Source organism: Carassius carassius, chromosome 26, assembly GCF_963082965.1.
Source record: "Carassius carassius chromosome 26, fCarCar2.1, whole genome shotgun sequence".
Classification (NCBI taxonomy): domain Eukaryota; kingdom Metazoa; phylum Chordata; class Actinopteri; order Cypriniformes; family Cyprinidae; genus Carassius; species Carassius carassius.
In genome coordinates, this window is record NC_081780.1 from 28,305,547 (window position 1) to 28,585,124 (window position 279,578).

General features: G+C 38.9%; 10 protein-coding genes and 1 pseudogene across 15 annotated transcripts in view; 6 read left to right on the plus strand and 5 right to left on the minus strand.

Annotated features, from left to right (window-relative positions):
- Window positions 1–35,060: 35,060 nt before the first annotated feature.
- LOC132106127 (uncharacterized) lies at window positions 35,061–37,548 on the minus strand. Its single transcript, XM_059511771.1, has 4 exons — window positions 37,443–37,548; window positions 36,469–36,540; window positions 35,795–35,875; window positions 35,061–35,704 (listed from the first exon to the last, which is right to left on the minus strand). Exons 1-4 carry the CDS (start codon window positions 37,530–37,532, stop codon window positions 35,111–35,113), a joined length of 837 nt encoding a protein of 278 aa, XP_059367754.1. The 5' UTR covers window positions 37,533–37,548; the 3' UTR covers window positions 35,061–35,110.
- A 316-nt stretch (window positions 37,549–37,864) lies between these two features.
- LOC132106145 (uncharacterized) lies at window positions 37,865–62,996 on the plus strand. 4 transcript variants are annotated; one of them, XR_009424031.1, is made up of 6 exons: window positions 37,865–38,088; window positions 39,014–39,190; window positions 39,411–39,587; window positions 39,765–39,849; window positions 40,117–40,606; window positions 60,441–62,996. XR_009424031.1 is itself a non-coding variant. In XM_059511799.1 (5 exons), exons 1-5 carry the CDS (start codon window positions 38,062–38,064, stop codon window positions 40,338–40,340), a joined length of 690 nt encoding a protein of 229 aa, XP_059367782.1. In that variant the 5' UTR covers window positions 37,866–38,061; the 3' UTR covers window positions 40,341–40,681. The 4 variants fall into 4 exon arrangements, 2 of the variants coding, with proteins under 2 accessions (XP_059367782.1, XP_059367783.1); XR_009424032.1 differs by having other exon boundaries at window positions 40,117–40,539; XM_059511799.1 differs by lacking the exon at window positions 60,441–62,996 and having other exon boundaries at window positions 37,866–38,088; window positions 40,117–40,681.
- Window positions 62,997–65,346: 2,350 nt separating this feature from the next.
- On the minus strand, window positions 65,347–198,785 carry LOC132106068 (gastrula zinc finger protein XlCGF8.2DB-like). 2 transcript variants are annotated; one of them, XM_059511687.1, is made up of 3 exons: window positions 81,857–81,927; window positions 69,701–70,020; window positions 65,347–66,459 (listed from the first exon to the last, which is right to left on the minus strand). In XM_059511687.1, the coding sequence occupies exons 2-3, from the start codon at window positions 69,960–69,962 to the stop codon at window positions 65,465–65,467; spliced, it is 1,257 nt and encodes a 418-aa protein (XP_059367670.1). In that variant the 5' UTR covers window positions 69,963–70,020; window positions 81,857–81,927; the 3' UTR covers window positions 65,347–65,464. The 2 variants fall into 2 exon arrangements, with proteins under 2 accessions (XP_059367670.1, XP_059367671.1); XM_059511688.1 differs by lacking the exons at window positions 69,701–70,020; window positions 81,857–81,927 and adding an exon at window positions 198,621–198,785.
- On the plus strand, window positions 106,403–148,556 carry LOC132106053 (gastrula zinc finger protein XlCGF57.1-like). Of its 2 annotated transcripts, XM_059511669.1 has the most exons (3): window positions 106,419–106,528; window positions 137,165–137,476; window positions 146,660–148,556. In XM_059511669.1, exons 2-3 carry the CDS (start codon window positions 137,233–137,235, stop codon window positions 147,505–147,507), a joined length of 1,092 nt encoding a protein of 363 aa, XP_059367652.1. In that variant the 5' UTR covers window positions 106,419–106,528; window positions 137,165–137,232; the 3' UTR covers window positions 147,508–148,556. The 2 variants fall into 2 exon arrangements, with proteins under 2 accessions (XP_059367651.1, XP_059367652.1); XM_059511668.1 differs by lacking the exons at window positions 137,165–137,476; window positions 146,660–148,556 and adding an exon at window positions 124,224–125,651 and having other exon boundaries at window positions 106,403–106,528.
- On the minus strand, window positions 166,129–183,954 carry LOC132106118 (gastrula zinc finger protein XlCGF7.1-like). Its single transcript, XM_059511757.1, has 3 exons — window positions 183,930–183,954; window positions 172,906–173,108; window positions 166,129–166,924 (listed from the first exon to the last, which is right to left on the minus strand). The coding sequence occupies exons 2-3, from the start codon at window positions 173,075–173,077 to the stop codon at window positions 166,185–166,187; spliced, it is 912 nt and encodes a 303-aa protein (XP_059367740.1). The 5' UTR covers window positions 173,078–173,108; window positions 183,930–183,954; the 3' UTR covers window positions 166,129–166,184.
- Window positions 177,420–181,359, plus strand: LOC132105365 (coiled-coil domain-containing protein 106-like; annotated as a pseudogene).
- LOC132106108 (gastrula zinc finger protein XlCGF8.2DB-like) lies at window positions 191,450–192,693 on the minus strand. Its single transcript, XM_059511745.1, has one exon. It carries the CDS (start codon window positions 192,690–192,692, stop codon window positions 191,733–191,735), a length of 960 nt encoding a protein of 319 aa, XP_059367728.1. The 5' UTR covers window position 192,693; the 3' UTR covers window positions 191,450–191,732.
- Window positions 198,786–213,463: 14,678 nt separating the features above from the next.
- On the plus strand, window positions 213,464–215,926 carry LOC132106141 (gastrula zinc finger protein XlCGF49.1-like). Its single transcript, XM_059511794.1, has 2 exons — window positions 213,464–213,492; window positions 215,092–215,926. The coding sequence occupies exons 1-2, from the start codon at window positions 213,483–213,485 to the stop codon at window positions 215,811–215,813; spliced, it is 732 nt and encodes a 243-aa protein (XP_059367777.1). The 5' UTR covers window positions 213,464–213,482; the 3' UTR covers window positions 215,814–215,926.
- A 6,865-nt stretch (window positions 215,927–222,791) lies between these two features.
- LOC132106104 (gastrula zinc finger protein XlCGF8.2DB-like) lies at window positions 222,792–242,506 on the plus strand. The gene is made up of 2 exons (XM_059511739.1): window positions 222,792–222,908; window positions 240,994–242,506. Exons 1-2 carry the CDS (start codon window positions 222,830–222,832, stop codon window positions 241,911–241,913), a joined length of 999 nt encoding a protein of 332 aa, XP_059367722.1. The 5' UTR covers window positions 222,792–222,829; the 3' UTR covers window positions 241,914–242,506.
- Window positions 242,507–253,227: 10,721 nt separating this feature from the next.
- LOC132106112 (gastrula zinc finger protein XlCGF7.1-like) lies at window positions 253,228–257,737 on the plus strand. Its single transcript, XM_059511750.1, has 3 exons — window positions 253,228–253,261; window positions 253,701–253,819; window positions 256,862–257,737. The coding sequence occupies exons 2-3, from the start codon at window positions 253,735–253,737 to the stop codon at window positions 257,722–257,724; spliced, it is 948 nt and encodes a 315-aa protein (XP_059367733.1). The 5' UTR covers window positions 253,228–253,261; window positions 253,701–253,734; the 3' UTR covers window positions 257,725–257,737.
- Window positions 257,738–279,527: 21,790 nt separating this feature from the next.
- Window positions 279,528–279,578, minus strand: part of LOC132106159 (uncharacterized) — a 750-nt gene continuing 699 nt past the window's right edge. The window contains exon 2 of the mRNA XM_059511817.1: window positions 279,528–279,578. This exon is cut by the window's right edge and continues 133 nt beyond it. Within this exon, the coding sequence (XP_059367800.1) occupies window positions 279,532–279,578 (47 nt within the window). The 3' untranslated portion in view covers window positions 279,528–279,531.

Below are 279,578 nucleotides of genomic sequence, written 5' to 3' on the forward strand. Positions count from 1 at the left end.
CTATTCGGTGGGAACGTGAAGGGATGCCAGGTGCAGTAAGGACTCGTAGTCAGTCTGTTCCATTGATTTATGGTACCCAGTATGGGGTTCAGGGGGAACTGCATGTGGACGTTAGTAGTCTCTCCCAAGGCTCTGAAATGAAAGAGTTAAGGGAGATGCTAAGGTTGCAACAAGAACAGATAACTCAGCTCGTTCAAACTGTGGCTCATTTACGTCGCCCTGAAATACGTGGTCATTCTCCTCATAGGGCACCAGTGATATGCCGAAGGTGTCAGAGACCTGGCCATTTTGCCAGGGAATGTGATGGGACGCAGATTCCCCATCGCACTAAGCCTCCCACTACTTTAGGCTTAACGGTAGTGCGGAATAGCCAGCCCCCTCCTTCTGGTCCATCGGGAAACTAATTCCCCCCGAGCCACAGAGTCATGGCTCGGGTGGGGTGTTTATCGGCTCAGAATTAAGCTGTCCTGTGTCAAGATCTCAACTAATTTCGTCATGCCCTTATCTCGTTGTTTCAATTGGAGGGGTTTCAATGTCGTGTCAAATAGATACGGGGTCTATGTTATCTACCATCACAGAAAGCTGTTTTCTGCAGCACTTTGAGCCATGGGGTAGAGAGAAGTTGCAGTCTTGTCAATGGCTGCAGCTTCGAGCAGCCAACGGCCTTCCAATTCCTTATATTGGGTATATGGAGTTGGAAATCGTATTATGTGGGCGATTGGTCTTGGGGTGCGGGGTTCTTGTTGTTCGAGATCCCCCTGATGGGTTACGTGACCAATCACCAGATGTTCTGGGGATGAATGTCCTAAGCCGGTGTTATCATGGGCTCTTCGGACAGCATGGCCCTGCCCTCTTTGATTTGCCTGAGGTGTCTGAAGCCCCTTGTTTCTTGTCACACGCATTGCAGGAGTGCCAGGCTGCCGCCGCCAATTGCGGGGCCGCCAATCATGTTGCTTACCTGGGGGTACTATGAAGTTTGTTCCAGCCACCTGTTCAGGCCAGTATGCTGACCAAGTGGTTTTTTTCGAGCCCCCTGAGTCTGGGCTTCCTGCGGGGCTGTTGGCTCCTTCATCCTTAGTACAGGTGGTGAGAGGGACGGTGTATGTGCCAGTAGTTAATGTTGATGTTGTCGATGTAATGCTTTATCCTCGTTCTGTTATAGGTACCTTGATTGGCGTTTATGTTGTGAGCTCGCCAGCGGGGATTACGGAGGTGCCATCGATGGTGGCTAATGTTAACTCGCAAGGTGTCGAGGATGGCTTGGGTATACAGGACCGGATAGAGGCAGTGGACTTATCCAGTTTGCCCGTTATGGAGCAAGGGCAAGTAACGGGCATTGCTCCACCGTTTTAGCTCTGTGTTCTCTAGCCATGATGGTGATCTAGGTTGTACTGATCTGATCGCGCACAAGATACCTCTCGAAGATGACACCCCGGTCCATCAACGTCATCACCGGGTTCCCTCAACGGAGTACGAGGTAGTCAAGTCTCATATTAATCAGCTGTTGGAAGCACGGGTTATAAGGGAAAACTGTAGTCCTTAAGCATCACCTATTGTACTGGTCAAAAAGAAAGATGGTAGTCTCCGCATGTGTGTGGACTACCGTCAGTTGAATGCAAAGACCAGAAAGGATGCTTTCCCTTTGCCCCGTATCGAGGAGACCCTAGATTCCTTGGCAGGGGCCTGTTGGTTTTCCACGCTGGACTTGGCAAGTGGGTACAATCAGGTCCCTGTCATGGAACGGGATCGTCCAAAGACTGCCTTTTGTACTCCATTTTGGATTATTAGAGTGGAACCGAATGCCCTTTGGTCTCTGTAACGCCCCGAGCACTTTTCAACGATTAATGGAGAGGTTGTTCGGGGACCAGCAGTATCAATCGTTGCTTCTGTATCTAGATGATGTGGTGGTGTTTTCCTCCTCCGTTGCCCAGCATGTAGAACGTCTGGAAGTGGTGTTAGGTCGGTTGAAACGTGAGGGGCTGAAGGTTAAGTTGTCAAAGTGTGCGTTCTTTCAGTGAGAGGTAAAGTATCTAGGGGATGTAATATCAGCCACAGGGGTTTCTACTGACCCAGATAAAATTGAGGCTGTGGCAAAGTGGCAGAGGCCAGGAACTGTGACCGAGCTGCGCCCATTCTTAGGTTTTGCCAGTTACTATCGCCGGTTTGTGGAGGGTTTTGCCAAGTTGGCAGCCCCTCTACATAGGCTGGTGGCGGAGTGTACTAGGGTGGGGCCTGGGAAGCGAGCGACGCAAAGGCTGAGCGAGGCATGGACCGAGCAGAGTCAGGCTAGTTTTGAGGGGTTAAAGCGTAAGCTTACTACAACTCCAGTGCTGGCTTATGCTGATTTTTCTCTCCCCTTTATCCTTGAGGTGGACGCTAGCCATGCGGGGTTGGGTGCAGTTTTATCTCAGGAACAGGAGGGGAGGGTACGACCAGTGGCTTATGCCAGCCGTAACCTTAGGCCCACTGAGCACAATATGAGCAATTATAGCTCTATGAAGTTGGAATTCCTTGCGCTCAAGTGGGCCATGGCTGAAAAATTTTGGGAAACCAGTCATGGTGGGTCATGGCTGAAAAATTTTGGGAAACCAGTGTGTAGTGTTCACCGACAACAACCCCCTCTGTCACCTTACTTCTGTTAAATTGGGGGCAACGGAACAGCGTTGGGCCGCTCAGTTGGCCTCGTTTGACTTTGAGGTTAGGTATCAATCTGGTCGCAGTAACCAGAATGCTGATGCACTTTCTAGGCAAAACCCGACGTGGAGTGTGGAAGGGGAACAGCTGACAATGGGGAGTTGTATCCCAGCACTAGTAAGAACTGCCACTAAGGTAGAGCTAACGGCACCCGCTTGCCTTGCCGCTATAACAGTTTTGCCAGGTTATGTGGCTACTGATTTACGTGCATTGCAAGAGGAGGATCCGGATATTCAAGTGGTGTTTAGGTGCTGGGGCCAAGAGGTACCATTGGCTGGAGAAGAGCAGCAACAGCTCTCTAGACCAAGTAAGATTCTATTGCGTCAGAAAGACCGACTAGTGAAGCAGAATGGGGTACTGTACCGTAGGTTGTTCCGCCCCGATGGAGGTGAGGAAAATTTAAAACTGGTTTTACCAGCCGCTTTAAGAGCTGAGGTCCTCATCCAGCTCCATCAGCAACATTGGCATCAGGGCGCTGCAGGCACAACGGAACTGGTACGCCAAAGATGCTACTGGCCATGTATGTCATCAGTGGTGGCGGAATGGTGTCGGCAATGTGAGCGCTGTCAGGTAGCTAAAGATACTCAGCCATTAGTGCGGGGGTTTATGGGTCATGTGTTGGCTGCAAGACCCAATGAAATGGTGGCCATTGATTTTACGGTGTTGGAACCAGCCCGTTCGGGACACGAAAGTGTCCTGGTCATGACCGATGTATTCAGTAAATACACTTTGGCCGTGCCTACAAGAAATCAGCGGGCAGAAACTGTAGCTCAGGTGCTGGCAGCTGAGTGGTTTTTTAGGTTTGGGGTGCCGGCTCAGATTCATTCCGGTCAGGGTCGGAACTTCGAGTCGGCTCTTATACGTCAGCTCTGTAGCCTTTATCAAGTTGAAAAATCTCGAACCACTCCAAATCACCCCGCTGGTAATGGTCAGTGCGAAAGATTTAATCGGACTCTTCATAACCTCTTGCGCACCTTGCCTATTTCAAGGAGGCGTGACTGGGTCTCTTGCTTGCCTCAGATGTTATTCTGTTATAATACCACCCCGCACCAGTCTACAGGCGTATCACCGCACTTCTTGATGTTTGGCCAGAAGCCACGTCTCCCGGTGGATTTTCTGTTGGGAAGGGTCCCAGAAGTCTCGGTAAGGGAAGTGCAGGAGTGGGTCTTAGAGCACCAGACTAGATTGCAGGTAGCTTTTGAGGGGGCCCGTGAATGGTTGCAGATCGAAGCAGGTAAACGCAAAGCTCAATATGACAAGCATGTCAAGGATGTCCCTTTGGGGGAGGGTCAATTGGTGTACCTCAGGGATTATAATCGGAGGGGTTGGCAGAAGATCCAGGACCATTGGAGTTCTGTAGTGTACCGTGTTATCCAGGCCCCCAGTGAAAATGGTCAGTTTATACCATTGCCCTAAGAGATGACCTCGGGAAGGTAAAACGGGTGCATCGGTCACTGTTGCAGGTTTGCGTGTGTAGGGATCCTCCTGTGGAAAATTCTTCTGATTCCTTTTCCAGTAGTCTCATGACAGAGTACGAGGAGCTGCCTGGGAATGAGGAGGAAGACTTAGGGTTGTTGTGTCGCATGCCCCACAGGTCAATGTAGCCCCGGTAGGCAGTGCTTCACCCCTTGAAGTGGGTGGAACAGTGCAAGAGGGCTTGACATCCTCGGGACTGGATGGAGCTGGTGTTACTACGGGGTTAGGCCTTCCAGTTGTACCGGCGACTGCATTGCCGAGTCAGAGTGCAGATAGAGAAGTGTGGCGTACTACACGAGCGACAGCGGGGCAGCATCCCAATCTTTATCGGCTCCCTAGGGCGGTGGTGGCGGACGCTGGGGCCCCTGGGGTTCTTGGGATTACAAGCAGTGTTTCCACCTTGTTTAGACCTTGGGATTAAAGGTTTTTCCTCACCGTCGGGTCGACGATGCAAAAGGTGGGGGAAGAATGTAGTGTGTGGGTGACGTACAGATCACCCATTGGTTATGTTAAATTAGGAAGTGCGTATTTAAATGGGTCGTGCCAGTTGGGTGATGCGATCGGTTGTAATACCCACCCTATTGGTTTGTTATTTCTGGCTCGACGTGCTGCAGGAGAAAAGTTATGTGTAAGTGTTTGCGTTTGATCTGTTTGCTGGGGATATGACTATAAATATTATTTGTTGGCGCTGGTATAGGCTGGTAGCATGCGAATGAGTTGGACGGTTGTTTAATCAGGTGAGTGGTGTTCACGTGGGTTCAGGGTTCACGTATGTGTGCTTATAGTGTGTATCGTTGCAGTGTTCTGTGGCGTTGCCGCTAGTGGCGGCTGTACACCAGCTGCAGTTCATCTACAAAAGGGGAATCGTCGTCTGTGGCTGGGCAGTACATCTGGCAGTAGCGCGAACAGCCCGGTCGGCGCTGTTGTCTCGCCCGGATTTTAAGTGGGGTTTTTTTTTGTTTTTTTCTTTTCTTTTCAGTCAACCTGGTTGGGGTTTGTTTGCCTAAAAATGCAATGGTGAATTTAATTGTCTAGTTCCTTATTTTTGCTTTCTGTTCTGTTATTTGCGTTTTTTTCATTTATCCGTTTTATTGAATAGTTTGATTTATTTTGATTATTATATAATATAAAATATTATATATATATATATATATATATATATATATATATATATGATTATTACAAGCTGGGTTTGGGGTGTGGAAGTCCAGCTGATTATTCCATCTTGATTTAATTAATCCTTGCTTTGTATTATGTTGATCGTGACGTTGGTTATTGTATTGTTTGCTTACTTTTGTATTTCTATGCAGGAGCTGAGGGTCACTGAGGCGGGTGCTCTAGGGCTGTGGTAGTTGGGTCTCCCGTTCACTTAAGAGTGGTGTATTTCACCGGTGTGGTGTGGTGTGAGTATTGAGTGGAGTTTATTTTTGTTTTCTTTGGAGGTCACTTCAAGCCAGAGGTGCCCGAAGTAGATGTCCTTCAGCCCTGTATGGTTGTGCTGATGAAGGTGTTTGGACTGTATGTTATTTTGATTTGTTTTGTGTTGTGATTTACCATTGCTATCTCTTGACCTTTTTTTCTTTTTGTGCTTTCTTTTTTTCTTTTTTCCAATTCTTGTGGCTTCCGTTACAATTGAGTATTCTGTATACTGCTCCTCTGAGGGGTGACTTTTATAATGTACTTGCAGTAGGTTGAGTAAAGTGTTTTTTTTAGAATCCATGACTCTGTCCAGTTATTTGCTGATATCGAACCTGTGTGTTTTGAGTACCTAAAAGCTGGTGGCTGTTAATATATTTTAAGGGTGCAAGTCCCTAGATGGCGTAGTCGACAACCAAAATTATATCAATAGCCTGATTATTTTTATAGTTTAGGCCGATTCCTGTCTTGCTGGTACGCGCATCAGTCACACACTCATCAAACATTTTAAAGAGATATGTTTCAGTCATTTTCATTCTGTTAGGGAGTTTGTATCTTGGGTCAAGAGCTTTTACAAATGCCTGGAATCCCTCATCTTCTACTACATATATAGGCTGGAGGTCCCTCACAATCACCTTCTTCTCGTCCTGGAGCTCTTCCTCAGACAGCCACTTCATTATATCATCATATTCACTGTTATGACTAATCCTCAGATGTTTAGCGAGGTCTGTAGTGTTACCACTGTATTTCACTGTCTTTCCACACACAAAGCGTCACTGCTGTCTTTACAGCTAAAATACATCCAGACATGACTCCTTTTGCCGTCAGCAATAGTCACTATGCAGTCTGCAGTCTTCGTAGTGGGAGATTAAAGGGCTGCAGCAGCCGGCTCCGTCACAGAACGGCAGTGCACACACAACTGACCGACGGAAGGAGAAGTAGTTCTTTCCCCTAATCAGATGTAATTAGACTTTTCTGGTGACAGCAATTTACTTATGATAACATAAACACTCACTCCAAACTTAGTTTAAATATCGATCTTTTTTTCTATATGAGAATCGATACTAGAGCAGGAGACGTTGGGATCGTAAATATCGATACTTTAGTATCGATCCGCACATCACTACTAATTGGCCCCTGGACTACCCACCTCTGCCTACAACTGACTTCAGACACAGCCTTAGAAAAAAATCAACTGAAATAAAAGAAAGACATTAAATCTCTCAAGATCTGATTAAACAACCCCACAAACAGCACCAGCTCCACTTATTAATTACCCGATTGACTTTATTTCTTTCAGATGTCTATAGAAAATCTTATTGAGAATTAACTAAGGATTAGATGTTGATTTATTGTTTCATTCGAAGTAACCATGTTAAAGGTCAGTGTCTGCTTTAGTTGGGCTCGATAAAGTCAATCTGCTTCTTAATAATTAGACTTAGTGATGCTGTTTGTGGGGTTGTTTAATCAGCTATCGAAAGATTTAATGTCTTGTATTTCAGTTGATTTCTTTTAAGACTCTGGCAGAAGTCAGTTGTAGGAGTAGTTCTCGTGTTTTTCTTTCCTTAAGTGATTCTGTTAATTTGACACTAGGGATTTTGTTGTGTATGAGGAACTGACACAGATATGAGAAGATATGCAAGTTACAGTATACAAGGGCAAGTCATGGCACAGGAAAGTGACGTTATCAGCAGCAAATAATGAAAGAATTAGAAAAACTGAAATGGAATCCAGCCTCAGTTGTCATGCATGTACCGACAGTAGTGGTGCAATGTATTGTAAAACTCACAGTTCAGATCGTATTACGGATTGAGTCACAGATTGGATTATTTAAAAAAAAAGTATGCTTTTCAACATGAAAAATCTGTCTGAAAGAGGGTGTGTGTCTATATCAGGCATGGGTAAAAAAGCCCTGCAGAGTTTAGCTCCAACCCTTGAAGCTAGCAGGTGAACGTACTCTTCCTGATAATAACTCATGATGAATGAACATCATGAAGTGGCATGGCTCTTTGGATCAAGTGATACTTATATTGGTATATATTTAATATTGGTAAATGGTAGATAAATGGTATCTGTGAGGATTTCCAGTCAGGATTTAGACCGCATCATAGTACTGAGACTGTTCTCCTTCGAGAAACAAATGACCTGCTCTTAAAATCTGATCGTGGATGTATCTCCCTATTAGTCGTGCAGCCCTAGTTTTGTCTTTGTATCGCTCTCTCTTAATCAGTATCAGGTGTGGGGTAACCAGGCGAGCTGATTGTTAATGGGGAGCACCTGCAGGCAGTGTGTTTCTTTACTATACAGGTCCTTCTCAAAAAATTAGCATATTGTGATAAAGTTCATTATTTCCCATAATGTAATGATAAAAATTAAACTTTCATATATTTTAGATTCATTGCACATCAACTGAAATATTTCAGGTCTTTTATTGTTTTAATACTGATGATTTTGGCATACAGCTCATGAAAACCCAAAATTCCTATCTCAAAAGATTAGCATATTTCATCCGACCAATAAAAGAAAAGTGTTTTTAATACAAAAAAAGTCAACCTTCAAATAATTATGTTGAGTTATGCACTTGACTACTTCAATGCGGCGTGGCATGGAAGGCATTCAGCCTGTGGCACTGCTGAGGTGTTATGGAGGCCCAGGATGCTTCGATAGCAGCCTTAAGCTCATCCAGAGTGTTGGGTCTTGCGTCTCTCAACTTTCTCTTCACAATATCCCACAGATTCTCTATGGGGTTCAGGTCAGGAGAGTTGGCAGGCCAATTGAGCACAGTAATACCATGGTCAGTAAACCATTTACCAGTGGTTTTGGCACTGTGATCAGGTGCCAGGTCATGCTGAAAAATGAAATCTTTATCTCCATAAAGCTTTTCAGCAGATGGAAGCATGAAGTGCTCCAAAATAGAGTTGTGACGTTCGCGAACGAACCGATTCTTTTGAACGGCTCATAAACATGAACGATGGGAGCCGAGTCGCGGCTGGAGGGGAGCCGTTCTTTCTGTCGTTCTTTTTTCCTATGCGTTTCACACAGATGCACACAAATGAGCTCCGCCGCGAGACAGAACAGTTATAGGGGGAGGGGTGCACCCAGCGCAGGCCAACCCTTTATAGCGTGATGATATTAGTTATTAGTTGTGCACGCATCCTTCACGTGACTACTCCAGTGGAAAAAAACCCTGCATGCCTCTGTCATTGGGTAGGAGCGTTGAAAAAAAGCTGTTTTGCACAGACATTCATTGCAGCCCACTTTGTTATTGTTCATTGACTTGAAGTGGCTGATGTCCTATTTGCAAAGTTTACAGTAGTAGTATGTAGACATTTCCATTTTATTTATTCTAATTTTATCTACTTTAAATATTTTTTGTTTTCTATCAAAATGTTCTTGTGTGATAACAATGTTCTTGTGTGGAAGTGTTTGTAGTAAAAGCTGTTTTGCACAGAAATTCATTGCAGCTGGCTTTGTTTTTGATGTTTATTTGTGAGTAGGTATTGTATGAATAACATAAGTCAACGTAGCTTTACACACACACACACTTTGTACTAAAGGTAAATCCAAAATAGTGATGTCACTGTCTAAGCAGAGGGATTTGTGCAACCCTATGGAATATAGTCCACACATGACAAATGAGGTAATAATCAATATTTCAGAATAATTCAAACTCAGATATTGGTGTGTGATATCTGAGTTTTAATTATTTGACTACAAATCTCACCTCATCATTCTTCCCAGTGATTATTTCAAGGATAAACTGAGATGCCTCCAAGCTGGCTTCTTAAAACTGACTAAATATTTAAAAGAGCCAAAAGAGCCGTTCTTTTGAACGGCTCTTTGAGAGGAACGGATCGCGAAGATCCGGATCCCCTCAAAGAGCCATAAATCCCATCACTGCTCCAAAATCTCCTGATAGCTAGCTGCATTGACCCTGCCCTTGATAAAACACAGTGGACCAACACCAGCAGCTGACATGGTACCCCAGACCATCACTGACTGTGGGTACTTGACACTGGACTTCAGGTATTTTGGCATTTCCTTCTCCCCAGTCTTCCTCCAGACTTTGGCACCTTGATTTCCGAATGACATGCAAAATTTGTCCAAAAGTCCAGTGCTGCTTCTCTGTAGCCCAGGTCAGGTGCTTCTTCCGCTGTTTCTGGTTCAAAAGTGGCTTGATCTGGGGAATGCGGCACCTGTAGCCCATTTCCTGCACACGCCTGTGCACGGTGGCTCTGGATGTTTCTACTCCAGACTCAGTCCACTGCTTCCGCAGGTCCCCCAAGGTCTGGAATCGGTCCTTCTCCACAATCTTCCTCAGGGTCCGGTCACCTCTTCTCGTTGTGCAGCGTTTTTTGCCACACTTTTTCCTTCCCACAGACTTCCCACTGAGGTGCCTTGATACAGCACTCTGGGAACAGCCTGTTCGTTCAGAAATTTCTTTCTGTGTCTTACCCTCTTGCTTGAGGGTGTCAATGATGGCCTTCTGGTCAGCAGTCTTACTCATGATTGCGGTTTTGAGTAATGAACCAGGCTGGGAGTTTTTAAAAGCCTCAGGAATCTTTTGCAGGTGTTTAGAGTTAATTAGTTGATTCAGATGATTAGGTTAATAGCTTGTTTAGAGAACCTTTTCATGATATGTTAATTTTTTGAGATAGGAATTTTGGGTTTTCATGAGCTGTATGCCAAAATCATCAGTATTAAAACATTAAAAGACCTGAAATATTTCAGTTGGTGTGCAATGAATCTAAAATATATGAAAGTTTAATTTTTATCATTACATTATGGAAAATAATGAACTTTATCAGAATATGCTAATTTTTTGAGAAGGACCTGTATAAACTGAGTGTTCCATTGCTGGGCTGTGTGATGGGAGATAGGTGTTTGTGAGGTAGCTATTTTAGTCGCTGATGCTCTCGTGCAGATTCTCGTTGCTGGGGTGGTCTATAAATGTGTCTGTGTTTCTGCTACTCTTGTCTCCCTGCATCTTTAATTGCATTCTATTTTTAAAGTATAACACCCACCCACTGATGTGCAGACACAATCTTGGTTTAGTAGAATGAAAGTTATATTTGGTTGAATTAGAAACCAGAACCTCTGCAGTCCAGACGCAAAAACATTAACCACTAGACCAAATCAGTCATGTTCTTAATTTAAGATTTTTTATCTGCTGTATGTGTTCATCTCCTGACTAACACAATTCCAAGACTGATAGTGGCCGATGTAGAGATTTAATTATCATATTATGTGAAATATCTCAGTCCTTAAGTCTTTAAAAATGACTGCTTATCAAAAAAGGGGTTTTAAAAGAATTTTTATTGTGCATAGAATAATATTCATGAGTTTTTCAGAACCACCACCCAAAATAGTTTTACTATACTTTTCATTTAGAACTAACTTTGTGTAAAAGTTCCCATTCAAATTGTTATTTCAGCTGTTACAAAGTTGATAGGCCTACAGGAATTTATTAGCAGAATAACATTGGGTATGCATGCACGCTCCATTAATGGGTACACATAACAATATAAAACATTTGGCTTGCAAATCAGATTGCTAGTTTTATGTCAAGCTATGGAACAATAGAATTTGTTGACGTGTTTAACAGACAATCTCTTGGTACTCTGGAGATTTTTTTTTTTACATTTTATTTATTTATTTTGTTTGCAAATCAGTAGCAAAATGTTTACTATGAGTGGTTCCTGTGGTAATGCAGTTGTATTCCAAATTCATGGATTTTTATCATTTGATACCGACTCCAATTAATGAACTAGTACTTTTGCCATGAAGCTTGGTATCTCGTTCCATAAGGACTACGCATGGGCACTGCTTTTATGTGTCTTGGATAGTGGGGGGGGGGGGGGGGGGGGGTCAGATTCTTGGAGTCAAAAAGGCTGGGAATCACTGATCTAAACTGTTAATATTCCAATTAACCTCGTCAAATCGGCTATCTTATCTGTTTATTCAAATTAGAACACAACATGATAATGGAGGAGGATAATGAGGACATTTGTGGTTGTTATGTGTGGTTGTTGTGGTAGTTAACGTTGATGGTCATGGCCGTCTTCGTCAATCCAAAGGCTTGCACCATACTTCTGCAATTTGATGGTATGATTGGCAGTAACGATGAAAGACCTGTCGCTGGGGGCATGGAAATTTTGGCAGATGACACCACTGCAGATTTTGTCATCGTTTTCATCTTCCATAAGGACAGAGGCATAGATGGTGCCTTCCCCGGCAAAGTTACATGTCTCGTTCTGCGGCACGAAAAAGTAACGGATCCGGCAGTCTGGTTTAAAAACCATCTTCACATCGGTGGAAATCTTCCCTGATACTGATTGTTCAGTTTTTGATGCTTTACCTTCTATCCCTGCTCCCACATTTATCACCAATTCTTCCAGCCTCATTGTATCCACTCCATAGAAAATCCGAAGATGCTTCCCGGTCGCGTTGGCCACGTGGGTATTTGAAGTCTCGTTCCCCATGTTTTTAAATTGGAGCTGGGAAGATCTGAATTTTTAAAGAAAGAAACAACGTAATATTTACAGGTATGCAGAACACTGAAAGGTTGCTTGAAATCTTTTCAATCTTGGCACTTTTTTTGTAATTCTGTGGCAGGACTTAAAAGATAGTTGTCTATATAAATTATTGCTTGGGAATTCTGGCCTGTGATTGCTTCAAAAAGAGTATATCATTTGTTATATTGTCTTAACATCAGATCATATTTCTGGCAATATACATTTTTAAATACAGGCTCCATTATAATTGACAAACCCAACCAACTACGCATCAAGTATAGATTCAATTTTGTCATTTTAGTTAATCTGTGACGGTATCTTCATGGTGTAAATGTAAAAGTAAAGAGAAAATATAAAGAAACAGTCCATTATGACATACAGTATCAAATATCACTACCTCTATAATCAAGAATCAGAGGTGGGTAGAGTACCCAAAAGCTGTACTCAAGTAAAAGTAACAGAACTTCTAGAAATATTTACTCAAGTAAAAGTAAAAGTACTAGTCTTGAATAGTTACTTGAGTAAGAGTAAAAGAGTATCGGATAAAAAATCTACTCAAGTAGTTAGTTACTAGTTACTTTGGGTCACATATACTGAGCCTATTTTTATTTAGATATATAGATAAAATGTATGTAATGTATGTGTGTGTGTATAAATGTATATATTTCATCAGCCTTTACTCCAATTTATGTAATTTATTATAAAACCCTGTCTGTTTACTTAAGTAACAGATATAGGTGTCATGCCATAACATATTTTTAATATGACTGACTTTATATTAAATGTGAATTTAACATTGAAAGTTAATGTGATATAAATATTTCTACTAATCTTTCATTGTTCAGAAAGAGAGCAAATAACATTACATTATCAAAAATCATTTTCACTGACAGTCTAGATTTCAATCACTCTCAGAAACTGCCATTAAAATCACTGAAACTCTTAACACTGTGAAATCAATATCTTAATTGAAGATTCGTACACACATCTGCACTTTGTTGTTTCTGACGAGAGAATTCGCCAGAAAGAGGTCAGCGAGCGAGTGAAGGAAGCACCTGCATTTCAGCGATGACTCATCTGAACGCCTCTGATTGGCCAATGCTTTAATAAGCTCAAAAGAATCATGTGTGATTGGTTATAATGCGCAGTGCTGTAAAAACACATCTATCTCTGGCTCAGCGCCAGCAAGCAATCACAGATCTGAATTTAGCAGCTGATGATATGACTTGCTGAACGTACTCACGCTGGTGTGATTGTATTAAAACTAATAAAATCTTAATCGGCTATTTGTTGTATTTTGGAAGCTGCATTCAACTCGACTCCCCTCTGTTATAAGCCACACACAAACAACAAACTAATGTCACAGTGGTATCGTGTACTGTAATGTAGCCCAAGTTATTACCTGTTGAACAGTAGACAGCACACGCGGTGTTCATCTAATAAGGATCTCCATCGCAAGCAAATAATAGCCTTTGCAGATTTGCTTTCAATTCAGTGCAGTTCCAGCCACGTTTTCAATGCTGCTGATGTTCTTAAACGTTACAACTCCGATTGAACCACTTCAGACGCTCAGCGCGTGCGGCAGGAAACTGAACGACTCATTCAAACTGATTCATGAACCAATTCACTCGTTTGCCAATTGGTTTGATCAAGCCTTTGAACAGAGTTGACTCAAAAGAATGAATCATTCACGAATGGGCATCGCTCATTGCCCAGAGAAAAGTAGACGGCGCGTTTGGAATAAACTGAAGCATTTATAACATTTATTGCATTAAGATAAAGTAACGAGAGGAGCGTCGCCCACAGTAACGAAGTAAAAGTACAGATTTTTCCCCAAAAATTTACTCAAGTAAGAGTATAAAGTACCCATCTTTAAATATACTCCGAAAAGTATTCGTTACCCCAAAAAATTACTCAAGTAAATGTAACTCGTTACTACCCACCTCTGTCAAGAATATTAAATAAATACTTACTGCAGAGATAAGAGAAAATAACTGTTGTATATTTAGTTGGTTCAACAGGTGACTGGCAGTCAGTGTGTGCAGTAATCCACAAAAAGCAACTTTATATAGGTAACAGAGCTAAGAGTTTCTGCTAAAAAAAAGCCTTATACGCCCACAGCAGATGACGTATTTTTCACTGATCTGTTGTAACCTGACAAAGTGCCCAATTTGCATTTTAACTTATTTCATGAGAGCGAAAGTAAGAGAGTTCCAAGAAATAGCATGATACCATTGCATAATCATGTTACATAATTATGAAAAAGAAGGGTTCTTGACAAGGAGATTATTTTATGCTCAAATAAGAAAAATGACCGCTTTCAGGCCAGGCACACACTAGTCCTTCCAAAGGCTGTCTGTTTAGATGAGAGGATAAAAAGGTTTAATCCTTTGAGTAGTATCATGTCATTCATGAGTTCATGTACAGTAGATCACAGGTAGGAGAGGTTGATCAGGGTTGGAGCTAAAACCCTGCTTTATTGAAACATAACCATCAACACCCGATTACTATAATAAATATGTGTAAAGCACACAGTTATGTACCTCCTGCAGAAAAACAGGCCCACAACATTAAAGATCCAGTAGTATATTTAACCCTGAACATATCACTAATAAGTTTCATCTGACCATAGAACCTTTTCCTGTATGATTATTTCAGACGTGTCTGACAACTGAATATGCTGGAGTTTGTTTTGGAATGAGTAAAGAGGACTTTTCTTGAAACCCTCCCAAAACAACATGTGCTGATGTAGGGGCTGTTGAATTTTTATTTAGGCTTTCTGACCCCAGGACTCAAATAATCTTTGCAGTTCTCCAGCTGTGATCCTTGGAGAGTCTTTGGCAACTCAAACTCTCCTCCTCACTGTCCATTAGGACCATACAGACACACTTCCTAGTCAAGCCAGATTTTTCCTGCTGAGAATATATATATATTTGCACACAATTTTTTTTTTTTTTTTTTTGCTTATCGGAAAAATTTAACTCAAAACCCATAATATGATCCGAGCTATGAGTTTTACGATCCGTTGCACCACTACTGTCGGTACATGCATGATACCTGAGGCTGGAGTCCATTTGAGCGTTTCTAATTCTTTTATTATTTGCTGCTGATGTTATCTTTCATGTGCCATGACTTGCCCTCATTAACTGTAACTTGCGTTTCTCATATCTGTGTCAGTTCAAGTCAAGATCAAGTCAAGTTGAGCTTTATTGTCAGTCCACTGCATATGTGGATATACAGTAGAACAAAATTTATTCTAGGAAAGGGTCCTTGTTTCAGGAGCTAGGGCTGTGGATGAGGTTTCGGTGGGGGGTTAGGTGATTGAAATTGAGTGCTTTCACAGCCTAGGGGAAAAAGATGTTGAGCAGTCTTGCAGAGTGGACCCTGATGCTGTGGTGCCATCTTCCTGATGGCTAGAGCTGGAAGAGACTGTGGGAGGGATGGGGCGAGGTCCTTCACGATACAGTTGGCTATTCTGGAGCATTGTTTGCATCTGTGTTCACTGTCTGCTGGTGGGTCTTGCGGTCTGATGCACTACAGTTCCCATACCAGACAGTGATGCAGCTGGTCAGCACGCTCTCAATGTGGTGAGGATGGGTGGAAGGAAACTTGCTCTTTTAACTTGCTCAGTGTATTATATTTGGTTGAATTAAAAACCAGGACCTCTGCAGTCCAGATGCAAAAACATTAGGAAATGGAACCACTTTTGTGCCTTCTTGGATAGTGACATGGGGTGCTTCTCAATTCTTATTGCATCCTCGTTTCCTTTCCTTGCTTCTTAGCTCCACCCCTTCAGGGTGCGAGGGAAGGACGCAAGGAAAAGACGTGAGGATGGAGGACTTGAATCAAGTGAAATGATTTATCCTCACTCCCTTCAGCGTTACTTCAAAGTGTCATCAGCTGTGATTAAAGTTTGTTAATTAAAACATTCATAATAAATATAAAAAAGCAAGATGCCCTGTTTGAAATATATGACACTCATGGTTTATTTGAAGTGAAAAGGTAAAATATAAATAAAAATGATTACAACAGATGTGAAGGGGGAGGAGAATTTATATGTGCATCACGTTAAGTCGATAAAAGACTTCCGCAGAGGATACATCTGTGTATCCTCGCTCATCGCTCCTCATGAAGCCCTCTCCCTCCTCGATCCTCGCCTCCTCGTGGTGCAATAATAGAATTGAGATGGCTGTGCTCGATCGGTTTCCGGGTCATAGGAAGGAGGACGGAGGAGCGAGGAGGGATATTGAGAATCACCCATAGTGTTGGTGGTCCAGGTGAGGTCTTCTGTTATGTGCAACCCCAGGAATTTAGCACTTCTTCTAAAGTCAATCATAAACTCTTTTGTCTTACATTGCGGGACAGGTTGTTTGCACTACACCTTTCAACAAGTTGTGCCACTTCCTTTCCAGGGCTCTACGCTAACTTTTTTCCCAAGGAGTACAGGTGCTCCTAAATTAAAAAATTTAGGAGCACACAAAGAAATTTAGGAGCACAGTACAAAAAAGTGTTGTTTTTTTATTTGTTTATTAAACAAATGAACAAATTTCATGCATATACTGCATGTGCAAAATTGGTATATCAGATGCAAAGGATATCAGTTGTCCAGTTGCTTTTATATGTTGGCCGTCTGGAACGCTTGGAGGTCAGCCAGCGGTTCACAGCAGGAGTGGGATCGAACTCCTCGACAGAAGGCCCCTCCAGGCTGATCCTCATCAGGTCTTCGGTGGTGGAGACCCCAAGGCAGCTTCTTGATGAAGTCTTAATGCGATTCTGCGCAGAGAAGCCTCGCTCACACTGGGCAGCTGAAATGGGCAGCACCAGCATAATCTGCACCAACTCCAGTATGTTCTAGAGAAAAGAAGATACTTTTCAATTTCATTTAAACTCTTACCATTAACTTATCAAAACCAACCTTAGAAGGATACCATACGCAACCACTCAGTACTGTTGGCCTACCTTATAGTCAAGCCTGTAAGGGTCCTTTGTCAACATGGTCTCCCACAGGCCACTATAAGACTTGTCTTTGAAATTGTGGCTGACCAGGGTTTTCAGGCCCTGCCACTCATCCTGGATTGCAGCCAAGTTGCACCCCGATCTGCAAGTTTGAACACAGCAAGTGAATTTGAAAATATGCAAACAACATTGTCTCAATAGCAATGCAGTGTCAAATAAATTCTTACCTCTCTAGAGGCTCCTTGAAATGCCTCACCAGGTCTGCCACATCATCACCAAAGGTGAGAAGGCTGGCCTGGTCTTCTGGCAATGTGTCAGGGTTAAGCACTCTGAAAGACTCCACTGGGGTCTGGGCACTTTCATCCTTCAGCAAACCACCAAACCTGGCTTTGAGGTCTCCTACGCCGATGTTGATGGCCGCCTCCATGTGCTGCCTCAGCTGGGGATTAGTGAGGTCTGTAAAGCCTTTCAGATTCCCCTTCAGTGTTATTCCCTAAAACAGAAATAACACACACGTCACACACACAGAGAGAGGCAGAGAGACACACACCAACACACAATGAAATGTCTGGCCATTTGTCAGTCTCTATTTTTTTAAAGACTTCTCCAATCTTCACTACATTTCCCTCCTTATCCTCTAATTGTTTGTATTGTATTGTGCAACAAAAACATTGATTCTCACACTGAGAATCTGTCTTAATCATCGATTTATCTTACATCCTAACAAACTCTCATCCTAACACACCTGGAATCTCCTCTCATCACCCTGCTGCTGAGCGAGCACTGTCTGGATCTTCTCCAGCATGCCTCCTGCCTTTGCCCTAAACTTTAGTGCTTCCAGTCTGGTCACTGTCTTCCTCAACTCTGATGTGGCTTGGGGGAGGATCAGGTCATTCCTTTGCAAGGTCAGGCTAAGTGAGGATAGCTCCTCAAACATGTCAGAGAGAAAATGGCAGAATACACAAAAGAGTGCATTCTCCATTTCCCGCTTTATCTCTTAAGTAGTGAGTAAACAAGTGCACAGTAAACAAGTGTTAGTTAATTTAAGTTGAATTTGTTTCTGCCTAGACATTTGTCAATTACTTGATTCTAAAAGTTCTTTTGACTTTTGAACCTATTTTTTGTAAATTAGTGTTAAACTAAGTAAAACTGACCTTTTTTGCCCGCCCTTGAACTTCAGCTGTTATTGAAGCTACTGCCAGGTGTTCCATGTGCTGCAGAACAACTGAGTACTGGCCTTGGTCATGAGCAAGGTCCTCTTGTCCATGCCGCAAGAACACTTTGAGGGCTCTGTGGACATGGGGGATCCAACGAGTTCCCTTGACGCTAGCTGGTGTACAAATATCCACACCAAGCTCTTGTCCGAGACCATAGAGCTCTCGTTTGGATTTTCCACTGAAGTGATAAGTCTTCCATATCAGATGTAGAAGATCATATACAACAGACACCTTTCGCTCTTTCTTTTGAACGGTCAGTATTGCCAGCTCTAGCCTGTGAAAGTAAAAAAAATAATCTTTCAAACAATTCAAATGAGTCTCTCTCTTGTGCCAACATAAAAATAATTCTGTGGTATTTTCGGTAACACTTTCGATTACGATCATGCTTATAAAGAATTATAGCCCCATTTATACTTATTTATAAGTATTACTATTATATAAATATATTTATAAAGACTCAATAAAAACCTATACTGCATTATACTGAGTTATAGTTACATTTATAGTATCTTTATAATTACTTATAAGTCGTGCTTAAAGTACTTAGACTTTAAAACTCATGCCTAAAGTACTTTAATATGAATTTAACTATACCTGTTCTTATAATGCAGTATAGGTAATGATTCTTTCTAAATATGTTTATAGAATAGTAATACTTACTTATAAATAAGTATAAATGGAGCTATAATACATTGTTTAGCATCACTAGCACACTAGTAATGTACTAGCAAATACATATAAATCATAGAGATCATAGAGAAATCTTTTTTTTCTAGATTGATGCCAGTGTCATCGAACTAATGACAGATTAACTTTCCATGATATGGTGATTGTTTGGCCATTTTGGGATTTTGCAGACAGAAAGCCAGTAACAGGAATGATTTTTAATAACAGGAAATCAAAACTTTGAGCGATTGAAATCTAAAATATCCAAAAAATCGAAGTATGATGATTCTGCCACAACAAGTCAACAACATACAGCAAAGAATGCTCAGAAGACTATGAGAAAGGTAGAATTAGGATGGATGAATTAAGCTTAAAAAATTAAGTCTTTAAACAAGTGAGAACAAGAAGGGGTGGTGGCACACGAAAAGTTGATGTGTCAAAAGAATCCAAGAAATCTGATTTGATTCAGCAACCACTCAAGCTGTTTTTTGCAGATGGAAAAAGCCCTGAGGGAGACATCACTGAGTTTGAGGTAGATTTAAAGCAGGGGTGGGGAACGTTGAACCTGGAGGGCCTGTGTCCCTGCTGGGTTTAGCTCCAACCCTGAAAAAACAAAAACCTACCTGTATTTTGAAGACCTTGATTAGCTTGTTCAGGTGTGTTTGATTAGGGTTGGAGCTAAACTCTGCAGGGACACAGGCCCTCCACGATCAACGTTCCCCACCCTTGCACTATACATTCAGTAAGTTGTAGTGTATCTTTCAACATGGATGGGATGTTCCTTCAGTGTTTACTTCATGCTAATAAAAATGCACTCCTGCTTCACCTGAACTTGAGGCAAAGCAGGAGCGCGCATGATCCTGGTCACGCTACTAAAAAGCTCCAAAACTATATTTATCGTTTCAAATTCTTGAATGAAGATTTTGAATGCTGTGTCCTTGTCTGTGTTTTCACTGCTCTGCGATGTTTTCCACTAATGAATGTGTGTCGCGAGAGCTCGTACACGAGAGGCTGGAAATACACTTGTACACTTGGCTCAGCTGATCTACTTTGGAGATGTCTTGTGTTGTGTCCATTATACTAGAATAAAAGTCTGCATCTTTTATTTTGTTTACAATTTGTCTTTTCACGTTTTGAGCGAGCAGTTGCTATGATTTCGTTTTGAATGTAAGGACTCAAATAGGTTATCTTGCCTTTCCTTTCAAGCAGCCTTTGCCATATCGGGTCAATACTTTTCTATGCTCTTCTGTTTAATCTGCCTTTTTGGCTCCACTTAAATATGTCCTTTTCATCTTTAGTCATGTGAATTAATCATAATTAATCTTCACATTAATCGTTAAGTGCCTGCCTAGTGTTTTGGCTGGAATCTTTCAGTTACATTTAAAATAAATGTAGCCTACATATCACAGCATGCCCACTTTAGTTAAATAAAAATCCTAAATGTAGTTTTTTGTTAATTTACTGAACTGAAAGCCATCTTAAACAATGCACAGAGTTCATTGAACACATTAAATTACATATAAATCATCAATGCTAACACACATGTTTTCATATTAGATTTTTAGTTCATTTGAAAGTAGACATTTCACTCTCTCTCTATATTTATTTTTCATACACAGTTTCAAAGTTTCTCGCTCAAGTTCGCAGAGTCCGAGACGGCAGAAAGCGCATCCTGTTTGCTTGCATTATTTTACAGAAGCTCAACATTTCGTTGTCATTCTGAGTGCACACAAATAAATGTAGAGTCTTTACAGATTTGAAAGATATAGGCCAGTGGCTCCCAACCTTTTTCAGCTCGCGGCCCACACAACCAAAAACATATGTTTGCGCGGCCCACTGCAAAAACAAATAACTGACCCCGCTATTGTTGGGTTCATAACTTAGTACTCAAGAAGCTAGATTGTTAACTGTCTTTATTGAATGAACTAGGGCTGTGCGATATGAAAAAAAAAAACTATCGTGATTTCTTTGATCAATTTTGCGATTTTGATTTTAATCACAATTTTGACGCACACAGATATGCTTTACAGGCATAAATGCATTCAGGATGTATTTGAAACATATTTCCAAAAGAAAACCAATTAGAGCTTTATCAAAGAGTTGTAACGTCTCTAGAACAGACAGAAGTCAAAATACTCACTATAGTGGCCTAAAGGAGTAACGACATTTCTAGACTTATGGCAAAAAAAATTAATAAATTATAAATAAATAAATCCCGTGTCCAGGGACGCACGCAGATTTCCTTTGCTCTGTCACAAAATTAGACGTGCTGGCTCAGAAACACGCATCAAAAGATCCAGCAAGAGCTCGGAAGCGTGTAGGCAGTCAGCGGAGCAAGCAGTCAGGAGGGAACCTGTTGACAGCCATTTATGCATGTTTGAATTTGTTGTTCTGTAGCATATGCAGCAAAAATATAAATTGGTGGTCTATTTTTAAACCAATAAGCGAGCTCGAATAGTGGAAGCAAAGTTACAGTTTAATATTTATTTTTTTGTTATTTAATTATATATACAATGATGTTATTATGTTACGACTTAGACATTTTTATATATATATATATATATATATAATAATATATTCTTTTTTTTAATAGTAATTTGCGGCCCACCTGCAATACCACGCCGCGGCCCACAGGTTGAAAACCACTGATGTAGGCTATTACTTTTATCTGTATGACCAAACATTTTGGAGAAGCCTATTTTAAGAGCAAGTGAGCGCACTGCCTCCATCTGTCCTGCTGTGATCGCTCTGCTGTTCAGTGTCCACACACACCTCAATAGTGCACATTTCTGTAGGTTAATATTAGATTGAGCGGCCATGTAAAATTGTTACTACATACATCCTGCAGATGAAAAGCTATACGTAAGGTCGATGAATGATAGGTGGGCTTTTGGTTGTCCTGCCCGATGTACTGTATTACCAGATAGACCAGCCGTTAATGATCTGTCAGTCATGGACTGCGTTCGTCATTCACTTAACCAGCCACACCAAAGGATAAAGAGAGCATAAAGAGACAGGACAACTAGAATTGAGTTCAAAATGAAAATATGCAGTTTATAGTTTATTTATATAAAAGGAAATCAGTACCGCCGCTCCCTATATGCAGAGCACGCAGTTTGTGTAGGGCACCAACTCCCAGAGGAGGCACCATCCCAGTTGCTAAAAAAACCCCCCCAAAAAAACACATGCGCCATTCTCCCATCCGCGCTCGCACCTCATGTTTTTGGCTGAATGTTCTTAATTGATGGATGGACATCAGCAATCCAGCGCAGAGAAAAGAAAACTAAAGAAAGTCAAAAACAGGCATTAAGTCGGCTTGATGTTGGAGAGTCTCAAATTTAGGAACCGTCTCTAAAGTTACATGCGATATTGGTATACACTTTTCTAACGTCAGTAGTAGGGCTGGGTATCGATTCAGATGTTTCAATTTCGATTCACAAACTCTCAAATCGATTCAATTTCGATTCTCGATTCGATTTTCGATTAGAGATGTAATCGGGCCTTAAAAGTTAAGCCTGACAGGACCCGAGCCCGACAAGTACATTTTGATTGACAGCTATTTAAAAGCCCGAACCCATTTACAACCCGACATTATTCAAATGTAAGCACGCACCCAGCTCTTTTGCCTTCTGTCAGGAATGAGTCATTTATACATGTTTTAACATAATTTATACATGACTAACGTAATAGGCCACTTGGAAGTTTGAACAAAGAAATAAAATAAGTCCTCTGTAACATCGTAATATCTCAGCACTATATAAAATAGCCCTAGGTATTGGCTCATTTAGCATATGTAACAGGGGCTGATACACCCACTCCTAAATACCCAATAAAGGGCAGTAAACCCACTCAGGCTATTCAATTAAATGAATAAATGTCTAGGCCTTGGTGTAGTATATGGTCCTTTTATTCATAAAAGAAAAAGGAAAAAAGTAAATAAACTCTACATCTATACAACAAACAAAAACTAAATACAAAATAACAAACAGACAAAAACCCAAAACAGGAGGACAAACCGGGGGCCGAAATGGCTAAACTAGAATATAAGCCCTGGAACTGGACGTAGCAGTTTCAGCTAGTTCTAATACAACAATAAAGCCTGTGCCAATGTAATATACCAATCAAAAAAAATCGACCACTAGTGTTTTCACTGCATCACACCGCACACACTGGTAGCTAGAATACTGCTCCGCCAGTTACAAGGCCCCCAGATTAACAAAACAAATAAAATATACAATATCACATAAAATCCATCATAAACAAAAACAAAGTAATTCACATAACAGAATCAAATAAATCAAATAACCCCTAAATAAACAATGTTCAAATGAAAACGAAATAAAAAAATAACAAAAACAAAAAAATGTAACAATTAAATTATAATATCCAATACCGGGAAAAACAGTGGCCTTCTATATTAGCTCCCTGGTAGATCTACTAAAGACACAATTACAAATTTAAATACATTTCATACACTATAAAAAAAACTACACATTACATTTAGACATATTGCTTGTAACTTTACATTTTTGTTAAAAAAATACATTACCTTCACAAATGTTTCCTATATGAAATGCCTCCTAACACCAATAAAGCAACTGTGCTGCCAAGTTTGTCCCTACCATAAAAACAAAATCGCATACTTAAGAACAAATACACACTATTTATAGCACATAATAAATCAAACGACCTACCCGGATATCGTCAACAATACAAACAGCAGAAACACGATAAGAGACGTACAGCTCCAAATCAATAACTGCAATGCCAAGTTTGTTGCTAGTAACCATCAGCAGCACAGATCAGGACGAAAGGTGAATTCAAACTGCAGTGCAAAGACGCTCACGCAATACAGCACCAAACCACCATGTACCTCTCTCCCGTGTCGCGCCATACCGCATTTAAACTAATCTAAGCGGAAGTTACGTGACCCGCATTCGTACGTTGCGTTATAACCACACCCACTACATACACCCCTACTTTAAAAATTCAACGTCCCGGTGAATACCTCATTACTACTCTTACTGCCATGGTCTACTGTGGTGGAACTGGTGGAAGCTGTACTTTTCGATATAACACTCCTTTATCCTCCTTAATCCAAGGCCACTGCCTAACCAACTCCCTAAGACCCTCAGGGCCCTGAGCTACCTCTCCCTTTGAGGGTGGCGCTCCCCTCCTCCAGTGCCTCAAAAAATTACCAATCAATGGATCAGAGGCCTGCAGTGCAGAAAGGTCACCCTTCTCTTGCATTGGTACAGCACTTACTACAGAGGCTCTAGCAACATGGGGCTTTGGGTTCAAAGCTACTTGGTGCATATTCACCTCAGGGGGAACCATAGTCCCAGCATTACTCATCGCCCGACTACTCCTAGTGGGCGAGGAAAGACGTGACAATGCGTCCGCATTACGATTAGCTGCCCCTGGTCGATATCGAAGTTCAAAATCAAAGAGAGCCAGCTGAGAAGCCCAGTTTGCAAATAACTCAATGGGTTATTATCAGTATATACAATGAACGTATTGCCCATTAAATATTCTCTGAACTTCTCAGTTACTGACCATTTCATAGCCAGCAGCTCTAATTTCATCGAGCTATAGTTGGACATATTAGTTTCAGGAGGACGCAACCCTCGACTTGCAAACGCGATAGGCCTAATCTGTCCCCCCTGGTCTTGCGACAAAACTGCTCCAAGACCTCGGTGGCTTGCGTCGATTTCCAAAATGAACGGTTTTGCAAAATCTGCATATCCCAACACAGGGGTATGCACTAACTTTTCTTTAAGGGTCACAAAAGCCCTCTCACAATTATCGATCCAATGTTGTTCAAGGGAGCCCAAAGTTTTTCGGACTGGCTTCTTACCACCCTGCAAAGCTCCCACCAACTTATGCAAGGGTGCAGCAACTGAAGCAAACCCTTCAACAAATCGGCGATAATATGAAGCAAAACCTAAGAACGCAATTCTGTCACATTACTAGGCCTTCGCCACTGAGCAACAACACTAACCTTTTCCGGGTCCGTAGCTACCCCCTCGGCTGAAATAATATGCCCCAAATACTTCACCTCAGTCTGAAACAGATGACACTTTTGAAGCTTCAATTTCAAGTGGAAATGTTGGAGGCGTCCCAACACCATCTCCAACCTCTCCAAGTGCTGCTGGAAGGAAGTTGAGAAAACAACAATGTCGTCAAGATATAAAAGCAAAGCATGGATTCACTGGTCGCCAAATATCCTTTCCATGAGGCGCTGGAAGGTACTTGGCGCATTGCACAACCCAAAGGGCATCCTAGTAAACTCAAAGAGCCCGAAGGGAGTGCAAAATGCGGTCTTTTCCTGATCTTGACTAGCTACAGGAACCTGGTTGTATCCACTAGCCAGATCTAAAGTGCTAAACAACCTAGCCCCAGCCAAAGCGTCTAGGGATTCCTCAATCCGTGGGAGAGGAAAGGCGACCTTACGAGTCCTTAAATTTCGCTGCCGATAATCTACACACAGCCTAATCGAACCATCCTTCTTTTGAACAACAACAATTGGAGAAGCATATGGACTGTAACTTTGCTTTACTACCCCTTGGTCTACAAGCTCTTGAATATGCCTTTTGACCTGATCATACTGAGAAGGAGGTAACCTACGATAGTGTTGTCGCACTGGGGTCTCGTCCAGTAAAGGTACTGTATGTTCTACTAAAGTCGTACAGCCCAAATCCCCTTCCCCACGACTAAAAATATCACTATACTTCTCCAGAAGTTTACGGGCCTCCAATTCTTCCTGAGAAGACAAATTAGGCCAGGCCAATTGTGAGAAATCCACTGGAGGAAGTTCTTCTACTGCCACAGCTTAAACTATAGCTACCTGTTCACCAGTAGATCCCTGTGCATGGAACTGTACCTGTGTTGTTGACTGCAACGAAACTAGATGAAATTCTCCCAGAACTACTTTAGACCGAACCCACCAATCCTGAGTTCCTACGTTAACAACAGGTACCTCCAACCTCCCTTGAGTAACTGGCAAATAAGCAGAAGATATAATCAAATCACAAGGCAAGTGACAGTTCTCTAAAGGCAAAGGCTCTAACAAACCTGAGGAAAATGTCGATCCTAAACCAGTGTGAAAAATAGCAGGAACAAACTTTAAAGTGCCAGCAGGAACCAGAACAGCAGGTCCTGGACGAACTCGGACATGGCCAATCAACCCGGTCTCTAAGACACGGTCGAGCTGTCTACATTCTGCCAATGCCTTCCTCCATTTTTTTTCTGAAGCTTGTACACCTGGGAATTGAAACAAAGACTCTCCATGCTGTATAAATAGCTCATGATAACATTGGTTGATCACATTCATTCCTAATAAACCAGGAATCTAGCCATGCTGTCCCTGACCTGGCATTCCCTCTGGATTCTTCACTACCAGGATCCCCATAGTAGGTAGTAATCTACCCAATACTTGGACATCCACCTCTAAGTAACCCAAATATGGGATAGCGAGACCATTAGCCGCCTTTAACTTTAACCAGTTATAAGACTGCAACTCTGTTCCCAAAGCCGGCTGGAGATGTTTAAAAAAAAAAGCTCTTCAGTAATAGTCGTCACCATTGAACCAGTTTCTAACAAACAAGCTACCGGTACCCCCCCACAATTACCATTTCCACTGTTGGACAATTTCCTATAAGCTTAGTACTACCATGGCCTTTCAAGCCCGAAAACTCCCCTTCCGATGCCTGGGCACCAGCACCGGAGGGTTCTAGTTTTCCGATTGGTTGATTGTAGATCTAGCTGTAACAATGGACGGTCTTGAACTTGATTGACTGTCCCTCCCAGCAGCTTCCTGAGACAACTTCAGATCTACATTACAAAACCTAGCAATATGGCCTGGTTTATTGCAACGAATACATATAGGCTTACCATCTGGCTGAAAAGGAAACTTCATGCCACGTGGACGAACATCATAGTGCTTATGAAATGCAGGGGGTTCAAGATGTCTCATGATGGTGTCTAATTGTACCTGTTGCTTACGAAGGCACTCCTTCAGCTCTTTTAACTCATCTACTGACTGTACTGCAGCTGCATTTGTTTGAATCTCCCCAACCACGCCCTGAGCGCTATACGAATAAGCATGAGGCCTTTGGCTAACAACACGTTCTCCTTCCTCTACCCACTGGACAGCTTCAGTACGAATATCCAAGAAGGAGACAAAAGGGTCCATCCGTACCCGTCGCTTTAATTCTCGTCTCAACATGTTATCTCTAACATGCTCGATAAACTGATCCCTAAGAATAGAATCAGGATTAGCAAAACATTGTGGATCTCTTCGCTTAACTACTTCAATGAGAGACATAAGGGCATGAGAATATTCTCGCAGTGATTCACCCTCCATTTGTTTTCGTTGAAAGAACTGAGTCTCTAGCCCTATGTAAGATTTAGAACAACCATAAGTTTCACGAAGGATGGAAAAAATCTTTTCTGGAGTATTTCTTTCTGCAGGGATCCTAAACTTTATCTCAGCCTTTGCCTCACCTTCCAATAAATCAAAAACAAAAACCACTTGTTCAGCATCTGACATATGGCGTACGGTCAAAGAGCTACGCACCTCCTCTATCCAGTCTTCTATTCCCAAAGAATCCTGGGAAGCCTTGCCTGAGAACCGTGGACACTTTCTTTCCCTTGGGACATAAACATATCGTTCGGTAACTACAGGAAGAGGTGGCATAGACACAGGAGATAGTACAGAATTAGTCACAGTAATAGACGCTGAGGAAGAACCCTCCAACAAATCATTAGCCGGAACAACTACCGCTCTTTGAGTGGTTTCTTTAAGCATGGCATTTTCTGACTGCAATTGTTGTACCAACTCTGTTAATGCCTGCAATTGTGCTGCCATTTCCTCTGCCATACTAAAAGACAAAAAGAAAAGAAAAAAAAAGAAAAAAAAATATTTGGTACTACCAAATACAGGATTACTACCAAATCAAAAGATAAACAATCTGCTGCTCCCAGCTGACGCTCAGGACCCCTGATGATGATCCAGATCTTCAACCACTGTTTTTCCCAGTATACAACCAAAAAACAAAACCATGGACCATATACCCACCGCCTTAATATTTGCACCCTGCCGACTACGCCAAATGTAACAGGGGCTGATACACCCACTCCTAAATACCCAATAAAGGGCAGTAAACCCACTCAGGCTATTCAATTAAATGAATAAATGTCTAGACCTTGGTGTAGTATATGGTCCTTTTATTCATAAAAGAAAAAGGAAAAAAAGTAAATAAACCCTACATCTTTACAACAAACAAAAACTAAATACAAAATAACAAACAGACAAAAACCCAAAACAGGAGGACAAACCGGGGCCGAAATGGCGAAGCTAGAATATAAGCCCTGGAACTGGACGTAGCAGTTTCAGCTAGTTCTAATACAACAATAAAACCTGTGCCAACGTAATATACCAATCAAAAAAATCGACCACTAGTGTTTTCACTGCATCACACCGCACACACTGGTAGCTAGAATACTGCTCCGCCAGATACAAGGCCCCCAGATTAACAAAACAAATAAAATATACAATATCACATAAAATCCATCATAAACAAAAACAAAGTAATTCACATAACAGAATCAAATAACCCCTAAATAGACAATGTTCAAATGAAAACGAAACAAAAAAAAAACAAAACAAAAAAAAATGTAACAATTAAATTATAATATCCAATACCGGGAAAAACAGTGGCCTTCTATATTAGCTCCCAGGTAGATCTACTAAAGACACAATTACAAATTTAAATACATTTCATACACTATTAAAAAAAACTAAACATTACATTTAGACATATTGCTTGTAACTTTACATTTTTGTTAAAAAAATACATTACCTTCACAAATGTTTCCTATATGAAATGCCTCCTAACACCAATAAAGCAACTGTGCTGCCAAGTTCGTCCCTACCATAAAAACAAAATCGCATACTTAAGAACAAATACACACTATTTATAGCACATAATAAATCAAACGACCTACCCGGATATCGTCAACAATACAAACAGCAGAAACACGATAAGAGACGTACAGCTCCAAATCAATAACTGCAATGCCAAGTTTGTTGCTAGTAACCATCAGCAGCACAGATCAGGACGAAAGGTGAATTCAAACTGCAGTGCAAAGACGCTCACGCAATACAGCACCAAACCACCATGTACCTCTCTCCCGTGTCGCGCCATACCGCATTTAAACTAATCTAAGCGGAAGTTACGTGACCCGCATTCGTACGTTGCGTCATAACCACACCCACTACACATATAAATGTGCTGAAATAACAGGAGGATGCAAGATGCAAGTAAACACAGTTTAATAAATGAAAGTCAGAAGTAAAGACACAGGTCGGGGACAAACACTCAGTTGGAGTCGAAGCAGGGACGAGATGGCGATCCGGTGGTGGTGCGGTGAAGAGCGTGCTAGAGAAACCCAGGAACCGTGGAACATCCAGATGAAGAATTGAGCTGACGAGGCACGAGAACAAGACACACACCGAGGAACAACCACAACGATCTGACAACATGAGAGGGAAATTACTGGGCATATAAAGGAACAGGAACGAACAACAGCTGGTGACACTAATCAACACAACGAACCACAACCACACAATTACACTCACGCAGACCCCTCAGTGTGAGACAGCCGATTCATGAACCGTGACAATAAATAGGCCAACGCACCAATAAAAACCAGCCTTTCTTAAAAAAATTTAATTAAGATAAATTCTAAATTAAGATGGGTATTTAGCAATAACAAAATTAATTAAGATAAAGGCTCTGCCGGATTTGCTTTGCCATAGCAGCTGACATAATAAAAGAATAATGTCAACATTAGCTTAAATAGCCTACTCTGTCTACATCATGCATTTAAGACTAAATTAATATTTAGTTATTATTTGAAAAACATTTACTCACCAAGATTAGGTAAGGCCTACGTGTTTTTGTGGAGGAAAATGATTGAAGTACTAGTACAAGTCTCGCGGGCCGCACGCACATTACGTCACCAATACAAACCAACCTGATTTATAATATTATAGCCTAAATATTATGATATCTAATCGATTAGATTCATTGAAATAAATAAATAATTCTACTACACCTGATTCTGTCATTGCACATCGCTGTCTTTATATTCTTTATTGACGGATTGCACAGGTTCGATTGGCAATGGTCTTCTTCACACTGCCTGAACATGTGCAATTGTGCTTTTGAAGACTACTGACCACGCGCACCTGTCTGCGTGCCTCGGCACATGCTCTCCGATGGCGATTTTTACGTCACGCCTACCTAGCGGTCCATAGCGGACTCGCGGACGCAGAAGGTATAAGAGGCTTTAAGATGCAGTCTGTAAGACGCACACGGGAGCATGACTTGACGCGCCACATTGCAGAAAATGTGCGTTCACAAATGTTGATCCAAATATGGAAAGCACTTTTGAATTTAATAATATGAGGTTCTCAATTTTATAATATGAGGTTCTCTCCAGAGATGTTTTGCCACATTTCTTCAATTAAGGATGATTGCTGCGTAGTATATGGTGTTTCCATTTGCTTGAACTTCTTCAAGTGATTTGCATAAGTTTTGTGTGTGTGTGTGTGTGTTCAGCACACCCAGGTGAAAAAAAGTGTACTTTAGTGCACTAAAAAAAACACTTAAGTACAAGTACATTTGTAGTACATTCATATTTTTTGTGCTAAAAACAACTGTAAAAAGAATACACTATTAATACACTAATTAAAAGTATATTTTTACTTTAGTAGTACTTAAGTGTAATTAATAAAGTATACTAAATACCATTTATATTTTAAATTTATTTTTAGTGCATAAAAAAATATACTTTTGAAAAAATAGTTTTTTTTTGTATATTTCTTACAAGTAAATTATTAACGCATTAAAAATAGTTCATTGTTAGTTTACTTTTACATAGCTATAAAAGTACACTAGCAATTAACTATTTTTAATGTGTTAAAATGTACTTGTAAGAAATACACTAAAAAACTCTTCTGTCTTTTTTTTTTTTCTCTTTTAATGCACTAAAAATACATTTTTAAAAAAATCTGGCTTTTAGTATACTTTATTAATTACACTTAATTACTATTTAAATTAAAACATACTTTTAATTAGTGTATTTATAATGTATTGTTTTTAAAGTTGTTTTTAGCACAAAAAATAAGAATGTACTACAAATTACTTTCTTGTAATTAAGTGTTTTTTTAGTGCACTCAAGTACACTTTATTTTCACCTAGTGAATATACTAAAGTAGTACTTAAGTGTAATTAAGAAAGTATACTAAATACCATTGATATTTTAAATGTATTTTTAGTGCATATAAATAAGATATACTATTGAAAAATTACACAGAATAGTTTTATTACTGTATTTCTTACAAGTACATTTTTAACGCATTAATAATAGTTCATTGTTAGTTCATTGTTAGTGTACAGTCGTGGCCAAAAGTTTTGAGAATTACATAAATATTGGAAATTGGAAAGTTGCTACTTAAGTTTTTATAATAGCAATTTGCATATACTCCAGAATGTTATGAAGAGTGATCAGATGAATTGCATAGTCCTTCTTTGCCATGAAAATTAACTTAATCCCAAAAAAAACTTTCCACTGCATTTCATTGCTGTCATTAAAGGACCTGCTGAGATCATTTCAGTAATCGTCTTGTTAACTCAGGTGAGGATGTTGACGAGCACAAGGCTGGAGATCATTATGTCAGGCTGATTGGGTTAGAATGGCAGACTTGACATGTTAAAAGGAGGGTGATGCTTGAAATCATTGTTCTTCCATTGTTAACCATGGTGACCTGCAAAGAAACGTGTGCAGCCATCATTGCGTTACATAAAAATGGCTTCATAGGCAAGGATATTGTGGCTACTAAGATTGCATCTAAATCAACAATTTATAGGATCATCAAGAACTTCAAGGAAAGAGGTTCAATTCTTGTAAAGAAGGCTTCACGGCGTCCAAGAAAGTCCAACAAGCGCCAGGATGGTCTCCTAAAGAGGATTCAGCTGCGGGATCGGAGTGCCACCAGTGCAGAGCTTGCTCAGGAATGGCAGCAGGCAGGTGTTAGCGCATCTGCACGCACAGTGAGGCCAAGACTTTTGGAAGATGGCCTGGTGTCAAGAAGGGCAGCAAAGAAGCCACTTCTCTCCAAAAAAAACATCAGGGACAGATTGATCTTCTGCAGAAAGTATAGTGAATGGACTGCTGAGGACTGGACTCTCTGATAAAGCCCCTTTCTGATTGTTTGTGGCATCTGGAAAAAGGCTTGTCCAGAGAAGAAAAGGTGAGCGCTACCATCAGTCCTGTGTCATGCCAACAATAAAGCATCCTGACACCATTCATGTGGGGGGTTGCTTCTCATCCAAGGGAGTGGGCTCACTCACAATTCTGCCCAAAAACACAGCCATGAATAAAGAATGGTACCAAAACACCCACCAACAGCAAAAACCCACTAATTCTGACAAACTCCAAGAAGTGATTATGAAAGAATGGGTTGCTATCAGTCAGGATTTGGCCCAGAAGTTGATTGAGAGCATGCCCAGTCGAATTGCAGAGGTCCTGAAAAAGAAGGGCCAACACTGCAAATACTGAATCTTTGCATAAATGTCATGTAATTGTCGATAAAAGCCTTTGAAACGTATGAAGTGCTTGTAATTATATTTCAGTACATCACAGAAACAACTGAAACAAAGATCTAAAAGCAGTTTAGCAGCAAACTTTTTGAAAACTAATATTTATGTAATTCTCAAAATTTTTGGCCACGACTGTACTTTTAGATAGTTTAAATTAAATTATTTCAACAGAAATATGTTAGAAATGTATTCACAAATGTGCTATTTAAGTACACTATATAAATATACTAAATAGCACTAACACTGAAATATATTTTAAGTGTAATTAGATAGTTAACCTAAATTAATTCAGTTTACAATATATTAGCGATAGGTTAAATTAATTGTGCTACTTAAGTATACTTAAATACACTAAATATTAAATTGATATAGTACACATATTCAGAAGTGTTTTGCATTGAAAAAGCATGCAGCGATCCCAGCGATTAACAGATGGATTTTCATAAATACAGTATAACTTGTAGGTGCTTATGCTATACTATAAATGCACTACTATCACATTAAGTATGTTACTTAAAAGTGTACTTTTGCTATACAAAATTGCAATATGATTGTTTTCCACATTTATTGTCAATAAAAAGAAAACAGATATTTAAATAGTTTCATATTTTCACAGTAACCAAAAATAATTCACTTAACACTGTCTGTGAGTTAATATTTAGAACAGGCAAGACAACTGTATTTTTCTGACTGTTTGCTTTGTATTGCATAACATTTTATGAAACAAAAAAAAACTTGCAAGCTTGGAGGATAAGCGAATAGAATAGACGTTATTGTCATTGGTACAACAAAATTTAGGGTGCTTCCACAGAGCCATACCATTGCACCATACAAAAAAGAAAAACAAGGAACAACATATATCCAGATAAGGGCACGAACAGGCTCAGTGAGCAATATGCATATCTCTCATTCATGTGTCAGTTCATATTTAATCTCTCTCTATATTATTTGGGAGTGGAATAACATAGTTTTTGGCTTTTGCTTCTATCAAAACACATTTTCTGTAAAACAGATCAGTGGGAACCGCACATACATTGTTGGACTGCAACACCTCAGAAACAAAATATGAAGTAATGTTTAGCTCACTGTCCCTGCAGAGCAGTTTACCGGTATTCTTGAGCTCCCTAACCAATACACAGTGCATTGATACATGGTGTAATCTGAATACTAACATGCTAAGAATTCTGCACAGTCGTCCATCCATTAATTCTACTGTTGAGTTTATCCTTTTTTTAAGGTTTATGTAACTGCTTGAATGGTACAGTATTCCTTTTACGATGAAACGATGATAAAATACACACTGACTGACTGTAACACCCAGCAAATTTTTGACAGCAGATGATTGGGATGGTGATAGTGTACCATGACAGGGTTTGCCAAAAACCCTGACATTTTCATTGAGGCTGGCTGAATTACAAGAATGTAAATGGCTGCTTTGTAAACCAGCAAAAATCTTTTTAACACCATCATTTGCATCTGCCATCACCTTTTCAGCTTTCTGCGTTAGACTCCTCCAGCAAAGAAACCTTCTAACAATTTGTTCAGGAACATGGGTGGTTCCATGGAAGTACTTTAACAGAGTGCCATTAAATGATTCAAAGGAAAAGGTTGATGTGGCCCACAGAAGCCCCCAGTTCCTTACACTTGTTGTAATGTGTGTCAGTAGATGAACATTGAAAGTCATATTTGCTGCTCCATATAACTTCTCAAACTGCGAAGTGAACTTTCTGAGAGCTCTTTCTGCTACATCAATATCACAGCGTTTCACTTTTTGTGCATAGCAAACACAAACAGAAAAAGGTGGTTCCAGAATTTCCTCAGTAAAACCCCATTCAGAAGAGGCAGAGCATAGAATAAGAGGAATGACCTCCACTCTGATGCCTTCCAGTACTTTCTGTCTGCCACAGACCGTGGTACTCTGATTATCTCAACAGGTGGTTTGATTGTAACTAGCTCTTTGTCTAGAAGGTCTATTTTATTCCTATGTACCACTCTTGTTCATGATTTCTGGAGTCAAACCACAGATTAGCTAGTTGCCTTGTAACCCCAAGGAAGACAGAGTGTTGATACTCTGAAACAAATCCATTTATCAATTGAAAGTTTTCAAGTCTCATTAAAGGTGAAGGTCCTTTTACTCCCATTACAGTTTTCTCAAGTGTTGCGGCCGCCAATGCGTGATCAAAGTGCTCTACTTCAGTTCTAAGTTTTGGCACAGGGTCTTTATTTGTGTAGGGACCTCCCCCAACATGGTAGCAAAAGTCACACCCATAAAAACCATTGGACTGTTTAGTGTTCCTCAGAAGTGGACGGGCGACTGAATCAGAACTACATATGAGAGCAAAAACCGTGGAAGTGTGCTCTATGTTTGCTGAATCTTTCCATTTAATTCCATCTTTCTGTAGAATTGACAGTTCATCTACGAATGGCTTCAAAAATGTGAGCATATAGGGCTTTTTTCCCCAAACCAAAGACATGGAATGCAGATATTTGCCTTTCGTTCTCAAGGCTCAAGCTCTATTACTTGGCACTGTATGGGCCAGATCTGGTACTTGGAGCTCCTGAACAGTGGGATTCCATCACAGTTCCAAATTAAAGATATGTCATCTTCACCCATTGCACCAGATTCCTTAAGTTTTTGATACTCATCTCCACATTGGATGTCTGAAATTGTATCTGAATTCAGCCAATCTTTTTGAATTTTTGTTTGTTTTTCCTCAAGCAATGTTTTGATCTGTGAGGCCAAACTAAGAACCAGGAAAAAGCATCCACTTTTAAGAGAGCTCTCTGAATCAGTTACTGTGTGACAAATGTCACACTGTAGCTCACCAGTATTATTCCCTAAGTAGTTTTCACATGTTGGACAGTAGAAATGGGGTTCATAATTTCCATACTGACCATAAGCTTTTCGGAAAAGATATGTGGTCACTGGTACCATGCCTGGAAAATGCTCATTGAAAATTTTCAGTAGATGGTCCAGTGAAACAGCTGTAAGATTGTGCCTTAGTATAAAGGACATAAGCAACAGTAAACTTTGTCCTTTTGTCAGAGGTGCGCTGGGATACACAGGATCATCGCCATCTGTTAATGGGCCTGCCTGATGACATAATCATAATTATTGTAAAAAGTAACCTATAGCAAAAGAAACATGGTGTATAAAAAACATACAAAAATACAAGTTACTAACCTTTTCGTTTGGTTCTTGCTGGTCAGGAGTTGGAAAAGACATGTTCTCTTCTGGTTGTGTCCAGGATATGTCCTGCCATACCTAAAAAATAACATAGATAACTGATTTTACTTTGGTGGGGTTTTTTTGGTGTCACGGCCACTCCTCTGCATTGCAGGTGCGGTTCCTCCTGCAGGCAGAGGAGGGTCGATAGTGATTGGAGCCACCTGGGTTCAGGGTATTGAAGCTGCTACTAACCACGTTCTCTCTCTCTCTCTCTCTCTCTGCTCTTCCATTCTATTTCAATTGTTCCTTTACAGTTTTACTTATTTTTTAAATTCAGTTATGCTCTCTCACACACACACACACACACACACACACACAGTGACACACACAGACACATAGAGACACAAACAGACAGACAGACAGATTCACTCATCTATACACTTTACACATTACATTATGACATTATCCCACCTCATTCCTTTATATGTTGAAAGTAAATAGTTTTGGTTTACAATAAATATCATCTTTTTGGCCTATACTAGTTGTTTGTGTCCCATCATTTGGGCCAGCCTGTGACAATGGTTTACGATTGATACAATACATAATCTTAATAATAATAATTATTGTAAAAAGAAAACTTGTAGTAAAAGACAAATAGTGTAAAAAATACAATAATAAAAGCTATTAACCTTTTTGTTTGGCTCATGCTGATCAGCAGTTGGAACAGACTTGTTCTCTTCTGGCTGTGTCCAGGATATGTCCTGCCATACATAAAAAAACATTAGTTATAAACATGTGTTTTTTAAAATAGTTTAAGATAGTTAACTTACAATATGCAACCAGACAGAATTAGAGTAGTTTTGCAATGAATAATGGGATAGATGTCTTTGTCCACTGATGAAACATACACAAATCCAATCCAATCCACTTTTATTTCTATATCACATACTACAAACACAAAGTTTCCAAAGTGCTGCAAAGACTCATAATAGAAAACAATTAATATAAAATTAATTTAATGAGTTTAAAAATATATAAAATATTAAAGAAAAAGGATAAAAACCACAGTGGACGACATAACTTAGGCAGAGTTAAAAGCAAAATAATGAAATATGAAATTGTGTCTTTAGACGAGCCTTAAAACACTCAACTGTAGGGGCAGTTCGGACATGGAGGGGCAGGCCGTTCCAGAGTTTAGATCCAACCACAGAAAAGGCCCTGTCCCCCCGAGTCTTAAGGCTTGACTTGGGGACCACAAGCTGGAGCTGGCCCTCTGACCCCAGTGTCCGTGCTGGCGTATTAATTTGGATGAGGTCAGAAATATATGCCAATTAACTATAAAGTGTTTGTTAAACTGTATCTGCATTGCATTGAAGATCCATCAAATTACATCAAAAAAAGTTACAAAAGTTTTGCATAAAAAATATCAAAAAATGTGTTATAGCCATTAACTGCTGAACATCTGGAAGTTATTCACCTTGTAAACTTATACATTAATAATGAATTTAAATTTGCATAAACCTATCATGAATGGATAATGCAACGAGTGTTTACTTCAAAGTATTAAATTCATTGACTTATGTATAAGCTGGTGTTGACACAGTAACTTCTTTATTAGAAGTTTTATTAATACAAATTGGTCAATGTTCACATTAATTATTACCTGTAATTCTGTTAGCATTTTTATATCAGGTTGGTCCCCACTTATGTGAGTCCAAGGTCTGTCTTGGTCTGACGTGGAGGGTAATTCCATCACTTGGACTAAGTGGGACTGTTCCAGGCTGCCATGAGTCATACAACAGCATTAGGAGACATGGGTGTGTTTATTATAAGCAATTTTTCATGTATCTTTATCACATACACGTACAGGACAACAGGGAAAATATAAGCTTATCCCTGATTTAAAATGACAGTCAAAATGAGTGTGCTGCCTGACTTAAAGATGCTGCAGCCAGATAATTTTATTACAACATGACATTATTATTATTTTTTTTTAATATATAACGTTAATATCCCCTTGTCTGTCTTGCTATGACACAGAAACGTTTCAGAACGCTGGCCCCTCTTTTCCATAAGGGAGGGGTCGTAACGTAGGCTAATCGACAAGGAATGCTTTTTACATTTGATTTTTTAAAATACAATCACGGTTTTGTTTCTAAAATGCAAACTCAAGTTTTTTGTTTGCAAGTGAAAATGTATTAAGAATGCTGTGCAATGTGTTTTTGTCTTTGTTCTAGAAAAAAAACACTTTAGAAAGTTCTGATGACGAAACAGACATTGAGATGAAGCGACAATATGAAAAAGCAAAAGTAAGTATTTACTGTAATATTGCTCAAAAAAATATATTTTTTAACTAATATATAATTGCCCTAATGTTTATGATTTTGCAGTCCTAGGATAAAATGTCCTCTTAATGATTATTGAAGAGATATTAAAAAATGAAAGATGTATGGTATTGTTTAAATATCAGTGGTTTGTATACAGATGTCCTGTTGATCCTTTGTTTTTTTTAAACCTTTATTTAACAAGAAAAGTCCAATTGAGTTAAAATAACTCTTCTCACAGGGAGTCCTGGCCAAGACAGGCGGCCAAAAAAGTTGCAAATAAAAAAGACAGGACAAAAATTACAATACACAGCAAAGCTCTATGTATACAATACACATTTAACTTAAGTAAATACAAACATATAATTTAAATAGTACCTAGTTAAAACAAGTACACCGTTCATTCAGAGATGTCTTTAAGAGGTTTTAAAAGTATTAATAGATTGGAGTGATTCTAAATTGAAGGTGTTTTGAAGTTCATTCCAGACACTTGGTGCATATAATGAAAAAGCTTTTTTTTCAAGTTCTTTTTTTGTTAATGGAATAACTAATAACAGTTTTTTTGACGACCTTGTCCTATAAACACTATTTTGTTAAATAAGTAAATTTGAAATGTAAAGGGGTAATTTACCCATTTGTGCTTTAAAAGTAAAAATTAACAGACGGAATTTTCTTCTAAGAGAAAGAGGGAAGGCCATTGTACAGTTTCATACAGAGTGCAGTGGTGAGTCCTAGCTGCCTACATCTGTAATGAAACGAAAGGCAGAGTGATATAGTACATCTGATTTTTTTAATAAAAATGATGTAGAATGCATATAAATTAAATCACCATAATGATTTATGTTAGTTGTTTTGTACTAATGATAGTTGTTTTGTATGTTGTATATAACTGAGTTTTTATTTGGTCCAGAGACAAAAAAAAGTTGCAAAAGAGAGGATCCTCACTCAGTTGAAGGATACACTGAGGAAACCACTCCACTCCACTCCATGCAGAACCAATCCATTACATAGTGAGGAGGAAGTTGAATCCGAAACGGTGGACACAAACGTGGATTTGTTCAATTACCCAGGGAATTCCCAATCAACCGTATTTCGTTTCAGACCCTAAGCAATGAACACAAACTTTTGGACTGCGTAGTCAACCTAATGTATTTTTAAAAGTAATGTTTAGGCAGATAATACAAATTATAAGATCTATGGTATTGTTTAAATGTTATTTGTTTATAGACTATATACAGATGTTCAGTTGTCGCTGTTTTATATGTTGTATTTTATTGAGTTTCTATTTCTTGTTGACTTCGGTTCAGAAACAAAAAAAGGTTGCAATTGAGAGGGTCCCCACTCAGCTGAAGGATACGCTGAGGAAACCACTCCACTCTGATCCACGCAGAACCAATCCAATACATAGTGAGGAGGAAGTTGAATCCGAAACCGTGGACACAAATGTGGATTTGTTCGATTACCCAGAGAATTTTCAACCAACCGTATGTCGTTTCAGACCATACACCAAAAAAAAAAACATTTGGACTGTGTTATAGTTATTCTAATGTATTTTTAATCATATTCTTTCAGTATCTCCAACGCGTTTTTTTTTTTTGCAAGTAGAACATTACCATGCAAATAATTTTTATTTGAAATTGTATTTATTGTTTTAAATATAGGATACCTTAGATGCTGCTGAGGCAAGTGGAGAGAGCGTGGAACAGCCATTATTTGTCAGTGGTGAAGTGTTGAAAGCTTTGAAAGGTACAGTATAAAATACCTGAAATGAGTTGTGCTAAGGGATGCTATGTGGATAATTATGTCTTAAATATACTATATATACAATAATACATTTGTGATTGTAATTTTCTATTGACTTGATTTGTATTTAAAGCAGTAAAAAAGTGGTTGTACTGTATTTCATTTCTTTAGATAGATTCTGAGCATTAAGCATTTACAATCTTTGTAATCATTCTAAGCAGCCATCTTTCTAAATAACTTTTTTAATAGAAATCTTTTCGACACCTCTAGAAATCTCAACTGTGGCATTTGGCATCTTGTTCCTACCCCACTTACGATGTGTTTTTACACGTATTACCTGTGGTGTGCATCAGGAGTGGAACGGTACATGTATTCGTATTGAACCAATTTGGTACAAGGGTCACGGTTTTGGTGCACGCATTTACACAAAAAATACACTGCAAAGCGGAACTATTGTTAGATACGCATGTTCTTTGGGGACACATAATATGTGACACGCGTCCTATTCGCTTTGGACTAATGTCAAACTAGACGCAAATTTTAAGCATTTCTTTGTTTGCGTTGATTACAATGCTGGAGTGTGTGTGTGCTCGCAAACGCAGTAGAGAGAGAAAGATATAGTGTGTTCACTGTAGCACAAGAGAGATCGAGACAGAGAAACAATTTGTCCTCGAGTGTCACAAATACAGTTCAGTAAGAGACCTTTACTTCAACTAAATCACCAACGTTATACTGTATGCCACAGCCTGAGAGACAGCAGGTGAATGTGTATGTGTGTGTCTGAACTCAGTGCGTTTCCCTACTGTCCATCACAGTGACACACAGTGGTGTGTGTGTGTGTATATATATATATATATGTGTGTGTTCTTGTAAGACCCACAGAGTGAGGACATCTAAGCGTTTTAGACCAACAGACTGAGGACAATTTTTCAAAGTGAGGACATTTTGCCCTGTCCTCATTTTGCTAAAGTAAAAAAAGCATGAGGGGGGTTCCTGAAGTTGCCCTGGTGCTTTCCAGGGAAAGTCCTCAAAATGATAGAAAAATTAGTGTTGTTCCCCTGAATTTTACACACTATTTACTCTGGAGCGCCCCCTCTGGCAAAAGTTAGTACTGAATTTTACACACTATTTACTCTGGATCGCCCCCTCTGGCAAACGTTAGTACTGCAGGACAAATGCTGAAGTGCGCCATAGTGGTCAATATAAGTACTGCAATACATTAGGATTTTATATTGTCCTCTCGTGCTAACACATGTCAAGTCAAGTCACCTTTATTTATATAGCGCTTTTTACAATACAGATTGTATCAAAGCAGCTTCACAGTGATAACATGGAAATAGTACACACACAATTGCATCATCGTCCAACAGATCAGACATGTTGTGATTCTATGTTGAAAATAGGGCCACAAATGAAAAATATATATGATTTATCTAATAAACACACAGTAAAATTGCAGGTCACACAAAAGACAAAAATGTTAGTTGGTAAGTTTTTGAAGAGATAATGGTCTTTTATAAAAAAATAGATGACTATATATATATTTTACAATCCTCATAATATATTTTACATGAGTAGAGCTGCTGCTATCAATTACTTTATCTCAATCAAGAAATATATATTTTTTTAAATGAATGTTTAATTTGTAATTAATAAATGAAACCTGTACTTCTTATTGGCTGTGTCAATTTACCCTTTTTGTTTTGACTAAATGTAGTTTCTTTGACGTAATTAAATGGTAAATGGTCATCAAGGAACCAGTCACCCATTCACACTCTCATTCATACACCAGTGTACGCAGACACTGGAGACTGGAGGCGAAGTGGGTGAAGCGTCTTGTCCAAGGACACAATGACAGTATGCAGGGCCGTGCAGAGACCTTTGGAAGGGCAGGTGCTCAAAGTATAAAAGGGGCACATGGAACGAGGCTTGAAATACAGAATATTTTCTGTCCACCTATTAATAACTCAGGGATTAGAAGCTGAAGTATCTTAAATTGTCCCAACCTGATGGCTTTTTCCTCTCAGTTATACAGAATAATAGAGAATAGCCATTATAGTAAAAAACTATAGTAAACATAGTCAAATCAACGTGGCCCATGTTTCGTACAGTACAGAAAGTTTTATTTAATGCCATGTCAGCATTTGTGACTATTTTGATGGTAAAAACTGAATTGCAAAAATACAAGAGTTACATGCATACAATAAAAACAGAAAAAATACAGCAAATACAATCGATTTTTAACATTAATGTGATACCAGTTGGATTTTGATACCTGTGCACTGCAGAATACACACACAAAAGGACATTTCATACTTTTTCCTGAACTATATACTATGGTTACACATCTCATTCACACTGCACTTTCATGACAGGCCAGGTATATTATTCATTTTATATTGACATAGTAGAGAGATATTATTAAGTGAGTTGTTGGTCTTGCTGTTGTAAAAACTACTGTTGCTATTGTAGAAAAATATATATTTTGTCACAAAATATAATTATATTTTAATCCTGTTGATTTTTGTATTTTTTATAATGATAATTCATAGAATGAGAAAATCAGTAGCCACAGTGTTGTGATAATTATATTTAAGACACTCTCTGCGTTTAAAAAAAACTGTAATAATAATAATAATAGTTTAATAATAGTTTTATGTTAATAACATAAAAAGACCAGACCCCTCCTCGACGTATGTGAAACTTTTCTCCCTCAAACAGAAGGCCTTCTACAGGCTACACACAGCGACAGAGCAATATAAAAACAAATCTGCATGCTCTCTTCACGTCGTTCTTGTAAAATAATAAAAATAAGTAAATAAACATCAAAATCGCTTAGCTGAGAATGAAACACCACTTATCAGCCGCCCAGGTGTTGAGGACATTCTGGTCTGGTAGTGCGCGCAAATAAATAAATAAATAAATAAATAAATAAATGCGTTTGTGGTGAGAGGAATCGTCCCGGTCGGATGAGGTCATCATGCTGGTCATTTTATTTACGGCCAAATTATTATTATTATTCATTTGACTAATATTAGATCATATTTAGATTGGGCATTGGGCATGGGCAGGTATCCCCAAAAGGGCCTTTAATTACAAAAAAAGGAGAGAAAATTTTGCTTTGACAAAAGGGCACTGACTTTAAGGACGGGCCATAATGCTACTCTGGTTTTCTACACCAGAATATACAGTCAAGCAAAGACTCTCTAAAACCAAGCTACAAGTGTAAACAACGCTGTTGTAGTACCGTTTCCAAAAAATATAATTCTGTGGTATCATAAAAATAAAACGTAAGACCTGAACATTTTATTAGTTGTGCTTGCTATTTGAACAAACCCCTAACGTTGTGTATTAAATAGAAAAGAGTTGTGTTTTTGCTTTTCTAAGTGGTCAGATGGAAAAAAAGGGGACTTGAGTCATATACTGTAGAGACTAGAACATTTTATGGCGCTTTTCCACTGCATGGTACGGTACGGTTTGGTTCGGTACGGCATGCTTAGGGGCAGGTGCTCAAGCACCCAACGCAACACCTCCCCCCACCCCTGTGAAAGAACTGAGAGTCGGGCGGTGCCAAATGCTCTCCAAACGTGCGCTTCATGCGCCATTATGCATAACCTCCCCAACCACAGCAACAGTGGTCACAATTCACCACTCTCATATTACATGATATTTGGTATTTAGGTTATCGCCATTTACTCACAACAACAGCGATACCAAAGCACACTCACCAATGGAGTCTTCATGATGGCGCAAGTCATTCTCCATGGCGCATCCATTGCCAACTCCATAGCTCATCTGTCCACTTCCATCGCTGTCCTCAAACGTCCTAATATTGTCAGACTCTGTGTCACCCTTGTGTCCCGTTGTCCGGTGACCGCTGAGAGCCTCGGTCCCGCGCCGGGCTCCAGTGCGTATAATGCGGAGAAACTACTCTCGTCATCCCGACAAAGTCCGGCCTTGGTTCTCCACAAAGTCATGCGTTAGTTTCAGAGTTCCTCTTGAGAAAGTGGTGCCAAATATCCGTGGACCCATTTCCCCCCAGGATCGTCATTAAGGATAAAAAATATAAAACATTATAGCTGTGTTTAGCTTCGCGGGTTTTTTAACTAGATTTGACGGACACTCGCTCCTTCCAATGAAAACACGTGTATCAGCTAAAGGGCGTTTGGGCAGGAGGTGAGCCTGTGCCTCTGATTGGCTGAAGGGTCATAATGCTTGTCATATACAGTATTTCTTTAGAAATATCAATAATTATCACCATTATTGTACATAATCTGAAATAAACTGCTGTAGCCTATCTAAAGCATTTCTTCTGATGCTTTTGATTTCATATGTACAAAAGCAGAATGGTCATACATACAAAAAAGATCATAACAAAATAGAGAAAGGTGTAGGCGTATATGGCATAGAGTTTAATGAGGGAAGGAAAAAGAAAGAAAGGAGAAAAAAGAAAAGAGAAGAAAAAAGAAAGGAGTATATGTATTTGATTCTATTTATTTATTTATTTATGGATTTACCGCAATACAAATAATAAATAAAAAAACATCATGGCATCCTTATATTATTACTGTTATTTGTAATATTATTATCATAGCCTATATTAAGTGTAACAATGCATTTTTTTATTTTTTTTTATTTGTTCTTTTGTTTGTTTTCTCTTAAAGGGAAGTGGGTGGGACATGAGGGAAAAATCACACAAATTGTGTTATTTTGTTGTTGTTTGTTGGCAAGGGTTCGGGTTACCGTGCGTTCACACCGCCGCCAGCGAGAGCGTCAGAGTGGCCAGAAGTCATTAATTTTCAATGAGAGCCGGCGGCGAGCTCCGGCGAGAGCGGCGCGTCTTGGACGGCGAGAAGAGTTGAGGTCAACTTTATGGTAATAAGCTATGATGCGGTTCAGCGGCAACCGGCGGCAACCAATCGGAATTGCGGCCCCTATAAATAAAGTTTAAAAAAAGACCAAGCACTCGATCTACGTCAGAGCATCAGTGTCAACGGATCTTTCTACACCGTCATTGGCTGGGCGGCGAGAATGTATTTTACCGCTCTCGCTGGCAGCGGTGTGAACGAACAGTTAGGGTTAGGGTTAGGGTTAGAGTTAGGGTTAGGTTCACCTCACAGTTCACCCACTAACAAACCAAGAGCAGCACATCATAGGAAAAGGTATTGCCCATATGACACCACAAAAAAGTAAGAATTTATTTTCCCTAAATTGAATGCAGTTACGATCTCTGTTGCAAAGATAATACAAAAGCTATGCGGCCTTTAAGTGCAGATATTGCACTCTTTAATGATACCAACCCGAAGCTCACAGAACAGACAAGCTATTGATACGTTATAGTTGGTAGGTTATAGGATTAATCCAATGGAATAGAGATGAAAACTCAAGATTCAGGAAAAGGCACTCAATGACAATCTTCCTACAGACTAACACATTTTTTAAGTTCTGGGTTGCTCTGCTGCTATCACCCTAAGTGATCACACTGGCATATCCCAGATGGATCATGCACAATGAGAGGTTTGTCTCTCCCTACTTTTTACGTTTGGCTGCTGACATCAGCTGAACCAGTCACACATAATTTTTTTTGTCCATACAACAAAACTCTGCTCCTGGCATTTGGAAAAAGGCTTTTGTTTTACCTCTGCTAAAAGGAGAGTACCCAACTTCTCCAAATAACTACAGACCTATTTCAAATTGTGTGTATTAGCAAAAACTCTCAAAAAATTAGTTAATAAGCAGGTGAAGCATCACTTTAGTTCCAATAACATCTTATCGGCTTTAGAAAGGGCCATGGGTCAGTTACTGCCACATTAAAGGTTCTCAATGATGAAGCTCTTTGAAGCTCTTGATGCAAAGGAATACCGTGCTGTGGAAGTTGTATGAAATTGTGTCAAAGGCTTTTGGACGTCAGATTCACAGATAAGACCACAGGTTGGTTCTTGAATTTAAGTATTTGGTCATAAACAATGCGTTCAAGCTCAAACTTGGTTTCTTTTATCGAAATATGTCATGTTTCTCTTATCAAGTCAGAAAACAGTCAGTGTGTGCCACCTTTATGAGTGTCTTAGATTATGGAGATATTGTTTACATGAATGCCTCATGTCAGCTCTTTGGGCATGCTAGATGGAGCGCTAAGGTTTATCACAGACGTTAAATAGTCAACTCACCACTGTGCCCTGTACTCGCTGGTGAAATGGACCTCATTATACATGTGCAGACTCTTGCACTGGTATCTGTTTATTTACAAATCTATTCTCCAACTTGTCATGTTACTTAACTTTACATTTGCCATCGCAGACTCCGCTCCCAGGACTTTTTGTCCTTCAGTGTCCCTGCAGTGCACAGAGAGCTGGGGAAAAAGGCTCAGTGCAGTGGTGGGGCCTAAATCCTGACCGGAAAGTATCAAACACACAGCACGCAGTGTGTTTATCGTGTCATTTATATGCGAAAATGATTTTTTATGTGTATATATATACGCAGTTTTGCGCGTGCATATGACACGCGCTTTATTGCGTGATATACAAACGCACCCCACACCACTAATCCTACCCAAGCGTATAATACACACGCACCCACCCCTCCCTAAACCTACCCATGTGCTACCAATGCGTATACTATGCACATAAAAACTCATTTTCGCGTATATATTACACGATAAACACACTGCGTGATATAGAGACGCATTTAGTGTGATCGGGTTGGACACATTGTAAGTGAGCTGTTGATAACTTTTTTTTGTTAATAATAAGCATTTATATTTACATATTTTTTATTAGTGTTTAGTTTATGCTATATACTGTATATTTAATATTTTTAAGCCTTTTTTATTAATAGGCTCTTAAGGAAGAGAGGTACACTTGATGCATTATGTGATTTTATTTAAAGGCAAAAATACAATCTTTCAGAAATAATTCATATCTGTTAATTTTAATATAACTTATATATATATTATAATATATATTATATTACTTAAAAAAAGTTAAGTTATCATTATATTTATAATTATGTGAACAACTCAATTCAATCTAGCACTACATACAGCGATGTTTGTGATTGTGGATTTTCAGCTCATCCTGAGTTGACCAGAGCACCTGCAGCCCCAGCCCATTTTGAAACAATGTTTCATTTTGAGAGGCCCCTTTCAGGATCGGCCAATCAGAGCGCTCCGCGAGCAGGCTGCAGCCTGGCACTGTGCACATAATATCACAACTAAAAATCTAGAGGGATTTAGTCCTGGATATAACATATTTCTTTAGTATTTTAACAAATCAAAACTTAAAAAGTGTAACATATTTATCAGGTCACCTCGTTTATGTAAAACATGTCAAAATAGTATGTTGTATAGTCTATTGGTTTAGGTTTAACACTTATATCTAATCTGACGATCACTTAAAAAAAAAAAACTGCAGTGCAGGTGGACTCGACCAATCACAACACTTTTGTACTGCATGGTAATTATCCAATCAGAGCGCAGCATTTGTCACACGAGAAAGTTATCGAGCGAGCATGAAGCAATTGTCCTCAGTTCAAGAGCAAAAGAAAATGGATCCAAAAAGTGCATTGGCGCGATTGCAGCGAAGACTACGAACTCTAAGAAGTCACCACGAAAAATGTGAGAGAGCATCAACAGCTGTAAGTACTTTTTACTATCATTTAATCTTGTTGTGACCGTGAACTGTGCCTGACTAGTTAGTTGTGAACATGCTGCGGCAAGGCTGCGTCAAAGGGGGCCATTATGGAAAAAACTACTTTTTAGAGCTTTTAAACATGTTACAATGTTGTTCCCTTATTTAAAAACATAGCTTGAATTATGTTTCGAACCTTTCAAGCATTTTGAGTATTTTTTTCAGGCAAGGGCCGCGTGTCCTGTGTAGGCTACACGTGTTGCATTTTCATTTGTGTGTTGGAATGCCACATGGACGCATCACCCAAAATAGAATCACGCCAGATAACGTCTAATATGAATAATAGTATGATATGATATGTATAATGATAATATAATGATAATATGCCGTCCGTAGACGGGCTCTGATCAGGCCTAACGTTATTTCACAAAATGGCGGCTGAGACCAGAAGCAGGGTTAACGTTAGTGATTTTTCCGGTCGCGCCGCCGCCTGTAGCGGCCATTCATTCTCAAAATGGACTGTGAACAACTTGGTTTCTCTCAGTCATTAATATATCTGACAAAAGTAAGAATATCAGATGTTGTCCGTTTATTTTATAGTTTTAAGGGGAAAAAGTTGGAAAAAGGTTACAAATTCTTGACATTTGCTTGCATAAAAAAAACAAAAAGTTCCATTCATTTAAATGGCATGACATGCTCACACTTACTATAGCTAAACAAAATAAATTTAATACATTGAAATGTCTGTCTGATTGAAGTCTATGTGTGAAATCTAGTGGCTTTTGTTAAAATGTCATGTTATTTAAGTGGTAGTTTGTCCAGTAGATTGCAGCAATCTTCCACTAGATTATGGTTCATTTTTGAGTGAATGAATGAAACTAAGAATTGTATTACAGTGAATTTGACCGTTGCTAGTATGTATAATAATGAAATTAAGGCAAAAAAACCCCATCATATATATATATATATATATATATATATATATATATATATATATATATATATATATTAATATTAGAGATGCACCGATTACAGTTTTCTAGGCCGATTCCGATTTTTCATTGAGTTTGACCTGCCGATACCGATTTGATTTTTTTCTAACCACTTTACAGCACACACAAATATTTATTTTCTATCTTTTCTTTAATAGAACATTTTGCAATTTGCATAGAACATAGAAATTTTTTTTAACAGAGAGCCTAATCGCTATAAAAAATAGAACTATATCAATTGTGGGAGTATTATATAGGCCTAATATATAATGATATATATTTAGCAAACTAAACTTATGTATGAAAACAGGTAATGGCAATAAAATAATATATAAATAACAAATAAAATAAATATAGCTTAGCAGTGTAAAGATATGTCTCAAAACACACAGGCCTATTGCAACCACTTGTACATCAATGGCAAGATTTCTTGCAAACAGATCGACCAAGCATTTCTGATTTGTCACCAGATAGGCTAAACAAGCGCAGTTTTTGTTAAAACACACTAGACATGCAAATTATGTGCGTTTTGGGCACTTTTTGTGTGAAATATTTATTTTCTCCATCAAAAGTGTGCTTTCACTTTAATTGAGCGCGCTGAGCAGCTCAGCAAAAATAGACTCGGCGCCGAAAACCCGCCCTTCATCATAGGTGCTCACGCGACGCTCCTGCTTGACGCTCGCGCACAGCTCCTGCTGCCGGTTTGAATGCCCTCATTCATAACTTGATGCACGAAAAATATACGCGCTGCTCATGCATGCGGTGTGAAACGGCCGTTCACGAGGTTTCCTACAAGTGCGTTCCATGCGCACATGTGATGCTGATGTTAATGATGTGGCGGCCGAGACTGAGTGCATTATTTGCCCGGAATAAAATCGGCATCAGAGTGACCGGCCGGTCGCCGATCATGTGAAAATCGGCCAATTCCGATCAATCGGTGCATCTCTAATATATATATATATATATATATATATATATATATATATATATATATATATATATATATATATACCGTATATACCCGAATATAAGACGACCCTGAATATAAGACGACCCCCCATTTTCCAGACTTATTTTTGGGACAAAGATAGATTTTTGTGGGAAAAATCTGGTTTTCAACAGAAAATAATTTTACTTGAAAATTACACTGATAATTCATTCTCTCGCTCTGCGTCTCTCGCGCGCACCTCTCTCGCTCGCTCTGCGTCTCGTGCGCACCTCTCTCTCTCTCTCGCGCACCTCTCTCACGCTCGTTCTGCGTCTCGTGCGCACCTCTCTCTCTCGCGCACCTCTCTCGCGCTCGTTCTGCGTCTCGTGCGCACCTCTCTCTCTCTCACGCTCGTTCTGCGTCTCGTGCGCACCTCTCTCTCTCGCGCACCTCTCTCACGCTCGTTCTGCGTCTCGAGCGCACATCTCTCTCTTTCGCGCACCTCTCTCGCGCTCGCTCTGCGTCTCGTGCGCACCTCTCTCTCTCTCGCGCTCGTTCTGCGTCTCGCGCGCACCGCTCTTGCGCAGCGTTTTAATTCAGTTAAACACAGATATTATGTTGCTTCGCCAATTTTACATGCAAGTATAGCTGAAATCAAAGCACAGATGTTGTTTTTCTTTGTTTTCTTTGATTTCATCAGACGACGGCTCGATTATCAGGATTTTTGTGCAGATTAACATCTTGGAAGGGAAAGCTGGTTGTGTCTTAATGGGTCGCGTTTCAGCCACTATTTCATATTAATACTTTCTCCCTTTCCCCCCGTGATTTTGCCTATATCGCGAATATAAGACGACCCCCCATTTTTCAGCCTATTTTTAGGACAAAAACCTCATTTTATATTCGGGTATATACGGTATATATATATATATAGACTTATGGAGACATGATAAAACTTGTAGGGATAAAAAGGAAAACTCAGACGTAGGAGCAAAAAGAAAGCGCATCCAAACTGTTTCTTCGAAACTACTTCCAATACAGACATCAGCAGACGGAGTCCAAAATGTAATCCATAACATGCTACAAGACAATATCACTGCCCACGTTCGAGGGGATGAGATGATATGTAAATATGGAGATTCACTGTTTGCTCGAAAAGGACGTGAACAATCTCAGCATCGCTATATTGCACAGAAATTGAGGGAACTGGGTCGCTTAGTCTTGGCAGCTAAGAAAATTAACCCAAAAATTGAAGGACTCAAAGACTTATGTGATCCAACCGAATTTAACCTGGTAATAGCAGCAGCTAGAAAAGTGTCACACTTCAACTCAGACAAGACTGAGTATGGTAAACCTTCAACCGCAGTGAAAATAGGCTTTTCACTCAAAGCAGCAACTGAGACCTGGATTGGTCATTGTATGATGGTGTCAGATCTTGTTGCTGAAAAAAAGACTAAAAAGTTTAAGGAGCTTCTTGACAAAATGTGGTCAAACTATGTTGCAACAAATGCCCACAGTTCCATGGAACAAAACAAATGGAACAAAGATGAAAGTGTTCCTTTAACTAAAGACATTCTTGCGCTGCAGAATCATCTGAGGGCTATAGAAGATAAAGCAAAGACTGATCTTAAAGAGACTGTAACAGTGGCTGCATACAAAAGACTCAGTGAAAGTCTTCTCGCTCAAGTCATAGTGTTCAACAAAAAACGGGAGGGAGAAGCATCAAGGATAACACTAGAGATGTTCCTGAAAGCTGACTCTGGCCAAGTCAACAAGGACATTTATGAGACGCTGTCTCCTGTGGAGAAAATGTTGAGTCACAGGCTAACTAGGATGGTAACAAGAGGAAAAAGAGGTCGGAAAGTGCCTGTTCTGTTTCTTGACCGCACTAAAGCTTCCATCGATTTCATGATTGAGCTCAGGGACAAAGTTGGGGTTCTTAAGGACAATCCGTTTTTGTTTGCAAACATTGGCACCGAAACAAATATTCGTGGCTGTGACTGTTTGAGAAAATTTTCAATTGAATGTAAAGTGGATAATCCACAACTGCTCAGATCCACCAACTTGCGAAAGCATGTGGCAACATTGTGCCAGCTGCTGGACCTCTCCAACCAAGAGCTTGAGCAAGTAGCAAAGTTTATGGGGCATGACATCAGAGTACACTGTAACTACTACAGGCAGACTGATAAAACCTTCCAAGTAGCTAAAGTTGGAAAGCTTCTATTTGCAATGGAAGGTGGAGCCGAAGCACTTAAAGGAAACAATCTTCAGACCCTGGATTCAGCAGTCTATGGTCTGCACTGTTAAAAAAATAAAATAAAATCATGTCTCTATAAGCATCATATGACTTCTAACTACTAGTTTTTTTTTTTTTTTTACAGCCCAAACAGAGATTCAATCAAGGAGCGAAGAGGAGCACCACTCCAGTATGTAACAGCGTCTATGTTGTACAATACTGTCAGCAATACTAGTTATCTGTAACGCATAACACAACATAGGCACTGTATAAACTTTAAGTGGATTAATATACTTCCATTAAGTGCAACAACTTTAAGATAATGTTTAAAGTGGGCACTCCCCATAAGTAACATGAATATGTATTTGTCTTTAGTGTCTGAACACTCTGACAGAGAGGACCACGAAGAGGAAAGCACGCTAGACCAGTCGTCCAAGATTAAACCACACAGAAAGAGGCCAATGAACAAAGGCACTGATGGTATGATTACCTTAGTCATTTTAATTAGTACCAGTACTTAAACAATACTGGGTTTAGTCCTGGTTTAGACTTGGTCCTGCTCTTTGTGGCTAACGTTTTCAGATGTTGTTATAAATGTTTTATTCTTCTGCCCCTGTCTGGAGCTTATTATGTGTCTTTTTCTTCAGAATTTGATGGAGACGAAGAGGAAAGCACGCTAGACCAGTCGTCCAAGATTAAACCACACAGAAAGAGGCCAATGAACAAAAGCACTGATGGTATGATTACTTTATTCATTTTAATTAGTACCAGCAGGGCTCAACATAAAAAAAAATCCCCATTGGTCCCCAGGGCCAGTAGATCAGAGTTTCGCTGGCCCCTTCTATATTTTTACTGGCCCTGAAAGAAATTTCTGGCATATCAGAATGGGTGCTGAACATAATAAAACGCGCAGGGGCGCACTGGGACAAAAAGTGGCCCTGGACTTTCTGGCCCACAGCAGCCCACCACATTCCACATCATAACACATTGGGTCATCAATGTGCAGAATAATTTTTAACACCACTTATAGCATAAAAATATAACACAATACAAAAATAAATGCTATTTAAACATTTATTTTAAAAAACACAACATTTATGAGATAATATTTAAACAAAGGGGAACAAACATAAGAACATTAAGACACACAACATTATTATATAAAACTATCAAGACATTCACATTTTGCATTAACATGAATCCTCATGGCAAAGGCTACTATGTGATATTAAACTTGCTTCTTTTCTTCCAGCTTTTCATTCATAGACAATGTTTTGTAATTATCTGCTCAGAGAAATTCCCAGTAACGGATCAGTATCAATATCAATATCTCAATATCAATATATATCAATATCTCTCTCGCTGTAAAATTAAACGTGAACTATTTAGTTCATTCCTGAAGATTTGCGGTACGATTTATGTGAACAGTGTGAACATGTTTTCTCGAAAGTTTTCTCGAAAGAAAAAGGAGCAGACGACTAAAGCATCTCCAGCCTCTAAGGCGCGTGTTTCAAGATACGCAAAACACACTCCTTGTCGGCCGCGCCAGTGCGATCGATTCACTCATCCATTTGCATAGAAAAGAAATATAATATTATGATTTCCGTCATTTTTAAAATATATTTGTGTACCGAGTGTGTCTCAGACGTTTGAACAAAACGCTTATGAAACGCTCGTTCAAATTGATGACAACCAATCCTCGCGCTCGCGCAAGATTGATTAATCTCAGTGGATCTGAAAGAAGCTTACTTTCAGATACAGATAGCAACCCGTCACAGTCCATTCTTGAGATTCGCATTCGAGGGTCGAGCTGTCCTGCCGTTCGGTCTGTCCCAGCACCTCGCACGTTCACGAAGTGCATGGACACGGCGCTCGCCTCTTGCAGTGTGAAGCGCGTGTCCGCGCTATTCTCCGACATACCCACTCGCGGTGTGTTTTTAACGTGTGTCCGCGCTATTCTCCGACATGCTCCGGCATGCATGCGCCGCACTCGCCATCTTTCCATTCACTTCACTTTTGCTATTTAACCAGAGCGAATGAGACGCGTGCGGTCACGTGTGGTGTTTGTCAACGCGCCTTTGGAGAGAAGTGAAAGTGACGGCTCGGCTAGTAGGCTATGGAAGTATATCGATACTTCGGGACATTATATTGGTACCGTTCAGATATTTTAGATATTTAGCATATCGAAATATAGATATTTTTGACAACTCTACTGCGCACCACTGTGTTAGACGTTTTTGCTGTTTGTTTTACTGATGGCCAGTCACGTCACTGGCCCGTGCGGGCAAGTGGCTGGCCAATCAACTAGCCCGACATACTCTTTTACTGGCCCCGGGCCATCGGGCCATTGCTTATGTCGAGCCCTGGTACCAGTACTTAATACTGGGTTTAGTCCTGGTTTAGACTTGGTCCGTTTTCAGATGTTGTTATAAATGTTTTATTGTTCTGCCCCTGTCTGGAGCTTATTATGTGTCTTTTTCTTCTGAATTTGATGGAGACGAAGAGGAAAGCACGCTAGACCAGTCGTCCAAGATTAAACCACACAGAAAGAGGCCAATGAACAAAAGCACTGATGGTATGATTACCTTAGTCATTTTAATCAGTACCAGTACTTAATACTGGGTTTAGTCCTGGTTTAGACTTGGTCCTGCTCTTTGTGGCTAACGTTTTCAGATGTTGTTATAAATGTTTTATTGTTCTGCCCCTGTCTGGAGCTTATTATGTGTCTTTTTCTTCTGAATTTGATGGAGACGAAGAGGAAAGCACGCTAGACCAGTCGTCCAAGATTAAACCACACAGAAAGAGGCCAATGAACAAAAGCACTGATGGTATGATTACCTTAGTCATTTTAATCAGTACCAGTACTTAATACTGGGTTTAGTCCTGGTTTAGACTTGGTCCTGCTCTTTGTGACTAAAGTTTTCAGATGTTGTTATAAATGTTTTATTATTCTGCCCCTGTCTGGATCTGGAGCTTTTCAGTTGGAACTCAACATCTTAAAGGGGTCATATAATGCCATTTTTGTACAAGCTAATATTATTCTTTAGGGTCTAAATTAAAAGTTTGTAATATACTTTAATTCTAAATTGATATACTAAACATTCAAATATACTAACATTCTCATTAGTATTGTAAGATTGCTTATTTTACCTGGGCAAAAACAGCTCTGTTTTCAGCACGCCGTTTTAGTGCATGTGTCTTTAAATGATAATGAGCTTTGCTCCCCCTGCCCCTCTGTTCTGTGCGTACACCGTTTGTAACACAATAACCATAACGCGCTGTTCATTATAAATGTGGGATTATGAATTATATTGAGAACGTCATACATAGAAAACATGCCGTAATGTACCCTTAGTGTAAACCTTAGCTGCATTCATCATGAAGCGTGCTAACGAAATGCAAAGATTAATATAAAGGTTAATAAAACACTCACTACTTCTGGAGGTTCAGCAGGAACATGAATAGTTGGTATGAATCCTTTTTTCAGGAGCAGCTTCTTAGCAAAACTAGCTTTATACAGATCCTTGTTTATAAAGCAAGTCTGGTGTGTGAAATGATTTGCGCAAACATGAAAGCATTGACGTTGATCGTGGGGAATATTCCCTTCGAAAACAAACTCAGCCACTAGCGGTTCCTTATTGCACCCAAGAACAGAACACCACAATCGCTGAGACGCCATTCTGCTCATAGCCAGTGCTCCAGCGCATATCAACAATGACGCGCGGACTGTGATTGACAGCTCGCTCACGCACGAGGGTGGGTCTGTGTTGAAACGCTGCTGTCAATCAACAATCGTGGGTGGGGCATCCGAGCATGTGACGTCACGCATCTAACGGCTTGATTTGAGACAGAGTAAAACATAAGGAGATAAAAAAAAAAAAAAAAAAAAACTGGATGGATTTGTATCATTTTATGATGGTTGTGTACAGGCACTGCCAACACACATTTCAGTGCAATCAACTTGTAAAAGTGCATGTACCATTATATGACCCCTTTAATGAAGTTTATTATACGTCTTTGTCTTCAGAGTTTGATGGAGCCACAGAACCACACAGAAAGAGACCCATGAACAAAGGCACTGATGGTAAGATCTTGAAACTAGGGCTGCTGTTGTCTATTTTTTTCTTTACCTTTGCTTAGTTCTGGCTCCAAGGGATTGAAACAGCTAAACATTTCCCTGTTTGTTTCTTAACCTCTTAACTACGGTGGCCGAGAGGCGCAAAACAAATCACAATTATAAAAATAAAATAACAATTCAAAAAACACAACAATTCAGGGAACACAACGACAATTCATACAAAACGGATAAGGTAGGTATATTTTGAGAATGACATGCTTATCACTGATTGGACGAGACACCCGTCGATCAAGCCAGAACTGGAATCAAGCGATTACTGGAAGTACCGTTCTCAAAATATACCTACCTTTTCCGTTTTGTATGAATTGTCGTTGTGTTCCCTGAACTGTTGTTGTGTTTTTTGAATTGTTATTTTGTTTTCTGAATTACTTTGTTTTTGGATTTATTTTTTATAATTGTGATTTGTTTTGCACCTCTCGGCCACCGTACTTAACCCCCACCTGAACCGAGCACATTTTCACCAGTTTGGCTTTACCCTGAAGTCTAAAAGCAACAAAAAACAGGATGAAAACAATGTAGCGTTAAAAACACGCTGTAAAAGCAACAATAACACTATAAAAAAGCAACAAAAATCACAACTAAAGAGTGATGAAAAAGCCACACGAGCGACAAAAAGGTGAGAAAGATTTGACTCACAAACTACGAAAAACACGACATAAAAGCTTAAAAATTGTGACAAACGTGGCAACAAAAATGTTGCGGTTAATTTTGTAGGCCGTAGCTTTCAAATGAGGCGTTAACCCTGTCCCATATAGGCTGTAAGCTCAGTCGAGAAGCTTTTAGATTTGGGTGATGTTGAACTGGTGAAAATGCGCTTGGTTAAGGCGGGGGTTAAAAGGTTAAATATGGAGGTAAAGTGGACTAACTGATAATATTTTCTTCTATAGCACATTTAAGACTGCAAAATATGCCTATTTTCTTATTAATCAGAGATGATGGCTAGGGGTTTAGATCCGTCAGCTATAACAGCACAGTTTACGCACAATTTAACACATTTTGGTTAGTAAACTAAAAATACCTATTCATATTAGCCTTAGTATTAGGGATGGGACGATTACCGGTTTTACGATAAACCACGATAAAATGTACTAACGGTTAGTATTATCGTCTAAAATTTAATTATCATTAAAACCGTGTTTGATTATCAATAGCAACGCATTATGAATGCGTTATTAAATTACGATTTTAATAACTCACTGTAAATCCTGTCCAGCCAGCAACAGTCTGACGCAGGCGATGAGGCGCGCAATGTTGTTGGTTTTTTTATTCGAGAAGGAATGGCAGAAGGCAGTGACTGCGCTCGGAAGATTGTTTAGCCTTTTAAGAAGACCAAATCTGAGCTGTGGTCATATTTTGGCTTTTCTTCAAAAGTCCTGAGGGAATCTTTATCGAGGACGGTCATCCTGGCTGCAGAACATGCACAAAAAAGTCACTGCAATCGGACGAAACACTTCAAATCTGCCGAGTTGTCGTGTGTGACCATCACCCACTGTTGTATAGAGAACGCAAGGCTGGGAAATAATTGGGCACAAAAATGTTGTTTTGAGTTTAAATATTTTATCATCTCACTCACTTGAAATAAACGTGAAGCTTCCGCGAAGAAAAGTTTGCAGCAAGTGGCTTTGAGCCAAAGACGAACTAACAAGTTCAAAAAAGACTATTAAGAGTGACATTTAAGGGATAATAATGTATATTCATTGTACACTTATTACACCGTTTTTTTTTTTTACCACATAATTACGGGGATATATTGAATTGAGATTATTTTAAATCTTACCCGTTTATAAATCCATTTTGTACAGCGTACAAAACAATCGTCCAGACAAGATCATCACAACAATATTATCCAACTCTGTAAACAATAATGCACCTCTGATTTTATTTTCAATACCATCAAAAACGGAGACGCAAGACGCCAAGCAAGCTGTATTTGAATGAAATGAGAGAGCGACGCGCATGAGAGCGCGCGTCCGTTGTGATGAATGTGCGCTGTGTTTATAATGCGTTGCTATTGACGACGACGGTCATTATTAGGAAGGAAATGCCACAGAATAGAATCTTGCTTAAAAAAGTGCATAGAGCTGCTGGTTTTATTTGTCTCTTGTTGATTTTCAAATATAAAACTTGTTGAAATGTTTTCAGTGTGAGCATCAGTTCTTTTTGAACAAAAATAATTAAAAGTTAAAAATAATTTAGACCCTGGACATCAATGTTTTTACAGGGGTGTATACAAATAAGTTAAGTCCAATATTTCACATTGAGGAAGTTAAATGTCATATTTGCACAAATCTCTTACATTTAAGTCTAATTAAACACTCCTGTTTCAGATGCTCAAACACAGACCAAGAGACCGTGGAGTGGGGAGGAAAAGAGTGCAGTGGAGAGAAGGATGGGCAAATTCATAGCTGTGAGACGAGTGCCTGGGAAAGAAGTCTGCATGTTGTGCATCACACATGAGTCCCCAGCACTGAAGAACCGCACCTGGAAGGATGTGAAGTATTATGTCTACAATGAGATACTTAAAGTCAAGAGAAGGCTGTTTCAAAATGTTTAAAGGATTCGTTCACCCCTAAATGAAAACTTGCTGATAAATTTACTCACCCCAATGCCATCCAAGATGTTCATGACTTTCTTTCCTCAGTAGAAAATTAAGTTTGAGGAAAACGTTTTAGCATTTCCTCCGCAAGCATCAAGCTGGAGTCCATATCAATGCAGTTTCAAAGGACTTTAAAGTGCATCAAATGACTCTCCTCGATCCCAGCTGAGGAATAGAGCCTTATCTAGCCAATCGACCGGTCATTTTCAAAAAATGTTTTTTACATTTATATACTTTTTGGCCGCATTTGTCCAAGACCAACAATTGTGGTTATTAAAAAAATGTATTAGACCGATCGATTTGCTAGATAAATCTATTTCTCAGCTGGGAAGCTGGGATTGAGGAGAGTCATTTGATGCACTTTAAAGTCCTTTGAAACTGCATTGATATGGACTCCAGCTTGATGCTTGCGGAGGAAATGCTAAAACGTTTTCCTCAAACTTTATTTTCCACTGAGGAAAGAAAGTCATGAACATCTTGGATGGCATTGGGGTGAGTAAATTTATCAGCAAGTTTTCATTTAGTGGTGAACTAAGACTTTAAGGATGCTGCCAAAGTTTGTCGCAGCTTCAGAGAGAAGTTTGATTTTTCTGCTGTGGTTCTGTCGGTGATCAGCACCAGTTAGTTGTTCATTCACTCATAATATACTTTCCTTGAATTTCAGTTGTGGATAACATATATTTACATTCTGTGAGCCAAACATGTTGCACTTACAAGATGAGACAATGTACTGTTGTTTTGGTTAAAGACCAATATTTTATTATTTTATATTAATATTATTTTATAATATTTTATCTTTTATTTGCAAGCTGCCAGGTATGAATCATTTTATTGATGATCAAAGCTGCTATAACTTTTACTGTAAGCCCTCAATTAATTTGGGGTTATTCTGCAAAAAATATAAAGGCAATTATGCTTAAAACATTTTGGTCTAGTTTGTTTAATTCACCTAATTCCACCACAGATCTCCCAAAAATGCAAATAAACAGTATTGATAAGAATGAACTTATTCGTAAATTTACATTAAAATCATGAAACAATTATTCTAAGATAAATACTCATTCAAATAAACCATTTGTAGCTCACTTACACTCAACTCATGTAGGCAATCTTTGGGGGACCCCTGCAGTGCCTCTGAGGCTTCCCAGAAGGCCCTGGACTGCACCTTGTGAACCACTGTTCTACACACTCAATTTATAGTTCGGAGTGTGCTGGGTCCTCAGTATGATGATTAAAAACTTTTTCTTAAATCTTGCTTCAAAAGATATTTTAATGGAGTGTATAGCTCTGCAGTTCCAACTAGTGTCTAGAAAGTGTATTGTTTTCATCTTGAAACACTGGTAAAGGCATGTCCTCGGTTTGGAGGTTTTTAACTGAGACCTCACTTTGTGGGGTTTGCGGGAGTGTGTGTGTGTGTGTGTGTGTGTGTGTGTGTGTGTGTGTGTGTGTGTGTGTGTGTTAAAACATGGTGGTTAATTAAGGAAAACAAACAAATTGATCTGAAATATAGCAAATTATTTTAAAATTCATTCAGGTAAAATTATCAAACAACAATGTCTTAATTAATTAATTTATTAATAAACAAATTATATAAAACTATTGTCAGTGCACTACAAATAGTCATTTCTGTAATTTGGCGGGTCATATATCATTTTTTAAGGTTTTTGTTTCCCGTGTGCCTTTTCTTTGCCTTTTTCCTTTTCAGAATGGAACTGCGTTGGAGTGTTTGATAGTATTTTGGGTGCTGTCATATCGCTACAATTTGCAGAAACGGGACTGTCAAAACCTTGACATTCCTATTATCCGGGAGTTATGTCATTAAATTTGAGTAAAATCACTGGCTTTGCATATCCCGTGCGAATGCACATAACAAAATTCATGTGGGGGCAGTTTCAAAATCACTCATCATCCCCAGATAATACTAATCCCGTGCAAATAGGGCTTTAGAGAAAATAACATGTACTCAAGCTGCAGTTTAGTTTAACTTGACTGTCATAATTGGTATGTCCTCAAAATCTGTTAGTTATAGTACATTTTAAACTTTAAACTATATAAAATACATTTCCTCTTTTTTTTTTGCAGAAATTCCAACCTTAGTGCAGTGTGTCAAGGAACTAATATCCTCAATGAACAGAGAGATCGATACAGCAAGCACAAGCTCAGGGTCCTCCAGCTCAGCCCAAGAGATGGTATGTTATTGTGTGTGTTTTGTGAAATACTAATCATTCAAAACAAAAATTTTAACTAGTAATTGACTCTTCGCTAAGCTCCACCCTCCTTAGATACTGTTGCTACGCCTGGCAAACTTTCATGCCTGGCACGTCTATTCGGTTGTTAAGTTGTGACGTAACCACTGCTGTTTCCGGGTCCTAAGGCCGTCGCCTTTCTACTGCTTTTGCATGAGTTTTACTATGGTTTTACCATACAGCAGTGCTGCGTCCCGTGTTGTTTAAATAGATCCGAGTTTAAAAGAACAAGTGACAGTCAACAGTCATTTTACTTTTCCCTGTGACGAGAAAGACAAGAGGAAATGGCTGCAGTTGATAACGCAAGTTACAAATATTAAACAAAGAAACTTTGGCGTCAGTTGGTGCTGCTAACACTCTAAAACCTGGCTGTCACATATTTAATTTGTAATCTTCGTTCAGTTACATCCACAGTTATAGCAGTTTTTTAAAATACCTCAAGAACATGGATGCTAGCTTACTCACCTCAACCTCATAAACCTTGTTTTTTCATTGATGCCTGGACTCTGTCCTTAATTATGCCACCTGCACTCTGTTGGATTTAAAGTAGTTTAAATCCTTTTTGACTGCCGAGGGTAACGTAAGAAGGACGTGATCGTAAATAAATGTACAAGTTCCTCCACTGTTTTGGTGCGGTCGGAGAAGCGCTTGGACCCACGAGAGCCGCGTGACGTCAGACTTAACCGAATAAGAGTGTGTATGCAGGGGTTTCATACATTCTCAAGGAGATAATTAGTCATTTTTGGCTAACTCTGAGAGAGCAAAACAAAATGGACTGAAGTATGCATTCGAGGGATATAATCACGACATAATATGCAACCGATTAGAGAATAATTTCATCAAAATTGAAGCTAAAGCTTTTAAGTCCCAGCACAAGCAGCAGTCGTCTCGTATATACACTGACCGTTCAAATTTGAAACACACAGGAAAAGCTATGTTTATTCACAGCAGGGTAAGTGAAATTAGAAAATAATCGAATCATTATAAATCAAACAGCTTATCCATAAGTATTGTGGAATAAACAAAACATTAACGTTAGCCTGACCACTTTGCTATGTTAATATTCTCCCGCTTATATTTTTATCGTGCCAGGCTAACGTTACTGCTCACATGTTGTGGGTCACATAAAGGAGTACTGTTAATAATGAACTGATTAAGTTTTATATCTACCTTTTCCTTGGAGATCTCTTGCAAGCCCCATGAGAGGAGTGCCGCGATCGGGAACTGATTGTGATTGGCCGTCCATTAACACAATGATTAACGATTATGAGACATGCATCAAGCGCATGCTAACTCCTGTCCCGCCAGGTAGATCACGTTACAATTCAATTGTGCTCATCTACCACACACTCAAATCAGTTCTGAATGGATCTCTTCCCCAATCGTCCGTCCCCAACCTTTTCGTCTAGTTTTTATTAGTTGACGAAAATGTCAATACATTTTAGTCATAGTCTTTGTCATTTAAAATTGGTTTTTATTTAGTTATCGTTCCTATTTTCGTCAGTGATAAAATGCCGTTGACGAATAATTTTCATCATTAGTTTCGTCAACGAAATTAACACTGATTGGTTAACCCTGCAGTACGGATGCACCAAAATAAAAAAAATTAGCAGAAGCCAAAGGTTGAAATGTTTTTTTCCACTTTGTACAAATTGTTTTTTCACCATTTCATAAATTAAAGTTGAATTATTGCCTTATCCATTTTATAGAACAACTTAATACTTAGATATTTTTTTACTTTATAGCAGACATTATTCAAAGCAAGCACAACTTATAGGGGTCATATAATGTCATTTTTGTACAAGTTAACATGATTCATTAGGGTCTAAATTAAATGTATGTAATACACTTTAAAAATTCTCATTAGTATTGTAAGAAAACATATTCTCATTTTACTTGGTCAAAAACAGCTCTGTTTTCAGCATGCCAATTCAGTGCATATGCCTTTAATGCTAATGAGCTTTGCTCACTCTGCCCCCTCTGTTCTGTGTGGGGTTTCAACAGTGCACATGTAGTGTTGCCATGACAACAGTTGAGTGTATATTGTGGAGAAAGAATTGCAGCGGGAGTCTATCAGATTATCTGTACAAACGTATCAATTTAAAAACGAATTTGGACACCGAACAAGATGACGAACCGAAGAAGTTCAACAATTAAGGCTTATACAAGACATTTCTGAATGGTTAGTTAACGTAACGTCACTTTGATCTATCTTTGTATTAAGAGTTTAACGATACGCGTATTTGTATTGAATCGTTCTGTACAAGGCTTTCGGTTCGGTTCGCGGTACGGATTAAAGAACCGAATGGTTCGTTGGACCATTTTTCCTACCAACAAACATTTCATTATTTCAAATGTTGGCACGTCGCGCCTGCAAGTGTGCTCATAATGTAATAACGGATCAAACAGCGCTAATGTGGGATCCACAGATCAGCAACAATTGACCTTTGATTTACATATATATATATATATATATATATATGAACGGTAATGTTACGTCATGATTGACAGCTGTGATTTGCAGCTTCTCTAAACAAAGTAGTCAGTTAGGCAACAACAGTGATGCCCTCAAATGTTAATCTGAACTAAAATAAACCTTATTGTAGGCTACTACGATATTATATTTCATTTTTTTCAAGGAGCTGTTTTTGTTTATATATGCTCCTAAAAAAAAATTGTACGTCCTGGCAGGATAACGATAGAGTAGTGAGATACGAACGCTATCTGTTAAATGATGTAACTTAAACGTCAGTACATTGACACATTGATGTTACAGCTAATAACCATAATGCATTGCTCATTATAAATGTGGGATTATTGAATTATATTGAAAACATCGTACAAATAAAACAGTATTGTATTGTATTGAGTATTGGCTCATCATTTTGTCAGATATCAAAGGTGAGAGATAATAACATAGCACGGTCATATTTTCACGTCACCCCTAAGGCTATTATATGAAGCTGTATTTTATTTATTTTAGTTCTTGGATGCCTTCAAAATCCCGGGGATCTCGGAGTCGTGCTTCCACAAACATCAGGCCAAGCTCCTTATCCCAACCATAAACTGGCAGTGGAAGATTGACCAGGATGACGCTATTGAAAATGCCATTGCTAATGGGGCTGTGACTCTTGGTGGGGACATGAGAGCTGATACCTGGTAATAAAGAACTCATTAATTATATGTATGTATATATATATATATATATATATATATATATATATATATATATATAGAACTGCTGTCAGGCTTTGTTGACGTTGGCTTTGTACAAATAACACAATTGTAGGACATTCAGCAAAATATGGCTGCTACACCATGATGGATCTCAAAGCCAATAGGGTCATAGACATCCAACTAGTCCAGGTAAACAACCACACAATAAAAACATTTTGCTATGGGAATTACTATAAACTCTGCATTGATCTAAGTATTTGTTTATGTTTGCAGCAGTGGCGAGGTCAGAAATTTTAAACTGAGTGGACCTTGGTGGAATAGGGTGGACCTCAATGACTACTCTCAAATTACACAAATTTTACAATATGGGATAAAATCACTATACAGTTCAGATAAGTTAAATGCGATTGATTGTTAGCACAATCAAACGTCACACAGGGGTACAGAAGTTTATGAGGGAGCAAAAAAAGGATATTAGACACTTTTTCGACCCTTGGCATATGGGAAAAGGTTGGCATTTTGAATAGAATGAAAACAGAACCAGTATTTCTAACAGAAAATTTCAGTTAAAGTGGTAGACCATTATATGGGAAGATTACATAAAGTGAATATTTTAAGAAGCCCCAAAAAGGTTAATATATCACAAACAAATTTTTATCATATAGCTATACTGAATTAGGGCTGCACAATATTGATTTTTTTTAATATATGCAATAAAATATACTCATTAAATAATTTGAATGCTTAAAGTGTTTAAAATAAACTTAAATTATCTTTAAAATTATATAACCCACATGTGTTTCACATTTTTTTTGTGACAAGAAAACATCCCTATAACTTCTGAAAGTGAACAGCAGTGTTTTACTGAAACATAAGAGGTGTTATTTTAACATCAGTGTAAACCACGGGGTTTAGGTGATCATACATTAGTTTTATATTTGATTATTCATTTTCTGTCGTTAAATAAACCTAAAGCACTGCTTAGTTTTCACTGTAAAATATACTCTGATTTTTATTAAAGCTACAAATGTTATTCAGCCAAGAGAAGTGAGTGATATTCTCTTTGTCTTTTATTCATGACCCCAGTTATTGTAACCCATTCCGATATGCATTTCACAGAATATACATGTGCGATATTTAACTATTAATTTGTATGAACTGTGTTTTTTGTGTATAGTACTTCAATTAATCAACTGGACTTAACACTCTTGGTCTTGTCATATTTCAAAGCTATACCTTCGGTATCTCCCTACAATACACATTCTCTAGGATAATTCTTAATGGCATTTTTTTCCCTTACATTACTTTTACTTTTATACCTTAAGTCGTTTTGAAACCAGTACTTTTAACTTTTTACTTGAGTAAAAAGCTTGAGTTGATACTTCAACTTCTACAAAAGTCCTAGTTTCTATACTTCTACCTGAGTAATGAATGTAAATACTTTTGACACCAGTCCCTTTTGCACATTTTTTTATTTGAATTTTAGAAATTGGCTAGAAATGTTTAGTTGTGAAATATGACAAACAATGAGCGTGTCTGGCTCAGAACCAGCCAAAGCACAAATGTAGATATAAATTGAGAATTTAATCACATGACATTCTGAACATTTCAATCACACCAGTGTGATCGTACACATCAAAGTGTTACTTTACATTCGAAACTCTGATCGCATGTAACCAGCTTCTATCCAGTGTGAATCATCATGTGTTTTTTAAGGCTTCCTTTTTTATTGTAACTCTTCCCACACTGTTGGCAGGTGAAAGGGCTTTCTCCAGTGTGAAGTCTCATGTGAGCATTTAGGTTTGCTTGTTCATTGAAACTCTTTCCACACTGTTGGCAGGTGAAAGGTTTCTCTCCAGTATGAATTCTTAGGTGGACATCAAGATGTTGTTTACATGTAAAACTTTTTCCACACTGAGAACATGTGTAAGGCTTTTCTCCTGTATGAATTCTCATGTGGTTTTTAACACTTGTCTTTCGAGTAAAGTTCTTTCCACATAGTTTGCAGGTGAAAGGCTTCTCTCCAGTGTGGATTCTCATGTGGACATCAAGTTTTTTCTTATGCGTAAAACTCCTTTCACATTCAGAGCATGTGTAAGGCTTCTCTGCAGAATGAATTTTCAAGTGATTGTTAAGGCCTGATTTCCGAATAAAGCTCTTTCCACATAGTTTGCAGGTGTAAGGCTTTTCTCCAGTGTGAATTTTCATGTGTCTTCTAAGAGTTTCTTTAAGAGTAACACATATTCCACATTGATGGCAAGTGTAAGGCTTTTCTCCAGTGTGAATTCTCATGTGCCTTCTAAGACTTTCCTTAAGAGTAAAGCTTTTTCCACACAGTTTACATGTGTAAGGTTTTTCTCCAGCATGAATTCTCATGTGCCTTCTAAGAGTTACTTTAAGAGTAAAACTTGTTCCACATTGAGAGCATGTGTAAGGCTTTTCTCCAGTGTGAATTCTCATGTGGGATTTAAGGTCTCCAAATCTGTTGAAACTCTTTCCACACTGCTGGCAGAGGAAACAACTTACATTTCCTGTCTTTTGAGGTCTTTTTTGTGTCTTTACAGTCTGAGAGCAACTAAATGATTTTTTTACAGTTATGAAATCACATGGTTTCTCAAACTGATCTTCCTCTTCATTTTCATTGAGTTCTTGACTTTCCTTTTTCAGTGATATCAAGTCTAAAGTGCAAAGAAAAAAAAGACAAATGCAAGTTAAAACCAGTTTTAATGGCACGAAAACCAACATGTATATTATATCTTATATGCACTAAGCTACTAAAAGAGGTATTAAATATAAATCACAAAACCCTCTTTTCAATATTAACTCTTCACTTTATTCAGGACGTTTCAGAAACATTTAAATTGGCAATTATCAAACCTCAAATAAGATTATTTAATTATAGCCCAATCTGCCGTTTATTTCTAAAACATAAGAAAAATAGTGTCTTCTCAACAATGTCCTTTTTTTATAGTAAGATTGCCTGTCAGGATTTAAGCCCAATCATTGTACAGAAAGTGTGAATAAAGAGACAAGTATGGAGTGCCACAGGGCTCTGTATTAGGTCCTCTGCTTTCCCTGTGCTTCCCCCGAGGGACATTATTTAACTTTTATTCAAATAATAATCAAGCAGTCAATTAAAAAAAATTGCTATTTATAAACCAAGCTTTGCATGGCTGAAAGTCGCCAGTACTTAAGCAATCTTCCACTGTTTAATCCATTATTTTTGATCACAGTCAGAAATTTTTTTTCTTTAATAGCCTTCTTTGTCCGAGACTCAGGCTCTCTCCATTTAAGTCTAGACTTTTCAGTCAAACATACACATGAAGTTATTTGTGACATCTCTGATCCTGAAATAGTTTAGAATCTAAATAATGCTAAAACATTTATGATTTTAAATTCGAGATTGATTTAGTATATACATGTCTTTGTTTTTTTTAAGTGGATTAATATTTTGGTGCAGCACTGCCCACAGATGAACAACGATTGCACTGTTGCATAATTAACTGATAGAAATGAATTGTTTTCAATTCAGTTTAGTGTTTCACAAAATATATTTGTTCAGGAAATACGTAGTATTCTTCCCAAAAATTATGAATGCCAGTGCTTAATTTGTGGCGGAAAAAAAACGGATCCAAAACCTCCAAAATGAATTCAGCACCTCATATTGGTGGATACCCAACCTCATCCGCCAATGAAAAAATGTTTGTGCTGACCTATAGCGTGCACATATTTCATGAAAAATGTTCTTTTACGAGCACGCTGCACATGTCCACATTTGAAACAAAGAACTTGAACATGCAAAAGTCGCGACATGTAAACAGCTTCGTATAGGCTGCTCTCACACAAAGCTTGGATCCAATACTGATACACGAGTTTTCTTTCTCAACTGTTTACCAAACCGTCTGTGCTTAGAAAAGATTAACTAAACCCTAAACCAACTTTTTTTAGTTAATGATCTATTAGAATGGGGCTTTATTAGTGCTGTTCATTGATTCGAATAACTTTTTTGACATGAGTATAAAGTGTTTTAATTCTACAATATATGGTGTAAAAACATATGAGTGCTGCCCTCTTGAGGTTGAACGGTGGCTACTGCAGTTGATTTTTCCTATTGGATGTTGCGGTGGCAAGTGACGTAAGCGGTGGCAGGTGACGTAAGCGGTTTCCAGCTCACCACGCCCCTTGGTACGAGCTACCACGCCCTTGGCAGTATAAAACCATCAAAATCACTGTAGTGAGTCAGGAGCTGGAATTGCGAGTATTGGTAACGACCAGGATAGACTAATATAGCATCTATTTAGCATAGCAATTATATAGTTATTTAGATCTTCAAGTTAGCGTAGATTTATCTGTATTTAGTACAGTGCGGAGGTACGGAGGTGTGTTGCTGGTTGCTACAGCACTGCTGGACTGCATAGTTTACCAGCAGACTTTAAAATTAAGCGCCAGTGGTTGCATGCATTTGACCTGGAAGACCGTGAGTTCCCGCCTAGAGCTGGTGTGTGCAAACTGCGTTTTACAAGGGATTGCTTCTCCAACGCAATGGAGGTGGAAATGGGCTTCTCCACACAGCTCGCGCTGAAACGCGACGCAGTGCGGGAGGTAAGACCACAGTTTGAGCCAGCGGCTCGAATTGATATGAACAGACACCTCGACATCCTCCACTTCAGGTGAAAGTGGGGGAGAAAAGTCCTCTACTTCAAATGATGGCTCTTTTGCAAAGCTACTTGCGTCATTACAGTCACTCTCCATTTTAGCGTCTCTGACAGCAGCTGTCAATCAATCCGTCACTGCGAGTCTCAGGATCACGCCGCTCTCGCTCAGCCCCGCCCTAGGTTCGTCCCCTTTATCTCCACTGTGATCTGCCCACTTTTCAGCATTTTTCAAATATTGTCAGTGGGTGGAGTCAGGCTCTGAGCAGGGGTTTAGTTACACTTTAGAAAGATACTCACCAGGATAGCCGTTTTAATTTTGTCAATGAAGACGATAAAAAATATTCGTTAACAAAAATAAATTCTGTGACTAAGACGAGGTCTTGCCGTGCTAAAATTAATATCTGATGATTAAAACTTTTACGAAATTCATGCCGCGTCTTCGTTAATAAGATGAGACAGGACTATTAAGCACCCAAACGGATAGGGATGAGCTGACCAGAAGTCTGCTTAAGCTCAACAAACTATGAAATATAACTCAATATGATAATAGCGAGTTGGCTTTATATGAGCGCACAGCTTTTAAACTGCCTCTGGAATGCGTGAGTATTGAATGGGCAAAACGTGCCGATGTGAAGCTGCTTTGAAAGAGAGAAGACATCTGAATCACTCTTCATCTCTGATTTAATCTGATAGTTTGTGTGGATTTATTTACTCATCTAATCTACATACTACAATGAATAAATGGGTGCAGGAATTAGTAAAACTATGTGATACACACAATGCCAACCGAAATTCAAGACCTGATTAAATAGCCCATAACTCTGTTATACAGAGATTTGTGAAACCAATTTCCATGACATTGCAAAACTTTTTCAGGCCTTGAAATTTCTATTTTATATTTTCATGGCTTTTCCAGGTTTTCCCATGACTGAACGAACACTAATAAAAGCAACTGTTAATGACTTTAGCTGGTTCACCAATGTGATTGTTTGATTGCTCCCTCCTCTAATCACATGCGGGAACCATTTCCCCGCAATTTAGTAATTAACCACAGACAAATGCCCAAATTGGAAGAAGGACCTGCTCAGGTTCACTAGAATGCAGTGTTAGTATCTGTCTAGTCATGTGATCTCAATGTCACATAAAACTATTTTCACTTAGGACTCTCATATGACATTCTTCAAAAATATCATTAATTTCTGTAGAGCTGGACATTGTAATAAGGATCAAATGAGTGAGTTCAGCTTTGAGAATGAAAACTAACCTGTTTGTTCCTCAGTATCTTCATGTTTGACTTCAATCTTCATGTCTTCACTCTCTTCTTTAATAAACTCCATCTTTGTTTGTGTCTCAGTATCTTCATGTTTGACTCTGAATATTTCTTCAATCTTCATGTCTTCACTCTCTTCTTTAATAAACTCCATCTTTGTTTGTTCCTCAGTATCTTCTTCACGTTTAACTCTGAATGTTTCTTCAATCTTCATGTTTTCACTCTCCTCTTTAATAAACTCCATCTTTATAACCATATCACATGGATCTCAGTCTCTTCAGCAGGAGTTTTTCTGTGGGTTTTGACACTTTATTCTGTTCAAAATGAGAATAATTAACAGAAAGAAAAAAAAATCTGGGTGTGTCGGAGAGATATAATAATAAAATAGCACTCAAATTCTTAAACAAAAACAACAAATATATGGGTCATTCCTGTTATACAGTGACTTTTATGTCCCAATGATTTATTTAATCATATTTTCTCTAAAATTAGTCACATATTTATAAGATATAGCTTAAATTGTATATTTAGGTCTTCTTTATCACTTAAACAAGGATAATAGAAATTATAAATACTATTTTGTATTTTACGCACCTTTTCATTGATATATGCATTCAATTTTATTATGTCCTCAGTAGGGCTGGGTATCGATTCAGATGTTCCGGATCGATTCGATTTCGATTCACAAGCTCTCGAATCAATTCAATTTCGATTTTCTATACTCGATTTCGATTCAAGTCAATGAATATAGATTTAATACAAATACTATATGTATAAAAAAGAATAGTGAACATAAGATTACAATTGAGTAATTAATACAATGAAATTAAGTGCCACAAACCTGTATATTAAACTTTTATTTTAGGTACACTTGGGTACATTAAAACAGAACCCATCTCTACTTTTCAAATACATACAATAATGTTACAATAATGTTAAATAAATACAAGTTTGATGCCAGATGAAAAATGCTTTGTTCTTGTCCACAACACTATCGTCGTTGTCTTGCTTACGAAATCTAAAATGCTTCCATACCTCTGACTTTTTATGTGAAGGTGGCATCAGCGTCGACAAAGCACCTGAAACCCTTTAAGCACTGAATGAATGAATGACAGGTTCGTTGGTAACATCGCACAAGGCACATAAGAGGGTGACATCTAGTGGAGAACATTTGTAATTAGATTAATGCTAATCTCACGTTCAATGTCTGCGGAAATAAATATGGAAAAAAATCGATTCATGGCCTTTGAGAATCGATTTTTGAATCGACCACATTTTAAAAAACGATTAATCGAAAAATCTATTTTTTCCCCCAGCCCTAATCAACTTCCACAACAAATATAAACCATGAAATGATAATAAATTCAAAATTAGTTTTAATTATGTTATAGACTTGGCTAAACTGGCTCTAATCATACATATAATGTGAAAATATAGTCTTTTTTTTTTTTTTTTTTTTTTACAATTTTCTTCAATAACCGTGTCTCTGAAGTCATTTTCCACCCTGTTAGTACATACTTTCTTGCCTTCCAAAACCAAATGCAATTTCATTGAGACCATTTTATAAAGTGACAATTAATTTTTCCCACTGAAATTCATCTGTTCAAACTGAGATAAGCTTCAACTCTCAATGCTAACATTTTTTTTTTAAAATCTTATCCTGCTTGTCCCACCCTTAAAGTTCCACCCTGTTAGTTATATTGTGGAGAATGTTTGTCCTTAAATTTTTAAAAAACAAATCTCACATACTTATAAAAGTTATGTTAATCTGTAGAAGGTTAGCTAGCTAAATGTTGAGCACTTAATGAGCTATGGCTAATTAAGTTACAAATTTTCCACCCTGTTAGGTTTGTAGAATGTGCAACTAACAGGGTGAAAATTCTAACAGAATAAATAGTATTTAGTGTATATAGCAAATACATATAGTCATCTGAACAGATAATCGTTTTCCCCACCATGATTGATTGTGATAAGGAACCACATAGCTATTTTTTTATGTCCCTCCCCCAAAAGGATATCTGGATTATAATTATAATTTTTTTTTATTTTTTGATATCATTTTGAAACAATATTATATAGGTGCAGCAAACATTACAGATGGGAAACCATGCAGGACAATGATGGAAAGCTTGTCCACCATTAACAAACCTGGAACACTGGTGTTCCACCCTGTTATGCTCATTTCCACCCTGTTAGACAAGTCATTTTAAATAATAATTTCATAGCAACTAGAGATCGACCGATATGGGTTTTTCTATAGCCGATGGCCGATATGTGCTGCCGAGTTTTCCCCTTCATTTGCATGCTAAAATGTCACACTAATAATAAGTGGATGAACATTTCTAAACTTATCATTTATTGAGCACTGACTTGAACCATCTCTCGAATCTTAATTGTGCACTGCACGGTATTAAAATAAAAAATGTATCCAAAGTTAACCAAACAAATCAATAAACTGACCAAGTATTGACAAAAAAAAATCATTTACATAAAAGTTTTAGAGCATTTATCAAGCAGAATTTTTCAAGTTTGTTGGAACATAAATGTAAACTTAAATATACATTTAACTAAATACAATTCTATAAATAAAAATCAATTAAACTGAAAAATATAAATAATTTAATATATAAAAAATAAACAACAGTAGTGCTGCAAACACACTAGTAACCAGCAACATTTGTGTTTGGTATAAATGACACAGAAAATCTAAAGTGCATTCTAATTTCAAACTTACATCGCATACTGTTCATTATTAAAATAAAGTACAGTCAACCAAACATATAAAAGGTTACACTGGTCAGTTTAAATAGACCGTAGTATACCGGTCCACTCTGCTGTTATGCCAAGGACGTTTTTGCTCATGTGAAGAGCAATGGCGATTCTGGGGGGCCACCCCTGCAAACTCATTGGCTACCCAGATCTGATAGGTAGTTGGTCAAGTTCGTCAACACAAGAAAGGAGAAATGCTGTCAATCAATGATGACAGCTGATCAACTGATTAAGGGCCAGTTTTCAATTTTTAACTAACACAGTAATGGTCGTACTGAGACTGTGAGAGCTGATTTCTGCTCAGTGGACGTTTGGCTATGCAGGTCAGGTGACCCATGAGATGAGCATGCGCGCTGCACCTACTGCTGCTGGTCCGTGAAACAAACAGGAGGACGGTCACACAGAGTAGCAACAACAAAAACACGGGAATCAGTCGGTTGAGATGTATGGTAATTTAATGTTTAGTTCTATCGTATTTTTCTCTGAATGTGTAGGAAAACTTTATCTAGCACCAAGTAGCAGCTAAAAGTCGAACTACACTGCACTGGCTAGCTTACCAGCCTGCAAAGTAAGTTAAGCATTGAACGTTAGAATACCGCCGGTGTAGCAGTCGATTCTGTTCCACTCGGAATGTCTGTTTCCCTTTACGCAAACATAGTCAAGTCAAGTCACCTTTATTTATATAGCGCTTTTAACAAAAAAGATTGCGTCAAAGCAACTGAACAACATTCATTAGGAAAACAGTGTGTCAATAATGCAAAATGATAGTTAAAAGCAGTTCATCATTGAACTCAGTGATCTCATCATCTCAGTCCAGTTACAATTCTTGCATAGTTGCCGAGTGCGATCAGAACTAGCGTGCGCAAGAACCGAGACTGCATGTACGGCAAGTCAAATGGTTCAAAATAATGACCTAAATCCTAAACTAGAAAATAGTTTTAAGACAAGGGGTTTTACAACTTGAAATTTCTTTCATTTTTTTTTCAATCAGATTTATTACCGATTTCAATATGATGCTTGAGGCCTTGGCTATTCTATTTTATACGGTCGTATACTTATTCATTTATGCTCATTTATTTGTATTTTTTATTATATGCCTTGCTGTTGTTTACTTATGTATGCACTGAAAGCTTAAAAAATCTTTGTGTTTGGTGTGTGCAAAACATAGACTAGATTAAGTATACAATGAACCATAAATGTTGTGTACATTCGTGGCCAAAAGTTTTGAGAATAACATAAATATTGGAAATTGGAAAAGTTGCTGCTTAAGTTTTTATAATAGCAATTTGCATATACTCCAGAATGTTTTGAAGAGTGATCAGATGAATTGCATAGTCCTTCTTTGCCATGAAAATTAACTTAATCCCAAAAAAACCTTTCCACTGCATTTCATTGTTGTCATTAAAGGACCTGCTGAGATCATTTCAGTAATCGTCTTGTTAACTCGGGTGAGAATGTTGACGAGCACAAGGCTGGAGATCATTATGTCAGGCTGATTGGGTTAGAATGGCAGACTTGACATGTTAAAAGGAGGGTGATGCTTGAAATCATTGTTCTTCCGTTGTTAACCATGGTGACCTGCAAAGAAACGCGTGCAGCCATCATTGCGTTGCATAAAAATGGCTTCACAGGCAAGGATATTGTGGCTACTAAGATTGCACCTAAATCAACAATTTATAGGATCATCAAGAACTTCAAGGAAAGAGGTTCAATTCTTGTAAAGAAGGCTTTAGTGCGTCCAAGAAAGTCCAGCAAGCGCCAGGATGGTCTCCTAAAGAGGATTGAGCTGCGGGATCGGAGTGCCACCAGTGCAGAGCTTGCTCAGGAATGGCAGCAGGCAGGTGTTAGCGCATCTGCACGCACAGTGAGGCCAAGACTTTTGGAAGATGGCCTGGTGTCAAGAAGGGCAGCAAAGAAGCCACTTCTCTCCAAAAAAAAAAATCAGGGACAGATTGATCTTCTGCAGAAAGTATAGTGAATGGACTGCTGAGGACTGGGGCAAAGTCATATTCTCCGATGAATTTCCGATTGTTTGGGGCATCTGGAAAAAGGCTTGTCCGGAGAAGAAAAGGTGAGTGCTACCATCAGTCCTGTGTCATGCCAACAGTAAAGCATCCTGGCACCATTCATGTGTGGGGTTGCTTCTCATCCAAGGGAGTGGGCTCACTCACAATTCTGCCCAAAAACACAGCCATGAATAAAGAATGGTACCAAAACACCCTCCAACAGCAACTTCTTCCAACAATCCAACAACAGTTTGGTGAAGAACAATGCATTTTCCAGCACGATGGAGCACCGTGCCATAAGGCAAAAGTGATAACTAAGTGGCTCTGGGACCAGAATGTTGAAATTTTGGGTCCATGGCCTGGAAACTCCCCAGATCTTAATCCCATTGAGAACTTGTGGTCAATCCTCAAGAGGCGGGTGGACAAACAAAAACCCACTAATTCTGACAAACTCCAAGAAGTGATTATGAAAGAATGGGTTGCTATCAGTCAGGATTTGGCCCAGAAGTTGATTGAGAGCATGCCCAGTCGAATTGCAGAGGTCCTGAAAAAGAAGGGCCAACACTGCAAATACTGACTCCTTGCATAAATGTCATGTAATTGTCGATAAAAGCCTTTGAAACATATGAATTGCTTGTAATTATATTTCAGTACATCACAGAAACAACTGAAACAAAGATCTAAAAGCAGTTTAGCAGCAAACTTTTTGAAAACTAATATTTATGTAATTCTCAAAACTTTTGGCCACGACTGTATAAATCAGAACCCTATGCACACATGAAAATTTTAATTCATAGTGATTTTTTTTTGCCCCTTTATTCAATAAACTATAAACATGGTTACTTGAGCCTTGGTCAGAAAGAATGATCTTTGGTGCCCCAAACCTAATGAAATAAATTAATCCAGTAAACCACTGCTTCATATTTAGTCAGAACAGCATAGGCTATTTTGTGTAATGGTCAATAAATGTACTCATTTACATTGTTGGTCCTGAACATGCATTTGTGACTTTCCCCACTAAATTAATCCTTGCTGTTAACATAACATAATCATTTTATATGTCTCACAGCAATGTTGAAAAGGAAAAGATTTAGTATCCTTTTTAACCATTTATCAGTGTCCACCTTCATTCCAGGCCAGGAGAATCTCGCAGAAATAGCAAGCTTGCTTTTTTCTAATTCTAAAATAAAAACTGGCTGGCCTCTTTTTGTCCAGCAGCCACTTTTCTTCTAAACTTTACATTGTTTTCTGATGAGGTGTGATTAAGTTGGCCATCTATCGAAATAGCTTTATTGTTAAAATCTAAACAAATAACCTGCAATGAGGTTCTAAAGGCCCAATTGAAGGAATATGCCTATATAAACTGAAATTAGAAAACGGGTCACTGTCAATGTGCTAGTTGCTTTAAGTCAGTTAAAGGCCATGTTGCAGGTTAACCACCACTTTTGATTAATGGATACATAAATCACTCAAGATATGTATATCATTTTTAAAATGTCTCAAAAATAGTCTGAAAGACCTATTTTTTAAGTTTTTGGTATTAACGTTTTTTTTAAACTCGGCGATGATGTCACGTTGGGGAGAAGTCGAGGAAAGGTAGCCTCAGTCTAGTATGATGCCGCGTTCCAGGCAACCCGTTACCCGTGTTTTTCCAACCTTAAACCTGTGAAAGTGCACAGGAACGGCAATCAAACTCGTGACTTCCCACCCATGTTTTTCCAACCTTAAACCCGTGAAAGTGCACAGGAACGGCAATCAAACTCGTGACTTCCCACCCATGTATTTCCAACCTTAAACCCGTGAAAGTGCACAGGAACGGCAATCAAACTCGTGACTTCCCACCCGTGTTTTTCCAACCTTAAACCCGTGAAAGTGCACAGGAACGGCAATCAAACTCGTGACTTCCCACCCATGTTTTTCCAACCTTAAACCCGTGAAAGTGCACAGGAACGGCAATCAAACTCGTGACTTCCCACCCGTGAACTCGTGTCTCGTACTAGATCGATGTACTCCGAGTTCCGAGGTCACACAGCACGCGAAACAACAATGACAGCCCCTACGGATAATACTGCCTACGGATGCAGTTTATGCAAGTGGCATAGGTTGAAAAAACGATTTTAGGTCAATGTAACGTTGCAATAAAAAAAAAAATCTAGTTACAATTCCTTGCACTCAGAAAGTTTGGCGTAACTTGCCTGGAACGGTACAAAGTCGTTAGTAGTGGTGTGAAATAGTGATTACGAGCTCAAAAACCTGCCTGGAACGCAGCATCAGAACTAACGTTATAGCGACTGACTGGGATGAGGAAGAGTTGGCAAGAGCCAACATGTATGATGACCTGCAGCTGTGTAATTTCGAACCTGCCAGACGTGAGAGGGCAAATGAGGAATTGCCAAGAACTGATGTCCGTAAAAAGCCTATGCATGGCCCGAGGAGAATGAGTGGAGAGTTGGTGAAGTGTCCTGGTGAGTTGCTATCGTTTAGCATCGCAGCAATGAGCACTGGAGCTAGTCTACGAGCAGCAGTGCACAATAACGACACACACACACACATATATATATATATATATATTTTTACTGTTATTGAGTAGCACCGAGTGAAAAATCAAAGTTTTCTTTATATCTAGTGGCAGTGATCATGACGTTAGTTCAGATAAGTACCGGTAACCTTTGTCATAGTGTCGTAGAACTGGTAAACGAGGTCTTTGTCATCTAGAAATAGAAGGCATCATGCTAGCTATATGGACGTTTCTAAGCGTTTATCTCTTTCTCCGGTGAAAATGTTGTTGCAAACATAGCCGCGTGTCTGTCGCTGTGTTTGGCAGGTGCTTGTGTGGGCGGTGTCGTCCCATGGAAACTGCGCTGAAAAGCTTGTACTTTAGGGAAGTGAGTGTGTTTGGGTCGCTGTTGGTCAATATCTATCTATCTGTCTGTCTGTCTATCTAACTATATATATCTATGTATTTATCTATTTATCTATAATCTGCGCTATCTGAATACTCTCGTCTACTACTCGTCTCTCTAGTCACTCTCAATGCTCTCAAGGCGGGCTTTGTTAAATTCTCTCCCCAACGTGACGTGATGCAATGCATTATGGGGGAAAGGAGACCGCTGTAAGATAGTACCTACTTTTCGTATTATATTCCGTTTTGTGATACCCAACAACATAAAATACAATGGATAACAGTTGAAATGTTTATTACCAACAAGCAAATTGCACAAATTCATAAAAATATTTACCCTGCAACACGGCCTTTAAGCATAGTTTCTTGACAAGCACTGACTTTTTGTTATTATCAAGTCTTGGTGTATCACTATACCTCACTTTACTATGACAAAATGTGTCAGTGTAGAGAAGTTGCTTAACATCAACTTGGAAATTGGAGGAACATATGCAAGTGAAATATTTCTGCTCTTTTTTTAAAGACAAATGGATAAATAGCTTGAGTTTTGTCATTTAGAATTTCCTCTTATAGGTTTGACCTTTAGTCAGGGGTGCACATAAGTGGTCCGCAGGTCCGCGACAAAAAAAAAAAATGCATTATATAAATATGTTCTGAAAGCGCATTTGCGTACCGACATGGTTGATGGCTGTTAATGCACAATTACCATTTTAGATCACAAACTGTACTATAGAAGTTTTATTTTCAACCTGAAAGCATAAATTTAGGCTATGCCTACAATTTCAAAGCACAATGAAAAACTGTGACATTCATCCACTGACGCTCTTTAATCGGCGCTAAATCCGGAAGCCCGTATACTTACTTGCCGTCAACTTGCCAAAAAAGCTTGCTGATTTTAGGTTTGAATATGATGAAAACGCTTTCATTTATTTATTTTTAAACGCTTTTATCCAAAGCAACTTAAAATTGGGGAATACATAAAGCGATAATTCTTAACGATGCAAACAAAGAAAGTATATTTTTAAGTTTACTATAAAATAAATGTATTTGTATTTAATACTAGGACTGCCTTTTATTTTTAATAATATTAATCACATACTATTATTTATTTAATTTACTATAATTTTTTTTAAACTAAATAATAAAAGTGCAATAATATTATAACTATTATTAATACATTTTTTATAGTTCTATTTAATGGGTCACGCTATATGCAGTGTGGGTGCGTGTGATTTCACCGAGTACAACATGTTCCTGGATCAACATCCTTGTTGAACCTTGAACAACATTCCAATCAACCAATCAGAAATGAGATATAACTTTTCAGGAAATATCTGTTTTAGGCTTAAAATCAGGGCTAGGTGCTTCTACACTCTTGTTAATCAGCTATCATTTCCCACTGATTTTAGGAATAAATTATGGGTAGGGTTAGGTTTAGGGGTAGGGATTGGGTTAAATCTGTATTTTTAATAATAATGTTGATCCAGGAACATGTTGTACTTGACGAAATCATGGGATCAATGCAGTGTGAGGACCAAACCAAATCTCCAGGTTCTCATATGAGAACCAGGCTGAAAAAATGATGTGCACCCCTTCCTTATATTTACTATATTCCACTGTATCAGTAAGAAGGTAAACAGATTAATCAAATAGAATATTAGTTAAAATGTATTGTTGCTCTATATGGAAATGTCAGCATGGACTGATTACATTAATTTGCAATGGAAAAATTAAACTGCAAAAACTCGGACATAAGACAAAAACAAAGGAACAATTGCAAGATAAAGAAAAATAATAAAAGTACATTAACTGGAGTGTGAGAATCATTTTACTATGCTGCAGTGTAGCAAGAGATTTGTCCCTTTTTGCTTTCCTTACATCCAGTTGTGTTTGGTGTATTTGCATGCGGCAGAATTTAGGCTACTTTGGGGCAATGTTTGATAAACTATTTGGTTGGGTTTATTACACAGACCTTGCAACCCGAGGGGAAACAGGATTTCCAGCGGGGAACAGAATCGACTGCTACACCGGCGCCATGAAATATGAAAAGTTGTTTTCTGGACCGAAGACTGAGGGTGTTTTTTGCAGATTTGTGTGTTCAGTAGAGCTAATGTTATATTTTTGGCCAAAAAGTGTGTGAAATATAGTGTGACACTCTAGATTTAAGTAACTATAACACAAGAACAAGCTTTGACTTATTTATTTGCTCTGTGATTAAAGGGCTGTTTAAAGTCTTTTTTCTCTTGAAATTACCGAAAAGGCGATTAAAGCTGCAAACTGTGCATGTATAAGCAGCAAACCACGTCTCTCAAATGCATGTTTAAAAGAAATATAGCCTATTCTGCAATTTGAGATCACAATATCAGACATAAGCTGATTTGTATTTTTTATAACTAATTTAATGCACAATTAATTGTGAGCACAGTGCACTTATACTATAAAATATGCGAAAATGAAATAATTTAAATGCAGAAAGACAAATGTTTTATTCTGGCATTTATTTCTACTGTTGATTTCTGGCCTTTTTCACATTTTTGATCACTGCACGCCTCATCCATGAGTAATGTTGGAGATCAAGCATTAACGAGTTTTGAGAAGCTGAATGAGCAAAAAAGCTAAAGTGAGCCCCTTTATTAAAATATCTGGAGCTGAGAAATAATACAAATATTGTCACATTCACCTAGTGTTACTTGATCGAAGTCGCAAATTGCAATCTCAATTCAGTTAAGTAGAAATTAATTTGTACTCAGTTGTGTTTAAAGCACTAAAATAGTCCAGTAGGCCTACATTATAGTCAAATACATTTTTTATATAAAATAATGAAGATTTCTGTGCCAACCCAGACTGGTTGCTGGCCCTTCCCTGGCCACCTCTATAAAAACATCCTGGCTTCGCCACTGGTGAAGAGGGTGATCTTTTCCATCTAGTCTACATTAAAAAAATAAAAAATATTATAGTTTAACATTCAGATACATTGCGAATATGGAAACATTTGGATATGTGCAGAACGAGACGTGAGCAATAACCTCCAAATACATCTAGCGCTCGCTCGTCCTCGTATCCACGCACTCACAGTCCACCCACAGTTACGTTTGGGATCATTTTATTTTTAGTACTATAGTGTAGGGGTGCAACGGATCAAAAAACTCACGGTTCGGATCGTTTCTCGGATCAGCAAAAAATAAATAAAATGACAAGACAAATAAACATAAGTTTTGTCTTTTTTTTTTATTAACATTAAATTATCAAATTAAAATATATGAAATCAACTTAAAGTGCACATGGCATAATATCTTACTTTTAACATAATAACCGGACTTCTCATCTCCCAGTGTGCTGTGATGGTGAGCAGTTATCATAGCTCTCCGTCCCCCAGGACCTCACCAATAACACAGGGCTGCCCGCCGAAGTGCCTGACTTTAAATCGGTGCTACTAAACACGGATATCGGCCGATGCCGATACATTAAAAAATGACAAATATCGGCCCGATATATCTATATAGACCTCTAATAGCAACGTTAAATGTTTGGCATACTTTTGTCTTATTTTGTGAGGTGAGGAGCCCTAACAGCATATAAAATATATATTTTTTATTATTATTTATAACCCTATTGGCAAAAATTGGCACAAAAAGTACCCGTTCTTAATAATTAAGACATATTTTATTCATCAATAATTGTTTTTTTATTGTTTTTCAAATAAAATAAATAATAAGATTGCATAAGGGACATACACTATCCAAGAAAAGCTCATTAGTGTTTAACATTTAAATTATTAAAATGTTGTGATAACTATCTATATGTTCATAACTAGGTGGAATATATTCATGGCCAGTGTCTGAACAATCTACCCATAATTATTATTTTTTTAGTCGCCGAGCTTGACCAGTATCCATTCCTAATAGTTAAACATGTCACTATTTTGGTAGAATGCACCAGAACTTTTTTTCCAACACTTATGAAGCCAAAATGTTACTGCATACCAGGAATGACCAATATATAAGTTTACATTTTGTATTTGTTAACTTTGTAGGGAATTTTTTTTTTTTACATTTTTATTAGACTGAAAAATGTACAGTTGGCTTGTAAAAGTCGTCATCACACACGTTTGTGTTGTTCTCGTCGTTTCAGCGCGCGATGAAGTGGTTTGAATCACTGAATCACTTTGCGAATCGATTGATTCAGTCAGTCAGTCAGTCGACTTGGAGGTTCATAAAGCTCAGTTTTTTCATCACTAGCCGTTAGTGACCGAATTCGTGTTCAGATAAACTGATTCAAGAGACACGGAGAGAAATGAGACCCACCGTTTCTGTTACTCGTGCAGATGCGCTTTACTCACACAAAATAACTTAATACCACTAGATAGAACATACTAGCATTTCATTCGCGAATTATTAATTGCGCGTTTTACATATAATTCTCTAAACGAGTCGTGTTGATTTAAACACATTTTAAACTGTGAAAAGCACAAACCTTCAGCTGAATCACAGACGCAGGAGCGCGGCGCCGCCCAATGACGTCACCTCTCCACATCAAAATAAAAGTCGAATATAAATAATAGGTTTATTAGGGATTGCAGAATTGAAAGCCCCAAAGATTTCAATATCGTTAAGCTGTACATGTAGTCTTATATCTAAATGCAAGCAACTGTGAAGTGGTTTCAATTAATTATATATTACAGTGCATTTGTGACATTCTCAATCAAAAATAAACTTTATTACAGGATAGGGAAAACTTTTAAATATTGCAAATTCATTATAAATCTGTAGATCAAAATTACATTTGTGTTTGCAGAGAGATTTAACTAATTGGTTTATTAATTTAAACTAAAATGTCCATGTATTCATCTTATTCCATCTCAGCTTCTCACCCAGAACATAAACACAATAAATCAAATTTAAGCTTTATTTAGCTAATTTCAGTTATTGGAAATTTATTTCTAAACATCATTTTCCTCCCCATATGAGCCCACTATGAATATCAGATACACACTGAAAATAAACAAATCCGTCTTCTATGAGGTCTGGATGAAAAGATACATTTTTATATTAATTTGTAATATTAATTTTATTGTAATTTTACATCTTTATACACTGAAAAACAAGAACATGACAATTCCAGGTTTCACTTCACATTTAAACACAAACCAACATAACATTAGACATCAGTGACGTTTATGTTTTTGGTAAAGATTTTACGGACATTTCCAAATTATTGAGATGCATTTAGCTTCATGATTAACTTGATGACGATTCTTTTCTCCCCCTTCCATTCTGGCGATGTCTGTGTCTCTGTATAGTTGTCCATTCATATACAGTTCATCTGTGACAAGTGATGCTCTTTTTCCCTTGCTTCAATGCTGTTTCATGATTGGTATGGGTCTTTTTCGTCTTTCCTGTATTTCTTGCAGAAAAATGAAGCGCAAATACGTCTTCTACGTTGTATGTACAATTTGATTTGAACTAAAATAACGTATCCGTGTAGTGCGGCTGACACAGAATAGCATACTCTACATGTTTCTCAAAGTCAAGGAAGGATCTTCGGAAGCCAGAATCTTGAGGATGCTACGTCATCGACATCCGCCGAAGGACCGTTCCAATGTCGAGGACCCTCTGAATTTCAACCAAGGACTGAGTCCTTCGTTCGATACACAGGAAAGGATGCATATGTGTAGTCTTCGTGCTCTCAAATCACCCACAATCCTATGCGCGCAGCTTTGCGATCTTGTTCAAAAAATGTAAACAAAATGTCAGACGTTTGCGGAGTCGGAGCATTAACGGGGCAATATGCTTTCAAATGTTAGTATATTGACGTTACCAAATATTTGTTATAACTATAGTTAATATGTCACATAAATAAAGTTTAACTTTTAAATGCCAGTGCAAATTACTACCGTACTGATATAAAAAAAATTATACAAATGACATTATTGATGGCGAACTGAACTGGACCGTCATATAACAATTGTTAGCTTGGTTGCTGTCACCGGCATTTCTTTTATAAATAACTAGTTAAGTTGTCCAAAGTAATTTAACGTTACTATTATTATACCATTCACAGCATTATTCATAGCTTTCTCATATTTTTAAACAGGGACCAAGGAACAAACAGAAGCGTTCATACGTCTCCGTATAAAAAACAAGCAAGTGTTCACCGGGGGGAGAGACACCGCAGCGAACGGATATCGGTGAGAAGCAAATTAATTAATGTTCAGAAGTGATAGCTGTGTAATCTTCTTTGTATTTCTCCCCCCGTCATTCACATAGGCTTATTTTGGAGAAGATGGGGCTCGAAGGGAGGGTTTCCCACGCCCAGGCAAAAAAAAAAGTGGGAAAATTTAAAAACCAAGTACAAGGTGGGAGATAAGTATGGAAATAATTGTTTATCCACATTTTAATGTAACTTGTGATTTTTGAAGGAAGTCTTGAATGTAAACCTGACAGACTTGGGCCTGCTTCCAGCAAGTATATGCAGTATAGTGTACAACAGTACTAATACACTACCGTTCAAAAGTTTGGGGTCAGTGAGAATCTTATTTTTATTTTTTGGAGGAAAGAAATCAATACTTTTATTTATCAAGGAATAATTAATTTGATCGAAAGTGACAGCAAAGACATTTATAATGTTACAAAAGATTCTATTTCAAACAAACGCTGTTCTTTTGAACTTCCTATTCATCAAATAATCCTGAAAAATACTGTACAACTGACAGACTGACAACTGTTTTCAACATTGATAATAATAAATGTTTCTTGAGCATCAAATCCTCACGTTATACTGATTTGTGAAGGATCATGTGACACTGAAGACTGGTGATGCTGAAAATTCAGCTTCGATCACAGGCATAAATTACACTTTGCTGTATATTCACATAGAAAACAGCTGATTTACACTGTAATAATATTTAATACTATAACTGATGTTTGTAGTATTTTTAATCAAATAAGCACAGCCACGGTTAGCTGAAGAGAATTATTTTAAAGCATTTAAAAATCGTACTGACCCCAAACTTTTGAACGGTGGTGTACATCATCACAACTTTTTGATCTTCACTGTTTAGGAGTGTAAGTGTCCTGCTAAAGGGTCAAGGGACAGAGGATGGCAAGGTGACGCAGCAAATTGGCCCTGGTTTGCCCTCATGGGCAAGGCATTAGGGCAGTCTGTAGCAGTCTCGCCCCCTTGCCTTATTTCCTCGATCCAAACCAGGGCCAAGCACTGCACAAGAGGTAGATGAAGGAAGAGGAGAGGATGAGGAGGAGACAGTGAGAGACAAGAGCAAAGAGAGAGCAGGGCACAGAGGAGAGAAGAGAAGGGAGCGAGAGGATCCAATCCTACAGCTTCTAAAGGAGGATATTAAATACCAGATGGAGGCAGATGATAGAAGGGAAGCAGAGGCTAGAGAGATGGCAAACTGCTTTTTTTGCTGTTGGAGAGGTTGGCGGAAAAATAAAGTCAATTAAATTGAACTGGTTTTGTCTTCAAGGCTGCAGGCAGAAGAAGAAAGTTTAGGTTAGTCCACTGGTAATCCAATCCGTCATGTAAGATGATAATTGATTCTACAACAGTTGCAGTATAGTTAATATTGTATCACTGAAGGTAAATAAAATATACTTAATGTACTTTTATGGTCAGTTAAGACCATAATGCAGTACATCCCTGGTACATTAAGTATATTTCATTTACCTTCTTGACTGTATGGGTGTTTACCAATGATGGTGTTGTATGTACTTGGATGTAAGCGCAGTAGGTCATAGTCCACACTTAATTATTCACCTGACAGAAATAGTCATGGTCAAGAGGTGCCTGGTGGAGTACAGACACCTCATTGGTCAGCGCAGCCCGCCAAGCAGCTCCACTCCGGCTCTCTCCACCATCAAGCTCCCCAGGTGGCTGGTTGTCCTCCTCCTTCACAAGCGTTTCCAGCACATCCCCGACACCAACACAAGTGTTGTGCAGAATTACACACACAGTCACCACCTGTGCATTAGGCAGACCAAAAGGATACAAGACTGTTGAGATGTGACTTTAGCAGTTGTTAAGCATTAACTGTTATTTTGAGTAGGATACTATGATTTGATTAAGAAATCCATTACAGAAGTATTGCAATGATTTATTACCTTAGGGACAAACAGTGAATGTACTTCAAGTGCTTCTAAAAAGATGGCTCTGCCATGCCTCTCACTGGCCTCTTATATGGTGTGATAAGGGCCAGGGGTTCCTGTAGACATGGGTAGCCACCGTCAGCTAGAAGAAAATACCCAGGCGGAGGGTAAGTCCCCCTAGTGTAGATGGGGCTGTTCTTGAGGATGCGTGCATCATGCACACTTCCTGGGTAACCCACAAAGATGTCAATAAAGCGACCCTGATGGTCACAGACTGCCTGGAGCACCACTGAAGGGAAGAGCTTTCTGTTGTTGTAATCGTGACCATCAGGGCCGCCGGGACATTTTATCCTAATGTGGCAGCAATCTACTGCCCCTGCTGCCTTGACAAATGCTTGGTGATAAGCCAAGCGAGCAAAACCATCGCCAACCACTTGGAGCTCCTCCTGTGTGCGAGGGAAGTGCACAAATTGGGGGAGCACAGCCACCACCATCTTGTGTACAACTCTGTGCACTGTGGGAAGAGACATGCTAAAGACCCTGGAGACAACTCTGTAGGCTGAAGCGGTTGCCAGCCAGAACAGGAACACGAGTGTCTCCAGGGTCGGGCCCCGGTCGGGCCCCACCCGTGCTGCCTGTGAGTCTTCAGGGCCACCATCAGCTGCTGCATGGCCTGAAGTCTGGCCGAGTGTCCTCCCCTCCATATTACCGCTGCAGTACTGGCACTGTGGCATTGATGGCAGAGCAGTGCCAAACCTGTACAACATGTAGAAGAGAGGAAGATTTAAATATAATTTAAGTTTTGCCATTTATTTATTGTTTGTTAAACTATTAAACATATCGCCTCAACTGATTTGCAGTGGGGGGATTTAAAGCTGTTCCCATTTACTGGTGATTCACCTTGTAATTTTTACTTCATATAGCCAAGGCTATTTTTTTTGTTGATCACATATTTTACCATTGCATGTTTTAACAACTAGAATGTTACCAGTCATAGAGGTTAACACTCCTAATATGTTGTGGGTCAATTTGACAATTTGTCAATCTATTTTTTCAAAATAAAAGTGTCAATGGAAAAGATGCCAGCTCTGATCATCTCGACAAGCCACTAATACCAGTACAACTTGTGTTGAATGCAATAAATACATATGCGAAAGAACACACATACATTATGTTCAAAATGTAGAGAGAAAGACTGAAGGGATCCTTTTGCTCAATAGGGTAAAAAAAAACATAGATGGGGACAAGTGTTAAACAAATGGTTCCTAAATTATATATATTTTTAAATATAAAATATTATTACATGGCTTGGTTGAATTCCTTCCTTCCTGCCAAGGAAGTAGTGTTGTCAAAAGACCCGGTACTTCGGTACCAAGTCGGTACTAAAAAAATGTAAATGTGACAGTACCAGGTTTCTTTAAGTACCGGTAGTACCGAGGTCCCGTTCAAACCCGGTTAAGTGCTATGATTTCCGCGAAGCAGAAAATGAGGACGGAATCTCAAAATCCAGTCATGAAAATGAAACGTACATTTTAATATGGACAGTCATGGAATTTGTCGAAGTTAGCATAAAATAATCAAATCAAATCTCCATATGGACCAGTATCTGTAAATGTTAAGCCGCAAAAGTTGTTTGAAATATGAATCCGTGTTCTGCGCGTCTCTGTGTATTAATGAATGGCAGAGACGTGCGGATTTGTTTACTACATAGACTGAAGCGCATGACGCTTGCATTAATTTCAGCATCTGATCCTCAGAGTTCTCTCTCCATCAAGCGATCTGAACTTTTCAGTCAATCTCAATGGACGCACAGCGCACCTGTAATTGATGCTCTCTAAACTCTTTGTGAAGGCGCACGACTCACCGTCGCTTTACTGATAGCGCTGTTTCTCACACATGCAGAGAGAGAGCGAGAGTCTTACCACGCTGAATCGACACGCTATATGTAAACTATTCTTTGTTGTCTTTTCCTGTCAAAATAATGGAGTTCATTTAGAATTATTCATATTCATTTTCTAACAAGCAGAAGACATACCGGTTTCTCCGGTAGTGGGTGGAGCTAATGCGCAAATGGCAATTCCATTGGCTGGCGCTGATCTCTTACCGTCCCTGTTTTGATTTCAGCAAATCATTTTAACCGAACGCAGACAACGTGATTAATATTCATGAACCCAGCAGCTCATCAATTCATAGTGCATTGTATACCCAGATAGCAAACAGTCATTGAAACTATGCTGAATCAACATTCCGTTGTCAACATTAAGTAATTGAATCAACATCTAACTCTGATGTTGATTCAACATCATTTTGCACCCTGATTTAATATTGAAACAATGTTGAAATTCTGTCCATAGATCAACGGAATTTCAATGGTATTTCAATTATCAGGAATATTGAAACAATGTTGAAATTTCAACTGAACTAAGGATCAACGTGATTTCAATGGAATTTCAATCGTTTTTAAATGTTAATTTTAAATGTAATGCCATAAATTAAATAGCCTGCTTTATCTACAGCCAGGATGTTAAAAAGTAATGGAACATTTGAAATCTTGTATAAAACACAGAACACACCACACTATTTAAAATCAAATTCATGTTTATTAGCCTCTCTGCTCTTTATTTACACTTCATTGTCATCTGATGCCTGCATAAGTTGTCGTCCAGTCCCTCCTGCCCGGTCTGGCGCATAGCGGAGCCACTTTTGCACAGCTTGTGCAAAAGAAAATTGGGTGATGGTAGCTGTCCCCATCTGCTGAGTAAGAGCATCTAAAACAGAAGATAAAATCACAATGCAAAATAGCATTTAAGTTAAACAGAACATATATTTGAACACTTGGAACAAATTTAGTAGCCTAGGCCTATGATTTTTCAATGATCGGATAAGGCAATAAGTCCTCGTGTTTTAGGCTAGATCATATCTCCCCTATATTCAAAGCACTTTTCAAAACTGCCTGTTCATGGATGTATTCGATTTAAAGGAGGCAAAAAGGATTAGCTTGCAGTGACCTCTTTCATAAGGAAAATGTATGAGGCCAAGTGACTCTAAAAATTTTATGTTTATTATTTTATTAGTTCAGAAGTAGTTGTTAACTCCACAAATGTAATAAAAATAACTGGATACTAATTAAATAGTTAATGTAGATTAGAGTTACCATAGACAAAAGATGTTTTGACAAAATAAGCATGGACAAAAACCGTTGCATTCAGTTTTTGACGAGGTTTTGGGCTGGAAAACCTTGCTGGCATCTGGCAACCCTGCGATGTCGACAGCTGTGGTCTAGTTCCCAAATTTTCTAAATAATAATAATAATAAAAACCAATATGGTAAGGTAGGCAACACATGCTCCAATTCCTGTCAGAAAATGCACGTTGGCTACCTAACCATAATGCTGACCTATCGCAGGGTGGTAGTTTGTATGGTATTATTTATACCTTTGGGATGAAAATATTAACATGATTAACACGTGCAGGCGTGGCGTTTCAGCTGCGTCGCGTGCCTGACGCGTATCACTTTCTTTTCCTGTCAAATGTCAAGAGCGCATTATTGTAGCGCGAAAGTACATTGCACTGAACACGTTTTAAGTGCAGGCATATACTCTGAGCGAGCCCAGAGACAATTCTTACAAGAGCAGCGTGTATCTGAGAGCGCGCGCCCAATTCCAGCGCGCAAGCAGAGATGTTCGCGCTTGGCACTTTAAATTCCACGCGTGAGCAGAGAGATTCGCACTCGCGCATTACAATAATGCGCTCTCTACATTTGAAAGGAAGATAACGCCATATACGCTGCGCTACTGCTGTTAGGTCAGAGCCAGAGGGAGGGCCGCCAATAGACAAGTCTACATTTGGATTAGCGGTGTGTTGCTCTTATCTTTACGGCAACATTTCAACTGTTTCTCATTTTGAGGTGAACTAATCCTTTAACAATTATAGATCACTGTTACAAGTCACTGAATGCTGAGGTTTATTTTTGGATTATTGTGTTAACTTCGTGCTAAGATTCCTGGTGCTGCATGGGGTGAGTTGGGGTGTGCATTAAGGCCCTTTGGCTTGCAGCCTAGGATTGATAATATAATGGTGATTGAAAATGGAGCAGGACTTACCAAACAAAGATCGGCAGAGTGCCAACTCTTTAAAGGGACGTTTTTATTTGGTAGGCTCCTTGTTCTTTTTTCCAGCCCAGTTCAGTCTTGAAGCCAGTTCATTCGACAACTGGTGTGCCATCATACGGCGGACCCTCACCTCTAGGGTAGTCCCTCCAATGGTGGCGAGATGAGCAGTCTAGCAAAGTATTACAAATTTGAAGCGTTAAAGGGATACTCCACTTTTTTTAGGCTCATTTTACAACTCCCCCAAAGTTAAACAGTTGAGTTTTATCGTTTTCGAATCCATTCAGCGGATCTCTTAATCCTTCTTTAGAAGAATGTCAGTAACCAGACAGTTTCTGGTCCCATTGACTTCCATAGTATACATTTTTTCCTACTATGGAAGTCAATGGGACCAAAAACTGTCTGTTTACTGACATTCTTCTTCTTCCTCACCAATCTCGTATATTTTAGCAGTAAACGCAATGTATTTGTCCCTTAATGTCTGTCCCTCCCCTGCCACAGCGTACTCTCCCGTCATCTACAGACTGTAACTGGATGGTTAAAGCATGCAAAAATAAGGCATCAGGAGACCAAAAAGTATTTGTTGATCACGGCAAATATGTATTGCCATTACAGTCAACAGCTCATAATATCTCAGATGTAGGCTAATGCACAATCTGCTTATGACTCCCTTTCTTATAGTCATGTAGCACAGCCATAGGAAATGAATGGTGTTGGCATTCAACAGTGCAAAGCTAGCTACAGTGACCTTATGTATCTCCCGAGTAAAAACAGCTCAAGGTCTTGGATTTCTTGATTCCGCTTTGATGAAACACCCCTCTATACAGTGCTTCAAGATCGAACATAATTTTCAGCCAATTTGGTCTGTGCAGAATTATTATTTTTTTCAGTCTGAATGTAACTTGGATTGATAAAGGCATACTGAAAAAACAGCAGTTTTAAGGAGATATTGAAATGTGAAATGTGAAATTAACCCATGAGTCTACTGTCATAAAGGTCAGGCAGTTTAAGGAAGTTGTGCATATCAGTGAAGTTCTCTGACAGAATAATGATGTAACTAAAACTACCATTGCCTGTCGGTTTGTGCCATTTAACAGTGTCTCTTCTGCATGGTCCAGGGCCTCCATGGTGTGGAAGGGCAGCTCCAAGGGCTCCGACAGTGGCTGTACCACAGACTCCAATTGTCCACACCTGCAGGACTGGCGGAATTGCCTAAACTCCTCCCGCAGGTCCTTCACCTCCTTGGACAGCTATTGCAAGTGGTGCAAGTTGTTTGCAGAAATAAAATAAAATGAAATAAAAAATGTTGTTTTGCTTACTTTGTGTGCAATAGTGTTCTGTAAAAGAACAGAAAAGTCAAAAATCTCTGTTAAAAACAGCAATTAAAATTCACAATCATACAGTGAAACTGTACTTTATACATATGTACTCAGGTAACCAATCTGTTATTAAAAATATAAAAACAAAGAAAGTTTCATATAAACAACATAATATACAAATTAAATATACAGTGGTTTATTTTTTTCAGCTACAGTTAATGTAATAGCATTCAAGAAATAAATGTAAAATATAAAAAACGAAATAAACTTTAATGAGAATTGTATATTTTATTGGCCTACATTAAAGCTAATGAATTACGCCTCATTAACTGGACTCCCCCGCCCCCTCAGATCACCATAAATGTTAAAGGGATTTTAATGCTAAAATATGCTATTTTTTTATGCTGCACTTTCTTCCTATAGTGAATATCAAGCTACAATATATCTGTTTGTCAGCTCAAATGGTTCAGTGGTAGAACTTTTGCCTAGCGTGTCAGAGGTCCGGGTTTGGGTTTTAACCCACACTCGTATGTTTTTTTTTTATTTTTTTTTATCAAAACTTATGTTTATCAGTTGTTGTATATCAGACAGGGATACGTTTGTGTATATTTATGTTTAGTAATTTCACCGGAACGAATAGACCGTCTCCACAACGGATTGAAGCGCGTGTCCGAGTGCAGACCTGATACAGTGCAGACTGTACACAGCATCCGGGCCACTGATCGCAGCGACAACAAACACGTTGATCACTTGATAAAAATAATAAAAAATAAAACATTTCAACTCTAGATCGCCTCTTATTAAATTAAACTTATTGTATTAACGTACAATTGACGCTCAGCTAAATAACTGGAGATTTTATATTTATTTGTATTGGTACATTCGTGCCGCAAGATGTTTCTATTATGAAGTACCGGTATGTGGACTATGCCAAAAATCTATTTCAGTGACTGCAGCACTGCGTCGGTTACTACACTAACCATCAAGTTAAAAATCAGCCTAGTATTTGATTTGGTACAATTTATTAATATCGAACATTAAGCAAGCTTACCTGTACGCTTGTGCCAAGGGTCCAGAAATGAGCTGTGTCCGGTGCAGTACGTTGGGTATACTACCCGTTGATCTCCCGGTCAACCAAAAATCGATGGATTTTCAATCATATTTCCCGGTCAACTATATTTCGATGCATTTTCTATCATATTTCCCGGTCAACTATATTTCGATGCATTTTCAATCATATTTCCCGGTCAACTATATTTCGATGCATTTTCAATCATATTTCCCGGTCAACTATATTTCGATGACTTTTCAACAACCGCGTCGTTTCTCTGTCCACTATAAATCAATGACTTTTCAAAACATTCAGGGATCACCCGGTAACCAAATATCAATGCTTAATCAATCATAAAGATAACTATAGATCAATGTTGTTCCAATATTGTTGCCCTCAACATTAATAACATCAGGTTTTCATCGATATTGTAATGGTGATTCAACATTTATTTTGCATTGAAATTTCAATATCAACCATAATGATGATTCAGATGGAAAAACAATGTTTATTCAATGTTGGCTTGCTGTCTGGGTATACATTAGTATGATAGTAGAATTAGTAGTAGTATTATCTTTTAATAATAATTAATATGAATAATAATTAATATGATCTATTACTATTTTTTTTACAGAAACCCGCAATGACCAAAAATATCTTTAGCATCACCACCAGTCTTAAGTTCAGTTAAAATGACAAATATGCATTCATTAGGCCTAAAAGTTAATTTTTACATAAAGGCATTGTGCTAGAAATATTACTATTATTTAGTAAAATGTATGTGATACTGCTACTACTGTTGAAAAAATTTATAAAACTATACTATACTATATAACTAAAGAAATAATTCACAATATTTAAAATTGTAAAAAGTTTTAATTTTAATAGCAAATCCCCTTTATTTACCAAAAATAAAATGTGTTTAAATTTCATAAATTTAAAGACAAATTAAATTTGGGTGAAACTTGTTTACTGTCTTTCATAATTATATAACTTGTAAAAAAACTTTAAACACAATTGTAAATAAGTATAAAGAATGGCATTGGTTTTATTTTTAGTGCTAAAAAGTAATTTTTTTTTAATTAGCATATTTTTGTGTTTTGCTTTGGTACCGAAATTGGTACCGAGAACCGTGGATTTTCACTGGTATCGGTACCGAATACTGAAATTTTGGTACCGTGAAAACACTACAAGGAAGTATACTTGACATTGAGAAACGCCTTCTGTTTACCTCTCCAGAATGGCACCAGAGTGACGTGGAGGAGAAGAATTGTTAAATAAAGTTGTTGATTTTTGCGCACAAAAAGTATTCTCGTAGCTTCGTAATATTACAACCCCGGATTTCACATGGATTATTTTACCAATCTCCTTGCTACTCTTCTGGACATTAAAAATATCTTAATTTGTGTTACGAAGATGAACGAAGATTTTACGGGTTTGTAACAACATGAGGGTGAATAATTAATTACAGAATTTTCATGTTTAGGTGAACTTACCCTTTAGGTTTTAACTGTATCCAAAATGAGGATATGTGAACATTACAGAGCGCGAAACATGCTCATGCGGTGTATGTTTCATTCATACTCAACGCCAGAGGACGCACTCATGCAGAAAGTACAAAAAAAGACTCATCTAAGTAATAACGAATGGCGTGCCAGGAAATCACTAATATGGACAAATGCATCCAGCTGTCACTGTAGCTATGCTGAATAAAAACAAACGTTTTGACTAATGAAAGGACAATGAAAGACAAATATATGAAGCATATGGTATATGGTCATCTAAAGGTAATAAAGTATATAAATGATGCAGTTCTGTTGACATAGCATTTCTTAAGGTGTACTCACACTAGGTATGGTTGCATTGAACCGAGCCAGAGCGTGATCATCCCTATCATTGTACTAGTATAGAATAGTATCTGTTCCATGCTCCAGCCTGGTTAACGCTCACACTGCATGCATACTGTTCACAACGCATAGTGTGAGTACACACTCTTACAGTATTGTAACAAACAGTCCACTGAAGGTGAGTTGTGACGAACCCAAGTACAGTTTTTTTTTAATAATCCAAAATACAAACAAAGACTTCACTTGAATAGACTTGACTTGGCATGAGCAGAAACACAAACTCATTAACAGCAGGTTAAACAGTTCAATACTCGACAAAGAACAAAGTCAACATGAGGGCTATTTATATCAAACAATAAGGTCATATGACACAAACCAACCAATGAGAAACAAGACACATGCCTGAAACAACCAATGAGAACATGACACGTAAACAAAAACAACCAATAGCAGGATAACATGAGGGCAAAGGAAATCACATGACTAGAGAGAAACCATGACAAGGCAAAATATCAAAATAAAAGACAAGAAGGCAAGGCAAGTTTATTTATATAGCACATTTCGTACACAATGGTAATTCAAAGTGCTTTACATAAAAGAAAGTAAAATAGTAATGAAGAAAAATAATAACAAGAATAAAACAAGCAATTTTAAAACTTTTAAAATTATTAAAACTGTACTTATTTAAATTATTTAAATGAATTTAAAACAGTTAGAAAATTATTTTACGTAAAATTAAATAAAAAAAACAGTGAAAATATATATTGCAATCAGTTCGGACATCGCACAGTGCTCACTCAATAAATGCACAGCTAAACAGATGAGTTTTAAGTCTAGATTTAAATGTGACTAGTGTTTTAGCACATTTGATCTCTTCTGGAAGCTGATTCCAACTGCGGGCGGCATGGTAACTAAAGGAGGACTCCCCTTGTTTTGTGTGAACCCTTGGTATTTCTAACTGACTCGATCCTAATGATCTAAGTGCTCTGTTAGGTTTATATTCAGTGAGCATATCTGCAATATATTTCAATCCTAGGTCATTTAGTGACTTATATACGAGTAAAAGTACTTTAAAATCAATCCTAAATGTAACTGGAAGCCAGTGTAAGGACCTGAGGACTGGTGTGATATGCTCAGATTTTCTGGTTCTAGTCAGAATCCTGGCAGCAGCGTTCTGGATGAGCTGCAGCTGTCTAATGGTCTTTTTGGGAAGGCCGGTGAGGAGCCCATTACAATAGTCCACCCTGCTGGTGATGAAGGCATGAACAAGTTTCTCCAAGTCTTGGCTGGAAACAAAAGATCTAATTCTTGCAATGTTTTTTAAATGATAGTATGCTGATTTAGTTACTGCTTTGACATGACTATTGAAACTAAGGTCTGGCTCCAGAATCACACCAAGATTCCTGACTTGATTTTTAGTTGTTTGACCCCTAGAGTTAAGGTATGCATTCACCTTGAACACTTCATCTTTGTTTCCAAATGCAATTACTTCAGTGTTTTCCTTGTTTAACTGAAGAAAGTTCTGGCACATCCCACTATTAATTTCATCAATGCATTGGCAGAGGGAGTCAATGGGGCTGTAGTCATTTGGAGATAAGGCTAGGTAAATCTGGGTATCATCAGCATAGCTGTGATAGGCAATTTGGTTCTTTCTCATTATTTTACTTAGAGGGAGCATATACAGGCTAAACAAGAGCGGTGCAAGAATTGACCCTTGTGGGACTCCGCATGTCATGGACGTCCACTTAGACTTATGCTCTCCTAGACTCACATAATAACCTCTCCCTTCTAAGTATGACCTGAACCATTTGAGTACCATCCCAGAAAGCCCGACCCAGTTTTCCAGTCTCTCTAGTAGTATGTTATGATCAACAGTGTCAAACGCAGCACTGAGATCTAGCAATACCAGCACCGATATTTTGCCAGAGTCACAATTTAAGCGAATATCATTTATTATCTTAATGAGTGCTGTCTCTGTGCTGTGATGCGGTCGAAAACCAGCTTGAAAATTGTCCAGGTATCCATTTGAGTTTAAGTATTTGTTCAGCTGATTAAAAACGACCTTTTCTATAATTTTACCTATAAAAGGAAGATTAGATATTGGTCTAAAATTGCTCAAAATGGTGTTATCAAGATTGCTCTTTTTCAGGAGGGGCTTAACAACTGCACTTTTTAAGGAGTTTGGAAATGTCCCAGAAAGAAGTGAGGCGTTCACCACTTCTAAAAGATCTGCTTCTAAGCAGTTAAACACATTTTTGAAAAAAGATGTGGGAAGTGTGTCAAGATAGCAGGTTGACGATTTTAGGTGCTGCACTATGTCTTCCAGAATTCTGCTATCAATTGCTTCAAAAATTGACATTGTATCTTTTTTATATTGTGGCCTAATCTGTCTGACCTCTGCATTACTTGAGGATGTGCTAATCGCCTTCCTGATATTGATGATCTCAGAAAATAAGGATGCAAACTCATTGCATTTGCTGTCTGAGAGCATTTCACTGGGAATCTGACTTGGGGGGTTTGTCAGTCTCTCAACAGTGGCAAAAAGAGTACGAGTGTTATTTAAGTTACTGTTTATAAGGTTTGAGAAGAAATTCTGTCTAGCTGTGGCTAGTTTCACATTAAAAGCATGAAGGCTGTCTCTGTAGATGCTATAGTGAATTTCAAGTTTTGTCTTCCACCACATCCGCTCGGCTTTTCTGCATTGTCTTTTCATAGTCTGAACTGCTGTTGATCTTCTCCAAACTGATTTCTGTCTCTTTGTTTTCTTACTGATTATTATTGGAGCAATATCATCAATAACATTCTTAACTTTTGAGTTGAATGAATCAAGGAGAGTATCAACAGAGTCTGCAGAAATGCTTGGTGTTAAAGATATAGCCTCCATAAATAGTACACTTGTGTTCTCGTTAATGCATCTCCTTCTGACAGAGACCGATCTAGATTCAGTTGTAGCAGACATCAAAATATCAAAGAAAATACAGAAGTGATCAGATAGTGCTATGTCCTTAATAACAATGGATGAAATGTTTAGACCCCTACTGATGATTAAGTCTAGAGTGTGTCCACCTTTGTGTGTGGGTCCATGCACATGCTGAGTCAAGTCAAAAGTGTTTAGAACCGTTATCATTTCTTTTGTAGTTTTGTTTTCTGCATTATCTATGTGAATATTAAAATCCCCTGCAATAGCAAAACAGTCAAACTCTGAGGAAATCATTGATAACATTTCTGTGACCTCTTCAACAAAGGCTGGAGAGTATTTTGGAGGCCTGTAAATAATAATAAACCGAATGCGTGGAGCACCTTTCAGCACAATCCCTAGATATTCAAAAGACAAGTACTGACCAAATGACACTTGCTTGCATTGATAGACATCTTTAAATAGAGCAGCTACACCCCCACCTCTCCTAACAGTCCTGCAGACACTCATGTAAGAGAAGTTAGGAGGGGCTGCTTCATTAAGGACTGTTGCATTGCAGCTGTCTTCAAGCCATGTTTCGTTTAGAAACATAAAATCCAGATTGTTTGTGGTTATAAAGTCATTGATTAGAAATGATTTATTTCTTAGTGAGCGAATGTTTAAAGATGCTAACTTGATGGCTGTGCTTTGTGTCTTTACATCAATCTTAGTTTGATGCATAATAGGCCGCAGATTAAATGAGTTAAAATCACGTGATAAAACTGAAATAGAGAAAGCTACAGGCACACTGGGTTCCCGCTTGTTCTGTAGGCATTTGTGAATGTTGCTGTTATTACAGCGGGAGCCTGACACATATCACTGAGAGCTGCTATCAGTTGGTTTTGGTTCACCTTCAGCAGATAGAGGGTTTGGGCGCTGGCGTTGTGGCAGTGGTCGAAGAGCTCTCGCAGGAGCAGGGACCACAGGCTTTGGTGGTTTTGGGGCCCGCCGTTTTTTTGTGATATCTGCGGGCTTGCAGCAAATGAGTGAGAGAGTTTAGTCCCAGCATACACCAATTCCTCCATTTTCTGTGAGAAGCACAGAAGTGGAGATGCTGGAGAAAGGGATAATGTGTCTGGTGAGATGGGCTGTGTCTCTGGTGTTTCTGGTGGCTGTGATATGTTGTCCTGGCTTCCCTGGCTGTTTTCCAGAAAGTCATCCCTGGAAAAAAAAAGAACAAAACCCAACCCCACGTTACAAGAATGGAAACTACTAAATATATTTTCTGCCTTATACTGTGATACAAATGGGGAAAAAATATTATAGAATTCAAATCGTTGGTTATTGTCCAGCAGTGTATGCTATTTGATTTATAGCCAATCAAAAGTAAGAAATAAGAAAAAAATAAACCCTGATATGATATTATTGATATTAATGATATTATTACATTTGCTATCTTTCCTCCTCACTTCTGAAATCATGGCTACACCTCTAAATGTGTCGGTAGTTACAATATAAGTTGACCTAACATTACTACACATAACATTGCCTTTTAAATCTAGGATGAGAAAACCCCAGACGCATGTTACACAACTTTTACCAGTTGTAAAGGAAAAAAGAAAAATAAATTCAATTATCTTAAGTATTTATGATCAATTTGGACTATTTCTCACTATAAGATACACTTTTTAAACATTTATTTTAACATAACTACACTACATAATTATAAAGTTTTCTGTTCTTCCTCCAGATCCAGAACAAGTCACCTGTCGGAAACTAGCTACTCTTGATTTATTGAACTCAAAGGCAAATTTAAGAGCCAACCTCTATCTTTTATCTTTTCCTATCTGTCTTTCCAAACTAAATCAAACTTCCTTCTCTATCTGTCTTTGTCTACTTGTCTGTCTTATCCATCTTTGTCAGTCTGTCTCTCCTTCATTTGTCTGTCTGTATCTGTTTGTGTGGCAATGGACACTAAACATGGACTTGACTCACAGGATCCCCACATCTAGACCCTGTTCTAGCCTGCCTATATGGTGTGTGTGTGAGTGTGTTTGTGTGTGTGTGTGTGTGTGTGTACTGCATCACAAAAAACACTCCACTCCACAACAGGCAAAACGTACTACCGGCACATCCAGGAACGTAACTGTCAATTTCATCACTGCCCCTTTTTCGGGGAAAATAAACTAGATTTCCCATAGACTTCCATACAAAATGGCGGCACAAAGCAACATCTGTACACAGCCGGCAGGTGTATATAACTTAAGAAATCTCTAAGACTAAACATGTCAGGTAATTATATGTCCACCCTGCCTGCCATAGAGCGTGAAAATAAACATCCACAAACTTAATTTGGTCATTTTAAAAGCACATACGTCCCTTCATTCTCCCAGTGGCCAGAGGTGTCAATTACCCAGTCATTTACTCGTACCTCATCGAGTCACCAGGTACGCCAGTGAATGATTTTACTTTGTATTTGAAAGTCAACCTCTTTAAATGTAACGTTATATGTATTGTGTCTTTATATTAAGAGTACAGAGTGCACTTTTCTGTCCAGCCATACAACTATCCTGGCTTAGCTTTCGATTAGCATCATACGTAATTCATGCACACAGCAATGAGAAATGTGATGTATTTCCACTCATACGTTATACCGGCAAGGGCGCTTCCGGTTTGTATGGTAACTAAGAATCAATCAGCTGTGTGGGAGACACGCCCCCTCACTAAAACAACAAAAAAAACATTGTTGTTTTATACAGTTTTAAATCAAGTTTATATCTTCTCCATAACCATGAAAAAAGACAGTTTTCTGGCAAATGAAGGCAGCGTCGGAGCACTGTAGTGTCCCGCTGTGCTCTGTGTCTTCACACTATAACTCCTGTGCTAGTTTTCATTCCCTTCCGGTGAAGGAAGACATCATGAAAAAATGGATTGTAAACATTAAAAGGATCAACTTCCAAATCACGAAACACACAAAGGTATCCATCCAAAGGTAAGATCCGGCTTTGTAGAGAGAACCACTGAAAAATATTACAAAGTTAAAAAAAATATTATGAAAGTAAAAATCAAACTACACCAAACTTCTGCCACAACATACATAAAATAGATTACTTTTAAAAAGTATAATTTATCTCACCTAAGTGAGTGACGTGACATTCAGCCAAGTATGGTGACCCATACTCAGAAATCATGCTCTGCATTTAACCCATCCGAAGAGCACACACACAGAGCAGTGAACACACACACACACACTGTGAACACACACCCAGAGCAGCGGGCAGCCATTTATGCTGCGGCGCCCAGGGAGCAGTTTGGGGTCGGTGCCTTGCTCAAAGGCACCTCAGTCATGATATTGCCGGCCCGAGACTCAAACCCACAACCCTAGGGTTAGGAGTCATACTCTCTAACCACTAGGCCACGAATTTCCCCTAAAATTAGAGACACATTCAACATGGCATCACAACAGCTACAATATGCACAGGTGAGATTTTAGGAGGGAGTCCCTCCACCCATTGGGTTTTTTTTTGAGCAGACTAGAGTCTCTCCTGGCTCCCTGAAGAAGATCTTTCCATTTTTTTACTTCCTCGACTGTCTGGTTTCCTAATCCACCCTCAGCTTCATTTACTGCCACTGTTATCTTTTGCCAGATGTCTTGTTTTTTCTTGTGCGTGATTTCACATAGAGCAGCATTAATGTTGAAATGCTCCGTGCATCCCTAATTATTATTATTATTATTATTAAATGAGTGGTTTTCTTTCTTTTTGCCAGCTTGCATTTCTCAACTGTGAAGGTGCCAGACTGCTCCTGTGAAAGCACAAACTTCACCGTGTTACCAGACAAACCAATGATTTTAATTAACATCAATGGTAAAAATTTATTATTCAGATATATTTTGTAGATTTGATGTTTTTCACACTAGTGTGCTGTGGCACTGCGCTTACAATTGCAGTTGTGTATTTGCATTAATAGAAACCAAGACAGACATCTTTTTTTTGTCCTTCGCAAACAGAAAATATTTAGCTGTTGTAAAGCATTAACATCCTTCCAGTATGAAGTCCAATCGACACAATTGAGCAAGTTGGACAAATGTAAACAATGTGTGGTACTACTCAAGACGTTTGGTATTAGTGCTCTGCTGGGATTATAGGAACAGGTGCATTGTCTATCAACCATTCACTTATTACATAACTGTTGTGAAATTAAGTATGTTGGCTGTTTCAGCCAATGGAAACAGAAAGCTCTATCACTTTCCCCAAGACGCAGGGTGGTCTTCTGTTTCAGTCCTTTTTATTAGTATTATTATTATTTTTATATTTTACTATCAAGCGCAAGGTTGGGGGTTCGATTTCCCGGGAATACATCATAGGTAAAAATTGATAGCCTGAATGCACTGTAAGTCGCTTTGGATAAAAGCGTCTGCTAAATGCATTAATTTAACTTAAATTTAATTTAATTTAATTTAGATTTTTATTAATTAATGTATTTACAGTATTCATTAACGGTAGCAGACATGTGGATTAAAGAAATAAAACAAATTCTTTATGATTTTATTTGGAATAATAAGCAACATTTGATTTTTTTTAAGTTTTGTTTTAAAGTCCTTGTTTTACGGCATTTATGTTTTTTAAATTCATGAAAAGACTTTTATTTTGATGTGGCGGTGTGACGTCATAAGGCTGCGCTGCGCTCCTGCGTCTGTGATTCGGTTGAAGAAAGGTGAGCGCTTTTCATCAAATGTTTAAAGTGTTTAAATCAACACAACTAAGTTTATTTACGGTTTGTTAAAAGCGTGTGCGTGCTGAACGTAAACAACGCTGATTACTTTTGCTGCGTCCAATTCACATACTATAATGACATTGATAATGAGGAGGTTGTCAATGTCTCTCCACAAGAAGTATATGATTCAGTTATGATACTAAAAAAATAAGGCATGTGGTATGGATAAGATGTCAGCTGAACATCTAAAGTTATATGCTTTACTTGCTATTTGTTTTACTGTGTTTTAGTTAATGGTATTTTACCAGATTCCATCTTATCTGTTATATTAGTGCCTATTAAAAACAGAGCTGTTAAAATAAATAGCATGGATAATTGGGTGATTCTCCAACTATGGTACTTTTTGGACCTGGACATTTTCAGAAAATGAAACATTTTTTATTAAAATATTACTGCCATAATTTGTTTCCCCAGTATGCCTGCCCTGAAGTTGGCTGTGCTGATTTTTATGAAATATGTATTTTTTTTTTTACTCTTTTTTTTTTTTTGCAACTGTTAAGATTTTAGTAAAAACCAAAAAACTTCTGAACACTAAGCCCCTGAAACCTTTCATTCATATTTCTGACATTTTCAAATCTGAAATTTTTCAACTCCTATACATATACTTTACCTTTAACTGCTAAATAATCAACACCACCACCATTCAAATTCAAGTTTGAAGTTTATTCTTATTTTTATTTCAAACAGGGATAGTGTGTTGATGAACAACTGGCCTAACAGCAGTAGTAATAAAAAAGATAACCATTCCAGGTGTCACAAATTATTTGAAACAAAAATAATATCATAAACCCAATCACCCTCATGTTTTCATAAAAAATCCAAATGATAATTTGTGTGAAAATGTGAAATGTTTCACCACTCCCTGAACCAGAGCAGTGTAAATGGGCCAAGGTTCACTCACAGATGGTGAACCCAAGGGACAAGTGTTCAACATATCTTTCTCTGTCTTTCCTTAGGAACTAATTAATATTTAATTGAATCTGATTTTAGTCTTTCCCTGAATAGTCTGGATTTCTCTGCTCATGTTTTGGGTGCCATCTTAAAAAACAGCAGAGAAACTGTCAGATTTAGTTGTAAACAATAAAATATCTCAATTTAAAACATTCTCTAAAGTTTGTTTACACTATATTTTTAGTACTATAGGCAAACTACTTTGCTTCTGCCAGTTGAGTTAAAAATGGTGGTTGAAATCACAATGCTGCTTTATTCAGATAATTTTAAAAATATTACTGTTAATGTGTCATGAAATGTAGTTTTAAAAGTATTTCAGGCAATAATGTAGTTTTAAACTCAAATCTGTTGTTTATTTATAAAGACAGTGTCTATTTAAAAATGTGTTTTGCCGATCTCAGAGACGGTGAGCTCCACGCGATCAGCGGGAGCTCAGTGATCATGTATCCGCCGAGAAGCAGCCTCACCTCGACTAGACCTTCTGATGTGTGCCACTGGCTCTGATGGCTCTTTAGTGGTTAAACATAAAATATTTGTTTGGGGTAAATCTAATCTTTGGTCCTTATTCAGTTTATAGATATAACTATTTACATGCAGGAATAAAAAGGTTCTTGATCGGAAGAAGAGTGGCATGTGAAAATTTCTTATATATTGTAAATATAAATATATTTTTTCATACTTAACTCTTGTAAATCTTTTATCATTTTCACTTTTTTTTGTTCAACTTTAGATTGTTATAGTTTTCTTGTTTTCAAATGATAAATGGAGGCAGCCTCCAAAATGAATCTGCATTCTCATTACACTATATCACAACACTTGTCTAATCACAAATAACTATTTTTACTATACTATTGTGAGTTGAGTTTTCAAACGGATATAATTAGAATGAATGTACAAATGTTTGCCATAAGTATTCTAGTCTTAACATGTAAATTATATTTTTAACAAATACAAATTATGATTTACTATGTTGTGCACAAAATAACACACCAAAACCTTTGGTCATTGCATAGAACATTTATACAAAATAAATAAAATCAAATAACTATATAGATATTATATACAAAGAATATTTACAACTATTTACATGCAGGAATAAAAAGGATCTTGCTTGGAAGAGGGAAGTGTGAGGGCCAAAGTGAAGGAGAGAAGAAAGGAGAGAAAGTCTGGTTCATTCCCTGCAGAGACTGCTGCCTCTTTTTAAAAACTAATATTTAAGCTCCAATTGTTTCAGATTAAGCAGAACTGTGCTGCTTTCATAAATTAATTTATGTATTTGGTGGCAACCTCTGCAGAGAAGGGACCAAATTCAAGAGGAAGAGCTCATCCTCTGAGCGTGGAGACGGCGCTGGAGCTACAGGATGGGTCCCGAGAGCTTTTTCTTGGGGGCAGACAGACAGAGAGAAATTTAGACTTGTCATCATAAAAAAACAACATATATGCCCTGTTGTGTTGCTTCACTTGTCAACACCTCCTGTCTCTGCTGCTTCTGTCTCCTGGTCCTCGGGATGCTCGTACCTTGCGGCCTGATTCTCCTCATCCCCCCTCTCCATATTCCCGCTGATCTCTCGTGGGGAGATGAAGGGGTCGAAGAAAGATAGCATCACAGAGTACTTCCACTTTTTTTGTGACCCTGCTGCTGAACCACTTAAATAAATAAATATGTGTCCCTCTTCCACTTCTTTCTGCACACTTCCTTCAAATAAACGCATCAATTCAAAATTGAGTAAGGAGTTTACAATTTACCAGATTGTCCGATCTCCTCACTCACTTTCTTCCAAGCAAGATCCTTTTTTATTTCTGTTTCTATACAAGTATGAAGAAGTATCATACAGCTCCGGGTATCCACATACAGCGATGAGGACTTTGTCCTCCATTGTTGTTTCAGATTTTCCCTCCACTCGATACGTCGTAATCACGTCACTACTAGAGCAAGCTCCTTATTGGTTAACACGGTGCGAAATTTCGCCAAAGTTCAGATTTTTTCAACTCGCGCGAAATGCACCACAGGTTGTCTATTCGCATCTTTGCATTGACTTAACATTGAAATCACTCGCGCCAGACACTCTATTCGCGTCTGGAATAACCTTGCTAGAGCATAACCTTGTGGCAGATCTCTGTGTGTCTTCTGCTTCTCTGGACTAGAGACCCAGAACTTGATCGATCTGCTTTGTCTCTCTAGGATGGAGACTCTGGATGTGCTGCATCTGTTGTTGTCTAGCTGGACGGAGACTGTAAACTTAGAATCTGTCCTCACATGCTGGAGGCTGAGAACATAGCCATATTTGTTGCTGCTTCACAAGCTGTAGACTCAGGACTTGGTATCTGTTATTACTGCTTTCCACATGGGCCACAGGCTCCAAACGGTTGTGTCTGTTACTGCCTTTCCTGATACAGAGCGGCTTGTGTTTTGTCTCTCTCCATAGAGGACTGAGACTAGTGTCCCTTCCCCTTTGGGACTCCGAACAAGGCATATCTTTTGGGAAGGTACCTTTATCCCTTGCCGTTGAGGAGGAGATTTCAATCTGGTGCATCTCCATTTTCATGCAGTGATTATTTTTCCCATCGAAGCAGGGGGGCATGGTGTGGCCCACCCTTCTTTCCTCCTATGGAACTTATTTGCATAGTCAAAGCTCATTTAGAAAAGTGTCACTAAAGTTTTATCAGTGAATATTTTACTTACCAAACTACAACAAGAATACATTTGGCAATGTTATGAATAGGGATCGACCGATATATCGGCCGGCCGATATATCGGGCCGATTTTTGAGAATTTGACATGTATCGGCATCGGCCGATACGTGGCTGCTGCGTTAGCCGATAGATTTTCCCGGCATTATTTACAGACAGGCGTCCACAGGCAGCTCTGTGTTCCTGGAGGTGCTGCAGTACACACTGCCCCTCCCCCACTAGAAGAGTGCTGGAAGCCTGCTCTGGTAAGTTTTGAAAGCATCGCTTAACTGTTTGAAGTAGCTGAAATATTGCCATACACTTTGAAAGTGGAAACACGTTGCTCTATATGTGCGTGCAACTATAGCTAAGAAAGTCTGTGGGTCAAAATGGAAAACGCGAATGCCTCATCTATAAAACAGCTTGCCATTGTATTTAGGGAGCTGCAAATAGCTAAGTAATGGCAGCTGTTACAAACACTTGGTCATAGGATTAAATTAAAAGTTGTTTAATGGCCATCGGCGGTGTTGCAGTGCATCAGTCCAAAAGAATTGAAATAAAGTGCATCCATCCATAATAAAAAGTGCCTCGTATGTCTGCGGAGGCTGAACAAAGGCCTCCAGGACTCCTGAGGCATTTTTGTAAGAAAAATAATTATTTAAAATGTAATAATCACTTTAATCTAGCTTGCACTCACTGTTGTACAAGGAAGCAGCTCTGGGGGAATGACGAATGAGGTCAGCGTAGCGCATGCGCCGCTCAGAATTGCCGAATGCAGAAGTGCAGTGGAGAGATCAAAACAAATCAACGATCATGATTTAGAAGTACACAATGAGGATTTGTAAAGAAGAATGTCAGATGATTTCAATATAAGCCAAGGGGAGACTGGTTTTCCTTTGCTTACTGTAAGTAAAGAAAAATTGTTTCCTTTTGATCCCATTAACAAACGTTGGTTTTCATGAGACTCACCTGTGAATGCGCAACGCAGACATTTTACGCCATCCTCCTGGAGCTGTTTCCGTGTAAAACTGTTGGTGCAAGCTAGATTAAAGTGATTGTTTTGAAGGTGGATATTTCTCATACAAAAACGCATCGATTCGCTTCAGGACACATTTGTTGGGGACTTTTTTTTATTATGGATGGATGCTCTTCATTTCACTTCTTTTGGACTGATAAACTGCAACACCATTGACGGCCATTACATATCACAAATGTTATGTAGTTGATCGGGAATTGAGATCACTTCACACTTGCTTATATAAGACAGAAGATTTGTGTTATTGATAACTTGAGGAATCTGTGATGCATCTCTTACAGATCCATGTGACACTTTTATAATGATGGAGTTTATTAAAGAGGAGAGTGAAGACATGAAGATTGAAGAAACATTCAGCGTCAAACATGAAGATACTGAGGAACAAACAGGTTGGTTTTCATTCTCAAAGCTGAACTCACTCATTTGATGCTGATTAAAATGTCCAGCTCTACAGAAAGGAATGATATTATTGTAGAGTTTTGTTATTTAAAATGTTCTATTTGACATGGAGCAGGTCGCATTGTGTTAGGGTTGCCAACTTCATCTAGGCCAGTGGTTCCCAATCCTAGTCCTGGAGATCCCCCAACACTATACATTTTTGGTGTCGCTCTTATCTGGCACACACATTTGAGGTCTTGGAGTCTTAACTAATGAGCTGATGAGTTGAATCAGGTGTGTTTGAACAGGAAGATATCTAAAATGCTAAATTTTATATAACATATATGGTTATACATTTATGATTAATAAATATGGTCTAACACTATTTAAAATCTATCGATTCATCTGTCTAATAATGTATAAATATAAGAATTGTTTACCAAGCTCTGATAGTGTATGTAATGTTATATTAACAGTCTGTTTTAGTAAAACAATAGGTCAATGTCTCTTTAAAGGTATGGTTACCCAGGTTGGTTTAAATCTGCATAACATTCTTTCTTCAGTTGAACACAAAAAAGATACTTTGAAGAATGTGGGTAACTAAACCGCTTCTGTTCATCAGTAACTTCCATGGTAGAGAAAAAAAAATACTATCATTGAGTCATTGGGGACCAGAAAACCCACATTCTTCAAAGTATCTTTTTTGTGTTCAACTGAATAAATAAATTATTACAAGTATGGAACAACTTGTAGGAGTGTAAAAAATGACACAATTTTTTGGGTGAACTGTACCTTTAAGTCAAACTATTCACAGTGTGCAACTCAAATGCTTTTCTGCAAACTGCGTGAAAGGGCTATAACCCTCTATGGTACGCATTATGTTCTAACCATGAAATATTTTTTTAAATAAGTTTTTATTATATGAAATAGCTTCAATTATACATATGGCAACAGTGTACCACAATGGAAAATGCCCAAAAATTTAGTTTTTCTATTAAATTATGATTATCTTTTCTATTTAAATTGACATTTCTTTTAGATATTGATAGATTTTTATACAAACCATGCAAACCAAAAGTAAGTAGGTTCCTATCATTTAACCTTCAAAATGGTACTTAAAAGTACTATAATAATGCTTGCATACGGACAAAAAATTTGCTTTTGTACAATATATGCATATCAAATTCATCAACTGTTTATTGTTTTACATCCACATAGTTTCCAACAACAAAAACAAGTCTTTTTGAAAGTATTTTATACAAGTTAAGTAAATGTATGGTAGCTTGAAACATGCACTAATACCATGTAGAACATGAAAACATAAAATACAAGTATTACGATAGGCGGCTCCCTGAAATAAAGTAAACTGTGAAAGTTGTGACATTTGGCAAGTATGGTAACCCACACTCAGAACTGGTGCTCTGCATTTAACCCATCCAAGTGCACACACAGCAGTGAGAAGTGAACACACCATGAACACACACCCAGAGCAGTGGGCAGCTATAGATCCAGCGCCCGGGGCGCAACTGGGGGTTCAGTGCCTTGCTCAAGGGCACTTCAGCCATGGGTATTGAGGGAGGAAGAGAGCACTGTTTATTCACCAAACAGCCCCCCCCCCCCCCCACCCCTCAGTGTGGGTTTTCCCCAGTCCATCCATGTGCACCTGTCTCAATCAACTCATGTCTCATTTCATGACATCCCATGAAACTGCAAAAAGCAATTCCTTTCAGCTGTGATGCAAAGGTGCAAGTCACATTTGCTGCACTTCATGCGGACGATCCCCCTGCAGCCAGGGTATTTGCACTTCCCTTTCTTCTCCATTACAGGCCAACTCTGCACTCTTCCTATTGCCCTTTCCATAAAATATAGCTGTATTCATTTTCTGAAAAGAAGACATAATTTTGTTATTTATACATAAATACAACTATACTACAATAAACACTTAAAAAAATCATTAAATAACTGTGATAATTTTATTCATGCTACTATCTATAAAATATCCAAATGGGGAAATAGATTACTGCAATTCCTCTGTGGTACAGTGTTGCCATATGGCAACACACCTATTTTTCCATAGTGGTACAGAGTTGTCATATGGCAACCTTGATATTTTCTTAATTTACAGTAAAACTATGTTAGACAAAATTAATTTGTGAATGAAAATATCTAATTTACTTACCAAAGATGTTGCAAAAAAATCCCCCTTGAGAAAAGATGTTAAGAAATTAGGTTAATAGAGCAATTTCTGGAGCACTTCGTCAGGTGTCTTCTGTGTCAGGGTGACAGTGGAAAAAGGAGTTTTGGGAGAACATTCAGTTGTCATGTGACTTAAAAACAGCACATCATTGGCTACCTTAAGGCCTACCCTTTTAATTCCCATAATGTGATATATAGTAGTTTTTTCAGAATAACAAATAAATGGGTATAAATTAATTGGTACGGAGTTGCCATATGGCAACATAGAAGGTTAATGGTTCCATCGTTAAACGTATGCCAAAATGCATTCACGCTCACAAATCCTGTCCCGTATTGATTTGATACAGGATGCATCATTTTACCAAGACTATTCCATATTTTAAGGGACAAGTGGTAACCCTACATTGTGTGGACAGACATATTGAGACCGAGAATATAGAATGCCCAAGACATGTCACTCGTATAGTTTTCAATGGGTAAAAATGTAGCGCTCATTATGCCCACTCAATTGCAGGATTCGCCTACTGAAAGAAGGAGCCAATCGCTAATCGGCTAAAGTCAGTGCATCACTGCAGCTGCTGTTAGAACCTCCCGGTTACTATAAAAACAGTCAGCGTTCCAAGATGTGCACTTAGAAATGCACGTTTGGTGATTTCAAATTTGAAATTTAATGGCAAGCTTAGTGAACACTTTTGGAGAATTCCCCATCCAAAGAGATGGGAGTTTCAATTTCAAAAATGGCCACAGAGTGACATAACTTATCTTACAAGGACTTTGGTTGAGATCACATGAACCATTACCATTAAACATGCAACAAAGATTACACAGTACACTTTGCTCTTTTTTTTTTTCTTAGCATCGTCATTTTGAATAATGACAAGATATTTTAAGATCACATTTAGGGCTGTGCAATTAATTGTAAAACTGTTTTTATTTTGGTCTTCAACAATTATGAAATTACAATAATTGAGATAAAATAAGCAACACTTCTAGTGGAGTGAGCTCAAACCTGAACGCGCAGTGCAGCCTGATAAGCCAGGGTTATGGCATCCACAGTCCAGTGTGCCATCCTCTGCTGATGGCACTCCCCTTCTAACAGACAAAGAGCTGGTCTGAGGTCCTGAAGCTTTGTGTCTGGTCTACGTAGCATCTCAATGCTCGGACAGCACAGAGCAAAGCCAGGGCTGGGTCTGCCTCCTACAGGGGCAGCACTTGCAGGTGCACCACTTGATCTTTGAAGGGTGTAGTGGGAACTTTGGGCACGTAGCCGGGCCGAGGCCTCAAGATTACCTGGGAGTCAGCTGGCCCAAACTCTAGACATGAATTGACGAAGGAATCCCATTCACAGTGTCATGGTATGCAGTAGGGCTGGGTAAAAAAAAATAGATTTTTCGATTAATCGTTTTTTAAAATGTGGTCGATTCAAAATCAATTCTCAAAGGCCATGAATCTATTTTTTTTCATATTTATTTCCGCAGACATTGAACGTAAGATTAGCGTTAATCTAATTACAAATCTTCTCCACTAGATGTCATCCTCTTATGTGCCTTGTGCGATGTTACCAACGAACCTATCATTCATTCATTCAGTTTAAAGCAGTGGTTCTTAAGCCGCGGACATCACGAATTCAAATGCGGCCCACCATATGCTGAACACACACACAAAAAACTTTTGCAACTCACTTGAAGTTCAAGCAAATAGAAACACTTTCTGCGTCCGTGAGTCCGCTATGGACCGCTAGGTAGGCGTGACGTAAAAATCGCCAACGGAGAGGGTGTGCCGAGGCTCTGAGCAGACGACCGCGCAGACAGGTGCGCGTGGTCAGTAGGCTTCAAAAGCACAATTGCACATGTTCAGGCAGTGTGAAGAAGCCCATTGCTACTCGAACCTGTGCAATCCGTCAATAAAGAATATAAAGACAGAGATGTGCAATGATTCTAGGCAATTGTTTGTTCACATGTTTGTTGCAGAGCGGACCATCAGCGTGCGCTTTCGGAAGTATGGAAGAAGTCCGCGTCCGCGCTGACCGTGTCTGCGTCTGGATTGCTCATGCGGAAAGTACAACACAGGCTTTATAATCGCAACTTCATTGTGCTGTTACTACATCGAGCCAAATTTCACAAAATTTTTCAGCTCCCGACAATCTGGTGTAGTGGAATTATTTATTTATTTCAATGAATCTAATCAATTAGATATCATAATATTTAGGCTATAATATTCTAAATCAGGTTGGTTTGAATTGGTGACTTAATGCTTAAATTATATGCGTGCGGCCCGCGAGACTTGCACTTGGACCATAATACGGCCCGGTGGAAAAAAAGGTTGATAACCACTGGCTTAAAGGGTTTTAGGTGCTTTGTCGACGTTGATGCCACCTTCAGATAAAAAGTCAGAGGTATGGAAGCATTTTAGATTTCGTAAGCAAGACAACGACGATAGTGTTGTGGACAAGAACAAAGCATTTTTCATCTTGCATCAGAGATGAGTTCTGTTTTAATGTACCCAAGTGTACCTAAAATAAAAGAGTTTAATATACAGGTTTGTGGCTCTTAATTTATTTTTATTAATTACCCAATTATAAACTTATGTTCACTGTTCTTTTTTATTCATAAAGTATTTGTAATAAATCTGTATTCATTGTCTTGAATCGAGTATAGAAAATAGAGCTTAAGATCTTTGCCCGAACCCGACGGGAGCCGATCGGACTTCATTTCTATTTGGGCTTCATTTATATAATTTTACACGGGCTCTGGCTTGTGTGGTAAATGAGCGGTCATGTAATGTGTTTCGATTAGCGTGAGAAAGATGCGAAAATGTATGCTGAGTAGTTGAAACAGAGGCTTGCCTCTGACGATTACGTTTTGGTAGCACCAGCAACTAAAGCAAAGTCTGAGGTTTGGAAAAGTTTTGACCTGTTTATAATGAGAATCCTCGAATAATGAGCCAGAGGGTTATATTTCTGGACGCACCATCAGTGAGCGCAGGAACGCGCTGAAGCCATCTACAGTGGATTCAATCATTTTCCTCCACAAAAACACGTAGGCCTTACCTAATCTTGGTGAGTAAATGTTTTTCAAATAATAACTAAATATTAATTGAGTCTTAAATGCATGATGTAAACAGAGTAGGCTATGTAAGCTAATGTTGGCATTATTCTTTTATTATGTCAGCTGCTATGGCGAAGCAAATCCGGCAGAGCCTTTATCTTAATTAATTTTGTTATTGCCAAATACCCATCTTAATTTAGAATTTATCTTAATAAATTTTTTTTAAGAAAGACTTGTTTTTATTGGTGCGTTGGCCTATTTATATGCTAAATGAGCCTATGCTATCTATAGAGTGCTGAGATATTACGATGTTACAGAGGACTTATTTTATTTTTGTTCAAACTTCCAAGTGGCCTATTACGTTAGTCAGGTATAAATTATGTTAAAACATGTATAAATGACTCATTCCTGACAAAAGGCAAAAGAGCTGCATGCGTGCGTATTTGAATAATGTCGGGTTGTAAATGGGTTCGGGCTTTTAAAAAAAGCTGTCAATCAAAATGTACTTGTCGGGCTCGGGTCCTGTCAGGCTTAACTTTTAAGGCCCGATTACAGCTCCAATAGAAAATCGAATCGAAAATCGAATCGAGAATCGAAATCGAATCGATTTGAGAGCTTGTGAATCGAAATCGAATCGATCTGGAACATCTGAATCGATACCCAGCCCTAGTACGCATCAATAGCAGCAACCTGGACTTTGAGGGTGGAGGGAGATGGCCTTCGCTCCAGCCCTTGCTGGCGAGAAGAACGCCACTCAACAAGCAGGTTATACTTCAAGGCATAAACATGTCTCGTAGACTGTGCTCTTACATGAAGAAGCCTTACACCTGCAACCTATGTGGAAAGAGCTTCATTCAAATCTCAAACCTTAAAAGCCACATATGAATTCACAGTGAAGAGTAACATTTCACATTTCTCAGTGAGGAAAAAGTTTTACACATAAACAACACCTCGCTAGCCACATGAGGATTCATTCTGGAGAGAAACCTTTCACCTGCTAAAAATGTGGAAAGAATTTCATTTAAAAAGTAAACCTTAGACATGAATATTCACACTGGAAGAAGCCGTTTACATGTGATCATAGTTCTGAATGTAAAGTAGCACTAACTTTTTCAGTCACACCGGTGTGATTATTGTTCAGTGTTTCTAGCAGTTCTAAACTGCTAAACTCAGATATGCTTTTGTGTTTGGCTGATTTTGAGTCAGAGATGGACGTTGTGCTTAGTGGTTGTCATATCCCTTATGAAAATTAACCATGCTTTTACTATAGTAACCACAATTTTGCTAAAGCAGCTTGTATTACATTTAACAAAAGTTGTGTAATGAATTTCTACCAAGTAAAAAAGTTAACACTTTATTTTAAGGGTCCAGAATAATGCATTCATTAGTTTCTACAATATTTAGTAGTAGCTTATAAGTGGTGACTGTAAGTTTGTGCACCTATGACAGGATTTTTCAGAAAAATTAGTACAAGACGTAATCAGCCAGACGATGAACACTATAAACAGCAATTATTATATGATGCAGTCACACTTGTAGCAATATTTGTCAGTTCTGTTTGTTGATTCAAGGTTAGCATCATCTGAGGTCCTCTGGGGGGTCAGCATCATCTCTTCTCAGGTGTTCCGGATCCAGACTGGAGCTTGTGTAAATCCTAGTTACAAATCCCGTGCCAAAACATAGAAATGAATAGAGACATCATTAGCAAAGCTGCTAATCCAACAAAGTAAAATTAATTAGTTTAACCCAAGCTAAAGAATAAAATGCGCATTTGATCAGATGCAACTACACTCACAATTTAAGAGATACATTATTCAAATGCTTGGCGAAAGAGATGCGTTTTTAATCTAGATTTAAACAGAAAGAGTTTGTCTGACCCCGAACATTATCAGGAAGGCTATTCCAGAGTTTGGGAGCCAAATGTGAAAAAGCTCTACCTCCTTTAGTGGACTTTGCTATCCTAGGAACTACCAAAAGTCCAGCGTTTTGTGACCTTAGGGAGCGTGATGGGTTGTAACATGGTAAGTAATGATAATTTGTAACTGATACGGAACTTAATAGGTAGCCAGTGCAGAGACTGTAAAATTGGGGTAATGTGATCATATTTTCTTGACCTTGTAAGGACTCTAGCTGCTGCATTTTGGACGACCTGTAGCTTGTTTATTGAAGAAGCAGGACAACCACCAATAAAAGAAAACATGCTTTTCTGCATCAGAAACAGGTAATGTTTCTTAGCTTGGCAATGTTTTTAAGATGGAAGAATGTAGTTTTTGTAACATGGGAAATATGATTATCAAAAGACAAGTTGCTGTCTGATATAACACCCAGATTTTTGACTAGAGAAAGTAACAGTACATCCGTCAGTACACACAAATGAGCTTGATCATCCCTCTCTTCACTTCTAGTTTTAACCGAGCGCCAACCTCCTGCTCTCTCTCGTGAAGTCAACAAAGAAGTGACTAAAACTGTAATTCACCGAGCAGCAACTTGAAGCTGGCTGCAAAAGGAAGTCAGTCCCATAGACTCCCCATGTTAAAATGCCCAACTTTATAGCAGGAAAAAAAACATGTTTACAGCCTGGTGCAAAAAATGATTTTGTTGTATATAGCTAATTTTGCTCTTCATGACAACTGTGAGGGTGGTGAACTTTTTTTATAACTCATCCATTTAAATTATATTATGCCTTAAAGTTCTGAATAATTAAGGGCGTGGCCACATGAGTGACAGGTGGATTGTCACCGCTGTCGCGTTAGGTGGGCGTGGCTTCAGCAACCAGCTCCCGCCTTTTTGGCCATTTTCGATTGTCCGGGAAATTCTTCCGAGCTCGTGAATCAGTAGATCTTGTACATGAAATTGGGCACTGGTAAATTTCCTGACTTATTGCATGTTGGGACAGTGATCACTCGAATTCCAGTGACATGATTACGGACAACATAGTAGAACATCATCACTGAATTTAATAAACACCAGACAGAACAGAATCTCTTTTTTTATATTTATTTTTTCATTCTCATTAACCCTTTAACTGTCACATTTTTGAACATAGACTTTATAGTGCACGATTCAAACTAAAATTTTTATAATTCATGAATGAAAACATTTTGTAACATGATATTGATTTACCATTTACATGGTAATGCAATGTCTGATTTTAAAATGGGTTTTAAAGGATGAACTTTGAGATTTTAAGTTTTCAGTAGATATATAATTTCTGATGATTTCTAAAATGTGATAGAGAAAAAGGCAACAAAGAAGTCTTTTTTTTTTTTTAAACAAAGGTCAAAACTCCTGTTATAATGTAGATTTTTGAGGGTGCACTCTTGTCATAAATTAATCTATTACTTTTCCTACATTATTTTTTTACAAAAACATTGGTAAAATATATTTGGGATTTTCCAGCGATATATAGTTTGTCAAGATTAAATTAGATTTAAAGGTACAATTTGTAATATATTTGCAGTAAAATATCCAAAAACCACTAGGCTTGTGTTATATATTTTGTCCAGCTGATTACTAACAATATCTCTAATGTTTTCAACTACTGGTAAATTATGAGAAAATCCCCATTCTAAACAGTGACACGGGGCAGTGCAGTCGCCTGCCAATGACATTAGTTACCCTTTGTTATTGCCTTTACTGACGTAAAAACCACATGACAACAGTGTCATGGACAAATCCGGAAGTAGTTTCTAGCGTCCAGCAAACCACTGGCTTGCTTCAAGCAGTTCCTTATTTATTTCTTCTTGCACGTTTTATGGTGGATTGTGTTACTTATTTATGGAACATAATAACTGTTTACCGCCTGCCGCTGGTTCTGTCGACAAGGACATCTCCCGTAAACGTAAGCGTACGGGCCAACCAAACGACCCAAGTAGAGTTTGGGACAAGAGGAGAGAAAGAGCGAGGATTCAAATCGGTGTTGCATTTTCTAGATGGAGAGAGCTTCACGACAAACTTCAACTAGAAAGAGATGCCGATCTCGCTTGTGTTTTACTCGACAGGTGAGTTGTTTTGATTCATATCTTTACAGAAAATGTATGCCATTATAACGATCAACAAGATTAGTATTATGGGGAATACACGGCAAATGCAGGGCATCGCATCTCTAGACCCGCGTGAGGACGCGTCTGATCCATAGTCTGATCGCGTCTTTGCATTGACTTTGTATGTAATCTACTCGTGCAAATCGTTGAACTCGTGTTTGAAAATTCTGACATTAAACACAACATTTATAAATCTTTACCTCATCTATTAATCCATGATTTATCTTTCCGTCTGATTGATGGCCATCAGCGGTTGGGTAAAAGACAACAAATCCCATCATTCCACGCTCCTCCTTAGCGTCATCAAACCACGCGATAGTTATTGTTTTGGTAATGCGCCCTCTCGTGGCAGGTCCTACAACCTGTACCTTTAATTGTAATATAGTGAAGTAAATGTAGGCATCCCGTTTACGGGAGGGGGTGACAGTTAAAGGGTTAAACACATTGTGGGTGGTGTTAGCGCAGTGGATAAGACACATGCCTTTGGTGTGAGAGACCCGGGTTCGAATCCACTGTGAGACACCAGTGTGTCTCTGAGCAAGACACTTAACCCCTAGTTGCTCCAGAGGCGTGCGACCTCTGACATAAATAGCAATTGTAAGTCGCTTTGGATAAAAGCGTCAGCTAAATTAATAAACGTAAATGTAAACATTGTTCTGTTACAAGTTCTTATGAGATTTCAGCCAAATATTAATTTTAAATGCTAATTAGATGTTCAATTACTGTCTAGCAATGTGTGTTTATGTTGAAATATTTTTATAAAAAAAAGGTTTGCACTCTTAGGGATGCAGTGGATGCATTCTGACCTCAGAAGACTACAGAAGGTAGTCCGGACTGCTGAGAGAATCATCGGTTCAACCCTTTCTTCTATTCAAGAAATGTACTTATCCATGAGCAAAAGGGCTGTTAAAATCACTCTGGACTCCTCACATCCAGCACACTCCCTCTTTGAACTGTTGCCATCTGGTCGACGCTACAGAGCACTGAGCACCAGAACGAGTCTCATTGCACAGCATCTGAAATGCCAGTTTTGTCATTCTAATATGCTTGAGCAAAGTCGTCAAAAAGGGCTTTGTTATAATTTTCTCCCTAGAACTGCGTTCCCAAACAGCGGACTTTGAAAATAAGAAAACATGACAGCGTTTCATCTGTGTGCTCTGAAGCTCTTTTTTTTAAAAGGTCCCGTTCTTTGTGATCCCATGTTTCAAACTTCAGTTAGTGTGTAATGTTGTTGTTAGAGTATAAATAATGTGTAAAATTCTAAAGCTCAAAGTTCAATGCCAAGCGAGATATTTTAACAGAATTCGCTTACATCGAACGACCAGTTTGGACTACATCCCTCTACTTCCTTCATTAATGACCTCACTAGAACAATTTTTTGACTAACCTCCGCCCACAGGAATACACAAAAAAGGGGGCGTGGTCTTGTTGCGCTCGCACGGAGAAGGAGGAAAAGTTGCGTTTGAAGAGTGTGTTTGTCGCCATGTCGTCGAAACGCTGTTATTTTCATCTCTGAGTCCAATCAACTTTGTTTGGCCTTCCCAGGAACGCTGTACTTAGAGATCAATGGTTACAATTTATGTTTAACTCGGCTCCCGAAAATTATTTTGCTGAGAACAGCTTCTTCAATCTCAATCGGTTTAATGCCCGATTCGCACAAAGATTATTCTTGAAAGATGGAGCAGTTCCCTCTTTGTCTGGAGAAGGCGTTGTTTATGGACCACAACCGGTAAGTGTATTTTATTATGTAAGTTGGTGCGTCTAACAGTTTCTGTAACTTATTACACAAAGGGCAACGCTGTTTAACTTTGTTAACTAGATGGTAGGGCTCTGCAAAAAAATTGAATGCGATTTTCATGCGTATCTCGTCAGTAAAAGCGTTCTGTGATTATAAGTACATCTCCAGCACGTGCGTTCAGATCAGGATTGCCAGGTTTTCAAAAGAAAATCCTGCCCACTTGCTTCTCAAAACTACTCCAAAACTAGCCCAAACGCTCCAGGAGGGCAACGTGTGCTAAGCTGGTGTCGATTCATAACACAGGAACCGCTGGGACAATCAGGATTCATTACGTATTTCTGAAGGAGGGACTTTATAGAACAAGGAAGTCAACAGCCCATTTTTATGACTCGTGTGAAAAATAATGTTTTTTTTTACACGTGAAACAGGAACACATGTTATATTGCACACTGTAAACACAATCAAAGCTTTAAAAAAAACACTAAAAATGTGAACTTTAAGTTATATTTTTAAATATAGTGCCTTCTCCTACTGCAGCAAATTTAGTTAATCAATAAGTGACAATTTTGTTCTTTTTAACTCCCTGGATGGAAACAGCACTTTATTTCAAATTCAATATTTCCAAATATGTGCACAAGTTTATTTCGTGACTTTGAATGGAAACATAGCCATTGGCTGTATGTAAATGAATGGCAACTTGGTGATAGGAGTAGGGATTGTGTTTTTATAACTTTTTTTTTTTTTTTTAAATATAGACCGCATTATTGAGGGTAGGGAATAAAAATGTAAAGTTGAATGATGTCCTGAAGTACTCCAAAAGTTTGAATTGCTCAGTTCGATTACTTTTCGAAATTTTCCAACTTAAAGGAGTATTGCGTAGGTTCTGAAATTTCTAACCGTTACTGACACCAGTGGCCGTTAGAGGAACTGCAGCCAGTCTCATGCTCGTTCTCAGTGCGCACGCTCTTTTTTTTTTTTTTTTTTTTTTTTTAACTTACGAGGAGTGTCCGTGGGTATCTGAATTGTGCTGGAGGCTGGTCGCTTCTTTCCATCCGCAGAGTCCATTTGAAAACACTATTGCCGCTGCTTACTATAATGACTGGCGTGCCGTACGGTTGTAAGCCCAAGTAGACGAGAATGCGCATGACGTCACATTTTGTGAATTTTCGCGCCAATTCGGGCCCGACTCCTCCACACACAATTGAGCCTACAGGCTGATAGAGGCAACCGTGGTGGACAGTCGAGGTGTCATTCTTTTTTTTACATCATGGTTGGCTCATACATGTACAAATGAAAACTCTATCTTAAAGATTTTTTTTAAGTAAAAACCTCCACATAGCTCCTTTAAGACATAACTGACTGCATTTAAGTGAAAATTCACCAAGAAGGGCTTTTAGACTGTATTTCCCCATTTAAGTGCACCCTAAGCAGTAGTGTATACTTTTCTGTTGCATCTCAGATCATACATGCAAGGAAAGTCACCACACTTTAAATGACAAAACAGAATGCAGCATTTTTTCAATAATTATTGGAAGTCGAAATAAAATGAAAATAAGATTTTATTAATTGCCCAGCTGCAATGGGGGGTTTGTTTGAGGGCTGTTCACTACTTGCATACTTTGTGTATAGTGAGGACCAACATTACTTCCATTTCAGATTGAACTTGGCAAAAACATGGCATTTGAATTTTAGGTGAATTTAGGTCTTATCAGTGGCACCGAAGATGCAGTTTTAATGTTTTTCTTAGCTTAATAGAACCCACTATATGCGCCGCTTCTACGTTCTTAATTCAAAATATTGTGAAAAAATAGAAAACATCAATGCAGAGAAGATCTTGTTTACTTCAAAACTGAAACTAAGCTGTTCACACAGAATGCATATTTATCACATTTTGTAGAGTGACATCTATCACCGTCACCCTCGTGTCTCACTGTGCGTTCACACCACCAGCGTCGAGAGCATCAAAGTGGCCGGAAGTCATTCATTTTCAATGAGAGCTGGCGTCGAGGAGCGGCGCGGTGCGACTTGGCTGTTGAGAGCATCGAAGAGAGTTGAAATCAGGACAACTTTATGGTAATGAGCTATGACGCGGTTGGGCGGCAACCAATTGGAACGTAGAAGTCCACCGCTTGAGAGGATTCCAGAGAACGCAGTCCTGTAAACTTTGGTTCCGACCACATTATTTCCCAAGCAAAATGGAGGAGAGCTTGGCATTGAGCATTCATACAATACTTTAAATTGTTATCTGATGTCCCCAGAGTGTGTGTGACGTTTTATCTCAAAAATACCCCACAGATAATTTTTTATAGCTTGTGCTGTTCTTTCAATCTTTAAATGAAAATGAGCTGATGCTCCCGCCACCCTGTTCAGAAGAGTGCGGAGCATTAAGAGCTCATGCTCATAGGCATACCACCAGTGTTAGTTTAACTGGTGGAGACCAAGTTACTGACCTCACAGCTTCAAAATATATTTTTTATTGCATCTTTTTAAATCAAGATTTGTAACAATTTACAACCCAAATTAAAAACAAATAACAGATTGTGTAAAGGACATGATAACTCTGAAGCCTCTAAATCAAGCCCAATAGATTTAGGATCCTCTGAACGCTTTCAAAATAAATTTAAAGGGTTAATCGAAAAATCAAAATTAAGTTTTTAATAACTCACTCTCATGTCGTTCCAAACCCGTGAGACCTCCGTTTATCTTAGGAACACAGTTTAAGATATTTTAGATTTAGTCCGAGAGCTCTCAGTCCCTCCATTGAAGCTGTGTGTACGGTCTACTGTCCATGTCCAGAAAGGTAAGAAAAACATCATCAAAGTAGTCCATGTGACATCAGAGGGTCAGTTAGAATATTTTGAAGCATCAAAAACACATTTTGGTCCAAAAATAGCAAAAACTACGACTTTATTCAGCATTGTCTTCTCTTCCGTGTCTGTTGTAAGACAGTCCAAAACAAAGCACTTTGTCATATCCGGTTCGCGAACGAATCATTCGATGTAACCAGATCTTTTTGAACCACTGAAACTGAATTGATGTGAAGAGAGAGCTGAAGATGAACACCGAGTCAAGCCAGATAATGAACAAAGATGTCTCATTGGTTTGGAACGACATGAGGGCGAGTTATTAATAACATAATTTAGATTTTTCGATGAACTAACCCTTTAAGCTGACAGGCTAATTGGTATTTTCGGATGTTTGGCAGAAAACCAAGCCTTTGAAAATTTTAGTCTTGTTCCATAAGTTTTTGCTGATTTTATCAAGCAAAGGGAAAAATTTTGGGAAATTTTAGGGGTAATATTAATTCCTAAATATGTCAAATCAGAGTTGACACTTTGAATGGAAGTTCAGTCTTATTAATTACACTAGAACCTGGTTGTCTGCAAAGCAATAGATTTGGGAAAAAAATGTATACCCCGATAACTTCACAATATCTACTAGAGCAGGCACCGACATTTCAAGGTGTGACAGAAAAAGCAGGATATCATCCGCATATAGGGAGCTCTATACCAAAACACCAGACACGGCCGCCCCCTCCCTAATTGCCTGAGACACTGGTTCTATTGCTATCGCAAAAAGTAACTGTGAGAGGAGACAGCCCTACCTTAGTGCTGCGGAAAGGGGAAATTGTCGGACCTATTTTAACATAAATCTCTAGGCACATCCGGTTTTGAGCGCACGCTGGCGTATCTGACTGCCGCTGCTCCCGGATTAATTAGAATTTTAATTAAAAAATTTTTTTTTTAAATTGTAACTAGTATTGTTGCTTAGCTTAGGATTTATTATATGGTTATTGTTTGGCACTATCCTCTGGATGTTTCATCTGCTCGATGTTCCTGCTTACATTGGATGAACTAGTGCGTTCGCAGTGACCGCTTGTGGCTGTGGTGAGACTTTGTGCGATCTGCTTTCATCTACTAACGCCGCTGCTCGCAGGAGACGAAACTCCAAGTCTGCTTGCTTCTCTCCAGTCATGTCACTGGCCTGCGTGGCTTGACGCTAGGATACGGTCGACTGCCTTTTGGTCGGATGTGGGAAGAGCTGAATAACCTGCTACATCTTCGGGCGAAGCTCATTACCTGCTATTGAGACCGGGTGATTTGTATGTACGTGGACTTGGGACTGTTTATGATGGCCTCATGCGTATATAAAGATCTTTAAGGCCTAGGCTTGGACGTGTGGATTTTAAGAGGATGAAGCCTTCTCCGCTCTTTGTATCGGTAGGTCACATTTCTCCACCTTGTTTCTGTTTCTTGTTTTGGGCACTGGACGCTACATTTTACGTAGTTATGACTCTGTGTTATTCATTGCTGGATTTGCACATACTGAACTGTTCGCTCCCTCTTTCCGTGGATATATATAATCATTGTGCCTCCTTGGAAATACCGTGTCGTCCTCTGTATGTTCACCGTGGATCTAGACGCAGTCTCGTCTGCCTCTCCAGATGCCGGTTATATCCTGGTAATTTCATAACGCCGGTCTTTGTTGAAATCCAGACCGCGATCTGTTAACCCTTTGAATTTCTGTCTGGTTAAGTTTTTTTCTCCAAGTGTTGTAACGGCTGAACCACAGTTAGTGAGGATGGCACTGATTAATATTAGATCTCTATCAAATAAATCATTGATTGACTTTTTAAATACAATTTCTCTTGATTTGTTGTTCATAACTGAAACATGGTTGAAGCAGGATGAATTATTACCACTCTGCGAACTCTCTCCACCGGACTGTGCATTTTTTAGCACTCCTAGGCTTTTTGGCAAGGGCGGAGGTGGTGCAACTGTTTTTAAAAACAATTTAAAAAACAATTGATTACTGATGTGTATTCCAGCTTTGAGGTGCAGTTAATGAGAATTGATATAGGGGGCCCTGTTTTATGTGCACTTGTTTACTTGTCGATGGCCAGCTTATTTTCCAAACAATTCCAGACAAATGCTGTGGACGCTGTCCTCTTTGGCAAGTTAAACAATGATGAGATGGTAGAGGTTTTTACTAAGTCTTGTTCTATCTGCCTAGATTCAGTTGCTCCCCTTGTGCCTAGGAAAGCAAAGGGCAGGGGATCTACTCAGCCTTGGTTAAACGATACCACCCGCTCTCTTAGACAAGAGTGTCGGAAGGCTGAGCGAAAATGGAAGAAAGATAAACTCCAAGTCTCATATGAGTGTTAAAGGGCCTGTTTAACTAGATACCAGAAGACCGTCAAAGAGGCAAAATCTGTATTTCTTTCTAATCTTATCAATGAAAACGCAAACCGACCATAGATGTTGTTTAAGACAATAAATTCAATACTAAATCCTCTTCCATCTACCTCCCTGGAACCATCTTTGGAAAGTTGTGAGAGTGTTGAATTTTTTTGTAAACAAAATATTGGATATTAAGGCTACAATTAAACCATCATCTTATGAGACTCTTTTGAATGATTTCACAACTGATTTGCTAACTTGTTTTCACCCTGTGTCCTCAGTTGAGCCTGCTAATATTGTTGCTTATACTAAGTCCTCAAGCTATGAGTTGGATGTGATCCCTCCTCGCCTTTTTAAGGAAGTGTTTGCAACCTTAAGTCTGGCTGTATTATCTATCATCAATAGCTCCTAAGCAAATGGAGTGGTCCCATCTAGTTTTAAACATGCAGTGGTCCACCCCCTGCTTAAGAAACCAAATCTTGACCCCTCTATTCTCAACAACTACCAACCCATTTCAAAGCTACCTTTTATCTCAAAACTTTTAGAGAGAGTTGTCTTTTCCCAACTAAATGAATTTGTTAACTTGTCTAATACATCGGTTTTAGATCGCTACACAGTACGGAAACCGCACTGTTGAAAGTCAGTAATGATCTGCTGCAACTTCTAGATTCTGGCTCATGTGCGATACTAGTCCTATTGGACTTAAGTACTGAGTGAGCATTGGAAGTGTCTCTTCTCGGCCAGTTCCCTTGTCTTGCTGTGTTCCCCAGGGGTCCATTTTAGGCCCTTTAATTTTCTCACTGTATATGCTGCCCCTGGGTTCCATCTTTAAGAAATTTTAGATTAGATTAGATTCAACTTTGTCATTGCACATGTGGGCACAAGGCAACGAAATACAGTAGACTGGGAAAGAGAGGAGAAAAAAACCAACACCCAGACTGCGCTCCTATGGGAGCACAGTGTGAGAACCGGAAAAACATATTTAATATTATAAAAAAAATTTAATATTATAAAAATAAAAGGCAGTTTTATTTTTGCGGGTTGCCGGCAAGTAAGTATACGCTCTTCCGGATTTAGCACTGCTGCTGATTAAAGAGCGTCAGTGGATGAATGTCACAGTTTTGCATTGTCATGGCATAGCGTAGATTTATACATTCAGGTTGAAAATAAAACGTATATAGAAAATATAACGTGTATATATAAAACATATTTATATAACGCATTTTTTATTTTGGTCGGGCATGCGGACCTGCGGACCACTTATGTGCACCCCTGACTATACGTACATGCATTACTTAATTAAACATGATTTTAAACATTATGCACTTTTTTTTCCAAAGATAGTCATTATTTTATTGCTTTGAAGAAATTTAGCTCTCTGTGGCCTCAGGAGAAAAGCCAAAAGCTTTTTCCCCCTAACTGAAATTATGCCTTTTAAATTCAAATATAATGCGAATATTAAGTACAAACTATTCACTTTTATTTGTCTCTTTTCACTGCAGACCTGATGGCACTTAAAGAGGAGAATCAAGAACTGAATAAAATTAAAGAGAAATATCAAAGTGAAAAACAACATGATTTCAAAACTGAAGAAGAATCGATTAGTTACTCACAAACTGAAATCACTTCCTCGACCAAAAAAGCTCAAAAAACACAAAGTACAAACTTTCATTCCAACATTAGAATTCACACTGGAGAGAAACCTTTTACCTGCCAACAGTGTGGACAAATTTTCAATCAGAAAGGAAGCCTTACAATGCACATGAAATTTCACATTGAAAAGAAACCGTTAATATGCCCTCAGTGTGGAAAGAGTTTTACACGGAAACAACTCTTTAATGTCCACATGAGAAATCACACTGGAGAGAAACCATACACCTGCAAACTGTGTGGAAAGAGTTTCAAACAAAAACATTACCTTAATGCCCACATAAAACGTCACACGGGAGAGAAACCTTGCACCTGCAAACTGTGTGGGAAGAGTTTCTCATTAAAAGGATATTTTAAGACTCACATGAAAACTCACACTGAAAAGAAGTCATTAATATGTCCTCAGTGTGAAAAGACTTTTACTGAGAAAAAATTCCTTAAAGCTCACATGAGAGTTCACACTGGAGAGAGACCTTACACCTGCAAACTGTGTGGGAAGAGTTTCACACGTAAAGGACACCTTAAGATTCACATGAGGATTCACACCGGAGAGAGGCCTTTCATATGTGTTCAGTGTGGAAGGAGTTTTACACAGAAAAGTTTCCTTATTGGTCACATTAGACTTCACACTGGAGAGAAGCCTTTCACCTGCCCTCAGTGTGGAAAGAGTTTCACCCTTAAAAGAAACCTACAGGCTCACATAAGAAGTCACACTGGAGAGAATCCATTCACATGTGATCAGTGCGGCAGGAGTTTCAGATACAAAGACAACCTTAACTATCACATCAGTATTCACTCAAGAGAGAAAAGTTTTAAATGTCATCAGTGTGAAAGGAGTTTCACTGACACAAATCACCTTCAGGATCATGTTAAAATTCACATTGGAGAAAAACCTTTCATGTGCCATCACTGTGGAAAGAGTTGCTCAAAAGGAGGACACCTCAAAGATCACTTGAGAACTCACACTGGAGAGAAACCTTTCACCTGCGAACAGTGTGGAAACAGTTTCAGTGCTAAAAGAACCCTAAAGTCTCACATGATGATTCACACAGGAGAGAGACCTTACAAGTGTCCTCAGTGTGAGAAGAGTTTCAGAAGTCAAGGCAGCATGAAACGACATTTGAAAACACATTCTGGAAATAAATTGCAGTTTTCCGAATTACAAGTGTTTTAGAAAAAGGAGCAATTTCTACAATCATTTGTGCATTCTTTCTGGAAGACTATTTAATTGCGGTCAATGTAAGAAAACCAAATAAACATACATGTGAAAAGTCAGCAAATGTGAGGCTTGTGTCTTTGGTTAAAGAATATTGCAATAAAAAATTCTGTGTGAAATCTAGGCTACATTCACACCACAGCTATAATGTAATTAAAAGATTAACGGGGGGTATAACAAGCAGTGGTGTAATGTATTGAAGTAAAATACTTAAGTAAAGTAGTACCATACTTAAGTATTTTTGGGAGTATCTGTAGTTTACTTGAGTTTTTCTATTTCAGGCAACTTTTACTCCACGACATTTTCTAATTAAAATGTATACTTTTACTCCAATACATTTCCCCTAAGTATATTTGTTACTGACTACAAAATAGTTAGAAAGTAAGAAAACAGACTGCAGGAAAGGAGGTTTGACGAATCAGTGCACTGGCGTTTGGCCTTTAGAGAGAAGTGTATCTTTATGGATTATGATTATAATGAAATTAGTTTTTTAATTATTATTTGGTTAAGTTGTCATTTAAAGCTTTCTATAGATATATTTGTCATGTCTGTGAGGCATGTATTCACTGAGTTTCAGTTCATTATTGTGAAGCACTCCTGTTCAAGACCAGATGGCAGAAAGCGCATCATGATTATTTTATTTATTTTATAAAAGCATAATGTTTTGTTGATATTGTGAAAGCACACAAATAAACAGACCCTTTACAGTTATGAATGATGCATTACTCTTTCCTTTATGAGCAAAAATGACGGCATATCCACTGAAAAAAATGCAAGTGATTGTGCTGGCATCTCCCATATCCTGCAGAATGCGCTTTAGCTAGCACTCTCTGCAAAACTATTGGATACAGCGCACATTCATCTAGGTTTAATGTTTAAACATGCTTGAACTGTTTAATATCTATAGTAGAGTTGAGCCGGATACTCTGCTTAAACGAGTATCCGGTACGGATAAAGCACTTTTGCCCAGTACAAGTATTATACGAGTAACACGAGTCAATATCTGTGCTCGGATTAAATAAAAATTCTCATTGGGTTGCTGACCGTGTCTGCATTCTGTGATAGGCTAGTCACAGTGCCCCTCCCCTACACACATACAGATTTATTGTGTTGCTGTGTCACACTCTGCTCAGTGCTCACTCATACACAGATCACTGAGAAGAGAACAGCGCTCTCTCTCTCTGTCTCTCCCTCAGTCACTCAGGTTCGCGGGTCTTTTCCGTTAACGTTTAGGTGTTCTTCAGCTTCAGGTTTGTTTTTTAACTTGGTTTGTAGTACTTATTAACCAGTAGAGTTTTAGTAAACGTGGGGTTTGTTTAGACGTGGCGCTTGGTAGAATGCGACTCGCGTTGCGTCTCTGCCTGTCGGAGATTTTTTTCTTCTTCTTTTTTTAAACGTCAGCTGGCTCTAACCAGTTTTTTGACTTCACGCACTGAGTGACACTTATTTCTTGCTGTATTTCATAAAAAATAAATAAAGGTAGTTGTGGTGTATAAAACTATATTACAAATTAATTAGCTACACACACACACACGGAATGTTCGCGGTTACGAGTCATCCAAAAATATTTCTAATGATATTCGGGTCGCGGTCGGTCGGGTCGTTTGAAATAAAGATGCCGATTAAACCTTTGTAATTAATATAGTACTAGACATAATTTTGAAATACATAGGTCTACACTTTATTGGCTGAATAACTGGCGCAAAGATGACGCACAAGCTCAGTCTGCATGTAGAGATGGAAGCGGCACGAGAAAAGGTAAAGAAGCTGTTTTTGGTAAAACATGATTTTGACAAAACATGATTTTGATGAATTCATTAATTTTTGTTTTATAGAAAACTCTTTTTAACCCATTGGAGTCGATTAACGCGTATACGCGTTATGAGTAATTTTCTCCTGATAACCCCGAAAAGAACTTAAATTACACTTTCAGTTTTGATCATACAGATAAGAGCAATACATCAATCGAATCTGTAAAGGGTCTACTTTTTTGGATACAGACATAATAACAACAGAACTTTGTGCACTTATAAAATAAAGATAACAAACAAGGTGTGCTGTCTGCAGCCTTTGTCTGCGCTGATCTTCATTTACAAACACGTAATTAAAATTAACTGTAACTCTGTGAATACTCAACAAAGAGACATGAGAGAGATATCTATAGAAAGCTTTTTTTAACTAAACAAATGCTGCCAAAAACAGATATTCTGTGATAAAGTAATCCATATGAAAACAACGTGATGTCCGTTTTTCACGTCTCCCTTCATTATATCTAATGTGACCACGCCCCCGCGCTGAACGTGCTATTCAGATTCAAACTGAAGCGCGCAGCTTGAATACGGCCACACAGAAGAAAAAGCAGCCAGACTGTTCTTCAAGTTTTTTTATTTTACTGTTTGCTTCGTGATGAGAGGAATAAGACATAATTAACCCCGAAAAGATGTGATGTGGTTGAGGATTTGAGAAATGGATTTCCTCAGAAAAAAAGGATGAAGTGCTTTATTCAGCAGAGATCATAAACATGAGTAAGTCTCTTTTTATTTATTTATATACTTGTACTAGTTTTCACATAATTTGTAAACATTTTATTAGTTAGACTTTTTCCAAAATATAATTCCTGACTAAATGTATAATCAAATGAAACATTATGAAGTTTCAATAACAATATACAACACTATACCATTCAAAAGCTTGATGTAAATAATATAAATGTAACAAATAAATGTAACTGTAACAAATGTAATAATGATGTTCTTTCAATTTACCCCCCCTAATAAACCTGAACAAATATTCTCAGCTCTTTTCAACATTAATAATAATTAAAATGATGATAATAATAACAATAAATGTTTTTTTTTGCAGACAATCAGATTGATAAGATAAAGATTTTCTTTTTGTATAAATTGTATCTTAATTTTGATCAATGTTTTATCAATCAATTGCCCGTATTTTATAAATTAGAAGCAAATAAATAGCAGACAGTGTAATGAGGTGCCGGCACGATAACTTGCATGTGACCTGGAGGGCGCCGAAACTCAGCTTGTGCCTCACAGATTTGAGAAATATAGGCTATATATTACAGAAAGCTTGAAATGTCTACTTTTAAACGAAAATATTAAAACCAAAATAAGTAGGCTACTCTCTGATTATGTAATCCATATGAAATGTGCATTTCTCTCTGGCATGGCGAGTCCGCATCGTCAACTTCATCTTTGCAGCGACACAGAAAACACCAGTTTTTTACTAAACAAATTAAATATCTCCTTGCATATTTTGGAACCAGCAGGCCATTCTGGGTTTAGCGAGACCCCACGGAATGAGCGAGCGGAGCGTTAATATATGGAGAAATGCGCTCTCCGCTCACGAGCTCTGATCGGACCAAACCCGAGCCTCACTGTCTGCGGAACAGAAACATCAAAATAGACATAGCCAGATTAGACTATTTTAGAACAAATTATGAGATTATTGACGATTTTTTTTTTTTATAATTCTTGAAAAAATTTGAATATATTAAGGATTTTTGTTTGTTTGTTTTTTTAGTTTTTTTTTTTTTGCCTAGTTCCTACATCTATGGCCCAATGACGATATGGTGAGCATTTACTACATATAAAAAATGAGGGTCAGGAAGAGGGTTGGGTACAATATTTTCTTTTCCTTTTTTTGCGGTCCGAGTTGCGGTTGGGTTAGTTGAAAATGTCGGTCGGGTGCGGGTTATTAATACATTGACCCGCGCATCACTGGCCCCTACCAAGTATTGAGTACATGAACAGTAAATGAACATACTTCCCAGAAGGCCAACAATTCACTAAACATGTTTTTTTGTTTTGGTCTTATGATGTATTTAATTTTGTGATAAAGTGAATTGGTGGATTTTTGTTAAATGTGAGCCAAAATCATCACAATTAAATGAACCAAATACTTAAAATCAATGCTCACAGACTGAAGTAGTTTATTTAATACATGAGTTTCACAATTTGAGTTGAATTACTGAAATAAATGAACTTTTCCATGACATTCTAATTTATTGAGATGCACCTGTATACACAGGGTTAGGCTTTAGTTGGCCTCCTGGAGAAAACAGACCCTTTATGCAAAGATAAATTATTTAGGACATTTTTCATCCAAAATTCTTAACTCTGCAGGGAACTGACAAAAATCATGCAAACATTGACAAATTTTTTATTATTTGTTTACCGTTTTCACATTTCTGGGGCTCTCGGAAGTGAAAGTCATCATAGATCTGTAGAAATTAATGAAAACGGCAGCAAATATATATTTTTGTGTTCTCATTTGCCCCAATAGCAAAAGAAAAACAAAATTAATTAAAGTTTTTCAACGACTTTCTAAAAGAGGGGGAATTAATGAATTAGAGATTGATTAATCACAAGAGTGAAAGATGTCAAATTTGCGTCACTCCCTCTGTTGAAACACAAATAGATTTATGTAATTTAATGGCAAGGTTATAAATTATATATATATATATATATATTGTGAAACGTGTCCCGAGCTCTCATCAGCATCCCCCTGGAAACTGAGCAGGCACACCTGCACCTGCTCATCACGGGCTGAGCGGCCACACTTGCACCCCATCAACTGCTGATCATTCCGCAAGATTCGGCTAACCCTTTCTTTCGTTGTGCCCGCAGAGAGCAGCGTGTGACCGCCAGCCCCAACGCCCATGGGAGAGCACGGACCCACACGTGGGGGAAGTCGTGGCCTAATGGTTGGAGAGTCAAACTCACAATCGAAAGGTTATGAGTTCGAGTCTCGGGCCGGCAGATATTGTAGGTGGGGGGAGTGCATGTACAGTTCTCTCTCCAACTTCAATACCACGACTTAGGTGCCCTTGAGCAAGGCACTGAACCCCCAACTGCTCCCCCGGCGCCGCAGCATAAATGGCTGCCTACTGCTCCGGGTGTGTGTTCACAGTGTGTGTGTGTGTGTGTTCACTTCTCTGTGTGTGTGCACTTTGGATGGGTTAAAAGCACGAATTCCGAGTATGGGTCACCATACTTGGCTGTATGTCATGTCACTTTCACTTTCACTGCACCAGCGCACCCATAACAAGGAAGCCGAGCACCAAGCCGCCTCACGACAATGCCATTTCACCACCATTTTCCTTAATAAAATCCACCCTTCGGGGAACTTACCTTCATCCTTGAGTTGTGTCCTACTTCACCCCACCACACTGGTGGAGAATGCAGGCAGGACAGTGAAGAGGACACCGACGACCCCTCCCCACACGGCGTTCTACTATTGGACTGGTTTGGATTGTTTTTGGGGTTTATTTCCCCCATGATCCTTGCTTCACGTATTTTCTCTGGTTCCCCAGGTGGCACTCCTCCCCCAACGATGGAAGAGCTGTTGAAGCACCTCTCCGAGATGAGCATCCACCAGCAGCAAATTATGGAGCACATGGCCTCCCGGCAGGAAACCGAACATAAGCTGGCTACTACCCAGGATGACAGCACACGATGACGTAACGGTGTATCTCCAGATGTTTGAGACCGTGGCCACGCAGGAGAACTACGGGCTCAAGCCACTAGCCTCTCCCGCCTGGCCCAACACTGGTTGCTGGCCGGGGGACATTACAACCGGGCGGCCCAACCACGGGAGTTCCAGGGAGGAAACCACGTCCTGGTGCTGGTGCCCACAGCTGCCTGCAAGTTCTTGGCCACCTAGCAAGCTCCCTATACAGTCACGGAAAAGGTCGGTCCCATCACGTACCGTGTGCGGCAACCAGGTAGAAAGGAAGGAGGATCAGCTCTACCACGTCAATCTTCTGAAGCGCTGGGTCGGGACAGGGCCCCAGCTCTCGGCCTACACCAGCTTGACTCCCGTGGTGGTTGATATGGATCCCCAACTCTCCGCCGCCCAGAAGTCGGAGCTGCAACACCTAGTCAGTCAGTTTCCAGATGTGTTCTCCCCCCAGCCTGGGCGGACCCACGTCTTGGAGCACGACGTCCGCACACCACCGGGAACCATCGTCCAGCAGTGGCCCTACCGTGTCCCGGAGGCTCGGTGACACGCCATCGAGGACGAGGTACAGGAGATGCTGAGGTTAGGGGTGATTGAACCATCACGCAGCCCATGGTCCAGCCCCATCGTCATGGTTCCGAAGCCCGACGGCACCCTCCGCTTCTTTGACGACTTCTGCCGCCTGAACGAAGTCACCGAGTTTGATTGTTACCCAATGCCCCGCGTCGACGAGCTGTTGGACCATTTGGGAAGAGCCCGGTTCATCTCCACTCTCGACCTCACCAAGGGCTACTGGCAGGTCCCCTTAACACAGTGGTTCTCAACCTTTTTTTCCAAGTGCAAGTCTCGCAGGCGCACGCCTGTAATTTACATATTACGTCAAAAATACAAACCAACTTGATTTATAATATTATAGCCTAAATATTATGATTTCTAATCGATTTATATTCATTGAAATAAAGAAACAATTTTACTCCCCATAAATAGAACACCTTATGTTGTCGGAAGCTGAGCAATTTTGTGAAATTCGGCTCGATGTAGTAATAGCACAAAGAAGTTGCGGTTGTAAATCCCGTGTTATACTTTCCACATGAGCAATCCAGATGCAGACTTCAATTTATACTTCCGAAAGCGCATGCTGATGGTCCGCTCTGCAACAAACATGTGAACAAACAATTGCCCAGAATTATTGCACATCGCTGCCTTTATATTCTCTATTGACGGATTGCACAGGTTCGATTGGCAATGGGCTTCTTCACACTGCCTGAACATGTGCAATTGTGCTTTTGAAGACTACTTACCACGCGCACATGTCCGCGCGGTCGTCTGCTCAGAGCCTCGGCACATGCTCTCCGATGGCGATATTTATGTCATGCCTACTTAGCGGTATCGCAGACGCAGAAAGTATAACAGTGGCTTTAAGATGCAGTCTGTAAGATGCGCACGGGAGCGTGACTTGACACGCGACATTGCAGAAAATGTGCGTTCACAAATTTAGCCTATGTTGATCCAAATTTGGAAAGCAATTTCAAATTTAATAATATGAGGTTCTCTCCAGAGATGTTTTGCAACATTTCTTCAATTAAGGATGATTGCTGCGTAGTATATGGTTTCCATTTGCTTGAACTTCTTCGAGTTGCGGGGAAAACCGAAAATCATCCTTCACAATTAATACTGCGACTATTCTTTTGTGTACATTCGCTGGCATTCTCCACATTTCTTTTTTTCTCCCTTAAAAACAAATTTGTCATTTCTGATGCTCAATTTTAACGAACTAATGGCTGTTGATGACTATTTGAATTGAATTCTGCCAAAGTGCGCGCTTGTAGCCTATGTGTTCATAATGTTATGTAAGTTTGTTCATGTCTGAAAATAATTTATGAAAAACGAAATAGTCTGCTCATGTCTGAAAATAATTTATGAAAAACTAAATAATTTCACATAAAAACATTAGGCTATATTTTATATTTCTTTAGTAGCCTACATTTTTTTAATTAATGTAAAAAATGAAATGAATTGTAAAACTAAGTTTTGTTATTATTATAGTGTTCAGCATATGGTGGACCGCTTTTGAATTCGTGACGGGCTGCGGGTTGAGAACCACTGCCTTAACGGAACAGGCCAAACCGAAGACGGCCTTCTCTACCCCAAGTGGCCACTGGCAGTACCGGGTCCTTCCCTTCAGCCTACACGGGGCCCCGGCCACCTTCCAACGGTTAATGGACGTCCTCCTCCTGCCGCATCAGGCATATGCGGCGGCCTACCTCGACGACGTCATCATCCACTCGGAGACTGACCAGGAAGGTGCAGCCGGAGAAGGTCCCGTGGACCCCCGAGACGGAAGCAGCGTTCCACCAGATAAAGGCAGCCCTCAGGACGGAACCGGTCCTCCAAGCCCCCGACTTCAACTGCCCCTTCCTGCTGTAGACGGATGCATCCGACACCGGGTTGGGAGCCGTCCTATCACAGGGCCACGGCGGTGAGGAACACCCGGTGATGTTCATAAGCTGAAAGCTGACCCCTGCGGAACAACGGTACGCCACAGTGCAGAGGGAAGCGTTGGCCATCAAGTGGGCAATCCTGGATCTCAGGTATTACCTCCTCGGCCGCCACTTCACCCTCGTAACAGACCACACTCCCTTTCCGTCTATGGGTGAGAGATTATTACATCAGGATAAAGGTGGATAATATAGAACTGGATTGCTCATTACGTCATGAAAGTGAAGTCGCCACACCACTATCTTGGTAATCTTTAGTGTGCATAAACGTTCTATTGAATTGATAGGAAATTGTACGAGTTTTAATGAGAAAAACCACACCTAACAAGTCAGCATTCATAAATCTGAAGTATCTTTTGTACATTATTACAATCATACCTGTCAACACTCCCGTTTTTCTCGGGAGTCTCCTGTATTTCACACCCATCTCCCGCCCCCGTCCAGTTTTGTTATTTCTCCCAGAAAACTCCCATAATTTGTATGGCCCTACCTCGTTATATGAATAATCACATCAATACATCATTCCAAGGTTGTCCAGTTGCCAGATTTTGTGTGAAATGCATCCTACTCACAAAATAGATATATCATACAATTTTGAACCCATTTGTGACCTCAACCTACAGCTCTGTTGAGCAGTTGAAATCCGCGCAAATAGACAGGGAATTTGAATCGTCACTAAAAATGGCATTAGAAATCTCAGGTGGTGCTACGGTAAAAAAAACTAAATTTAATTTCATATCACGAAGCAGCATTGACAATTCCCACGCTTTTTGCAAAGTATGTCACTTTTTTGCAAAGTATTTTCTAAGTCCAACTGAAATCAAAATTGACAATATTTACTTTGTTTGCCTAAACTGATAGTTTTGAGGTGAACAATTCATCCATGCAAGTCAATCCACACAAAAAAATTTTTGGCTTCGTAATCTTTAATTCAAAATCTGAAAATGCCCCTCCCCTCAGCATTGGAGGACCTTCCCTGATGACGTAGGTTTGACGGTTTGGGTGTCTGCTTAGCATCCTTAACCATGCCCCTCCAACTGACAGTAGACAGGCTGCCTGTGTGTTTGCGAGCTTTGACATTGCATTTTTAGTTGTGGCACTCACAAAACACTTTTCCCATTCCCTAAAATTCCCTCGTTACGGTCCAGATGGCCTGAATGCTCGAACGATAACAGAGAGGTCACGGATGTGCTCCAACCCTTCACGCGCGAATGCTTCAAAAATTGGACCGAACACAAAATGGGGTTTGTGAAATATCTGTACAGACATACAGACTTTCTCTCTCTCACACACACAATACACACAGATCCAATCAGGTGCTAATTGGAAAATAAAGACACGCCCACTATTATTCCTCATTTAGTATTCCGTTTCTCTCTGAAATGCGTCACAACACCGGAGAAAAGTCATTTTGCAACTTCCGGTTGACGCAGACTTTAAACAAACGACAAAGTACTCATTCTGAAATCTGAAGATTTATGCTTTGTATACACGTATACCTTTATTTACCTTGTACATTTATTAATGGTTTTTATTTGTCATTTTACGCTAAGCGCAAATGTTTCAACAATGATTTTAACAGAATTCATTTTGAAGCAGGTAATGATTTAAACGGTGGTTAAATTAATTAATTAGCATACAACATTTTACATGGAAACGTTAATAAACATATTTGTCGATCTTGGAGAGTCTGAAATAGATGTTGCTCAATCAGGACATTAAAAATATAAACATCATAACTTATTCAGAGAAATAACTGACTATATACAGTATGGATTTAGACATTTAAATGCTTAATATCCAAGATAGTAAGTTAAGCTTTTAATTTCAGTATAGAGCAATACTATCAGACGCTATTGTATTATTCATTGTAATATATTCAAATCCATTTCTGATACTAATACGTTCATGTTTAATAATTCCTGAATAATTATGTTCATAGAGAAAAAGGCTATATTTTGTGTTTGATCAGTTACCGGTGTCGTCAGTGCGCAGCAGACACACCCACCTAAACGATTTAAATACATTACTTATCCTGCCCCAAAAGGCCGTAAACACTGCAGATAACATCTGAAGTAAACATTAATTTACATACACATAACATAAAAACTAATGATTTGCTTCAAATTTAGTTATTTTAGGTCAGCGGTTTGAATGTAACTCAATGGTGCTCTCTGCTGGTAGGGATTAGTAAGATGGCGGATCGAACACTTCCAGTGGCTTCACTGTCTGTTGGCAGTTTAGAACGCGATGAGCGATCCAGTCATATATAGATCAGTGGTGCATTTTTTAATTCTTTTTTTTTATTTCTTTTTTTATTTTTTACATGTACTGCTTTAATATTTTAATGTGTTGTTTAATAATAATATTAATTATAATTCTGAATAATTTGTAATATAATTATTCACTGTATTTAGAAGGGCCAACGATAACAATATCGTGCATATTAATTACCATGATATATCACATTATCAAATACCTGTACATGTCTACCTGCGATGAAGAGAGCTTTACAGGTGAGAAGGGTTTTGTAAATGTCCTGGAGGGAGGGGAGAGAGACACCAATGATCTTCTCGGCTGCTCTCACTATGCGTTGAATGGTCTTTAAGCAGGTGCACATGATGGGGGCAGGGCTCTGGCTCTCCTCAGTTTGCAGAGGAAGTAGAGACACTGTGATGTGCACACCCAGGAACTTGGTGCTGCTCACTCTCTCCACAGTTGCACCATTTATGGTCAGAGGAACATGCCGAGTGTGTGCTCTCCTGAAGTCTACAACAATCTCCTTCGTCTTCTCCACGTTCAGAGAGAGATTGTTTTTCACTGCACCACCCGGCCAGGCGGCTCACCTCGCTCCTGTAGTTTGTCTCATCTTTGTTGCTAATGAGACCCACCACAGTCATGTCATCCGCAAACTTAATGAAGAGGTTGGAGTTGTGTGACGGTGTGCAATCGTGGGTCAGTAGAGTGAAGAGGAGGGGGCTCAGCACATATCCTTGGGGGGCCCCAGTGTTCAGTGTGATGGTGCTGGATGTGTTGCTGCCGACCCGTACTGCCTGAGGTCTTCCAGTCAGAAAGTCCAACAGCCAGTTGCACAGCGGAGGGTTGAGACCCAGCTGGACCAGTTTGTAAATGAGCATGAGGGATGATTGTGTTGAATGCTGAACTGAAGTCTATGAACAGCATTTTGTCCATATGTGTGAATGCTGAGTGGACGGCAGTTGCGATGGCATCATCGGTCGACCGGTTGGACCGATATGCAAACTGGAAGGGGTCCAGGGAGGTGGGAGGGCAGACTTGATATGGTGCATGACTAGCCATTTAAAGCACTTCATGAGAATAGAGGTTAGAGGAATAGAGGAAGCAGGATGGAGACTGCTTCTTAGGGACTGGAATGGTTGTGGTAACTTTGAAGCATGTGGGGACAACAGCCTAAGTGAGATGTTGAAAATGTCTCTGAAGACATCAGTGAGTTCCGCTGTCTCTTAGTACATGCTCTATCACTCTGACCGACTACTAAACTAGGGAGCTGATTGAGACGCATCTAGAGATTTAGTTTCCATTTATTTTTGAGAGTAATTTACTTTATTTTCTTCTTAAACAGGACAGTGTCCAAACACAGAGAAAAACGACTTCTGAATCAACTGAGATCCACGTGACACTGTTATAAAGATGGCATTTATTAAAGAGGAGAATGAAGACATGAAGATTGACGAAGCTTTCAGAGTCAAACATGAAGATACTGAGGAGCAAACAAAGATGGAGTTTATTAAAAAAGAGAGTGAAGACATGAAGACTGAAGAAATATTCAGAGTCAAACATGAAGATACTGAGGAACAAGCAAAGATGGAGTTTATTAAAGAGGAGAGTGAAGAAACATTCAGAGTCAAACATGAAGATACTGAGGAACAAACAGGTTGGTTTTCATTCTCAAAGCTGAACTCACTAATTTGATCCTTATTAAAATGTCCAGCTCTACAGAAATGAATGAATGAATGAATATTTATGAAGAATGTCACAGACATATTAAGATCACAGGAGTAGACAAATACTAACAGTCTTCAAATGCAGCTGTGAAGATCCTGCTTTTATATTGGGCATGTGTTATGACATCATGTAGAGGCAGAGCTACGGCTGGCCCACCTTGATTGACAGCTTGCCCATCCAGTCAAATCAATGGAAATTCGTATATTTTATATTAAAAAATGTACTTTTAAATTCTTCGTTAATTAATTTTTAATGTGATTTGTGTTATGTATTTAATTAAAACTAGCTTATATATTAATATAGACAATAGTAATGTGCTAATTAGGATCTTCAATTGCGTAGCTCCAGTAATAAGTTATGTTATTCCCGCCAATAGCTGGATATCTGGATTCCAACTAGCAGCTAAGCAGACAGTGCAGTGCAATTCTTACTTACACTTACTTATTTGCTACCATACCTTATTTTTCTCCTTTAATAGATCACATATCCCTGAGCACCTAAGCATTGCAGGTGTGTTGCACATCTCAGTGTCTGCACGCCAAGTGATGCATGTAATCAAATTATACACTTATTTACCACCTTACATCATATTTTTTCCTCTCTTTTAATCCGTAATATAGCATGTGTTCCATGGCACCTAAATGCCATGTGCCTGCCACAAGAGCTCTCACTGTTTACAGCCACCGGACACCACGATTGATGCCTGTGATTGTTAATATTAAGTTATCTTACTTTGGCTGTGGCATGTTCTGTTGACAGATGTCTATTTCTGACTGTTTAAGTGTCATCTGGGGCAGGGTAGCAGTGTTTTCTATATGATCATGGGCATCAACCGGAGTGTAAACAGACCAAGGCTACGTTCACACTGCAGGCAAACTGATCCTTCTCTTTATCTTATTTTGTCATATTTCCGGAGCATAATTTTGCTGACTTCTGCAGCAGATCACACCATAAATAAACATCATCAAAGTAGTCAATGTGACATCAGAGGGTCAGTTAGAAGTTAGAAACGGAGGTCTTACGGGTTTGGAACAACATAAGGGTAAGTTATTAATGACATAATTTTAAAATTTGGCTGAACTAACCCTTTAAGGCATAAACGACACTTGGGAGAAGAGAAGAAATCAACACCGTGTCTATACCGGACGCGAACGGTGCAACAAACAACTGTATTGGATCCATGATAACCAGCGATGCTGTCTACACTGGATGTGACACAACTATCGTGTCTGGTATAGCAACGGTGTGAGGTGGCAAGTAAACTGGTTCGTTTGCTTATGTGCATCATTCGGAGTGTAAAGTGTTTGAGGAAGGTGAAAAGCATTTGGTTAATGATGAATATTGACCTACTGTGTGTGTCTTGTTGCTGAGCCCCGCCTTGATAAAATGATTGACAGGTTGAGGGCTACTAGTCTACACTGAGCTCAGGATATTAAATGAAAATACAATTCAAACCTCTTTAGTGCAAGTGTCAATGCGTTTAAGAAAAATAAGAAATTTAAATGACCATTCTGCTACCTTTTTGCTGTACATTTGGCTCAGAATGCATTCTGAAATTTTCACTGCATTTTGCTATAATTATATGGTATAGCAATGAAAATCCTACCTGTAAGCTTAAATGCATTTAGAGAAAAAAGTAAATTTAAATTATAATTTTGCTACAGTTTTAGCTTGAACATGTTTAATCGATTCGGGTAGTTAATAAAAAATAAAAGAAAATGTGTTTTTAATTTACATATTAGAACTAGTGTAGGAAATGACAAATGTAAATTCTATAACTAAATTTTCATTTTGCACTAAACGTTGCACATATATATATGGGAAAATGTAAATTCAAATAAAGAAATGCATTGCCATATTGCAAATTATATTTTAAGATGAATTTTGGTACCCATGTGCTACCATATCTGCATGCTGTCTAAATTTGTTAATTTAAAGGTATTTGTTAAACAAGTTGACACTGAGGCTATGTCTACATTAATCTGGATACACTTGAAAACTATATTTTCATTTTAAAATGCACACAGAAAATGTTAAATTCGCTTTACTGTGCATGCATAAAACCTCAAACAGCTCACTAAAGCAGACATATTAAGTTTTCATGCAATTATTCTGGCAGGATCATTTTATTTAACAAAATATCTCACCATCCACCTCACTCATATGCACCATTATATGTCTGATCTAAAATGTCCTCTCTGGAGATGCACCACAAGTTTGTGGAGAACAAAGTTAAATGACTCGTAGACGACCTGATTCTGGGTCAGGGTTTCGTGTGTGGCAGAGCAGCTCACTGCGATCCATTGAAAGTCATCCCTCGATCAAAGTTTTTGTTGGCTGAGAAGGAGGTCCGCCCGGGCGACCTCGGTTCGACCCCCCCCTCGGTGTCCCGGGGGTACCAGTGGCTGGGACATACTGCCAAAACCCAAGTCGATGGGGGGTGACCAATGGCGGGAAAGCACCGGGGCCCTCTCTTGGAGGTGGCAGCCCACAGGGGGGAGAGTCAAAGGTGGTGAGAGTGCGGTGCCAGACTCCCCGACCTGGAAGTCCAAGGGCAAGACGGCAAATATCGATGTCGATGACAGGTGACCAGTGGTAGATCCCTGACGGGGTGACCAGTGGCTTGGTTCTCTGAGAGGGCACGGTTGGCCAGGTTCCAGCAGCATCCAAAAGGGGCCAACGGGCTCTATCAGTGGTTGGCAGAGTTCTTTAGGGCTGGGACTGGGATGAAAGGGTCCATGTGGACTTATCTTTCATTTTGTTACGTATTCCTCAATTTTGCCTAGACCAGTGGTTTTCAAACCAGTCCTGCAAGCACCCCTAGCACCTCACATTTTGTATGTCAACCTATATCTGACATACCCATTGTAGGTCTTGCAATGAGCTGATGAGTTAATACATTATTAAATACATATACATTATTGTTTCTCCTCTATGCCCTGCCTTTCTGAAACACATACTTTTTTTTACAAAGCTCATCGGTCTGAAAAGTGAGGTGTGCTCTGATTGGCCAGCTATCCAGTGCTTTGTGATTGGCCAAATGCCTCAAGCATGTGATGGAAATGTAACGCCCCTTACTATACTGTGATGCGTGTCACGGTCAGAACACCAGTGCCACAAGACAATAACAATAAAAACCATTACTATCGAGACATTTGTTGCATCCAGTGGGGACATTATTATGAATTATAATGACTTACACTGTGTTTTTACTCATTGTTTTGCATCGCGCCACATAAACATAAAACCATGTCTGCATTTTTGATCAGAGAAATGACAAACAACAAACACTACTCTTCACCAGAGGTTCTTAATTCCAGTCCTTGCGCCCCCAAACTCATATTTCATATTTTGTGCATATTTCGCTCATCTCACTTTAACACACATAATTTAGATAATCAGCTCGTTAGAAGTGAGCTCCGTGCATGAACTGTGTTCCCATTGACATGATCCCTTTGACATTGACAGTGTTCATTTCTCCCTACTCCTTGAGCAGGGAAATCTGTTAAAGTTTACTTCACTTTGTAACATTCATTCACAGATTTGCGCTGCGTCTTCACACACAGACAAGTGTAACGTCATATACCTCTGTAAATAAATACAATTTAAATTAACCTCTTGTACACTTCAATGCACTTTGAATGGAACATATACATTCGCTTCGAACTGGAATCATAGAGGAATATCCTGTGATGTCCACTTCGCAGGGCACTTACGTTCGAATAATGTGCAGAGCAGGGGGGCGCGAGGACTGGAATTGTGAACCGCTGCTCTACACAGCTCAAAACTCGCTCATCATTGGCAAATCCTTTACATATGTAAACGTAATTGCGGACTGTGAGACAGAACAGCCTGCATTGTAGTCTTCTCTGCCAGGATCAGGAAACAGTCCTCCATAAAATTCATTGATTTGTAGTTGTGTCCTCTTTTGGAAGGCCAAACTAAGTAGTTAAGCCTTCTTTTTATTTGCGTGAACATTTGGGCGGTGTTATGCAAATCTTCCCAAATCGTGACGTAGACAAGTGGGGGCGTTTAAACAAGGTGTTTTAGGAGGGTGTGGACAAGTCATAACTTTCATAAAGAATATCTCTTTGCAACTTTACAGATCTTCTTTATGCACCAAGAGCTTGTAACACTCCAAAGAGAAAGGAAAACGTGAAATCGCATCATATGACCCCTTTAAAGCCCCTTTCACACTGCGATTCCGGCAAATACACGGGTAAAGTGTTCCGGCAATTGTTCCCGGGTCACTAGATTTTGCACTTTCACACTGCCAGTGATTACCCGGGATATGTGCGTGCTTTCACACACAACCCGTAAAGGTCCCATAATGACACATGACATCAGGGCGTGACGTGTAATGTACGAGTCGAAAACGCTAAGCATGTTATACTTTCACTGAAGCAAGTGAACGATCTCGGTGTCAGCGCGGAAAGTGAGGAGCTAACTGATCTCTGCTTCATTAGAGTTTGCAAATATATTTTTGTCATGAACGTTGATCTTCCTTCAAACCAGCCGGTAAAAGAGTTGCACGATAACGTGCATCATCACTACGATACGCCATTAGGTCTGGCTTTTGTTCACAGCGCTCGCCCTGGGATTGAACCCGGCAATGTTACTAGGTCCCCGACCCGGGTTCAATGCCGGAATCAATCCCGGGACGTGTTTGCTTTCACACAGAAGGCAACCTGGCAATGTTCTGGCAATTTGCCGGGTCCGACGTGCAGTGTGAAAGGGGCTTAAGCATTGGCAGGGGCTAGATCCCGAAGCCGCCACCAGGCGCCGCCATTTGCACCATTTAGAATTTCAGCCGCCGCCAGCCAATAATTTCCTAAGGCAAATTGAGCCGCCATCTGATAAAGTTTGGCTGAGCCGGCTAGAATTATCTGCATCAAATAATAATTCTATCACATAGAGACATACACACACAAAATATATAAACAATACACGAGATCTATTTTCCCACTGGTTTCTTAACAGCACAGTCTTGTGCTCGTTGCTACGATACACAGACTCACAGTGAATTGACGACCAATTAAAATTGCTCGTTTTCCGTACAGAAGAAGCGATGCATTTTTTTTTCTCGCACTGAGGTGAAATGGCGGAAAGAAGCAAGCAAGGTCATTTTGATCTCACTTCTCACATAGGCTACTTTCCTAATTCCGACTTATTTATTTTAAATTTAGGCCTACCCAGACTTTTGTTAAATCTTCAGGGCACGGTTGCACAAACACCTGAATTAAAGATTGATGTTATGAACCAAATATTCTGGAACGGAGAGATTTATAGCACTGAATATGATATTACTGCAGTAACAAACCACCGTTTCCACATTGCTAATTCACGATGCATGCTTCAGTGTACATTGAAGTGAAATGTGCAAAACTTTGTCCAAAATAGTACTGATAACAGTGTGTGTTTATATTAAGGCGAGACACGGCAGGCAAAAACATCGGGGTTTTTTTCCTGGTCAATTTTGAGATTTTTGGATATTTGTCTTCAATAACATATCTTCTTTCAGACTTGTGGTGAAAAAAGTCCGAAATACACATATAGGTCGTTATTTTACTACACTTCGTCTGTTTGCGTCTGTAGATTTCTCATAAATTCAACAAAAGTTTGCGTTCTTAATCAACATCTCCACGATCTCTGCCGTCACCCTCTCATCACATGCACCGTTTAGCTCTCTCTCTTCTGTACAATCCTGTTGAATCCAAATATGGTCATTTCCTTTTTATCAGCAACCAATCGTGAACGTAAAAAGATTGAATGCGCGATCTCATTGGCTGATGATAAATCTTTAAAGCCCGTTTTCTCAAAATGACCTTTCTCTCATACTCCAAGTCTGAAATCTCCACTTCAGTAGTACCTAGTTATATTATCTTGCTTGGACATCTTGCTTGGACAACTTTTGCCCACTGTTGTCTAGACCAGCACGCACTGCCCCATCTGCCCCCTGGCTGTCTGAGGTTCTCTGTGAACATCGCTCTAAACTCAGGGCTGCAGAGAGGAAATGGCAGAAATCAAGAAACTCTACAGACCTCAGTGTGTATCAGTCTCTCCTCTCTTCCTTCTCTGCAAATGTCTTCACGGCTAAAACATCCTACTACCACAACAAAATTAACAGCTGTTGTGACGCTCGGACACTCTTCAAGACTTTCTCTTCTCTTCTTAATCCGCCGCCACCACCTCCTCCATCGACTCTTACAGCGGACGACTTTGCAGTTTTCTTCACAAATAAGACAAGAACCATCAGCGACCAATTCTCCACATTGCAGACTGAGGACAACTTCACAATGACCGATGCACACTCTTTCTCCTCCTTCTCCCCACTCTCAGAGATGGACGTCTCCGAACTTCTCCTGTCCAATCATCCTACTACTTGTCCACTTGATCCGATCCCCACTCACCTCCTTCAAGCGATCTCTTCTTCAGTCATACCTTCGCTTACTCACGTTATCAACTCCTCTCTTCACTCTGGAACATTTCCCTCAGCATTCAAGCAGGCTCGGGTAAGCCCACTGCTCAAGAAACCATCACTAAATCCAGCGCTTCTTGAAAACTACAGACCGGTATCCCTTCTTCCATTCATTGCAAAGACACTTGAGCGAGCTGTGTTCAACCAGTTTTCTATATTCCTTGTACAGAACAACCTCCTGGACAGCAACCAATCTGGCTTCAAAAGTGGCCACTCAACTGAGACTGCTCTGCTCTCGGTTACTGAAGCCCTGCGACTAGCAAGAGCAGCTTCAAAATCCTCGGTACTCATCTTACTGGACCTTTCTGCTGCTTTTGACACTGTTAATCACCAGATTCTCCTGTCCACCCTCAGAAAGATGGGCATCTCTGGAACAGCACTCCTGTGGGTTAAGTCCTACCTCTCTGACAGATCCTTCAGTGTGTCTTGGAGGGGTGATGTTTCAAAGTCACACCACCTTGCTACTGGGGTTCCTCAAGGCTCAGTACTTGGACCACTTCTCTTCTCAATCTACATGACATCATTAGGATCTGTCATTTAGAAGCATGGCTTTTCTTATCACTGCTACGCTGATGACACCCAACTCTACCTCTCATTCCAACCAGATGACCCGACGGTAGCTGCTCGCATTTCAGCCTGTCTGAGTGACATCTCTAGCTGGATGAATGACCATCACCTTCAGCTTAACCTTACGAAGACAGAACTCCTGGTGATTCCAGCTAACCCATTGCTTCATCACAACTTCTCTATACAGCTGGGCTCATCAACCATTACTCCTTCGAGGACAGCTAGAAACCTAGGAGTTGTGATGGATCATCAGTTAAGCTTCACAGACCACATTGCTACAACTACCCGGTCCTGCAGGTTTGCCTTATACAACATTAGGAAGATTAGACCCTTCCTGTCAGAGCAAGTAACCCAACTTCTTGTCCAAGCTCTTGTTCTCTCCAGACTGGACTATTGTAATGCTCTCCTGGCGGGCCTTCCTGCATGTACTGTCAAGCCTCTGCAATTGATCCAGAATGCAGCAGCGAGGGTTGTCTTCAATGAGCCAAAGGAAGCTCACGTTACTCCGCTTCTCATCAGGTTACACTGGCTACCAGTAGCTGCTCGCATCAAATTGAAGGTACTGATGCTAGCCTACAAGACGACCACTGGCACGGCACCAACTTACCTAAACTCATTGGTTAAATCTTATGTGCCCTCCAGAAGTCTGCGCTCTGCAAGTGATCGATGCCTTGTGGTACCATCCCAAAGAAGTTCAAAATCACTCTCAATGACCTTTTCCTGGACTGTCCCCAGCTGGTGGAATGACCTCCCAATCTCAATTCGTACAGCTGAGTCTTTACTCATTTTCAAGAAACAGCTAAAGACTCATCTTTTTCGCCTGCACTTAACCAACTAACACTAGCACTTTTCCTTTTCTTGTCTTTTAATTTAAAAAAAAAAAAAAAACCTACCTATGCGTTCTATACTAGACTGAGACTTGTCATGGCACTTGTATACTGTTGTTGTTCTCTTGTTGACCTGACTGCTTCTGTTGTTCTCATTTGTAAGTCGCTTTGGATAAAAGCGTCTGCTAAATGATTAAATGTAAATGTAATATTATGAAGACATTTACAGAGGGATTTGTAAATATATTATTCCTAGCCTGATATATAACATTTTATTCCAAAAAACATGGCGAAAATCATTTTTTAAGGCTATTGACACAGTATATTCTGATTTACAGGATAACAAAAGTAGATATCCATAAATCCCTCTGTAATTTTTTCCCCATAAATTGTAGGCTATTTGAAAATGTTTAGTAGCATACAGACTACAAAATAAATGTGCATACGTTGTGAAACCAGTAAAATCTGGTGTTTTTTTATTACATTGTATTGCATTTTGTAGAAATGTAGTGTAAGCCATGCAATGCTTGGAAAGATTGAGATTTAGTTAATCAGTATAACAGACATCTGTAGACATGAAGTGGCAGCTTTTTTTGCAGCTATGAAAAGTTTGGCGGCTGCAGCAGCCATTTAGGTTTTGGCTGAGCCGGCTAGCCAGCCAATAACTTCATCAGCCAGCCATTATTCTCAAAACAAATGGCTTCGGGCTGTAGCAGGGGCTATTTACAGTAAGTCAAAATACCATATTTTCTTAGCGATGAAAGTGCGATGTTATTTACACACACTAAGTGAAAACAGCATTTTTTTTTTGCAATATGCTATTTACATTGTGCAAATAGCTACAGATTGTATTTACGCTGTTAAACTAGCAGGATTATCTGCTATTTTATCCACTAGGAGACATAATAAAGTATATATAGATCAGTCTATATCTAGATTTCCTAAAGTCAGACATAAAAAAAAGATAATCTAAAGATAAGATAATCTAGATAATCTAAATTAATTTTATTACGGTAAACTTAAACTCTGTAGGCAGAGGCGGACAGTAGTGAAATTATTTACTCCGCTTTAAATGTACTTTTCAAGTGTCTGTACTTTATCATAGTGTTTTTCTTTAGAAAATTTTACTTCACCCTGGTGTAGAATCAAGCCATAAATGCATTACATATCTAAATGTTGATTGCTTTGTGCCATTAAACTGGGGTTAACTTTTATTTGTTTTTTGTTTTTTTCACTTTAGACCTAATGGCACTGAAAAAGGAGCAGGAAGTACTGAATGAAATTGAGGAGAAAGATCAGTATGAAAATATTCATGATTTCATAACTGGAGAAAAATATTTTTGTTCCTTAAAGTCTAAAAAGACTTCTACGCAAAAAAGAGTTCAAAAGACAGGAACTAGAAGTTATTTCACTTGCTTTCAGTGTGGAAAGAGTTTCAATCAAAAAGGAAACCTTGATGTCCACAGGCAAATTCACACTATGGAGAGCATTTTTACCTGTCAACAGTGTGGAAGCAGTTACACTCATAAAAGAAGCCTTAACAGGCACATGAGAATTCACACTGGAGAGGTACCTTTCACCTGCAAACAGTGTGGAAAAAGTTTCAATCAACGAGGAAACCTTGACAGGCACATGAAAATTCACAACAGAGAGAAGCCTAAAAGATCCCCTCAGTATGAAAACAGTTTCAATCAAAGTGGAAATCTTGACCTCAACAGGAGAATTCACACTACGGAGAACCTTTTTACCTGCCAACAGTGTGGAAGGAGTTTCACTCATAAAGGAAGCCTTACCAGGCACATCAGAGTTCACATTGGAGAGAAGCCTTTCTCCTGCCAATGGTGTGGAAAGAGTTTCACTCATAAAAGAAACCTTACCAGGCACTTGAGAGTTCACACTGGAGAGAAGCCTTTCTCCTGCCAACAGTGTGGAAAAAGTTTCAGTCAAACTGGACACCTTAAAGCTCACTTCAGAATTCACACTGGAGAGAAGCCTTTCACCTGCAAACAGTGTGGAAAAAGTTTCAACAAAAAAGAAAACCTTAATACCCACATGAGAATTCACACTGGAAACAAATCCTTCACCTGACATCTGTGTAGAAAAAGTTTCAAGCAAAAACAAAAACTTTTCATCCACATGTGAATTCACACTATGGAGAGACTTGATTTCACTCATAAAGGATACCTTAACAGGCACATGAGAATTCATACTGGAGAGAAGTTTCAACCAAAAAGGTAACCTTAAGTACCACCTGAGGATTTATTCAAGAGGGACCTGTTTAAATGCCATCAGTGTGAAATGAGTTTTACAGAAGAAAAAAACAAGAACTAGGAATCATGCAGGGACATCAAAGAGAAGTCTGTCATATGCCATTACTGTGGAAAGACTTCCAGAAACAGCACATCTTGAGTTTCACATAAGCTTGATGATGGCATACCATCTTCTATAGAGCTTCTTTACAGCTGAATCCCATCTTGCAACATTGACATGTTACCTAACTGAATTCACTCAACACTGAACTGAGTCTAATTGAATTTAATTGAACATTGCTGCCTTATATAGAACTGGTAACAACTGAATTTGTCATTTCAAACATTGATGTCATTTCAAATTGTTTAACTTCAGTTATTGATCTGAACTGACTTGAGATTAATAATCACACTTTTTTATTCCTGCTTTACAGTAGAATCTGAACTGCCTTTATTGATTTTGCAATTTCTCTGTTTATCTCTGTGATGTGTTTTAACACTGTATTATATAAAGCATAATAGCTGACTTGACATATGAGTTCACACTAGAGGGAATTATTTCACCAGCCCTCAAAACCCTGATATACTCATTTCTTTTCCATTCTTCTCTTGGGTTTAAAAATCAGAATAGCCCTGCATATATTAGCTTCAACCCTTATTAAACATACCAGATCCAGCTAATCATGTCCTTCAGGGTTATTTAAAAACCAACAGGTAGTTGTGTTGGAGCAGAGTTGGAGCCAGAGTTTTGCATCCCTGAAGTAGTACATCAGTAGGAAAGGCTGTAATTGAATTAAAATCAGGGAATCATGCAAAATTTAGCATCAGAGTAGCTGCTCAATATGTCACATTTTTAGATATTTGTGATCCTCTCTGTGAAAACCCCGCTATTTTCGAAGACGCTGTAGCTGCTCATTTGTGTCCACCGTCTGCAGCGCACCCATCCAAGGTGTTTCAAGAGACAGCAGGATGCTCTGGTACATGTCCCAACAATCATGTGTATGTCAGCGACTGGTGTTTAGCACAAAGCCAGGACTTGAACTCATGTGACATGTCCTACATGCAATCTTTGAGTTGTTGGATAACGGGCACACCCCATCTGCACTCAAAGTTTATGTGGCAGCCATCACAGGGAACTACTCCCTCATGGCTGGCCAGGCGATTGAAAGAAACGTCTTGGATGTTAAGTATCTAAAGGTTGCTTGGAAGCTGAACCCACCTCATCCTAGGATTTTGGCAACATGGAACTTTAGTCCTAAGGGCCCTCAGGGACCCACCCTTTGAACTATCGGTCTCAAACTCAGTTCCTGGAGGGCCACAGCTCTGCAGTGGTTAGCTCAAACCAGCTTCAAATTACACCTTCTTGAAAGTTTCTTGTAATCCTGGGGCCTGTTCCATAAGCCAGGCTTTTTGACAGTAGATTTGGTTCAAAATAAGTCAGACTAACTGAAATAAACCTAGCTTATTGGGTAAACTTGTTTATGAAACAGGCCCCTGAAGACCTTGATTACCTGGATCAGCCGAGTTTGATTAGGGTTGGAGCCAAACTGTGAAGAGCTGTGGCCCTCCAGGAATTGAGTTTGAGACCAATGGTCTAAAGAGTAGGTGTCTTGCAAGCGCTGTCCATCAGTGCTTCCTGTCTTGAGTTTGGACCCAACAACTATAAATTTGTTCTCCAACCATGCAGCGGTTATGTACCTAAGGTGCTCTCAACACCGTTCAGAGCCCAGGTAATTTCCCTGCTGGCTCTCCCTGCAGTGGATGGTAAGCAGGGTCCTAACTTACTGTATTCAGTTCAGACACTCAGAGTGTACGTGAAGCACTCCAAGTCATTCAGACAAACAGCATACCTTTATGTGCTATGGAGGAAACTCTAAAGGGCTGCCGGTTACAAAGCAGAGACTGTCTCACTGGATAGTACTGTATATGCTATTGTCCTGGCATATGCCTCAGGTGGCTCGCAATAGCCGCGTTTCCACTGTCGTGCCAAAAGCAGGCATGTTAGGGCTTGATCGCGTTTACAATGTCATTTCTGGTGCTTGATCGTGCTTTGTCTGTGCTTCCTCAGGGCAAACAGTTGGGTCCAGAGGAGTGGTTATGAACAAAGGCGGAGTTTATCCGCATCTGGAGAATGTCAGCGTGGGTTTTTTTTTACATAAAGCTAACAGCTATAACACCAGCATTAAAAACTTTTCAAAATAAGTTGAGCTCAAAACTCACTTTCAGTCAGCCGCGCGTTTGAAATAACTTGATCCGATGTGGATTATAATCAGCATACAAGACAGAAATACTTATAAGCGATGCATAACACTATGCACACAAGACATTAACATTATCATAGTAAACATGGTAAATACGATGACTTAAGCCCCGTTCACACCAAGAACGATAATTATAAAGATAACGGTATTAGCGTCCACACCAGCGAATGATATCGTCTGTTAATTCTGAGTGCACATGCGTCTGCCGCGTTAAATCCCCGAGCTCGTTATAGCAGGATGGATTCTGATTGGATGTCAATGTTTGTATCGTTCATCAGCTGGAAAAAAATCGTTCTGAAAATGATTCCATTTCTCTATGCCTTTATAGTTATAGTTGTAGTGTGGACTCTGCTATTCTTTAATATTGAGAATGATTTTTAGAACTATATCTTTATCGTTATCTTTATAGTTATCGTGAATAAGATCTGACGTCTGATTTCTTCATCACAATCGTGTATTTATTTAGTAACATTTTATCTGTCATAAGACAAATATAGAAATATAGAAATTATTCTTCCTAAATGTGATTTATATAGGCTATTGTGACTTCAAATAAACTAAAACAGATTCGACAGAATAAGCAGGCTATGTTCATAATGCCTTATTTCTATAATTGTTTTTCATAATTTTAAATCCTGCTAAATTAATTCATTATGTTCAATGTATCAATTACTATAGTAAAACTGATGCTTTTAGATTTAAATATTTAACAAAGCATGCAAACATATGGCCGCTTTTATCATGTTTGTTCTGTGATCATACTAGTTCCAGTGACTTATTTCTTATTAGTTTTCTGATAACTTCTCTTAGTTGGTGAAATGATGGGGTTGTATCATGTAAAGGACTGGTTTTAGTGAAGGGCAGCAGAGCTTCTGGCCCGACGGTGGAAACGCAGTGCTATTTTGGCCTCAGTGCTACAGGTCCGAGGCTGTTAGCCCCGCCCCGCCCGTTTAAAAGCACTGGCTCGCACTGACCCCACAGTGGAAAAGCGGCTAATTCCCTATAGGTGTGAGGGCCCATTCCACCAGAGGAATGGCCTCCTCCTGGGCGTGGTCCTGCAGGATCTCTTTTGGTGAGATTTGTGCAGCCTCTGACTGGTCTTCACTGTCCACCCAGATTTTATAATTTAGATTTCTTTGTTTTGCAGGCATGAGTTTTGTCTGTTTAATCTGCCTATTTCTCCTCAATGGTGGAAATTGTTATGTCTGTAGTTCTTAGCTGTGGCTTGGCTCTTTTTATATACCGGCAGCCATATCACCCTGGAGACCAAGACCAGTTGTCCACTGAAGCTAAGCAGGGCTGAGCCTGGTCAGTACCTGGATGGGAGACCTCCTGTGAAAACTAGGTTGCTGCTGGAAGAGGTGCTAGTGAGGCCAGCAGGGGGTGCTCACCCTGTGGCCTGTGTGGTTCCTAGCGCCCCAGTGTAGTGATGGGGACACTATACTGTCAACAAGCACCATCCTTTGGATGAGATGTTAAACCAAGGTCCTGACTCTCTGTGGTCATGAAAAATCCCAGGATGTCTTTCGAAAAGAGTAGAGGTGTGACCCCTGATCCTGGACAAATTCACCCATTTGCCTCTGATCATCATGGCCTCCTAACAATCCCTATATCTGCTGATTGGCTTCATCACTCTGTCTCCTCTCCACCAGTAAGCTGGTGTGTGGTGGGCGTTCTGGTGTAATACGGCTGCCGTTGCATCATCCAGGTGGATGCTGCACACTGGTGGTGGATGAGGAGATACCCCCTGACAATGTAAAGCGCTTTGAGTGCCTAGAAAAAGCGCTATATAAAATGTAAGGAATTATTATTATTAATGTAGTGTGTATACAACAGCCATAGATTTGTGTCAGCTAATTTACAGCATCATAGGGATGTAAAAACTTCTACTATAAATGCTGCACATACTTTTTTACAGACTCTCTGTGAGAAAGTTGGTCCTTTCCTGGCAAACCTAACCTTGGACACCCCGAGAAAATTGCTGTGCTCTATTTGGTTGCTTGCAAACCAAGAGAGATTCAGGGGTGTTGCAGACCGGTTTGATATGTCAAAAGTAATCCTTCTTAATATCTTTTCGGACATTTGCAAGGTCCTTTGTACACTTGACAAATTATTACATTTAATGGCCCAGAGAGGATGAGTTTGCAAACCTGGCAAATGGCTTTCAGGAAAAACTGGCTTCCATGGAGTAATTGGAGAAATCGATGCCACACACATTCCCATCCCAGCACCCACACTCCATAGAAACAGTTACATAAGCAGGAAAGGACATGCAATTATTCAATTCCAAGCAGTGTTAACATAACAGATGATGTTCCTGGATGTGTACACTGGTTGGCCGGGGTCTGTGCACGATGCTAGGGTGTTTCCAAACTGTCCATTATATGGCCATCTCCAGGATGTAATGAGAAGTGACTACCACCTGCTTGGAGACTCCGCATATCCACTCAGCACATCTCTCATTACACCATATAGAGATAATGGGCACTTATCCCCGGCCAAAAAAAGCTTAACTCACTCCACAGCTCAACAAGAGTTATGACTGACAGGGCATTTGGCCTTCTAAAGGGGAAATGGAGATGACTGAAGTACTTGCCCATGGAAGACCTTAAAAAAGTACCAGTGGTTATCTGTTAACCTCATGTGGTTTACACAATTTCCTCTTGAGGGAGGAAGGCCCACCAAATGGAGGTTTGTAAAGAAGTGGATGGAAATAACGACAATGATTTTGAAGCAGGACAACCTGAAAATAGTTCAGGTAACAGAAAAAGGGATGAACTTGTTTTATTTTTGGTGGAGGGTGATTAAAGTGTGTGTTTAACTAATTTGTTTGTGTTTACCTAAGTTTTCAGATGTTTTTGTTTAATAAAAGAATGGAAATAAAATATTGAATAACAAACCACTAAGGTGAGGTGATCAAGATTGTATGGATGTCCTATAGCATATATACTGTACATCATGCCATTAAACAAACCAAACAGAACCTAACCATCAGCAGAATGTGGAAAAAAGGAGAAAACACAAGTTGCTATTTTTTAGTCAAAGCAGAAACAAATTCTTTACAGATGTTGTTACATTCGCTTGACACTTCCACTGCTTGCTTTTGCAGGCCCATGATTTCTGACATCTGCCTCCTTTGCTCAGTGACATATTGCTCAAACCACTCAGGTGCTTCAGACTTGCACCTTCTTTTTTTTACGTTCTGCTGATGGCTTAGGTTGTGAATTTGATAGTCCTGGGCGAAAAGAAGATTAAACTTGGTGGCCTCAAAATGGTAATGATCAAGGCAGCAAATTAGTGTTGTCAAAAGACCCGGTACTTCGGTACCAAGTCGGTACTACAAAAATGAAAATATGACGGTACCAGGTTTCTTTTAAGTACCGGTGGTACAGAGGACCCGGTCAACCCGGTTCTTGATGCATACAGCGCTATGATTTCCGCGAAGCAGAAAACGCACACGGAATCTCAAAATCCAGTCATGAAAATTAAACTTACATTTTAATATGGACAGTCACTGAATTTTTCAAAGTTAGCATCAATTAATCAAATCAAATCAGAAGCAGAAGTTGGTTGAAATCTAAATCCTGCATGCTCTGCGCGTCTCTGTGTGAGACGTGAGGATTTGATTACTACGCTACGCTTGCAGTAATTTCAGCACTGCCATCTCAATGAGGACATAGATACATAAACAACATAACCAGAACTGTTCTGAGTCACTTCACAAGCATTTTATTGTTTCATTTGACTAAAAACCGGTGTCTATTTAAAGGTATTCACGGCAAAGCATGGCGAAACAACGTGCACATGTATTTGACGCTCTGTAAACTCTGTGAAAAGAGCACATGACTTGCCGTCACCTTGCTGATAGCGCTGTTTCTCACACATGCACAGAGAGCGAGCGAGAGTCTTACCACGCTGTATGGATGTGTTACATGTAAACTATTCTTTGTTGTCTTCTCCTGTCATTTAGAATTATTCGACTTTTTCGAACAAGCATAAGATATGCCGGTTTCGCCGGTAGTGGGCGGAGCTAAGGCATTGTTCTAGAAATATTACTATTATTTAGTAGAATGTATGTGATACTGCTACTACTGTTGAAAATATTAATAAAACTTTATTTTTTAAAGAATTAAACCACACAATAGTTCTTCCATGTTTTAATTTTAATAGCAAATCCCCTTTATTTACCAAAAAATAAAATGTATAAATTTAATGAATTAAAAGACAAATTAAATTTGGGTGAAACTTGTTTACTATTTTTCATAATTGTATTACTTGTAGAAAAACTTTAAACACAATTGTAAATTAATTTAAAGAATGTCATTGGTTTTATTTTGTGACAAAGTTTTTTTTTTTAATTGGCATATTTTTGTGTTTTGCTTTGGTACCGAAATTGGTACCGAGAACCGTGGATTTTCACTGGTATCGGTACCGAATACTGAAATTTTGATACCGTGACAACACTACAGCAAATATCACTTTCCTCCGAAAAATTCATTTTGGGTTCTCACATGGACTCACACGTGTCTGCATCTACTGTAATTTAGAGCCATGTGCCAACAAAACTACTTTAAACATCCGGTTAACCTAACCACACAATAGACATCCTTCAAATAAAGCTGTTAGCAACACAACCAAGTTACACAGTAAAAGTAGATAACAACAATGGAGGTACTTTGTATCCAACATTGATGCTAATGTGAGGCCATATTATGACATCACTGAGTGATTGAATTAAAACACACAAATAAGATCCAATAATGTATAAGAAATGTAACATGATTATAACATTTTCTTTGATTAAACGGCACTCAACTCATCTGATGTGGTAATTCATGTTGATGTGGCACACAAAAAATAATTTGACATGAAAAAGTTTATCACCAGCAAAATATGACACAATCAGGACTGGCTCAAAAATAATTCCAAATGCCTGTATCAAAACAAACGAGTGCTTTAACTGCCTGAACATATTGTCATATGCCTCTGCTCCAAATTCATATCCTTTTGCGAGCATTTGTACAGCTACCTTCTTCCACACTTTTACTTCCTTTAATACAGGAGATTGAAAGTCTACAGCCATTTGCTTTGTCAGAGAAATTAGAAGTAATGTTGCATTATGTGTTCATTGCTTTTAATCTATTTAAATGTGTGCTATAGATACAAACACATTTAAGTCACGGAATAACCACCGTTTTTTTTTTATGCATTTGTTGGGGGGCTGAGACTGGTGCCCATTTTGGAGCACAGGCAGGTGATGGTCCAGCAACAGACAAATTACGTGGTGCAGAGGCAAATGCAGTGGGGATGTTAAGGCCTAGTGGAAGTTGACTAGGCCCATTCGATGCACTAGCTTGTTTCAAAGGGATTGCTGAAACAGAAATGGAAGCATACATCGTACCAAATTCAGACTGAAAACATCTATATAACTTTGCATACTACTGACTAATTTCTTATTTTTAGGGGTTCGAGCATGCAGTGCTGAAAACCTTTTGTAATTGTTAGGATTTTTCTTATTTTTCTGCCCTAGAACTGAATGTGCAGCCCAAATCGTAAGGCCTAGAGAGCTGAAATTTGGGGAGAACTTATCAAAGTCTCAGACCAATCGGCCAAACGGGGGCGCTACAGTGCAGAAAACAAAAATTTTAGACATTTTTGGTCGCAGGTCGTAAACAATTAGCCTTAGACTCAAAAACATGCCATAGTTACAATCCTTTGGTTAGCCCGAACAAAAGTGTACACTGCCTTTTTTTTTTTGCAAAATTGAGTTAAATCTGAAACCCACTTTTGCGAACTAGTCCTAGGATTTTCACCTGATCAGAACCAAACCAAAGGCAATGGCTATAACTCGGCAATCATTGGTCAGATCAACTTGAAAATTGGTAAGCAAGGTCTTTGTCTGAAAGGACACAAGTACATATGAGAACATTTGCGTATCTAAACAATTTTAAACACCTATTTGACAGGGTTAACGGAGATCAATCGGAATGAAACTCAGTGGGCGCGTTCCACTAATGGGTTTAATGTGGCTGTCACTCCCTATGAGTTCAAACAAACCAATATCCCGGAGTAATGCATGCACTCAAACAGTACACTGACTGAACTGCTGTGAAGAGAGAACTGAAGATGAACACCGAGCTGAGCCAGATAACATACAATAGACTGACTCGATGAAACACATTACTTTCATCTTTTTTCATTCTTTCAATCACAAACATATTACTCTTTCAGTTATTTACACAACAAACAGAAAAACAAACAAATAACTAACGATTATAAAAGTATGTGATTTCATCGACTACTACGTTAACAATTAAAATATTAATAACAATTATAAATTCACAAATACTGTAAAAATTGCGTTTTTTTGTGAATCATGCTGACCTAGTCAATTACAAAACTACTAGTGAAATAAAACGTTTCGAAAATGTATGCACATAATACAGCCAAAAAGCATTCAAACAGACAGAAAACAACTTAAACTGACTTAAAAATACCACGAATGACAAATATTAATAAACAGATGATTTAAGATTACACAGAGACTAACCCCACCACATGCTCACCTTCTTCAGCAGGTCGAGAAAATGTCTTTCTTTCCGGGCAAAACGGGAAGACGTTCTCACTGACAAAAAAATCACGCTCCCTCTAGTGGATGGAATAATAAAAACACGTTTTAATTACTAAAAAAAACAAACTTTTGTTATAAAAAGAAAACTAGCAGTAAGCATTTTGTATATAGAATTTAATTCAAACTAATAACATATTTCAGATAACTAGATTTATTTATTTATTTTTTACAGCATTTCATTTTGTGCAAAACAGAAAAAATAAGCTATTTCTCGAGCAGCAAATCTGCAAAATAAATAAATTCTGCAAAAAACAAACTGAAGACTGGAATACCCAGATGGCATGTAAAAATTAACCTGAGCACAGCTGCCCTGCACCGCAGAAGTGGCGTTTCCATATGGCAGTTACTATACCCTGAACCCAGTCAGGTGTGCCATAAAAAATAATCCAAACTTCTTATCTCTATTATAATTCGTTAGTATTATATTAAATCAGAGGGTTTTACAAATACGTAACCAATGATAAGTATTAAAAAAAAAGCTTGACAGTAAAACTTTGTAGTGCCATTGAAGATATAAAGTAAATAAATTAGGTGTCATCAGCACAGAAACCATGATCCACTTACTGTACATAATCCATTGTGATTTATTTGTTAAATAAACTTACGTTTCGCCAGATTGCCCTTCATTCAAGCCTTCAGTTTACCTGTGCTCATAACATTGGAACAGAATCAGTTCAGAATCAATCACCAAAAGAATCAGTTCGGTTCAGACGCTCTATGTGTCAGTCTGCTTCACACTGAATCACACATGCGCAGTATCATCAGCTCCTCGGCTCTCGAATCAGACGCCTCCAACGGAAACTGTTCTCGTTTCAATGGACTGGTGATCCAAAAACCAATGCAGTTCAGTCAGTGTACTGTTTAAGTAAATGAATTACTCCGGGATATTGGTTTATTTTGATTCAGAGGGAGTGTCAGCCACGTCAAAAAAGTTAAAACTTGAACTACTTCACTAAGAAGAACCGGTTAAATCAAACGATTCGTCCGCGAACCGGAAATCACTATATTAGAAAAAAAAAAAAAACGTCAGATGAACGAGTTCAGCGCCATTTGCAGTTTGCGATCATAAAACGTACAACCTTACGTTAACCAAGAACATCGCTTAGTTCGATTTAAATATGGATAAGAGACAATCATCAAAGGCAGACACAGAAGAAATCGTCACACTTACTGCATATGTACACAACGTGTCACCCGTTAAAACATCGAGAAGAAACTCCAAATTCTTCAATGCCATTCTACAAACCATAATTTACATGCACATAAATTACATTAAGACCAGTAATAATTTCTGGCTGAAACATACATATTACTATTATGCATACTCCTATGACGATTTGTGGTACATTAAAGATTTTTGATACATTAAGATCTGTAATCAAGGAAATAACTAAAGTAATCAAACCTGCTCTTTAGAAGCTATATCAAGTATTTGTCATTGTTTTTATGGAAAGACAAACAAAATAAACTTAAACCATCTAAACATTTTCCTAAATGTTTCTGTTTTTATTTTCATAATCACTCTGACATAATAATCACACTTTCTTCTTTATCACACAGCTGCACAAGACTATGTAGTCAAATGCAATCAACAGACGTTGCTGATGTGGAATTTCAATACAGGCCCCCTAAAGACAGCACTGCTGTCACCATTGACGCAATCAATGCCATGGGCACTTTCCAGATGGTGAGTATACTCAGTCTACACAAATCATTTATTTTTACCTTATTTAAATACCATATTTTCTGGACTATTAGTCACACTTTTTTCATAGTTTGGCTGGTCTTGCGACTTATAGTCAGGTGCGACTTATTTATCAAAATTAATTTGACATGAACCAAGAGAAATTAACTAAGACATGAGAGGGCACTCTATGCTGCTCAGTGCTCCTGTAACCTACACTGAAGACATAGAGCGCCCTCTCGCGGCTGTAGACGGTAATTTTTTTTCTTGGTTCTAAATAAATGTGACTTATAGTCCAGTGCGACTTATATATGTTTTTTTCCTCATCATGACGTATTTTTGGACTGATGCGACTTATACTCAGGTGTGACTTATAGTCTGAAAAATACGGTACTTGCTCTGCTGACTGTCTACCCACTGCCAAAGCTCTGCCTGGATCTTTTCACGTTTTGCTGAGCGGTGCCAGCCCGAGTTATTTTCTGTTTATTTCCAGTCCATTCTAGAGCTGTGTGATTAATCGAAATCGCCATAAAATCACAATATGAGCGTGCACGATTTCTAAACCGCTTTATAGCACCATTTCCCGCTGCCCTGACCTCCCGCAGTATGCTATCCGATCCAATCAGAATGCAGCGCTCCTAGCACGAGAACAGAACAGACTGGGCATATGCCTAAGTCCTGGTTCACACACTGTCTGTGATGCGCCTTTTTTCCGAGCCCATATTGACGGATCAGAGCGTTCACAGTGCACACAATAAAAGGCTAGAAATAAAAACGTGCGAAAATATATCTAACACATGAGCAAAAAGAGAGTTGTGAATGATGCAGTTTAAGAGAGAGGAGACACGTTTTAAGTGCGCACACTCTCTCCGGGCGAGGGCAGCATGTATCTGAGCAAGTACGTCTGGTTTTGTGACAGAGCAAAGGAAATCTGTGTGCGAACAGAGAGATTTGCGCTCGTGGATTATTTTAATGTGCTTTTGCGTTAGAATAACTCGCTGCTGCTTCTGCACCACATACACATACTGTATAAACTCTGCAAACAGAGTACGTGTGAACCTGTATAATGTATAACAAATCTATTTCAACACCTGAGGCACCGCTACAATTAATGAGCTCTATGAACAATGCATGGCAAAAAAAGAAAAAAAAGTCCCTGGACACGAGATTTATTTATTTATATTTTTTTCCCAGAAGTCTATAAATTTTGTTACACCTTTACTATAGTGATTATTTTGACGTATAACTGTTCTAGAGATGTTACAACTTTATAAAACTTTGTGAAATCATATGGCAGATGACTCTTAACAACTATGCAAAGTTTTATGGAGATCGGTCCATAGCTGGCGCTATAACAGTTGAAAAACCTCAAAAACACCAAAAAATGAACACAAATTGTAGAACATGTTCATACATTCACACAAACACTAGATCTCCATATCATATGGTAGATCTCCCCATTGTGAACAACTTTGCCTCTGGGAGCGAAGCTGTCAATCAAATTGTTCAATATACATTTAAAAATATGTCAAAAACATACTTTTGCAAACTTGTCCTAAGTTTTCTGCCCAACCAGAACAAAATCATTGCAGTAATATTATGTGAGCTCTCTAGATCAATAATTATAAAACAAAAATTTAATTTTGTCCTTTGGATAGCAGAGTGGCCAAACATACCCTAAAGCCTATAAAACCTAAACAAAAACTCTAAACTTTATAAAACTTAGTGAGAACATATAACAGATAACCCCTAATAAGCATGCAAATTTCATGAGGATCGAACAACATATGGCATTATAACTGTTCATAAGACTTCAAAAAAACAATATTTCTTTTCTAAATGGCTTTAAACTGCTAAAAAAGTGTATATATTCACACATACATTAAATTTACATTCATTCTAAATAATCATGCACATTTTTTGAAAGATTGCACAAAATAATTGCATTATTAATAGTGATAAAGCTCAAAAACAGTGTTGCATGAGAAATTGGATTCATAACCATTAGATGGCAACGGAAGACCACTAATGGGCTCATTAAATGAATAAAAACGGTAATGTTCATTTGTTTTCTTGTACACATTTTAAAATCACTGCAATAACATTTAAAATCACATTGAATCAAAGTTTAGCATTTGGTTTAAATATTAGTTTTTACAATTATGCCAGATTATGATTACAATGAAACCTGCCAATGACATACAAACTTAAAAAGAGAAGACTGTATCTGTGTGTGTGTAAGCATGCTTAATGATGATTAATATAATAGTTTAACCATTTAATTTATGTTTGTGTGTATGTGTGTGTGTGTGTGTGAGTGAGCCTATTCTACATTTTAGATGTGTTCTACTGTCAGACATACATCCAGGTTGGCCTAGACCTTAAAACCATAACACATTTTAAGCCCTGGTAAATGTTCAAACCCCGGTAAACGCTGCTTGCAGCTTTAATTATTTCTTTATTATTTCTTTATTTATTTCTTTAATACCTTGTATTTTCTTTCTCATTTTTGTGTAAAGCACAAAATGTATATGCATTGTGTACGAAATTTGGTATATAAATAAACTTATCTTACAATGAAGCCAAAAAATATAGCATATCAACATGATGATGTAATTGTTTATATTTTCACCATAAAACTCTTTCGACAAACATGTTCTCTAATATCTTCAATTGTTGTGTATAGCTGCAGCAGACACATTTGTAAACGACTTTACTTGGACCCATTGTGCAAGCAGTCTCTTAATACAGCGTTTTTTTATATCCATGTCGCTGCTGATTGGGCTGAAATGTTTGACACACCCACCAAACAGGAGAAAACACATCTCAAACCCTGTTGGACACCGTTTCCAGGAAACATGTCATTCAAACTGGAAATGGTATTATATTACCATTATTACATATTGCGTTACTCCCTAATAAAGTACAAATTATGTTAATTACTTTTTATGGAAAGTTACTTTTGCATTATTTTTTAAATATGAGCTGGGCTTGATTGTTTTTGATATAAGTTCTATTTATGGCAAATGTAAAAGCCCTTTCACACCCAAAACAATAATGAATTAAACCTCAGGTTGAAGGAAAAGTAAATTCACGTCTGCACAGTAGAACACAGGAGAAGAAGGTTCAATATCTTCAGCAACAAAAAACAATGAAGCACAATTGTTAGTTTATCTAAAGTCATTTTTGCTTATTAGCAAAAACTGTATCATCAAAGGTCAGCAGCAAAGACATTAGTTAATAAAATGGGATTAGACACATTTGTGTCATTTAAATTATTTAATTATTGCGTCATATTCTGAGTTTTAATTAATTTTGCTGAATACTAAAAATTTTTTAATGCTAATGGGATGAATTAATTAGGGCTGCAACTAACGATTATTTTGATAATCGATTAATCTGTCGATTATTTTTACAATTAATCGATTAATCGGATAATGTACTTATATTTTAGTTTTTTACATTTTCCCCCCCAAGTCAATTATTAATAAATGGTCTTTATCATTCAGCATAGATTTAAGAGATTTTAACCATTTTGCACTGTCATATCCTCATCAAAAATATACCTGGAGTTGTTTTATTGTGTTAGTAATCCTTTGTCGAACTCTTCTGCAATCAGAACACTGACCCATACTCTAGCAAATTTCACAAGGAGATTTCAAATAATGTTTTCACCATGGCAGTCCTTAGAGCTCCTAAAGTAGTTTAACATCCTGAACAAAGCTTATTAAGGAATCTTTCAGAACATATTTTCACGAAGAATAAGGATAAAACAGAATAAAATTGCAGTGCATTGTATTTTATTATTTACTGGGAAACAGCTTTATAGCTTTTGCTGTGAAATTGTAAACAATCCTTCAAAAAAAGTGCCAATGGCATGAAACCTGAATGGAACTCACAATTTAAAGTAAAATCCATCAGAAGGTTGTCCAGAAAAAAAAATAGGACACACACAAAAAACCTGCTCTGTGAAAAAGAGCAGTGAATAATACTTAGAAAAAAAAGTGCATTTCAAATATCTACATTTACCTCTCTCATTCAGTCATAATTAGGCTGCACGACTGAATTTTGAACTGGTAAACGACAAACTGATCACAGAACATGTTTGTAAAGCTTTAAATGTTAACTGTTAAAAAGCAATGTTCTCAGCTTTTACGACTAAACATTTGCAAACAACATTGTACTGGAGAATCTGCACAAATGAAAGTCTTAGGGGCCGTTCACAAATCGCGCCTAAAAACGCGTGGAAAACGCTAGGCGCACCGCTTTCTCCTTCTTTCCGAAGCGCTCGGGCAGAAGTGCCCCTGAGGCGTCTGCCTTTGATAAGCAACCATGACGTGCTCTCTTCTTGAAGACGCTGAAATTTCAGCAAAGGATAAATGGATTTGCAGCTCAAAAAAATCGCTTGCAGTAGCTCTGCTACTAAATTTATTTAAAAATGGAAATCCATATACAGCTATGATCAGCTGTTCCTTTCATCTTGACTGAGCTTCTAACGTTGTTACGGGAAAGGATGAAGCTGATTGGTTAGTTCTTGTCACATGACCCGCGGTGCGGTTGCGGCATTCTGAAAAGTTTAAATGTTTTTAACTCGATGCGGTGCGGTGTTGGAAATAACGAACTTGAGCGCGCAAAAGACGCGATATGTGAACGTCCCCTTAAACAGTGCAGTAGTGCAGAGTTTACAGGTTACTCTTCTTTTTTAAAGGCTCAAAGTAAAGTACTCCCACATCACGCTGAATGCTGCAGACATAGACATCATATGATGTCTATGGCTGCAGAGACGCTGCTCGGGAAGCACGTGACATAAAACAAGGCCAGCTATTGGCTATTCGCTACTTCTCCTGTTGTACTGGCTGAGTAAAACCTCCGGTGGCTCATTACTGCCACACTTTGGTCACCGCAGATTTGAAATATGCACGAAATGAGCCGCTTACGGCAAATAAAAGTTATTTAGCAACGAATCGATGACTAAATTAGTTGACAACTATTTTAATAATCGATTTTAATCGATTAAATCGATTCGTTGTTTCAGCTCTAGAATTAATGCACATTCACATTTAGTCTAGAGCTACATCATGTTCACACAGCACACAAAATGCCTCTGTACTTCTGATTTCTCCCAGTATGGGGAAAGGACAGATGTGACTCAATAAATGGGAAAACAAAGTGACTGGCGTTCCTTTTTTGAAAAAGTAATTCAGATATTTTCTTGTAAATTAAAAAGTCATGCATTACTTTACTAGTTATTTGTAAAAAGGAATCCAATTACGTAACTTGCGTTACTTGTAATGCATTATCCCCAACACTGGAGGCGAGACTGTGCTGGGAAAGTCAGATCTCGTGCTTGCAGGGTGAAACTAGCGACTTCTTCCAACTGAATGAAACCTTAGATCATCGAAAAAAGTTGCTAGGTTTGTCAGTATGTACCTTTTATGGAAAAAAGACGCTTAAAGGGTGTATATACACTGAACAAAATTTTAAACGCAACACTTTTGTTTTTGCACCCATTTTTCATGAGCTGAACTCAAAGATCTAAGACTTATTCTATGTACACAAAATGCCTAGTTCTCTCAAATCTTGTTCACAAATAGGCCTTTTGTGTACATAGTGGGCAGTCCCACCTGTGCAAAAATCATGTTGTCTAATCAGCATCTTGATATACCACACCTGTGAGGTGGATGGATTATCTTGGCAAAGGAGAAGTGCTCACGAACACAGATTTAGACAGATTTTTTGAACAATGTTTGAGCGAAATATGTTTTTTGACAATATCTTCATCTCTCTGTAAGGAATTTTCTGTTAGGAATTAATTTTTTAAAGAGAAATCAAATCTAAATAATTTATAAGCTACAAGGCTAGATGGCACAGGATCTGGGCAAAGTTTAACTTAAATATATACGACCCAAGACAATGCTTCTTTATAAATGAAACAAGAATTTATTTACTAACTGCTATTACATGGAACTACGCTAATGAACACACACACACACAAACACAGTCACTGAAGAGGAGGTTTAACGGAATTTGAATGAAGCCCCAAGAGTCTAGTAACTTAAGTTATTAGTTCTTAGATCGCACCAAGAAAACCACAAAAGCAGAGATTTTTATTATTTACTGCTTAAGATCAATTTGCACCACTTTCAGCTAGAAATTAAGTTTGTTTTACTTGCGTTTGCGCTAAAAGGCGGGGTTGAGAGGAGTTGGAGTTTGACTTTTTGTCTCGTCTCAGGGAATCGCGGCGCATCTGATTGTATGCAGGTCTGTCGTTTGGATGACGTCTTTTGGGAAAACTCTCCTGGTGATTGGTTGGTTGCCTGGTTACGTAGGAGCTTCGGAAGTTCATCTGAGAGTTTCATTGTTTGCAAGACTTTGAAGATTCATGGCAGTAACGAAGTTTCAACTAAGTTTTTTGAGTTCTGCATGACGTGAATGCTAGCAGCATGTTGGAGTAGGTAGTTCAAGCCATGGCGAAGAAGGAAGCGCACTGAATTCATCCAGACATTGGGCTTTTGTCCGAGCTGATTTGGTTGGAGTATTTCAGAACATATGTTCTCTGTTCTTGAGTCACATTATCACTTCTCATAATGCTGACATAATTAGATTTTTAGCAACTCTCCTCCATGACAGGAAACGGGTCCAGACAATTTGAGCATTGTTGGTCCTCTGTTGATCATTAATAGCGTTAAGACCACAGATGGGAGAAAGGAGACTCTTCTGATTCCTTTGGAAGTAGACGATTGTCCAGTTTATTTGTGTATTTGTTCCCTGAAGTCCTACAATCGTGCACTCTCGGCTTTGCAGATAGTTTATGTTCATAATAGGAGCACTTTAATGTTATTTACCTCAGAAAAGACAAAAGTTAACGAGATGGTGCTTACTTCAACCTTTAGAATGTTTTATTGCAGTTTTTAATTAAATACATGTGAAGAATGAATGGTTGGATGCCACAGATGGTGATTAAATTTTCACATTAACATTATTCATGGAATATACTGGCCTTGCTAAGACTTTATTCTCATTCTATGACCTTAACCCCATAATGCAATGCGCCTTAATTCTAAAGATTTTATGACTTTAAAATCTAAAAGGCATTAGTCAAATGAGATTATTGTCAAAATATGCCTTTAATCTGGTAATCTTACATTTATTTATTTATTTTAACATGGTACTAAAACACTGCCATAAAATTTATTATTGATTTGACTAAATAATAAGATTTAAAAAAAAAACCTAGTTTCAATGAAAACAAGTCATTTTGGTCCAGTCTATGTCGATTTGATTATAATCTTTCAATTACATTGTTGCATTTTCCAGAAATGCCGAATTTTGTCTAACATTTTGATTCAGAGGAATCAAAACATGAAATTACAGGGAATCTACTGCAACCACACAATATTTATAAAAAAAAAAAAATAATTATGGTGAAGCGTTAAACAGGTGAAATATGCAAATAAAATGCATTTTTAAAAAGGTACTCATGGGGGTGACAAGTCAAATGTAGCCCGCATTCAGCTTTGTAACCTTGATTTCAAACAGCATTTTTTCTTATCATACTCTTTAACAAAGAACTCAAACACTCTTAAATTTGCATGACTTTTTTTTTTTTTTACATGTATCTGTAAGTGTGATCATAGAAAATGTTTTATTACTCTGACCACAATTGAATGTCTTTCAGAATGATAGCACAGATGTCTGTAGAAAAAGCCTCCTTTTCTAAACCTTGTCACTCTGAGGAAAATGGACATTCCTTCCCAGAAAAGTTTTCATGTTGACGTTTCATGCTGCTTTGACTTCTGAAACTGACTGAAAACACTTGTAAGGATTCTCTCCAGTGTTAACTCTCATGTGAATCTTAATTTTGCATGTTTAAACTCTTTCCACAATGATGACATTAAAAACGGTTTCCTCTTGAATGAATGTTATAGTTAATGCTTCCTTTAGATCTCTTCCCACACAGTTTGCAGTTGAAAGGCTTCTCTCCAGTGTGAATTGTCATGTAGATAGTAATGGGGACTATTCTGTGTACAGCCCTTTCCACACTGATTACATATGTAAGATTTCTCTCCAGTGTGAATTATCATGTGAATCTTAAATGCTGCTTTCCGTGTGAAACCCTTCCCACACTGTTCGCAGGTGTAAGGCTTCTTTCCAGTGTGAATTCTCATGTGGGTATTAAGGTGACTATTTTGTTTAAAACTCCTTCCACACTGATTACACATGTAAGGTTTCTCTCCAGTGTGAACTCTCACGTGAGTCGTAAGATCGCGATTCCGTGTAAAACTCTTCCCACACAGTTTACAGGTGTAAGGTCTTTCTCCAGTGTGAATGATCACGTGAGCATTAAGGTGACATTTCTGTGAAAATCTCTTTCCACATATGAATGGGCATATGAAGGGTTTCTTTTCAGTGTGTATTTTCTTGTGGAATTTAAGCATTTCTTCTCGATTGAAATCTTCTCCACACTGTTGGCAGGTTAAAGGTTTCTCTCCAGTATGAATTTTTAAGTGGGAATTAAGGTTTGTAGTTTGTGTTTTTTGAGCTTTTTTTGGCAAGTAAGTCTTTTTACTCTCTGAGCAACTAATCAGTTCTTCAGTTTTGAAATCATGATGTTTCTCATTTTGATCTTTGTCTTTCGTCTCATTGAGTTCTTGACTCTCCTCTTTCAGTGCCATCAGGTCTGAGATGAAATAAAAAAAAAAACACAAGTTAACACCTGTTTAATGGCACAAAGAAACTATGCCCTTCAATCAATTAAAAAATTAGTATTTGATGATAAACAATTTTACATTTAATCTCCAAATTAATGTAAAAAGAACAGAAATTGTGTATTTAAAATATGTGGTTTAATTGCATCTTTTACCAAGTAGCTTACTGTTAATGAAGACCAGTCTTATTGATACAAATACTGATACTGACGTCTCTATTAAAAGCATACTCCTGCTCCTAATTTACCTATAAATTATAGACATCATTGCTGTATACTTAAAAAAACAATGAACTTAAAACAATCTTCACATAAATTGTATATGCATAAACTATTAATTGAATATAAGTTAATCTTTATTAAAAGTCAATCAAAGCTGTGAGGGATTTCTCTTTTTCTTTTGTTCTTTGATTTACATCAGTGTCATGGACTGCAGCGGGTTTCATTTTAAAAGTGGTGCGGTCTCTTTAAAATCTTAAAACAGGTTAGAACAGTGGTTCCCAAACCTGCCCTGAAGGACCCCTAGCCCTGCACATTTTGTATGTCTCTCTTATCCAACACACCCGATTCATCTCATCAGCTCATTAGTAAAGACTGCAAGACATGAATTGGGTGTATCTGATAAGGGAGACATACAACGTCTGCAGGAATAGGGGTCCTCATGGACAGGTTTGAGAACCCCTGGGTTACAACACCAGAGCGGAGAAGAAATCGAGTTGGTAAAAGGTGCCAGGTGCATTAATCTGTGTTCTTTGTATACAGGAGGTAAGCATGAGCACTGGTTCAGAGCAGTATCATTTTGTACTTTATGTCCTTAGAAATGTCAGCTACTCATGTGTGTGTGGTCTGCAACAAATGAAATAAAGGTATATTATACAAACAAATGCTCCTTATCACAATCCACAACATCAGTATGCTCATATTCATAACTTGCGTATTTTTTTTGAAAAAGTAACTCAGATATTCTCTTGTAAATTAAAAAGTAAATGCGTTACTTTATTAGTTGAAAAAAGTAATCTGATTACGTAATTTACGTTACTTGTAATGCGTTACCCCACAACACTGACCAGGACGACTAAATGTGCCCCAGAGACAGATCCCCAATAAAGACCTTGCTTCCTAGAGGGCCACTGGGACAAACCCAGAGGAACCAGATGAGTCCTCTGCACAATATGACTTTTCTGCAGCCTGGAATTGAACTGAGGAAACTGGCCCCCCGAAAATCAAGTCAACGAATACATGTGCAAGTTTGTCTATATGTAGTAGATGTGTTACACACAAAAAAGTGACAATCAGGTCAACACAGAGAAGTATAGAAATTCTACATTGAATTTAAAAAAAACGTCTCAGATTACTTATGTAACCAAGGTTTCGTAAGTAGGAAATGAGACACTGTGTTCTCTAGGGGTCGCTATGGGGAATGGCAGCCAGTGGCTCATCGTGAGCAGTGTCTGAAGCATACATTGAAAAACACAACACGTTGGCCAGCAACAGCCCACTACCGGTGCGACTATAATATAAATAGGATAAGAAGAACAATCATTCACATCTTCATCTGAAGCAGGGATGTCAATTTCTTATAATTTCCATGATTGATCGTTGTTTAAATTAACGATTGATTACTCTATTAATCGTTAACCTTAATGCTGCAAAATGCAGCAGCACACAGTCACCGGCATGACAGGATGTGATTATGATCATTTGATAAAATGAAAAGAGCACGCCATACATTTGAGATAATTTTACTGACCGCTGAACGTGCTTTAAAATGGTTTTAAAGGAAACCTTTAAATGGTTTCCTGGTGCTTGTTGTTGTATTTTAAAATACAACTGCATTGTTTTCAACTGACTGTCACAGTCATGGACTGCCATTCTTCTGTTTCTTTTGAGTTTTTTTTCTTTATTTGGTCATTTTCCTTTTCTTTTTAGGTTAATTGATTACTCCACAACTGTTTCTGCTCTTCTAATTACTTTCCTGGTGTTATTCATGCTGCGTTCAAGTCCTCCTGGGAAGTTCGTACGCATGAGGTGGGAAGTCGTGCTTATGACGGCATGTGCGTTCAAGTCACTTTCATCGGAGCAAGATGTACTCCGCTACTTTCTCTTAATAAAACAAAAATACAGCAATATTTTTAAACTCTTGTTCTACAAAATGAAGAACAAAGAAATGTGCATTAGGTATACTTAGTTTTTTAATGTTTTAAAATGATTTATGAAGCCACTGCCAACTTTATTGTTACAAGTTGCATTGTTATATTATAATGCCATCATATTATGCATCGTCGATTAACTTACTGCACTGTAAATAGAAAAGCCTGACAATATCACAGCTAAATACCTTTAAGTATTGTGTATTCCGCCATGTTAACCACTGACATGCCCCCAACTCAGATTGGGGCTTAAAGAAAATCCCAAGGTCCCCACTGCTATTTACGATATTGTGGTGGCGTTCATGTGCATTCAACTCGTAAATACAATCTATACGACTTGAACGCACCAATAAACCCTTTCTGTTTAGTTCTGGTGGTCGGTCGTTGAAGTAACTTAATGTGAAATATCTTAACATAAAGCAAATCTGAGTTTTTGCATGTGTTTGTTTTCCACCATTATCGTCATTAAAACCTCCCTTTTTGTATTTTCATTTGGCTCCATTCTTCTGAAGATACGACATGTTACACTGACATGGCATTTAAAATAAAATTATCTTAAACTTAACTACGGCACATTTTGTGCAGAGAACAGAATGTGCGTTGTCATCCGTTCTGTGAACTTGTAGCCATGACACAATTCTGTTTTAAATCCGTTATCTTAATTAAGTCATATATATTTAGCTTTTTTTATGAAAACAAACGAGCATATTTATTTTAGGCCTATTGCTATGCTTTTTCTTTAAAGCATCCAATTTTTCATCAATTCATTAAATTCCTCCGTTTTTTTATGAATGAAGAATTCTTTCAATGTATTAATTTGTTCCATCAATTCAGTTAAATCATGGGTTAAGGAACAAAATTAATGGAACATGAACAGTTGCCAGAAATTAATAAGGTGTAGGAACAAATTAATGAATAGAATAATGAAGTAATGAATAGACTATCTGTCCTGTGTCCCGCAGCCCTGCAAAATGCACAATATGAAACAATTATCAGGTGAAATGACTTAGTTACTTCACTTCTATTGCTTTCCATGTTGAAGAACTTTGTGTTCTTTCTATTTTAATATACGTTTAAAGCTATTCGTCTAAAGCTTCCCTACTCAGGAAACCATGGTTACATAAGTAACCTGAGACGTTCCCTTTCAAGGGAACTTCAAACTCCTCTAGGTGTTGCTATGGGGAACAGTATACCCACGCTGCCAAACCTGAGGGGAGTGCAGGCCAGAACCATGCTGAGCACTAATGACCAACTCTACCATTTCCATGGAAGTTGCCCCTGGGATGTTAGACGGCTGTCAGTGACATTATCCCTTACGGTCAAAGGCCTAGTCTACATACCCCAACCTACCTGCCAGACTCCTGGTCCCGGGTAGAGCTCAAGGCTTGGAATCAAGAATAGATTCCATTAAAGGGATACGACCTAGAATCATACTAAGCCTTGGCCTGTCACACAGGGGCTACCGCTTTCTCTCATTTAAGCTTGTTGAAGGGATTGTCTCAACAGATCTTTAGTAGCAACACCCTGTTCAAATAGGTATCCTGAGGATGCATAGGTGGAGTGGTGCCCAAGATGAACGGGGCTTTTACCAGCTCAAGAAAAGGCACGAAACAACCACGCAAAGCCCTTGCCATATAGGTTTTAGAAAAGAACGAAGACTACTAGCGTGCAAACCACAGTGTGGATTTTAGAATACCATTCTAAGGGGCTCTTGTGGCACTCTGAAAGAGCAGCTCATAGAAGGAATGGTGCATCCCAAAACCAGTATGTTCAAGAGTCAACAACTCGATCTAAGGTATAAATGCTGGAGTGGTCATATCAGTAAATTTCTAGCTGAGGGGGCAAACACACAGCTCTCAACTGAGAGGGGAGCTTGACCTACTGCCGCTCTGGGAAAACAGAGAACTCAACTCTTACGTGAGAGGAGAACTCGGAATTCAACAAGGGAATAGTGCGCTCTCAAGCACTGCTAATACTACCACAAGAACAGCCGATGCTTCAAAGTAAAGGAATACTCCATCCCAAAATGAAAATTTTGTCATTAATCACTTACCTCCATGTCTTTCCAAACCCGTAAAAGCTTCTGTATCAGCCCAACAATTCCTTTGTCAACAGTCTCCTCTGTGTCTCTCCATATCATTATATGCTGTTTATTCTCTTCTGTATCAGCTGCGCCACAAGGATGCGCTGTTTTCTTTCAAATGAAAGCTAAATATATGTAGAAACAGCACATCCTTGTGGCGCAGCTGATACAGAAAGAGAATACACAGCATACAATGATTTGGAGAAAGATCATCAGTCATTCGTCACTATTGTGGCTGCAGTGTGATAAGCAATGAAGGCGCGTCTCCATGGGAACCATAGTGATACTACGATCAATAACGGTCGCCTTGAAAAACTTTTAAACTTACGTGAGAAAAAGTTATGTAAGGCTTACATTTAAATGTGTCTTTGTTTTGAGTGTATGGTCAATAAATAAAGGAATTAAAATGATGGGCACAAAACCTGTTTGTCGCACCCCACTCATCATGTCTCAACCCACACAATGAGAAACCTTGAGCTAACTTAACAGCTAACCTAGCAATAGGGGCACCTCCATTTGGTCAGGATTTTTCTTTTTTTTGGCTGCTGTCGACCAACAATGAAAAATCGTTGTCTGGCTCCCTTTCACTGTCATTTTCATCTTTCCGTCAGCTTTCTCCAACCATTCATTCCAGCGATTGCGCAAAATAGTGAACAAACTTGTTAGAGAAAGCGGGCTGGGTAATACCACTGATCTATATTATACTTATATTATAGAGCAGTGGGTAATACCAAGTAGTCGGTGCGGTGGGTGGGGGATACATTACAGATTACTTAAAATATGATACTATCTTTCTTGCTGGCAAATGAAGTTAATAAAGAAAACTAACAAAAGTATTCATTCAGAATATTTCATATTTACTTCATTAAATTTGAATGATGTGATGATATTGGGGGGGTTATATTAGCTGGATCTGATTTTTGAGGGGGTCATAACCCCCGTAAATTACGCACATACATAAGGGAACTCACTGAACACCCCAAACAAGAGGAAAAGGTGCGTTCGACTTTTATTAAAACACACATCTAATGCTATCTGCTGGATGGATAAGTGCGCTCGTTGTTGCATGATTTTATTTTCACCACCTGCAAACTCACAAAGAGCTCATAAAGGCACTTTACATCCTCAGTGCGGAGCGGAATCTTCAGAAAGGCGCTCAGTGCTCTTAAAGGAAATATTACCACTCCGCTCCGCTCACATGCTCAAAATAAAACGCTTTTTTTTCAGTAACAAATGATAATTGTTTCCAGATGTTTGACTTGCCTTACTTTGATTTTGTCCAGTAAACAGCAGCTTTGATTTTCTTCTAAACTTCTTGAGTTGACTCCATTTCTACTACACACCACCATTCCCCCCGAGTCTCCCGCGAAATGTTCTGTCCCCCCGCTCCCGTGAGATTTGCGTTTGGTCCCGTGGGAGACCAAACCCAATGCAGAGATGGGGTGGGAATATGCAGCTCAATTCTATTTAAACTTATATACTTTGAAACAGAACACACCCCAAAAATGTCTTAGTTTTAATAAATGATCTGTGGGGTATTTTGAGCTGAAACTTCAGACATATTTGGAGACACCCAAGACCAATATTATATCTTGTAAAAAGGGGCATAAGGGTTCCTTTTAATAACTGAAAAAATTAACTCCAGATTTTTCTGTATTCTGTAAAGGATATATTTATTAAGGATCAAATGAGTGAATTCAGCTTTGTGAATGAAAACCAACCTGTTTGTGTCTCAGTATCTTCTTGTTTGACTCTGAATGTTTCTTCAATCTTCATGTCTTCACTCTCCTTTTTAATAAACTCCATCTTTGTTTGTTCCTCAGTATCTTCATGATTGAAATTTAATGTATCTTCAATCTTCATGTCTTCACTCTCCTCTTTAATAAACGCCATATTTTTAATAGTGGGTCACAATTTAATTTACCTGCATTTTAAGAGGAGAATGATTAACAAAGAACAAAAATGGTCCCATTTTATATTAAGTGGCCCTAATACCGGTGAACTTACATGGTAACTACATGTGTACGTAGTATGTAACTACAGCGTAAGTACACACTAGTACATAGTACCTACAACTGTAATATTTGTGTACCTACACATATGTAACAACTGATGGAATGGTATGCGTAAGTACAATGTGTAACAGTACATTGGTAACAACACTTTTTCACTTCAGTAAGTACACGTGTAACAGGAATTATGTAACTACGTTTTGTAACAACAATATGTATTTAATCAAGTTGTTCCAATTCCACATGGAATCCAATACTGCAGTTACCAGTTTGGATTACACTGAAACTATATGTAAACCAGGATGATTCCTATATTTATACCATGTATTTATGACTGGCAGGACTGTTGAATTACAGTGTACTAACATGGTAACTCCTCAGCAACGGTAAACAATATAAAGTCTAAAAAGGTCATCCTTACTGTATTATTAAAAACACTGTATTAAGTGTACTTACATGGTAACTCCTCAGGAACTGTCCACTTAATATAAAGTGTAAAACGCTCATAACCTACTATGTAATATGCAAAACCCAAACCTCTGTAAAACACTGTATTTACAGTGTACTTACATGGTAACTCCTAAGGAACTGTCCACTTTATATAAAGTGTAAAACGGTCTTAACCTACTATGTAATATGCAAAACCCAAACCTCTGTGAAACACTGTATTAACAGTGTACTTGCATGGTAACTCCTCAGGAACTTAATATAAAGTGTAACATACTTGATACCAACCACAATTTACTGTATATGTACATTAATGTATGTATATTTACGTTATAATATTAACCCAAACCTCATTTCTAAATACTCAATTTAATGTGGCATTTAAAACGTAGCAAGCATTGCAATCGCAGTTACACTGTGTACACTACACAAGAACAGAATACCGTAATTTGCTGTAAATGCAAATTGGTCACCAGAATGTCACATCAAAAAAAAATTGAAATAAAAGGGAAAAATTAAGCAAATAAACGGTAAATCTTTAGAAGTGCTATGCAGTAATATCCCAGAATCTATCAAAGCATAACTATCACATTCATACAGTATTTCAGAGTTTACTAACCACTATGTAACCTTGTTTTGCAAAGATTCCTAAGATACAAGGCAGAAATGGTTTGCATGGCATAGCCAAATTTACGAATCTGAAAAAAGGTCACATCAAAGTTTTTTAAAAAATCATGCATTTTCAGCTGATATAACTTTAATTAAATCTAAACCTGTATGATTTTCTAATATCATGGATCAACTGTGCCAAAGCACCTTTCCTATTTCTTCTTCCCAGCCAGTAGTGCCACTGGATGAATTTCAAGTGTTCTTTTAATAGTTTTTTTGTTTTGTTACCCCTGTATCTTGATACCTGTGCCTTGATGGCTAGCCAGGCCCGTTCAATATGTTGTGTGTGGCAGCCAGTTTTGGGATCAACAAAATTTTTACTGTGGTTAACAGTTAGGTGTTTGTATCCTTGTGGTTGTAGTGCATTCAGATATGCCCTCCAATTGTCACTGTAAACAGCTGACCCCCTTCTGATGTGTCTTTTGATGATGGGCATCAATGTGGTCCTGGAACGGTCCTTTACCATCTTTAAGACTGGTAGGCGGCGAGCTCCTTTAACCTCCATCATCCCAAACACCCAGCCTTTTTTTCTCTGACAAGTAGTACGACAGCGGCCACGAACTGAAAATGCATAAACACAAGAAACATAACAAATGTTAACAGCAGTTAAACCTGGATTGTGTTTGATAAAACATACACTTGGATTCTGATCTCCCCGTGACCATTTGGGGGTCATTCAAGCCATTCCTCAGCACACATGAATATAGATGGCGATATCACTTCTTTATATCAGAAATAAACTACTGCAGAAAAAGTTAGGTGCCATTATCACAAATGGATAATGGAAATATTAGTGAATGTCGCTTTAACCAACTTTAGTATTTCAACACGGTAAAAAACAAACTTTCTGTATTTCTCATGTCAGATGTACCGTTACCTTTCTCTTGTGAGCGAACTTAGACTCATCTATGGCCACAAACTTCTGTCTTGACTTCCCGTCAACTCTAAGACCAGTTTTTCTTTTCAGTTTACTCAATGCATTAATGCAAACCTGTAAAAAAATATGTGGATATTAGTACAGACAAAATTAATTACAGTTCAATTAGCTGAGCAATGTAGTACTGGAGAGTTATTAAATTTAAGCTACCTAGCAATTTGTTCTGTTCGCAAACCGCTTGCAGTTGAAAGATGATTTTTTTTTTTTAAATACTTAGTTTTGCTGAATGCTGATGATGGGGAGGAATTACAGTTGCAACATCATATAATGTACCTCAAACTGAGTTGTGTATCACTGAGAAATGTTCTGGTTTGGGCTGAATGACTAGCTCTTCCAGTGTTTCATCATTGTACTCGTACTCGGATTGATATGGTCAAATCGAAGTCATTGTTTGTTACTGTGTTTAGTTTACAGTGTAGGAACGCTCAGGACAGAGCGGTAAACCAATCACAAGATACTGCGCTGTCTGGCCAATCAGAGCAGACAGAGTAGCTAGGGGAAATGAGGGATTTATAAAGATTGAATCATTTGACGAGTCGTTTGAGAATCATTGAAAATTTGATGATGTGCAAATGTATATTATGAAGAAATTACTTAGGGTTTTTTTTTTTTTTTTTTTTTTTACCTTTGATACATGTAATGTTGTAAGAGACTCCACAACAGCATTAAGAAACTTTAAAATAGCATAATAGTGGCCTTTTAAACAGTAATACATGTTCTTAAAAAAGTTATTTTAGGTAGTAATAGCTGAGTCTTAGTTGTTTTTTTTAGGTAATACACAAGTTTAAAACAATGGTTTTTATTCCACCTAATATGGAGTAGCCTAGGTGGAATGTCATTGCAAACTTCTATAACACATTAATGTGGAGAGTTGTTGCCTACATTAAATCTTGAATAGTGAGTTATTTTCCTACTTTTGGAGAGGACCTTAGTGAGCATTTGCAAGATGAATTACAAATTCTGTTTGCAAAAACTATGTAACCACATTAACTAGTTATGTTATTGTTACAGGTGAAACTCGAAAAACTAGAATATTAGTTTTAAACATAAAAAGGTTATTTGTTTCAACTTAAAAGGTAAAATTAATATATACTTTTCACATGCAAAGTGAAATATTTTTAGCCATTATTTGTTATAATTTTGATGATTATGGTGAAAACCTTTTCACAATATACTAATTTTGAATTTGGGGCCACAATCATCAAAATTATAACCTGTTCATTTGTTTATTAGGTGCCTGGGTAACACTATATTTTACAGTGTCCTTGTTACATATGTTACTTGTACTTACAATAGGATCAACAGTTAAATGTGCATAATTACATGCAACTAACCAATCAAACCCTAATCCTCCTAACCCTATAGTAAGTGCATGCACTTAATTAATATTACTCAGTACTTATATAATTGTACTGTAACAATGACAGAGTAAAATAAAGTTTTAATCAGTGCCTGGCTACTATACGTTACCTGTATATGTACTCCATCCACTTAACCAAAGGAACTCTCGAGTTATTAAACAGTGATCCATTGCGAATGGAGAGGGTAATTCTGCGATGCGTGTTTCTTCGACATGTCCTAAAAAACAGTGCAAAATTATATTAGTAAATCGAAGAAGCAAGTTCCCTAAAATTATATTAACTATATTATATTAATTATATTAAATATACGTTGACTAGGCTATCCAAATAACGAATTTAACTGGGTGCCTAAAGTTAACTTACTTACCATATATATCCATCTCGTCCACTGTGTGTTGTAATTCGCATTTTCTTTCCACAGCGGTGACAACTTGGTGCATTGCACAGCAAGCCTTTCTTCTGTAGCCATTTGATTATTTGTTTTCTATGTTTTCCACTACTGCATAGGCGTATTAACTTATTTAATTGCCTTGAACACATAGCCATCTAGATAGATTTATTTACTGTCCGATTTTAAATTTTTGGCGCCGCGCTGATAAATGGCTGCCTACGTGAAACGTGACAGTTGTCCCATAACGTAAATTAGTTTTGATTGGCCTGGTGCAATCTGAACCGCCAACTTGATCCCTATCAGAACCATAGACTGATCAGGACTCAGGAGTTTTTCGACAGCTAGCTAAACAGTTAACGGCCTCCCCAAGTTGTATTGCCTCTTACTTAACTAACGTTACATCCACACGACAGACAGTATGCCACGAAAGAAAGGGGTTTCCCTGAAGAGGAACTGCCAACGCAGCGCACCTGATACCATGGACCACTTGGACAAAGGTAACTTAACAAGTCGGCTCTTCTTATGACCTAATGTTAGCTAGAAGTACCACTATGATGATGATTTATTTTACACTTAGTTTGCGGTGTTGAACATTATAACCAATCAAACATGTTTCTGATGAACGCAATGTCCAATCAGAGACATTTTAATTCGTCATCGCGTCATGAGGGTTGCATGCGCTTACCGAATAAATTCTGAATTCTCTCTTATTAGCCTATCATAAACAACAGAAAAAGACAGAAAAGATGCAAGTAGGAAATTCATTTTGCGTAACTCGCATTAGACTGAAGTCATGGACTGCTTCAGTGTTTTTTGATTGCTTGCTAATATATTCCCAGTTTCAATAACCATTTTGTTTTTCATGCTAGTGTTACTACTAGTAACGTTATTATTATATTTCAATGTTTTCTTTATTTCTAATAAAAAAAGCAATACTGAATGTTTTTTATTATTATTATTATGCTATTTATCTTATGCAATGTAAATGTACATGAGCATCATTAAACAGTATAAACATAAATGCCATGTCAGATGCAGCTTATGTTCCACCTTTGCAGTTCCAAAATAGTTTTAGTTGATTGTGGCAGTAACAGTTTGTAGAATTGTGATTCAATAAAGTAATTGGTTAAATTTAAGTATTTGAAAAACGCAGATACACAGGTTTTAATAAGGTAAACTGCCCTCTATACAGTGCTTGTCAAATTTATTACACCTCCAGCACCTGTCAAAATAAAGAGAATGTATTTTCGGAGTCTGTCAAAAAATGGTTTAAAACTAAAAGTATTATTGTAATTTATTATGCAAAAATAATAAATATTTATATTTAAAAAAAATATTTATATCTAAAGCTGCTATATTTAAGCTTTAGAAACACTACTGTGTCCTGGTGTGGATTAACTATTACAGAAACTTAAAAAAAATATTTATGTAATCGCCAACACTGTTAGATTAGGGCAGATATGGTGCAAACCTTACATCACACACACACACACACACACATATACTGTATATACTGTAGATAAAAATTTGATTATCATTGACTATAGTTTTGGAACACTGAGCCATTTTAGGCTAAGCCTTTTCACGTTAAGTGTTGACGAATGTCCAAGTGTTGACGAATGTCCAAGTGTTGACTTTTCTATTGTTGAAGTGGCATCTCCAGAAGCAGGTGAGTTTGCATTTACATAATGGGAAACTAAACAGGGTTTTGTTTGAAAAAAAAAAATTGTAAGCCTAAGTTAATCATAGGCTTACAATGCTTTTTGGAAATGCAGCCCAGGTTGTATGCATTTTGAATTTGAGATCAGCTGCTCTTGCTGAGGTCTTGTCCACTTTTTCTGTCAACAATTAACGCAGCATCCGTTATTTCTGTCATCCTTATTGTTATACGATCACGCTCTTATTCACGCAAATGGTTTTAACCATTCATGCATGACAAGACAAAAAAGAACATCCGGCTTCCGAAAGACTTGCGTGCCAGTATTGCGCTTGAACGAACAATAACACACATTTATGTAAAAATGTTTGTCTTTAATGAGTTAAATAAAATCTAAAGAGTAAAGAGTACAGTAGTAAGAGAATGAGATGCGTGAGATCCTGTCAGCAGATGCAGGTCTTAGTGACAGCAGCTTCTGTTTCTCTCTATCAGTAAAGTTAACCGAAGAACATAGGGAACAGAGAAAATTACTCATTGCTCTTGACTAAAGAACGCTTGTAGCGTAAAAAGGATTCATCTATTTTTAATTTATGCAGTGCAGTGTTTTCATAACCTTATTCAATTCTTGTATATGATAGGAAATGTACAGGTAAATATGACATTTATTATGTTTTTAAGTGAGAATTATTTTAAGTTCACTTAAATTAAAAATGATAGTTTTTGAAGCCTGACAAATGTTTAAAATTTGGACGAAAAGTTTTCATCAAAACATCAGTATAAATTACTAATATCAGTGATACTGGCCTAAATGAAAACTGTGATACTGCTGATTTTCTATCACTTGTTCATAAAAAAAAAATATTTTGTTGATATTACATTGTTTTTAAAGGAGGACATGAGGAGTCTTCCTCCTTGGAGGATATAGGCAAGCTGATGGTCATGGCCAGACAATAAAGGCACTTGAAGAGGAACAAGATTTTCTCCGTCAAACTGTCAAACTGTGTTTTGCTCTCTTGACTGTTTTATTAAATAATTTAGTAATTACTGATAGTGATTTTTTTTTTAAATTCCACATCAATCATGAAATGCTGATTACTTCTCTAAGCATGTTTGACTTTTTGTCTAACTAAATGTGTTATTGTATTCTTAGACAGAGGGGCAAAAAAAAAAAGTTAAGAAAATCTTGGACTCAAGCACTGAATCCAGCACCAGTGGCACTGATGACGAGTCCCAGAGTTCTTGCTCCTCTTCACCCCCAATTTCCACCAGATGCGTAACGGCTGCGTTACGGCTCCGGCACGGCGGCAGAGTCAATAGGTTTCCATTAAAGTCGATGAGTGTATTTCCACTGAATGCGTTACAGCTGCGTTCCGACTCCGGCGATCCGCAGCCCTCCGGAGCAGATACGCAGAGCTTCTATTTTTGCCGGATGCCGGAGCGCTCCGCAGCACTACAGGGCAGAGTACGCAGGACAGGAAGTCGAGTGACAAAACAGAACAGCCAGAAACAAAATAAAAGATCCGTTTAATTTTCAAAATAAAATACACCGCGCTCATATTTCCCTACACTACACATTGAAAACGTCATAATGGGCGGAGACAGGCTTGTTGAAGTTTTAACCCCGTTGACTAGATGGATGAAGAAATGAAAAGAGAAAAAAAAAAAGAGTTCTATCCTATACTCCTTCGGATGGAAAACTGTTCCTGGTTTGGTAGTTTTGTATAGAAACTACATATCGCGCGATCACACCAGAATTCGCGAGATTACATGGGGCATCGTGACGTCAGCTGTCAGTCATGACCGCAGCCGTTCCGCAACAAATACGGACCTGGTGGGTATTGACGGACGACGGAACACGTAGCTGTCACGCAGCGGAGCCGTTCCGCAGCCGTTTCCGCATCTGGTGGAAATTGGGGGTCAGAGTCATCTGATAGCAACATTCCTCGGAAGAGGAAAAGAGGTCATAAAAAGAAGACCAAGAGTGCTACCAGGTCAAATACGAAGAACAGCTCACGTGGTAAGCACATGTTCTGTTTTTGGATCTCATCTTTCTGTTGATGTGTATTTACTCCATATAACACATTGCACATATTGGTTATCAGTCTCCCTGACTACAATTGGTACTGATATTGTCCCTGAAAAAATCAGTTGACCCCTAGTTTTGATGTATTTCCAATATTGCTAGAACATTAACATATTTAGAAAATGTCTGAGAAATGCGAACATGATTTGTATGATAGGAAACTTGTTATAAAAAAATCTTGGTGCTCTTGAACGGCTAGCATTTTTTACATGTTTGTGTGGTGTGTGTTTTCAACTGGAAATTGATCAGTTTGATGCAAGTCTTGTTTTATTCTGGTTTTAATTTTATGTTATTCTTTCTACAGCAACAACCCCAGAAGATGTACTGAAGCGGTACAATAAAGTTCTTCACGCCTTCAAGAAAGAAGGGAGTATCAGTAAGGCATGCACCAAAGTCGGGGTTGACCGAAATACACTGGCATTAACAGCTGTTGTGGCTGAAATACAGCTTGTTGATCCAGAGTTTTTCCGAAGCATCTCAAAGTTCAGAGTCAAGGAGGAGAAACTCTGTGACTTTGCAAAGAGGTGCCTGCAGTCACTGACAGCAGACCTAAGGTCTGACATAGAAAAATCCAAAAAAGAGCGTAAACTGCTGACAATAAAATATAAATTGAGATAGAAAGACAAAACCTCCAATCCTCTTATTTAATTGTTTAGACGTTATTGTTAAAGGGTTAGTTCACCCAAAAATGAAAATTCTGTCAGTAATTACTCACCCTCATGTTGTTCCAACCGCGCAAGACCTTCGGAACACAAATTAAGATATTTTTGATGAAATCTGAGAGCTGATCACTCCTCCATAGGCTGCTAGGTGGCCTAAACTTGCTGGCCCAGAAAAGTTATTAAAGAGATTGTTAATATAGTCCAAGTGACTACAGTGGCTCAATCTCAAGTATATCAAGCGACGAGAATACTTTTTGTGCGCTAAAAAAACAAAAATAACGACTTTATTCCACTATTCATTTCCTTCTCTCTGGGCCTCGTAGTGTTTTTGCGCTGCGCGTCTGTGTTGCACGTCATCACGCATCACACACATGACCTGCGTCGGCCAATAGTGAGCCTACGTGGTGACATGTAACACAAACGCGCTGCGCAAAAACACTACGCGAACCAACTAGAGGTCCAGAGAGAAGGAAATGAATAGTGGAATAAAGTTGTTATTTTTGTTTGTTTTTTTAGCGCACAAAAAGTATTCTCGTCGCTTGATATACTTAAGATTGAGCCACTGTAGTCACTTGGACTATATTAACAATCTCTTTAATAACCTTTCTGGGCCAGCAAGTTTGGGCCACCTAGAAGCCTATGGAGGAGTCAGACAGAGCTCAGATTTCATCAAAAATATCTTAATTTGTGTTCCGAAGATGAACGAAGGTCTTACGCGGTTGGAACTACATGAGGGAGAGTAATTACTGACAGAATTTTCATTTTTGGGTGAACTATCCCTTTAAGGTAAATTTTGTAATTCACGCCTCAGTTACCATTTCAGAACAATAATTAATATCAAGAATTATACAATGCTGTTCTAGTGTTAACCCAGCTGCAAGTACACTGAAGTTTTGCTTCAGAATCTGTTAAACTGTTGAGTTTAATGTGTGTTAATAAACATTGTTTAGCTTTACTACATTTCCCCCCCTCTTTTTTTGCAGTCCTCTATACTTGATTTACCGAGAAGTAATCAAGGTTTAATACTTGGGACATTTTACCCATGCAATTGTTAAATTACTTTCAAGTAAGTGGGAAGTTCCTATGAAATTATCATGTAACAACACTGACGGTACACAACATTGACCCTAACAATTACACTTTATATTAAGTGGACAGTTCCTGAGGAGTTACCATGTAAGTACACTGTAAATACAGTCTTTCACAGAGGTTTGGGTTTTGCATATTACACAGTAGGTTATGACCGTTTTACACTTTATATTAAGTGGACAGTTCCTGAGGAGTTACCATGTAAGTACACTGTAAATACAGTGTTTCACAGAGGTCTGGGTTTTGCATATTACACAGTAGGTTATGACCATTTTACACTTTATATTAAGTGGACAGTTCCTGAGGAGTTACCATGTAAGTACACTTAATACAGTGTTTTTAATAATACAGTAAGGATGACCTTTTTAGACTTTATATTGTTTACCGTTGCTGAGGAGTTACCATGTTAGTACACTGTAATTCAACAGTCCTGCCAGTCATAAATACATGGTATAAATATAGGAATCATCCTGGTTTACATATAGTTTCAGTGTAATCCAAACTGGTAACTGCAGTATTGGATTCCATGTGGAATTGGAACAACTTGAGTAAATACATATTGTTGTTACAAAACGTAGTTACATAATTCCTGTTACACGTGTACTTACTGAAGTGAAAAAGTGTTGTTACCAATGTACTGTTACACATTTGTACTTACGCATACCATTCCATCAGTTGTTACATATGTGTAGGTACACAAATATTACAGTTGTAGGTACTATGTACTAGTGTGTACTTACGCTGTAGTTACATACTACGTACACATGTAGTTACCATGTAAGTTCACCGGTATTAGGGCCACTTAATATAAAGTGGGACCAAAAAAATTAATACAAACTGCATTTATTAAATGCAGAAAGAAATGGATTAAATATCTGGATGTATCTCAATCAGTTAATGAACAAAATAAATTAATAAAGGAAAACACATTTAATGTTTAATTATACATCTGGAATTTCATGAATCTTCATGACTTTTAAGAAAACATTTGCAGTTTGTTTGTAAAAGCTGCCATTACAGTTGTTTGTGTTTGTTGTTGTCGTTTTATTTACACTGTTTTGATCAGCAGGAGTCATAAATGTGTGCTGATCAGAGTAATTCAAAACAGTGAATCATTTTACAAGGCAGTTGATTCAACTGACTCAGTTTCAAAAAGCTCCGTTTCTCCATCACTACTTTCCAGTGACTGATTCACTAGTGATTCGCTATATAATGATCAAATTGAGACGCATCGTTTCTGTTCCGCAAAAAAATATTATTATTATTCATTTCTTTTCATTAATGTCACTAAATAAAGCATTACAATGTTACACTGGTTGTTAATTCCGTTTACATAACAACAACTAATAATAATAATAATTAAGTATTAGTTTTATATTTAATTCACTTCACGAGTTTAGTTGTTTGGAAACGCTTTAAACTTTTAAAATCGCTCACCTTTCTTCAGCCGAATCAAACGCGGGAGCGCGTCGCAGCGTTATGACGTCACATTGGAAAACCAAAATAAAAGTCTTTTCGTTGAAATCATTTTATTTTACATTACAAAAAAAATCTAACACGGTACAGGTTTAATGGCAATGATGCATTTCAGCGCTAGCAAAAAGATTTAACTATTTACTATATTAACTGAAACTGACTTCTCTTATTTCATCGCAGTTCCTCCCCAGAACATAAAGGCATTAACAAATCAAATTTCAGCTTTATATTTAATAATTAAATCTACGGATTAAAACAGACTCTCTAAATAGTAATCTTTGATTAAAATGTTTAAATAATTAATATTTCTCTAGGTAATATTTGAAATAAATGATAGTTGATTATATAAGTCACAATACAAATAACTATGAATAAGACACACACTGAAAATGGACGAATGGAAAGGGTTATATGGTTAGTCTTTGATCAAACTGATTTCAGTGTTACATTTTCAGTTCTTTTAACAAACAAATATGACAATATATTCAGTTGTTACTCCTCATATACTGTTATTAAGAGTGAACAGTTCAGTTAATAAATACCAGATGCAAAAAAAACCTGGTTATTAAAAACAAGTCCACCGAGGAACAAACAAACAACAGCAACAAATTATTTACCATCTTATATTGCTGTTAGGTGTGTGATTCTTGTGCATGAAATGTTTATTGCTTATGGTATTATATATATATATATATATATATATATATATATATATCAAAATGGTTAAACTAAATAATGATATATATATATATTTTTTTTTTTTTATTTATTTATTTTTTTAAGTGAGTACATTGATTTAACTGGACAGTCCTAAAATATGTACAGTTAAACACTAAATTACATGTTTGCAAAATCATTTTTGAATCAACAAATTAAGTTGTGTGTGGATTTTGATACAGAACTTGCAGCTACAATGCAAATAACAACAGAAAAATGTCACCCCTTACATTAAATGTTTATTTACAAGTACAAAAATTATTAAAAAAAAATTTGGAAAGTTGTTATGCTTTGTGTAAGCAAAGTCGGTAAGTTCACTCTGTGGGTGAAAATGACCAGAACAAAGCGTGAGGGTTAAATAAACTAACAGCAGCCTCTTGGGTTTTGAACGGCATGAGAACGAGTGAATAATAACTCAAAATGAGGAGGTGGATTTTATAGACTGGGACTCTGAATTGGAGGATGAACTGCCCTCTCTTCAATGTCTCCGCTGGTCCCGTTCAGCCATCCTTCGTCCTTGGTTTCCTCATGCAGCCCTGAGGGGGCTTCCAATTTTCCAGTTCCTGTCCCCTAGTTAAGCCCAGGATGGGCTCCAGCCCCAGAGTTCCCTCCAGTGTCGGCTCCAGGCCCAGAGCTTTCTCCAGTGTCGGCTCCAGCCCGCTCCTAGAATGTGTTCTTCTGCGGCCATTCCTCCAAAATACCCACCCGCTCCTGCCTCCTCCACCGCTGTTGTCTGGCAGCCCCTCTGTTCGCCCTCAGCCCACCATCATTACGGTGCGAGCTACACGGGACTGCCATCCTCCAGCACTGCCGTGGTCGGTGTTTCCCTCACCTACAGCCTCCGAGGCCTGGACTTTGCCTTGGCCCATTGACCCGTCGGCTCCACCATGGCTCCTACCTCCCTCCTCTCCACCGTTGCCCGGCAGTCCACAAGCTCTGTCTGGCTGCCTCGTCCTTCTGGCTCTGCCTTGGTCTGTCGTCAACCATCCTGCGCCTCGGGACTCCAATCCTCTGGCTTCGCCTCCTACCCTCTGGCCCCATCAGGCTCCTTCATCCCCTCGGCTCCACCTCAGGCCTCTCTCACTCTGGCTCCACTGCGGCCTCCTGGATCCACATCTCCATGTCTCCTTTGGATCCTACCCATCGCCCTGGCTCTTCGGCTCTCTGTCTCCGCATTGGGCTCCTCCTTCACCTGCTCCACCGCCGCTGGTCGGCCCCTTGGAGTCAACGGCCATTCCTCCTCCATGGCTCCTCCCACCGTCAGGTCCACCTTAGGCTGTTATGGCTAACAGCCATTTGAGTGTGTTGGGATGGACCTCATTGTTAAACTGACAATGACAGAATATTGCTATCGGTACTGTAATTGATGTGACAAAGTGGCCACAGGCCTTTCCTTTAAAATCTTAATCTGCCAGAAATAGAGATATCGAGATATACTAAGCAAAAAAGCTCCTGTATGAGTTTTTGTCTCATATTTACATCACATGATAAGCGATATCACACGAGCAGCAAGAATTAATATCACACGAGTGCTGTTTGTCCAGAATAGCACAAGTGAAAATGTGATTTTACACAATGGTTCAGTAAATAAGTTAATTTTGTGTTGTATTTTAAACACAATATTGTCTGTTTTTGCTGTTTTGCCAATACAATATTACTTCTAAAGCCAAGGTATTTAGCCCCGTTTACACTTGGGTGAGTTTTTGTTTCAAAACGCAATACTTTACACATCGTTTACACTACTCCAGCATTTTTCACATTCGATAACGGAGACTTTTGAAAATGCTGCTTACCCCATTTTAGTCTGAAAACTCCGGGGTTACGTTTCAGTGTAAACTGACTAAAACGAACACTTTCGAAAATGAAGGCATGGCTGTCCACGTGATCTCTGCATATCCTTGAGGAGGATCATCAGTAATCATGCTCATTTTTGAACCTGCCAGTGACTAGCAAATGACTTCTTGTTTACACTTTTTTCGTGCATGCCCAGTGTGCATGAATGGTCACGTGACATGCGTTTTCGTTTATGTAGTTTAGACAGAGATCGTTTCTGAAACATAGCTCGTTTTAATTCTAAAACACTGTTTTAAAATGAAAATGCACTAGTGTAAACAGGGCCTTAGTCTCTGAATAAATCCACGTTTGGAACGAATCGGGTGAATCAATGACTAAAAGGCTGATTCATAAAATGAGCCATTTACTGAGTTCCTGAATGAATCAGCCATTTGAACGAATCAAATGAAAGATTCATAAAGACAATTACTTTTAGTTTCTTATTTAGATATTATTTTCATTAAAATGGAGGGAAAATAGGAGGGAAAACACTTTGAAGGATTAGTTCACCCATAATTTAAAAAAAAACTTTATAGCATCATTTACTGAAACCTGAATAACTTGCTTTCGTTTGTGGAACATAGAAGGAGTTTTGGTTACCAATGACTTCCAATGCATGAACGGGAGAAAAGACAAGAGATGTTTCTCAAATTACCTATGGGTTTGCTGGAACCACAAGCAGTTCTTTCTTGGAAAGGTTGTGTTGAAGGTGATGGTCCTTCATCCAGCAAGAAATGTCTGTTAGACAAGCTGAGATGCGAGCAACTACCGTCAGGTCATCAGGATGAAATGAGAGGTAGAATTGAGTGTCATCAGCATAGCAGTGGTATGAAAAGCCATGTTTCTGAATGACAGAACCCAATGATGCCATGTAGACAGAGAAGAGAGTTGGTCCGAGAACTGAGCCCTGAGGCACTTCACTCGCATTTACTGGAAAAATTATTTACAAGCACAGTGTGTGAATGATGGGCTGTTCTCAATGCACAGAACAACAGTGTGATAAAGCAAAGCATACCACTGACTTCACATGGAAAGGAAGCAAGAGGAAGTGGGTCGTTACTGCGCAAAGTCAACATAGAACAATGATGCACTTAACTTTAGGCAAATGTGAGCGACGATATGCAACCAATGAGCCAATCACTGAAATAGTGATACAGGTATAACGTTAGGGGAGACGGGAGTCCCTCTATGCACCCTTCCTCGACACACAGGGACGCCAGCGTGCATGCACGGGGAAGAGACCATTCTCTCAAGTAGAGGCGCACTGCATTTAACAGTGGCGATGATGAGGCTCCATTCCCTTCAGGTGTGCCTCATCATCCCTGTCATGATGCCGCCACCCACAAGTGCTACCTTTTTCAAACCAGGCTCCATAAGGTCAGAGTGGGCGGGGCATGGATTCCTCAGCAGCTTCCTCTCGCATCACACTGGAACAAGGACAGAGATTACTGGTTTTAGTCAGTAAACTGCCTCAACCTACCACAGGGTAATTGACAATAGAATAAATGGTAACTTACCCCCCTTTTATGGCTGGGAGGCCATCCCAGTCCAGGTTTCCAAGAACTTGTGCGAGCGAGATGAGATGATGTCATCAGGTGTTGCCCAACTGTGCTGTCTAGGCTACATTTAATCATCATTTACATTTAATCATTTAGCAGATGCTTTTATCCAAAGCGACTTACAAATGAGAACAATAGAAGCAGTCAGGTCAAAAAGAGAACAACAACAGTATACAAGTGCCATGACAAGTCTCAGGTAGTCTAGTATAGAATGCATAGGCAGGTTTTTTTTTTTTTTTTTAATAGAATGAAAAGACAAGTAAAGGAAAAGTGCTAGTGTTAGTTGGTTAAGTGCAGGCGAAAAAGATGGGTCTTTAGATGTTTCTTGAAAATGACGAATTGAGATTGGGAGGTCATTCCACCAGCTGGGCACAGTCCAGGAAAAGGTCCATGAGAGTGATTTTGAACTTCTTTGGGATGGTACCACAAGGCGTCGTTCACTTGCAGAGCGCAAACTTCTGGAGGGCACATAAGATTTAACCAATGAGTTTAGGTAAGTTGGTGCCGTGCCAGTGGTCATCTTGTAGGCAAGGATTAGTACCTTGAATTTGATGCGAGCAGCTACTGGCTCTGCCTTGTCCTCATTCTCCACCACAACAGACACTGTGGGTGTGGCATCAGGCCTCGGGGAGGGTTTTATTAACAGATAATTACAAAAAAAGGGAATAAAAGTGTCCAAAGAGAAAAGTGTTCAAAATAAACAGGGTATCTGTTGTCAGGTGGAAGTGTTCAAGAATGAAGGGTCCAGGAAAAGTGCAGAGTCTGGCATCTCACATCTCTGGGAGTCCCCTACACACCCTTCCTGGAGCTACAAGGACACCAGCATGCATGCATGGGGAAGAGACTCGACGACAGGCGCGCTCAGCATTTAACAGTGGCGGTGATGAGGCTTCATTCCCTGCATTTAACAGTGGCGGTGATGAGGCTTCATTCCCTGCATTTAACAGTGGCTGTGATGAGGCTTCATTCCCTTCTGGTGTGCCTCCTCACGTTGGCTTGCCTGGATGATTTTTGCACCCCTCTTCTCTCATGCACCCACTCTTGTCGGGAGCCTGGCGAAGGGTGGTGATTAAGGGACGGGGTGATGATGATAATTTAGGGGTGTAGGCAGCCGACTTGCCACAGACACTTAATACTTTTCAATACCCTATGGAAGTGAAAGTCATGACATTTGCCAAGTATGGTTACCCATACTCGGAATTGGTGCCCTGCATTTAACCCATCCAAGTGTACACACACAGCAGTAAGAAGCTGGAAACCCATATTATAGGTGCATAATATACAACCTGATTTACTTGTTGACATTTTAAATCTCCAGTCCATAGTCCGCTATACCTCCTTTTTAATGGTTGCCTGCATACAATAAATTACAGTTCTGAACCCTATTCCATATGGAACAATCATCTACATCTAATGCACATCCTATACCAGGGCCTACACTGTCAAATATATCATTAATCATAAAATTAAAGGACTAATTACACTGTGGTAATTATAACTGTGGTATACCATTTTCTGCATCAGCTGAACTCAAAAGATCTAAGTCTTTTTCTATGTACACAAAGGTCTATTTCTCTCAAATATTGCTCACAAATCTGTCTAAATCTGTGTTAGTGAGCACTTCTCCTTTGCAGAGAAATCACAGGTGTGGCACATCAAGATGCTGATTAGACAGCATGATTATTGCACAGGTGTGCCTTAGGCAGGCCACAATAAAATGCCACTGTAAAATGTGCAGTTATGACTGTATTAGGGGAAACCAGTCTGTATCTGGTGTAACCACCATTTGCCTTACGCAGTGCAACAAATCTCTTTTGCATAGAGTTGATCAGGTTTTTGATTGTGGCCTATGTTGGTCCACTCCTCTTCAATGGCAGTGTGAAGTTGCTGGATATTGGTAGGAACTAGAACACGCTGTCGTACACACCAATCCAGAGCATTCCAAACATGCTCAATTGATGACATGTCTGGTGAGTATGCTGGCCATGCAAGAACTGGGATGTTTTCAGTTTCCAGGAATTGTGTGGAGATCCTTGCAACATGGGGCCATGCATTATCATGTTGCAACATGAGGTGATGGTCGTGGATGAATGACACAATGGACCTCAGGATCTCGTCACGGTATCTGAGCATTCAAAATGCCATCAATAAAATGAATCAGTGTTCATTGTCCATAATATACACCTACCCATACCGTAACCCCACCACCACCATGGGGCATCAGCAAACCGCTCACCCACACAATGCCATACACGCTGTCTGCCATCTGCCCTGTACAGTGAATACTGGGATTCATCCATGAAGAGAACACCTCTCCAAAGTGCCAGACACCATCGAATGTGAGCATTTGCCCACTCAAGTCGGTTACAATGACAAACTGCAGGCAAGATCCCGATGAGGATGATGAGCATGCAGAAGAGCTTCCCTGAGACGGTTTCTGACAGTTTGAGCAGAAATTCTTTGGTAATGCAAACCGATTACTGCAGCAGCTGTCCGGGTGGCTGTTCTCAGATGATCTTGGAGGTGAAGATGCTGGATGTGGAGGTCCTGGGCTGGTGTGGTTACATGCGGTACATGGTTGTGAGGCCAGTTGGATATACTTCCAAATTCTCTAAAACGCCTTTGGAGAAGACTTATGGTAGAGAAATGAACATTCAATTCATGGGCAACAGCTCTATTAGACATTTCTGCAGTCAGCATGCCAATTACATGCTCCCTCAAAACTTGCGACATCTGTGCCATTGTGCCGTGTGATAAAACTGCACATTTTAGAGTGGGCTTTTATTGTGACCAGCCTAAGGCACATCTGTCCAATAATCATGCTGTCTAATCAGCATCTTATTATGCCACACATGTGAGGTGGAAGGATTATCTTATCTTATTGTGAACAATACTTGAGGGAAATAGGCCTTTTGAATAGAAACAGTCTTAGATCTTTGAGTTCAGCTCATGAAAAATGGAGGGGAAAAACAAAAGTTGCATTTATAATTTTGTTAAGTGTAACATTATACCTGGGAATAAGACAAACAAGTGATCCCTAAACATTTCTCATAAAAAAATCAAGGTAATACTGTAACACTGTTAAAATATCCACATCACTAAGATGTTTTAATAAATGTAATTTTGTCACCACTTTTACATTGTTAATGAAAGGAAAATGTGCAGCACATTTTTACATATTAATCAAGTTTACATGAGGGATTAAGATGTTTTCATTTTCCTGATAGTAAATAAACCACTTCTAGAAGTAATCAAAAAGTTCTTTCATTTGATTTCTTTTGTAGTGTAAACATCCATGTTGTAAAATGTATTGAAATACATCCACAAAAGACCACCCTTTCTCCACCTATCGATAAACTCTGGCAGCTTATGTTGCAAGTTCGGTTTAAAGATGTAAAATGTACCAAGCACAATGTTCTTTGACAATCCTCACTTCTAACATGCATTCACAGCATTTGGTGCAGCATCAGATTAAAGCTGCAACTCTTATCTTTTTTCATTTTCTCATTTAACATTTATACGTAAATGTCTATATGCCTTGTTTCTGCAAGTCTTTCCACAGTGATGACACATGACTTCTGTCTGATGTTATTACACAATACCCAAAACGTTTCTTTCTTTCCACAATTCCACACCAATGACATAAAAACGGCTCTCATATGTGAAAACTCATGTGGGACTTTAGGGCTGGTTTATGTCTGAAACTCTTTCCACAGTGACCACATTTAAATGGCTTCTCTCCAGTGTGAACCCTTATGTGCCTGTTAAGGGTATCCTTTCGGTTGAAACTTCTTCCACATTGTTGGCAGGTGAAAGGCCTCTCTCCAGTGTGAGTTCTTATGTGGTCTTCCAAATGTCGTTTATAATTGAAACCTTTTCCGCACTGAGGGCATGTGTAGGGTTGCTCTCCAGAGTGAATTCTCATGTGGCCTTCAAAATGTCGTTTTTGACGGAAACTCCTTCCACACTGAGAGCATGTGTAGGGTTTTCCACCATGAATTTTCATATGGACTTTAAGGTTATCATGTTGATCAAAACACTTTCCACATTGAGAACAGATGTAAGGCTTCTCTCCAGTGTGAATTCTCATGTGTCTGTTGAAGCTTTCTTTCTGAGTGAAACTCGTTCCACACTGTTGACAGGTGAAAAGACTCCCTCCAGTGTGAACTGCCATGTGGCAATAAAGGTTTCCTTTCCGGTTGAAACCTTTTCCACACTCTTTGCATTTGTAAGGCCTCTCTCCAGTGTGAACACTCATGTGGACTCCAAGGTTTCCAAGTTGAGAGAAATTCTTTCCACAATGTTGGCATGTGTATGGCTTCTCTCTATTGTGAATTCTAACGTGTCTTTTAAGAGTTACTTCTCGATTGAAATGCTTTCCACACTGCTGGCAGACATAAGGCTTTTCTCCTGTGTGAATTCTCATGTGTCTTTCAACACCTTGTTTTTCTCTAAAACACTTTCCACAATGTTGGCAGGTGAAATAACTACTACTTCCTGTCTTTTCAATCTGTGAACTAAAAGATTTTTCTCCATTTATAAAATCACGTTGATTCTTATATTGAACTTTATCTTCCATTTCATTGAGTTCTTGACTCTCCTCTTTCAACACCATCAGGTCTAAGGGGAGAAAAAGACAAATTAAAATTAATTCCAATTCAATGGCAAGAAGCAACAGATGTCAAAATATTCAGATATGTAAAGTGTCAAAACCAGCATAAAACTAGATCTTATACCCACTACGCCACTAAGAAGAGGCGTAACTTGTAATCCGAGAATCAGTTCCCAATGTTGCTAACTCTCTCTCACTTTCAGACAGGTCTTAAAAACTATGAAGCTGGCAATTAAACCTTCTGCTTAAAGAATTAGTTAACTTCCAAAAGAAAAAAAATCCTGATTGCATTTTTGCTGTTAACATTGGTTTGTCGTTCCGCCTAAATCACATACGTGATTACGTAATCCATAAAGATGAGCTAGCGCAATATGAGCATTTTTGGTAAATAAGTATACAAGTTTGTATTTATTTACTTTAGAAAATTATAGATCTTTTGCTAGATAAAATCTTTATTCCTTAGCTGGGATTTTGTAGAACCCTTTGAAGCTGCATGGAAACTGCAATCTGGACCTTCCACTATTTTCATAAATTGAAGTCGACTATATGGAGAAAATCTTTAAATGTTTTCTTCAAAAACCTTAATTTCTTTGCGACTAAAGAAAGAAAGACACAAACATCTTGGACATGGGGGTGAGTAAATAATCAGAACATTTTATTCTGGAAGTGCACTAATCACCAAATCACTACATCTTTTAGGGATTAAGGTTAAGGTTAGGGATTACAGGTGTATCTCAATAAACTAGAATGCTGTGGAAAAGTTCATTTATTTCAGTAATTCAACTCAAATTGTGAAACTTGTGTATTAAATAAATTCATTGCAAACTGACTGAAATAATTTAAGTCACTGGTTCTTTTAATTGGGATGACTTTTGCTCACATTTAACAAAAACCTACCAATTCATCTCAACAAATTAGATAAGACCAATACATTTTTAGTAAATTGCTGTCCTTCTGAAAAGTATGTTAATTTACTGTGCATGTACTCAATACTTGGTAAGGGCTCCTTTTGCTTTAATTACTGTCTGAATTCAGTGTGGCATGGAGTTTCACACTTCGCTTGGAGAAGGAACCAGGAAATCCAGGAGAATATTGAAGTAGAATAATTTTATTAAATTCACAAGGAGATACACATATAAATGACATTTGACATGAACCAAGAACAGAGGACACTATTTATAAAGTCCACAAAACTGGCGTGGAGGTGAACAGTTTGTGGCACTGCTGAGGTGGTCTGGAAGCCCAGGTTTCTTTGACAGTGGCCTTCAGCTCATCTGCATTGTTTGGTCTCTTGTTTCTCATCTTCCTCTTGACAATACCCCATAGATTCTCTCTGGGGTTCAGGTCTGGTGAGTTTGCTGGCCAATCAAGTACACCAACACCATGGTCATTCAAACAACTTTTGGCAGTGTGGTCAGGTGCAAAATCCTGCTGGAAAATAAAATCAGCATCTACAAAAAGCTGGTCAGCAGAAGGAAGCATGAAGTGCTCCAAGATTTCTTGGTAAACAGGTGCAGTGACTTTGGTTTTTAAAAAACACAATGGAGCAACAGCGGCACAACTGTCACACCTGTCTTACAGTTTCCCATACATTGATTTATTTGCGAACCGCTACAATATCAAAACTCACCATCACAAATAGATTTTCCAAAAGGCTTTGACCTTAAACGAGCACTGCACAAGTCAAAGTCAAACAACGGCACGGGTGTTTTTATATCACTGTATTTCTGAAGGAATCTGATTGTCTGACAAATTATGGATGTCATTTAACATTTCATCTTGCCTGTAATGTTTGAGCAGCGTTTGTGATCGCAGCACTTATTTACGAGCAACTCCTGCTGGGAGAGAATGAATTTGCAATATATGCCGCCACAAGTAGGCTTTTAAATGAATTGTGAATCTAAAACGTGTGTTAGAGAATATATAAATGGTTAACATCGTTTGTGTCACATCAGTCAGAAAAGTAAATCTGGGTAAATCTTGTGGAATGATCTTCCCTTCCAGAATGATGATTAGCTGACCATTTTTAAAGCAATAACTTAAAACTCATCATTCATCACCATCTGACTTTATTAAAAAAAAAAAATGTAAAAAAAAAAAAACTTTGCTTATTGTTTACTCATTCCCCAGTCAAACTTGTACTCATTTGAACAATGCCTGAAACTTGGTATTACAAGTCACTTTGGATAAAAGCATCTGCTAAATGAATAAATATAAATGTAAATAATAAATATAAGCTCAAAGATGCACTAGTCAAAAAGACATCCAGTTAAAACTGTAAAATTGTGGAGAATCTGTATGGGATTTAAATCCTGCCACGATTCAAAACTGAAAATAAAAGGTCTGAAAGGTTGAAACTAAGTGTTCGGAAACTCAAAATCTTACATAAAAAATTTTTGCAAGATCGAAAGAAAAGATTTGCAAGCTTGCAAAATGTAAAATAAAAATATCTCTGCAAACATTGTTTTTGAGATTTCCTTCTTCAGAACTGCAACATTTTTTTTTACGATGTTGCGCAAAGAATTTTTCAGAGTTTCAAATTTGTCAGTGTTCTCCCACTGTAATAGATTGTTAACTGAGAAGCTGCGCACATCCACGTTCATCAGAGTTTATTTGCGCAACTAGACAGTTAACAACGGCTCTGTGTAGTAACAGCTGCTCTATGTGAAACCACGCACCTGATGGAATTTACTGCTGATTAGAGAACCGGCTTTACTGGCGAGATGCCGATCTCGATCGGTGCACCCCTAGTATAGAAGGCTTCTACAAACTATTTAGTCAGTAAACATACCACTGCATAGTTTTTTTCAATTATAAAACATTAGACAGAAACTTAGACATCAATATATAGGTGATTTATTTGAGCACTAGAAAAATACAATAAGAATAATTTGAGTAAAAAAATAAGAATAATAAGAAAAATAAAAAAAGATTTAACTTTGTTTGCCAATTACAGAAAATCCTAAGATTGCTAGAAATGCAGCATTTACAATGAATTACGATGCAAATAAGTGCTGATGTGCTGATGGCCACTTATACAGATGGTAATAACACAAATGTGCCGAAGTAAATAATCCACTCTCTCCATTCATATAGACGCGTTCACTTTGATAGGCGTGACCATTCAGTAATAGCGAGCTGATTTGGGCTGATTTGCACTCAAACAAAGAAAAAGGCGATTGCTATAAGTTCCGCCTCCATCAGCTGACAGGTGCGTCAGAGCGCGTCACGAGGGAGCACCAAATTCAAATAAACTATCTTTCACCTATCTTTCATTAATTTCTTTTTTCCGGTGGATCGTCTCATTCTGTTTGTGACACTGTACGCTGCAAAACCGTGCCGTTTTTTTTCTACCAAGATGCAGTTTCTGACCGTGAGTTATTCTATAACGGACGCAAACAGTTCTGTCGCTGAAGAACTGAAACGTAAACAAAGGAATTATGATCCATATTACAACGTTATTGCTTCGTTGGACTAAACGTGCTTCATGAGATGTCGTTCAGTGGACCCTTACCTTTCTAACTAAACCGGGATTTACAGCTGTGAATGTGTTTATGACCCGTTATTACGACGGATCTGGTATGTACTGCGTTTCTAATGTTCATGTTTGTATGTGTACTGCTTACACAAATGTAGCAAATACAGTCTTTATAAGCTTTCCATTGAAAAACAGCGATCTGTCGTCGATGCTTGAGGCTTAGATCTTTATAATGATATATAGTTTGTCAAGATTAAATTTGTCCCGTTTCATTTAATCTATTCATAATCACTGACACGTGCAGTTGAGTGGCTTTCAGGACGAGGGCGTCGGGGTGCAGGCTAAGAGGTTAATAATAATAATAATAATAGCTTAATAAAAATAATACTACAAGGAAGTAATAACTGACAACATGCCATTGAATTACTGAAAAACTTAAAGTCCAAGTCTTCCAAACACATGAGACCTACGTTTATCTTGGGAACACAGTTTAAGATATTTTAGATTTAGTCCGAGAGCTCTCAGTCCCTCCATTGAAGCTGTGTGTACGGTCTACTGTCCATGTCCAGAAAGGTAAGAAAAACATAATCAAAGTAGTCCATGTGACATCAGAGGGTCAGTTAGAATATTTTGAAGCATCGAAAATACATTTTGGTCCAAAAATAGCAAAAACTACGACTTTATTCAGCATTGTCTTCTCTTCCGGGTCTGTTGTGAGAGAGAGTTAAAAAAGCAGTTTGTGATATCCGGTTCACGAACAAATCATTCGATGTAACCGGATCACCAAATTAAACGGAATCATTTTAAACGGTTCACGTCTCCAATACGCATTAATCCACAAATGACTTAACTTGTTTAATGTGGCTGACACTCCCTTTGAGTTCAAACAAACCAATATCCCGGAGTAATTCATTTACTTAAACAGTACACTGACTGAACTGCTGTGAAGAGAGAACTGAAGATGAACACCGAGCCGAGCCAGATAACGAACAAAAGACTGACTCGTTCACGAGTGAAGAACCGGTTGCATCGGTTTTCGGATCACCAGTAGTTCTTTCTGACAGTTCAAGACAATAAACCGGTTGAAGAAAACGGTTCACCGGTTCTTTTGCGCTCGACGTAATGACGACATTTGCGATGATTGCCCTTGATTCAAGCCTTCGGTTTACCCGCGCTAATAACACTAGCACAGAATCAGTTCAGAATTAATCACCAAAAGAATCAGTTCAGTTCAGACGCTCTGTGTGTCGGTCTGTTTCACACTGAATCACACATGCGCAGTATCATCAGCTCCTCGGTTCTTCTTATCTGGCTCGGTGTTCATCTTCAGTTCTCTCTTCACAGCAGTTCAGTCAGTGTACTGTTTGAGTAAATGAATTACTCCGGGATATTGGTTTGTTTGAACTCAGATTATATCAATTGCCTCTTTTTTCATTTTAACATATAGATAAATTGAATACAGACCAAAGATTACCTGTTAGATTTACCCAAAACGAATTATATTTTATGTTTAACCACTAAAGAGACATCAGAGCCAGCGGCACACATCAGAAGGTCTAGCCGAGGTGAGGCTGCTTCTCGGCGGATACATGATCACTGAGCTCCCGCTGATCGCGTGGAGTTCACCGTCTCTGAGACCGGCGAAACACATTTTTAAATAGGTGCTGTCTTCAGAAATAAACCACAGATTTGAGTTTTAAACAACTACATTCTCACCTGAAATACTTCTAAAATTACATTTCATGACACAATAACAGTAATATTTTGAAAATGATCCGAATGAATGGTGGTTGAAATCACAATGCTGCGTGAACTCAACCAATCAGGATGTTTAGGATGTGGGCATTTTTTTTTACCCAGAACTTTCTTTAGTTCCTGGTTCCTGCGGTGGAAACACACCGAGTACCAGCCCAAAGTCCCTAGTTCCTGGGTAAAGTTCCTGCAGTGGAAACGCGGCTATATTGTCATAATTAAGTGATGGAAGTGTACTTTTGTTGCTGTGTTTTTTTTTTAACGTTTTTTATATTTTTATTAAATGCTATACAGAATAACTGTTGTTTTTTTCAGGCTACTGTTTTCTTATCTGTGTCTGTAGTAGGGGTACACCGATCGAGATCGGCCGATCGTTATGCTCATCTCGCCAATCAGCGGTAAATTTCATCAGGTGCGTGATTTCACATAGAGCAGCTGGTACTACACAGAGCCATTGTTACCTGAGAAGCTGCGAAAATCCACGTTCATCATCAGAGTTTATTTGCGCAACTAGACAGTTAACAACGGCTCTGTGTAGTAACAGCTGCTCTATGTGAAACCACGCACCTGATGGAATTTACTGCTGATTAGAGAACCGGCTTTACTGGCGAGATGCCGATCTCGATCGGTGCACCCCTAGTCTGTAGAGCTGGACATTTTAATAAGGATCAAATGAGTGAGCTTTGAGAACGATAACTAACCTGTTTGTTCCTCAGCATCTTCATGTTTGAGTCTGGATGTTACTTCACTCTCTTCTTTAATAAAATCCATCTTTGTTTGTTCCTCAGTATCTTCATGTTTGACTCTGAATGTGTCTTCAATCTTCATGTCTTCATTCTCTTCTTTAACAATCTCCATCTTTATAATCATGTGCAAAGTGCAGCGGGAGTTTTTCTGTGAGTTTAGGATTCACATGATTAATAAAGAAAAATAAATGCAAACTAAATCTCTGGGTATGTCTTACACAGCTCCCTAATTCAGTGGCCTAATACAGAATCATCCCATCTTTAAGGCATCAGAGAAGCATTCAGTATAAAAGCTGTATATATGTGCCAGTTTGTCCTTTTTATAAAACTAAGACATGGAAATGATACATACTCTGTTGTACAGAACAAATATGTCAAGAGTCCCTTATTTTCCTTTTCTTAAGTCGTTTCACGAGACATTTGCGTCTGGTTTGTAAAAGTGCTCTTTAAACATGTTTTAGTTCACTGTTCCCGTCGTTTGTTGTCAGCATGCGCCGATTCAAACCGATTTAAAAGAGTGAATCATATAAGAATGATTCGGTTCAGTTGAGGTTTTTTTAATCCGTTTCTCACATCACTTCACTCCTGTACTTGAACGATGTACTTATTCACGATATAATAGGGGGCGAAATGAGACGCACCTTTTCTGTTATTAATACGAGGATGCGCTTTACTCTTGCAAAATAGCGTTAAATACATTATTTAACCGTTATATTTATTTATGATTTATTTTACTTAGCTTGTAAAAACGTTTAAATCTACAGGACAGATTTTTATCGATTTAAACACTTAAAACCACAAACCTGTCTTCAGAAGAATCACAACAGATGCAGGAGCGCGGCGCAGCTTTATGACGTCACATCACCAGAGCAAAATAAAAGTCCCGTTTACACGTAAGGTCTAATACAGTTATGCATTTCCACAGGTAGAAGCCTCATGAATTTAGAAACGTAAAAAAAAAAACTTTATAACACTATACTTTGTTTTCTTACCTTTCCATTAAATTACGTAACTAGTTAATGCTGCTGCATAATTGTTTTTAATATAAAGGGGGTGTGATGGCAAATTTGAAATTTTTCACTCTTTTGATGATCATAATAAATCTCTTGTTATTTTACATTACATTTATTAATTTAGCATATTAATTTATCCGAAGTGTCTTACAAATGAGGACAGTGGAAGCAATCAAAAACAACCAAAAGAGCAATGATATATAAGTGCTATAACAAGTCTCAGTTAGGTTAACACGTACACCTAGAATGGGCTTGTAAATAATATAATAAATAAAATGAAAACAGAATAAAAAAAAGAATAGAGCAAGCTAGTGTTAGAGGTCTTTATACCCACACACACACACACACACACACACACACACACAGACACACACACATACAATTGCATACTAAATGAAAAGAAAATAGAATAGAATACAAAAATGTTAGAAAGGTAGACTTTTTTTTTAATAGAATTAGAATAATGAGTGTTAAAGTTAGAGGGTCAAATAAAGATGGAAGAGATGTGTTTTAAACTGATTCTTGAAGATGGCTAAGGACTCAGCTGCTCAGATTGAGTTGGGGAGGTCATTCCACCAGGAGGGAACATTTAATTTAAAAGTCCGTAAAAGTGACTTTGTGCTTCTTTGGGATGAACATTCAAGTGACGTTCACTTGCAGAACGCAAGCTTCTAGAGGCACATAAGTCTGAAGTAATGAATTTAGGTAAATTTACGTAATTTAAAATTTACGTAATTTAAAATACTTTTTAAAGTATTTTAAGGTAAATTTACGTAATTTAAAATACTTTTTAATAAAATATATATAAAATTAAAAAAGAATAAGAAGTAAAATACTGCTGCAAAGTTCTCCACTAAATAAAATAGTGAGTCTCAAACCAATATCATACAATAAAATATAATGAAAAATATAAATAAATAACTATGATTACAGTGCAGCATTACCAATCCCAGCTTGTAGGCCTGCTCATATTTAAAATATATATATAACTTTTTGTACACTGAACCGAGAATCGTTTCTGTCGGACGCGTCTGATTTGAGAACCGATGTGTACTGGATCACTTGTACACTGAACTGAAAACCGTTTCTTTCGGACACGTCCGATTCGAGAGGAACTGATGATACTGCGCATGCGTGATTCAGTGTGAAGCCGACTGACTCACTGCGCATCTGAACCGAACTGATTCGCGTTCTCGAGTTAAGAACCGGTTGCATCGGTTTTCGGATCACCAGTACACTGAACCGAAATCCGTTTCTTTCGGACGCGTCCGATTTTAGAACCGATGAACTGATGATACTGCGCATGCGTGTAATTTTTCAAGTATTTTGTTAAAGTGTGATAAAATAACTATATATATATATATATATATATATATATATATATATATATATATATATATATATTTTTTTTTTTTTTTTTAAGATGAATGTTTTCTAATCTGTATATTGTAGATAATGTATAGGCCAAAAGGGGTTTTCAGGGAAGTTGGATAATAATTAAGACTCTAAAGACTCTATGTTTAATAGGAATAAGGGATGATCTATGAAATATCTGTACTGTATTTATAGTTAATGATGGCACATTCACAAATTGAGTTTGTAGTAAACAGAACATGAACACAAGTAGAGCAGCTGATGATACTGAACTGTGCCGGTTAGAGCGGTTCTCATTCTCGAGTCAAGAACCGGTTGCATCGGTTTTCGGATCAACAGTACACAATTAACTGAAAACTGTTTCTTTCGGACACGTCCGATTCGAGAGGAGCTGATGATACTGCCCATGCGTGATTCAGCGTGAAGCCGACTGACTCACAGCGCGTCTGAACCGAACTGATTCTTTTGGTGATTGATTCTGAACTGATTCAGATCAGAATCATGTTATGAGCACGGGTAATGTTATGAGCACGGGTAAACCGAGAGCTTGAATGAAGGGCAATCTGGTAAAACGTAAATTCATTTAATAACAAATACATCGCAATGGATTATGTATAGTAAGTGGATCATGGTTTCTGCGCTGATGACACCTAATTTATTTACTTTATATCTTCAAGACCTAAATCCTTGTATGCACATTATTGCTGTTTCTGTATTTGGGCGCGTTGTTTGCAAAACTTAATTGTAAATGTTTCATGATTATGAGGTTTTTAACTGACTAAAGTTGATTACTGACTTTACATATTTGAATGTTTGATAGACGTGATGCCATTACGTCATCGCCAATGACGTCATTACGTTGAGCGTAAAAGAACCGCTGAACCGTTTTTTTTTCAACCGGTTCATTGAATCGAACCGTCTAAAAGAACCGGTTCGCGGAAAAGAATTGACCTTCCCATCACTACGGCCTTAGAATCAGCTTCAGGGCAGGATTTGCGCTGAACGCGGAGACTTTCGCTACTTAATATTGTCATTTGTAAACACGAAAATGTACCTATGTTCCACGCACAAAATATTGCTTTCGGTCATTCGGTACACACGTGCACCGTACCGAAAGCCCTGTACCGAAACGGTCCGGTACGAATACACGTACCGTTACACCCCTAATAAAAAGGCATTCAAACCTTCAAATAGTGCAGTATTTAACAATAGTGCAAATCCAACCTATAAAGTAAACATAAACAAAAATACAAATCAAAAGAGTAGCAGCTACATATTAAACAAAAAATAATTTACATCAAGTAGGCTACACATTGCAGCAGCATTTAAGCAATTTAGTATTGCTTATAATTTCAAGAGCAAAGGCAGATTCTTCTTCGAGAAGATGAGCATTTCTGACCTCTCTCCTCCTAGCCTGTTCCTTCTGGCATCAATAATGTTGGATGCTACACTGAACAGTCTCTCAGTGTCAACACTGGTACAAGGAGCACAGAGAAACTTTGCAGCAGTGGCAGCCAGGGTGGGAAAACGAATTTGGTTGACTCCCCAGTACTGGAATGGGCTGTCTGAGCGTGGGACCGTTTGCTCTGTCAAATGATCTGTGTGCTAGTGCTACTTGCACATACATGTGAAACACTTGCTCGTACATGTGAAACATTTGATTGTACTTGTGAATCACTTTCTTGTACATGTGAATCACTTGCGCGTACATGTGAAACACTTGCGCGTGCATGTATAACACTTGCTCGTACATGTGAAACACTTGCGCATACATGTGAAACACTTGATTGTACTTGTGAATCACTTTCTTGTACATGTGAATCACTTGCGCGTACATGTGAAACACTTGCGCGTGCATGTATAACACTTGCTCGTACATGTGAAACACTTGGCGCATACATGTGAAACACTTGCTGTACATGTGAAACACTTGGCGCATACATGTGAAACACTTGCTGTACATGTGAAACACTTGGCGCATACATGTGAAACATTTGCAGGTTGTTCATTACTATAAACTTTTTTTAACATTTTGTTTACACTTTTTTAAAATACTTTTTAATAAATTAAATATAAAATTAAAAAAGAATAAGAAGTAAAATACTGCTGCAAAGTTCTCCACTAAATAAAATAGTGAGTCTCAAACCAATATCATACAATAAAATATAATGAAAAATATAAATAAATAACTATGATTACAGTGCAGCATTACCAATCCCAGCTTGTAGGCCTGCTCATATTTAAAATATATATATATAACTTTTTGTACACTGAACCGAGAATCGTTTCTATCGGACGCGTCCGATTTGAGAACCGATGTGTACTGGATCACTTGTACACTGAACTGAAAACCGTTTCTTTCGGACACGTCCGATTCGAGAGGAACTGATGATACTGCGCATGCGTGATTCAGTGTGAAGCCGACTGACTCACTGCGCATCTGAACCGAACTGATTCTCGTTCTCGAGTTAAGAACCGGTTGCATCGGTTTTCGGATCACCAGTACACTGAACCGAAATCCGTTTCTTTCGGACGCGTCCGATTTTAGAACCGATGAACTGATGATACTGCGCATGCGTGTAATTTTTCAAGTATTTTGTTAAAGTGTGATTAAATAACTATATATATATATATATATATATATATATATATATATATTTTTTTTTTTTTTTTTTTTTTAAGATGAATGTTTTCTAATCTGTATATTGTAGATAATGTATAGGCCAAAAGGGGTTTTCGGGGAAGTTGGACAATAAATAAGACTCTAAAGACTCTATGTTTAATAGGAATAAGGGATGATCTATGAAATATCTGTACTGTATTTATAGTTAATGATGGCACATTCACAAATTGAGTTTGTAGTAAACAGAACATGAACACGAGTAGAGCAGCTGATGATACTGAACTGTGCCGGTTAGAGCGATTCTCATTCTCGAGTCAAGAACCGGTTGCATCGGTTTTCGGATCAACAGTACACTGAACTGAAAACCGTTTCTTTCGGACACGTCCGATTCGAGAGGAGCTGATGATACTGCGCATGCGTGATTCAGCGTGAAGCCGACTGACTCACAGCGCGTCTGAACCGAACTGATTCTTTTGGTGATTGATTCTGAACTGATTCAGATCAGAATCATGTTATGAGCACGGGTAATGTTATGAGCACGGGTAAACCGAGAGCTTGAATGAAGGGCAATCTGGTAAAACGTAAATTCATTTAATAACAAATACATCGCAATGGATTATGTATAGTAAGTGGATCATGGTTTCTGCGCTGATGACACCTAATTTATTTACTTTATATCTTCAAGACCTAAATCCTTGTATGCACATTATTGCTGTTTCTGTATTTGGGTGCATTGTTTGCAAAACTTAATTGTAAATGTTTCATGATTATGAGGTTTTTAACTGACTAAAGTTGATTACTGACTTTACATATTTGAATGTTTGATAGACGTGATGCCATTACGTCATCGCCAATGACGTCATTACGTTGAGCGTAAAAGAACCGCTGAACCGTTTTTTTTTCAACCGGTTCATTGAATCGAACCGTCTAAAAGAACCGGTTCGCAGAAAAGAATTGACCTTCCCATCACTACGGCCTTAGAATCAGCTTCAGGGCGGGATTTGCGCTGAACGCGGAGACTTTCGCTACTTAATATTGTCATTTGTAAACACGAAAATGTACCTATGTTCCGCGCACAAAATATTGCTTTCGGTCATTCGGTACACACGTGCACCGTACCGAAAGCCCTGTACCGAAACGGTCCGGTACGAATACACGTACCGTTACACCCCTAATAAAAAGCCATTCAAACCTTCAAATAGTGCAGTATTTAACAATAGTGCAAATCCAACCTATAAAGTAAACATAAACAAAAATACAAATCAAAAGAGTAGCAGCTACATATTAAACAAAAAATACTTTACATCAAATAGGCTACACATTGCAGTAGCATTTAAGCAATTTAGTATTGCTCATAATTTCAAGAGCAAAGGCAGATTCTTCTTCGAGAAGATGAGCATTTCTGACCTCTCTCCTCCTAGCCTGTTCCTTCTGGCATCAATAATGTTGGATGCTACACTGAACAGTCTCTCAGTGTCAACACTGGTACAAGGAGCACAGAGAAACTTTGCAGCAGTGGCAGCCAGGGTGGGAAAACGAATTTGGTTGACTCCCCAGTACTGGAATGGGCTGTCTGAGCGTGGGACTGTTTGCTCTGTCAAATGATCTGTGTGCTAGTGCTACTTGCACATACATGTGAAACACTTGCTCGTACATGTGAAACATTTGATTGTACTTGTGAATCACTTTCTTGTACATGTGAATCACTTGCGCGTACATGTGAAACACTTGCGCGTGCATGTATAACACTTGCTCGTACATGTGAAACACTTGCGCATACATGTGAAACACTTGCTCGTACATGTGAAACATTTGATTGTACTTGTGAATCACTTTCTTGTACATGTGAATCACTTGCGCGTACATGTGAAACACTTGCGCGTGCATGTATAACACTTGCTCGTACATGTGAAACACTTGCACATACATGTGAAACACTTGCTCGTACATGTGAAACATTTGATTGTACTTGTGAATCACTTTCTTGTACATGTGAAACACTTGCGCGTGCATGTATAACACTTGCTCGTACATGTGAAACACTTGCACATACATGTGAAACACTTGCTCGTACATGTGAAACATTTGATTGTACTTGTGAATCACTTTCTTGTACATGTGAAACACTTGCGCATACATGTGAAACACTTGGCGCATACACGTGAAACATTTGCTCGTACATGTGAAACACTTGCTTGTACATGTGAATCACTTGCGCGTACATGTGAAACACTTGCACGTACATGTGAAACACTTGCACGTACATGTGAAACACTTGCACATACATGTGCAACACTTGCTTGTACATGTGAATCACTTGCGCATACATGTTAAACACTTGTTCGTACATGTTAAACTTGCACATACATGTGAAACATTTGCTCGTACATGTGAAACACTTGCACGTACATGTGAAACACTTGCACATACAAGTGAAACATTTACTTGTACATGTGCGCGTACATGTATAACACTTGCTCGTACATGTGAAACACTTGCTGTATATGTGAAACACTTGGTGCATACATGTGAAACATTTGCTCGTACATGTGAAACACTTGCTTGTACATGTGAATCACCTGCGCGTACATGTGAAACACTTGTTCGTACATGTGAAACACTTGCACATACAAGTGAAACATTTGCTTGTAACGGTGGTTGCCTTGTCTCAAAATATAACAATAATCAAATACCCTCCCACAAAAAGAAGAAAAAAAAACTAATATTCTTCGGGCGCCAGACAATTCTATACCTGCCACATTTGTATATTCATTTCATTCATCCCAGATAGCACACCAGACAAACCAAACCATCATTTATATACAAAAACATAGAGACAGAACCAAGGCAACACTACGGGAAAGTTGTATGCATTCTTAGTTTTTTTTTTTTTATAAGTTAATGTTACTATAATATAGAAAAGTTTTTCGATCCACACACACTTCCACTTCAAGGAAAAAATTAAAAAATAACAACAACAATAATAACAGTAATACCAATAACAGCAACAATAATAGTAAACTAATGAAAAGAAAACGGATTTTTTTGTTTTTTTTAAACTAGACCGAAATCAAACACAACAAAAGAGCACATACATATATATATATATATACACACACACACAGAAATGAGTGCAAGGTGTATGTGTGACTGATTAAAGCGAACACTGACCAAGCTGGCAGCACGGGTGGCCAAAGTGACTCGGGAACATCAGCAGCATCAGCCTGACTTGCTCTTTCTCCAAGTCACTGATTTTTAGAGGTAGAGCGCAGAACCCCAGTTCTGTCCCGGAATTAACAAAGAGGCATTCACTGGCCAGGAGAAATGCCCGTTAGCAACAGGCTAAACAGGTAGCACCACCTCCTCTTCACAATTCCCAAAAACTCATACACTGAAAGATCCACTCGTAAGGACTGCCTCCAGCAGGAGCGCATCACACACGTTCTGGTCAGTCCAACTTCCCCAGTCTCGAAACCTCGCCCTATACATACACGTACTCCTCCTCTTAATTGGTCCTCGTCTCCAATCGCTATGTACTTTAGCTGGAGGGTGGTGACAGAGAAAATGAAAGTAAACAAAGGGGCGGTATGGAAAATCTCAGTAATGCCACAACAAACAACATGCATTTACTAAAATCACAACTTCTAAACCATGATTAATATATGATAAGTTACATTTTTTGGCTCTTTACATTGGTTACGTTATGTCAAAATCACATCTTAAAAATTTGTAGCAAAAAATCCCCTTCTTACAAAAGCTCCTACTGTAAAGTCTAAACGATTTGATTTGAAAAAGACTCACTCCTCCGGATGATGTTATCAAAAGCTCAGTAAAATTATTACTTTAGCATGATGCACTTACGTCTGGTCCTCAATACTGGCAATAATAGCTGTGTACAGTTCTTCTTCTTCATCTTCATCTAATGAGTCATTTATGAGGGTAATGCCCCCCCCCCCCCCGACTTGTGTTTTTATCTTAATTAATGATAACTAGCTCAATGAAAGTGCAAAATAATCAATTTTAATACCCCTTTATGTGGGAAACAAAATGCACTGTAACTGTAATGCACTTTAACTTTTACATTGTCTAAATGAAATGTTAAATATTTTTGCACTTGTCTATTATTACTCTTAATAATATTTCCCATGATGAATTACAGTTTTGTGGTTGCACCATATTACAGTTCATGTCAACAGTACAAAAAACACTTTAATTACAACATGGTTCATATAATTAAAGCATTGTAACCATATATTAACCATGATGTTGCAACAGTAATCATAGTTTTACCAGGGTATTAGTAGGTAAACTGTGTTAATGTAAATGGTAATCTGCCAAAAAGAATGGTGACTACACTTATATAAAACTACTGATAAAGCCATGGTTAATTTTTGCCAAGCTGCATCAGTCTGCCAAAGAAAACACTAACAATATAATAAACATACCTAAAGTAATAAATATACAGTACATAGCTCTTTCCTTTGGAGTTGGGCCTCCAGCTGCTGTACCGTCTCGCTATGAAACATGGCGTCTGGTTCTCTGATGCTGGTGTGCTCGGTACAGTTAGGCCTACGTGCTGTGTGACATTTGAGTTCCTAGCTTCCTCATTGTTTTGCGCGGGTCGAAACAATGCCCCAATTTCTGAATCAATCTGAGAACTGGAAGCTGCAGAATTTGTGATCGTGTTGATCAAAACTGGAGAACAAAGAAGATTTCTCAACAGATTTATAGCATCGGCAGCAGGCACACGATCTACTATTACTGCTTGCTATTCTAAATAAACCACGCTTCTGTTTCCAAATGAACTTAACTTACAGTTGCAATGAAACGACTTCCAGACACACTGAAAATGTTTATGCTCTCTCACACGCGAGAATGTTTGAAAGTACAGTCTTTGTGCAGATACAACAGTATGTGGCAGTACAGGGTATATGCAAAGAGGTTCTATGTAACCAAATGTCTTTCATATGTATGCACAGATATATAGTGTTTCACATGTACGTGCACGTGTTTCACATGAATGCGCAATTGATTCACATGTATGCGCAAGTGTCTCACATGTACGAGCAAGTGTTTCTAATGTATGCTTAAGTGTTTCAATGTGTATCGCAAGTTTTCAATTTGTATTGCAAGTGTTTCAGTGGTTTTCGTCTCAAACGGCCTCCCACAGTGATCTCCGACTCTCTCACTTAATCTTATCTTTTTTTTTCTATCACGCTCTCTCTCTCTCGCTCTCGTGAAGCCAACAAGAAAGTGACTAAACTGGCAACCTGATGGAAGTAGCTGAAAAGCATCATAAAGAGGATGTGTACAATCTGTAATAATAGAAGCTGCTTTCCTCTTAACTGCCACATAATAAAGATTTGAAAACTGAAGCTGCGAGACCTCAGTAATCTTTGATGCCTGCTTAATAATTCTTGATATTTTTTCCTTATATCCAGCTGAAAGTAAACTATACCAAGAAACAATATTAAATGTAATGACTGATTCCACAAGTGACTGTAGTCATGATATCCTGTTTAACATTAAATCTTTTCAGCTGTCTCAGAAGAAATAAACGTTGATTAGCTTTCTTACAGACACCATTCACATGTTGTGCAAAGGACAGGTGGCTGTCAATCACAGTGCCCAAATACGTAAAGAATTCAACCTGTTCCACTTCCTGCCCCCCTAACCTAAGTGGTTTATAAAGTGAAGAATAAATTTTGAGTGGACAAACCCCCCCACAACACAACTCTTTGGTCTTGTTTATGTTCAGTTTTAGGGCACTGTCATGGAATCAACCAACCATGGATTCAACAAATTGCCTGTATATGACCAGGGACTGCTTGTCTGTCGTACAAGCCACCAAAGCCATGTCATCTGCTTAATAAAATGGGTGATAAGACACAACCTTGTGGAACTCCTGTATTTATAATAATACTACTAGATTTGTGGTCATACATTCTAACATATTGGGGTCTATTTGTTAAAAAAAAAACTTAATCCACTGCACAAGAGTCAGATTAATTTGCCATTTTTGAAGGCAAGTTTTTGAACAAATTAATATTAACTGTATTAAAAGTAGATGTAAAACCCATAAATAAAATCCTAACAAGCGAGTTGGGAGCATCGAAATGTCTAGTAACAGTATCTAAAAGTAAGACAAACATCTTCAAATCCCCGTTTCATCTTGTAGGCAAACTGAAGTGGGTCTAAACACTGACTTACACTGGCAGAAAGTTCCCCTACTACCACCCTCTCCATGCATTTACAGAGAACCGAGGTAAGTGCCACAGGTCTGAAATTCTCCATCTCTTTAGCATTCGATTTTTTAGGAACAGGAATTAACATTGTCTCTTTCCACGCTTTTGGAACATGTCCAGTGTTTAATGACCACTGGAAGAGCTGAGTCAATATTCAATATACGGCTTCCGAGTCCATCTGGGCCTGGAGCTTTCACTGGCTAGGTGGGCGTGGCTTCAGCAACCAGCTCCCGCCTTTTTGCCCATTTTCAATTGTTCGTGAGAGTGGCCCGGTGACTCGCTGCCAAGATTGCTCGGTCTGCACACTTTGAGCTTCAAAAACTCTCTTTAGGAGTCTAAGGGTGACGTCACGGACACTACGTCCATTTTTTTATACAGTCTATGGTGATGAGCAGCACATTAATAGGCTATTAAACTGACATGGAACTACCTGTGCATTAAGTAAGAAATAATTGTCAACAGGCCGTCTAATTATTAGAAAAGTAATGCACACCCGAGTTGGTGATGCGACCATGACTGCACAGTGATGGATGGGGAGTGTCCAGTGACACGACAAAGTTCAGAATCCTTCAACTTTATGCAAATGAAGAGCGACTTTCGGGAGCCACTGCCAGTAGGAAAGAAGACAATAGAGCTCATTCATTTTTGTTTGAATTTATGGATTTAATTCATATTTATGTTGTATTCAGTCTTTTGCCTCCAATATGTTTGTATTTAGCAGCAAGAAACCTGATTCGCTGTCAAGGCAGCCAGTAGTGAGAACGCCTCATCACCAGCACCTGGAGACATGCAGCATGCCACAAAGTCACAGCTTCAGGGGCCATTCACAGGCAGAGCCTGAAAACACATGGAAAACGCTAGCAGCAACGCTTTTTTCTTCTTTCCAAAACTTCAGTTTCAGCAAAGGATAAATGGATTCCCAGCACTGAAAATTCCTTGCAGTAGCTCTGCTACTAAATTTACACTAAATTTATTTAAAAATGGTTGGTTCTTAAACTTAATATAAGACATTGCATAGATTACATGTAACGCCAGTTATAATGAATAAAATTGATCATATTAGATCTGCCCTGTGCATTAAGTGCCATACAGAGTTGGGGACATACTTTCACTGTTTTTGGAGTAGTGAGTATATCGCGAGATTTTGGAGCTTCATTACTTGTGAAATTAACACCATTCTTCAGATAAAATTGAAAAAAGATCCTGGTCTTTTTCTTCTGGGGCTTCCATCCAAGAGACAGGCAATGACACTTACACTGGATGCAACAGGATACAAACTGTTAGATAAACGACTACTTGTGGCAAGGAAATGCATCCTTATTAGATGGCTCAATGACACTCCCCCCTCTGTGACTCAGTGGCATAGAGAGATCTTTGCAGTTTTGCCCCATGAGAGACTGGCTGCTGTGCTTGAGGGTAATGCACAGAACTTGTATAACCTATGGTCTCGGTTTATAGATCTGTCTTTAGAGGGGAGAAAAATAGTCATATGTGCCAATTAGAGCTCTCTGGGGTGTGGCCCTTCTGGAGGTGGGCATTGCAGCTTTGCAACTTATAAAGAATGGTCTGGCTTCTGTGTTCTGATGTTTTCGGTTTCAAATGACATGTATCAGTCTCCACTTTAGGCTGGAATCTTTTGATGATATATTTTTGTACGGGTAATATTTTAATGTGCCTTTCTGTAGGTTTTGATCGTTAAACTTTGTGTCTAACCTAATCACCAACATTATTATTTATAATTGGTATTATTTATATTTCTATTATTGCAACTGTACTCCCTTTATCTATTTATTTGTTATTATTTGTTATTATATGAATATGTTTATGCAAATATCTTATGTATGCGCTACCTGTATTTTTATTTTATTTTTTGCTTTGGAGGTGTTTTTGTAGTTTATTTGAAGCCAAACCTGTGTCACAATACTTCGAAGATCTTTTGTTAAGGTATTTCTATTTCCCTCGGGAAGACACATTGTATATTGTACTTGCTAACACTGAATAAACATGTCAAAAAAAAAAGGTTGGTTCTTGTCACATGACCAGCTTGTGACATTCTGGTAAGGTTTTTATGGCTCTCTATTTGATTACATTAGAAATAAGGAACTTGAGCATGCAAAAGACTTGATATGTCAACAATGCCAATGTTCTTCAACAAAATAAACATATTGGAATACAACTAATTAAATTACTCTGCAAAATACCAAACTGTAAACATGTAATTTTTTCAAAACTAAGAGCAGCATATGTTATACTGTCGTATGTTTTTCGACAAATTAACTAATTTCTAGTGTTCAGCTGACTGCGCTGCCTTTGAAAACTTGTTATATCTCGTCTCTCAAAACGTTTGTCTATTTGTCTATTAACAGTCTATTTCTGTTGAGATACTGACAAACAATTTAAAAATTTGTCAAACTTAAAAGTGCTGAATTCACTCATTGTTACGATAAATTATAAAAACATGACTTGAAAAACATGACATGAGTCTTTAGGAGAGTACATCTTTGTAAAGTCTAAACTGTAAATATAAAATATATGAAATAAATAAAAAAGCTGTGTTTTCTTTATGTAAATGCCGTAAATGCCCATGCGCTCGTTTGAATTGTAGACGCCAGCAGCGCGTGAACAGGACTTTTATTTTGATCTGTTGATGTGACGTCACAGCGCTGCGCTTCCGCGGCTGAAGAAAGGTTTGTGGTTTTGATATTCTCAAGTGTTTTAATCGATACAACACGGCAAGTCTGGTTCATAGTTTTTTTTTTTTAAGCGCTGTACAGTTAATTGATAGTTATTGAATGTAACGCTGTAATAGTTAATCTGGCATTATGAACGTCATCGTGTAAGTAAGCGCATCAACACGAGTAATAGACATTAGTAACTACTAAATGTAAATATACAAACAAATATGAACCTTCGATATAGTTTGTCGTCTTATTAACTTAAGAGCTAGTTTATTTATTTTAAATCAAACGCCTTAAGTCCACTAACTATCTCTGACTTCTATATTTGTGTGCTACTAACTATGAGCAGATTGAGACGCAGACAAAGATTGAGTTTTGATTTATTTCTCTTTCTGTCTTCTCTCAAACAGGACAAAGAAAATCTCCTGGTGACGCGACTGAGGTCCACGTGACACTGTTATAAAGATGGAGATTATTAAAGAGGAGAGTAAAGATATTAAGATTGAAGAAGTCTTCAGTCTGAAACATTTAGAAACTGAAGAGCAAACAGGTTGGTGCTATTTTTGAATAATGTCATGAGTGTCCTAATTAAAGTGGTTTTATTTGACATGGAGCAGGTTGGTTCATGTGGACAGTAGACGTTTTGGTGTGCCATATACTGTCTGTTGCATTAATAATCATATTATTATCATCATTGTTAGACCATTTTATTCCATTGATTACATTTTTACAATATAATAGTATAATATTTTAAGTGTTTTAATTAAACAAAGTTTTAATTAAAACATCTGCTTTAGTTTGGAGTCCAGTACCTTGTCTATACTTTTTGCTTTATTTTATTTTTTATTTATTTATTTTTTTATCCCAGTATGTGGTGACATCCTATGGAAATAGGTTATTTCTATTCTCTTAAATGTATATACGCATGCTTTTAGATTTAATATACTACACTTATGACCCTAACACAACTTAAAAAATGCAATCACACAAGGGCCTGAAAATCGTTTTTTTTTTTAAATTTTTTTTATGTGGGTTATGTCCCATTATTTGCACAAGGCCTGAAAACATTTCTCTTTGGTGGCTTATTAAACTTGAATTTAAGTAGCAAGACTAAAAATGACATCCAAATGGTAAACTTTAGTGATGATGCAACATTGGGCAGATTGGGTAAGTAATGCCGCTTCTCCACTGCGTGGTACGGCTCGGCTCAACTTGCGAACAATAAATAAAAATAATTAGCATACAATCCCTTTAACCTAACATTTAAAGGGTTAGTTCACCCAATTATCAAATTCATGTAATTAATTACTCACCCTCATGTCGTTCCAAACCAGTGAGACCTACGTTTATCTTGGGAACACAGTTTAAGATATTTTAGATTTAGTCCGAGAGCTCTCAGTCCCTCCATTGAAGCTGTGTGTACGGTCTACTGTCCATGTCCAGAAAGGTAAGAAAAACATCATCAAAGTAGTCCATGTGACATCATAGGGTCAGTTAGAATATTTTGAAGCATCGAAAATACATTTTGGTCCAAAAATAGCAAAAACTACGACTCTATTCAGCATTGTCTTCTCTTCCGTGTCTGTTGTGAGAGAGTTCAAAACAAAGCAGTTTAGTGATATTCGGTTCGTGAACGAATCATTCAATGTAACCGGATCTTCTTGAACCAGTTCACCAAATCGAACCGAATCGTTTTAAACGGTTCGCGTCTCCAATACGCATTAATCCACACATGACTTGAGCTGTTAACTTTTTTAATGTGGCTGACACTTCCTCTGAGTTCAAACAAACCAATATCCCGGAGTAATTCATTTACTCAAACAGTACACTGACTGAACTGCTGTGAAGAGAGAACTGAAGATGAACACCGAGCCAGATAAGAAGAATCGAGGAGCTGATGATAATGCGAATGTTTGATTCAGTGTGAAGCTGATTCTGTGCAAGTGTTATGAGCGTTATTTAACTCCTAACCCTAAGGTTGTGGGTTCGAGTCTCAGGCTGGCAATGCCACAATTGAGGAGCCCTTGAGCAGGGCACTGAACCCCCAACTATTCCCTGGCTGCTGCAGCATAAATGGCTTGCCACTGCTCTGGGTGTGTGTTCACTGCTGTGTATGTACACTTTGGATGGGTTAAATGAAGAGCACGAATTCTGAGTATGGGTCACCGTACTAGGCTGAATGTCACATCATTTGATAAAATAATCATTAGTTACAGCCCTTGATAAGTTCAAATATTTCTTAAAGCAACAGTGTTTTGCATTCTTTGCGTGTGCTGCTCCGCCCTGTGTTGCTCCGCCACGGTTCTCTTCCGTGTCTGTTGTGAGAGAGAGTTCAAAACAAAGCAGTTTGTGATATCCGGTTCACGAACGAATCATTCGATGTAACCGGATCTTTTTGAACCAGTTCACCAAATCGAACTGAATAATTCGAGTAATTCATGTGCTCAAACAGTAAACTTGTGTTAATTTGTATTTGTATCTTTTTCACTTTAGGCATGAGCCCACTAAAAGAGGAGAGTCAAGAAATCAATGAAGCCGAGAAGGGTCGGTGTAAGAAACTTAATTTCATGGCTGCAGAACAATCCACTGAAACGACTTCCTCAGGAAACAGAGCTCAGCCGTGTCCTTACATATGTGGTCAGTGTGGAAAGAGTTTCGGAACTAAAGTAAAAATTTATCAGCATATGAGAGTTCACTCTAAAAAGAACATATGTCAAGAGTGCAAAGAGAGTTTCCCAGACAGGCAACAGCTGAAGGATCATGTCAGAATTCACATGGGAATAAAGTCTTTCATATGTCATCTTTGTGGAAAGAGTTGCTCAAAAGAAGGACGCCTCAAGGACCACTTAAGAGTTCACACCGGAGATAAGCCTTTCGCCTGCCCTCAGTGTGGAAAGAGATTTGCTCAAAAACCAAACATTAAAGCCCACATGAGAACTCACACTGGAGAGAAGCCCTTCTCTTGCACTCAGTGTGGAAAGAGTTATTCTTGTAAAGACACCCTTAATGACCACTTGAAAATTCACACTGGAGAAAAGCCTTTCACCTGCCAACATTGTGGAAAGAGTTTTAATAAAAAACAAAACATGAAAGTCCACATGAGACTTCACACTGGAGAGAGACCTTTCAAATGTCTTTGGTGTGAGGAGAGTTTCTTCTATCGAAAAGAACTGAAAGATCATTTACGAACTCATTCTCGAAAGGAATTCCTGTGATCCTCCATGTAGTGAGAGGGTTACAGCATACAGAGGATTCAGAAATAACCTGCATATTCACTGTGGGAAAGGGAGGCTAATCACACTCAAAGATAAACATGAAAAAATAATGCAGATGTGAGCCCGCTGACTTTGCTATTGTTTTGAAACCGTTTCATACTAGTTCTAGTAACAAAACAAATAAACTCTATAAAGTATTTGTTAATGAAAGCCCTTAGTTTCATCTTTAAAATAATACAAACATTGTGTAATGTGAAGATTTATTCAGAATAGTGGCAGCAGCCTTCCACTTCCTACGTAGAAGTTACAACTTAACTGGGACATTTTTTTCTGGGTAACTCACAACCACTGGCAGAGCCAAATACCTTTTTTGATAATTTGACCATGTTTAGCATGAGAATTCTCCTGTTTAACAGTGTAAATAGCTCAACATGCATGGAACAGTATTGGACCCCACATACACATTTAACCACATACAGAAAAGTAAATGCACAATATTGGTTGTATTTTAAAGGAAACCTTTTTAGAAAATAAAAAATGTGAAATGTAATAAATACTGTTGTATTTGTTCTTTTTTTCCTTTGAAACCTGTATTTGAGGGTGATTTACTCAAGCCCTGCATGCTTCAGCCATTCCAAGTTTAATTTGATTCTACTAGATGACAGGAAAATGTAATTTTTATAACTTTTTCTATTCAAAAGTCGTTGTTTTTAAGCAAAGGGAGGCAAAGTGGACTTTTAGTGGCGTTTTGGAGTCTCCAAATTCCTGACTGCAAAACAAGCTATTATGAAAAAGCCAACATTTACTATATGCATATGTGACAAAAGAACTAAAAAAGAGGTTTCATTCTTCTCAAAGAGGCTCAATACATTCAGTATACGTTACAAATAATGGGGTAGACGAAAATAAGATTAGCAACATGAAAACATTTATTATAGTTTATTACAAATTTATTTTTGTTATTCTACTATAAAGTGTATGAATGGAATATAATGTAATATCTAAAATACAAGAAGTGTACATACAATAGTACATATACAAAATGTTCATTTTAGAATAGGGCTGGGTGATATATTGAATATTAGTGATAATATTGGAATAATTTTGATGACAATGTAAAATTTTAAAATATAGAATATTTTAAATTCAAGCACACTTTACCAAAAGAACGTGCCGAATGTTCAAAATAGGAACATGTAACTGCAGACTGCTCTACGCACCTCTACTACGAGAGCTTTCATGAGAGAGGTTGCCAGATAACAAGAGATTAAATCCACGAATCAAAGCTTCGCTGTTACAAGTATACATTTAACATTTAAAACATTAACAAGCTGGAGTTTAGTGAGCTAATGAAAGCGTGGTTCAGCCGGTCTGTGTTCTGTCATGAGATCTCGACTGTATTGTTTGCGATAATGATCGCTGAATAAATGCACTTACTCGACCGCTGATGTTTGAATTAGTATTGTCACGGTAACCAAAATTTCAGTATTCGGTACCGATACCAGTGAAAATCCACGGTTCTCGGTACCAATTTCAGTACCAAAGCAAAACACAAAAATATGCTTATAAAAAAAAATACACTTTTTATCACAAAAAAATAAAACCAATGACATTCTTCATAATGAATTCTTCACAATTTACAATTGTGTTTAAAGTTTTTCTACAAGTAATACAATTATGAAAAATAATAAACAAGTTTCACCCAAATTTAGTTTGTCTTTTAACTAATGAAATTTAAACATTTTATTTTTTGGTAAATAAAGGGGATTTGCTATTAAAATTAAAACATGGAAGAAATATTGTGTCATTTATTTCTTTAAAAAATAGTTTTATTAATATTTTCAACAGTAGTAGCAGTATCACATACATTCTACTAAATAATAGTAATATTTTTAGCACAATGCCTTTACTGATTTGCTGAAATCAAAACAGGGACGGTAAAAGATGTGCGCCAGCCAATGAAATTGCCTTCAGACAGTGAAATACTGTACAGGTGCACTGTGTTTCGCCGTGCTTTGCCGTGAATACCTTTAAACTTTTTTGGAATGTGTAGCTCTAATGAAATCCAAAATGAGCCAATATTTGGCATGACATTTCAAAATGTCTTACAACATTTGATATCTTATGTATATTCTATTGTGAATAAATTATAAGTTTATGAGATTTGCAAGTTATTCCATTCCTATTTTACTCACAATTTGTACAGTGTCCCAACTTTTTTGGAATTGGGTTTGTAACAAAAATCTGCATGATTAGGTACTTCAGTTATGAGCAAACAATAAACAACCTCAAGTGTGATACAAATAAGACTTTATTAACTACATAAACACTTAAACTAGTCTAACATTCACACACACACACACACATACAGTTGGCATAGGAAAAATGAGTTAAAGCTTAAGCAGATGAGAAATAAAGACATGAAGCTATGGTACAATTTGATATTCAGCAGATCTACAGCCTGAAGGAAACATCAGTTTCTTAGTTCAAACACACCTTTGTAAAAGGTGCATATGATACTTAATGTATCAATTAATAAGACTAAGTTTGATACTTGCAAGCCTGTTTGATAAAGAGTCCTGATGCACTTTGGGGCTCCAGTTGGTCTCTGCTGAAGTGAGTTTATGAGGAAAGACTAGTTTGAATCAGAGGATCTTGATGAATGAACTGTCAAGACCAAAGCCTGGCATAAGCTTACCGTGGTTTTTAACCCTTGTGCATTGTTCAAATTCACTACCCTTTCGTTATGTTCGGGATGAAAACATCCACTCAATTAAACTGCTGTAAAAATGTATCAGATTCATATTTTTTTCAATTTCTTTTGCTTAAATCTATTAATCAACCTCAGTCCTGATCAAAACTACCAAATGTTTAAAACAAATCCAAGATTTTAACTCTTTAATAACTCATTTTTAGTTTTTGCTCTGCACTGCTCTGAGGCGCAGGGCGAGGGTCACCACATTGTCTGAGTGAGGAGGAATCAGCTCTTTTTGTGAGAATGTATGCATTTTTATTGAATGAACATCCAACACACAAGCACTTGAAAACATGAACTTGTGGCGCTTGGGAGCCGGGCCACTCACAAACTCTCCTCCGCTGGCCCTGGCATTTCCTTCTGGGACCCCACACCCTCCTCTGTTCATCCGGCTTCTGGCGAGGAGCAGTAGCAGTCACAGCTGGCCTGGGGTTATCCCTCCACTGAGAAGGGCCAGGTGCCGACGAGGGTCTGGATCTCACCACCTGCTGCTGGAAAGTGAACCGCTCAGTAATGGACTCTACGGCATCACCAAAAAGGCTGGAGGGAGCCACTGAAGCATTCAGCAGCACTTTACGGTCAGCATCCTTGAGGTCAGCCAGGTTTAACCAAAGGTGCCTCTTAAGGACTACCATAAACCCCATGGCCTTACCCACAGCCTGGGCTGCGTGCAGATCCTTAATAGCCTCTGCCGTAAGGGCTCCACCCTCCGCCGCCTGCAGGAGCTTCTACTGATAAACTGCAGCACTGCCATGGCGTGCAGCGCAGAAGCTGCCTCTCCATTAGCATATGCTTTATTGGTAAGGTGGGCAGTAGTTCTGCATGGCTTTGAGTGGAGTCTGATTTCCGAGCCTAGAGTCTTAGCTACTGCAGGACACAGGTGTACAGATGGTCTCCTAGATGGGGGGAGAGCGCACATACCCATGTGCCTCCGCCCCATCCATGTGAGAAAACATGGCCTGTGTGGCAGAGTGGACGCACTCTGATTGGGCTGCAGACCATGTCTTCACCAGCTGCTCATGCATGTCAGGGAAGAAGGGGACCGACGCCCTTGAGTCAGCTTTCCGGGTGAACCTGAAATATCAGGAGTCAAGCTTACTCCTGACAGGCTTCTCTGGAGGATTCCAGGTAAGCTCCAAGTCCTGGACAGCCCTTGACAGAACCCTCATTAGCTCCTCCTGTAGGTCTGGGGGCCCCATGCTGTCTGGCAGATCGGACTCCGATCCCGCCCAGTCCTCCCTCTAAGAGGCCGAGATAGACATAGCATCATTCCCCTCCTACTGGCTAAAGGACACAAACTCTGTGATATTATATAGTACAGACCAGGGAATGGGTGAGTGGCAAGAGGATGCTCCCGTCACTGGGAGGGTTAGGACCCACCTGTGGCATGCTGGCGGCAATGGGCCTCATACTGAATAGGCCGCGAGCCATCTCTTGGTGGATCCGGAGCAGGCGGGGTGGCAGGTCTGCGCAACGCCTGCAGTTGGACTCATCCAGTCCCGTATCGGCGTGGGCCAGGCCCAGGCAGGCGATGCAATAGTAGTGCTAAACTGGCCACTCCATTGGTCCCTCACAGATTTAGCAGATTGTTGCCATAGTGTATTCAACAGGTGAAGTAGGAGATCCTGATGTAATTGTCGCGTGCACTGCATTTTATACTGCCTCCCGAGCTCATCTCTATTTGCATGCAGTTGCATACTTTGAGTCAATTGGCCAGTCATTGACCGGCATGAGCCCAAAGGACTTCAGGAAAGGTTGGAAGGGAACGAGTTCCCATAACGGAGAAATATCTCTGTGATGTCTCGTGAAAGCTCGAGAGGGAACTCAAAATTGTATCAGTGTCACCTGATTTTTGATCACAACTTATTATAATATTCATCAACGAAAAATATAGATCCATGCAATAAACTGCCATTAATGTAATTACAGGCTGTAATTGAAAATAAGAACCTGTTCTTAATTGACCTGGTTAAATAAAGGTTAAATTAATTCATTATAAATGCATTAAAAAAATAACAGTTGCGAGAGTAGACTGTAGAAAAAAGAAGAAATGTGCATTGCTTTTAGGTGACTAGCTTAACCAGCTCCTAATATGCTCAGCATTCACCAAGATCCTGTAAAAGTAGTGGTGGTGGCATGATCTGACATCTTCTCTTTTGAGAAATTTAAAGTCAGATTTTGGATGCATTGGATCTGTTTACTAAATCAGTTATGACTCCACCTATAAGTGGTGGAGCTTGCTGAACTGAAACATCTGTAGCAGGTGCCTCAGTTGGAGTGCTTTCTATTGCTTGGGAATCAGATGGATGACCCTTAAATATATAATAGACAATGTAATTATTTATTTCAATACAGTAATATATTAACAATGGTGTGCAATATAGATGAATAAAACCAGTTCGTAATGTCAGTATTAACTAAATAAACCTTTAAAAAAAATATTTTTTTATTAGCATTGATGTGCATCACATAGATTAGAACTACATGGACACTACATGGGATGTGAGTAAGTAGCTGTATTGATCTGATGTTTGTGAGACACAGAATCTGATTGGTTTGAATCTATTGTGTTTGTAAGATGCTGTCAGATTCACCCTCACCCATACCATCCTCTTCTTGTGGATCTACAGCTCCAGATGCCCTGGAAAAGAATTAACATTAAACTTTTAGTTTGTGTTAATTTAAGCAAACCTGCAGAGCTTTCTGTGGAGTTCAGCAGCTGTCTCTGTAAAGGCCCTACAATTGATTTCCTTAAAAATCAGTCAAATACTATTTTTGGTATTGAATGGATTACATTTATACTTTAAGTATATTTTAACATATTTTTTATTGCTTTATCTTCTATTTTTCTTGAAAGATCATCATTGTTATACATTTTTTATCTCGATATTTTATTCCTAATTTTAGACTAAAATTAACTTTGAATACTGCTATGAACTATTTTAAACATATTTCTGTCTGTATTTTGATATATGGTTGACATTAAAGCTGTCTGCACCTAAACATTACAGAATCTCACATATGATTTCTAGACAGAATCTCACATTCCTTCATGATTTCTCAACTATTTTCAGGTCATCATTGAACAGCATGCACATTTAATTATGTTATTTCACCAAGAACAGAATTATTAGAGGCTTATTGCTCAAGTAAAGGCCAATGCATATTTGAATATAGAAATATTTTACAAAGAAGTGCTGGGAAGATTTTTCATCTTTTGTCTTCTTTTTTAAAGAATACAGGGCTTTTAAAAATAATTACATTTTATTGAGTAAAAGTAACCATTGTTATACCCTACAGTCCAGCGGTGGCGGTAATGCAACAGATTGTGAATTACTGTGCTTTTTTTATTTATTTATTTTTTTATTGAACAACAAGAACAAATCAAAACAAAATATACATCTACAATGGTATTAGCAGAAGTAGTTAAATGAGTATCAAGCAAGGCACTTATCAGTTGAATTAATAATAATAATAAAAGTAAAAGAAAATACATAAATAAATAAAATAAATTTAGAAGGGGTCTCTTCATTCCTCTTCTAAGAGACTAAAGTCTCTTATTATTCCTGCAAATTTCTGGGTCTTTTTCATTTTCATACATTCCAATGATGGAAAGTAATTACAAATAAAGTCTCTTTTGAATAAAGAAAAATAAGGTTTCATCTTCATACATTTATGAATGAATTTTTTTCCCAGAACCAACATTACATTAATAAAAAAAATATATATTTTTTGTGAATTACTGTGCTGCATAAGTATTTTCTGTGACTTTTATTTTGGCGGGGTGATGTGACGTCATAAGGCTGCGCCGCGCTCTAGGATCTGTTATCATTCGGCTGAAAAAAGGTTTGTGTTTTTAGGCTTTTAAAGTGTTTACGTCGACATAAAATGTTCAAGCAGTTTTGTAGTTTTTACAAGAGGTGTAAAGTGACATAATGTTGATGAATTTAGTATTGTAATACTTTAGGTAACAAAGAAAGAAATCAATATTGATACATGATTCAGTGATTCAAAGCCCTAGTATCAACGAATTTGCTGCTCAAAACAATGAGAACAACAAACGCAAACATGATGATAAAGCAACTGTGAATGTGTTTATGATACTGAAATCTGTTAAATGCATATTAAGTTAAATGCAAATCTAAATCATGAAGTCCTTAATCATTTTCTGTATGTTTCTTTACCAATATGCGGCTCTAATTTTGACCTGCTGTTTCTTTATTCAAAGCAATTCAAGTCCACTTGACACACTGTTATAAAGATGGAGTTTATTAAAAAGGAGAGAGAAGACATGGAGATTGAAGAAACATTCAAAGATGAAGATACTGAGGAACAAACAGGTTGGTTTTCTTTTCTCTAAGCTGAAGTCATTCAACCCGTACTGAAATGTCCAGCTCTACAGAAAGGAATGATATTTATGAAGAATGTCGTATGATTGTCCTAATTGAGGAGGTTTCATTGAGATCACATGACCAGACAAATACTAAAGCTGCCTTCTAACAGGGTTGCCAACTCTCACGCATCTAGCGTGACACTCACGCTTTCAGCATCAATCTCACGCTGAAGTCCAAGCGTGAGTTTCACGCCAGATGCATGAGAGTTGGCAACCCTGCTTCTAGTAAACTTGAGAAGATCCTACTTTCCAGTTGGACTTTTGTTATTATTAGGAAAAACTCTATGCAATTATTTAACAAATATTTTGTGTAACAATAATGGTTTTCAATTCAGAAATAGATAATTATGCAACAGGGCCAGGGCTCGTAGGGAAGCTCTACACCAAAATATTCATCCACTTGAAAACAGACATATTTAATTGATCTTGCATTTAAATCATCTATGTGTTCACTATTATTTAACATATTCAGGGTTCCCACGGGTCCTGGAAAACCTGGAAAATGAAAGACCAATTTCCAGTCCTGGAAAACACATGGAAAATGGGAAAAAAAGTCAAATGTCCTGGAAACGTTTGCGTTGTCCTGGAAAATAATTTTCCCTCCTTGTGGATGGACGCAAACGGTTTAAACATTTTACACATAAATGTCTGTTTTCAGCTGCCTTCAATGGGTAATTTTGGGCTGGAGCGCTTGTCTGCTTTAATTTCTGCATGTAGCCAGCACAGCGCACCACGTGACACAAACCTGCCAATATGTACGCATTTTGCATAGCAAGTATGCAATTTGACATCTCAGTACGCTGGTAGGACTTGCCCCTCTAAACTAAGGACATGTGAGTTCTGGCTGTGGCAAATGTGCACGTGCGGTACTCCTGTATGACAACACGATGCGGCAGCGTGGTGAAGCAGTTTCAGCTAATCATTGTAGAAAAGTGGAGAATAACGAGTCTACCGAACCTACAACGTAACTGTAGCAAAGTTCGTTGGTTGGAAGGAAGAGGACAAAGGGGTCGGCGGGACTGCTGACAGTTTTATTACAAAATAAAAAGAACTCAAAAGTTACAAACACCCAAACGGTGACTCTTATTCTGACAGCGCTCGTTCCGGGTTACTTTTTCCGGTTTCCGTTTTCGTTTCCGGCCTGGGTCAGCAGTCCGTCTCTCTCTCGCTTGCTTCCGATTCTCCTGGCGCTTTAAACTCTCTCCACGCCAATTACTAGAACAAGAAACAGGTGATGATAATTTCTGCCCAAACCACTCACTTACCGCTCGTCTCCTGATTCTCTGTCCCGCTGCAGACTTCGCTAAACCACGCCCCCCCTGCCACATACCCCCACCGCCCGACTCAGGCCAGGGAGCCATCCGGCCTGCAGCCCCCCCCCCCCCCCACCCCATTTCTGGAGAGGAAGTCGGCCACCGCCATCTGAACACCCGGCCTGTGGATCACCTTGAACTTAAAAGGCTGAAGAGCTAGATACTAACGATTGATCCGCGCGTTGGTATCCTTCATGCGGTGGAGCCACTGCAGCGGAGCGTGGTCCGAACAGAGGGTGAACTCCCGTCCCAGGAGATAATAGCGGAGGGTGAGGACGGCCCACCTGATGGCAAGGCACTTTTTCGATGGTGCTGTACTTAGCCTCTCTCTTCGAGAGCTTCCGGCTAATGTACAGCACCGGCCGTTCCTCTCCCTCTATCTCCTGGGACAGGACTGCCCCCAGCCCCCTGTCCGACACGTCTGTCTGCAACAGAAAAGGGAGAGAAAAATCAGGAGAGTGTAACAACGGCCCGCCACACAGGGCAGCCTTGACCTGAGTAAAGGCCTGCTGGCACGGCTCCGTCCACTGGACCGTATCTGGCACCTCCTTTTTAGTAAGGTCAGTCAAAGGGCTGGTGAGGTCCGAATAATTAGGAATAAACAGTCTATAATATCCCGCCAGCCCCAAGAACTGCCTTACCTCCTTTTTGGTCTTGGGACGTGGGCAGGTTGCAATAGCCGCTGTCTTATCAATTTGGGGATGCACCTGCCCATGCCCCAAGTGGAAGCCCAGATACCTTACTTCCACCCGCCCAATCGCACACTTCTTTGGGTTGGCCGTGAGCCCTGCTTCCCTCAGCGACCTCAGGACAGCCCTCAGATGCTGCATATGCCGCTGCCAATCATTACTAAATAAAATTATATCATCTAGGTAGGCAGCCGCATACGCAGCATGGGGCCGCAGAATCCTGTCCATGAGGCGCTGAAAGGTAGCTGGGGCCCCGAACAAGCCAAACGGAAGGGTAACAAATGGTGTAATCCGAACGGCATTGTGAAAGCGGTCTTTTCTCTGGACAATGGAGACAAGGGGATCTGCCAATATGGGGATGGGACGGCGAGAGGTGATCTCCCCCGGGAGCCAGGGCAAGGGATGGTGGTTTGAAATTCGCCTCTGGCCCGAGATCATCCTCTCCGCCAATCACCGTTGCCAACATCACTGATTCCGCCTCATTCCATTTTTTAAGAAGACTGAGGTGGTAGATCTGACGGGTCCCGTTCCTATCGGACCGTATTACCTAATAATCGAGATCTCCGACCTGTCGTGCGACCTCAAACGGTCCCTGCCACTTAGCCATTAATTTGGAGCTCGACGTTGGGAGTAATACAAGTACTTTCTCTCTCGGTGCAAATTTGCGTAACCTAGTTCCCCGGTTATACAGCTGGCTCTGGCGGTCCTGGGCTTGTAACAAACTCTCTCTTGATAGCCGCCCCAATGTGTGGAGTTTTGTTCTCAAGTCCAGCACATGCTGAATTTCGTTTTTGCCCTGAGATGGTCCCTCCTCCCAAGTTTCTCTCAGTACGTCAAGCACCCCCCGGGGCTGGCGTCCATAGAGAAGCTCGAAGGGGGAAAACCCCGTGGAGGCTTGCGGGACCTCTCGCACAGCGAATAACAAGGGCTCTAGCCACCTATCCCAATTTTTGGTGTCTTCGTGAACGAACTTACGGATCATGGATTTAAGTGTGCGATTAAATCGTTCGACCAGGCCGTCGGTTTGTGGGTGATAGACGCTAGTTCGAATCGACTTAATGCCCAACAATCCGTACAGTTCTCATAGCGTACGTGACATAAACGCCGTGCCTTGATCGGTGAGGATTTCTTTTGGAACCCCCACCTTGGAGATAAGACGAAACGAGGCATCCGCAACCCTTTTAGCGGAAATGTTGCGGAGGGCCACCGCTTCCGGATATCATGTTGCATAATCAACTATGACTAATGATGTCCTCATGCCGATCGCTCTAATGGCCTGATGAGGTCCATACCAATTCTCTCGAAGGGGACCTGCATTAAGGGAAGAGGGCGCAAAGGGGCGCTTTTGGGGCGGCCGTTGGGTTTACCAACTGACATTCCGGACAAGACGCGCACCACCTGCGCACGTTGTCATGAATGCCTGGCCAAAAGAAACGGGCCATGAGGCGATTTAGTGTTGCTGCCTGTCCCAAATGGCCCGCCATAGGATTAGAATGAGCCGCATGGAAAAGCATTTCCCTGCGGCCCTTTGGAATTAACAATTGGGTTGTATTCAATTTTGTCCGAGCGTCTTGGGTCACTCAATACAACCGGTCCCTTAAAATGGCAAAATACGGATAGGAGAGCGGGAGGGCAGGTTGGAGAGACTGGCCATCGATGGCGCGGACCTGTTGAAATGCATGTTTTAGGGTCTCATCCTGAGACTGCTCCAGAGGAAAGTCATCACGCTCCGAGAGAATCAGTCTCCCGATTTCGTTCGGTTCCCCTGAAGCAGAACCCAGCGGTCCTGGCTCAGTTTCCCCCACCTGTACCCGCGCGGTCTCCTTCCGCGCCTTATTTCCCCAAGAGGCATCCGCACATAACGACCCCAATAAAACCGTAAACGCGGGCCAATTCGTTCCCAAGATTATCGGATGCCGGAGGTGGGGACTAACCGCCACCTCCACACTATGCTTTTGTCCCCGGAATTGAATTATAATTGGGACAACCAGATACTCCACCACATCCCCGTGTATGCACCGCACCACGCGGCTTGTATCCAATGCCCCCGGTTGAATCAGGCTTTGATGGATTGAGGTTTGGTTACATCCTGAATCCACCAAGGCCGGATATGTACCCCCCTTGATACTCACAGGTATTTGGTACTCGCCAGCCTGACCAGGGGTGACCTGTGGGACGTCCGGGACCCGGATCATCGTCCCCACCTCCATCACTGGACACCTGTCAACAAAATGCTCCGGGTCCCCGCAACGCCAACAGGCCAGCCCAGACCTACCCGCCGCCCCAGTGACAGGGAGTGGATTGGAAAATTGGCGCAGAGAGAGCGGAGACACGGAAGCACCACTGTCCCCTCCGGCAGCCACAAGCCCCGCCCCCCTGGGCGGGGGCCCTTGGACTCGCGAAGTAGCCTGTGTCAGACCCGCCCCGCCCCCGGGGACACGAGGAGGGCCGGGTGGACGGGACCTAGGGAGAGGGGACCTACTTCCTCCCGGGTTTCGGCACCAGTGTAGCAAAGTTCGTTGGTTGGAAGGAAGAGGACAAAGGGGTCGGCGGGACTGCTGACAGTTTTATTACAAAATAAAAAGAACTCAAAAGTTACAAACACCCAAACGGTGACTCTTATTCTGACAGCGCTCGTTCCGGGTTACTCTTTCCGGTTTCCGTTTTCGTTTCCGGCCTGGGTCAGCAGTCCGTCTCTCTCTCGCTTGCTTCTGATTCTCCTGGCGTTTTAAACTCTCTCCACGCCAATTACTTGAACAAGAAACCAAACCACTCACTTACCGCTCGTCTCCTGATTCTCTCTCCCGCTGCAGACTTCGCTAAACCACGCCCCCCTGCCACAGTAACATTCCCGTCCCTCTCCTCCTGCCCTCTGCCTCAGCACCGTTCTACTCAATGGCACTGATCTGCCTCACTATCTGTACCCCGTTCCCCATTTGCTGCAGTTGGGCTTAAAAAGGTAAACTGTGTGTGTGTGCGCGCATGTGAAAAAAAGAAAAATAAAGTTTTGGGAGGTGTTTTTTCTTAGCAAATCTATCAATCATGTTCAGCAGCAGACCTGCTGAACAAGTGTGTGTGTGTTTTGCAGACTGTCGACTAGAGCCTGACCGATATATCGGCCGGCCGATATAAGCTAATTGCATTTAAATCGGCATTTGCATTTAGAACGGCCGATGAAACATGAGAAACAGAGTCTTATGCTTCACTCATGTTATGAGTGTTGCATAGTGTGCACACCAGAGGGAGCTCTGCAGCTCCAGAGTTAACAACAGCGCCAGAAGTCCACTACAGAAGAAAGCGATCAGCCAAGGAGATGAAGGAGATGTAACTTACTGTTTTGACGGTGAGTCTGTCGTTCGTCATGTGAAATGATTGTAGATTTAGTTCATACCCTGTATATAAAAACTGTGTGGTAGTTCTAGCTAACGGTCCTATCATTATCACTTCTAAATATTCTGTAACATCACTTATAGCCGCTAATGCATTGCTATATTAGATTAGCCACAAAGCTAATACCATGTTTATCAGTGGAAGAGCGCAAACGCTAATAGGAGGTCAAACTATAACGTTAGCATTTAACTTATTCTTATTCTATTGCGGTGTGTTTCCCACATAATGACCGCGTAATTGGGCCTTTCACACAGGACGCGGTATGCACGGCGCTTGCCGCTGGGTTCAGTGTTGCCCTTCAGATACAACGCGATTTGCGCTGCGCTATGGCGTAGGCGGAGTTTTAAAAACGTTTAGCGGGAGCTCTTTCATAGTCTGTTCCTCCTCCTATCGGTCAGCAGCAAACATGTATGTAAGAAGCGAGCGATAGCGCTAGTCCTGCTGATGAGAATTAAGAGAGAAGCAAGGAAGAAGAGGCGACCCTCAGGTCCAGAGAACAATTTGGTGAATTCAGGCTGGTTACGTAACTCCTCTAACGCTAATAGCTTCCTTTTTAGCAGGCCCCTTAAATGCTTGCTATTAACTTGTTTGAAGGTGGTTCTTCTCAAAATTGACAGCGGTGTGTTCATGACACTAACGTTAACCATTCAACTTCGAATTGATTCCGTAATCTTCCGATAATAGTAGGCAAGACGATGTTCTGTGAGAGCAAATATAGTGTAGTTACAGTAACTACAGTAGGTGCGTCAGAAATGATTAAACCAGAGGGGACATGTAAATAGATGTGAGCTGAACAAGCGCTTTTTTTCTTTTTTACATATTTTTTCAAAGCAGCTTTACAGACATAACAGGAAAATGTTGAAATAATATTGTTAAATATAAGTAGGTAATACCTATTGCTTGACAAATAAAAAATATATATATATTTCTCATTTTTGCCTATGTAGGAGATCCCAGTTTATTATTATTATAATTCTAATGATGACATGAGTAATGATACATGGTGATATTATTAATACACATGCTTATTCTTTCTATGTCTCTCTTTCTGCCTACAGATGGCTGAAAAAGGTGAATGCTGTAGCAGCAAAGTGTGGGACTACTTCTGCAAATACTTTAACTTTAGTATTAAAATTTATTTACAGTACACACACAGACTGTTAAAACCAGCTTCAACTGGAAGAAAGTAAAAGTGTTAAATGTTTAAAACCAGACTAAAAAATGTATACTTTTGATGTGCAATTGTTTAGTCATTGAGACTGTAATCTAAGCCTTTTTTTTTAACATAATCCCTTCTGGAAAATGGTTTATACAGCCCACATACATAGAACAGGCAGATATTTTGCTATTGAATGTTGTGTAAGTGCAGTTTATAGGAAATGGGTCTAATATCCAGATTATTTTTAAAAATCAAAATATCGGCCTATAAATCTGCTCTTTTCGAGTTAATATCGGCATCGGCCCCCAAAAATCCATATCGGTCGGGCTCTACTGTCGACGCCATTTGGAGGGCAAAATGTCTATATTTTCTTTATTAAAAGTATTGTAATCAAAAATATAAGTTTTATTGTTTTTTTTATAACCTATTTCTAGCCAGTGAATGGGGAAATTACTGCGTGCAAAGCAAGGTACTAATCGTTAACGAAAATGAACGAAAAAATGAAAACTAGGTGGAAAAAAACATTGTCGTTAACTGAAATAAAAATAAAAACGAGGCATTACAAAAAAATAATAACTAATTAAAACTGTAATGTGTGTTTGGCAAAACTAACTAAAATAAAATTATAGAGTAAATGTCCTTAGTTTTCGTCTTTGTCAAGGTCTTTTATTTTTAACGCAATTTAAAACACGCAGCGTATTCGTTCAGCTGCATTTCCTTTCCCTGCTCTCCCTCCGTCTCTCACATGCACGCGCGCACACACACACACACACACACACACACAGCCCCTCCCCTCCGTCAAATGCTTATCGCAAAAGTGTGGCCGAGAAAAAGGAAGAGCTCCAAGCCCTAGCAAAAACACTGGAAAACCTGCAGGAGAGCGTCAAGAACCTACAATAACAGATTTATTTTAGAGGAACATTTTAATTGAAATGACATTGCTTTGGTTTATATTGACTTTTTTGCACTGCAGTATAGGATTTGAGTTGGATATATATATATATATATATATATATATATATATATATATATATATATATTTTTTTTTTTTTTTTTTTTTCATTTTTACTTGAAGAATGCAGGTGTCAGATGCACTAAGTCAACTGTAAGTAAACAGTAAACAGATAAAGTAAAGGAAATTGTTTTGGTGATTTATTGAACAAAATATTTTGTGGAGAAAGTACAAGAGAGAAAGATTGAGATGAATAAAGATTTGAGCAATCTGCTTAAATGTACAAAACATAAGGTACAATTGTAAAAATAGCAATTCTCCAAAGCTTGGTATATATGATATACATACTGGTATTTTACCCTAGTTTGTCAGAATATTTTACTTCAGATCCATTTCATACACCAGTAGGCTAAATGGATTTTGCATTTAAACACATTTAGATTTACAAAAGGTCTATCCTTTTCAGCAATATAATTGACAAAAACGGTTACAAAGATTTGATAAATCAAAATAATTTAGAGCCAAAAACACATAACTCATCAGTTTATGCCATTATGTATACCAGATGCATAATGTGCCTCGGTGCGAGCAGATGCAATTTATTTAGAAGTCCGATAATAGTTAATATTTTATAAAGTTAGTGACTGATTGCGAATACAGCTTGACTGTGAGAGTTTGGACTTTTAAACTGATATCAGCAAGTAAAATAGCAGTGTATGAACTAGAGAATAACTTCTGTTTTAGTAGTGTGGCATTGCAAGTAGAGGAAAGCAGGTGGCATTGTGAAAGACAACAATCTTTGCACAACTATAATAAAGATATAATGGTATAGGTACAATATCACATCTGTTTCAAAATATATCTCGATATGATAATATCGGTATATCGCCCAGCCTTAGTTGTGATAACTTGACTCGCACTATAGCAGCTGAAAAAGTCTTGAAAATGTCCTGGAAAAGTCCTGGAAAATCATTTCAAGAAAAGAGTGGGAACCCTGATATTTCTCACATATTTAACATTTCTCATATTAACAAGTTTCTAGATTATTTCAAGGTAAAACTAATTTATATTAATATTTAGTGCATACAGGCTTCGTAAAAGGTGCTTAAAATGCTTGATGTACTTGAATTTACTTTGAAATTTAAGTCCCGGAAGACCCTTGTAAACAGCCATATTATTGAGAAGGTACTTGAAAAGTGCTTGAATTGTTAGAGGGCAGTATATATTTACATTTAGTCATTTAGCAGACGATTTCTTTTCAAAGAGACTTACAAATGAGGACAATGGAAGCAATCAAAATCAACAAAAGAGCAATTATAAATAAGTGCTATAACAAGTCTCAGTTAACTTAAATGCAGTACACATAGCAAGGGCTATTGAATAATATAGGCTTATAAATAAAAAGCATAAAATAAAAACATAAAATAGAAAAAGAATAGAGCAAGATAGTGTTAGAGGTCTTTTGTTTGCTTTTGTTAATAGCATAATAAATGAAAAGACAACAGATATAATACAAAAGATTAGAAATCTAGTATAAGTAATTTATTTTTAAGAATAGAATTAGAATAGAGAGTGCTAGAGTTAAAGGGTCAAATAAAGATGGAAGAGATGGGTTTTAAGCTGATTCCTGAAGATGGCTAAGGACTCAGCTGCTCGGATTGAGTTGGGGAGGTCATTCCACCAGGAAGAAACATTTAATTTAAAAGTCTGTAAAAGTAATTTTGTGCTTTTTTGGAATGGCACAATCAAGTGACGTTCACTTGCAGAACGCAAGCTTCTAGAGGCACATAAGTCTTAAGTAATGAATTTAGGTAAAGAGGTGCAGAGCCAGTGGTGGTTTTGTAGGCAAACATCAATGCCTTGAATTTTATAGGAGCAGCTATTGGAAGCCAGTGCAAATTAATAAACAGAGGTGTGACGTGTATTCTTTTCGCTCATTAAAAATTAATCTTGCTGCAGCGTTCTAGATTAATTGTAAAGGTTTGATAGAACTGGCTGGAAGACCTGCCAAGGAGTATTGCAATTAGTCCAGCCTGGACAGAACAAGAGCTTGAACAAGGAGTTGTGCAGCATGTTCCGAAAGAAAGGGCTTGATCTTCTTGATGTTGAATAAAGCAAATCTGCAGGACTGGACAGTTTTTGAAAAATATTGTCTGAGAAAGTCAGCTGATCATCAATCATAACCCCAAGGCTTTTAGCTGTTTTTGAAGGAGTTATGGTTGATGTGCCTAACTTGATGGTGAAATTGTGATGAAATGATGGGTTTGATGTAACCACAAGCAGTTCTGTCTTGGCAAGGTTGCGTTGAAGGTGATGGTCCTTCATCCAGCAAGAAATCTCTATTAGACATTCGTCAGATCATCAGGATGAAATGACAGGTAGAGTTGAGTGTCATCAGCATAGCAGTGGTATGAAAAGTCATGTTTCTGAATGACAGAACCTATTGATGCCATGTAGACCGAGAAGAGAAGTGGTCCAAGAACTGAGCCCTGAGGCACCCCAGTAGTTAGATGTTGTGACTTGGACACCTCACCTCTCCAAGATACTTTGAAGGACCTATCTGATAGGTGAGACTTAAACCATTGAAGTGTGGTTCCTGAGACGCCATTTGCCAGTAGGGTTGATAGGAGGATCTGGTGGTTAAGGCCATCCTTAAAAATATTTTGGTTTGCAGTAACAGTATTTAAGAAAAAAAAAAGGGTCGGTAGGTCGGTCTATTTTTTTTTTTTTTTTCAAGTTTCAATGTAAAAAAAAAAAGTAAATTTTTGTGATGGTGATGACGTTGGTATGAATTTAAACAAATTAGCATATCGTGACGTCACTGACTGGGTCTTCAACCTGTGCCTTCGGGCGCATCATTGCAAACCTCATTTTGATGCAGGTTATATAGACCACAAACAAATTTAAATCTTTGTCAAAAACATGTTTATTGCATGAATTTCAGGTGAGAAAAAAAATTAGGTATGCCTACTGTTTTACTTGCATCCACCGCTACGTATCAATGCAACCTACAAATGAGAGAACGTTTACTTTGCTTTCTTGGGTTGTCACTTTTGTGAAAAAAAATCCTGTTTGATTTGAGTGACGAGTGTTCATTGAATCGATTGTAAAATCAACAGGCAGGAGGAATGTAAAGATTCAATATATTGGTAAAGACCAATATTTCTATTGATTTATTGGCGTGAAGTTACGTGCAAAATGACAAACAGGAGTGCAACATTTTCGAAAAACAATAAGCAGAGTGGACTGCCATAATGCAAAACATTTACTGCAGGCTTCAACATGGCTGTGTTTACGATTAAACTTCAACAACAACAAAAAAAATCGCATAGGCGATTTTCTTAGGCTATCAAAAAAAGTATTTTTTCAAATATTCGTCAAATTTAAAATAAAAATCCACATTCGAATGCGCATATGAATTTTAGGTGTGCATTAAGGAAGCTGCCTTATGAGCCCCGGTACGTGTTCCATTCCATCTCGCCGCGCGCACAGCTGTGTCTACACAACTTTCAAAGGCGGACGAGCTCGACACGCAGTATCTGCTTTCTCATCTTTCACCTCGTGTACGCGCACGAGATGCGATGACAATATATGTGTCATTGCATTATAAGGTTATGTTAGCCTATCCAGTTGAAGCCACTTAAAAAAAATAAATAAATATCAATGTGGAGAAGATCTTGTTTACATCAAAACTGAAACCAAGCCGTTCACACAGAACGCATATTTCGCGCATCTCATGTTTTTAAATGAAAAAATGTATCCTGTGTGACTGGTTTTCCGCCCTTTTTATTTATTTAACAATGCATGCATACATGATGCTGTTTTGTTTATAGTTCTTTAAGCAACTTAATTAATAATAATTGGTTCATAAACATTATTTTAAATATTATGTTTTTTCACAGTCATGTCTTCTAATGCTTTGAATAAACATGCAGTAATAATTTGCTCGATGCGCTATCTTGAGCCTCAGAAGAGAAGCAAAAAGCTTTTCTTCACCCGAACTGAAATTATGCATTTAAAATTCGAATACAATTTGAATTTTGATCATATTTATCATATTTATTTGATCATATACTCGCTGATACTAGGCAAATTGAACCAAGGAGCGGACATGTTATTAAGAAGCAAGTTCCCCCTCTGGAGTGGACGCTCCATCCCCAGACGGTTCAGAGGATCTGGGAGATCTTCGGCAAGATAGAGGTAGACCTCTTCACCTCAGAAGACAACTCTCACTGCCCAAATTATTACTCAAAGACCAGGGATATGTTGGCACGTAATTGGCCCAAACTCCTACTTTCTGCTTTTTCTGCTTAATTAGCATTGCCTGCCTGGAATTTGGGCCTAACAAGTCTAAAGTCATCCTGAAACCAAAGAACAGTTACGTACCTAATGTGCTCTCCACTCCGTTCAGAGCACATGTCATTACCCTCTCCATGCTTTCTTCCTCAGAAGAGGACAAGGATTTATCTCTGCTCTGCCCCATCAGAGCTCTGAAAAACTAACTAAATTAAGTGTTCCGCCCCTTATACTCATTTGGAACAACTCTGTTGTCAGCTTAGGTAACTGCAAGGGCTTCTGTTCACAAAGCAAAAACTCTCTAGACTCCATCTCGCTACCGTACTCTTCTTTGTGCATTCAATGCCCCATTGGAGTATGAGCCCACTCGACTAGAGGTATCGCCTCGTCTTGGGTATGGGCCAGTGGTGTGTCTATTGCAGATATTTGTGAGGCGGCTGCCTCGGCATCCTGGTACACATTTGCAAGGGTTTTTAATGCGCTGCACGAACCAATGGCCGTGCAGTTTCACTGTGTGATTGAAAAAAGGCTTCGGTTCAGGAGAAAAAAAAAGGCTTTTCCTCACAGCGTCTTAGCAAGACACACTACTCGCTCCTGTATGTCAGGGATCCGAGGTTACATTAGTAATGGAGTACGTTTTCATTCTCAAAGCTGAATCTTATTTCAACTTCAAGCAGTATTTAATGTTATTTCCAAGTAGGAGATGGGAAATATCTGAATTTTGAGTTGTCTGGAATGCAGCATTAAAACCTGCTGCAGACTGTAACTGATGTAAATAACTTGCTGATTAAATTTTGTATCTTAAAGATAAATCTTTAGTTTATAGGGGAGTCGTGGCCTAATGGTTAGAGAGTCGGACTCCCAATCGAAAGGTTGTGAGTTCGAGTCCCGGGCCGGCAGGAATTGTGGGTGGGGGGAGTGCATGTACAGTTCTCTCTCCACCTTCAATAACACGACTTAGGTGCCCTTGAGCAAGGCATCGAACCCCCAACTGCTCCCCGGGCGCCGCAGCATAAATGGCTGCCCACTGCTCCGGGTGTGTGTGTGTGTGTGTGTGTGTGTGTGTTCACTGCTCTGTGTGTGTGCATTTCGGATGGGTTAAATGCAGAGCACAAATTCTGAGTATGGGTCACCATACTTGGCTGAATGTCACTTCACTTTATATATGAAGGCAGTATGTTAGGATTGTTGTCAGTTCACACACTTCCAAAGCCTATTTAATGTTACAAATTATGACTTTAATTTTGAATAGCTATAATAAATAACTGAAATGGAGGGAAATGTATTAAACCCCCTAATGTTGTGCTCAAATCCTTAAAACACTTGAGGTGTTCCAAGTTAAAAATGACCGGCCTACCAAAAATAGCTTATAAATCTCTTATGCTATATCATTACCAAATATAGCATTTTTTTCTTTTTTTTCTTTTTAATTATGACTGGTTTTGTATTTATTTTTGGAACTGATTTATCATTGGCCTCATTAATCTTGAATTTACGTACTGCAGTGTTTGAATATTATTTGGGCAGTTGTGCAGTTTTGTCATGAAATGTAAAAATAGATCATTGGCATAACGTGAGCTGAGTTCTAATGAATATGTCCCTTATGGTCAGCATGTACTTGGAGAAAAGCAGAGGACCTAATACTTTGCCCTGATGCACTCCATATTTGTTTTTGATGAAATGTCTATATGTTTACCCAAAGTATTAGCAGTCGGATAGATTTAAGACCTAATCTGTGCTAGTTCTTATTGACAAAATTTAAAGCTGCAGTCTGTAACTTGGTGCTCTAGCGGTTAAACAACTGTATTCATCTTGCAGAAGAACATTGTAGCCAGAGCTATTTTTATTTTTTTTTATAGCTATGACGATTCCCATGTACTGGGCTATCTAGCAGTCTAAAGTAGTCTGCATATAAAAACGTATGTGTACTGTAGTAATTCAGGATAAGCCAAAAACATGGTTTGTAAAATGGACTTATGATGGACTCACTTATTATCCCTCTGGGGTCGACAAACGTGGATACGTGTTTGTGGCATCTTCTCCTGATAACACAAAAAAGAACTTAAATTACGGTTTAAGTTTTGATCGTACAGATAACAGCAATACATCAACTTTATTTGTATACACACATAATAATAACAAAATGTGTGCATTTAAAAAATAAAGAAAACAAACATTGTGTGCTGTCATATCGTTTTATTGAAAACAAATATTCTGTGATAAAGTGCGCTATGGACTAGGTGCACAAGATGGCGCCGGTGAGCTTCAGCGAGGCGAGTGTGTGCATACTTATTTCCGGTCCTGCGACGCTCGCATTTACTGTAAGGGAAACTTACATACGAAACTTGGCTAGATGGATATAACTAATGTTTTTCAAATTAAACGGCGAATAGTTGTATATCAAAGACACGAGGAAACATCCTCCCTACATTTTTGCATACCTGTGTGTGGAAATTCATCAAGATACAACGCGGAGATTGCTTTATTCATCTGTTGATTATGCGGATCACCGTCAGCATCGGGTTAATCAGTCCACAGGGATTTCTTCTTTCAAACACAAACCACTCAATCAAATATGCAATACTTTACATTTTCGGAGAGCTGATTTTGTTCTGACTGTTATCTATCTATAAGATCATAAGGTTTCTGACTGTCAAACGAGATAAAGTATGTATGTTTTTTTTACTTTATTTGATGTTTATAACTGTGTACAATTTAATTAAAAGATCACTGTTTGCATTCATGCGTTTTTATCAATGTTCATCTGCAGCATAAACAATTTTGTCTAGAAGCAGCGCATTTATTTTGTTACGAAATTCTTCAGATAAAACAAATATTAAAATTAGTCATGTATTAGTTGTATTATTGTACAGCCCGTTTTTTTTTTTTTTCATTTCAAAATGTTTGATGCAAAGTTGACTGTCAAATAATAAAATACGTTGTGAAAATGATGATGAAACAAACTAATGTGCACATTTGAGAAATGTGAAGATAAATCACAGCCCGTCTCTCACAAGGTGAATGTTTCATTAAACAAAACAAAAATAATAATGTAATACAAACATTTACGAGAAATAAGTAATTTTTACATTTACATTGTTGGTAAGGTAAAAATAAATTATGTATCTGTGTGTACACACCATGAGTTCAATTTTCATTTCGTGAACATAGGAAACATTAGTGTATTTAATTAATTCACCAGACCCAGACATACGCAAGTTTCAGATGCACTGGCTCAGTTAACATTTATAGCATAGTAATAATAGCAGTGTAGATCTTATTTGCATTTGAAGTGATATTGTAAATCCTGTAAACATATAGAAGGTAATATTCGGATTTCTCTGGTTCTCTGCACTAACGTTTAGCACAACCGGAAATATCAAAGCACACACTCGCGAGACCGGAAATCCAAGATGGCGGAGATATGCAACTAGCCAATAGATATCATAATCATCCATGTGAAGCGCATGGCATGCAAATGTCCACATCACAGCAAACAAAGCAGCGAGATTGTACCTCAAGTTTTTGAAATGTTACTGTTCACTTCGCGCTGAGAGGAATAAGACCGAATTCACCTCACAAAAGACTTGCTGTGAAGAATGAAGAATGAAGCGGCTTGGTCCAACAGAGATCATAAACGTAAGTCTTTATTTTATTAACTACTTGTATTAGTTTTCACATAACTTCTGCACATTTTACAAGTTATAGTTTTTCCAAACTATAATTTTCATGATTCAATGTATAATCAAGTGAAGCATTATGAAGTTTCATTAACAGCATCTAAATGTTTTTAACTATGCCAATATGTTTTTTTTAATGTTCTATAACATAGACAACAATACGATATAAAAGTATTGTGAGTTATAATGTTTCTAGCCTAATGTCAGTGATAATGATTAAACAAAACTTCTATTCTCTGTTCACTAATATAGCCATATATGTTTATAACTAGTTTTTGGATTGTATAGGCCTACATACAAAGCATGCTTCTAACTAAACTTCTGTTCATTAATATCTGCTCTGATGTAAATATTTTGAATGTGTTATACCCCCTCATTTGTGTTTGTGATCATCTGAGGTGTAAATGTATCAAGTAAGCTGTAAATATCACTGACAATAAATGTGCTATGTGGTAATTGTGCTCTTTTTTTCTCCCTATAAATTTTTACTAGTACAAGTGACCACAATAATCACAATCACAATAATAATCACAATAAACCACAATAATTTTTATAATGTAGTTTATTTGTGTAAACAGCATGCTTTTTATTTCAGATGTGAGGATAACAGTGCAAAGAACCTGTTGCAAAGCGAGCCAATGCAAATTAGCAGCCCAATCAGGAACCTGAAACACTGCTAAGACCAAGCGATGTACACACTCCCATGAGTCTCTTCAAAATAAATGTTTTACCTTCCTTTCTTTTTTTCTTTTCATTTTTTTTTGTCCTTCAGAACACAAACAATGTACACTTTGGAAATGCCAGCTATGTGATGTTCATTTATATATTTCAACATGACACGATATCAGTCAAAAGCTTTTGAACAGTAAGATTGTTCATGTTTTTGTAAAGAATTCTCTTCTGCTCACCATGCCTGCATTTATTTGATCCAAAATACATAAAATTGCTTTTGCTATAGCAGTATAATTGTGAAATATTTTTACTATTTAAAATAACTGCTTTCTATTTGAATGTATTTTAAAATGTTATTTATTTCTGTGATCAAAGCTAAATTTTCAGCATCATTACTCCAGTCTTACTCCAAATGTAACAATATACACTATACCATTCAAGAGCTTGGAGTCAGTATTTATAGAAATAATTTTTTTTATTTGGCACACACGATGCTGTTCTTCTGAACTTTCTATTCATCAAAATAGAATGCTAGTTTCAACATTAATAGTAATATTAAAAAGACCTTTTTTTTATTTATTTTTTTAGAAAATCAGAATACTAGAAGGATTTCTGAAGGATGATAATGATGTAATGATGTTAAAAATTCAGCTTTGAAAGTCAGCTTTGATTGTTCCTAATAAACTGTTTAACTGCACTCGCAAGTGAATATTAAATTATGTTGTGTGATAACTAAATATATTCTAAATAAACTACAAACTTTAAAATATATACATTTTATTTTGTCCTCACATTATTTTGTGTACCGTATTTTCCGGACTATACGTCGCACTTTTTTCATAATTTGGCTGGTCCTGCAACTTATAGTCAGGTGCGACTTATTTATCAAAATTAATTTGACATGAACCAAGAGAAAACATTACCGTCTCCAGCCGCGAGAGGGCGCTCTATGCTGCTCAGTGCTCCTGTAGTCTACACTGAAGACATAGAGCGCCCTCTCACGGCTGTAGACGGTTATGTTTTCTCTTGGTTCTTGGTTCTAAATAAATGCCACTTATAGTCCAGTGCGACTTATGTGGTTTTTTTTCCTCATCATGACGTATTTTTGGACTGATGCGACTTATACTCAGGTGCGACTTATAGTCCGAAAAATACGGTAACTCTTCTTTCTCAGTGACAAACCTGACTGAAAGGCTCATTATGCAGGTCTTTGTCAGGTGTAAATCACAATGATATTCATACTATTTATTCATTCAATGATATATTCATAATCATTCACACCTGCTTGCATATACCCTTTAGGAAAAAAAAGTGTCTTAGAAAATTTAAATCAATCTATTGTTTTCTGTGAGTGAGTAAACAAGATGATTTTCACGTAATTTTGAAGCAAAAATTCTTGGCTACAAGCTCCAGGTTTGACAGTCTTGTGAACAAATGTTCTGTATGTGTTTAATGACCTTATTTCAGTGACTTCAAAATTGTTGTTTTTCCACTAACACGCATAAACGTTGTTTTCTCAAAAATACAATCATGTACATACATGCTATTTCCATATTATTGTAGCCCATTTGTACTGAATACATTGTTTTCAGACTTTAACCATGTATATGCAGAAAAGTCAGGGCATGTCAAAATTTCTTCAGGCCCCCAAAACACCCTTATACCCCAGACGGTTATATACTTTTCTGTAAATGATGAATGTAAAAAAAAAGAATAAAAATAGGGTGTGTTAAAACAGAAACTGGTCTATAATATCCCAGTTTTGTTGGAAAATTTAGGTTTTGGTCTTGGAATATTTTTTATCTTGGTCTTCAAGTCTGTTGCTTTAAGCCATTAAACTGGCACTTACTTGTATTTGTGTTTTTTTTTTTTTTGCTTTAGACCTGATGGCACTAAAGGAAGAGAGGCAAGAACTTACAAAGATAGAAGAGAAAGATGAATATGAGAGACTTGACTTCATGACCATGGGAAAATCCATACAGACTGAAACATCTTCACACACTGGAGAGAAGCCTTTTGCCTGCACACTGTGTGGGAAGAGCTTCTCATGCAAACCATCTCTGAAGAGTCACATGGTCGTTCACACTGGAGAGAAGTTTCCATGTGATCACTGTGGAAAGTGTTTCAGACATAAATCATCCCTTAATTCACACATGAAAGGTCACACTGGAGAGAGTCCGTATACCTGCAGAATGTGTGGGAAGAGCTTCTCAATTAAATCAACCCTTAATGCCCACATGAGGAGTCACACAGGAGAGAAACCCTTCACTTGTGAACTGTGCGGTAAGAGCTTCACACAAAAAGGAAATCTTACGGGTCACATGAAAACTCACACAGGAGAGAAGCCTTTTGTGTGTGCTCAGTGTGGAAAATGTTTTTCACGTGAAACAAACCTCACTTACCACATGAGGATTCACTCAAAGGAGTATAATTGTCAGCAGTGTGGACAGAGATTCCCAGACAAGAGACGCCTTAGTTGGCATGAAAAAGATCATTCTCGAGAGTCTTTCACTTGCCATGACTGTGGAAAGAGTTTCAGACTGAAAGGTCAATTTAAGGTCCACATGAGAATCCACACTGGAGAGAAACCTTTCACCTGCACTCACTGTGGAAAGAGTTTCAGTCAGAAAGTAACACTTCAGATTCACACGAGGCTTCACACTGGAGAGAAACCTTTTACCTGTCTTCAATGTAAGAGGAGCTTCACATATCAACGAGACCTGAAACGTCATTTCCAAAAACATTCTGGAAAGAAACAACAGTCTTCTGCAAGTAAAAAGAGGCTCACAAAAGTAGTCTGAGATATCAAAAGCACGATCCCTCTGGTGGAAGGCAGTTTAATTGTGATCTGTGTAAGAAAACATTTCTTTTGCCATCGCACTTACGGATAGCCCTGAAAAGTCACACAGATGTGGACAATATTTGTGTTCTTCATGTGGAGGGTGTATTAAATGGCTCAGCAGTTTAAAATAGCACCTGAAAATATGTATCTGTGTGACATTATCGCTGCGTTCACACTGCAGCTGTCCTAAATCTAATTGTTCACCTTTATGACCAATTGCATTTTTCAGCTCTTTATGAATTTGACATTTTATTTATTTAACTATTTATTTAATTATTTATTTAATATATACTTATGAACGACTGTGAACATACCTGACCATCTACTTTGTCCAGTTGTTCTGAAAAATTGGGTTTGTTCCCCAGACACAACTTTGTGAATATGAAATTCATCTTTAAAACTTTACTGGATTTTACATTCACCACTGTCAAAAGTGAATGTCATAAGTGTGACTATTATTATTAGCTCAGTTGATGTTAATGTAAAGTTAATTCGTTATTAAACTCAATTCATAAGAAAAATAAGTGTAATTGCTTCCCAGAAATGTCTTACACGATTGCATTCCCAAACAGCAGCATCCACCTCTGAAACCAATTAGTGCTCATCTGAGGTGCAAGTCACTTATTATACAGGTACTGGTCATATAATTATAATATCATTAAAAAGTTGATTTATTTCACTAATTCCATACAAAAAGTGAAACGTGTATATAATATTCATTCATTGCACACAGACTGGTCTTTTAATTTTGCTGATTATAACTAACACCTAAGGAAAATCCCAAATTCAGTATCTCAGAAAATTAGAATTTAAATTAAGACCAATACAAAGAAAGTTTTTTTAGAAATCTTGGCCAACTAAATAGTATAAAAAGGAAAAGTGTGAGCATGTACAGCACTGAATACTTAGTTGGGGCTCCCTTCGCCTGAATTACTGCAGCAGTGCGGCGTGGCATGGAGTCGATCAGTCTGTGGCACTGCTCAGGTGTTATGAGAGCCCAGGTTGCTCTGAAAGTGGCCTTCAGCTCTTCTGCATTGTTGGGTCTGGCATATCGCATCTTCCTCTTCCCAATACCCCATAGATTTTCTATGGGGTTAAGGTCAGGTGAGTTTGCTGGTCAATTAAGAACAGGGATACCATGGTCCTTAAACCAGGTACTGGAAGCTTTGGCACTGTGTGCTGGGGCCAAGTCCTGTTGGAAAATTAAATCTGCATCTCCTTAACTTTGGTCAGCAGCAGCAAACATGAAGTGCTCTAAAATTCCTGGTATACGGCTGTGTTGACTTTGGACCTCAGAAAACACAGTGGACCAACACCAGCAGATGACATGGCACACCAAACCATCACTGACTGTGGAAACTTTACACTGGAACTGAAGAAACGTGGATTGTGTGCCGCTCCTCTCTACCTCCAGACTCTGGGACTCTGATATCCAAAGGAAATGCAAAATTTACTTTCCGAGAACATAACTTTGGACCACTCAGCAGCAGTCCAGTCCTTTTTGAAGCGAGACACTTCTGACACTGTCTGTTGTCCAAGAGTAGCTTGACACAAGGAATGCGAGAGCTGAAACCCATGTCTTGCATACGTCTGTGTGTAGTGGTTCTTGAAGCACTGACTTCAGCTGCAGTCCACTCTTTGTGAATCTCCCCCACATTTTTGAATGGGTTTTGTTTTACAATCCTCTTGAGGGTGCGGTTATCACTATTGCTTGTACACTTTTTTTCTATCACATATTTTCCTTCCCTTCGCCTCTCTATTAATGTGCTTGGACACAGAGCTCTGTGAACAGCCAGCCTCTTTTGCAATAACCTTTTGTGTCTTGCCCTCCTTGTGCAAGGTGTCAATGGTCGTCTTTTGGACAACTGTCAATTCAGCAGTCTTCCCCATGATTGTGTAGCATACAGAACTAGACAGAGACCATTTAAAGGCTTTGCAGGTGTTTTGAGTTAATTAACTGATTAGAGTGTGGCACCAGGTGTCTTCAATATTGAACCTTTTCACAATATTCTAATTGTCTGAGATACTGAATTTGGGATTTTCCTTAGTTGTCAGTTCTAAACATCAAAATTAAAAGAAATAAACATATGAAATATATCAGTCTGTGTGTAATGAATAAATATAATATACAAATTTCACTTTTTGAATGGAATTAGTTAAATAAACTTTTTGATAATTTCTAATTATATGACCAGCACCTGTATATGAAGATTATTATAATCTCCTACTTTTATTTAGTGACTTATAGTTCCAGTTTAAAAAGTGATAATTTTGTTCTCTTTGACTTGTTGGGTGGAAATGATACTTGTTCACAAATGTTTTATTGAGATATTCCAGTTTAGCGCACAAGTTAAATTCTCAACTTTGAATGGAAACCTGGCTACAGACCTACAGCACTGTGGGACACAAAGGTGCCTGAAGTGTACACGTAAACCCACTTATGTCAATCTCAACCAAAATTATGGTTTGGATGAAAACGTTGTATCAGTGTCACCTGATGTTTGATCACAACCTATTAAAATATTAAAATCAAATATCAAATATTAAAATATCAAAATATAGATCCATACAATAAACTGACAATAATGTCATTACAGGCTGTTATTGAAAATAAGAACATGTTCTTAATTGACCTTGTTAAATAAAGGTTAAATTAGTTGATTATAAATGAATTCAAAAATGAAACCATTATGAGAGTAGACTGTAGAAAAAGCAGAAGAGTGCATTGCTTTTAGGTGACTAGTTTAGCTAGCTTCTAATTTGCTCACCATTCACCAAGGGTCCTGTAAAAGTAGTGGTTGTGGCATGATCTGCCATCTTCTCTTTTGGGAAATTTAAAGTCAGATTTTGGATGCATTGGATCTGTTTACTAAGTCAGTTATGACTCCACCTGATAAGTAGGGGAGCTTGCTGAACTGAAACATCTGCAGCAGGTGCCTCAGTTGGAGTGCTTTCTATTGCTTGGGAATCAGATGGATAGGAATCTGTAGACTAAGGTTTTGCCTTAGCATCAGCAGATGAACATTAGGGTGTATTTACACCTGTCTTGTTTGGTTCGATTGAAACTAACTCTGGTTTGTCTCCTCCATTGGTACGAATTGTTTTGGCAGGTGTAAATACAGCAATCGCAATCTGAATAGGTGGACTCGGTTCGTTTCCAAACAAACTCTGGTATGGTTCGATTAAGGTGTGAATATGATCCAAACTTGATCTGATCCAACTGCAGAAAGCACTGTGCCTTTTGCATTAACAGCCTCTCGTAGTTGGAGTTGCCTTACCAGAAGGTGTTGTGTTAGTTGTGGTTCGACCTGGAGCTCCAAAGAGACACACGGCCTCATTGACGTGTTCAGCAAGTTCAGCAAAAGGATAAAGGAGAGGGGATTTGAGTGGTCTCTCACACAGTGTCGCGTTAAAGTAAAAAAAAAAAAACTTGAGCAAATTTAGAGTGCCAGTTCAAGAGATTAAAAAGTCCATGGTCAACGAACTGAACAAAATCCTAGGAACACAACCAATAAAAAAAAAAAAAAAAAAAAAAAAAAAAAGGGGGGGGGGGGGGGTCGTGGCCTAACGGTTAGCGACTCGGACTCGCAATCGAAAGGTTGTGAGTTCGAGTCTCGGGCCGGCAGGAATTGTAGGTGGGGGGAGTGCATGTACAGTGCTCTATCCACCTTCAATACCACGACTTAGGTGCCCTTGAGCAAGGCATCGAACCCCCAACTGCTCCGGGGCGCCACAGCATAAATGGCTGCTCACTGCTCCGGGTGTGTGTTCACAGTGTGTGTGTGTTCTCTGCTCTGTGTGTGTGCACTTCGGATTACAAATTTTGAGTAAGGGTCACCAATACTTGGCTGAATGTCACGTCACTTTCACTTTCAGTTAGTCCCGTGGACACTGTCGAGTCGAATAGCCCTACAGAAAAGTCCTCATCAAGCCAAATGTCTCCATCTCCTTCTAGCAGCTACACTGAAGAAGTCAAGCTTGATGAAAATGGTGAGTGAATAACACGATACTCAAGTAATCAGTGCTATGATTTAGGATTTTGGGTAAAAGTGAAAATCTTTCCTTATAGATGTGTGTGTGTGTGTGTGTGTGTGTGTGTGTATGTAGTAAGTACATAGTATACACAGCTGGTACACGCATTGTTCTTATGTAAATTAAGGGTGCCCTGAATTGATGCATATAAATTATGTAGGAAGGAGCTGTAACTGGTTCATTAATGAGAATAGTGCATATCAAAAATATCGAAAATCTGCCATATGTCAAAATGTATTTCATGTTTTGCAGCCAGCAATACAATTGTACCTGTAGGCCTGCAGTAGAATATGCTGGAGAACAAATTGCTTGGTGAACAAATGCTGACCTTTGACTCTGACATAGACTAGGCTATATAGGTTAAGGTAATATGTGTGTGTTGCATTCATGGTGTGGCCATCAGAAGCTTCATGGTCATGGCTGAAATATATTCTGTTTAGGCTACAGCTTTGTGGTATTCCGGAAGATGTTACCTTTTGGAGTTTAATGTTATTTATTATTATATTATGTATTGACAGGAGAAAAGGGAATAACAGCCACTGATCCAGAACCAAATGGTCCTACAGATACTCCTCTTACCACATCCACTGTCAAAGAGGACAGCGATACTATACTCGGTTGTGATGAGCAGAGTGGAGAAAGCAGTGGAAAGCTGACCATTCCTGGGGTTCAAGCTAGGAAGGAAGCGTAAGGCCAAAGATTGTCAGGCTGATAGTGGGCTTCAGGCTTATATGGCTCAGCAAAGCAAGCAGCTACAGGACAAGTATGAAACTGAGCATAAACCCAAGGACAGGAGAACACAGTCCTTGAGAATCTGCTGAGGGCACATCAGGAGGCAGAGGAAAGGAGATTTCAAGCTATGCAAGCTCAGCAGGAGGCACATCGTCACATTTACACAATTAGTGGCTACTCTTGTTAATGCGTTGTCTTCTCGTCAGTCACAGCACCCACCCTCGCAGCCCCCCAACACGCTTGATTCCACTAGCTCCAATGAGTGCAATCCCTGCCAGTGCTTGGTCCATTTCTCAGCCGCCCAGGGCCCAACCACAGCAGCCTATGGCCCTGCAGCTCATGCAACCATATATGGTCAAGGGGAACTAAGGTTCAGAGTTCAAGTGGTGCATGGGGAAAAAGAGGAGAGGGGAGGGGTAGGCAAGGTCGGTAGTGAGTTCAGCTTCCTGACAGTCTGATGAATGAAGCTCTACTTTAGTCTGCTGGCCCTGGCCTGGAGACTCTGCAGTTTCCTCCCTGATGGCAGCAGACTGAAGAAGCTGTGTGATGGGTGGGATCACCTGCGATACAGAGGGCTTTATGGGTGAGACATGTTCCATAATTGTCCTGGAGGGCATTCTTGGCACAGGTACTCTGTGATGTGCACACCCAGGAACTTGGTGCTGCTCACCCTCTCCACAGTCGCACCGTTGATGTTCAGAGGAGCATACTAAGTGCGCGCTCTCCTGCAGTCAACAACAATCTCCTTCGTCTTCTCCTCATTCAGAGAGAGATTGTTGTCACTGCACCACCCGGCCAGGCGGCTCACCTCGCTCCTGTAGTTTGTCTCATCTTTGTTGCTAATGAGACCCACCAAGTCATGTCATCCGCAAACTTAATGAAGAGGTTGGAGTTGTGTGCAATCGTGGGTCAGTAGAGTGAAGAGGAGGGGGCTCAGCACATATCCTTGGGGGGCCCCAGTGTTCAGTGTGATGGTGCTGGATGTGTTGCTGCCGACCCGTACTGCCTGAGGTCTTCCAGTCAGAAAGTCCAACAGCCAGTTGCAGAGCAAAGTGTTAAACCCCAGTTGGACCTGTTAGTGAATGAGCTGTTAAGGGATGATAGTGTTGAATGCTGGACTGAAGTCTATGAACAGCATTTTGATGTGCAAGTTTTTTTGTCCAGATGTGTGAGTGCTGAGTGGAGGGCAGTGGTGATTGCATCATCGGTTGAGCGGTTGGACCGGTATGCAAACTGGAAGGGGTCCAGGGAGAGGGGGGGGGCAGACTTGATGTGGTGCATGACTAGCCATTCAAAGCACTTCATGAGAATAGAGGCTAGAGGCTAGAGGAATAGAGGAAGCAGGATCGAGACAGCTTCTTGGGGACTGGAATAATGGTGGTAGCTTTGAAGCATGTGAAAACAACAGCCTGACTTAGTGAGATGTTGAAACTTTCTGTGAAGACATCAGTGAGTTCCACTGCACAGCCTCTCAGTACACGCCCAGGAATTTTGTCAGGACCCGGAGCTTTGCATGTGTTGATCCTGCTGAAGGATCTCCTCACACTGTCAGGGGACAGCGTCATCACCTGGTCGCCAGGAGGAGGTGGAGTCTTCTGTACAGTTGTGCGGTTTTGTTCCTCAAAGTGAGCAAAAGAGTTCAGCTCGTTCAGCAGAGAAATTATGATGTCACAGTGGGGGCTTGTAGTCCGTAATGGTCTGTATCCCCTGCCACAAGCTCCAAGTGTCTCTGCTGTCACTGAAGTGACAGACTCTGAGTTCTCTTGGAGGTCTGTGGTGTTATTGTATGTGGCAGCATGCTTAAACATATTCCAGTCAGTTGTGTCAAAACAGTATTGAAGAGCCTCTGTCGACCCTTCCGGCCACACTTGGATTTGTTTTTGAACTGGTTTGGTGACTTTAATGAGCGGTCTGTATGCAGGCATTAGCATGACAGTGATGTGGTCTTTAAGTCTGTGTGGTTGAAATCCCCAGCTAAGATGAGAAAAGCATCAGGGTGGGCTGTCTGCTGCTCACTGATGTGCTGGTACAGTTCATGCCTCACTCCTGTTGCTATTGTTGGAGCTGGGAGGAATGTAAACAGTAATGCTGAACATTCCCTCAGCAGATAGAACGGTCGGCACTTAATAATCATAAACTCCACCAAGGGTGAGCAGTGTTTGCAGATCACAACAGCATTGCGGCACAGTGCATCATTGATGTAAACACAAAGCCAGCCGCCGTATGATTTACCTCCCGCAACAAGGACTCTGTCCACTCGATAGCATGTCAGCTGATTGAGCTGAATAGTGCAGTGTGAAACACTGTTGCTGAGCCATGTTTACAACAGTCTTTTACAGTCCTCTGAGCTGATCATAGTAGTCGTATGTAGTCCAGTTTATTTTCCAAAGAGCGTACGTTAGAGACTATGATGGTGGGGATAGCGGGCTTGTGTGGGTTAGCCATTAGCTTAGCTTGGATACCTCCATGCTTACCCCTCTTCTGCTTCCTCTCACGCTGCTTGTGGCACCTCCGCTGTGGGCGAGATGCAGCAGTGGGGGTTGGTGATAGCGAAGGCCTCCGGAGCCGACCGAAATCCCGCAGCTCTTCAGCGTGCACAGAGTTTAATGCTAAAAAGTTTAGTTTAGCTGGTGTTCTGCTGGTGTGATAGGTGGAGCCTTGATAGGTATATGGTAGCCATTAATAACTCCAGCACCTTGGGGGAATCCCCACTTCTCCCTAAAACTATGCAGTACTGTTCTTAATGAGTAACTAAGCCCTAAACCAACTTTTTTTAGTTAATGATCTGTAAGAATGGGGCTTTATTAGTGCTGTTCATTGATCCGAGTAACTTCTTTGACATTTGAGTGTAAAGTGTTTTAATTCTACAATATATGGTGTAAAAACGTGTGAGTGCTGCCCTCTTCAGGTGGACCGGTGGCTACTGCAGATGATTTTTCCTATTGGATGTTACGGTGGCAAATGACGTAAGCGATGGCAGGTGACGTAAGCAGTTTCCAGCTCACCACGCCCCTTGGTACGAGCTTGCACATCCTTGGCAGTATAAAACCATCTTGTTCCGTCAAAATCACTGTAGTGAGTCAGGAGTTGGAATTGCGAGTATTGGTAACGACCAGGATAGACTAATATAGCATCTATTTAGCATAGTATTTATATAGTTTCTTAGATTATTTTGTGTAGCCTATGTAGTTAATTAGCATAGTTGTTAGTGTAACGTTAGTATTGTTAGAAGCATAGTTAGTAGCATAGTATTGCATCAGTTAGGATAGCTTCAAGTTGGTGTAGATTTATCTGTATTTAGTACAGTGGTCAGGATGGTACGTACAGTACAGACCAAAAGTTTGGAAACATTAAAATTTTTAATGTTTTTGAAAGAAGTTTCTTCTGCTCATCAAGCCTGCATTTATTTGATCAAACATACAGAAATAAGTAATATTGTGATATATTATTACAATTTAAAATATTTGTTTTTACATTTATTATACTTTAAATTATCATTTATTTCTGTGATGCAAAGCTGAATTTTTAGGATCATTATCACATGATCCTTTAGAAATCATTCTAATATGATGATTCATTATCAAAGTTGGAAACAGTTCTGCTGCTTAATATTTTTTCAGAACATGTGATACTTTTTTAGGATACTTTGATGAATAAAAAAAAAAAAAAAAAAAAAAAAAAGAAGCTATGTTTTTAAAACATAAATATTTTGTAATAACAATATACACTACTGGTCAGTAATTTGGGGTCAGTAATTTTTTTTCTTTCTTTTTTTTTAAATAAAATCAATACTTTTATTCAGCAAGGATGTGTTAAATTGATAAAAAGTGATAGTAAAGAAAATATATTATTAGAATATATATTATTAGAATTTTATTTTATTTTGAATAAATGCAGTTCTTTTTAACCTTTTATTCATCAAATATATTAGACAGCAGAACTGTTTCCAACACTCATAATAAATCAGAATATTAGAATGATTTCTAAATGATCATGTGATAGACTGGATGTTACATGTGACACTGAAGGCTGGAGTAATGATGCTGAAAATTCAGCTTTGCATCTCAGGAATAAATCATTTTTTTAAAGTCTATTCAAATAGAAAACTATTATTTTAAGTTGTAATAATATTTCACAATATTACTGTTTTTTCTGTATTTTTGATCAAATAAATGCAGGCTTGATGAGCAGAAGAAACTTCTTTCAAAAACATAAAAAATAGTAATGTTTCCACACTTTTGGTCTGTACTGTATGTGTAGTGCTGCTGGTTGCTACAGCACTGCTGGACTGCATAGTTTTCCAGCAGACTTTAAAATTAGGCACCAGTGGTTGCATGCACTTGGCCTGGAAGATCGCGACTTCCTGCCTTGAGCTGGAGTGTGCAAACTGCATTTTACGTGGGATTGCTTCTCCAACGCAATGGAGGTGGAAATGGGCTTCTCCACACAGCTCGCACTGAAAAGCGACGCGGTGCAGGAGTTAAGACCGCAGTTTGAGCCAGCGGCTCGAATTGATATGGCTCAGGCCACAGACACCTAGACACCCTCCACTTCAGGTGAAGGTGGGGGAGAAAAGTCCTCTACTTCAAATGATCACTCTGTTGCAAAGCTACTTGCGTCATTACAGTCACTCTCCATTTTAGTGTCTCTGACAGCAGCTGTCAATCAATCCACACTCGCTCAGCCCCGCCCTAGGTTCGTCCCCTCTATCTCCGCTGTGATCTGCCCACTTTTCAGCATTTTTCAAATATTGTCAGTGGGTGGAGTCAGGCTCTGACTAGGGGTTTAGTTACCCTTTAAATTAGCATCAGAGGGTGTTTTGGTGTACAGTGGTTTCAGGATTGTATTTGTAGCTGTGACTTCTTGGACGATGAGGCAGAAAGGGGTCATACCAACACCAAAGAGGTGGGATACTGAACTCTATTCTAGGTTAGTTGCTAACCTCCACAGACACATTGCTGAATTAATTTCTACAGAGAGTGGTCTTCTGTATCTGGTGTGTTGGTGGGTTAAACAGGGCCAGAGAATGTGCCTTTTCTCATTCTGAAATTCAGCTACCACTCTTTTAGATTTTTACTATGTAATTTGGGTGGTTGAAATGCCTAAACATAGTAGTATGCCATAATAATAATAGCAGTAATAGTAATTGTATGAGCAATTAAAATGTCTAGAGGACACGTATCACGTTGAGCACTTGATCCTTGTTACGACATCGTGTAGATGACATGGTCTCATCTGATGTTCATAAGTGTCTTCATATTGCATTTGTAGCTGATATCAGAAAATCTGTAAAATAATAACAACTGCACTATGAGAAATCTCCATGATTAGCCTGTTTTCAAAATTCCTGCTTGAGAATTTCTGTTCAATGAATGAATGACCTTAGCACATGTGTGTTTTTGTTTACAAGTTCTGGTTCACTTTCAAAAAGGCAAGTGTGAAAGCGAACCGCACCAAACAAAAAACATCAACATTGTATTTGGTCTGGACCAAGCAAGTGAACCAACACACGTTCCTGGTGTGAATAGACCCTTAAATATATCATAACAGAAATTAATGGACAATGTAATAATTGATTTCAATACAATAATGTATCAACAATGTTGTGCAATATAAATGAATAAAACCAGTGTGTTAAATCAGTGCTAACTAAATAAAACTATAAAAAGTGTATTTGTATTTTCGGCCTTTTTTTCCGGATACTGTTTAAATTTAGAATTAAAAATAGCATTGATGTGCATCACATAGATTAGAACTACATGGACACTACATGGGATGTGAGTAAGTAGCTGTATTGATCTGATGTTTGTGAGACACAGAATCTGATTGGTTTGAATCTATTGTGTTTGTAAGATGCTGTCAGATTATATAATATGAAGCTGTTCTTCATCTTCCTCATCTCTCACTGCTACTGTCTTCTCTCTTCAACTTCACCCATACCATCCTCTTCTTGTGGATCTACAGCTCCAGATGCCCTGGAAAATAAATTAACATTAAATTTTTAGTTTGTGTTAATTTAAGCAAACCTGCAGAGCTTTCTGTGGAGTTCAGCAGCTGTCTCTGTAAAGGCCCTACAATTGATTTCCTTAAAAATCAGTCAAATACTATTTTTGGTATTGGATTACATTTATACTTTTAAGTATATTTTAACATATTTTTAATTGCTTTATCTTCTAATGGTTCTTTAAAGATCGTCATTGTTATACATTTTTCTCCTATTTAAATGAATTTTAGACTAAAATTAACTATGGATTCTGCTATGAAGTATTTTATAAATATTTCTGTCTGTATTTTGATATATGGTTGACATTAAAGCTTTCTGCACCTAAACATCACCACACTGATTTCTAGACAGAATCTCACATTCCTTAATGATTTCTCAACTATTCATCATTGGACAGCATGCGTTTAATTATGTATTTCACGAAGAACCAAACTGTGAATTACTGTGATTTTGAACCAGACTTTTATTTTGGCGCAGTGGTGTGACGTCATAAGGCTGCGACCGTGCTCCAGCATCTGTCATGATTCGGCTGAAGAAAGGTTTGTTTTTAAGCATTTAAAACTGTTCAAGCAGTTTTGTAGTTTTTACAAGAGGTGTAAAGTGACTTAAATGTTACCTAAAGTATTACAATACTAAATTCATCAACATTATGATAGAGAGTAAAAGCTGCGTCTCACTTCGCTTCCTTTACTATTCATCGGTTTATCGTGATGAGAGAAATTGATACAATTTATTTTTTGTAATTGATACAAAATGACTCAGTGATTCAAAGCTCTCGAATCGATGAAGCTACTGCTCAAAATAACAAGAACAACAAACACAAACGTGATGATAAACTAACTGCAAACGATAAAGCAACAGTGAAATCTGTTAAATGGAACTTAAGGACCAAATCTAAATCATGAATGTATGTGTTTCTTTTCTAATATGCGGCTCTAATTTTGACCTGCTGGATTTACTTCTTGTTTTTTTCTTCAGGCAATTTAAGTCCTCTTGAAACACTGTTATAAAGATGGCGTTTATTAAAGAGGAGAAAGAAGACATGGATATTGAAGAAACATTCAGAGTCAAGCATGAAGATAATGAGGAACAAACAGGTTGGTTTTTTTTTCTCAAAGCTTCTCGGTCATTTGACCCGTACTTAAGTGTCCAGCTCTACAGAAAGGAATGATATTTTTGAAGAATGTCATATATTGAGGTTTCATTGAGATCACATGACTAGACAAATACTAAAGCTGCCTTCTAGTAAACCTGAAAAGATCCTACTTTCAAGTTGGGCATTTGTTATCATTAGGAAAAACACTAAGCAGTTACTAAACAAATATTTTGTGTTAAGGCCTTTGCACACTGATTCCGAAATTTGCATGCAACATTTTCGCACATCAAAAAATAAATTCGACCTCATGTTATGTCAATCACATTTGCTCACTGCCTCCGAAACTTTCATGCCCAACTAAAACTGCTGGCAATGGTGGTGAATGAATCGCCAGTGCTCAGATACCTAGATTTATATATACAAATATTATTGTATCTAAAATAGTACAAATATTATTATATCACAGCTATATTTATAGCACACCAAGTCCCTGTAAATGTGTGTGTGTGTGTGTGTGTGTGTGCACGCCCGGGTCCATACCTTAGACATACTGCCAGTCTCTCTTCAGGATCAATTGGTTCACGGAAATTGGTGGTCTTCTTTTTAATATATTGCTCCAGTATCACTAGCAAAACATCAAACTAAGCCACTGACATCCTGAAGTAAACTTTTAATTGGTCTGGATAATCCTGCAGCTCTTTGATATGGAGGTGGAACTCTACTTCCTCTCTACGTGATCGCAGGAGTGGATGGACCCAAACTGACTCTGCTTAAGAAGAGATAAGAAGCTTTGCCAGGATGTGAGGAAATTAAAGTCTATTAGTTGCGGAAAAGTGAAACAACGTCCCTCAGGGGATTCACATACAAGGAGAAATGCAGAGGACCCAGTACTGAGCCCTGTGGCACTCTATACTTTTATGAAGCGTGTATTTATTCATACTTTCTGTATAATGATGGGGCTTAAATCCTGAAAGGATTAAAAAAAAAAAAAAAAACACAACAAAATTATAAACAGAACACTTTAGTTTTTGCCCTCATTTTTCATGAGTGGAACTCAAAGATCTAAGACTTTTTCCATTTAAACAAAATGCCTATTTCTTTCAAATATTGTTCACAAATCTGTCTAAATCTGTGTTAGTGAGCACTTCTCCTTTGCCGAAATAATCCATTCACCTTACAGGTGTGGCACATCAAGATGCTGATTAGACAACATGATTATTGCACAGGTGTGTCTTAAGCTGGTCACAATAAAAGGCTGCTCTAAAATTTGCAGTTTTATCACACAGCACAATGGCACAGATGTCTTTTGAGGGAGCGTGCAATTGGCATGCTGACTGCAGGGATGTCCACCAGAGCTGTTGCCCATGAATTTAATGTTCATTTCTCTACCATCATCTGAGACCAGCCACCCAGACAGCTGCTGCAGCAATCGGTTTGCATTACCAAAGAATTTCTGCACAAACTGTCATAAACCGTCTCAGGAAAGCTCATCTGCATGCTCATCATCCTCATTGGGTTCTCGACCTGACTGCAGTTCAACATCATACCTGACAGTTTTCACTGTACAGGGCAGATGGCAGACAGTGTGTATGGCATTGTGTGGGTGTTCGGTATACTAATGTTAACAGTGTGGATCGAGTGGAGTTTTGGTATGGGCAGGTGTATGTTATGGACAATTTGGTGCATTTTATTGATGACATTTTGAATGCACAGAGACACTTTGACGAGATCCTGAGGCACATTGTTGTGTCATTCATCCATGACCATCACCTCATGTTGCAGCATGATAATGCACAGCCCCATGTTGCAAGGATCTCTACACAATCACTGGAAGCTGAAAACATCCCAGTTCTTGCACGGCCAGCATACTCACCGGACATGTCGCCCATTGAGCATGTTTGGGATGCTCTGGATCGGCGTATATGACAGTGTGTTACAGTTCCTGCCCATATCCAGCAACTTCACACAGCCATTGAAGAGGATTGGACCAACATCACACAGGCCAATCAACAACCTGATCAACTCAATTAGAAGGAGATGTGTTGCGCTGCTTAGGTCAAATGGTGGTCTCACCAGATACTGACTGGCTTTTGGTGCAGACTGGTTTTTATCTTACATTGGCACTATAGCCACGAACGCTTAAAACAGTGCCTCTCCATATCTCGTGAAATGTCTTCAAACACGGATTTATTTCTGTAATAACCCTGCATTTTTGCCTGCACTGTCTCTTCGCCCCAAATACTTAAAAGACATGAAACCTCCACATTGCTCAACTGTGTGTATCCTTTGTCCTCCATCACTCCTATAATAAATCATGTGATCTCAGTTGGTGGTGTCCACCTGAGTTGACGTCACTTTTTTAATGACGTACGACTCGCATTTACTGGGGAACATCCGATTTGTCTGCTTGCATGGCACAAAGAAATGCACGTATGCGATTAATATTCGATTTATTACCACATATGAATGAGGCCTGAATCTGATCTGGGACGATTGGAATCCATGCGTTTTTTTTCCTGCTTAACGTTCACCAGTCATATCTGATCTGTGCCACATGAGAGGAAAAAATTGAAATCAGGTCCTTTGAACCATGCAGTGTAAATGGGGCCTTATTGTAGCCAGCCTAAGCCAATAATCGTGTCTTGATATGCTACACCTCTGAGGTGGATGGATTAACTCTGCAAAGGAAAAGTGCTCACCAACACAGATTTGGACAGAATTGTGAACAATATTTGAGAGAAAAAAAAGTGTTGCATTTATAATTTAGTTAAGTGTAAATGGCAGATTTGAGATTGGGCTATAATAAAATCATCTTGTTTGAGGTTTGATAATTGCCAGTTTTTTTTTTGTTTTTTTTATGCATGTCCTGTAGAAAGTAAAGAGTTAATAATAATGAGATGTTGTTTTGCAATTACATTTAACACCTATTTTAGTAGCTTAGAGCATATAAGATCTAGTATACATGTTGGTTTTGATGTTTGTTGCTTTGAGCCATTTAAAACTGGTTTTAACTTGCATTTGTCTTTTTTATTTTTTGCTTTAGACTTGATGTCACCAAAAAGGGAGTGTCCAGAATTCAATGAAAAGGAAGATGAATATCAGCATGAAAAGCATCAAGATTTCAAAACTGGAGAAAAATCATTTAGTTGCTCACAGACTGAAAAGACACAAAAAAGAGCACATAAGACAGCAGATAGAAGTTATCTCACCTGCCAACAGTGTGGAAAGAGTTTCAAAAGATTTGGAAACCTTAAATCCCACATGAGAATTCACACTGGAGAAAAGCCTTATACATGCTCTCAATGTGAAACAAGTTTTACTTTTAAAGAAACTCTTAGTAGGCACATGAGAACTCACACTGGAGAAAAGCCTCACACATGTAAACTGTGTGGAACAAGCTTCAGTCGAAAATCAAGCCTTAAAAACCACATGAGAATTCATACTGGAGAGAAGCCTTTCACATGTTCTCAATGTGAAAGGAGCTTTGCACATAAACAAAACTTTGATGTGCACATGAGAATCCACACTGGAGAAAAACCTTACACATGCAAAACATGTGGTAAGAAATTCATTCGAAAATCAAACCTTAAAAGCCACATGAGAGTTCACAGTGAAGAGAAACCTTACACATGTACTCAATGTGGAAAATGTTTTACATATAAAAATAACCTTGATGTCCACATGAGAATTCATACTGGAGAAAAGCCTTACACCTGCCAACAGTGTGGAAAGAGTTTTCATGAACAAGCAAACCTAAATGTTCACATGAGAATTCATACTGGAGAAAGCCCTTTCACCTGCCAACAGTGTGGAAAGTGTTTCACTCAAAAAGGAAACCTTAAAAAACATATGACCATTCACACTGGTAAGAAGCCACACAAGATCACAATTTTGTACATAAAGTAACATTTTGATGAACAGTGGGTATGGAAAGTATTCAGACCCCCTTAAATTTTTCACTCTGTTATATTGCAGCCATTTGCTAAAATCATTTAAGTTAATTATTTTCCTCCAATGTACACACAGCACCCCATATATTGACAGAAAAACACAGAATTGTTGACATTTTTGCACATTTATTTGAAAAGAAAAACTGAAATATCACATGGTCATAAGTATTCAGACCCTTTGCTCAGTATTTAGTAGAAGCACCCCTTTGATCTAATACAGCCATGAGTCTTTTTGGGAAAGATGAAACGAGTTTTTCACACCTGGATTAAGGGATCCTCTGCCATTCCTCCTTGAAGATCCGCTCCAGTTCTGTCAGGTTGAATGGTAAACGTTGGTGGACAGCAGGGATGGAAATAAGCACCCGCCACCAGCCAAGTGCGGGTGAATTTGTGTTGTGGCGGGTAAACTCGCTTCACCTACCGGCCACCGTGGCGGGTAAATAAAAATAGCATACTGTTTCATCCAGACGGCGGACACTTTTAGAGGTCTGCAGAGAAAACATCTCAGGAGGACCCAGTGGACAAAGAGGCTAAGGTCAAAAAACGTTTTTTTTTTTTTTTAAGAACGATGGAGAAAAGCAGACAACAGGGAGTCCCGCGATTGGTTAGTTTACGACGAGACAAGTCTGACAATGTTCTGCTCGGTATGTCGTCAACAAGCTTCAGAAGATGCCAAAACTAATAGTTTCATTGTTGGGACAAAAAATCATCCAAATGCCATATCCAGGTAAAAAAGAGAGCACAGCGAAATTCCTCTCCATTATGTCTGACGGGTCTACTGACTGCCATGATGGAACAGGAAATGCTGTATACAAGCTTGTGCAACCGAGGCAAGGTGGAGGTCCACTTTGTAGGGATACAGGATGTGGAGAAAGCAGACAGTGAGAACATAGCTCAGGCAATAGATAACATGATGAGGGAGGTCTGTGGAGAAGAGTGCTAGGCCAAGTTGGTGGCATGTGCGACTGATGGTGCGTCGGTGATGACAGGGACACGTAAAGTAGTGAGCAGGCTGAGAGGAGTTAACATGCACGTCCTGGGTATTCACTGTATGGCACAGCGCCTGGAACTAGCTTTCAAGGATGCCATTAAGAGCTGCTCTATGGCTAAACAGATTGAAGATGTGCTGGCAGTGCTGCATACATTCTACTGTAAATGTGCTCTCAACAGGGCAAACCTAAAGCACAGCTTTAAGATTCTGGGCCAGAATCCACTTGTACCAACTAGGGTCGGAGGCACCAGGTGGGTTTCTCACCTCTTCAGGGCCATTGACCATTTTTTGAGGGGTTACCAGGGACTTACCCAGCACCTAGACCAGGTAGGCTAGGCTAAAATAACAGTGTAGAGAATTTAAATGTTAAATTAAAAGGTTAGGTCCATTTACTGTCAGAAATTTGTTCAGTGTAATTTAATAAATCAAACTAACTTACAGTTATAAAACACTTATATAAATATTAGAATTTGACTAATGACTTTTCTTTATTGATTTGACGGATTTTGTATATTCAGCCTCCAGATGCTGAAGTGGTGAATGCAGTGCAGAAGAGCAAAGCACGCCACTACTTCCAAACCTGCTGACATCCAGCATTTTTCATGATTTGCAACTTCATGCATGATTGGTGAGTGTTCATGAAACCAGGTGAGTGTCAGAGTGAGAACTGAAAAGTCGTGTTAATGTATTTGCTGCTTAGCTGAATATCTTAAACTTACTAATGTTACTGTACCACAGACCTGGGCCCAAGCTCAAAGCCTGTATGAAGCAGCACGAGAATGATGACAGCATCCTAAACCGTGTCATGTGGGCCAAGTTTGATCTGCTCAACAAACTCTACCAGACTCTGTCGCTTCACCGACATCACCATAGTGATTCTCCAAGCTACGAAGTTAGTCAATCTGAACAGCTGGCCTGATGTAGATCGCTCTAAAGGTATGTGGTTTAGGTTCATAACATTTAATCTACAAAATCATTAGACATAATTAAAAAACATTGAGTTATATGTTTTGTCTCTTCAGAATTTGGTGAATCAGAAGTGGAGGAATTAACTACACACTTCCAGAGCATCCTGAAATCCTCGGGGGTAGCTGTTGAGCTCATCCCAGATCAGTGGACCATTCTCAAGACCAGACTTTATGAGACGGGAGAGTCTCCACATGAAGAAATGGCCAGAAATCAACAGGTCTTTGCAACCGCAGTGCCCCGACATCCTCAGCCTGGTTGACCTCATTCACACCGTACCAGCCTCTACTGCAGACTGTGAAAGAGGCTTCAATCAAAGGAAGTTAGTGACTGGAGGTCCCGTCTTACATCAAGAAGCCTCTGTGACCTACTGACTGTCCAGCTATCCAGTCCTTCTATTGAGAATTATGACCCCACCCCTGCTATCCAGCTCTGGCATCAGGCTAGCATCCAGCCTAGAAGGCCACAGTTCATGGAGGGGAAGAAGAACGCTCAGGAAAGCACCTCTGAAACTTCAAAATCTGATTCTGATGAGCAGGAGTAAATTGGACTGGGAGTGGGGAGGATGGGTGGAGGAATGTTAGTTTTTTTATTTAATCTGCCCTACTCGTTTAATGAAATGTGTATATCAGTTCATGGTTTGTGTGTGTATGAGAGAAAGAGAAAATATCAGTATTTCACTGAGACTTGAGATTAAATAAACTGCTTAAGTCTTGTAGATCTTGTAGTATAAATTTTCACATGCAGTTACACATTTTCGGTTAAAAACAAGAAAATGGCTGGTAAAAACATTGAGTTGCTGGTAGATTTTGAAATCCACCGGCCACTGTAAATAAGTTAATTTCCATCCCTTGTGGACAGCCATTTTCAGGTCTATCCAGATATGCTCAATTGGGTTTAAGTCAGGGCTCTGGCTGGGCCATTCAAGAACAGTCACTGAGTTGTTGTGAAGCCACTCCTTTGTTATTTTAGCTGTGTTCTTAGGGTCATTGTCTTGTTGAAAGGTGAACCTTTGGCCCAGTCGGAGGTCCTGAGCACCCTGGAGAAGGTTTTAGTCCAGGATATCCCTGTACTTGGCCGCATTCATCTTTCCCTCGATTGCAACCAGTTGTCCTGTCCATGCATCTGAAAAACACCCCCACAGTATGATGCTGCCACCACCACTGTTGGGACTGTATTAGACAGGAGATGAACAGTGCCTGGTTTTCTCCATGCATACCTCTTAGAATTAAGGCCAAAAAGTTCTATCTTGGTCTCATCAGACCAGAGAATCTTATTTCTCACCATCTTGGAGTTCTTCAGGTGTTTTTTAGCAAACTCCGTGGGGGCTTTCAAGTGTTTTGCACTGAGTAGAGGCTACTGTCGGGCCACTCTGCCATAAAGCCCCGACTGGTGGAGGGCTGAAGTGATGGTTGACTTTCTACAACTTTCTCCCACCTCCCGACTGCATCTCTGGAGCTCAGCCACAGTGATCTTTGGGTTCTTCTTACCTCTCTCACCAAGGCTCTTTTCCCCCGATAGCTCAGTTTGGCTGGACGGCCAGCTCTAGAAAGGGTTCTGGTCGTCCCAAACGTCTTCCATTTAAAGAGTAACTAAACCCTAAACCAACTTTTTTTAGTTAATGATCTATAAGAATGGGGCTTTATTAGTGCTGGTTAGGGTTAGGCATTTGAGTATATTTGGAGTATAAAGTATAAAGTGTTATAATTTTGAGTATAAAGTGTTATAATTCTACAATATATGGTGTAAAAACGTGTGAGTGCTGCCCTCTTCAGGTTGAACGGTGGCTACTGCAGTTGATTTTTCCTATTGGATGTTGCGGTGGCAAGTGACGTAAGCGGTGGCAGGTGATGTAAGCAGTTTCCAGCTCACCACGCTCCTTGGTACGAGCAACCACGCCCTTGGCAGTATAAAACCATCAAAATCACTGTAGTGAGTCAGGAGCTGGAATTGCAAGTATTGGTAACGACCAGGATAGACTAATATAGCATCTATTTAGCATAGCTATTATATAGTTATTTAGATCTTCAAGTTTTTTCATTTATCGTAGATTTATCTGTATTTAGTACAGTGGTCAGGATGGTACGGAGGTGTGTTGCTGGTTGCGACAGCACTGCTGGACTGCATAGTTTACCAGCAGACTTTAAAATTAAGGGCCAGTGGTTGCATGCATTTGGCCTGGAAGACCACCTAGAGCTCGAGTGTGCAAACTGCATTTTACACGGGATTGCTTCTCCAACGCAATGGAGGTGGAAATGGGCTTCTCCACACAGCTCGCGCTGAAAAGCGACGCGGTGCAGGAGTTAAGACCGCAGTTTGAGCCAGCGGCTCGAATTGATATGAACAGACACCTCGACACCCTCCACTTCAGGTAAAAGTGGGGGAGAAAAGTCCTCTACTTCAAATGATCACTCTGTTGCAAAGCTACTTGCATCATTACAGTCACTCTCCATTTTAGTGTCTCTGACAGCAGCTGTCAATCAATCCGTCACTGCGGGTCTCATGTTCACGCCGCTCTCGCTCAGCCCCGCCCTAGGTTCGTCCCCTCTATCTCCGCTGTGATCTGCCCACTTTTCAGCATTTTTCAAATATTGTCAGTGGGTGGAGTCAGGCTCTGAGCAGGGGTTTAGTTACACTTTAAAGATTATGGGGGCCACTGTGCTCTTAGGAACCTTAAGTGCAGCAGAAATGTTTTTGTAACCTTGGCCAGATCTGTGCCTTGCCACAATTCTGTCTCTGAGCTCTTCTGGCAGTTTCTTTGACTTCATGATTCTCATTTGCTCTGATATGCACTGTGAGATGTAAGGTCTTATATAGACAGGTGTGTGGCTTTCCAAATCAAGTCCAATCAGTATAATCAAACACAGCTGGACTCAAACGAAGGTGTACAGTCGTGGCCAAAAGTTTTGAGAATTACATAAGCAGCAACTTTTCCAATTTCCAATATTTAAGTTTTTATAATAGCAATTTGCATATACTCCAGAATGTTATGAAGAATGATCAGATGAATTGCATAGTCCTTCTTTGTCATGAAAATTAACTTAATCCCAAAAAAACCTTTTCACTGCATTTCATTGCTGTCATTAAAGGACCTGCTGAGATCATTTCAGTAATCGTCTTGTTAACTCAGGTGAGAATGTTGACGAGCACAAGGCTGGAGATCATTATGTCAGGCTGATTGGGTTAGAATGGCAGACTTAGGGCGGCTAACCTCAGAATTATTTCAATAATATTAAATGATAAAAGTGGACAACTGGACTGGCTCAGATTAGAACAGGATGAATGTTCCCCCTATGATCTTGGTGCTGTGATTCTTTCACCAACGAGCTGTAGAAAAGAAATCTACAGATGCAGCCCCGTCATTAGCAGTGTGATTCGTATTTGGAAACAAATTAGAACTCATTTTGGGGTGGAGTCGTTACCTCTTTCAATTCCCATAGCTGATAACCCCTCTTTTATACCCTCCATATTAGATAAAGGTTTTCAGCAATGGAGAGATTCAGGAATTCATGCAGTAAAGGATCTGTATCAAGATGGTACATTCATTTCCTTTGAAAAATTTCGGGAGAAATACAAACTTCATTGAAGTAATTTTTTAAGGTTCTTGAAAGGCAGGAACTATGTACAATCTTACTTAAAAAAGTTCTCTACAATTAGCCCTTCTTGTCTGGACACCTGCCTTAATCACTATGTTGGTAAAGGGAAAATGATTTCCTGTATTTATAATACCCTCCAGGCCTCCCAATTGCCTACTACATCTTCTATCAAGAATTTATGGGAGGAAGAATTAGGGTCAGAGATTTCTGATGAGTTATGGGCGGATAGCCTGGAAGAGATTAACAGATGCTCTATAAACTCCAGACATTGTCTCATCCAGTTCAAAATTTTGCATAGACTACACTATTCTAAAACAAAATTATCCAGAATATTTCCAGGGGTCTCTCCAAAGTGTGACAGATGCAGGACGGCGGATGCGACCCTGCTTCACAGTTATGCATTATGAATGTTGATTCAATTTGAATTGGACCTAAGACCACTCCAATGTCGGTAGCTGTTTATCTTTTGTCTGTTTGTTGTACTACTCCTTCCATGCAGTGTGTATCATGCGGATGGGGAAGAGGGGTGGGTGGGTTGTTCTAGATGTTTTGTTTAAGAGCTTCTGTATGTTGGATTATATGCATAGGTTTGTGTATAGATGGCATGTACATGTATACTATAGGCATGTTTGTGAATATATGCGTGTGTGTACAATGTATGTATAATATTAATATATATATATAATTAACAACTGTAGAAGGAAATATAATATCGTTAGATTTTGTATGCATAAGGAAAAGACGGAGGATCTTCATACTTAAATTTTTGTTAAGCTTATTTGTACACTATATCTCCAATAAAAAAAAGAAAAAAAAAAGAATGGCAGACTTGACATGTTAAAAGGAGGGTGATGCTTGAAATCATTGTTCTTCCATTGTTAACCATGGTGACCTGCAAAGAAACGCATGCAGCCATTATTGCGTTGCATAAAAATGGCTTCACAGGCAAGGATATTGTGGCTACTAAGATTGCACCTAAATCAACAATTTATAGGATCATCAAGAACTTCAAGGAAAGAGGTTCAATTCTTGTAAAGAAGGCTTCAGGGCGTCCAAGAAAGTCCAGCAAGTGCCAGGATCGGATCGGGATCGGAGTGCCACCAGTGCAGAGCTTGCTCAGGAATGGCAGCAGGTAGGTGTGAGCGCATCTGCACGCACAGTGAGGCCAAGACTTTTGGAAGATGGCCTGGTGTCAAGAAGGGCTGCAAAGAAGCCACTTCTCTCCAAAAAAAACATCAGGAACAGATTGATCTTCTGCAGAAAGTATAGTGAATGGACTGCTGAGGACTGGGGCAAAGTCATATTCTCTGATAAAGCCCCTTTCTGATTGTTTGAGGCATCTGGAAAAAGGCTTGTCCGGAGAAGAAAAGGTGAGCACTACCATCAGTCCTGTGTCATGCCAATAGTAAAGCATCCTGACACCATTCATGTGTGGGGTTGCTTCTCATCCAAGGGAGTGGGCTCACTCACAATTCTGCCCAAAAACACAGCCATGAATAAAGAATGGTACCAAAACACCCTCCAACAGCAACTTCTTCCAAGAATCCAACAACAGTTTGGTGAAGAACAATGCATTTTCCAGCACGATGGAGCACCGTGCCATAAAGCAAAAGTGATAACTAAGTGGCTCTGGGACCAGAATGTTGAAATTTTGGGTCCATGGCCTGGAAACTCCCCAGATCTTAATCACATTGAGAACTTGTGGTCAATCCTCAAGAGGCGGGTGGACAAACAAAAAAACCCTAATTTTGACAAACTCCAAGAAGTTATTATGAAAGAATGGGTTGCTATCAGTCAGGAGGATTTGGCCCAGAAGTAGATTGAGAGCATGCCCAGTCGAATTGCAGAGGTCCTGAAAAAGAAGGGCCAACACTGCAAATACTGACTAGTACTGACATAAATGTCATGTAATTGCCGATAAAATCCTGTGAAACGTATGAAGTGCTTGTAATTATATTTCAGTACATCACAGAAACAACTGAAACAAAGATCTAAAAGCAGTTTAGCAGCAAAGCTTTTGAAAACTAATATTTACGTAATTCTCAAAACTTTTGGCCATGACTGTAGAACCATCTCAAGGATTATGTGAAGAAATGGACAGCACCTGAGTTAAATATATGAGCGTCACAGCAATGGATTTGAATACTTAGGACCATGTGATATTTCAGTTTTTCTTTTTTAATAAATGTGCAAAAATGTCAACAATTCTTTGTTTTTCTGTCAATATGGGATGCTGTGTGTACATTGAGGGAAAAAAATGAACTTTTGAATGATTGATTTTATCAAATGGCTGCAATATAACAAAAAGTGAAAAATTTAAGGGGGTCTGAATACTTTCTGTACCCACTGTATATGATCGCACCATTGTGATTAAAGTATTCACTGTGTCATGTGTTTAACTGCTAAATTCACATTGGCTGGTTATGGGCCAGACGCGCTCAGTGCTCATCATTTTCACAATTTAACATTTTAACAAATTTCTTAAAATGTGTAAATATTTAAACAAACATAAAAAGGTCAATATCAAATGCAGCAGTATTTTGTGTACCAGCAGCTGCTTTAAGTACTAAAGAGCATCTTTAGGTTTGCCAGTTCTTGCTGTGAGATGTTCCTCCACTACAGTCACATGTGGTCTGACATTACAAGGATGATCAGCTGTCCTTCCTGTCTCCCTGTAGGACTTTCTTAGACCTCTTAAATTACAGACATTCCAGTTCATAGCTTTAGCCGCATCTGTAATTCTCAGCAGGGCTATATGGTGTGTTCACACAGTTGATCAAGAGTCCTGGGTATCTTCATCTCCTGATGTTTTCTCCTGAAGTCAGTAGAAAAGACTTTTGGGGGGCTTTCACGCTGAGTAGTTCTAAAAAACTAGCTAGCTGTGTGGTTCCAAGACAACCATTTCCCCCCTCTGGCCATTTTCCTGGTTGCATTTGGACCGGTAGCAGGAATTGTCAAATAGACATCAATGCTTTCTCAGATTTGTTATAGTTGTTTTCAAAAGTTTGTTTTCAGGCCCCCAAAATCAGGTTGTTGTGTAAATGAACAGCCAAAATTCAGAAATGTAGGTAGCTGCATCCTGGAGCAATGGGCGTGAATAAAGTAATCTGTATAACAGGAACTACATTTACATTACATTTATTCATTTAGCTGACGCTTTTATCCAAAGCGACTTACAATTGCTATATATGTCAGAGGTCGCACGCCTCTGGAGCAACTAGGGGTTAAGTGTCTTGCTCAGGGACACACTGGCGGTTCACAGTGGATTTGAACCCGGGTCTCCCACACCACAGGCATGCATCTTATCCACTGCGCTAACACCACCCCCACACTTTGACAGACAGCTTTGTTGACCGATCATGAAGACATTTTTCCATGCCCCTACCTTTCACCATGCCCATTGCTCCAGCCTGCAGTTATTCCTACTTTAAAAACATCAACTTTCAGGAATTTTACAGTTTTAAAAAGTTGTCCTTTAAAAATACCTTAAAGGTATTGATACCTGTTGTCATGTGCAATTAAATTGCTGTTTTAAACTTTTATTTATTAGTTTTTTCACCTTAGACATAATGGCGTTGAAAGAGGAGAAAGAAGTACTTAATGAAGATTCTCATATTGATCTTTCTCTTCAATCTCAAGTCCACATAAGAATTCACTCTGGAAAAAAGCCTTTCACCTGCCAACAGTGTGGAAAATATTTCACTCAAAAAAGGAATATGGGAATTCATGCTGGGAAGATGCCTTTTTCCTAGCCTGGTAATACCAAACTCTGCTACATGTTTGGTTTTGACGTGTTATGCACCGGCTCAGCCACCTCGAACTTCCACTGTAAACACAGGAATGCTGCGGGAACAAAAACATCGAGTGAAATACCGGATGGAACATGGCTGTTCACAATCAGAACTATCGCCTTGCCGGACGTTGGCCTACCCAGTTTCTTGCTGATGATTGGTAACAGTTGATAAATTTAACTTTTCCCAAAACCTGTCGGGAGTAGGGCCACAACATCACCTCCATTCAAAATGTTAAACAAACACTCTTGCTGTTTGGGCTTCAGTTGGAAAATGCCGGGAATATTCCCCACAACAGAGCAAATAGCACTGTTGTTTTCGATTTCCCTAATTGATTGGCCGGCTGTTTTGGAGCCGGAGGAAAACTGGGAGATATATCAGACTGAGTACAGAAGCGAACTGAAATCGAGCGGAATTACGAAGTCTGACATAGTCAGGCTACCTTTTTCCTGCCAACTGTGTGGAAAAAGCTTGACTCGTAAAATAGATCTTGAAAGGCACATGAGCATTCACACTGGAGAGAGTCCCTTAACCTGCCAACTGTGTGGAAAATGTTTCACTAGAAAAGGAACCCTTAACAGACACATGGGAATTCACACTGGGGAGAAGCCTTTTTCCTGCCAACTGTGTGGAAAAAGCTTCACTCGTAAAATACAGGTGCTGGTCATATAAATTTATAGAAAGTTGATTTATTTCACTAATTCCATTTAAAAATATGAAAATTTTATATATTCATTCATTACACACAGACTGATATTTCAAGTATCTATTTCTTATAATTTTGATGATTATAACTGACAACTAAGGAAAATCCCAAATTCAGTTATTTCAGAAAATTAGAATATTGTGAAAAGGTTCAATATTGAAGACACCTGGTGGCACACTCTAATCAGCTAATTAACCCAAAACACCTGCAAAGGCACCTGTGACATTATGCACAGACCAAGGAAATCTCACAAAGGTGTCAATAAATTTCCCCAGGTGGTAAGTGTGGTCCTTGAGTTGGACGGAGTGAAACAATTTCCTTTTGAAGCAACTGCGGGAGTTTATTGCTGGTGGTTTAATTCAGATATGACAGTTGTCTATTGCACCAACTGCCCCGCTGAAAGCAGGTGACCCAGCCAGCTGTGCAAATCCTGCTCTCACTGCCTCCAGGTCCTCACTGGTCGGAAAGCAAATAACCCTCCTCAAATATCCCAGGACTGCTTTGCTTACTCTGAACACAATATCATACACAGAGCTTTTAGAAATATTAAAGGTCCGTGACACCACCCTGTGGAATGCCGCATAGGCCAGCCAGTAACCACTTTGTCCCTTTCCCACCCATGGTCAGATTCCAGTCAGACTGCACCAATGAGGAACCTGATGGACGGTAAATATAAGTGAAGCTGGCCAGCTGCTCCATCCAAATAAAGTCGCAGAATTGGCATGGCTCTGTTGAGATAGCAGAAGGATGTTGAGTTCACTGCCTGTAAATATTATAGTTTTTGTAAATGTTTCCTATTTGAAAATAAAATATATTTGAAATGTTTGCATTCACATTGGTTGATTTTGTCAAGTGTTCATGCCCAATTATGTCATATAATGTGACATTACAATTAAATATTTTTGGTTTTATTAAAATATATAAATTTCAGTAAGAAAATATGCCATACAACTAACTTGGTCAGCATTTATCATTGTTATGTTAGTGTTGGGGTGAGCTAGCAATGCAATTAGTGTTAATTTTATTTTTAAGAATGGATACTTACATTTTTCTCCAAAGTCGAGATCTTCAATCAGTTGCCCGACATCTTTTTGAATACATTATTAAAATAATTTTGTTAGTTTTCAAGAAAAGCATACAAGGTGGCATGGTTGTTGTACTACTGATGAAATCAGGTGTTAATGCAGCTGTCAGTCATACCTTGAAAGTTCTTGCACTTGGTATAACGTCGCAGGTCACATGGTAACATCAACACAGATTCGTCATCCAAGGGAGTAAGCTGTACAGTAGGTAGCGGTAATAAGCCTTTATCTCGGTGTGCACGTCACTTCCAATGGCGAATAGTAGGATAAACCGTCTTCCGGAGTGTAGCAATGATGCGTAGATGAAAGTATCCAAATTTGAGAAGGGATAAAAATTCTTCTATGAAAACTACATCTTCAATTATGAAGGTAAGTTTAATTTTAATGTTTGTTTATTCTCTCGAAATGGCTAACATGCCAAGTTACCTAGCTAGCTAAACCATGATTGTCTTTGATTAAATCCGTAATGTATACAACTTACAAATATGCAAACCGATACCATTTTCAAGTAATAAACTTATTTTTATTTTGCTGTGATATGGTATTGTGATTATAACGCTGTTTTTGTGCAATAGTATCTGATGTTGTAGATAGTGAGGTGATTATCAGGGCACAGTGTTACCGGTTCATGAAGAAAAACGAAGAGCCACACTCTCTTCAGGTTACCCATTCAGGATGAACTGTAGTTAGGTCCAGTTCGAGGACACAAATTTGTTGGTGTTTATTGTTGCTACGGTTGTCGCGTTGACTGCGGTTGCAGTTTGTTTTGAAAAAGTGTTTAAATGAAAAATGTTAGACTGCTATTGCGGTCAAATTATGTTAATGTTTCATTTGTATTCTAATTGTAAACCTTATATAATTTTTAGGGGCCAAGCCCGAAGGGCCCCAACTTTGGGGTCTCTAGAACCAACTCTATAGCGCCACCAGCAGTCCAAAAATTCAACATTCAAAATGTCAATAACTCTTGAACTCCTAATTCTATGAAAATAAAACTTAGTACATCTGATTACTCTCTTCATGGAGATTACATACGATATCCTACATTAAGACTCCGTCCATTACAGTAGCGGCCATTTTGAAAAGTACAGTATTCAGTATTTTCGCTACTCCTCCTTCAATATTGGTCCAGTTCTTCTGAAATTTGGCTCAGGTGATCTTTGGATTAAAATGTACCTTTTTATCAGTTGTGTTCCTCTTCATTAAAACAGTTCATGGAGCGGAGAAAGTTTCAAGTTTGGCGAATTGCAGAAATCTAAAAATACATTCAGGGAACATTAACTGCTTGATAATTAAAGTGTTTGCACAACTAAAACATTTAGCAATTTATGTACAGATCTGTACACTCACATTTTGAGAGTAGTGGACAGTAGATATTGAGTTTTGATCCACAAACCTAAAAAAAATTATTGCTATTAGGTGAAGCAGTGCTTGAAGAAATGTCAATTCCAGATTTGCAGACAGCATGCAATGGAACTTACCTTTTTAAGTTTCGGTTTTGTGCTGCTTCATAAAAACAGTTAATGGAGTGGAGAATCATTATGGATAAGGAGGAAGTTTTAAGTGTACCGTATTGCAGAAATCTGAAAAAAAATACATTCAGGGAACATTAACTGATTGATAGTGTTTACACAACTAAAACACTGTGCAACTAAAGTAGACATCTGTACACTCACCTTTTGATAGTAGTGGACAGTAGATATTGGGTTTTGATGCACAAACCTGAAAATGTATTAACAGGTGAAGAAGTGCTTGAACAAATCGGTCAGTTCAAATTTTGCAGATATTAATTAAATTGACCTTTTTATTGGTTTTGTGCTGTTTCATTAAAACAGTTAATGGACCAGAGAGTCATATAATGGATAATGAGGAAGTTTCATGTGTACCATATTGCAGAAATCTGAAAATACATTGTTTTATAAAGCAGTTAATGTTCCTTCACTTACAGAAAAAACATTTAACTTAAAAAGCTACAATATGTACACTCATCTTTTGATAGTAGTGGATGGAAGATATTTAGTTTCGATGCACAAACCTGAAAATGTATTGCTATTAGGTGAAGCAGTGCTTGAAGAAATGTCTGCAAATCTTGAATTGACACATCATGCAATGGAACTTACCTTTTTAATCAGTATTGTGTTGCTTCATAAAAACAGTTCATGGAGTGAATGACAGGGCCATGGCATCCATGTTGTTTACCACGGGGAAGGCAGAGTAATTTCATAAAAGGAATGTTACGTGCAATGAGATGTTGTTCCAAAGAGTTTAGGCATTTCAGTTGATTTGGAAGGTCCACCAAATGCATGTGGTTAGAAACACTCTCTTCAGGCAGTTGTCCACAAAGGATTTTTCAATGACATGTTAGACAAATCCATAATTTGCACCCTAAGGTATGAGCAGAAGATCATTCACACTTTTTATCACAAACATGAACATACCTGGTTGGGATGCATCTTCTCCCCAAATCAGCAATTTTTACTCCTTTGTCTTCATAGCATTGTCTTTTATATTCAACAATCTGCTTTCTGAAAAGTAAGCTGTGACACACACAGCACACAAACTCTGGACCACTTCTAATGTCTTGTCTAAATTTATCAATAGCAGTAGCAACATGTCCTTTTGTTCCTTCTTTCTTGCATACATTTCACAACCTTTTTGTATTTTACTCACACGAAAGTTAACATCTTTATGATATTTCATCATGGAATACTTAGACATTTTAACTTTAAAGGCTGGATTCTGAATGTTTCTATTCTTAGAATACTACCGCACTCTTGCTATGAAGGTGGCATGGCTACACTGCTTATGGCTTCGTCATACTCCTGGTACTCATTGACTAACAAAACCAGTCAGAGATGGAGTGTACTCAATGGAAAATGCAGTATTACCCAGTATGTGTCTCCTCGGTAATTCATGGACTGCAATGTAATTTCCTTTATTCTTAGAGACTCATAGCGGCGTGTTCCTGCAACCAAGACACCGTCCAGATCGTGTGTTGACCACATCAGCAAGTTATTCAGCTTGCTTTTCAACACCGCTGTCAGACTGATGGCTCCACACTGTCTATTGTGTGAATCTCCAAAGCAGGCATCAGCTTGATCAAAATACCCTTTCAGCATGGATTTCTATGGAAAAATCACAACAAGCACTCAAAGCATTTTCACGGGAATTTGCAGCAAGTTTTGTTCAGTTTTCATAGGTTTTTTTCATGGGTTTCAGTTGGGTTTTTATGGGTTTTGGTTGGGTTTTAATGGGGTGGTTCATCTGGGGTTGCCGGAGTTTGCCAGAGTCTACTTGAAAATCAGATGGGCTTACCTCAGTCTTTACAGATTCACATAACTTGGGTCTGCGTTTTAAGACTTCACTGTAAAGGGCTTTACCAGAAGTGCACGGAAATCTGCTGCCAATGGTGTCAATTACAAACTTCTGCGTCTGCATAAACCAAAACTTCAGTTATCTCAAATGGTGGCTCAGGTTCCCCAAATAACTGTGCCATGTCATTAATATAGTTGTACAGAAACTCTATGGATCTGTGATAAGCAACACAACTCGTCTCCGTTTTGATAGCATGAGAGTCAACAACTGCATACCATTACCCCTGCTTAATAACTGCAGATGTGTTGGCACAAATGGTTAACAGTACTCATAAAAAATGCAGCATTACCCAACCCATGTCCATCCATCCATCATCTTCCACTTATCCGGGGCCGGGTCGCGGGGGCAACAGTGTAAGCAGAGACGCCCAGACTTACAGCCTTACAGCTCAGCTCTTTCTTCACCACGATAGACCGGTACAGCGACCGCATTACTGCAGAAGCTGCACCGATCCATCTGTCAATCTCCCTTTCCATCCTTCCCTCACTCGTGAACAAGACCCCAAGATACCTGAACTCCTCCACTTGAGGCAGGAACTCTCCACCAACCTGAAGTGGGCAATCCACCCTTTTCCGACTGAGAACCATGGCCTCGGACTTGGAGGTGCTGATTCTCATCCCAGCCGCTTCACACTCGGCTGCAAACCGTCCCAGTGCACGCTGAAGGTCCTGGTATGAGGAGGCCAACATGACAACATCATCCGCAAAAAGAAGCGACGAAATCGTATGGTCCCCAAACCGAACACTCTCCGGCCCTTGGCTGTGCCTAGAAATTCTGTCCATAAAAGTTATAAACAGAACCGGTGACAAAGGGCAGCCCTGCCGGAGTCCAACATGCACCGGGAACAGGTCTGACTTACTGCCGGCAATGCGAACCAAGCTCTTGCTCCGGTCGTACGGGGACCGAGCAGACCTAAGCAGGGGGCCGCCGACCCCATACTCCCAGAGCACACTCCACAGGATGCCGCGAGGAACACGGTCGAATGCCTTCTCCAAATCCATAAAACACATGTTGACTGGTTGGGCAAACTCCCATGAAACCTCCAGCACCCTGGAAAGGGTATAGAGCTGGTCCAGTGTTCCACGACCGGGATGAAAACCACACTGTTCCTCCTGAATCCGAGGTTCCACTATCGGCCGAATTCTCCTCTCCTGTACCCTGGCATAGACTTTCCTGGGGAGGCTGAGAAGTGTGATCCCCCTATAGTTGGAACACACTCTTCAGTCCCCCTTCTTAAGAAGAGGGACCACCACCTTGGTCTGCCAGTCTAGAGGTACTGTCCCCAACCGCCATGCGATATTGCAGAGGTGTGTCAGTCAAGACAGCCCCACAACATCCAGAGACTTGAGGTACTCAGAGCGGATCTCATCCACCCCGGTGCCTTGCCAACGAGGAGCTTTTTAACTACCTAGATGACTTCAGCCCGGGTTTTGGACGAGTCCTCCTCCGAGTCCCCAGCCGCTGCTTCCTCAACGGAAGACAAGTCGGTGGGATTGAGGATATCCTCAAAGTATTCTTTCCACCGCCCGACGATATCCCCAGTTGAGGTCAACAGGTGCCCATCTCCACTGTAAACAGTGTTGGTAGGGCACTGCTTCCCCCTCCTGAGGCGTCGAATAGTTTGAACTGTAATGTCCTTGAACTGTCACCTTATCGTGGTGGAGAGGTTTGAGTACCCGAATGATCCTGGGAGCTATGTTGTCTGGGGTTATATGCTCCTGGTAGGGTCTCCCAAGGCAAACAGGTCCTTGGTGACGGGTCAGACTAAGAACAGTTCACAAACCCCTTTATGTTGACAAATACAGCAAGGGACGTCGCCCGGTATGGCGCAGCCGGGGCCCCACCCTGGAGCCAGGCCCGGGGCTGGGGCTCGTATGCGAGCGTCTGGTGGCCGGGCCTCCTCCCATGGGGTCCAACCGGGCTCAGCCTGAAGGAGTGACGTGTGGCCGCCCTCCTGTGGGCTCACCTCCTGCAGGAGGAAACGTAAGGGGCCGGTGCATAGTGGATTGGGCGACAGTCGAAGGCGAGACCCCCGATGACCCGATCTCTGGACAGTGAATCTAGCTTTAGGGACGTGGAATGTCACCTCGTTGGCGGGGAAGGAGCCTGAGCTTGTGCGGGAGGTTACCGACTAGAGATAGTCGGGCTCACCTCCATGCACAGCTTGGGCTCTGGAACCACACTTCTTGAGAGAGGCTGGACTCTCTACCACTCTGGAGTTGCCCATGGTGAGAGGCGGAGGGCTGGAGTGGATTTGCTTATAGCCCCTCAGCTCAGCCGCCATGTGTTGGAGTTCACCCCGGTGAACGAGAGGGTCGCTTGCCTGCAGGGATAGGTCTCTCACTGTCGTTTGTGCCTACGGGCCACGTGGGCAGTGACAGTGACACCTGGAGGGGCGTGATTGGACACGATCTTGGACACTTGGGTGAAGAGAGGGGCAGAGCTGTCAACTGATCACCACCTGGTGGTGAGTTGGATCCGATGGTGGGGGAGGAAGCTGGACAGACTCGGCAGACACGTACTGTGAGGGTCTGTTTGGAACGTTTGGCCGAGCCCCCTGTCAGAGAGATCTTCAACTCCCACCTCTGGCAGAGCTTCGACTGGATCCCGAGGGAGTCTGGAGATATTAGCTGTGTCCCAATTTGAAGACTGCATCCTTTGAAGGCCGTATTTGAAGACTGATTGGCCGCGTTTGAAGGCCGATTGCGTCACAGCTGCGCGACGAAGACTGTCCCAATTCAAACACGCACGCTTCGAAGGCCGCGTTTGAAGGCAGATTGCGTCACAGCTGCGCGACGAAGACTGTCCCAATTCAAACTCTGCACGCTTCGATGGCCGATTGCGTCACCGCGGCGCGACGAAGGCTGCTCCAGTTTGGTATGTCATTTAAATGCGCCGCCAAATGCGCACTTCATTTCTCTGACAAACGAAGGATACAAAAATGGACACTTCGTGGCCTACCCTTCTCCAGAATTCATAGCGCGCCGGTGACGACCAGTATATAAACGGTGACGACGCAACTTCACGCAAGTTTATTCCAAAAAAATGTCGGGTGTCAGTAGTGTCGTGGCTGAGGAATTCACTTATAAGTGTAAGTAATGTGTTTTAATTTATTAAAATAGCTAGCGAAACAAGTGTTAAAAGCATGAATATGGACCAAGCACTGAACCCCCTGTGTGAAAACAATCAACTGAGTTAAATGAAGCAAATACTAAATTTAAAATCAAAATGCTTTTCTTGCTTAGTTGTTTGGTTTTGTTCTAGTTTATATATAATCTTGTTAACAAGAAAAATAATCTTAGAAAAAAAATAAACAAGAAAAATAATCTTGTTTTCAGTTTGATTTAAGATTATTTTGCTTAACCCATTATCAGATTATTTTATTGCTTAAAACAATACTCACCTTTTTTCCCCAAAACAAGAAATGTTTTAGAAATGCTTCTTGATTTTAAGAATTTTCAGATGTTTTAACTAGAAACAAGACAAAATATTATGTAAGAAAATATTTTTTGCAGTGAATTTCAAGGAGGATATATTCAAGTAAATAAAACAGGAGCACAAATCCATCTGAAATGTGGTAGATAAAAATCCCTGAAAAACATATCTTGCGTGTCTGCAATACATTGTTTAATTTACCTGAAATAGCTAGCGAAACAAGTGTTAAAACCCAGGGGTGTTTCTTAAAAAACCTGAACTTAAACTAAAAAACTGCAGCTTCATTTATCAGGTGGTCTGAGGCAAAACCTGTTGTAATTCTTTTTGTTTCAGGGACCAAGGAGCAGATGGCTGTCTTTATTCGTTTAAGGGCCGAGCATGATTATTTATTTACAGGGGCCAAAAACTCGGCCACCGTGGCTTGGAGGTAAAAGTCAAAGTCATTAAAGGCATTAACCATTTGTAATATTTCCACTACTTGCCTCTTGTATGCAAAAATTAGCTCTCACCCTATACAAAGCCCACAGCAATGAGACAACTAGTTAAGGCAATGTTCTTTCTCTTATATGTATATAAACGTGTTAAGCAAACTTGAGGATCCAGGAATATAATCCAGGAGTATTTTGTATGCATGTACTGCTGTGTGATTTTTTTCTAATGTTAAGATTGCAACCCTGTCTTAATATTTTTCATAAGTCTTTCCTTTTTTCTCCTTTTTTAGGAAAATTCTGTAGAAAATGGACCTGCTGGGGAAGGTCACTCCCTTGCAGGCCAAAAGAAAATGGGACAACTTACTTAAAAAAAATACAAGGTAAGCAAGTTAATTGACACATCTTTGCTGAATTTCAATTCAATTCAATTCAAGTTTATTTGTATAGCGCTTTTTACAATACAAATCGTTACAAAGCAACTTTACAGAAAATTATGTTTCTACAATATTTAGTAGTAGCTAGTAGTTTGTGCACGTTTGACAGGATTTTATAAAAATAAAAATAATAATAATACAAGACGTAGTCAGCTAGATGATGAACTATCAATATTATTAATTAATAGTAATTATATGATGCAGTCACACATGTAGCAATAATTGTTAGTTCTGTTTGTTGATTCAAGGTTAGGATCATCTGGGGTCCTCTGAGGGTCAGCATCATCTCTTCTCAGGTGTTCTGGATCCAGACTGGAGCTTGTGTAAATCCTAGTTACATCCCGTGGCAAAACATAGAAACAAAATAGAGACATCATTAGCATAGCTGCTGATCCAACAAAGTAAAATTAGTTTAACCCAAGCTAAAGAATAAAAATGCAGATGCAACTACACTCACAATTTAAGAGATACATTATTCGAATGCTTGGCGAAAGAGATTCGTTTTTAATCTAGATTTAAACAGAGAGAGTGTGTCTGAACCCCGAACATTATCAGGAAGGCTATTCCAGAGTTTGGGAGCCAAATGTGAAAAAGCTCTACCTCCTTTAGTGGACTTTGCTATCCTAGGAACTACCAAAAGTCCAGCGTTTTGTGACCTTAGGGTGCGTGATGGGTTGTAGCGTGGTAGAAGGCTAGTTAGGTACGCAGGAGCTAAACCATTTAGGGCCTTATAGGTAAGTAATGATAGTTTGTAACTGATACGGAACTTAATAGGTAGCCAGTGCAGAGACTGTAAAATTGGGGTAATATGATCATATTTTCTTGACCTGGTAAGGACTCTAGCTGCTGCATTTTGGACTACCTGTAGCTTGTTTATTGACGAAGCAGGAAAACCACCTAGAAGTGCATTACAATAGTCCAGTCTAGAGGTCATGAATGCATGAACTAGCTTTTCTGCATCAGAAACAGATAACATGTTTCGTAGCTTGGCAATGTTTCTAAGATGGAAGAATGCAGTTTTTGTAACATTGGAAATATGATTTTCAAAAGACAAATTGCTGTCCAATGTAACAACCAGATTTCTGACTGTAGAGGAAGTAACAGTACATCCGTCTAGTTGCAGATTGTAATCTACAAGATTCTGTGTGGTGTTTTTTGGTCCAATAATTAATATCTCTGTCTTATCCGAATTTAATTGGAGAAAATTATTTGTCATCCAATCTTTTACATTTTTAACACACTCTGTTAGCTTAGATAATTGGGAAGTTTCATCTGGTCTCGTTGAGATATATAGCTGAGTATCATCAGCATGACAGTGGAAGCTAATTCCGTATTTTCTAATAATTTTACCAAGGGGCAACATGTATATTGAAAATAGAAGGGGACCTAGGACGGATCCTTGTGGCACTCCATATTTTACTGATGATAAATGAGATGACACCCCGTTTAAGTAAACAAAATGGTAGCGATCGGACAGGTAGGATCTAAACCATCTTAGAGCCTGTCCTTGAATACCTGTATAGTTTTGTAATCGATCTATGAGTATGTCATGATTTATGGTGTCGAACGCAGCACTAAGATCAAGTATGACTAGAAATGAGATGCAGCCTTGATCTGACGCAAGAAGCAGGTCATTTGTAATTTTAACAAGTGCAGTTTCTGTGCTATGGTGGGGCCTGAAACCTGACTGAAATTCTTCATACAGATCATTTTTATGCAGGAAGGTGCTCAATTGAGCAGACACAACTTTTTCTAAAATTTTAGACATAAATGGAAGATTTGAAATAGGCCTATAATTTGCCAGTACACTAGGATCTAGTTTTGGTTTCTTAATAAGAGGCTTAATAACCGCCAGCTTGAATGGTTTTGGGACGTGACCTAAAGATAACGACGAGTTAATGATATTGAGAAGCGGTTCTTCGGCTACAGGTAACAGCTCTTTTAGTAATTTAGTGGGTACAGGATCTAATAAACATGTTGTTGGTTTAGATAAAGTGATAAGTTTACTTAGCTCTTCCTGTCCTATATTTGTAAAGCACTGCAGTTTATCTTTGGGTGCGATGGATGAAACTGAAGTGTTAGACGCTGTAGAATCTACATTCGCTATTGTATTTCTAATGTTATCTATTTTATCAGTGAAGAAATTCATAAAGTCATTACTATTTAACGTTGGTGGAATATTTGAATCAGGTGGCGTCTGGTAATTTGTTAATTTAGCCACTGTGCTAAATAAAAACCTTGGATTGTTTTGGTTATTTTCAATGAGTTTGTGGATATGCTCTGCCCTAGCAGTTTTTAGAGCCTGTCTATAGCTGGACATACTGTTTTTCCATGCAATTTTAAAAACTTCCAAGTTAGTTTTTCTCCATTTGCGTTCAAGACTACGAGTTACTTTCTTGAGAGAGTGAGTATTACTGTTATACCATGGCACAGTACGTTTTTCTCTAACCTTTTTCAATTTGATGGGGGCAACAGCTTCTAATGTATTAGAGAAAATAGTGCCCATGTTGTCAGTAATTTCGTCTAATTCATGTGTATTTTTGGGTACAAATAGCAGTTGAGATAGATCAGGCAGGTTATTTGCGAATCTGTCTTTGGTGGCTGGAACAATGGTTCCAGTAGTTTGGTGGAGTAGACTCATTTAGACCAAAATAATCATTTGGTTTTAGCCAGGTTTCAGTCAAGCAGAGTAAATCAAAACTATTTTCTGTGATCATTTCATTTACAATAACTGCTTTGGGTGTGAGTGATCTAATATTTATGAGCCCAAACTTTAAAAATTGTTTTTGTTCATTTACTTTACATTTTTCTGGTTTAATTACGATAAGATTTTTTCTAGATCCTACATTATATTTTGACCTCACTATTCGGGGAACAGACACAGTTTCTGTTCTTTACACCATGACAACAACCATTCATTTAAAGCAAAAAGTCTACTGAACCTTTCATGTCCTCGTCGTTACGTGGGCAGTGGTCCTGACACGATGATCGTCGCCGCGGGCGTCA

Excerpts from the sequence above, each read along its gene's own strand:
- LOC132106127 (XM_059511771.1), bottom strand. The coding sequence starts at position 37,532 with ATGGAATTACCCTCCACGTCAGACCAAGACAGACCTTGGACTCACATA. Across the intron at positions 35,876-36,468 it reads AGCATGAGCCAAACAAAAAG|GTATGGCAGGACATATCCTG; the intron begins GTTAATAGCTTT and ends GTTATTTTTTAG. Across the intron at positions 35,705-35,794 it reads AGCAAGAACCAAACGAAAAG|GCAGGCCCATTAACAGATGG; the intron begins GTTAGTAACTTG and ends TTATGTCATCAG.
- LOC132106145 (XM_059511799.1), top strand. The coding sequence starts at position 38,062 with ATGAAGCGACAATATGAAAAAGCAAAA. Across the intron at positions 38,089-39,013 it reads GACAATATGAAAAAGCAAAA|AGACAAAAAAAAGTTGCAAA; the intron begins GTAAGTATTTAC and ends TATTTGGTCCAG. Across the intron at positions 39,850-40,116 it reads AGTGTTGAAAGCTTTGAAAG|AAATCTCAACTGTGGCATTT; the intron begins GTACAGTATAAA and ends CGACACCTCTAG.
- LOC132106068 (XM_059511687.1), bottom strand. The coding sequence starts at position 69,962 with ATGGTTATAAAGATGGAGTTTATTAAAGAGGAGAGTGAAAACATGAAG. Across the intron at positions 66,460-69,700 it reads AGATACTGAGGAACAAACAG|ACTTGATATCACTGAAAAAG; the intron begins GTTAGTTTTCAT and ends TTTGCACTTTAG.
- LOC132106053 (XM_059511668.1), top strand. The coding sequence starts at position 106,441 with ATGATGGAGTTTATTAAAGAGGAGAGTGAAGACATGAAGATTGAAGAA. Across the intron at positions 106,529-124,223 it reads AGATACTGAGGAACAAACAG|ACCTGATGGCACTTAAAGAG; the intron begins GTTGGTTTTCAT and ends TTTTCACTGCAG.
- LOC132106118 (XM_059511757.1), bottom strand. The coding sequence starts at position 173,077 with ATGGCGTTTATTAAAGAGGAGAGTGAAGACATGAAGATTGAAGATACA. Across the intron at positions 166,925-172,905 it reads AGATACTGAGACACAAACAG|ACCTGATGGCACTGAAAGAG; the intron begins GTTGGTTTTCAT and ends ATTTCATCTCAG.
- LOC132106108 (XM_059511745.1), bottom strand. The coding sequence starts at position 192,692 with ATGGTGTTGAAAGAGGAGAGTCAAGAACTCAATGAAATGGAAGATAAA.
- LOC132106104 (XM_059511739.1), top strand. The coding sequence starts at position 222,830 with ATGGAGTTTATTAAAAAGGAGAGAGAAGACATGGAGATTGAAGAAACA. Across the intron at positions 222,909-240,993 it reads AGATACTGAGGAACAAACAG|ACCTGATGGCACTAAAGGAA; the intron begins GTTGGTTTTCTT and ends TTTTTGCTTTAG.
- LOC132106112 (XM_059511750.1), top strand. The coding sequence starts at position 253,735 with ATGGCGTTTATTAAAGAGGAGAAAGAAGACATGGATATTGAAGAAACA. Across the intron at positions 253,820-256,861 it reads AGATAATGAGGAACAAACAG|ACTTGATGTCACCAAAAAGG; the intron begins GTTGGTTTTTTT and ends TTTTTGCTTTAG.